Source organism: Denticeps clupeoides, chromosome 13 (genome assembly GCF_900700375.1).
Source record: "Denticeps clupeoides chromosome 13, fDenClu1.1, whole genome shotgun sequence".
Lineage (NCBI taxonomy): Eukaryota > Metazoa > Chordata > Actinopteri > Clupeiformes > Denticipitidae > Denticeps > Denticeps clupeoides.
Window position 1 is genome coordinate 12,724,639 of NC_041719.1, and position 252,804 is coordinate 12,977,442.

The 252,804-nt window shown below is 43.2% G+C and overlaps 13 protein-coding genes across 18 annotated transcripts; 8 read left to right on the forward strand and 5 right to left on the reverse strand.

Moving 5' to 3' along the window:
* Positions 1 to 39,288: 39,288 nt before the first annotated feature.
* On the reverse strand, positions 39,289 to 56,824 carry midn (midnolin). Its single transcript, XM_029001052.1, has 8 exons — positions 56,551 to 56,824; positions 54,712 to 54,940; positions 53,984 to 54,071; positions 53,703 to 53,765; positions 48,183 to 48,653; positions 47,960 to 48,083; positions 47,571 to 47,879; positions 39,289 to 42,359 (listed from the first exon to the last, which is right to left on the reverse strand). Exons 1-8 carry the CDS (start codon positions 56,624 to 56,626, stop codon positions 42,097 to 42,099), a joined length of 1,623 nt encoding a protein of 540 aa, XP_028856885.1. The 5' UTR covers positions 56,627 to 56,824; the 3' UTR covers positions 39,289 to 42,096.
* A 7,559-nt stretch (positions 56,825 to 64,383) lies between these two features.
* On the reverse strand, positions 64,384 to 67,040 carry atp5f1d (ATP synthase F1 subunit delta). Its single transcript, XM_029001277.1, has 5 exons — positions 66,766 to 67,040; positions 66,162 to 66,315; positions 65,913 to 66,001; positions 64,590 to 64,720; positions 64,384 to 64,502 (listed from the first exon to the last, which is right to left on the reverse strand). The coding sequence occupies exons 1-4, from the start codon at positions 66,883 to 66,885 to the stop codon at positions 64,598 to 64,600; spliced, it is 486 nt and encodes a 161-aa protein (XP_028857110.1). The 5' UTR covers positions 66,886 to 67,040; the 3' UTR covers positions 64,384 to 64,502; positions 64,590 to 64,597.
* A 621-nt stretch (positions 67,041 to 67,661) lies between these two features.
* On the forward strand, positions 67,662 to 77,467 carry cbarpb (CACN subunit beta associated regulatory protein b). Of its 2 annotated transcripts, none has more exons than XM_029001274.1 (10): positions 67,662 to 67,744; positions 68,924 to 68,996; positions 70,030 to 70,172; positions 70,711 to 70,769; positions 70,954 to 71,116; positions 71,255 to 71,426; positions 71,613 to 71,765; positions 72,117 to 72,306; positions 73,081 to 73,261; positions 75,194 to 77,467. In XM_029001274.1, exons 2-10 carry the CDS (start codon positions 68,949 to 68,951, stop codon positions 76,533 to 76,535), a joined length of 2,451 nt encoding a protein of 816 aa, XP_028857107.1. In that variant the 5' UTR covers positions 67,662 to 67,744; positions 68,924 to 68,948; the 3' UTR covers positions 76,536 to 77,467. The 2 variants fall into 2 exon arrangements, with proteins under 2 accessions (XP_028857107.1, XP_028857108.1); XM_029001275.1 differs by lacking the exon at positions 67,662 to 67,744 and adding an exon at positions 67,814 to 68,473.
* A 17,023-nt stretch (positions 77,468 to 94,490) lies between these two features.
* Positions 94,491 to 97,768, forward strand: fstl3 (follistatin-like 3 (secreted glycoprotein)). Its single transcript, XM_029000660.1, has 5 exons — positions 94,491 to 94,679; positions 94,921 to 95,106; positions 96,175 to 96,390; positions 96,479 to 96,706; positions 96,801 to 97,768. The coding sequence occupies exons 1-5, from the start codon at positions 94,610 to 94,612 to the stop codon at positions 96,833 to 96,835; spliced, it is 735 nt and encodes a 244-aa protein (XP_028856493.1). The 5' UTR covers positions 94,491 to 94,609; the 3' UTR covers positions 96,836 to 97,768.
* Positions 97,769 to 105,024: 7,256 nt separating this feature from the next.
* bsg (basigin) lies at positions 105,025 to 113,369 on the forward strand. Of its 2 annotated transcripts, none has more exons than XM_029001705.1 (9): positions 105,025 to 105,275; positions 108,003 to 108,353; positions 109,086 to 109,251; positions 109,785 to 109,873; positions 109,993 to 110,129; positions 110,252 to 110,522; positions 111,901 to 111,925; positions 112,034 to 112,107; positions 112,187 to 113,369. In XM_029001705.1, the coding sequence occupies exons 1-8, from the start codon at positions 105,215 to 105,217 to the stop codon at positions 112,092 to 112,094; spliced, it is 1,161 nt and encodes a 386-aa protein (XP_028857538.1). In that variant the 5' UTR covers positions 105,025 to 105,214; the 3' UTR covers positions 112,095 to 112,107; positions 112,187 to 113,369. The 2 variants fall into 2 exon arrangements, with proteins under 2 accessions (XP_028857538.1, XP_028857539.1); XM_029001706.1 differs by having other exon boundaries at positions 111,913 to 111,925.
* Positions 113,370 to 114,805: 1,436 nt separating this feature from the next.
* hcn2b (hyperpolarization activated cyclic nucleotide-gated potassium channel 2b) lies at positions 114,806 to 140,901 on the forward strand. The gene is made up of 8 exons (XM_029001627.1): positions 114,806 to 115,423; positions 117,067 to 117,490; positions 120,447 to 120,608; positions 124,948 to 125,166; positions 131,454 to 131,600; positions 132,122 to 132,362; positions 134,395 to 134,559; positions 137,321 to 140,901. The coding sequence occupies exons 1-8, from the start codon at positions 114,948 to 114,950 to the stop codon at positions 138,229 to 138,231; spliced, it is 2,745 nt and encodes a 914-aa protein (XP_028857460.1). The 5' UTR covers positions 114,806 to 114,947; the 3' UTR covers positions 138,232 to 140,901.
* Positions 140,902 to 142,960: 2,059 nt separating this feature from the next.
* On the reverse strand, positions 142,961 to 178,871 carry polrmt (polymerase (RNA) mitochondrial (DNA directed)). Of its 2 annotated transcripts, XM_029001525.1 has the most exons (21): positions 178,677 to 178,871; positions 178,026 to 178,124; positions 176,594 to 177,297; positions 175,408 to 175,538; positions 173,597 to 173,783; positions 170,782 to 170,931; positions 170,093 to 170,260; positions 169,839 to 170,009; positions 169,236 to 169,475; positions 165,659 to 166,450; positions 163,837 to 163,959; positions 162,689 to 162,811; positions 161,397 to 161,576; positions 159,930 to 160,016; positions 159,043 to 159,156; positions 151,179 to 151,231; positions 146,555 to 146,653; positions 146,264 to 146,336; positions 145,265 to 145,356; positions 144,625 to 144,698; positions 142,961 to 143,762 (listed from the first exon to the last, which is right to left on the reverse strand). In XM_029001525.1, exons 1-21 carry the CDS (start codon positions 178,816 to 178,818, stop codon positions 143,713 to 143,715), a joined length of 3,852 nt encoding a protein of 1,283 aa, XP_028857358.1. In that variant the 5' UTR covers positions 178,819 to 178,871; the 3' UTR covers positions 142,961 to 143,712. The 2 variants fall into 2 exon arrangements, with proteins under 2 accessions (XP_028857358.1, XP_028857359.1); XM_029001526.1 differs by lacking the exons at positions 142,961 to 143,762; positions 144,625 to 144,698; positions 145,265 to 145,356 and adding an exon at positions 145,371 to 146,109 and having other exon boundaries at positions 146,228 to 146,336.
* A 4,611-nt stretch (positions 178,872 to 183,482) lies between these two features.
* Positions 183,483 to 204,735, forward strand: fgf22 (fibroblast growth factor 22). The gene is made up of 3 exons (XM_029000928.1): positions 183,483 to 183,837; positions 202,800 to 202,903; positions 203,793 to 204,735. The coding sequence occupies exons 1-3, from the start codon at positions 183,483 to 183,485 to the stop codon at positions 203,985 to 203,987; spliced, it is 654 nt and encodes a 217-aa protein (XP_028856761.1). The 3' UTR covers positions 203,988 to 204,735.
* Positions 204,736 to 213,858: 9,123 nt separating this feature from the next.
* Positions 213,859 to 215,521, forward strand: LOC114802219 (mast cell protease 1A-like). The gene is made up of 5 exons (XM_029000930.1): positions 213,859 to 213,980; positions 214,160 to 214,316; positions 214,396 to 214,531; positions 215,027 to 215,272; positions 215,360 to 215,521. The coding sequence occupies exons 1-5, from the start codon at positions 213,923 to 213,925 to the stop codon at positions 215,519 to 215,521; spliced, it is 759 nt and encodes a 252-aa protein (XP_028856763.1). The 5' UTR covers positions 213,859 to 213,922.
* A 1,548-nt stretch (positions 215,522 to 217,069) lies between these two features.
* On the forward strand, positions 217,070 to 218,393 carry LOC114802188 (granzyme B-like). The gene is made up of 5 exons (XM_029000891.1): positions 217,070 to 217,224; positions 217,329 to 217,470; positions 217,564 to 217,693; positions 217,772 to 218,038; positions 218,110 to 218,393. Exons 1-5 carry the CDS (start codon positions 217,167 to 217,169, stop codon positions 218,266 to 218,268), a joined length of 756 nt encoding a protein of 251 aa, XP_028856724.1. The 5' UTR covers positions 217,070 to 217,166; the 3' UTR covers positions 218,269 to 218,393.
* Positions 218,394 to 220,693: 2,300 nt separating this feature from the next.
* On the reverse strand, positions 220,694 to 229,145 carry LOC114802494 (2-oxoglutarate-dependent dioxygenase htyE). The gene is made up of 7 exons (XM_029001451.1): positions 227,342 to 229,145; positions 226,859 to 226,980; positions 226,715 to 226,781; positions 226,297 to 226,450; positions 222,329 to 222,474; positions 221,126 to 221,236; positions 220,694 to 221,038 (listed from the first exon to the last, which is right to left on the reverse strand). The coding sequence occupies exons 1-7, from the start codon at positions 227,492 to 227,494 to the stop codon at positions 220,859 to 220,861; spliced, it is 933 nt and encodes a 310-aa protein (XP_028857284.1). The 5' UTR covers positions 227,495 to 229,145; the 3' UTR covers positions 220,694 to 220,858.
* Positions 229,146 to 229,298: 153 nt separating this feature from the next.
* On the reverse strand, positions 229,299 to 230,693 carry micos13 (mitochondrial contact site and cristae organizing system subunit 13). The gene is made up of 4 exons (XM_029001455.1): positions 230,509 to 230,693; positions 229,929 to 230,085; positions 229,736 to 229,787; positions 229,299 to 229,632 (listed from the first exon to the last, which is right to left on the reverse strand). The coding sequence occupies exons 1-4, from the start codon at positions 230,643 to 230,645 to the stop codon at positions 229,535 to 229,537; spliced, it is 444 nt and encodes a 147-aa protein (XP_028857288.1). The 5' UTR covers positions 230,646 to 230,693; the 3' UTR covers positions 229,299 to 229,534.
* Positions 230,694 to 231,186: 493 nt separating this feature from the next.
* hsd11b1la (hydroxysteroid (11-beta) dehydrogenase 1-like a) lies at positions 231,187 to 235,806 on the forward strand. Of its 3 annotated transcripts, none has more exons than XM_029001453.1 (7): positions 231,187 to 231,408; positions 231,928 to 232,058; positions 232,432 to 232,635; positions 232,760 to 232,853; positions 232,955 to 233,120; positions 235,140 to 235,162; positions 235,256 to 235,806. In XM_029001453.1, the coding sequence occupies exons 1-7, from the start codon at positions 231,321 to 231,323 to the stop codon at positions 235,321 to 235,323; spliced, it is 774 nt and encodes a 257-aa protein (XP_028857286.1). In that variant the 5' UTR covers positions 231,187 to 231,320; the 3' UTR covers positions 235,324 to 235,806. The 3 variants fall into 3 exon arrangements, with proteins under 3 accessions (XP_028857286.1, XP_028857285.1, XP_028857287.1); XM_029001454.1 differs by adding an exon at positions 231,793 to 231,847 and having other exon boundaries at positions 231,279 to 231,408; positions 235,140 to 235,806; XM_029001452.1 differs by having other exon boundaries at positions 235,140 to 235,806.
* Positions 235,807 to 252,804: the final 16,998 nt, after the last annotated feature.

Consider the following 252,804-nt stretch of genomic DNA (forward strand, 5'->3'; position numbering starts at 1 on the left):
CCCAGTGCCATAAAATAATTTTTATAAAGAATGACTGCAAAAAGCAAGTAAACATGAAAAGCATTTGAAGGACACGGATTAACGGTGTTCATAATACAGATTTCATATGACACTGCGAAAATGTCAGGAAGCAGTCAGTATAAGTAAGTCTGAGTAAAAGCCGACCCAGCACTGTGGCCTACGTGTGAGTGTGTGCATGCATGTTGAGAATGCACCTGCTCGCCTCAGAGACCGAGAAGTAGAACCAGGAGAACGCGAGCGGCAGTGGGGACCCTGTGGGCGGCCGGGACTTGAGGCGGCCGCCGGGCCGAGATCCCAGAGCACGCAGGGCTCCGGCGTGTGAGAGGGCGTGGGTGTGAGAGGCTGCGGTTGGCCTGAACTGTGCTCCCAGGACTGTGCGTGTGCGAGTGGGCGTCGCTCTGCTCTGTGGGTTTTGGGTGTGGGTTCGATTGCAGGCTGCTGGGCTAAGTGTTCACAGCTCCCCCGTTTCGTGCGAAAATACAAGCCAATGCGCAGCAGTTGTGCACGTAGGTGAAATAATGTGCACACAGTCACAACAATTGCACAAAACTCCCAACAGCAACACATGACATGAGGCACACAACGTGATTCCAGCATGACTAATGTGGCTCGGTGACAACACATGACAAGCATGCGTCAACCCTAGATTCCTGTCTGTTCTCACCTGCAGATGTTCCTTCCCTCGGATCTCCTGACTCCTCCCTCATGCCCAGCCTGCACTCTGCTGAACAATGACCCTCCCACAGGCTACCATTAGTCACCAGCCTTCTGTCTCCTGTCTTCCCACATTATGGAAGGAGACGGACCTGCACCTCACTTCATTTTTCCACCAGACAACAGAGCGTTACGAAACTCGTAAACACTTCTGACTTCGCTGGTGCCAGCAGTGGCTCGACGTCTGCTTTCCCGTGCTAAAATGACACTGAACATTCCATACAGACTGCACACAACCGATATTTTCATGGGAGGTTTATGTTTAACTTGATGGGTGAAATGCAAGAGGTCAGAGGCCAGAGGCCGATGTCTTCCATAGACTAACAATCTTATCATCCAAAAACGTTGTTACGTAGATGACGGTATGCACAACATTATGAAGACCATATGTTGGTGAGGTTATTGAATCCTAGCCTATGACGCAGGTTAACATAGAAGGACAAGGTGTCATCAGTACATGATCTTTTAGTGTGTGGAGAAAGAGTTAACGAAGAACACCGATATTTATATGTTTTGCCTTCAAGCTATTTGGGTTTTACTTGCTTTAAATACTGATAAATGTGTTATCTCACGTTGCATTTTTATCAGCTGTTCTGTAGACACAGGTTGCAGTCGCACAATATCAGAGGGTTTTCCTAAATTTTTATTATGGGCCCAGCCACTGAAGATGCATGTGACCGTGTATTTCTTGGTGCTGTCTCCAGGAAGGGCATCTAGAGTACAATCTAGGACAACCAAGTATGTGCCAGGTCCAAAGATTGTTTTATGACAGTCATTTTGAAACAAAAATTGTACAATGGATATAACAGGGGTCGCTAACCCTACTGTAGACATTCCACAACGAGTGCTACCTTGTGAGCAGCTTTTCTGGGAGGCAGGTGTCACAGTGAAGCAAATGTACCTCCCCGGTCTATTTGTGGAGGCGCTTCATCTCAGTCTGAGAGAGTGCACATGCACCCAAAGGCCTCCACTGACCTAGATAAAGACAAGCCTCGTGGCAAACCCTGTTAGCGCTGCTAACAGCCCCAAGACCCAAAAAAACCTATGCTAATGCAGAGTATTCTGGGGTGGCACTTTGGGCTTAACTGCAGCACGATGTTGCCAGATTTATGGCAGAAATCATGGTATTGCGGTTTGAAATCTGCCTACTATGGAACCTCTGATTCATGCCCCATGCTTTTAAATGCACTGACAGTAGATCACATTCCAAAAGTGGCCCATACCCTGTTGGAAGTGTCTTTTGTCTACAGAATCTATGGGTCCACCTCTCTCATCCGGGGGACTGTTAGTCAAGGTTTTTATCACCTGACAGGGTGAGAAGTGTTGCAGCGCTGAATGCTTTGCAAGGTCCACTTCTGCTGCACACTAGACAATTCCGTGAAGAAAAAAAATCAGACGCTCAGCAAATTCCGGTGGCCTGCAAACGCAGTAATTAAGCACAAATACACTGATTAATTAACGGTCTGTTGGAGTGGATAATAGAAGGTGAGTTTCACAGAGAAATGCAGCCTTTTTCTTCCTTTTTTTTTTTTTGATCTGATATGTCAAGAGAGAGCACACTCTGCTGAGCTCGCTCCACTCCTGTCTTCCTCTGTCCGGTTCCGGCCTCTGTGTAATGAAACACAAAGGGTCAGCACACAAACGAGGAACGTATCACAGATCACGGAACAAGCAGCTCATGTGTTCTGCACCTGAGGGCGCTTCATGGGTTCAAACTCTCGTCAATTGCAATTACCGTTCGGAAGGACTGTGATAAAAGGCATTAAAACAATCTTCTGAATTCACAGAAATAAATATACAAAACTAACTACACTACCCACCCTCAAGACGTTCATTAATGATGTTTTTATGGTTTTAAGTAGGAGGAGCCAATGGTGATGATTGACAGCTCTCACACGCCCTTCTTCTTCACTCCGGCTGTAGCACCAGTGGTGTTGCCAGATGCGTGTTGGTTTCAGGCCGAAATATTAGAAAAATGTGCAATCTAATGAGTATTTACCTGCATGGCATACCTAAGTGATTCCTTTGGATTCCTAAATACGTATTTCCACCGAGCTGTTTTTCCTGAATCTTGCAGTACAGAGTGCAAGATCATGTCTCTGCTCTTCCTCCTCTTTTCCACTCTGTTTTCTTGGCCCGTTAAATGAAAAAAAATAAAAAATAAGACATTGTTTAGTCTTCAATTTTGTATTTTTTTTTACAGTATAGACAGAGAGGCAATTTGGAAGAAAGGTTAGTGTTTTTACACCGTTGTCCTTTCTCTACCTCCCATCTCTCCAGAGTGTTAAAAGGCAAATAAACTGAAGTGATTGTTTACCTCTGTCACTTGACAGCAGCGCATGATTAACCTTGGGTTACCTTGCCTCAGGTTTCCAACCCGGCCTAATTTATTATCACAATATCCATACCCTGCTCTTTCAGCAGATCCCAGAGACTTTATACTGCACACAAATGCCACCAGTGTGGACACACACGCTCTGTGCCAGCCAGATGTGCCCTCGCACGTTTCACAGCTCTTCTGGGTCTCGTTTTATTCCCCGTCTCCGACATTCCTCCTTGACTCATTCCTGCTGGAAGGTCACACCTTTTTGTCTGCTGCGGGTCAAACGTTACACGGCCGGATTCTCTGGAGGGAAGCGCAGGCCCAGGTTTTTGTACCTGACACACTGTGTCCTATAGGTATGCAGGTTAAAAAGCACGAAGCCGCAAGCAACAACAGAACAAGCCTCTGTGAGTGAAGCGGTGCTTCATAAAGTGCCCCATGTACTCATGACCCCTGCAAGACTAACACCTCACCCCACTGATCCCCAGTGGGTGGTAGAGCTGAAAGCTGCTGTGTCGCCAGCCTGGGAGATATATTGAGTCAGAGCGAGGCAGTCATGCAAAGTGCTGACATCCACATGCGCGCACACACACACACACACACACACACACACAGAAACATACTCACTCAGACTCACGTGTGCACACAACCATCCAAAAGTCTCCTGCTACATATAAACACTTAAACTTTCAGACTCAGTCATTCAGCTACACACACTAACACACACACACACTCACAGCCAGGCTGCATATCCCACAGCCTCATGCACATAAGAAGGCGAGTATTGATTTTCGGTGCTATCGTTCAAGAAAACCAGCTTTCTTAGTGGAAGTGGGGCTGAATCATTTATATCCTCATTCAATTTTTACTGCGCTCTCCTGTTGGAAAAATTAAAGCTTCCTTAATCAGACCCACTTTTCTCTCTGCAGACCCAGCAAAGTGAGAGCCCGAGCGTGTGTGTGTGTGTGTGTGTGTGTGTGTGTTTGTGTGTGTGTACGATCCAGTCTTCCACTGCTCTGGCCTCCATATGATTGTGTCTGGGAGCCCTGCAGGAGAGGTGGGGAGAAACAAAGAGCTAAAGAGAAGCAGAATTAGATCATGTAATCCGAACTGCTGCTGCCGCTGGAAACCCAGTAACTACAGCTAACTGCATTACACACCGTCCATCTGTGCCTCTCATGTACGACTTTGTATGACATGATGGTAAAAACACAGTCCGGAGGAAAAAAAAAAATGCAACAAAGGGTGCTTTGTTAGGGGGAACAACAGCCTTCAGGGGGAAAGAGTGGGCAGACAAGATGATGGGGAGGAACGTTTCCAACACCTCTGCTCTGTCCACCGCCGGCCACCGATGGCCGTGATGAGCCCAGCCAGGAGAGAGAGAGAGAGAGAGAGAGAGAGAGAGAGAGAGACATGGATGGGAGTGAAGGCGGCAGCGGACGTGGAGGTAATGCCAACGGGGAGGAATAGCGACGGACTCCCAGGCAGAGATGAAATATTTGCTATTCCATCAGGTCCCTGGGCTGCAGGCTTACACTCCATTTGTATGGAAATGAGTTTGTCTTTCTCTCTTGCCTCTTTTTTCGTTAAAGTAGAGGGGAGAGAGGGAGAGGGAAGCAGAGGGGGATTGAGGAAAGGGGAGGAACCCGTCGAGGTGGTGGAGGGGGTGTTATTGGCTGATGTCAAGGATATTGTGAATCTTGCCAGCGCTGTTGACAGGCTCTGGCAGAGACACTCCAGCATTTTTTTTTTCTGTACCTAATTCTCTTCGGAGCACGTATGGATAAAACGAATCCATATGTTCAGACCGGCTCGCGCTGGAAAATATCGGAGCAGGTCCGGGTGCCGGCGTGGCCTGGGTACACGCGGCTTACGGTTTTCCGTCGTTCTGTCACTGGCCTCACAGCACGGCCAGAGCCAAGAGTCGTCTGATCGCGATCCCGGCCCTCATCTCAGCCATGTAATTAGCAGATGCTGCGCCGAGCCTCTGTTGCGGCCCGGCCCGGTGCCGGGCGTGCCGGAGCCAGGGCATCCTGCATCCATCTATTTACGGCCAGCTGTTCCTTTGTGTTAAGCCGGACTTGGAGAGGGCCACTTGTGCCGCCTTTTTTTGTTTTTTTTTTCCGTTTCATTTCTGCCTCATCTCTGAGTCACCGCGCCAAAAAAACCCACAAGACCACACACATCTGAGTCACTCCAGTCCACGATTAGCCACAGCAGACACTCACACCGGAGTCCAGCGGAGGAGGTGTGGAGTGCTGGGCTTTACAGAGAAATTCTTCTACTCTTCTTTCATTGTGCTGAACCTATTTTAAGCCCCAGGGATAAGTCTTAATGCCTTTATTAAGGTTTTATTTAGAAAAATATCATTATAATGATTGCTCAGTCCTCAATCATCGCAACCTTTTTGCAAATTTGACCAATGATCCTTGTTTACATTTTTTTTAAACGCTGCTGCAAAGCCAGACAACCTAGAGGGACTCATTATTGCCACTGCTGCATTATTGCTTGCTGCTTTATTATTATTTTAATATTTTAAGCCTCGTGTCCACATCCATCAGGCTACGTTGTGAGGTCATTCGACAGTTCGGGTCTTTCATCAGACAGCACCCATTGATCCTGGCATGAAAAGCTGTGCCCCAAAGGTTAGAGGTCAGAAGCAAGAAGGTCAAGTGTGATTATATGGGTCCACTTTTTCTGTCAGGATCTGGGGTCAGATCGGCCAGTTCATTGTCCGGCGTCTGTGTGTCAATAGCAACAAAGAGGCATCAGAAATGCGCAGGGGGACAGGAATCCTATCAGCTTTTCCAAATATCCATACAGATGTATCTGTTCAATATGCTCGGCTTGCGATGGGCCATCCAATCAATAACCACATCAATATTTGGAATATTGTGTTGCTGGGCGAAAAGCTCGCAGTTTTTTTTTTAGTATTTGGAGAGATATTTTAATTTCACTGTACATGCCCAAGCTTTAATTGTCGGCAGTGAAAGCCCACCCTTCTCAAATAGAGTAGACTGATCTCGCCAGAACATTTGTAACACACATGGATCCGTGGAGGATTTGGATGCGTTGTGCCGTCCTCCTACTCCTTGGCTTCCGGAGAGCAGCCTGCACTCCCTCGGAAAAGATGGGATCTCATTCGTATTCCGTAGGAATTCGCTGGCAGCAATGGCGGCCCCAGCACTGCAATCAGATGGAGGGGAGATGGTCACATGGAGCGAGTCGCTCTGGCACCGAATGGGTAGGAAGACAGACCTGGGGGGGCGATCGGGCGTGGGGGAGGGGCTGTCATATGGGGTACGTTGCAGAGAGAAGATGGGGCTCCGGACAATAAAAAAGGAGGGAATAAATGGAAACAAAGAGCCAGAGCTACCAAAGGGAGATAATGGACAGAGAAAGGTGATGGGGGATGAAATGATGGGGCCCGTGGAGGTGCGTAGGGGTCTCGGGTTTAATGCTTCTCATTCTAACCTCTCCGTAGGTTCCTGCTTGCATCATTAGGACTCAAAGGAGTGCTTTTGCTCAACCCCCCTCCCCCCTCCCCTCCTCTGTCACTGCGAGGTGTGTAGGCTGCATTGTGACAGGAATAGATGTTCCCCTAAGCAAGACCTGCAAAAGCCATTTGAAGATCTGCTTAATGGAGAACAGTAGGTAAGGAGTGGGATGCTTGCTTTTCACACACACACACACACACACACACACACTTGCTCTCTCCCACTGTCTGCCATTCCTCCCAGATCTTCTTCTCCCAATTCTTTTTGTCCTGCTGGCCTCTCTTTCACCCTCTCTCCTCCACCCTGCAACGCTGCTCCTCCGGCCCGGTGCCGCTTCTTCCTTAGGTGGCACTGCCCATCCCCCCCGTGCTCCTTCCCTCTCCCCGTCTATCTCAGTCTATCGCTCGCTCTCTCTCCGCCCCCTCTCTCGGCTCTGTTTTTCTTTCACTTTCTCTCTATTTTATCTGGGCATGCATTCCATCCCACCCACTCTCCACACACAGTCACTAAACGATTCCAAGTGTCTGGGCCTGAGCCTCTGTGCACAGACACAGCCTCGGAGCCGGGGAGAGGGAAGAACACGGGGGGAGAGAGACAATGGAAGCTTGGAGAGAGACTCCCCTTTTCCCCATTAACCCTCGCACTGTCCCCTGTGAACCTCCTCACTCACGCCTGCATTCGCTGCCGAGTGGTTGCCCATGACCACGTGGATACAGAACTCTGGATGTAGATATATGTTGATGTACACAGATTGAACCCTGAGACATGCATTAAATATTAGATGTCAAAGCTGATCACCTATTCAGTGTCCTTTTTTTTGTTGTTGTTGTTATTTCTCACTCTCTTTCGCATCAGTCAGAAGATGTGGTCTCGGTTGCCTTTCTTCTCGTTCTTTTTCCATCAATAATTTATGGTTTGAAGTTAAGTCTGAATTATTTACCAGCTGATGCCAGACATAACTGTGCTGTGCTCTTGCACCGAAACAACCTTCCCTTGGAAATGAACTTATCATGAGGGTCCTACACCACTAAAATAAACTAATCCTGTCATCTTTCCCCCCATTTGCAGTAATTTTTTTATTTTTTTATTCTCCCTTTCACACATAATTCAATTTTCTCTCTTTATTTCTTGTCACCGAGATTACAGGCATGTAGAACTTGGCTCAGCTGTATGAGGACAAGGATAAGCACCACTGACTGAAAAATGGATTTCTCTTTCCTCTCAGTGCACAATGAAGCCAACCATCATCAAAAAACTAATCCCATCTCTTAAAACTCAAAGAGCACAATATGGTGTGTGTACGGCTCCCTTTAAATGCTCTTCATTCCAGATTCCCACGCCTTAAAATGTCTGATTACAGAGCTGTCATCCTCTGGCTTGTGTAATAGCTTGCCTTCAGAACCATGATACAGTTGGAGTAAGATCTAACCTCCCGCTCTGATTGGCTGAGAGGCAGGTCTTTCAATATCCCACTGCCTTATTGGCCTTGTTTTATCTCCACATTGCTGAATGAGTTACCTGAAAGCCAGACTTCCATTTGAGCTTAGAAAAACAATATGGATGTCTGCAGAAACATCTCCACACTTTCAAGTTGACTCATGCAAGACAACTTAATACGTGAGGCATGCAAGCTGAAGTTGATAGTAGTATTTCAGTAGTTGAACCGCAAGGAAACTGAACCAAGAGGAAAATGATGCAAATTTCAAAACTCACCGACTGATTCAGACCAAAGCAAACGTACTAAGGATAGAAAGCACCCTACGACACAAAGGTCAGCCTCTACAGAGGAGACCACTGCATGCATGCATATAGTTTGTTTGACCAGTTTCACTGACAGAGACCCAAGTGTGAACTCACTGATACCATCACAAACAAAAATGTCCCCTGTAACCTCAGTCTGCTGGTAGTGACAGTCCATGAGACACAAAGCAGACACACATCCAGCCAGAACAGAGTATTCCTATACAGACGGACACTTCCTTCTGTGTTTTTATTTCCTGTCCCCTCTCCTCCAGCCTCCACATTGGCCATGGAAAGTGTTTAGGTTAGTGTCATGTAAGAATGCACCGCAACACTCCCTCAAGAATTCCCATGTTTACATTTCACACCAAATGCCTTTTGAACCGCCCGGCTCTCCGTCCAAACACTATCAGAGAGACGTATACAGAGAGGTCTCGCCAAGGCCCGCTAATCACTACCAGCCATTTGTTTAGTAAACAGAGGAACTCTGGGGTGTCACCACGTCACGGGACATTCTGCTAGTTGGCGACGCATAATGAAGATGTCGTGTAGTATATTTTAAAACGCTTGTCATTTCAGCCATTTATTAGTAATTATTAATCATTACTGATCTAGATGTGCCTTATATGCTGCACTCGAAAAGATAATTAGCCAACCTTAATGTTTACTGGGGCATGCAGTGGGGTTAATTAGCAGGCTATTATTATTATTAATAATTTGCATGCAATTAGTAGCATATTATAATAGAAATATGCCACTAGGGACAATGAGTTACAGTAATTTTATTACATTTTAAGCAGGCACAATAATTAGGCAATTATTTCATTCATTGAATACAAGCAATTCTTCCATAATTCAATATAGCAATCAGTGAGATGTGGCTTTTCAGCATACTAGTAAAAGAAACCTAAGATCCACTGGGTGCATGAATATAGTGCTCAAGTGTAATTCAATCACCGGTACAGGAAGTGTTTAACCCAAGTCAAGTCCAGAGCTCATAATGTGAAAATAGTTCGCTTTGAACATAAATATTTTTTGCTTACGTTTTAGTGTGCTTACTTTTTTTACTAACCTCATTCCTCTTTTTTTTCCATTTTATTTCCTCCTGTGGCCTATTTTATTTATTTCATAATTTTATCTCTTTAAATATGCACGGGCAAAACAGAGCAGTTCAGGATGCATTTCATTGCATGTTTTACTTCCATAACTATGCACGTGATGAATGAAAATGAATATCACGTGATCCAAAAAGAATGAAAAAACTTTTTATTGCAGATGATTCGAGATCTGAGGTACATAAATCGTATTTTTTTTATTTGTACAGATATGCTGCCCCAGGCCAGGTATATTTTTATACTACTACACTACTTGTTCGCAGTAACACCTGGTAGGTAAAACGTTTGCTACAAAATGTCAGAAGTCTATTAAAGGGAAACGGCTTGCCGCCAAACCACAGCAGTGGGAACTACCCTGAAGGTCAGCCGAAATGGCTCTTGCTACGGGTTAATGCCAGGCTTGTGTGCTCAGCAGTATTTTGCGCCGTTAGAGCCGAAGCACAAAAGCACAGCTTCCTGCACGGGGGGGGGCGGCACCCGCTTCAGAGCAATGACAACCTCTTCACCTCGCATTGTTCGGCGGGCTTTTGGAGCGCGCTCACTGCCCCGGCGAGTTGATGTGTCAGCGGCCGAAGAGCACAGATCTGCATCTCTGAGAGAGAGAGAGAGAGAGAGAGAGAGAGATAAGAAAGGTCAATGTCTACAGGAAACGGCCTACAGCCGCGTGGGGATGAGATCAGCTTTGTTCTAGCCCGTGACATATTTGCCAAGAAACAGCACAAAGAGCAGGTGATTATTTTTACCATTTCCAGCCATGTATACCGCTCGGCCAGCATCACGTCTCAGATTCCCCGTTAGCTGCCTGCGGGCTGTTTAGATGTGCCACAAGTTCCCGTCCTCCCTGGTTGCGGCAGACGCTTTGTGCAATGGCCCTGGCATGCCCGCAGCTCCTCCCGCATGGCCACTGGCAACGTTCCCACGCAGTGCACTGGCAGTAGACACACACGGGCCCAGGAGCGCCAGGCAGACCCCAGCGTGTGTGCAGCCATGCCTGTTAATTTACCAGCTTCTCCACGACCCCCCCCCCACGCCAGGCAAGGCCCTGAGCCAAGGCTAAAGAGGCCAGGGGAGATGAAAGGAGGAGGGGGTCGCCACCTTCCGAAGCCGTGCGTGGTGCAGGATGGCGGAGGAAGCTGGGCCTGTTGTGCGTGGACCGGCATGGACACGGGACATGGTGGCAGGTGATGAGTGTCAGTCAACAGGAGCCTCTCCAGACACAGCATCCATATGGGGGGTTACTGGGGGGGAGTCGCTGTTATTAAAAAGCAAATATGACTTTAGTTTTAACCTGAGGGGAAAAGAATGATTGTTTTGTGGAAAAATATACAAATACTTGGATCACCTTGAGTTCTGCAAAGGAAAACAAGTGCAAATACAAGTCGGAGAACCCTGTTTTGACACAAAACAACGGGGCGCAGTGAAAAAAAGCAGACAGGCCTGGAACCAGAGACAGGAAAATGTTCGAATGAAAGATAAATAACATCCAGCAGCTAGAACAATATCCACCTCAGTCCATTGACCAATGGCCTAATGCTGTTGAGAAAGCCCAAAGTATCAATTTATGTAAGTAATAAAAGGTAAATGGGGAAAAGGAAATGAGTCTGTCAACTGGAGTTTGAAAGGAAAACAGAAGGAAGGCGTTTAATTGAACCAATCAACGGGAGTGAAAAATACACGGGTTTCCTCTCAGCGAAACCCTTCGTCCTACGTGCTAAACTAGCCCCCCGAAATAAAAGTTTTCCATCTCGCCGGCTGTAAGTCTTGACGGGGGAAGAAAAAAAAAAGGAGACAATTCCACACGCGGAGCTACTGGTTGAGACTTGCCGCAGTTTTATGATCAGAGCCCTAGGTCGTGCGATAGGCTTCCTTTTGAGTTTGCTTAAGACTGGAACCCCGGAGAATGTTGACACAGCTGCCAGGGGGCGTTCAGGGGAGGGGGCGGGCGGAGGAGTTTGGGTAATGCTGCCCTAAGCTCGGGTCAGGGGCCATCTTGGACCTCGGCGAGGAGGGGAGACAGCGGATAGAAATCTGACCCCATTAGAGCGGCTCTGTGGAGTGCTAGTTTCCTGGCTGTACGACAATGGGTATTTATATAGCACTCCGAGGAGTGTGTGTGCACACTTCTGTTTGTGAAGGGGAGTGCCGGAGGGCGGGAGGAAGACCTCCATTCTATCGTACCAGGCCATCTTTCAAAGTGAGCCCCATGCTCAGTCAGCGTCAGCAGGTTTGTCTTTGTCAGGATTAAAGACCTTAAGAGGAAGCCCTGGAGGCCTGGCTGTGACATAGCAGTCAGTGGCATACAACCTTTGTTCTCAACTTACTTCCTGTTTCACCCTAAACTAACCCTACACACAGATTTACAAGGAATTATATTACGCTGTTTGTGACACATGGATACACCACACCAAAGCCATGCAACTCAAAGTGATTTATAGTTGCCACTTTTCATTCGGATGTGTCCATTTGGATTTGAAAATGGACGCCGTGGTTATTTCTGCATCTACACATGTGCTGGAAAGAAGACAAGTCGGATGAACCCTAACCACACAGCGCAGGACATAAGGAGGCTGTGCCATATTTCCAGGAAGCAGTCACTATCAATAAAAGGGAATTCTGCTCATTTATATTCAGAACGCATTTCCAAAAGCGCTGTCTGGTGAGTTACGTCCCAGGTCCCCGGGTAAAATCTGCACAGCTGATTACGTGCACACACCCCCCTTATGTATGGAGGATGAAATGACTGTCTGGACTATGAGCGGAGCGCTCACAGAACATCTATGTGTTTGTTCCTCGGAATGCCCTGCAGCGGCCACATTTTCAAGCAGCCGACTGAAACCGAACCCGGGCCCACGAGAGGCTTCTTGGGACCTGAATACGAAACCAAAATCTGGCCTGCGTCAAAGAGCATTTGCGGCAAGCTCTATTAACAACGTTGCATCGTCGCATTTTCTGAATTTGACGGTTTGCAGCACTTTACACGTCCTTAAAAAAGTACAGATTTGGTCATGCGGTAACGCTGGCCCGCCATTGGCCAGTGATGGTGACTGTTGGAAGTAATAGCAGTACATGGCACGTCAGGTGGAATGAGACGGCCGCGATAATGCACATCTTGATGCAAACTGAATCACCGGAGCACGTGAGTTAAATCGGCCACAGGAAGCCGGCCGTAATTTACTAATCGGACGGAGGGTGCAGGGGACGAGGCCGATTGAAAGCCCACCGCCGCCATTTCACCTTAAAGTTATCGACCGCAATTAAAGGAAAAAAAAAAAACAAGCCCAGGCGACCTGAAGATTATTGTCGTGAGCCGAAGCAAGCGCTGGAAAGAGAAGTCATTATCAGCCGCAGACGGGGCCTTTTCCGAGCGGGAGGAGGCGGCGTGCTGGCGCTGGCGCAAATCCATCCGGAAAATTTATGCCGCTGTCAATATCATTTGAATGTGTCAGGATGAGCTGCACAGGCTTGCAGTGAGGAGGAGCGTCTGCACGCTGCGGCTCTTCATCACCTGAAGGGCCCGGAGGAAGTCGCACGGCTCTTAAAGCGAGCAAACGTTGGCGCCTCTAGCTTTGGGTGCTGTGCACGTCCGAGGAGAAATGGACCTGGTGAAAAAAAATTAACCATTTACATTTATGGCATTTATCAAACGCCCTTATCCAGAGCGACTTACAATCAGTAGTTACAGGGACAGTCCCCCCCTGGAGACACTCAGGGTTAAGTGTCTTGCTCAGGGACACAATGGTAGTAAGTGGGATTTGAACCTGGGTCTTCTGGTTCATAGGCGAGTGTGTTACACACTAGGCAACTTCCACCGAGCCCATCAGCTCTGTTCCTGTCGCTCGAGATCTTTTTTCAAGATCATACCTCACCGGTTCTTTCATTTTCGCCCACGAACCACAGCTGAACCCTGACTTTCCAGAACGGAACGGCGAGTCTCCGGCAAAACTAGTAGCGCGCCTTCCAGGCACGCATGGTCATCATGGTGACATGTTCCTGTTCCCGATCTCAGTCGTCACATCACCGCTGCCGGCAGTGCGAGCTTCTGGGATTTGCCCCAGTGCACCCAAGGCCAGAGAGCAAATACATTTGGAACGGAGAGTCTTCCCGCAGCGCGTTTGGTTCGCGTAAGCACTACCGTAAAATGCTTCCATTGGTTTCCATTTTCTTCTCTCATTGCTGCGTGGCGACATCAGCATTGCGAGCGGTCGCGAATTTTTCCTCTTCATTAGGGCGCCCCCCCCCCTTTTTTTGCTTCAGTGACAGCGTGCACTCAAGCTACACCGGCGTATTCGTAACCCGACGAGCGTGACACGCAAAAATGTTCCAGAGTGTGGAACATGAGGTGATGTCACCGAATTCCTTGTCATTGTGTGTGTCTTCACTTTTCTCTGTTGTTCATTCGCCACATTCCTGCAGCGCATTCTCGTCGTTGCTGCGTTGGGGCCTCTGGCTTCTCTAAAGTCACTCGAAAATCACCCCAACTTTCCCTCCAGTTGTACCGCGTGAACGCGAAGGGTCCTCGGGCTGACTTGTAATGGCCGTCGTCATGAAGAGCGGTTGTCCTGGCGCTGCCCTCCAACCTTCGCCGTGTTTTCCAGCGTCGCTCGGCTCTCGTCCCCATGACGCAATCCCCTTGCTCTGACGCTCGCAGAGTGTGTGTGTGTGTGTATGTGTGTGTGGCGTGGGGGTTACGAGTGCACTGCCCTATCAACAAACTCACGCTCACGGGCCGGGAGACGCGTCGCTCCCCTTTAGGTACATACGTGCGGAGACAGAGACAAACACGGGAGACAAGCACGCACCTAACCTGACAGCCGAAGCTGGAAAAACAACCTCGTTCAGCCCTCCGTCACTCCGCCGTAGATGCTTGTTTTTCTCTCTCTCTCTCTCTCTCTCTCTCCATCTCCAGCCAGTGACTCACCGCGGGGCCGAGATCGCTGTGTAAATGTCAGAGGAATTAGCTCGGCTCCGACTTTTATTTACTGGTGCCCACGGACCACAATGGCGGCCAGAGCGGGGACACTGGGTGCAGCGCGTGAAGAATGACCTCGGGCAGAGTCCGGATCTCCTCCGTCCTCCCCCACGCACACAGACCCCTGGTTTTAGCCGCCGCTGCCTCCGCCGGAACAGACGGCGAGGTTGTTTCGAACATCCTGCCCTGAACGAGCGCGTCTCTGTGGGAATCAAAGCCGAACGACGCCCGGCCGGTGCCTGACTGGGAGCGCCATTAATTCCCCGGCAACCCAGGCAACATGGTGGCGGGACTAATAATACATTAACAGGCCAGAAACGGATTTTCCTCATCGCCGTTGGCAGGGGTGAGCGAGGGGGCAGTGGGAAGTGGCTGGTTGGGGGGTTGGGGGTGTCAGGTGTGAGGAAGGCTTTGTTCTGCCTGACATTCTAGCCCTCCGCAGCAGCATGCGCGGTGAATACCAAGTCTGAATGAGGGCTGCGTGGGCTATTCCCCCAGCAGATCCACACTCACAACTCGCAACGCCCACACGGCCGATTGCTTGTTTTCACTTGCTTTGTGTTAGAAAAAAAAAAGGAGACGATGTGCACAAATTGAAGCAAAGGCATCGCCCGGCGCACGTCACGAGTCCTGTGCGCTTTCCACCTGCCAGCGCAGGAAGAACGGCTTCATTGCTGAAGCCTATGGACCTGGAGACTGCAGCAGCGTGACAGTTTCCTACATTATCCACCCTGCTATTATTTATAGGAACCTTTGAAGTCTGTGTCAATAAAATGAAGGAAGCTGAAATCCTGAATTTTTTTTTTCGTCACTTTTATGCCTAGGGTTTTTTGGGTGGGGCATAAACGCATAAACGCACTATAGCAACTAGTTATCCCGACTCCACTAATAACACCAGGTCGATATTAAAAATAGATCCCAATCACTTCAGTGTAGTATAAGTATATGTATTTATTTATATTCATTAGGATGGTCACATGAAGAAGTTCTGTGTTGTGGACTATGCTGCCTTAAAGAAATGGGAGAAAATAATGACAGTTCCGCTGTAGACTGAGTGGAATGAGGATGATTGTCACATGCTTTGGGGGTTCCAACACATTTAACGTGTACCAGTCCAGCAGAGCTGCGAACACCCATTTTTTCAGCTCTCAGTCGTAATTGACTCTCGAGAAAAGGGGCGTTGATTCGGTGCCTCCATCAGACACCCCACCCCCCCAATGTTTCAGGGCAGAGAATTGTCATGAATTTTAAAGCCTAATTGTCTATAATGATTTTAGATGCTTTCTTGATGGTGTAGTGATCTGATTTACACTTACCCTGCGCCATGAGAGGAATACAACGATGGGCTGAAGTTAATGGCAGGGTTTCTGGAAAATGAGAAATGTTAGCAGTGCTCAGGAGTGGACCTGGTCTGCACTCATATATCCTGACAGGGAGTATGAGATATGCATTGACTAAGGGCAGAGTGTATGCAAGGGAGTGTGTCCAATATTTGAGAAGCTTCCCTCGATGCCCAGCGCCAGACAAACTGCAGCCTGTTTATTATGAAGGCTCGCAGCCTAACTGCATCTAACAGGCTCTGTAATAGCTTTTCCAACCAGGCATTTGTCATCATCTGCCAACTCTGTCATAGCACTGTGCCGGAGTGGACGGAAGAATCTCCAATTCGCCTGGGCCGGAGGACACGTCACAGCATGGACGCTTTGGGCAAGCGCCGAAAATGTCCTCCACAACATCAAAGTGAGAAACTCGCCACACTAATCACCCATGCTCAGCCAGCACCCGGATGCCTCATTCGGTTCCGGGAGAGCGCTTGAGGTGTCGTATTGTTCATAAGTTTGTGTGAGGGTGTCATGTACATTAATGTCACCCCCTCCGTCTATGCACACAGTGCATAAGACAGAAAGGCAATCCATGACGGTACGTTTAATGTCAGTGGTAGTCATTTTGAAAACCTCATTTGAATACAAATCATCTCCTCTATTCCTTATTAAGGCTGCCATATGCAGTGGTAACACTGTGTCCTTTCAGTGATACAAATGGGAATGAATCATGCATGTTACATGTTACTGGTGTAATTCTAAGACTCCGGACAGAGCAGGGGCTCTGCTGGCTTTGGAACAGACTGTGCATTCTCATCTAAATGTCCAAAAAATGTTCAGATGGGAATCGCAGCCTTTTAAGGGCATTGAATAAGAAGCAGTAAACACCCCTGTAAACTTGCATTGGTGCTGTGGGTGAACATTTTAACTGGAGATTCAGATGGCAGCAGTCCATTTTCTTCAGCCAGTATGTGAAAAGAACCCTGCTGATACACGTAGCAACCCACAGCCCAAAATAAAATGCAAAAAGGATGAAAGACAAAAGGACACAAAAGAAAAGGACAGAACAGGTTTAAAAAACGACCGACTAAAAATAAAATAGTCCATGAGGTGAAGAAAATGTTCTATGGCTGAAAATAGCTGTCCATACGAAGATGTGAATAAGTGAGAATGAATGTGGTATTTTTGAGCGGGATCCCCTTTCTTCCCTGCCGCTCTCGCAGCTTCCCTGCTGTCGCTAGGCAACGGCGCGTGTAGCTGTCCACGAGCTGAAGGTGCTTGACACCGGCAAGAATGGCCGTCTGGCTTTTCAGCTGTCACATGAAATTGAAAACAGCTAAAATTAGGCATATGGCCCATCTTTGTTGCTACTGTCATTTGATATATATATAAAAATAAGGAATAAAATTTGACATTTATAAACTTTATTTTGCATAATATATGCATGAATGTGACACGAGGGCTTTCATTTATTGAAATGGAAAAATATCTTTTGTTCAGCAAACAATATGCTGCAATGTAATATATTACACTGTATACTATTATTCATTCACAGAGCATACAATATGTTCTGAAACAATATTGTTTCTAAATGACTGTCATTATAAATCACTGTAGTGAATTAGGGGGTATGGAATTTTTATTCAAGCTGTAGTTTTAGTAATTTAATAACAGATTGCTGCCATCTGTGATTTGATTTGTTCAAAGTTTGGTTTTGATAATTGCCTTTAATTCTCAAGAGTCAGATTCATCACATATTATCAATTATTATAATCACGGTAATAATGATTGACAGCTCACAGATGATGTAACAGACAGATCATTAAATATAATGAATTATAATTATAAATGTTTCTCTCTCCCTGTGCCATACACACACACACACACACACACTCACACACCCAAGCTGAAGTGAAGTGATTATCGGGATTCGAACTGGCAACCTCCTGATTACTTCCTTGACCGCTAGGCCACCACTGCCCCACCACTAGCATGTACACACTTGCCCAGTGCTGGCAGTGCTACCTGTTCCGCCATGCTGTGTGAGGTCAGGCCCGAGCACTTCCTGAAAATGTACATTTTACATTTACAGCATTTATCAGACGCCCTTATCCAGAGCGACTTACAATCAGTAGTTACAGGGACAGTCCCCCCCCAGGAGCAGTTTAGGGTTAAGTATCTTGCTCAGGGACAATGGTAGTAAGCGGGTTCTGAACCTGGGTCTACTGGTTCATAGGCGAGTGTGTTACTAGGCTACTACCACCCTGAAAATGATCGGAATAGCTGGCCAGAGTCAGATCGGTCTGCAGCTCAGACGTAAAAATGAAGTGAGCTTGTGGCGAGGTCAGGGTAACCTGTTCCAGCTCAGGTCAGGTTTCAACGGCCTACGCGACTCTTACCATTTCAAGCTCTAAATTAGCCTTGCCTCGCGCTCTCGTGCGAATTTAATGTCGAAAGAGGCCTGTTCTCCTCTCAGGGCTATACATTTCAGTCGGGGTAAACATGTCACGATTAGTCTTGGGATGCATTCTGGAATGTCAGACCAGAGGACGCATAGTACACCATCTCTGGTTAAAAAAAAGCCACTTGAACTATAATGTGCTTAACTGTAGCTTTCATCTTTTCATCCACAGCAAACTAGCAAGCTACCTTTACCACAAACCAAGATCATGTCATTTAAATGGCATTGGATAATGTTTTGTTGGCAAGCTAATTTAGCATTTTTATAAGCCAGATGATAGCGGTTGACCCTGGACATCTAGCTTTATTCTTGCTTTGTTTCGTTGATATTTCGAGGTGTTGTGAGCTGTGATGTGTCAGCAGTGAGCAAGTTTCTGAAAAGCTCTGCCCTCGCTCCGTCCCCAAGGTCCAGTAAGAGCGCTGGCCTCTGCAGACGCGCCTCATCTCGCCCCCACGGCCTCCCGAGATCAGCTGCCTCCGTGTCTGTGCCGTTTTCGCCGCCTGCCAGCATACGCTAAAAACGGCGGGACACAAGGGACCCTGACACCTCAACAACATTCGCCTCCTCAATCTGCTCCCATACCTCGCCGCGGATCCCTTCCATCTCTCCCGCCTGTCCCCCTCTCTCAGTCCATCCCTTTTGGTTTTCACTGTTCTGTGCATCATTGGTAACACATTAATCATTCCTTACAACCCAAACACGTAATGGTCAGTTCTAATTCATTATAGTAAACAGTACATTTCCAATCGTCATTATTCAGAAAGGGTTTCATGTTGATGATTATGGCTGAAATAATGGCAGAAATACAGAAATGATTAGAAGTTAACCTACAAGCATCAAGCATCACTGCGAGCATCCCATATAAAGTGGGAAAGATAATTCTATTCATTGCATTTTATTCCTAGTGCTGCCAAATACACATGTATCTCTGGAAGGTTGTAGGTTGTTTAAAGTAAATACTCTGTTTTAAAGCTGTTTTAAATATTTTAAGTTGCCTGCTTGCAAAAACATGACAGTCTGCAACAGATTTTTAAATCAGTCTAAACACAACCATAGTCAATGCACATTTTTAGAAACATAAAAAAAAAAAAACAGTAAAATGAATTGGTGTCTCAGTGTGTGCACGGGCAATTCAATCACTTCCTTTTCAAATTTAAATAACCAGAACAACTGAATCTCTATTTTCTTGATTTCTATTTATTTTATTTTTTGTCCTTTTAATCATTTTTAATATCTGAATTAAACAGCCCGTGTTTGGATGCAGCTGAATTAAAAATAACAAGCGAATGACCCTTTTGACTATAGTAATGTAATAGTAAGGCTGAGGTTAAAAGCAACGCATATTATTATTTTGCATGTTTGATGGGAACAACGTCTGGTCTGCTGTCGATGTAATAAGTAAGGCGTTGGCAGTAGGACGTGTGATGAGGACAGCCTCGGGCAGCGGGGAGACGTGTCCTGGATAAAAAGCTGGAGTGAGGTGGGTAAGAAGACGGCCATGACACTTGCCGCACGCACGCTGCCCCTTGTTTTGGGGTTTGGAAGCGCTCAAGGACAACCGCACATCACAGCGTTGCCCCTTCTCCCCCGACAGATGGATGCATAAACAATCACCCTCCCTCCGCACCAACCCCCAAACATCGCAGATCAAAGATGCGAAATATGTAATCTTTGTAGCTCCGTTTCTCCGCCGGCCCACTCTATTGTGAAGTTTTCCGCATTTGAGGGAGTTAAAAGGGGACGCTAGACAAAAAAAAGAAAGAGATGTGAAATCTGTCACATCTGTCCCGGGGCGGCTGCACTTCTAAGGATACATTTCATTAGGAGGGGCTCACTGGATAAACATTGCAACACGGCAAAATACACTCTCAAAACTTTTCTTCTGAGCACACAAAGAATATGTAAAGCCATAAAGGAACGTGTAGAACACGAGACTGACGAAAAAACCCCCGAAAATAATCCACATCAAACGGACACAAAGCGCAGTGGGACTGACCCAGTTCCTCGCGCTCACGCCATGTTGGCCTGAAGGATGCCAGTGTGGATGAGTGCCTTCGAAGGATACCCGATGAATAAAACATTCCATTATTTGTATTTAATAATTACACAAATGAAGCATGCCATCTCCGTGTGGGGCTCCAGCCTCTCTCATCACCGGGCGCATCGGAACGGGTGCAGGCCTGACAGGGCTCGGAGACTCGCCGAGCCTGGCCTGATTCTGCCAGATTCAACCCCCCCCCTCCCCGACTCTCAGCCCCGGCGCACGTCAGTCTTCCCAGACGGTGAGGCGCTCTGCAGATGCGGTGGCTAACCCCTATCCACACCGCTGGGCTCTGTGAAGATGCACGCCTCCCACGGTAGGACCAGGCCTGTGGGGAATAACTGGGGGTTATAACGACTGCGCCATTTCCCCTCTTCTGGCGTGCGAAGTGAATCATTAAGCAGGCTTATCATGTCTGGGGGTTGTTTGGTAGGAGCAAACAGAAAAGAAGACAGAAGGAAAGGAAGAAAGGAGCTTTATGGGAGGACTCAGAGCCAGTGCGGTGTGCGGGGAGCAGACAGTGTCTATCAGCACATACGCTGACCCCCCCAGCACTGAGCGTTACAAAACACAGTCAGTGCAATCTGTGCGCGCACACACACACACACACACACACACACACACACATACACACAGATTCGTGCCATTTTGAAATAACGAATCCGCAGAATGCAGACAGGAACAGAATTCAGGTCAGGAAGTGGAGGTGGGGGTTAGGAGCAGCGGAGGTGTTGTTCATTCGCTCGGGCCAGCTTTTTTCCGTCTGTTTACTGATTCACCGCGCTAATTCGGCAGAGGCGCTTTTTGCCTGCCCAGAGATGTTTGAAAAACTCAAGTTAGTAATGTTTGTCGTGCGCAGCGCAGATTTGAACAAAATCTGCCAACTACGAAACAAGAACGGTGTGGCGCAATGTGGAATGGATACAACCTGGATACAAGCTCCAAAAAAACAGTGTGTGCTGCGATAAAACTGCTCCCCTCACCACTGACACCCTGTACACATACTAACAGAGTGTTCAGCGTGCATCCAGGTTAACCCTGAACGATTCCAGCGACGAGGGCGTTGCATCCCTCGCTGTGCTCTCCTGACTAGTCCTGGCCTGCAGCCCAGAGTTTGTATCACAAGTGAGAAGTGTGCCTCTGGGGCAGGTTCAGCCACAAGTCTTTCACTGACGAAGGCTGGGCCTGGGCGAAGCTGGACCCTCACAACACCGAATGCAGCGCTGTCGCTACTCTGGCGAGACAGGGGCACGGACCAGAGGTCCCTTGAGATTGCTCAGTAACAAGAGATAACGCCACGAAAAACGCCCATGAGATGAGCAATTCAGCCCCAAAGCCTGATGGAGCTGCTGAATCAAGATTGGTTTCAAAAATTTAACTCAAGGCAACCTCACCAATTGGGACCGTGCAAAGGACAATGCTGTTAGGTGGGTTGGAATTTCAGCCGAACTCCATGCTGTGCAGTAGAAGAGGTGGTGGTGGTGTTACTGTTGTTGATGCCTTGAGCATAAAGCTTCTTAGGATTGCTTTCAGCTTCCCAGGAATACCTCATCTTCAGAAAAATAATGTTCAACTACTTCAGAAGGCGTAGTGTTCTACATGGTCTGCGCGAAGCTTGGTAGAAGTACATGTGCCAATATCAAGAACATTATGATGCACTGGCTGGGAATGCGATCATTTCAAAAGAGGGAGTTTCACAATGGAGTAGCACCATAGCAACTACCTATTCTTAACACACTTTTCATTGACATTAAAAACTGAAGTTTGAATATGTTACTTTTAATTTACTTGTAGAGCAGCCCTGTCTCTATGATGCCATGGTATGCCTAGCCCACCAGATGGCACAAATGGACAGCCGAGTCTTAAACACCCTGCACCCCAAAGCACCTGTGGGTGATCAGGACCCAGGAGTCCATTTGTGCCACCTGGACCCATCACACGAACTGACCAGGAAGGGAAATAAGTGATTGCAGTTTTTCTCCCGCCTTCATGGTCAGGTGGACGTGGAACATGTGGAAAGAAGGTGCAGTCATCGCCCATGTTCCGATGTCAAACAACCTGGGTGAAGTGCTAGCGGGGAGTCCCTTATGCACCAACCCAGCATCACAAAACTTAGGATAATTCACTCTCAGGTGCCCCCGCATCAAGGGGGACACTCCACCCAGATATTTTTAGGGGGCACATTATGTGTTGGTGCAGGTGTGGGCAACTTCCACATCCAGCCTTCCAAAGATTGGTACAGAATTGCCCAAATCCAATCTTAATTACGAACGCTTTCGTCTCACCTTGTCCTGAACTGCCTGGGGTTCCACCAGGTGACGTGTTAGACGCAGATAGAGCTGAAGATCTTCACCCAAACTCGAGGGGTTTTTATATGGGCTTGCGTAGTAAATGAGCCGTTTTGAAGAATTTTGTTTAGCAAGAGAAAGATGTTAAAGAGGCATTAGCCTCTGGTGATTACGTTTTGGTTGCATCGGCATAGAACGCAATGTCTGGGGTGCGGGAGAACTTTGACCATGATGTTAATAAATGTATTAATGACCCATTCTTGACATAAAGAAAAAGATCTGTGCATATGCTGCTCTTATTCTGTGACACCGTATTACAGAGACGGTGCCTAACCACCCACCTACACTAAGCTGTGTTTAACCCCGGTGTAACACACATCTCAAGCCTTTCTCCGAAGTGAAGGAAATGTAAATATTAACACTCTAATGGCATTATTTATATATTTATGTCTGATATGTATGCATCTGCTGCTGGCCTGGCCAGTCCGTCAAATTTTAAAAGTCAACATGGCTAAAACGTTTGCCCACCCCTGGGTTAGGGTTTCCAGCCATGTGGTTGGAGAAGGGGCGAAGGTGCGGATCACCAAGAAGAGCAGTGTGGTCTTCCTTTCAAGAAATGCAGGGAAAATGCTGACTGAGTGCCCTGGCCTGCCTGTGCCTTGGCAGCCAGAGGGGGTGACCACAGCTAAAACTAAGGCCAGGACTTCTGTGTTTGACTCCAACTGGGCCGCTGCGGCGACTGGAGAAGCCAAAAGGAGACAACATATGTTGGGGAGTGCCCACACTCCACCAGTGTGATAGTGTGTGTAGGAGAAAATATGTCAATATGACTGAGGAAGGGTGTGGTTATATGTGGTTATGGTTATCCAGGCACACAACATTTCAGATGACCTTGTTGCCTCTTGTTGTTAGGAAAATTTGAAAGTGATGTCTAGCAACCAATGACCAGCAACATTCATCCAGCAGTAGCTGACCACTGAGGCAGTCAACCACCAATCAACAAAAAAAAAATAAAACAATGCATATGAATCAAATGAATGTGTGTTATACCACGGCAAGCATGAATACTCTCCCTGCATGCTTAGGCAAGTGTCACTTCAGTTTTAGCCAAAAGAAGCAATTAGCATAAATCTCCATCAGGTCTGAAACATCTGGCAAACTGTGGTAGCCCTGTGTAGAAGACATACACTTTTGTTACAAATTCTAATGATGATTGCGCTGCCAACTTAAGTTATTTCCTGTTGGTGACATAATGCTCTGCACCAATTCCAATCCTTTGTAATCACTGGAAAAAAGGGCATGTGGCCAGATGTGCAAATGTCACCAGCAAACAATTCTGAACAAAAACACACCTGCATTTGCTAACATGTATGAAAATACATACATGTTAGCAACTATAAGCTACAATCAGGTCTGATTATGAGAGCAGTCTGAATTCACAATCATTGTGGAAACAGTTTCAAAGATCAAGAAGAGACTGATTTAGTGAAACGGTTACATACATTCAGTGGACCCTCACCTTTGATACTCACCTTTGATACTATTGATCCTTGATGTCTACATGCAAATGGGATTAATAGCAAATTAATAGCCAAAAATTAAAAAATCAACAGGGAAAAAAAATCCCACAACAGTTATCGATCGAAGTCACTGGTTGATAAGTCACTGGTATTTAGAGTCGTGTGAACATTTCCAAATCCTTTTAGTGTTCTACAATGAACTTCACATGCCAGACCCTGCATCTGACCGGCTGACTCCTTCTGCCATTGATAAAGGCAGTAATTTAACCTAATTGGTCATCTAATTAAGATCCATTTGACTGTTCCAGCTTCAGGACAGAAGGTCAAACCCTGCAGATGAAAGCAGAGCACATGACATAGGTATGAGAAACACTCAGATCCAAGCTGATATTGGAGAAGCCATTTTTATGGATAAAAAGTGTAGACAAAAGTGGATGTGTGAGGGGTTTATGGATCAAACCCTCCGTGCATGAAGTTGACAGGAGAACAGTGATGGGAAGCATGGTTATTTAACACTGTGATCAAGTGACTTTCGAGGTTTGAAGAGGCCTTTTAGGCAGATAACAGGCTGTGTAAGCAGATCCATAATGCAGTTGAATTAGCTGTTATGTTTAAACAAAAATCCAACATGATCTGGAGTTGGAGCTTCTGTTCCTGTTTTTCGTCAGTCTAGCACTGATTAGTATCGATTTTCTTCAACAATTTTCTTCTTGCAACACATTGTCTTTGAACTAATGTCTTTTTTCATTTTCTCCATGATCATGCTTCAGATTTTGTGTATTATCCAAATAAATCACTTCTATTTGCTTGACCCCATCATGAACATGCACCTGGTAAAGGGACATTTATGACATGGAGACAGGGTCCTGGCTTCCCTGCAATGTCTGTTTGAAGCATAGATGGATAAACATGGCTGTATAGTTTATTGGGTCAGATTTAAAGGATACAAATGCCATTACTTCAGCTTTGCTGTGAGAATGCTGACTTTTACATATAAACTTTGATTTGTCTGACTTGGAGGTGCTGCCAAAAATAATATTTGCCCTCCACTCATTCCAGTGGGGGTGATCCTATCTGTGCACACAGACGCCTCGTTTGCTAATCACAACTGGCAATGCCATCAATTTTATTAACTCCGGAATCGGTTGGAGTAAGTAGTCACAACATCTTCTAATTTGACCATCTAATTTTCTTCTTTTTGACATCTTGATAGGAATGAAGTTGCTGAAAAGCACACAAAGCTGACTGTCACTGCAATCCCACAAAACAGAGCCGATGATCTACTAATTAAAACTGCCATCGGAGATCTCTGGCAGAGGAAAGGTTTGTGAGGGGGAGACACTTCTATCACATTTACCAGCGAATCTGTTCAAGGCGGAGGAATATAAAATATAAAAAGATCTGGGGGAGTTCATGATTCACTAGTCTGTACATAGAACACAGCACAGCAATTAATCACATTTTGCCAGCTATGAGAATGCACAGCAGTGGTGCACTGTCAAGAACAGTAGAACAACCATTACACAAGGATTGTGTAGAAACAGCGGGAAAGAGCGTTACCCTAACCCAGACAAATAACGCTTTTTATTACAGCACATCAACTGTGGAAAATATCAATGCAATGATCTGATTGCCATCAGTTCTGTAGAAGTGAACCCAACACACTCCACCATTGTCACGACGCATCCCGCTGTGGCTTCGCCCACCTATCGAGAGCACCCAGAACATTGAGTGCAGGCCACGCCCCCTTGAGTGCCTGCACCTGCAGCCCCCACTATAAAAAGGTTCCAGTGGTTTTCATTTTAAACAGTTTTTTTATTACATTGTCATATTGATTGGTACAACATTTAAATATTCTTTTACATTCACCTAACAAAAAACGAACAAGGTAGTGAATAATAATAATAACACAAGATCAAAGATAAAAAAAATAATAAAATATGGAGAGAAAAAAAAATAAAAAATTTAAATAAAAAATATCTATAAGATACTTGTCTGTATATTTTCAATGTTCAGTGTTCCAGGTTCTGGTATTGAACCAAACCACATGAGCGAAAGGAGATGTTTCTGTTTGGGTCTTAGATCGAGGTGGTGGGCCTTGAGAGTGTAGAGTATGTAGTAAAGTGTGTAGTAGAGTATGTAGTAGAGTGTGTAGTAGCGTTTTTGGTGCGAGCGAGTGGAGCGATCCCGTGTGATACCTGGGTCCTCCCCTTCCTGTCTTGTGACAAACATGTTGTAGAATTTAGTCAGATACACTTGGAATTTCAATGTTTATTCATGGATCATTGTCATAATCAACAATAAATCACTCTTGATTTTATATATATATAATTTTTTCCATTCAAAATCAGTGTGTGAAAGTGTTTTCAAGAGAATACAACAAATTAAGTAATAATAATGATTATAATACTTATTGAAAAAGGCTAGTGATTAATTTCGGTAAGACTTGATAAAAGTTTTATGAAAGTAGCATTAAACTACTGACTGCATGCAAATGCTGACTTACTGTTACATGCTGGCCGCAAAAGACATTTATTCAGTACATTTACAGCATTTAGCAGACGCTCTTGTCCAGTGCAACGTACATCCGTGCTTTGTAGACTAGAGTCAGTGTCAGGATGCCTAGTTATATATATATAACTGACTAGAGCGTCTGCTAAATGCTGTAAATGTACTGAATGTCTTTTGCGGCCAGCATATATATATATATATATATATATATAAAAAACTAGGCATCCTGACACCTGATATATATATATGTTTATTGTGTGTGTGTGTGTGTGTGTGTGTGTGTGTGTGTGTGTGTGTGTGTATATATATATATCCAAGGTTGTCAGTCACTTAACCACGGCTTCTAATAAAATAGTGGAATAATACATAAAAAAAAAAACTGATCACAACAGAGCCACTGGAATTATTTGCTGGGTGATCAATTATCTTTATGCCCTCCCTTACACCAGCAAACAAGTCCCACACTTGTGCGTAATGCTGCCCATATTACTATTCACTGCATATTCCATATTACTGTGTGTTTGACAAATAAAACTCTTGAATCTAAAAAATGCCAGTGGGAATTAGATCTGCAGTCGTTCCACTCTTTAAAAATGAAGTTGTTCCCTTTTCAGTGCTCCAGCCCAGTGTATAAAAATGCTGGAAAGAAAATAAAACCAAGATGAGTTAGATACATTTTTCGTTTTAGTTTTTCTCAGATGGCTAACTTTCTATCTGACTTATTTTCTATTTCCTCTATGCCTTGGGTACCATTGAAGTCACTTCTGGCGCTCTGAGAGGCATACTTTCTAGTTGGAGTGGCATGTTTAGATGGGCTCAGCCCCTTATTAATGTAAATAATTCACCATTACCCTTATCCTGATGGAATCTTAATTGTGCTTCTAAACTTCTTCTTAGGAGCCATTCATCAGCGTCACAAGCACACCGCCTTACAAACAACACAAGGTACCACAGACACACACACACACACACACACACACACTCAGACAAGATTAAGGATTAATGAAATTTCCCCTGTTGTTTTCATTTGATTCTGCTGGGCGTCCGCTGATATTGATCTTTTTCAATGGACCAAATAGGAAACACTGTGTCCCTGTAGCATACTTACTTAAGTTTCCAAGATACTTGATGGTTAATGGTGCAACCGTGCTCACGCTTGTATGGACCTCGCTGTTTTTATTCGAGAAGCATGCAATTTAAAGATATTGCATCTAGACTGGTGGATGATTGCTATATATATTTTTGCTGGCATATCAGCTGGTTTATTTTACAGAAGCAATTTTGCTCCATGTGTATCAGATACAGGGACGGCTGTAGTTGCCGCTCTGTCTGCGAGCAAAGCGTCACCGAAATGGACCACAACCCAGCCACTTCCCTTCTGCAGAACTTTAGCCCCACACCCACGCCACTCTACCCAAAGGTCAACAGGACTACTGACAGAGCTGCAGCATGCAGAGTTTCCAGTAAGACATGTCAACATGTCACGTTTCAGGCACGAGTGCTTTTGTAAATGACACAATGCTGAACAAACTGCAGAGTGAAAGACAGAGAAACACACACAAGATGGTGTGTCTGACAGATGACATGGTCATTTGCTGTCTCGTAATGAGTCATATCAGATTAGTCAGATTATACCACAACCAGACCACAATCAGAAAAATGCCTTTATAATATCTTTTTTGTGCTATATTTTTAAAAAATATGTATTTCACTGTGTAGTTCAAATTCTGTCATTAATTTTTTTGAATTCTGCCAAAGCTGTGTCAGTTAAAGGGTTAACCCAGCACGGGCCCATATCCCATTCTCCTCCACCTGTTCTGACCTCCTGTTTCAATACCTACAGCCGGATGGGCTGTCATCAGACCCCTGGCCCCTCCCCGTCCCTCCCCTCTTCACACCTGCTTGGGTACCCAGCCCTCTGCCTCTGGCCCAGGCAGGGCTCTGAACAGACGGGCCCTGTGTTGTCTCCTGATAACCATCACATTGCTCACATGCCTGCTCTTCCCGGCCTGCCAGCCCACCTCGCCCGAGCCACCGTCGCATCTGCCTGGCCACAGATCAGCGCCGACAGCCGTCCAAATCTAAAAAACAAACTTCCATTCTGCTGCTGCCGCCGATCTCGACAGACGGAGACAGGGGTGGTGCCAGCGAGGGAGTAGGGCGCTGCTGATTCTCCCTTTACCATTACTGACATTAAAAGCAAAAGCACTTTGTTCCTACTTATCTGCATAGGTTTTTTTAAACAGATTATGATCCGTTTCACATAGTACAGACCCCACAGACTGAGCATGTTCTTTGTTTCAGGGTGAGCAGGAGGCCCTGTGGGCTCCAATCGTTCATTTATTAATTCACAGTATCTGGTTGCCCCGTTCATGTTTTACAAAAAGCCAGGAGAAGCAGATTAGTTATCAGGGCCAGCTGTCCCTGCCAGACCCTGTCCCGAACGCACGCCATGGACAGAAAGGACACGAGCAGATGGACAGGATCCAGGATCAATCGGAGAGGATCAATAAGGGCAGTCTGATGGAGGGTAAAGGTGTAGGTGACACATAAACGCGTCTGGGCGAGACAGACAAGCCTCAATGCACCATTGTGGCTACCTGTGCACTTTCAGTCGGGGGGACAGCGAGACATTTAGTGTGTGCGTGTGAAACAGCTCGTCAGCCTGCTGGGTTTACTCTCCAACACCGTTTCCAGGCTTTAGCGAGTGGCTAAACAAATTTATGGCTCACGGGGCCATTGTGCTAAAAGGTTGCCATGAATCGCTTCCAATTGACCGGACGTCTGTATTATTTGTGCGCAAAATGAACGTTTGTTTGTCATCCTTCCCAGAGCTGTGACGTGAAACGGACTTCCCAAGCAAATACGTGTAGGGTGTCGCTGTGTTTGGTTAAAGTACAACGAGAGGAGTCTGCCGTTCGGTGCCCTTGTCCTTAGCTGGTAAACAAAGGCCGATTGTTCCTAGGACCCCCCCCCCCCCCGAGATAAAGCTCCTCGCACAATGAACGCCAAACCTCGTCCATCTTGCTCGGCGGAGGTGATGCCCCTGAAAGACAATGCAAAGGAAGAGGGTCAAGCGGCCCCGACACAAGTCATGCGCGGGCCGTTATTGTTCCTTCCCCTCGCTCGGGTCTGGTTTTCGTTAGCGGCGCCGGATGACAGAGTCCAGACTCGGCCCCCGATGCCTGATATTTCGCCTAACCGACCGGGGAGAGACGGCAAGTGACAGAGGAAGGAAGTGGCGTCTGTCTTACCGCACTCCTTTGTTTAAAAGATGCTGGAGCAGGGAGATAAACGGGGCGGCGTGTGTCCCTGGACGTGGGACGCCGCTGCATTTTAAGAGTTACCTGCGGGCACATGCGATAGCGCCCTCGGCCACCGCGCTCGCATTCCAAAATCAGCACAGACGAATCGCTAGAGACGGAAAAGAAGTGAGGAGACACGAGGCTTTGGTAAGCCTTGTTTCCTGTCACAGCAAGGTGTTCCGTGCCTGAGGAAGTGGGGGGGGTAAATGCTGGGATGCCCTCCCTCCCCCGCACCAGCACCACTGTCATTAAGATAAGCAGAGACAGAGAAAAGAAAAACGAAAGAAAAAGACCCCACCGGTGTCTCTGCGTGACTCACCGCGCCTTTCGGTGTCTGTCCCAGCCGTACTGGTTCAAATTCATGAAAAGAAACCTTAAAAGTTGGCCCTGGTGACGGTGTCTCCATGTCACATCTCCAGTTCTTGTCGTAGAACCATTACAGATTTTTCAGTGGTCATCTCAGTCCATTGAAAATCCACGTGTTGAGAGTGCTGACCTTGGATGATCTGGAAAGATTCTTTTATCTGAGGTGTGGTGGCCTCCGAAGTAAAGTTCTATTGTTGGCTGTTGAGGTTGTGCTAAGATTTAAGAATTAAAAGAGTGATTTTGTCTTCTCGCAAGTAATCCCAGGCTTGTATTTTAGTCTTTGTGAGGTGAATTTTATACTATTTTATGACCTGAATGATCATAAATTCAGGTCATACATACACGTGTACTACATAAAGCAATAGGCACGCATTTTTCTGTGATCATTTTAAATGTTGCCAGATTCGGAGTAATCCATGTGTTTGGATGGGCTCTCTTGGGTTAGCAAAATGTATGACGTAACCTGACACGGACACCCCTCTTTAGTGACTATGTTGTTCAAAGCTAGATCTGTTTGCTTGTGAGTTGATTTGGTGCTCTTGAATTTTTAATGTTAATATAATGGTAAGAACGTAATAAAATGGCTCCAAATCTCAATTTATCCTGTCAGCTGCTCATTGATCTAGCTTTCAAATTTATGAAACATTTTCCCCTTGCTGGAGGCGACGATAAATGGTTTTACAGTAAATAGCGAGTCTAATTCGCAATGAGAAAAAAAAAATCCCATTTTACATTTCAAAGGGCCTAACTATCTCATTTGAATTATTTACTGGGTAGCGTGATGGAGAGCCTGGAGGGGGAAATATTGATTGGGCAGATATAGGACCTGCTGCCTGGCTAAATGGCATTCTGTGATACTCAAATGTGAGAGTGGGAGGTCTGCCTATCTCCGACTCTGACATAAAAATGCATTAATCTATGAAACTGTAATAAGGTCACTTATCAGAAAAGGACTGTTTTCCTCATTTCATTTTTGCCTATGGACCTCTGTTCAACAAAACAAAACGTTGTTTTGCGCATAAAGGCTCATGGTGACGGGCACCTTAATGCAATTCTTCTTTCTCATTCCACACAAGCTAAGCAGCTCTTGTGATCTGACCGGATCAAACTGAAGGACTGGTTGTGTTGATCAAGAGAAAAGCACGAGTAGGTCAAGGATCGGCCAGGCAGCTTGGAGGCCAGAGCGTGCCGATCAATACATAATATCTAACAAATTGAATTCGACCCCGATCGACCCGTAAGGTGCATGAGACGTGTTGCGATTTGTGGGCGGCTGCACAGTAAATCCTAATGATTAGCATGGGGGGGGTAGAAAGGGGGCTTTGTTTGCACAGGAGCTGCGGTGGTGTGGAGGGGGCTGGGGGGCTGGGGGAGTGGTCGATGGAGGCCGTGCTGTCAGTTTATCACATTCAGCCAGGGGATCATTCAAATTCCCCCTCTAATTACCTTAAGCAGGTTTCAGCCCCGCATTTATTCTTCTTTCCTTTGAACACACAACATGTCTTCTGCTGGTGGCCCTCGGAAATGGGAGATTATTGTTTGCTCATCCAGAACAGAATACAGTAATCCTCCTTCCTCTCAAAATGTTCCGAAAAGAGCGATATTAAAGCGGAGGCACACCAAAATAATATCTAACTTATTTTGATATCTAGACAGATGCTAAAATGAGTTTTAGCTAAAATGGTGCAAAAAGCAAATTTGGCCCAAAACCACATTAAGACTACGCTAAGTGCAAAGACGCTTTTCCCCTGCTGGTGTGACGTGCCAAAAATACCGATACATATTCCACAGAAACACAACATGTTTTAACAGTGGGAAATACCGGAAGGCAAGGAGCTCTTCAAACTCGAATCAACGAGGTGTGCTCAGAAAGGATGGGCTGAGAGCCACGGCTCTGCTGCAGCCTCGGCCTCGAAGCCTTCTCTGGTTTTTGGTCATACTTTTATTTGGTTTTCAGTGAAATGACTGATCCGGTGGTTTTGTGAGGTTGTTTACCAGAAACAGGCCCAGAACTGTAATGATATTGCTGCCATGTGTTTAACACACCGCGATATAAGCAAGTGTCTGTGCGGCGCCCCTTTTGTCATGGACTGTTGATGGTTTTGTTTTTATAGTCGTTCGATAACGGAGCGTGTTTGACAGAAATCTTGACTTTAAACTTTTTTTTTTTCTTCAAAGGTGAAGATCTCCACTGTGGCTTTTACACCCATGAAAAATTTGCATTGGGTTTGATTGCGTATTTCACAAGGCCGATCCTGCGTATGCTGGCGAGGTTAAGGGCACGTTTATTAGAGTCCATCTCATTAAAGGCCAAAATCAATGCAGCAGAAAACCAGAACACAAACATTCCCACGAGACCCAGACGATGGTGCCTGGCACTTCATCAGTCACAGGAATTATCCATATCCAAAGCAGTGCTCCATATTTTGCACCTGCCCCTCATAAAATCTCTATTGACATGGCCCTCTTATGGCACGGAATTAATACTATGGGGCATAACGCAACACTATTAAACCACCCACAATTCATTATTTAATCAAAAGTGCATATATTATAAACATTTTGTAATAAAATTATAATATTCAGAATACACATTTATCCACTTAATCCACTTTTTCACAGTGTCCATAATGGCAGTATCAGTATACAATACTGTTCAACCACCACAAATTCTGTATTGATATCTACAATTCTAGAATGATATATTAGAGTGATGTATAATGCAAAAATACATAAATAACAATACTAACAATAAAACATATAATAATAATAATGATTATTTATATAGAGAGTTTAGACTGGGTTTAGCTTGGGTGTGTATTCATTCAGAATTTGGACTCATAATTCTACTCATAGATTGGTACCAGTTACCACAGCATTCTTTCAGAGGTCAAGTGGAATCCGTGCCTCGACCAGCCTCAATAAATGCTGAGGGGGTGGAGGGGGGTATAATGATATGGCTGCTGGTGTAGAATATCATGATTTATAATTTGTAGGTTGAAGGGTGTAAAATTTGGAATGATGAGCCTTGGAAATCTGAACAGATGAGATCATGATGGTGGACTTCGACTTTTTGACTTTGTGATAAGGAACACAAGTGCACACAGAAAACATGTGTGTAATATTTAATAAACATTGATGGAGCAGGCGTTTTGTTTGACAAATGTGTCTTCAAAATTTTTTTTCTGTTTGTTATGTCTGAATTGCGAACATTATGGTGCGAAATCACTGCTGAAACCTCTAGGAAGCTTCTCAAAGCATGCAGTGGCAGGAGGTAAAATTGCACTTCTGCACAGTGAGAACCATAAACTCTTCAGCACCTGTCCACCACCACCCGGCTAAAGCACGTCTGCCTTGATCATTACCTGAGTGAATAAGCAGATGTGCAGATGGTGCGAGCGATACAGGGATAAGGCGTCAGATTTAGCAATAACCACGGCGTACTTCGTAACTCGCAAACCATCTTAGTGTCTCTGATGGAATGTTTAAACAGTTAAAACCTTCCCAAAGGGGCCTGCACCGAGTCCCGGAAAAGAGTCTTTGCATTAGCCAAATGTTGGGCATCTGAAACCTAAACATGCATGTAATTAATAATTTTTTTTGACAGTCTGACGACGCCTCGGTAACAATTTCACAGCCGGCTGCAGAAGTAAGTTACTCTAAACATTACGTTGAGGCCTTCGGCACATTGAATTAACCGGGATTGGCCCTCAGCTCTAAACTCGGCCATCCTCTTTTAAGAAAATGGGAAAAATGGCATGTGCGTCGAACAAACATGTTTCACCCCCCAGAAGTGTGTCTTAAGCCACATGCTCACTCTGGAAGCAGAAGAGTTGCCAGCGAAGAACATTAGATTTATGTGGCACTGCCCGTAACTATATCTCAAGTAACATACGTTTTTAAACGAAGAAGCGACCTAGATATTTGATGGAAAGGCTTTGCCAAGTACAAAGTTTTCTTAGAAGACGACACTTTTCAAAACATTTGGCGGCGTTCTCAGATTTCTCGGCGAGATTTTGAAAGTCCATCCTTCAGTCTGTTTATTTTACGTCTTCAGCAGCTGCTCCCTCTCACTCCGTGTACTTGAAATGACGTCAAAAGCAGGAGCGAGAGAGTCACGGGCCTAGAGCATGGCTTATGGTTTCAGTTGGTTACCATAGCAGCGGTCCCCGCTTCCTGCCAGAGTAAAGCTTCCTGTGTTCATTCATTTTTGCGCACGTTGGTGGGGGTTACGAAGATATGTTTACAATACCATAAAAGGGCTTTCTCGAACAATGAGCATAGGGTTTTCCCAGAGCCAGAAAAACCCTGCTGAGGGTGCAGCTCTGTCACACTCGCTTCTTAAGAACAGAAACACATAAAGTGAGGAAAATAAATGTTGCACCCAAAGCATTGTGTCTAGCCTTTTCACATTGGACACTGTAGTAAAACAACAGAAAGATAACTTTTCTTTTTTTTCCCCTCGCCAAATAATGGAATGCAGAAATATTTCATTCATCATTTAAGTTCACTGGCTGTGTGTGAGCGTGTCTTGAGCCCTGCAGCAAATGAACAGCTCCGTCTTCCACTGAAAATGTCAGACTGGCCTTTGCCGTGCATGCATTTAACCCAGGAACACAGAACAAGCCATGCGGGCGGTGATTATGTCATTACAGGCCTAGGTATGCAGCTCTGCAGTTGAGCTGTGGTGGCTGAGGTCACGGCAGCAAGCGTACTGCAGGCCAAAGCCTTGGGTGTGCGTGGGCTCGTCAAATTTTCCACTGAAACACGGCCTGCGAAAGTTACACCGGTGTGCAGTCGAGAAAAGGTGCCTTAGCAGGACGACCCTGAAACTGATGCTGGATGTTGGAACAGTATCATCTGAATGGGGCTCAGACCAGTGGGGGGGCCACACGGGTAAGGAAGCTGAAGCGCAGTCGGAAAGTTGCTGGTTGGAATCGTGAGGAATCCCCACACACTGCTCCCCGGGCGCCTGTCATGGCTGCCCACTGCTCAGCAAGATTTGTAAGAACAAGTAAAGAATGTTGTGCAATGTCCTGGGAACGTTAGCTGCACTGTTGCACAACTGTCATTACCACCCTACTGCCCCCGCTTCCCCCGCCTGCCCCACCTAGGACCAGAGTTGGTACTTCATCTTCCCCCTCACGCATGGCCTGGCTGGCGTTTCAGTGACTTCAGCTGTTTTCTCCTACAGTAATGCCATTCCATAACTTATAGTGGCACATGTTCTGGGCGGAGACGTTCTGGGAACTAAAAAGGCCACGCTCTGCCTGCACCGGCACCTGTTTGTGGGGGGTGGGAGAAAAGTAAATAATACCTTGGCCTTTTGGAGACCCCAACCCATAAATCACATCATTCATCCAGCAGACCCTAATTAGCCGGTGAGAATGTACGCTTTTACTTTCATCTTGCGTGTTTTTGTGTGAATGCGCACACAGGTAGTTAATGTTACTTCTTGTCGCAGCCAGTAAATGTGTTGGAGACCAGGGGGACTGCTATGATTTCTAAGGCGCTGTGCATCATCAGCATCATCATCATCATCATCATGTAGGCACCCAGTCACACCAGAGGGCTCTGACTTGTAAAATAAGCACAAGACATAAAAGGTCACCAGCACGTGGTTAACCAAATGAATTGGCCTTTTACTCGAAAGAAGGCAAAACGATGTCTCTGTGCATTGCTGGAGGCGAAGCATGCAGTGCTAATTGTCAGCATAACCACAATGTGTCATACCAGGGGGGGGCTTGCAGGCGTAAGTGTGAGGAGCCACACATTCGTGCACACAACTCTGCTGCAAAACGATCTCCACCAGGCTTTACCAGTTAAACTTCCATTTTCTTGAACATCCTCATTCCGTTCCCTCTCAAATACCACACAAGGGCTCAGTGCCTGTTGATGCAAATAGACAGCTGCCACAGCATGGGCCAGCGTCGGTCCCGGGCCAAGGTCCGAGTATAGCAGAGGACCCTGACAGCGTTTTAGGGGTTCACTGCACTCACAGCTGCATAAATAACCACGAGTAGATATCATCAACTGATTGTGTTCTTCAGAATTCTAGAGACAGAACAACACATTCGCGGGGAACCATTGCCATATTTAATAACATGGCCCATTGAGGTTTCTTAATAACGTCAATGTATTATGGGCTTATGTCAGGTTATGTCTGCTTTCTGCACGAACGCCGACGACACATCACTTATAGGAGGCCTTCGTGTGGGTCAAGGTCAGGTTGGTGGTTCAGGGATTGAGGAGCATTAGTGTAATAGCTTGCTGTGCATCTGTATCTTTTGTGCATATGTATATATGTCTGAATTTTTGAACACTTCCCACTCTCTAAATAAACCTATTTCCTTTCACTACACCTGGTGTATTTGGCCTTCTTGTTTGGTGGAAGCGCCCAGTGTAGACAGGACGTGGACATTCCTGCTTCACAAGCTACGTTACAGCAGATAAAATGTAATAAGCCACCATAGATTATACCTTTTACGATAGTTATATTTAACTGGACACACCTAACTTGAATCTCAGGGTCCACAGGGTACTAAACAAAAACCTTATTGTTGTGGCAGTCAGAGCACAGATTTAACCATCAGTCATGCATTCATGCATTACCTACCCAGCAGAGAAGGGTCCTACCAGAAGGGTCCTATTGGGCATTCATCCAATAGATACAAATGTAAGGTGAAATTCTGGAACTTGTGATATGTAACAGTGATCTAAAGCACCAGCCACTCACTCATTAAGATCACGGTCATTAAAACTTTAGTGCTGACTAAGGTAAATGTTGGGTTTGGGCCACATGAATGACAAAACCGCTGAAATGACCTGCACAGATGCCACATGCCTTTGGATTTTTTTTCAGTTTGTGGTCGCTCAGTTCCCTACATCTCAGTTTCGCTTTAGACGCGCGCACGCACTTTTCAAGCCCGCACTACGAGTCAGTGACTCGGTGTGGAGGCAGAAAATTGCTGTTGACACAGTAATGGGCTGTCAGTTCTGGGAAATTCATTTAACTGAAGTTGTAGTATTACTGGAAACATGATGCAAACGATAGCGAAGGGTAGCGAGACATTTGACCCTGCTCACTTCCAAAAAGGCTGCAGCTGCTTTCGTGAGTGGGGTGGGCATTTACTGTAGCATCATGGTGCATCACGTCTTTTTCCATAATATGATAGACTTAACAGTAGGCATTCACTAGGCTTTCATTTTCAATGTTTGGTATAACAGGTCTTATCATGCAATAACATTTCTCACCAAGACATGATACAAACTGTACATAGCTACATATTTTAAAGCACAATTGCTTAAACAGCTATAACCACAGTGATTCAGACTTATTCATGCATGTAACCTCATAAAGCACAGTAGGATTTGGCAATCTTTATGTGTGATGGGGTCTAAAATAATACACACATTTACATGCACTTTTGCATGATTGTTAAAAAAGAATACTGAAAGGTCACTGTTAAATGAGTTTGCTGTTTATAGCAAAGACGCGTCAGCATGGCGCTGCACAATTTGCGTATAGTGCATTATGAAGCTATATTCAGAAGGCGTGGATCTATTTTTTTCTAGTTATTTTCTCATCACTAACATTTGTTACACATCGAACTCTGTAGAGCACTAAACCACTGTGAGCTGGTTCATTATAAAACCTGAACTGGGTTGGGAACCACTGATAGGAATTACAGGTTTTCACACAAGTTCGCTTCACACAAGTTTCTTATACGTCCTGTTCTTCTGCTTTAGTGCCTTTTCAACACTGTCTTCTCTCATGTTTGCATCTGCCTGGTATACTGTATTGTATGTGCACATCAGAAATGGTTCCTACGAGCCTGCGCTTCAAACGGTCTGCGCTCGCATACAGTTTGGCTTGTCGAGCAGCTAGTCCGCCTTTCTTTTACTTCACTCCATCGTTCCTCCCCATGTTCAAGTTCCTCTGACAGATTGGGTTTCTGCGTTCACAGTCTACACTCTCTTCTTTTTTAAACTCAGTCCCTCTCTGGCATAACAGAAGAAGAACCTGACAAGTCACAGAAAATAAAAGCGAGCACAGGCTTATGCACCAGTCCCTGGAGTGATACTGTACATGGGCCTTTGATTCTGCCTTAATCTTGCTTTTCTCCACATGACTCCATCTGACGAAACCACAGTCGTACTGAAATGGAGAGTAAGCAACACATCCTCTTATTATCAGCTCCTTCCTACCAACCCTGGTTCCTTAATGAAACACAAGGAAACAAGAAAGTGAAAATCAAATTGTCTTCATTGATGTAAAGCATGCAAAAGTTATGTGTTATTTGATTTCCGTAACTAGAACACCTTAAAGGCATATTTTGCTCTGTGCATGCCATTGGTAACTTAATTGATCATCAGGTGAACACATTGGGCTCTGTTTTTGAATGCACTAATCTCATCTCACTAGTTTAAGGTCAGATGTTCTCAAGATTTACAAAATAGAAAACTCAATAGTTGTCTGTTTCTTGGAGAGACTATAACTACATTTTGTGTTGTAACACAACCAAAAATGGGTGGAGCCTGGTGATTGACAGGTCCAATGTACATTAGTTCCTCATTCTGGATTCTTTAAACCCATGCCCAGAGCTGGTCCATACCATTAGGGCGCATAGACAAATGCTAAGAGCGCCATCCACCCAGGGGGTGCTACAACGGAGGAAGAATATTTCTCAGACCTCAGCACAGTAGCACCTCCCCATGAAACAAGCATGTCTCTGTGGGGTCATCTACCAGCCTAGACAACAGCCAATCAATTCCACCAATGAAAATGCACCCTGGAATTCTTAAGTGTTATTCTGCTCCTTGAACTGAAATCTTCTGAAAATTTTGTTGACCATTTCTTGACGACTTATTTCTTGGGAAATTAATTGCTTAAACTGACATGCAGGAAAATGGGTGTGATCCTGCTGGGACTACCCAGGAGTCCAACACCCTTCATAAATGTGAAATGAAATTAAGACAAAATTGCATTGTGTTTTTTTTTTTCAAATTTATTACCTAAAAAAAAGAAAATGTCCTATCACAAGTCACACTGAAATGTATTGCTTAAGAAAAAAATATATTTGGATTTTTTTTTCAATTCTCACGTTTTTTTTTTTTTTTTTAATTGATTATTTCCATTATAGTCCACCAAAAACAAATGAGTGCAATGCAATATTTGTTGCAAAGTCCTCACCTTGTTGCACTGAAAAAAAAGCACAAAGAAATACAGAATTCACAGTTACCATTTTGGTTTTTATAAATTAATACAGTCACATGTGTGCTACACCGGTCTATAGCTAGAACAATGCAATTTGTATTTGAATATTTTTCCCCATGGTTGGCTACAAGAAAGAACAGGCAACTTAAAGGATGTGATTCTAAAATTAACCCCTCCGCCAAAAAAAAAAAAAGAAAACTGTACTGGAAAATTCCCCCTAACCAGCCAACTTCATGCCCACATTTCACCCCAATTTTTTTTTTCCTTCTCCATTTTCACACATAACCGAGGCACACACAGATTATACAGTCCATAGATTAAAAATTAAATTAAAAATGTCCATTGAAAGAAAATTCATCAGGAGGAGACGGGAAGTGCATGAAGATGTCCTCAGAGGACAATTCCATTCAGAGTTAGGGCACTTTGTTGCTTTAGCACTGAAACAGTAAAACTTTGACAAATTGTTGCTTTTTTTTTTTAAGTTGTTGGTGGTAAAACAGCTATGAGACAAAGACAGAAACTCAATGGCGAGATGCAGTTTTTGGCCTCCAGGCATTTCTTTTGAACACAAATACAACTCCAATCTATGCATGGTATCATTAGAACAATTGTCATTTCTCAATGAGAATGCAGTGTTCAGTTTTTAATTCATATATGCTGTGAGGGCAAGATTTTTAAGGCACGCAAGCCTTTGACATAATACAGACTTCACTTCTTAGCACAAATTAAAGATGCCCACAGTCCAAGTGAAAAACTACACAGACAAAAACGCTAATGGATGGGAGAGAAAGAAAAGAAAATACTCCAATTTGTCCTCCTGTACCTATGTGTCTCATTTAGTGAAAGGTAAGGCCACTTAAAAAAAAAAAACTAGGTTCACCTTCTGGCACGTAATCTCTCACTGCAAACTTGGTGAGTGCAATCGCGGTCTCAATTTTTGATTTTTTTTTCTCATTTCAAATGCAAGGTCAAGTCAGCGTGGCAAAAGCTGGTCCAATATTCTGAACATCATGTTAGAGTGGCTGAGTTGAAAAGGTTCGTTGCTCGTGAGCGCAATCCAGGAATGATCAACATGAGCAAAGTTCCGAGTGTAGTCCTTACTTGCAGTTTGGCTTTTGGTGAAAATATACACTGATTACTAAATGCAGTCCAACAAAGGCAGCTTGAAGTCTTCACAAATTCATGCATTTCATGTACCTTCTCAAGTACCAGTTCTTCCCCCCCCCCCAACAAAATGTTCAGGGTTAACCTTTGCATGCAAAGCAACATCATTTTCATATTTTAAACAAAGTCCCAAGTAGCAGCAAAACTTTTTTTTTTCTCCTCAAAAAGGCCTGATTGGATATGTGAAGTCATGGGTGGAGGCACTACAAGAGAAGAGTCTGGAATTTTGAGTCCCCCCCCCCTCAATTAAATTGGAACGCACATGATCAGTAAGGCCTAAGCAAGGACTGACCAAAAAAAAAATTTGGCTGCATCTTTGGAGCTACCAGACAAGTAGCTCCACACTAGATTTAGCAAGCACATCTTTGAGAACATCCAGAGGGGTAAAGGGATCAGGATCAGCATTCTGCCAGTGTCTTTCAACAGCCTTGCGGTTCTGATGGAATAATGAATGGTGGTTGAACTCGACACTCTACAACAATAGACTACAGGTCAGCTTTGGGCCACGACTTCAGTGAATTTTTGAAAAGTAGATACACACTCATGCACACGAACAAACCATACAAACAGACTCCTCAAACATTTACGTACAAAATGTGAAAGGGGGAGGGGGGATGGACTTTACAATATGAAGACTCAGGAGCCTCAGTGAGATAGAATGGAAGTTACAGTACTGTAAATTTTTATCATGAGTAACTGCCCCCCCCTCCTTCAAAAAAAAGATAAAAAGGTGAAATAAATAAACATTTTGGGTATATTTAAAAGCACAGGTTTCTTTTCAACCCTCTAGGCTCTTTTATCTATTGTAGATTCCCATGTATAATGTTTCTGATTTGGGGTGCTTCTAAAATACACTGTTCGGAAAATTCAGATCATGCATTCACCATCTAAACATTTTTGTCATCTTGAGTCACTGTTTCAACCTGTTCACACTTCTGACCAGCCATTAACAAATAATAGATATGTGCAAATAAAAGATCTTTCAACCGTATGAAAACCTGAATGCTTAGTGAACAATGCTACATATTGGTTTACAAAAAATATGTTTCAGTGAGAAATAAAGATATCCCTTCTTTGAAACAACGTTGAACGTTTGGTGACCTTGTGACTGTAAATGCCCGTTTGAGGAGCATGGATAGAATGTCTGTCTTCTGAGTTTCTGTTAAGCCAGCATGAGTGTCCATCCAGAATGCTCCTCAGAAAGATACCAAAAAAACAAAAACACTCACAAAAACACACAACCCATCACCACTGAAGTCCTCTATGCTCAGTTTTTTTTTTTTTTCCTTCTTGTGGAGATCACATATTTGAATTTTCTCTGCGCACCTGTCCATTCTTTGTCCAAACATCATGCTTTGTGTATTCTTCCCCTTTCACTGGCAGGTGATGAGGACCAGAAGAAAGTCAGTAAAGAACTCTGGGTGCATTAGAAGTCTTTGATGTAAGGAAAAAAAAAAACTATCCAGAAAACCCCTCGCTTTCCACAATTCCAAACCTTTAAAAGATCCACCAAAATCACACTTTATGCCATGACAAACTCAGACTTCATATCTGCCTTGACGTCAGGCTTCCACACAGAGTCCTCGAAGTCCAGGTCCAGAGATGCTTCGCTGGACATGCTGCTGTTGCTATTGCTCCTGCCGGCCTTGCGGTTGGGCAGCCAGTGGTAGGGGCCGCGAGAGTCTCTCCTGGCCTTCCGACGCAGGCGCTTCTGCTGCATGAGGAGTTGCAGTCGCTCCACCTTACAGCGCGTGGCCCGGTTCTCCGTCTGACGCAAGCGCTCGCCTGTGGTAGAGGAGGAGGGAAAGAAACAAAAAAAAAAAAAAAAAAAAAAAAACCCATTAAGCTCAAGACATGTCAGCGTGTGGCAGTCTCCCACGTTTAAAAGGCGCGATGCTTGTTTGCTTTGTGTAAGGTCAAGGTCGCCCTCTGGGTTTACAAGAACGTGGCACTACCTCAGTGCTACAGAAGCCCAACACACACGATATAATGTTTTTCTTTGACCCGCACTGAACGTTAGGACACGGCAGCAGTCCCGGCCGGGCACTAACGCTAAAGCACATTTCTAGCTGTTGATGTGCCTATAGAACCAGAAAGCCTCCGGGGACGGCCGCTTTACACCAATCCGCAGCACCGGCCGGCGCGGCCCGGCGCAGCCCGAATTTCATTTAGAAATATATTCAGGAGCTCGGAAGGAAAAAGGCAACCGCAATCTATTAGCTAGCTCCATTAGCATCCATCCACGAATTAAATAATTAAATACAGCGCTAGAACGTCAATAATCCAGAGCGCAGGCCATCCTTCACCCGTGCCCCATCTCAGCCACACACACACACACACACACACACACACTCGCACAGCCTCGGCTGCACAAACACACAGCAGCAGCAGCAGTAGCTTTTAACATGGATCGATGGCAAATTAAAAAGACCTATTGATTAAACCTTAGCTCTAGTGCAGCCATCCATCTCGGGGAGAGGACACCGATATTGGCTTTCAATAGAAAATGCAAGCGAATGGAAATTGTAAGCGAAGAGAGCCCGGCCTTATACACCCCCCCCCCCTTCCCCGAAACCACGGCCCCCACCATGGACGCCCGCCCGGCACAGAGGACAGCGGAGGGGTGGGGCTGCTCAGGAATTCAACCCCGGGTGTTTTGGCGTGGAGGTAGAGAACAGAGCGGATGTGGCCGGATGACTGCCTTTATCCTTCTTTTGTCGTGCTGACCATGTCTTTTTTTTTTTTGTTTTGTTTTGTTGTGTTTTTTGCGCGAAATCTCTATACTGAGCCAAAAAAAAAAAAAACTAAAAATGTAATTAACAGCCATCGTCAATGGACTGAATCATTTAAAATTTATAAGAAGCTCCATACAAGCTTTTGTTCGTTCCAGTCCTCCCCCACCATTATGCGGAGCCCAGTGCAAGACAGCGTATTCCTCCTCTTTCCACGGAGAAGAGTCTCCTTCAGCCGCCCTCCATGTTCGCAGCAAATCTAGGCCAGCGTGCCTCACCTCCATCGCCTGCGCTACTCTCAGCTAGATGGAACAAAAAGACAATGCCCTTAGGGTGAAGGGGGGTTATTTCAGAAGCTCATTAAAACCCAGACCACAGCCTCCAACTGAGGGAAGAACAAGGGCGAAGTGGAGAATATTCAGTGTTTTTTTTCTTCCCCTCCCCTGATTGCTCCAGCTTCTTTGGTTTTTCGGTATGACGCTGGGATCTGCTGTTTTGGTGATGCAGGAATGCCGTGCCCGGGAGCGGCCCGAACCTGCACGTTAGCCCCACTCGCCAGGAGCACCATAGCATTACGCGGCCGCGGTGATGAATGGAGCTGCCCGGGGCGACTCCGGCCGCTGTTTATTGCGGCGGGCTATTATTAGCTTTAGGCCGTGCTGATGTGCTGGGGTTGGCCTGGCCTGAGCCGAACAAAGCATGAGCAGAGCAGAGGTCAGGGACAGGGCGAAACCAAAACTGAGGAGCGTCTCCAGCTCTCCCCCATTTTCCATTTAATAAGAAGAATTTTTATCTATTATAATTGGCCTTCCCATATTACTGTACACACAAGGAAAGTTTTCAAAAATGGGAACCTTGGGTCAAGTCAAAGAAAACAGCATTGAGATAAACCGGAAAGCTCCACTCCCTGTCATTACAGCACTCCTCCACCCAAGAGTCCCTCAGTCAACAGCACATTGTGTCCCAGAGTAACTCAACACACACCAACCCTGGCAGGCGCGCGTACACACACACACACACCCATAAGGCCGGTGTGGGGGAATAAAACAATGTGTGCTCCACCCCCTGCAGTGCAGCTGCTAGATCAATGCAAAAGATATACACCTGGCTCCGAATACGCCTCCTCCGCCTGCCTACGGCCCTCGCCCTGCTGCACAAATCACACCGAAGGAGGCCCGGCACAACCCCCCCCTCCTGAAGACCCAAATAGCACTAGGGAACTTAATGGTTCTTCAACGTCTTTCAGTCTGCTCGTATATTACCATACTGCAAAGTCACAGTTGCCAAGGTATTATACATGTATTATACATAACAAACAGGATATGTTACTGTTGTTTTAACTGTACTTAATAATGTATTTAATACATTATCCATGTAAGAGAATACATCCAGGGCTTTTATTTCCAAGCCATATGGCTCAATGCTTCCCAGCTTGACTGAAGATTTAAGTCGATGACGCTTTGGTACAGGGGAGGTAGGCTCGGTTATGAATAATCAATGAGACGGTCAGCCTGGCCCCCACTAGCATGTCCACACCGCCGGCTGGAGGGGCAGGCGGGCGGCGGAGATTAAATGAGATCCCCTCCCCATTGATCCCTTAAAGATCGGCTTAATTAACAGGCGTCCCGGACTTGTTTATTTGTTTGCCTTGAAAAGTCGTGCAATCCGACCGCAGTATTTGTTGAGCATCGAGGGAGTAATCCTGAGGAACACTGGGTTAGGCTACGATTTAAGCCGTGGGTGAGTTTAAGACGTTTGCTAGTGTGTCAGGCTGTCAGGTCCCTCACTCTGTAGTCTGTAGTGACAAAAAAAACGCAGCGTCCAGCAGGGCCGACCCCGTAATGAATGACTGTAAATCATCCCTCGGGGTGAAAAGTAAGGGTACAGCTGCTGTAGTGCTCAAGGTACGAGGTACAGCTCCGTCCAGCCCTGCCGGATCATTCTTGAAGGACCGGGAAAAGAGCCAGCCCAGCAACTGGGTAAATAGGTGGGCACAGAACACAGGGCGGCCATTGTGTTCCGGCCATCTGGATCCTGTAGGAATGGAGGTAAGGGCAGTACAAGAAGAGCAGGCTAATTCAACCTCTCCATCATCTCCACAGAGGAGAAGGGGAATCAGTGACCGTTTGGGGCGCAGAGTCAAGCAAAGCTTTTCATGCGAGCTGATAAAGGGCTGATTTCATTTTGTATGGCTAGCTGCTGTGGAGGAGCTTGGTTTCAGATGTTCCATGGCCAGTGGGTACTGACAGGCCTGCCGGATTTGCAAATTACTTATTTACACGGGTCTGACCGGCCAGGTCAAAGCTCTTCCATCACAAGATGAGGGCCCAAGGCATTTGGTTAGGGAGCCTGAGATGCAAAGCACCAACGCTGGGAGGGGGTGGGTAGGATGGGAATTCAAATAGAACGTGTCCATTCAAAAGGCTCTAGAGTACAAAGTGTAAAAATAAATAAATAAATCAAATGAAAGCACACAGGGTTTGCTTTGTGCTTTATTAAACAAGCCATGAAAGGAATCTGAACATTCCCACCCAGCCTCCTCCTTCCCGGTGCCATAATGTGTCTCCACCCAGAATCTAAACTAAACTAACCCGACCTGACAGACACAGAAGAGCAAGGATGGAGGAAGAGGCTGATCGCTCCCCTCCCTTTTCATGCATTTATTCTGCTCCTCTGTTGAAACAGGCAGCTGCGCTTGGGTAGAGGGTCTAAAAGCTCATCCTAATCCCCTGGCCTGAAGGCTCTCAGTCCTGACTCCACAATGGCCAATCCGGGTGCCCTGCATTGCAGCGCCGTTCTTATGACGCAGACAAAGGCCCGGAGTGGGGTGGGGGTAGGGCGGGCAGAGGGGATCCCACTGAGCGCAGGAATTCGGATCACAATTAGCCCACCCCACTCTCTCGCCCCTTCCCATTCCACTGCGGAGCCCTCCCTGGCCTACCTCACAAAGGCCAGCACTTGTCATCACCAGAGGTCTAGCCAAAATCAGAGGGGTGCGTTCAATGGCTTTCATTTTCTCTGAGGCTGAAGGCTTCTTTGGGAAACTCCTGAGCAAACAAAGACTGCTTGGGCATTTTAAAGAGAACATCGAAGTTTGAGTCTGCTTGTTGTTCTAAAGTTGCACTGGTCCTGGTTCTGGCTGACTGCACCCAGTTGTCCCCATAACCCGGTGAGTGAGTGAGTGGCCAGTGGGCAGTGCGCTCTACAACGCCTTCGTTTCACATAATCAAGAGGGAGCAACAATTAATCTGTGGCCAGTTGCTGGCCGGATACAAACGGCAGTTTTGTGAATGGACTCATTTGGATGGCACCCCCCCCCCCCCCTCCCACTGTCTCCCCAAACACAATGTGTATTCTTCTAGTGCTCATGCTTTCTGCATAAATCTATCTATTTAAAGGCCAAAGGAAAACAAGCAGTCATTGAAGTATTGGCTTGGAACGCCTCAATGGCTTTTACAGATGAGGCCGGAGCTGTGGGGGCCTAGCTGGAGAGGCGAGGACGGCCCATTGACTGGAAGCCAGGCAGGGGAGAACAGAGAAGCAGGCAATGATGGCTACGGGAGAGCACAAAGCCTCTGGGTTCCGGAAATAAGGCAGCTATTGGCATCTATTGCTTCAAAATGAAACATAGATCATCTCAAAATCAAGACAAAGAAAATTGGAAAACGGCTTCGCATCAAATGTTTCATGGGAACATTTTTCCACTCCACAAGTGACAACTCATGTCCACACGAAGCACACCAGCCACAAGACTGAGACCTTTATCTTGGTTCATGATCACCTCTAGCACTGCATCCCCCACAGCCATAGAAACAAAGTAAAATCAGCCCATACAGACAGACACACACACACACACACACACACACACACACACACACACACACACACACACACTCAATGCCCCAGAGATCCAAGACCAAAACCAGACATGTTACCACTGCAGAGATCCCAGCCTGATGAAGAGGACTAATAAAAGGTGGCGGTACTAGAAACCCAAGGTGGGGTATCACTACCATCCCCCATGTCTCTCTCTCTCTCTCGGAGTCTCCGCCCTCTCTCTATCGCTCTCTTTCTCCCCCCTTCAATTCAGTAACAATGTCCTCTGCAATCAGAGTGTTGTTCTCTCCCCCATCTGCACAGATGTCTTTTGTTCACCAAACCGTGATCCGGGAAAGACAATAAATCTCTCTCTCTCTGTCTCGAGCGCACATGCACACACAATGCTCATCAGACCGATCGCTGCTTCCTGCTTCTCTGCACTCACCAGGGGACTTGCACATGCGGATCTGGCTCTGACACTGCACCAGCGGGTGGAGGGCGGCCGGGCTGGCAGCGGGCACCGAGGTAGATTTGGCAGACAGGCCAGCCAGGACTGGCGTTGGGGGCGAGGGCGGCGGCGAGGGCGAGGACGACCCGGAGCTGCACTGGGTCTGGTAGCGGAGCTGGGCGAGGGACGGGGGCATGCCCTGGTAATGTCTCGTGGCACTGAGGAGGTCGTTCAGGATCTGCAGGATGGTGCTGATGTCCCGACGGGGGCGGCCAGTGCTGTCCTGGCAGTTGGGATGCAAAGTGCCTACGGGTAGAAAATGAGGATTTTTTTTACAGACTCTAGATCATAAATCGTGCTGCTGAGGAAGGTGAAGCGAGATTTACCCGAAAATGTTCCAGAAAAGACTCCTGGTGCATGGTTCACAAAACTTTCAATGATGGCACCTGGCTTACGGGATCGTGTGGAAGCCGCAGGGCTGACCGCTGGATTCTTTACTGGACAGTTTCCCTGTAAAATAAAAAAAAAAAAAAAGAAGACCAGACATCAGAATGTTAATTATAATAATAAACGAGTAACATTCAGCTGTTGTGCGGCGAAATGTCTCACCTCCAGGCAGGGACCTGCAGGGCCGGGACTGTGGGGACTGGGGCAGGCCGATGAAGACTGATGGGGGTGTGGGAGCCCAGTGGGCAGAGGAGGGGTCCGTAATGGAGGGCTGCAGGAGCTGGTGGAGGCCACAGAGGGGTATATGCAGCCGGGAGACGGCGCCGCTGTGGAGGGGGCGAAGGCGGCCGGGCTTGTGGGGGAGGGCGGCACCGGGTGAGGAGGGATGTGGTGGGGATGAGCGTGGAAGTGGGGGTGGAGAGGGGCTCGTGCTAGCCCGCTACCGGGAGGCGACGCCCCCAGAGTTTGCCCCGTGGCGCCATCAGCTCCACCGCGGGCTATAAGGTGCCGGTGCTGCAGCTGCTGATTGGCTCCTGAGTTCTGCGCTGCCAACTGCAGCTGGACGAACATCATGTGGTCGCCCACCCGCAAGGCCAAGGTCAAGGGAGACCGGCCAGACAGGAAGTCGCTGACCTGCGTACAGGAAACAAGGATGGTGTGGATGTTACATTTGCACCGAGATTCAAATTCAAGCTTTCAGTTACAATAAACAGTAGAGCGTGACAACGAAAAGAGGACACATGCACGCCACCCACGACAGAAAATTGCCTCCCAGTGTCCCCAGTCCTCCATATGAACCCCACTATTCAGCAGCCTCACAAAGGACAACGTCTGTCTGGCTCGAGGGCTGCGAAATCAGGCGGAAGCGCAGGATGCGGACCCGCTCGCTCGGCGCGAGCATAATGCCCGATTGTCCGGGCGGCCGCCGCAGATGGGGAAGGGTTGCCCATTTTTGGAGAGCCCAGAAAGGAACTCGGGGGCATTTACGGTGCTTCTGACCCTCTTCAATTAGAATAAGAAGCGTAGACTTGTCTGAGCTTGGCTTTTGGGAAAAACCCACACAATTCCCCTCTTGTACCACCCCGACTTGCCATTCGCTGGGGAGGTCAAATTGAGTCAAAGTCTCAAAACCACCCACAGGACCCATAAAGACTTGCTGCAAATGGAGATAAGAGAAACCGGGAGCTAAGACCGCTCCCTCCCAGCTCGCGCCTGCTGGCCTGTTGTTAACCTCCGGAATCTCAAGGGCTCGCCCTCCATCGTTTCTTCCTGCTTTCCTCGGCTTATTTATTTTCCCATCGACCGCCCTCTCACTCCAGCCAAGGTGAACTTTGTACGTTCTGCGCACAAGGACCTTGTCGACACGGCAGTGCCGCAGAGCCCTAAAATCTCAGCCTTCCTGATTTGTCACCGGCATCGCACGCATCCGCCGCCGTCCTTTATCGCTTATCGAGACACTCGAAGGACTTTGTGTCGGTGGGGAACTCCCTGTCTGAGTCAACCGAGGTTTGGCAGAGGAGCAAGTGACTGACGGCTCTCAAGCAGTGAAAATCGGTTTATGAGTCCCAAATCGAGTCGTAGCACCGACCCCCCCCCCCCCCTTCTAACAACCACATCGACAGCCGGCACAAGGAGGATGGGGTGCAGCGAGCAGCTGCGTGGATGATTTCATCTTCGTCCTCACACAAGGCCCCTCGAGGAGGCACGGCGGACCCCGCATTAGACTGACAGATGAGCTCCCGTTCCAAACGCGGTTGCCACCTCGGGCCAAAAGCGTCTCACTGAGTCACTTGCAGGCTCACACACAGCCCACGTAACCAGAACAAGAGAGAGAACCCAGAAACTGGTGAAAGTGACTCTCACATTTGACTTTGTGGGAGCTACCCCACTCCATCCATCTGGTTGAGTCACAAAGGAACCATCAACATGCCAGCCCACCTAAGCCTCCCTTGATCCAGAAGAGAAGAAGCAAGAGCACGAGCGCAAAGGAACTTCCCTGCATCTGTCTTGTAGGACCTACAACCGCGTGGTGCTCTGTCTGGAGCACCTGAAACAGCTCAGACGCTCCGCCGTGTCAGGAGGAACCGCACGCCCCTGTTCAAACATGCCTCTTTGTTCTCTGTAGACCACGGACTCCGGTGCTCATGTTGGTGCAGACTGCCTGCACCAAAAAAAAAAAAAAAAAAAAGCCTTTGAAGCTCAGCCCGGGCCCCAGCGACGTCTCCGAAGATCACACTGAAGGTCAAAGCACAAGGCTGCGGGCGGACGATGACTGAATTAAATCGAAGCCAGGCTCGCGGGGCCGTACGCAGAAGGTCTCGCGGCCCCGTGCGTGACAACGTCAGGCCGCTAATAACGCGAACGCGAGCACCGGGTGGCTTTCTCCGAGACGGCAGGCTGCAGTTGCTATGCAGGGAGGAGAAAATATGATAAGGGACGCCAGGGGAGGAGGAACGAGGGAGAGATGTTGGAGGGGTGGGGGTGGGGTGCCGGGTGATGGTGATGAAATATTCAGTGAGAGTGCGCCTCTGGCTTCTCTCCTGCTTTTCGTCTCCTTTTGCGCCCCTCGCTCCCCTTCTTCCTGAACTCTGGCTGACAGTTTTATTTATTGGGGTCCCTGTGGTTCAAGGAACTCATTTGCAGGGATGCTTCCCCAGCACACGGAACGAAGGAGGAAAAAGGGGCGAGGCAGACATTCGCAGACAGCTGACTGACTGACAGGGAAGAGGGGGGTCAGAGCACAGGACCGGCCTGTTCCGGCAGCGGCATGGCCGGAGAACCTCTGCTCACCTGGCAAAGGGTTCAAACCCAGCTCATTAACCCTGATATTGACCAGCCTTCGCGTTGAGACATTGGGGGACAAAGCCAGGAACCACCCAGTGTCTTGCACATTTGTCCAAAACCCTGACTGATGCGGATCCTGCTGAAAAAGCATCGTCAGACCCGGGCCGATCGGCCACACGGCGTCCAAGACGGATACAGCGGCAAAATGCTACTGAGCATGACTGGCTGGGCAGGGAACAGCAGAAATTGATCCTCATGAGTGATAAGGCCCAGTACACTCCTCGTGACACGCAACCGTAGCTTTCAGCAAAACAGCCAACAAGGAGGGGGGTGCAATGTGACGAGATGGCTGAAGATATAGCCGATGAATTAAAATTGTTTTTTTCAAGTTCTTCTCTATTTGTGATCATTTTTAATACACTGTTTAAATGCACTAAAATTCCAGTATAAACTTAATTTAAAAGCACCTTAATTGAGCACCTATTCTCAGCCTCAAGTCACAATGCCTGCCACTCGAATCACAGAAAGAGGACGGAGGGGGAGGGAAAACAGTCACGACGCACAGGGGCTGGCTGGCGGCATGAACCAGATCTCCTTAACCGCATCCAGGAGACCTCCACCTCGACAGCCCACTGCCGCTCACGCCACGTCTTATTAAAACCGGCCGGCCAGGAAATGGGAACTGAAGTGGGGCCAGCATCTTAACACCCATCTCCCTCCCTTTCATGGGCCCAGGGTTATCCTCCGCAGCCTAGTCTCCTAGGTAGGTAGGGATTGGCTAATAATAGATTTTAGTGGATTTAATTGTAATCCCGATTGTAAGTCACTTTGGATAAAAGCGGCCGCAGAATGTAATTTAACGCACCGGAACGATTAAACTCCGTGATTACGTGTGGGAAAAACAAAATCACCGAACCAAATGTAGGGTACATCCGCTGTCATTATTTTGAACCCTGCTCCTATAACTCTTTCAACAACTGAGCTCCTGAAGAACACACCTGACCCTGCGCTGCTCCGGGGCTTTCACGTGCCTGTGGAATGAATGCAAGGCATGACTCCGCGGCCATCACATCGTGTTCCACCGTCCAGGCTTGTTCCCATACAAAGGGCCAGACAGCAGAGGCAGAAATCGCTGTGACTCACCACAGCCATCTAAAGCCTCCGCTGGCTGAGTGTCCCCAGAAGGGTCTCTACCCTCCCCCGTGGCCTGGTTCCCTGTCTGGGGGAGGGGAGTGGGTGGTTAAAGCCGGGAGAGGGGACTCGGAGGTGACTCCGTCTATATTGTTGAGACTCCTCTCCCCGCATCTGTTCATTTTTTTTTTTCCAGACACAATGACGGCGCTTAGCCTCATTCCAGGCGCAGATTAGGACGGATGGGTCATGTGGAGTGGGTGTGGATTAACCACAAATGATGGACAACTGTAACTAAACGCATATGTTGACGGAGTAACCTCAAAATGGCAGTGCGTTGCATTCAGACCTAAACCTTGGCAAGCCACAGATTGTGAGTGTTACTCAGTCAAATCAGAAGAAATGGATGAAACTGTGAAACTACAAGCGCAGATACAGCAGAAATATACAGCAGAGCGTCCACACAGAAACAGGAAAACCCGCTTCGGCTTCAAATGATTAGCCTGTAAAAAGTGGCAGCACCCTTCCGATCAGTCCTCCTCTCCCATAAAAAAAAAAGTACTTGGCTAGGTGGCGGACCGGAATAGATTTCTCCCAGGATGTTACTCAAGTGCGCTGCGGTGCTGGAAGCTGCGAGGCGTGGTTAACACATGCAATTCTGTGAAGTCACTTCCAGGCAAAGAACCTGATCTTAATCCCTGCCAAAGTAGCCCCGCCGCCTCGAATCGCACCAATAAAGCCTTGTGTTAAATTCCACATGCATACACAAGCAGTAAATATATATAGGGGCAGTGGTGGCCTAGCGGTTAAGGAAGCGGCCCCGTAATCAGAAGGTTGCCGGTTCGAATCCCGGTCCGCCAAGGTGCCACTGAGCAAAGCACCGTCCACACACACTGCTCCCCGGGCGCCTGTCATGGCTGCCCACTGCTCACCAAGGGTGATGGTTAAAAGCAGAGGACACACACATGTGTGTGTGTGTGTGTGTTTAATATAATGCTGTGTATATCGAACCACTCATTTCTTTTCACCCCAAGTGGTGTTCAGAAAGGCTGCGATTCTACAAAATCCCAGTAATGGCTGCAGCTGCCTGGAGAAGGCGTGCCATGTGAAGAAAGAGGTGAGCTTTCTGCCACAACCCCCTTCCCCCACCCCACAGCCCCCTTCAGCTGCACTCACAAGATCCTCCCCATCCTTCGCTTACATCACATGTAACAAATGCCAGGCTCCGCGCACGCTGTGCAAACACAGCCTTCACTCGAGGAGCTCATTTCCAACTAATCAATACCATACAAATCGGGAACGTCTTGAAAGGCCCAAGGGCTCTTGGCGTATTGTGAAAGATCCGAGGCCCACGGCTGAAGGCAGCAATGCGCAAGCAGGCCCGTAGTTTATTCCTGTGTTTCATTCATGCTTTGCTGAAAGCAGACCGTGCCTAAAACTGGAATTATTGTGAACAAAGCATCCTATTCATCATCTGGGAATCCTTGGCTCGTGATCAATTAACACACATAAGAACCCACAAGGACATCTTTGTGGGGGGGGTCTAAATGGAGAAAATGCTGAACAGGGCCTGCCTGGACTTGCTTTACAGCATAGACGCTGCCAAGGGGGTGATGGGGGAGGGTTTTTCTTTTATTATGACTATAATACGCTCCGCGTGATTAGTACGTCTTTCACAATGACCCGCAACGCCAGCCCCTTTCCCCAGAGGTCAAATCGGTGAGTTCAACCAATGAATATTCAGTGGGCGTTTGCAAGGTGTCTTACCTGAGTTTCCGTGAGACTCTCCAGGGCCTGCATTACCGACTGCTCTGGTCTTGACGCTTGAGACTGCACGAAAGCGTGAGCAGAGAGGCAAACAATTCATTAAAATCCCGCTGCCTGGGAAATTAAAGGCCTGGTGTAATTGCACTTTTTGTTTTGAGCTAATGCAGTGGTCACGGGCAGCAGCATTAAACCGTGGCTCTTTCCAGCGGCAATGTTTAGTCAGCCGGGTTAGCCCCGAACGCGGCGCCTTGTAATTATAACGTTTTGAGGAGTTACGTTACCATTAATCCTGCTTCGACTGTAGGGACGAGTGTTAACTTGCTCCCATCTGAAATGCCCAGGTCCTGCAGTTTACCTGAACTCAGGCGCCTAAAAAAAAAAAAAAAAAAAGGGGGGGGGGTCAAACATTTAAAGGCCGGGGCTCCGTGAAAGGCTGAAACCAGGTAACGTCCATCGGTCCACCGCTGGTGATTGTTCTTTCTATTATTAAATCACAATGGAACAGCTACCATTGTTTGCAGTGGTTAATAAATCACCCATTGCCCTTTTCTCCTGGAGGAGAAGCTGCAGGCAGAGATCAACCAAAAAAAAAAAAAAAAAGGTCTTCTGCACCACACACTGCATGCATGTAGCGAGGTTTGGTGAAACCATCCATCGCACAGAAGGTCTCCAGGCAGATGTTTGGTTGAAGAGTCGCCTGAAACGCGAGCATCGTCACCGTGTGGACCAAGAGTAAAATCACGCATTCGCGTTATATAGTTATTCTACTTTATTGCTGTAAACGTGCCCGATCGAGACCGGGTGCCGGCACAAGGTGCGGCGAAGCTCGGGCTGCCGGCGAACACCGGTCCCGTTCAGCAAACACGCGTTGTATTTGAAGAAAAAAAAAAAACGAAATTAAGGTTATAAAGGCCAAAAAAAAACAAAAAAAAACAATAACGATGATAATTTGGGAAATAATTCGAATTGATCGGTACGTGATGTGTTATAACGGCTGTAGGACACTCACGTTTCTTTGTGCAGCAGCGCGAGTCTCTCCTTGGGAACTTTCAGCCTCTGGGACAGTCTCCTCTTCAGTCCCTCCACCGTCTCCTCCAGGGGAAGGGACAGCTCGAAGCGTGTGCCGGTGGTGGAGTGGATGTAGAGGTTCATGGAGGGCTCGCTCGGGACGGCCTCGCAGGACGGAGCTCCGCGGCTGCTGCAGCTCCGGGCGCTGGGATGCTGGTCCATTCGATAGCCTGCGGTCGACAGGGGGAAAACGTCGTCGAGTGTGGCGGCGGGGCGGGCGTCTTATCTAATCTTCTCGGAGAAGGGATTTCGGGAACCCCCCCCTCCTTCCTCCGGTTTATTCTCGGCGTAATAATTCCCAGAACGAGCAGGATGGCAGAGTCTGGAATGTTATTCCGCTACGTGCGTCCCAGCTTCCGAAAGCGGTGCAGTCGCCTCTCTCTCTCCGACCACTAGGCGCCTATGCCGCGGTCTTCATTATAAGACGCAAGAAACAAAAACCGCATCATATGCGTGTTCCGCCTTTTGTCTTTTTCTCGGCTGCTGGAATTTGCAAAGTGCCTCTTGTTATTACTATTAATACTATTTTTTATTATTATTATGATTATTTCTCTGCTAAAAGCTTGACGCGGCTTCGCCCTCCAGCGCGCGCGTTCACGCTCTGAGCGGCTCCAGCGACGCCGACAATGAACGTTGTTACGAGGCCGCCCCGCTCCCGCAGCGCCCCGCCCACGCCGACGCTAGGCCGCCGTCCCGGCCAATCGCGCCGGGGCATGTCCGGACGCCCTGTCACCGCCGGCCAATCGGAAGAATAACATCGCGCCCACGTGGCGCCGGAGACCCGCCCCCTTCCCCCCCCAGCCGCCGACCCCGGCTGTCGAGGGCCAATCCGATTAAAGAGGGCGCGGCGGTCCCCGCCCACTCGCGACGTCAGAACCATTCATAACATATTTCGGCCACAACGGAGAACCGCCGCGCGCTTTCTTACGGAACTCTTCCGTTTTCCTCGTGAATAGTCGGGCTTGTTAAGCAGCGCCGTATGGACCCAGGCGTCTTCACCGCGGACGGAGGTGCTCCTGTTGGTCGTGCCGATTTTGAACAAGCGCCCGACGGACTGCTCGAGTGCCGCGTGGACTAATATTAGAACAAACCGTCGGCGGGCTGGTCAGGTGGTCCCTGCAGAGCGATCGATACGCGTCTCGTCGCCAACGCCGCTTAACTAGTGCTCGCAAGATATGTCTAGGGGCGATGCTCGTTCTGGGGTCGCTTGCGTGTTACAGCGCCCGCCCACTGACGATTTTTATGAAAATAATAGACGGCGAGTTATTTGCTTACACGTCAAGTTAACCGATAATAATAATAATAAAAAATATATATAGGAACGTGTTTATGGTGGCCTGTTAGTGGCCGGGCTCGTTTCCAGGAAACCTCGGGCCATGAAAACGAGATCCTTGGCCGCCGCCCAGCGGCAGAAAGGCGCATTGCTGTTCTGCCCCGGCGCCTCGGAGCATGGACGCATCTGTTTAGGGAGATTTTTATTTTTTATTTTTCCCCTTTTAAAATACATTTGCAGGTTTCCCTGCAGCTGGCGCAGGGAATTAAGCCTGGCTGCGTTATTCCACGATATAAAACATACCTCACAAATACAGAATTGTGCGAAATGAACATCCACGAGCGTATAGACTGCTAAAGGACGTCAGTTATTTTTTTTTTTTTTTTATCATTTTTATATCAGCTTTATAAAGCGTCGCTTGGCCTAAACATCCGTAGCGCATGGATGAATTATTCTAAGTTACTGTATTCCGTGTTATGCAGGCGGTAATGACCGCTGTACACGTACCAATGATCGTTGCACAAACTTCGAAGCCCCGCGAGGAAGTTTGCGGTTCTTCGCCAGTCGCCCCCAGCGCTGGCATGTAAACGCCCGACAGGAAAAGTGCATCCGCTGCTCAGTACATCCACAACGCCGGCGGACTGCGGCTGGTTCTGCTGCGAGGCGCGGGCGGACGCACGCACGCACGCTCGCTCGCACGGACCGCGCCAGTGGAGGTGACGCGCCTCTTAAACCCAGCTCGGTCCGGCGCGGGCGGGGCGTCCGCTTCTTGCGCCGTCAGCGGCGGGTTTAAGGTGGAAGCCAAGCGGCGCCTCTTCCAGGACGCGTTCCGGCGGGTGACGCGACGCGAGGCGACGCGACGCGACGCGACTGTCACCTGGAGAAACAGAAATCACTCACACGTACAAACCTACTGCAGCGCTGCGCCGTGGGCGCGACGCGTTTCACACAAGCCACCTAAACCACCTTAACAGTCGATAAACGGAAGGAACGGGGGCGCGGCCGTCGTTCTCGTGACGACGTGTGAAAAAAAATAGAAAATAGATGTCACCTGGCAACCGGGAAAACACATCGCCTGGATACGAGCGCGGCCTTCATATACATAATCACAACAACACACGTAATCACAAATACTCTTTATTTCTTAGCAAACCGGCGTGGTGTTCCTGAGCAGAACGCTGACTGTGAGCAGAATAAGTTTGTGCACCTGGCCTCCAGTACAGAAACGATGGTGTCGGTGCATGACTGTGAGACACTGTGTTTTTGTGAGTCTTTTGGGGTCTTGTGTTGCGTACAGGCTTGTCACTCGAATCGCAGGTGAAGTGTGTGGGACACGTCCGCTGTGGGTCACAGATGGCAAACAACATTTACAGCATTTATCAGACGCCCTTATCCAGAGCGACTTACAATCAGTAGTTACAGGGACAGTCCCCCCCCTGGAGCAACTCAGGGTTAAGTGTCTTGCTCAGGGACACAGTGGTAGTAAGTGGGGTTCGAACCCGGGTCTTCTGGTTCATAGGCGAGTGTGTTACCCACTAGGCTACTACCACCCTACATCTCACGACCAGAAAAACTAGTGACTAATTGATAGTGCGGGAAAGGAAACAGGATGCAGGTGAATGGCTTTGCGCGTGTGTTTACGTAATATGAACAAGTCCTCTCGAATCTGTGCAATCGGCAGGGCCACTGTCATCGTTGGCTAATCTGTGATTTCGTGGCCCGCAGGAAAAGCGCATGAGATGTAGACTCACTGATAACAGTTCCCACACTAAGAGGCAAAGATTGCGCAACAAACACGCTGCCCTTGTGTTTTTTTTTCCTGCAGGATGGTTTAAATATTTTACCGATGTGTTCATGAGAGGAACCCATCATACAGCTGATGTATGTTTGCCCTGGGAAGTAGTAGCCTAGTGGGTGAGACACTCGCCTATGAACCAGAAGACCCAGGTTCAAATCCCACTTACTACCATTGTGTCCCTGACTTAACCCTGAGTGTCTCCAGGGGTGACTGTTCCTGTAACTAGGGCATCTGATAAATGCTGTAAATGTAAAATGTAAGCTGATTGTGCATACCTGCCTGCCTCCATATATACACACACACACACACACACACACACACACACACACACAGTGTTGGGAATGTTACTTTTAAAATGTATTCCGTTACAGATTACAGAATACATGCCCCAAAATGTAGTTTGTCACGTATTCGTTAAGTTACTCAATGTGAATAACCCAGTTCTGATATTACTTAATATATTGTCATGCTTTTTACAACTACATGAATGTAGCAATCACAGGTAATAAAAAAAACCCTGTTTATCCTTAACCATTTCTTTATTTATAAAGCTGAAAAGTGGAAGAGTATTAGACAAACATTAAATATGCCATTGAAAAGTATTTACTGTCACCAACATATTCCATCACTTAGTTAAAATAAAAAGTAGCCTTGCACAAGGAAAAAAACAGCATTTTCAATGACCCTCTTCCTGATTAGGACAAAAAAGCTAAGGTTGCATGTGGAGTCTTGACGCTGAGAGCAGCTTGAGTTTGCATTGCAGAGTTTGCATTGCATGGTCAGATTTCGCCCATCCCTTTCTTCTTTAAATGTGAAGTGGTGTCGGAATTTCCAAGTAAGAAATGCATTCCTGCCCGGCCACTGCTGGCTCTGTTGTGCTGGCTCCGGCTCCACCGACGTTAACAGGACGATTACACTAGAGCCGATTATTGCGTGTTTTGTTTGGGTTTCCGGTGTTCTGACGATTTATGCTGCTTTGTCGGTGCTACCGTATAGGGTTCCATTTAAATTTGTGCATTTCCGATAACGGTACAAATCACTTTAAATGACACCAAAACTCAGTCCATATGCACTGTAAGAGTATTAAGATCATGGTGTAATAGTGAATTAAATAATATTTAGGGCTAGCATGATTTACGGGCGCTGAAACAGAGCGCAAACTTGAGGGACTGCGCATGCGCAGATCCGCTAGGTAGCACAACTCGATAGGTAGCATGTTTCGACAGAACACCTGTGTAATGCGTGGTCCGCGCAGCGTGGAATTACCCAAATCAGAGAGGAGGTAATAAAACCAGAAACGTTTATTTCACAGTATGTCAAAAAATCATATTCTGTCATAGTTCGAATCACCGAATTTTGAAACAGATCCTGCAATGACTCTGAAAAGTGCTGGTGCCTCAGTCCTACCACTGGCCACAGTTCTTTCAGGCTCAGTACAGTGAGCAAAACATTACATCTTTTTATGGTGTCAGCTGATTGCATTTAATAAAGTCATAAAATAATCTGTCAGAATGGAGGCGCAATGGGCACACGGGTGACATTGATTGTCACACAGGGCCGATTGCGGTTTAAATTTTTATTAGATTTTATGAATGGTCATCAGCCACAGTAGTAACCTGAGACTAGAGGGCATGTGGCGGTGGAGATTTACGGCGACAATAATCTTTGTTGCACGGCCTCTGTGTTCCAATGAGCCTGCAACACATTAACCATCCAGTCCTTCCAGTTCTCTTGCCGCCCGTTCTTCACAATTTGCATGGTCGTTTCTAAACGTGGGTCAAATTTTGAAGAGGTACCAAATTCCAATAAAATGATGCAATTTCTTTTTTTTTTTTGTCTCTCCACAACCCACCTGGTTACATACCACGCACATCGAGATCCAGCTCTGTGTAATCCTGCCTTGCCTGGGATTAAGAGCAGCCTACGACCGACTAATTTAATCAGAACTGGGTCCTCGGTAATGGACGCGTGGGGGGGGGGACTGCAACAGCACACTGACATTTCACCTGTATGCACTCCTCTGCCCGCTGCACTAATCTAATCACGACCAGTCACATGGCCCTCCCGGCCAAGGCCAGCAGAGAGGCTGATTTCATCGGTGACGTCAGGAGAGCAGGGAGCGTGGCGGCCTGCGCTCTATCAGCCGCTTAAAATAGCGCTCCATCCTCAGCGGCTACGTCACCGGGCTAATTCCCACCTCTCTCTAGCCTGTCCTCCCCCACTCCCTCCCCGCCGAGTTTCCTCCTGTAAGCTTCCAACGGCACGGCGCTCTTGGCGTATTTCCTCATGCAGTCTGGGCGTGTGCTGAATTCACAATCGAGGGCGTTTGAGTCAAGCCTCTTCAACCCGTCAGACGCGGCCTTTGCTCCTTCTGCGTACCTCAAAGAACACGTTCTTCTGAGGTCACCGGTTTTCGGCAGAAACACCCTCCTTATCTAAACAAATGCATTCTTCGCGGCATATTAAACGCTGCAAAACCAACACTGCCCCATTACAGACGACACCCACGTAAACAGCGTGCGGCGGTATACCGGAGCCCGGCTGCTATAATTTCCCAGAGCTACCCCAGATTTGACACCACTACACAGAATTTTAATCCCAGCATGGACATAGCAATGCAGTAAGTCACGCTGGCAGTGAGGTGCACCCTAGTCCTCCATCTGCGTGTTCTATGTTTAGACCTAGGACCTGCAATATGATACATTACAGATCTGTGCATACATAATGATATCTCATTTAATAAGGTAATTGAAAACGAAAGGCCCAGAGCCAATAGTGAGATATCAGCAAACACCACATGTGGCCAAAAATATATTGCTCAATCTTTTTGGGGTGTTGGGAAAACGCTGAGCCTCGATATTTGAAGGTGGTACTGAGAGCTTCGCACTGTTCCATTTAAGGGTGGAAAATTGCACACGAATGTTGAAGGCACAAAGCAGGCAGCAGTGATACACGGTGCTGCTGCTGCTGCTGTTTGGGTGCTAATGCTCTGGAACATTCCTCTTCCTTAGGGTCTTACCGGGGCGCAAGTAAACAAGCCCCTTTGAAACCCGTGGGACAAAACAACGCAATAAACTAACACTTCCCATCCAAAACTCTCCCAGGTCAGAACTTGTGCCATGCTGACGGGTATTTGGGCATTTGGGCATTTGGGCACAGGCTTGCAGGCTTTATTGGAATCCCGTCTCTGCCAGAACTGGTATAGGCAAGTAAAAGCGGCTATATCTGCCCGGGTTGTACTTCATGGAAACTAGCTTGATGGCATATTTTCCAAGCGCTTCAGCAGGGGAGACATGTGATTAGGAAACCACTGAGGCAGCCATTGCACAATTTATGAGGGGTGGGAGGCAGACTGAATGTGAATGACGCTCCCTTTCGTCAGATTCGAAAAGGTGTTTCTTCGAGGGTCAAGATTTTCAGGGAAAAGCAAAGCAGTGTCATTGGGTACGCACACAAAAAAAGCACCAAGAACGTTAGGAATCATTAGAAAATCTATTCATTTGATCCTGTGAGTCAACCCAAACACATTTTATTAACAAAACCCTTGCCAGTGCCAGCATTAACTCGAATTGCTTTGCAGAGTTTTAAACGGGCCTTTCTGCTGCAGCCATGAATGGAAGGTACAGAATGTATGCAAGTGCATACAGAGCACAGCCCATTGTGGAGACATAATGAGGAATTTTCCTTAAAGAAAAATGTAAGAATGTCCTCAAAATGAAGAGGAGAGAGAGCAGGGGGAATAGAGACCTCTTTGGTGCTATTTATACCCTGCATCGGTCGCATATGACTACCATATACTGTTCAGACGGTACTATAGACAATTAATCCTTCACAGTATTTTTTAGACTCTTCAGACCCAGAAATTCCAGATATGCATTTCAACACAGCGGAAAAACGAATACAAGCATGCAGCCATCTTCCATCCACAGAGAAGGCTGTTGTGCAGCCGTGTCACAGCATGGGGTGAAAGACCTCACCATGGCACTCCTACTCCTCCACCCTCACCATCCTGACACCATCTCACCCAGACGGAATGAGACATTTATGCCCGTGGAATGAAAGATTGTAACAAACCCGGGGCCTTTTGTGCACAACGGATGCAGCCATTTGCCTGGTTTTGCAGAGACATGGCACGCCACATGCAGAACAGGGCAGAGTTCGGCTCGAAACTCGGCAGGGGGGGAGGCTGAACACACTACTTTGTGATCCCCTGAGAAGCAGTTTTGTGTAATTTCAACTCATGCTGAAGCCGACCACCTCCTGTGGTCAGGAGGGCTCTGTGGGTTTGGCATTTTTCTCAAAAAATGCCCTGCTCTCAGAGTTGCACCTTGTTGACAGCCGGAGCCATTTGCAAAGATGACACACAAACTGGGCAATGGTGTGGGCAGCAAAGTCAGGGCTCCGACGCCCAAGCCCGACCTGGACGCAGTATCTAACAGCTGACCGAGAATCCCCCGCCTCCCTCTTTACACCGTGTGGTCAAAAGGTCAGGACCTCTGGCAGGCTGGCACAGGGATAGAGTGACGTTCTTCCAGAGGGACACAGCACCCGGATAAAATGTATAGCGTTTCACGAGTTTATTATGACTAAACATCGGTCCTGTGCGTCACCATCTGCACATAAACGGTCGCACAGCCTTTGCAAAACCCACCCACCTGGCTGATAACTAAAGCTATGCCGCTTACGCAACATTTCAGATGCGTAACACACTCGTTCCCACTACCTGCCCCCCCACCCCCCAGTGTTCCTTGCACTTGACGGTAAGAAGAGCACCTTTAAAAGTCAGGCAGGCACGCTGTACCTGGGTCTGGATACAGACGAGTCACAGCACACTTTAATCACTTAACCTGTACAGCAGCCAGGAGACGGTGCAGTACAGTACGTCCAACTGTCTAATCAGCCCACGGAGAGGAAGTCAGGCTGGTGACTCAGTCCCCTCTCACCAGGACGCCGTTCTTATAGGTGCCAATGGAAGGCTCTTTATCTTTATAAACAAATACATATATATTTACATTTTATGGCACCTATCAGACACCCTTATCCAGAGTGACTTACAGTTAGTATTTACAGGGACAGTCCCCCTGGAGACTGGTCAGGGACACAATGGTGGTGAGTGGAATCTGTGATTTTTGTGGTTCATTGGTGAGTAGGTTACAAATAAACTTTATTTATTTGGTCAGACTCCAAAAAAAAAAAAAAAAACAGTTTAGTGGACAATCAACTATTTAAATATCCAAATATTTACAATTATTAATTATGACCCAAATCTGTAGATCAAATGTTATAAATCTTTGAAACTTTTCTTTGGATGAATGCTTTAATAAAACGCATAAATAAAACATAAACAAGATAAATAAAAACATGAACATTGATCTGACCTTATTTCTGGATGAAAAGCAAGATGTGGCTGGTGTTGGTTATATTCAAGAAGGCTAAAAATATTTTGCATTAACTTCATTTATTGATCAGACTAATGATATATGGATAAGTTTTTATACGTGTGTCAAACGCAAAGTCCTAAATTTGGTGTGAAATTGTAACTGGATGGGATGCAGTGTCATCAGCCAAATCCCAGTTAAGACCAGTCAGCGCCTGTAGCATAGAGAAGAGTGGCACTGATGAAGAACAACCATGGTTTTAGTCCACAGTTGGCCCGTCAGCACACGATTACGGCTCTTAAAGAACCCAGCGAACATAACATTTATTTAACTGGACCTGCGAATGCTCTTTGAAGTGGCAGCTTTCCTGGCAATGTCACTGCACCATGAAGTCATCGCTCTGAGTCAACGTGTTAAAACCGTTCACACCCAGCGACAGACAGCGACCGGCCTCTGGGCCCCTCAATCCATGATGCGGACGTTCACGCAACAAAGCTAACGTGGGGAATTACAGAATCTTTTTACATTTTTTTTTTAACCTAGTCTAGTAAACACTGGCTAGACAAGATCATGAGTTTGGAACAATTCTCTTGTTTTCTTGGATCTTTACAAGATAAGGTGCAGGGCAAGTTTTAAGTGGGAGCCTTCTGACATCTCCTGGGGACAAAGTGGTACTGCAACATGAACACAAACTGCTCATGGCGGACGCAGCCATAACTGTTATGGAATCTAAATGGGAAAAGAATATTTACAACCATAGCATGTGGTTCGTACCATCTTTAAGGCAGTACTCCGGCTTCTAATGTCAGTATGTTCTTCTCATTTCACCAGAGGAAATAAACAGTAGTACTACTCCTGACACCACTCAGAGACTAAATCACCATCAGAGACATTTGCTAGCAAGAAATAGCAACATATTAATCCCTCAAGCGTCCCACAAGACCCATATTGGTACACACAATAAAACATGAAATGAAATCCCATTCAGTTTTATAATGGAACTTTTCTACTGAGGGAATTACATGTTCATAATGATGATGATACTGACAATATCGTAACATTGCACTTGAGTAGAAAACAAACCCCTATGTGTAATTGGAATGTTTAGTGTAGTTCACTGTTCAAGGACAACTGATACTGAAAGGACAAAGTGACACAATGAACTACTTCCAGATACATTTATTGGTATGTTTATCATCTGTACAAATCAAATTTGGTGGCTTGCATTAGTGACGTGAATGGGTTTGGGAACAGAAGGAAGAGATAACCGCCAACAAAAAACCCTAAGGGGGGAAGAAAAAATAAATAAAAAACATGAAGACACTTTTTCAAATTGATTTTTCAAAAATCAAACATCTGGATATACATACCAACAGGATCACTCCAGCGCTTTCACGATGGCCTCATTGGCCTCTATGCTGATCTGCACTTCGGCTCGAGAAGCTTCGTCTGATGCCCCAACCATGTCTGCCTGGGCCTTCTCCAAGTTTGCTTTAGCAGTCTGTAAGAATGGTTTAAGATCACACGCTCTTAGAACTTATCGGTTGTAAAATGCTGCATGCATTGTGAGCAGTTACTGTACATGCCTATGGGCTCCTGCCTCTTTTGAATATTGTTTGTAAAAGCATTAAGGTTCATATTCTGGTATAGACTTAGGTGCATCTTGATGCAGTCATGGATTATTCAGAGTCAATTAAAAAACGTCAAACACAGAAATTTGAAAAGCTAAATCATGGGGTGGTAGTAGCCTAGTGGGTAACGCACTCACCTATGAACCAGAAAACCCAGGTTCAAATTCATTAACCCTAAAATAGCTCCGGGGGACTGTCCCTGTAACTACTGATTGTAAGTCGCTCTGGATAAAGGCCGTCTGATAAATGCTGTAAATGTAAATGTCTAAATGACAACGTAATGATGATGGAATGCAAAATTCTAAGTGAACGAGTGGCACGTACATATACACAAGGCGACGGAGCGACTGGCAAACTTGCAGGCATTCATTTCAAAAGAATGCCAACAAAAAAATAATACTAATAATAAAATACCACACTATCTATATTGCTATGTAAGAAATAAAGGGATTTATTTAATCAGATCAAGAAAATCAGTTTTTTTAATGATTTGGTAATTTTCCAAGTATAATTTATAAATATAAAAAAATAATGTTGTTCTTAAGACTGTAATTAAAAGCAATTCGTTTGGAATTGGGTTAATTTGTGGGTTGACTCACCATAGATTCTGACATAATATTAGTAAACATGGTGCTTTACCTTAATCAACAGGGTGACATTGCCATTTAATCAAACAGCAAAAGGTATGCAATGCTTTAATTTGCACTATACATCTTGCAATATGACTATTACATTTGAACACATTCTCGTTAACTTATATTTCATTTTTCTTTGAGTAGTCAAAGGCTTAACCAAAGAAACCCCATATGAAATGGTTTTGGGAGAACATAACGGCTGCATATGCGGTCAGTCTTGATGTCCAGTTCCCATTTTTTCCCCCCTTTTAAATGCGGCCCAAAACTTGTCACTTTGCATGATCAAAAGAATCATTTGGACATATTCTACTACCCGTGCATTCAAGTCACGTCAATAACGAATTACATAACTGTTCTACCAAGAATCAATAAAGTTGAACAAATGAAAATCTAGCACATGGCAATATCATCAGGCACATGTACTCACAGCAAGGTCAAGACTGTCCAGAGGACAGGCCTCTTCTGCTAGGAGCTGTACAGAAGAGTCAGCATTCACAGTGACCGAGCCACTGCTCACTGGAAGGGCAAAGTTGAATTCGTTGCATTAACCCAACTAACCAAAACAGATCTTTCTTGATTATTCAAATAAATAAAATTTATAAAATGTGAAGCCGTTAAGAAGGACTGGATAGGCATTGCACCAAAATGTAACTGGTGGAGTGGGCGTGGGGCTCACCAAAAAACTTTTTTGAAGAACCATCATCGCTGAAGACAGTTACCACACCAGGTCGCAGGACCTGCAGTGTAGGAACATGAGCTGGGAGAATCCCAAAAGCCCCAGTCAGCGTTGGTACATCAATCTGTTTGACGCTGGCCCCTTGGAAAAAGACCTGGCAGGGCGGAAACGGTGTTAATGACAAGCAAATGATTATTAGATAGACGGGAGAACGTAATGCAGGAGTCAGTCAAAAAGTCACTAATCCCCAAGCGATTACACACAATCAAGTATTAGGTCGCGCAACTAGCTCAAGGTGACAGGTTAGAATGATATGTACCCTCACGGGTTGCTCAAAACACCCGCCAGGGATTAAAAGTAGAGAATAAATGGGTGCAATGTGCACCTACTCCACCTCGACGAGTTGACCTATACAGTTAAATCCCGTAATTGGCATGAAGCTAACAAGCTAGCTGGCTAATGCTAACCTCGACAACAGGTCGGCTCATACATATATTAACACGCCTAACACATCACGCAGCACAATACATTATCAGCGTAATTATTAGAACGATTGCGCTCGGCATAGCAGTAGGCCCGGGTATTTCACGCCGCAATGTCTTACCTCGGTTGGAGAAGCAAAAGTGAAGGACATCTGAGCAGAAGCACCGGGGGCGTCCGCGTAGCAACGCGCCTGCCTCATGGCAGGAACCGCGCGACGAAGCAGGAACCTGGCGGCCATCATTCTGTCTTAATTGTAATGATTTGGGGCAATAATATGAATGAATATATAGGCCAAGCGACCCCAAACCCTTGCGCGGACGCGTCAAAGTGTGCGCCTGATAGGACAAGGACACAACCTACCAGGCAACCTACCCATAAAGCCTCACGGTTTTGCAATGCATTGTGGGAAATGTATTTTTTTTTAAACAACCGCGATCATGATCATTATCATTATACAAGAAATCTCAAGCTAAACTATAAAATTGTATACACACACAGACACACACAAATATACATATTTATCTACGTATAAATAAATTAACGCTGTATGCAAGACAGTGTTTACTTGTTGATTGTATGTCGTTTTTCATTAATTATATTTTTTATATTCCTTTTATACAGTACGGCTATTTTACATGTTTGTGTTTTTTCCTGTCATCCACCAGAGGGTGGCGCACTTGTATTTAAACACATCTTGACAGCATGGCCGTAACTGCACGCCACTGTAAATCACCTCATTGTAATGAACATCGGGCTATTGGATTATTTTTATTGTTTTGTTTAATGAAACAAAAACAGATAATGGCTTCAACGTAGGCAATAACATTGACCCGTCATTTAGAGGCGAGAAACCAACAGACGACTCCTTACTGGCGAGCGTCCCTCGGCAGTCTGGCCATGAAGATGCCTCCTCATCCTCCAGCTGACGTCACGTGGTCCTTCTCTGACTGGGCGCCGAGAAAGTGGGTGTGTCTAAAACGCCAGGGTTTCATTCATAAATAGTTTAAGCCTTTACATCAAAATCAAGGCGTTCGGGAAAGGCTGCGCGCCATTGGGCTTTGTCTGCGCAACCCTGCATGGACCACGTTCGTTTTAATTAGGTAAGTTGCTGCGTTTTTTTTTTTTTTTTGCGTAAGTTCCGTGTTCTCGTGCGCGGTTCCGTGCACTGATCAGAATGTGACGGAGATGTTCCGACACCGAGATGCTGCCAGCAGCTGTGATGCCGGAGTGGTGCTCCGCTGGAAGAATGGCGTCGCCTGTAGAGCACAGTCCGAAACTGAAACTATCGGTAGATCACGACACTCCCTGCTCCGAGCCGAGATAAAGTACCACATGACGAGCACCTTCTGTCTATTCTGTAATAAACCATTTTCATGTTATTATCATTATTATGGTTTTGTAGTAGCTGTTAATGTAGTTGTTATTATTATTGCAAAAAAAAAATTATTGTGAACAATTTTCCAATAAAGCAGCTTTTCACTTCTTTCACTGGATTCACGGGTACACTTTTGCATGGCTTCCGCTCACCAGTATTGCAACACATCAAAGTCTTCTTCTAAAGCTCGTCGGGCATCTGTCCATGAATGGACCTCCAGGACGCGTCTGCTTCTCAGCTTAGCCCCAGACTGACATCTGTTGAAGCGTTTTCCCCTCAGCTTGTCACTCCAAGGCTTCGCAGCCACTGGGGAGCGTAGGTGGGTGGGCAGGGGCAGGCTGAGAATGCAGCAGGATCCGGAAGGCTTTTGAGAGACGGAGAGGATGGATGCAACAGAGAACGTTTTGCATGCTGGTTCTTTCAGCCCGCCGCTTTGAGGGAAGCTGCCGGAGAGGTGAGTGTGTGTGCAGTGTGTGGCTCTGGCGGCTGCTATCACTGCTGGGCATCAGCTGTTGGGAAGATGGGGTGATCGGCTCGTAGTGGGATCGCAGTTTGACATTAAACTCTGAGCGAAGGGAGCGAAAAGGCAGAGGGTGAGCTTGAGGATGCATTGGACGCCGGTTTCCGCTGGTGATGCAGGCCCAGTTTGCTCTGCATTAGTGCCCGGTGATGTTCAGCTGCATGCTACATTTTCCGGTGCATCAAGTGTATGCACTGTGTACACTGGACAGACAGAAAGATAACAGCCTGTTTTCGAATGCACTTTCATGATCCCAGCAATCTCCAATGTTTTTTTTTTGTCATTAAATTTTCAAGTCAATAATATATATATTCTTTATCCCAGTGTTGAAAAATGAGGCATGGCATTTAACAGCCGTACATTTTCCTGTATTTTGCTCTTCAGGGGGACGCTCACGCTCGCCTGGACCATGAGCAATGAGTCTACCGTCTTGACAAATCTAACAGTTTACTCCACGGTAAGTAGGATGACTTCCTTCCTGAATGTAAAGAAAATGTGCAGTGAGGGTGACACCGACGAGCAGTCATTTAATGTGGTCTTCCATACGGCAATATTTATTTAACAAAAATGTTGCACATTCAACCCATGTTACTTTTGTGCTTATTACACAATATTAAGACCAAATTAAGACCACATTTTTGGGTACTGACATGTACTGACTGCCCTAAAGAGAGCATACATATTACATTCTCTACATATTAAAACACAGAGTCATTTGGAAATGTAACATTTAGAAATATAGCCTGGATGGCTATAATTACGCAACCCTTGCCCTCAGCAGCGCAATAAACCTCCCGATAAAGGTAAACTTCAATTCATTATGAAGATCTGCTGCTGAGTACATAAGTCTGAACGTTCATAATGCATGAAGTGCTGCACTTTGCTCAGACAGCCCTTTTTTCTCTTATGTGTAGACAGGTTTAATGGCCAATGTCCTGGATGGATAATTGCTCGATTTCATTAGACTGAAATGGCAATATTGCTTAGAGTAACCTGCCTTCCTGATGTCCAGACTGTAGCTAGGTCCCGTCGTAAAAATACAGTTCTGCTAGGGTCTGAAGCGTCTTCACATTTTCAATGCTTCATACAACGGCGAGAAGGCTAATGATGGGAAGCAGACTGCCCCAGGGAGATACATTAAGTAAAAGCGCAGTCTGAGCATTTTAGAATGATGGTACAGAATTGTTCCTTTCTGCTTAGCGGCACAGGAACAAGGGGCGTTTCAGACTCTGACGACCCTTCCTCCCCACATAGCGCCAGCCGCCGCCTCTGCTTCTCGCGCCTCCGCCATCACGCTCGCGTCTTTGAACACAGCACAGCGCTCGCCATTCCAACCGCAGAACAAAGAGCCGTGCACCTGTGTGGCCGACCCCACAAGGCCGGCCATTCAGCGGCGCGTCCTGAGAGACCAACGGGGCGAGTCGCGCGTGTCACGAGGAAGGCTTAAAGAAGTCCTGTCTGAATTACTCTGTTTTGTTCACTTTGCACAGGACGCATCGTCAGTGCCGAAACAGGATGTCTACGTTCTCCCGCTGGTTCTTATGTCAGTCTTTCTCGGGGGGACGCTGGTCCTGTTGTCTGTGATATTGATCCTCTGTCGCCGCGGCTGTGATGGGAACTGCCGATATGGAGAGTAAGTGAAGAACAGTAGCAGCCCGTTGCCTGTGAAGTAACCAGCGGTCTGATTATTTCAGAATAACAGGGTGCTGATTGTAACCGGGCAGGGTTCGAAGGCTTCTGGCTTCCACAGTCCCTTTCAACGACATTGCTCCTGCAGCCTGGCTGGTTGACGTCTGGCTGGGGGGAAAGCAGACCAGACTGCTACAAATGATGCTCGTAATGAGATTTCATAGCAGCCATCGGTGCTGATTAATTTCCCCTCCGCCAGAAGAACAAGCTCTGGCCTCAAAAAACTGCGGCGCGGGGCAGAGAGCTGCAGAGCCCATAAATCCTGCCGGCTATTCTCACATGAATCAGAGGATCATTCCGAATGCAGCAGCCATAATGCTCAGCATAAGCAGAACCCTGACGGCACAATTAGCAGCACCCGTTGGGGTTAAATGCTTGGATTACATGTACAGAGGCTTAATGTGTTGTTTTAACGTTGTATGGCAGATGCCTGTGGGGTCTAGGAAAAAAAATCTGTTAATCCACGATTCTTTGTGCCCAAGGGCCAGTGAGGATCCAGAGAAGACCAACAGCTACCTGGAGGAGGCTCAGCCTGTGCATGGTAAAATATCTGTTTTCACAGGCAGTCAATACCTCGAGAATATCCGGGACAGGCTATTCACATTCCCATTCAGCCGGCCTGGCCATGCAGTGTATCCTAGATACCGATTTGAGAGTACAAATGATGTACAGTTCCATCAAAACACTGCGGCCTTGGTTCAAATGATTCTTTTTCGCCTTTACAGAGATCACAATCAGGGTGGATGAATCAGACTGCCTGTCAGCCGCCAGTTCTCATGACATGGAAACGGAGCGCTTTCTTTCCACGGGCACCACCGGCCGACGCGTGTCCTTCAACGAGGCGGCACTGTTCGACCACAGCAAGAAGACGCAGGAGAAAGGCCGCAGGTCATACGCCCACTCATGTCCTATGTGTTTGAGTCTAACCATCCATACTGCTATATCTTTATCCATGCGGCTGATCGGAGATTTTGATGTAAACATAAATAATGAACGTAACATTTTACGCCTTACGTTGTAATGCAGGTACACGCTTACGGAGGGCGACTTCCATCACCTGAAAAATGCCAGACTCACCCACCTCCACATACCCTGTCCTGCCCTCAAGATAGTCACTATCCACGAGTGTGAGTCATCGGAGAACAGCATCGCCATGACAACACGTCCCGCCTCCAAGTCCAGCCTCTCCATCTTCCAGGTGACAGGCAAAGTTCTGTGTACTGCGATAAGGTACAAGGAGTCAGAATGGAATGACTGAATCTCCCAAATGAACAAGCACTCATCTCGTTCATCTGGAGCTTTGATGTGCATAGTGACCGGAGAGTCTGGCGGGATGGGGTGTGGAAGCTCTTTTTCTAAGTGCCTCTGTGATCTGCCTCTTTAGCCCTTAGCATGCCCTTTGCCTGAGACGGTCCTGACCACCTTGAGCATCAGTCCCATCTCCACCCTTCCCGGGGACGCACTCAACTCCAGCGTGGACCCCGGCTTCCGCAAAAGCACCCACACCCCCAGCCCCGAGGCCCCCAGGACTGGCATCGTGAGTCACTCTGCGCTGCGCTTATCTGCTAGTAGGTTCCTGTGTAGCCAGGAACAGGCCATTTGAATAACGAAGGCAGACGCAACATTAGGGTGAAAATAGGAGCGTGAGTCACAGGCGGTCTGAATGCACTTAAGGGAGTGACAATGGCAGTAGGGCATCAGGAGGAAATGAACGCTCAATAATAACCAGCATGCCGGCACCCAGTGTACCCAACCTTCAGCCACCCGCAACCCCCTTTTCTGCCCTTAGTGTGTATGTAATTCGGGCAGCAGGGGTTTGGAGATTATTGGGGGAAATAAGGCAGACCTCGCATGCTTGAACAAGCCCATGCTCTCTCTCAATTTTTAGACCTTCGGTGCTGTGCCTCGCGCTGGACCTGTTATTGACGGGGTTTCAACCACCAGTGGCCAAGGGCCCATGCTGCAGTTCTTCACCAAACTCCGGCGCCATGCCAGCCTCGAGGGGGTCAGCCCCTACTTTAAGATCAAGAAGTGGAAGCTTGACAGTAGCCAGCGAGCCTCAAGTTTGGACACCAGAGGTGAGAGCTGTTTCATTTTTAAGACATTTTTTTAACAGTGAAATCTTGATCTGTAAACAGATATTTAAAGCACAGGCAGAATAGTTTGTGCTTCCGATGAAACAGGGACATTTTTTGTACATAACTGCTTTCTAGAAATCGTCCTTCCCTAGGGGACGGATATGGTAATTGAAGTGGGAAAAAATAGAATCCAGTGTAAAGATAGTGTCAGCATATGATGAAGTTCTTTATTTGAAGTGTTGATTGTTCACTCACAGTGTTGGGGAATGTTTGCACATTCTTCTGGAAGGAGAGCGTGTCTTTGGCTGCTAGGACTCATAATTGGACAGATGGATTCGTGACGCATGGCTCTTCCTTTCCAAAGCTCCCTACAGACCACCCTCTTACACACGCACACACACACACATGCAGAGACACACATGCTCTCTTTCTCTCTCTTTCTGGGACAATCTCAAAGCCTCCTTGGATGCCTGGTAAAATGATTGGTGCACACTTACAAAGGCTTGGAGACATCTACCATTTTATTTCTACAGGGAAATTCGACAATGATGATCATCAGGCTAATATGATAATACATATTTAGTAGCAACATCCTTGCAGCAGTTTCAATATTGTTGGCTATCAGGCAGACGTTTGCATTACATGCTTTTTTGTTCATTAGGAAATGGTTTAACATGTCTAATTGCATTTTTGTTGTTGTCATTTAGCCATTAATACTAATTTGTTATGCATTACTATATATTTTATTTAATTAATTAATCTCATGTTCTACAGGATCGCCAAAGAGGAAGCAGTTCCAGCGCCAACGAGCTGCTAGTGAGAGTATGGACCAAGACAACAACGACAGCCACCACATCGACCTCATCCAGTACATTGCCCAAACAAAGGATATGCCATACCACCCCTCGCCCCGACTCCTGTCCCCCCCTTCCACACCACCACCTTCCCTCGGCAGGTATTTTTAATTCCCTTGCCATCCATTACGCCATGCTGCATTGCCTCCACAAGTCACACTGCTGCCCTACATAATGACCCATCTCATGAGGTGAAGCCATTGTGGGGGTGTTAAGGTGATGTGACCTCATTACATGACATTTGCAATATACACAAATACGCAAAACGAATGTATGTCATGTAATCTTGATCTGTGCTCCCAGCAGTTACAGATAAGCTGTTGCTTTGACACACATATCCATTAACGCATAAACATAATTAAAAGTGTTAACCCGAACAGGGTCTTTCCCAAACTGCTTAACATCTTATCATTGACATGCATTGCTACTGACCATCACATAGTAAATACTGTAATACACATTACGCTGTTTGCATTACTGTCTGCTTTACATAACTGATATGCTCAAATTGTTAGATATTATGCCCTTTCAAAGAATTTGAAGGAACATGGAAGTTACAAGTATACAAGTTCACCGGCCAGTTTACTGGAAACGCCCCTATTCTATCTGCAGAAGGTGTTCCATCAGCCACTATGATATCTTACCGCTGCTGATATTGTGTAGGTGTGGGTCCATTCTCAACACAGAAGTGTATTTTGTATTGTGCCAGTAGTCAGTAGTGAAGGACCAGCAACCATCACCAAACATATCCAGAAAAGTATGGTGGTTGTAGCCTAGGTAAGACACTCGTCTATGAACCAGCCACAAGTTGAAGCCCTGTGTACTTCCTGAGTTGCTCCAATGGGACTGTCCCTGTAACTACTGATTTTAATTTGCTCTGGATAAGGGCATCTGATAAATGTGAAAAGTGTTCAGAAATTGGTTAAGAGCCAGAAGATGCAGAACAAAAACTGTAGGTGTGCTGCATTTTAAATCTCTACATATCTATACAACATACACACAGTGCATCCAGAAAGTATTAACAGTGCATCATTTTCCCCCATTTTGTCATGTTACTGCATTATTCCAAACTTGATTAAATGCATTTTTTTCCTCATAATTCTACACACAACACACCAACATGTGCAAATGTGTTTAAAATAATAATTTTGCAGCCTTTGCTCAATACCTTGTCAATGCACCTTTGGCAGCAATTACAGCCTGAAGTCTTTTTGAAATGATGCCACAAGCTTGGCACACCTATGCCTAGCCAGTTTCACTCATTCCACTTTGCAGCACCTCTCAAGCTCCATCAGGTTGGATGGGAAGGGTTGCTGCACAGCCATTTTAAGATCTCTACAGAGATGTTTAATCATATTCAAGTCTGGGCTCTGGCTGGGCCACTCAAGTTGCCCTGAAGCCACTGCTTTGATATTTTGGCTGTGATCTTAGGATCTTTGTTGTCCTGCTGAAAGATGAAACATCGCCCCAGTTCAAGAGTGCTCTGGAGCAGATTTTCATCTAGGATGTCTCTGTACATTGCTGCAGTCATCTTTCCCTCTATCATGACTAGTCTCCAAGTTCCTGTAGCTGAAACATCACCACAGCATGACGCGCCACCACTATGCTTCACTGTAGGGATGGTATTGGCCTGGTGATGAGCGGTGCCTGGTTTCCTCCAAACGTGGAGCCTGCCATTCACACCAAGAGTTCAATTTGTTTCTCATCATCTGAGAGTCCTTATATGTGAGACTTTATATAAAAAGATGTGTGCCTTTCCAATGTTGAGCTCCAGGGCAAAGGCTGTGAATGCTTGCCTGTGCTTTCTCAGTTTTTTATTTTTAATGAATTTGGTGAAACCTCAGGTAAACTTTTTTCATATTGAGGGAAAATTAATTATGAATAAGTCTGTAACATAACAAAATGTTTAAAAAGTGATGCACTGTGAATACCGCATGCACTGTATGTTAAAGACAGGGTATCTCTAATGAAGTGACCAGTGGGTGTTTGCCTAATTGAACTACGTCCTGTAACTCCAGACTTGTGTTCTGTAGGCTAGAGGTGGAGGTGGTGGTGGAGCCAGGCTGCAGCTCAGGAGCTGGTTTGATTGGCGCATCCTCTGACTCGGACGAGCTGATGGGGGTCAGCTGTCATCAGGAAAGTTCGGACCACCAGTCCCTGTATCGAGACATCTGGACCTTGCGTGCCTCTTTGGAGCAGTATGTCTCCTCTGACCAAAGCAGCAACAATGACAAGGACTCAGTCAGGAGTGATGCAGACAGTGTTTGCTCATTAGGAGGAAGGACTGACAAAGGCAGGCTACCAAGTTTCTCCTCACAGGATATTGGAGATGAACCAGAGGGGGACACAGACCAAAAAGGGAAGCAGGACAGTGTGGAATCTGAAAGAGGCAGTGATGGAGAGACTGGAAACCGGAAGCTTCTGCAGATGGACAGTGGCTATGCCTCAATTGAAGCTCCATTTCGAGCTCCAGAGGATCTGAGGATATTCGGCAGTGCCAGCGGCAGCAAAGATGGGACGGCCATTGAGAGACGTCTGTTTTTCACCAGCTCCGGTCGCAAGGGAACAGTGTGTGAGAGCTTTGAAATGAGCTTCGACGAGGAGCTGGAGGAGGAGCCTGGTCCCAGCACGGGCAAGGAGCCTGAGGGTGCCATGACATGGTCCCCATATGGGCAGATGTTCACACCGTGCAGTGTTCAGTCACACCCCCTCCTCCACCGCCGCGACTACAGCATTGATGAGAAAACAGATGCGCTTTTCCACGAGTTTCTGAGGCACGACCCGCAATTCGACCAGCAAGAGTCACCGTTGCGCTCCAAACACCGATCCCGCGTCCACCTTCGCAAACAATGGCAGCGCTCCAAACAGTACAGTGACCCGGGGGTGCGATTCCCATCATCCTTTGACCGCCACCGCACTCCACTCCGCCGGGGTGACAGCGTGAATTACCCATTAGATATCGGCTACCATAGCACTCTTCCACGAATTGTCAGTGCTCCCGATGAGGAGGCCAGCGAGGGAGCATCCAGCGCCCCCCAGACACCAAAACTCATCCAGGAAAGAGCTGAGGCTCAGGACCACCAAAAAGATAACGGCGGCCCGAGCAGAAGCTCTCTCATAACTGCAGACAGCATAGCAGAGCAACACGAGCAAACAGAGGAGTCCCGGCCTACGGCACCATCCCAGGAAGCGACGGACTCCCCTCCCCAGTCCCTCGAACCGGGATATGGCCCGCAGACCATCACAGCCGAACTGACCGACAAGCTGGCTGCCAACCTGGAAGAGCGTCTCTACACTAGCCTCCGCAGGACCAAGGACAGTCCGGAGTGTGTGGTGACTGTCGCACATACCTCTCCTGACCACAGCCCAGTGTAGCATGGCTCCCGTTCAACCCCAGTTTCGCATGGTCGCCATTCTTCTTCATCATTCTTTATGTGATTGCAGCACCATCTCCAAAGCCAACCTCTTATTTTACACCCAAGAAATGACCGTCTAACTTGATGTACAAAGAGCATAAATCTGTTATTTCGTAACCCATTTAGCATTTTTAACACCCAGGAGGAATGAACACTCAGGAGGAATGAATTGCGGGATTCTAAATGAACATAAGGTCTGTGGTTTCAATTGGCTTTACATTCTGTTTTATGAGATAATTGCTTTATTCTTACTGAGCTGTCGCTAACATTTTATGTTGGAGAAAACTGCATGTTGGTAACGTGGTGCCAACAGAGGTAGAACATAGAAATAGGGACGGTGTCCCTCAAGGTTAAAGATATAAACCATCACCACCAGAAAACAGATGAAAATGAATGAAAGCAGCAGCTGATGCATGAAAATAAAGGAAATGAGAGTGCCATGTATTTTTCTTACAGAACAGTCAATCAGAGGCACACTGAAAATGCATGGGTGGAAATTTGATGACAAAGTGACTGATGTGTTTCATCTGGAACTTCCTTTATCAAATCTACATCAGCATACAACTTCTGGGATTCAAGCCTGCTAGAAACCTCTCTGAGCTGGTTAGCAGCATGAACAGCAATATTCATGCACCTTATACTCTTGTACTGGCGATGAAGTGATTAGAAGTTGCAGACCCGCACATCTTTTGTGGTTTACCAGTTATACTAGTGCGAATCAACATGGTCTTTGATGATCTTTGTTGGTTTTACCAGCTGAGTAATGGCACTGCAAAAGACGAGTAAGATTATGGACAAGAGCAACCAGTTTAAACCACAGACCTGGGCTATATTAGCACCATACATAGCTGGAAGTAGATCCAATTGTACCCCCCCCCCCCCCCCCCCCCCCCCCAACCTACAAAAAGGTGATGTGACCTAGCCTTGTTATGATGTGACCTTTTTATGATTGACATACATGTTTCTCAATGTCAGCATTCCTTTCTCTGTTTAGATTTTGTGAATGCTGCAAAAGACAATATGCTGTCTGCACTAGTTACTCCACTGTGAAATTGGGTGCTATTAGATATGGTGTTAAAGATAATTATGTAGACAAAGTTTACTATATTTTATCCTAATACAATTGCTAAATATAGCAGTAATCAAGAACACGTTGGGTGTCTTGGATGTTGAAATATTGAGCATTTCATGGTCACTGTTTATCTTAACTGTTTGTGACCAGCTATTGGTGGCAACAGGCTTTTTAAATATTAGTCACATGTAATTTAAAATATTCATGTTATTGTTAGTAATTCTGTTTTGTGGATGCACATAATACAGTTTTGTCATTTATGCGTTGAAGGTGATGGATAACTAAGAGACCACATAAAAGCCCTTTGTATGATAATTAGGATTATTAAGACATTGTAGGGCCTAAATCACAGCATGGACATAAAACAGTCCATGAATATATATTGTATTCATTTTAAAATTACTAATGTCTTATTTCACAGTTTATTTATTCTTCAAATCAGTGATGAAAACATTTTTATTCATCTTTATTCATGCATATCTTACTTTGACCAGAAGAAGACATATATGGATGAGACGTAAATAAATTATGAGCAGTTTGCCACAATCATAGCGCTAAAAACAGCCAACTGTATTAAGTGTCCTTGCTGTTACAGGTTTGTGCTGACGTTATTACACCTATATAAACACAATTTGGAAAATCTGCCTTTTGAACAGAGTGGTTCTCCAGAAGGCTCGATTACTATGTTTGACATATTGTGTTGAGTCAGCCAATGTTTTATGTTTCAGAATTATGTGCTAAAAATAGTCATTTTCCAATTCATTGGAAATAAATGCCTCTATTGGATTCTTTTGCTTTATTTTATAATCTATGTTCAAATGAAAGGGGTAGAAATTTTTAGAGAAAAGTATTTGCTACAGTTCTATGAATATGGTACTGAACATTTGTGATCTTCTGCACAGGCATTATGCATTTGTTGGTAGTTACTAGTTATTATTCCTCCCAGACCAAACCACTGCTCCTCTATATAAGATTTCATTTGTAGCAAAGCAAACGTATTCTGTAATAACTGGCGTCTGCCACAGAAATGTGCTACTAATGCTGTTGTTCTTTCATGCTATCAGTACTGGATGTCCAGTTTAAACCTTGGGTATAACCATTAAAACAACCTCAAAATCATTTATAGTTGTTGGTTAGACAACTGGAAAACCTAAAGATTTTCATTCATATATAAAGCCATAGACCCATATTGCTTCTGTCTGTACAACAGATGGGTATTTCACCTTTTCCTCATATAGACACGTGAACAATGGTTGAGATAAAAGCCCCAAAGGGCTGGGAGGCAAGGCACAAAACACAGAAACGCTGAGCCAGACAAATAGCTATGATGCTTTTCTAAAGCATATTTCGGCACCATCTCTTGTGCTTAATAATGTGCCTTTTCATCTGTGTTCAGCATCAGAGAAAGAGGGTGGCCTTAGCGCTTTGGGAAATTTTGGGAAACCCTTTCATGAAAGTGAAATTGAAGTGATAGTGAAGCACAGCACACGGTGACACAACAAAATGTGTCCTCTGCTTTTAACCATCACCCTTGGTGAGCAGTGGACAGCCATGACAGGCGCCTGGGCAGCAGTGTGTGGGAACGGTGTTTTGCTCAGTGGCACCTCAGTGGCACCTTGGTGGCTCGGTAACCTTCAGATTAAGGATCCGCTTCCTTACCCATAGGCACCCACTACCCCAGCATGCAAAGGAAGAGGGTTACACATCCATTCTACAGACTTTAATGCACTTATTGTTTTGTGTTTATTTAACCCTTTATAATCCATTAAACCATTGAACACTTGTATGCCTGATGCAATTTAACATGCAGTTTAGTGTTAAAAGCCATTAAATATTAATACACAGCAAAAAGTGAACACTAGCTAAATCTAAAGGGGCAGTGGTGGCCTAGCGGTTAAGGAAGCAGCCCCGTAATCAGAAGGTTGCCGGTTCGAATCCCGATCTGCCAAGGTGCCACTGAACATTTAAACATTAGACATGGGGCAGTGGTGGCTTGGTGGGTAAGAAAGCGAACTTGTAACCGAGCGGTTGTGGGTTCAAATCCCGAACAACTGAGGTGCCACTGAGCAAAGCACCGTCCCCACACACTGCTCCCCGGGCGCCTGTCATGGCTGCCCACTGCTCACTCAGGGTGATGGGTTAAATGCAGAGGACAAATTTCACTGTGTGCACCGTGTGCTGTGCTGCTGTGTATCACATGTGACAATCACTTCACTTTGTAAATCTAAAAATCTGTCTCACCTAATATTTCAGCATTGACATAATGTAAATAAACCAGGTCACAGCAGGTTCAATTGGTTTATTAATATAATGTCAATGGTAAAATATTAGGTGTGGCAGATTAATTCAATATGTTTAGGTTTAGCCAGTGTTCACTTTTTACAGTGTAGAATGAAAATGCTGAATTGCGTAGCCATGTATACAAGCACACAATGTATAAATGCAGGAACTAGATCACTTTCAGTCTTGAGCAAAGTATGTTTTTGTAATCTTACAGGCATACTTAATGCATCAGTATGCATAGTTTCCACAAAGTCCATTTTTATTAAATTATTTGTTTCCTCAGACCCACAATACAAAATTTTAAATGTTCTTTTAATACTCTGAGAAGAAAATGATAATATGAATAATAGTAAATGTAAATTCTATTTATGAATTGATATTTATAGTTTATATGAGTCAGTTGGAATCCCAGTTTAGTTTAAAGGTCAGACCATGCTGACTGAGGGGATTTTAGAAACTATATTTCAGAGAAGAAAGCACTATTTCTATATTCTTACATTCTTCTTGCATACTAATTGCTGAGTTTACTTAAAAATATGAAATAACAGAAAACATTTCTAGAAATGTATCTGCCTGTAACTGTTTAGCTTTAAGGACCCCAAACAATGTCAATGTTTCTTTTTTCATTTATTTATTTTTTGTTGTTTTTTTTTAATAGTGAAAATTGTGATGCCTTTATCTGTTGTGTTGAAGTTCAATTAAATAGTATTGATGCGATATAAAGACGTTTTTGAGTATTTTTGAGCATTTGTATTCAATATGTAATATAATATAATATAATATCCTACTTTAATATCCAGTGTTTTAACTGTGCTGTGTTAGAGTTCAGTCCTACTGATTGCCTCAGGTGTTTGTCCATAAAATATTCATAACAGGCACATAAAATAAACATGAATCTACAGTAATTATGACTCTAAATCAATAGCAACCTTTACTCACAGCAGAATCCAGATCCTTATTGTTTGTGGCAGTGTAACTCACATCAGCACTGAAACTCAAGTTATTTTGAATCAAATATTCAAAAATTTCCATCCAACTGTATTTTGAAATTTTGCTATTTAATTTTATATTGAATTTTATATTGAATTATATATAAAATGTTAAAATCATGTTGCACTCTTTAGAGTAAACCTGAGTAACTAATAGTAATTGACTTATCCTGTTGTAGATGCATACCTACTTTATATTTCGAGATTATGGATCATCCACATTTCATTAAAAGGGGGCTTATAGTAGGCTTAGGATTTCATCGTATTCTCCTATTGAACTATTTTCAGTTTTTCTCACATAAAATAATGTCAAATAATAATTTTACTATATGCTATAATAATGTAAAATGAATTAATCTGACGGCCAGTGTGTGTTATGTGCACCATTTAATGGGCCTGAGATGATACTCTTGAGCTCCGTGTGTCACCTCTGGCTCGCCCCTCCTCCGGCATGTAGCTTTCGAGGAAGCTGATCGGTCTATTGCCTCGGCGTGGGCGGATGGAAACCTGGCCAGGTGGCATGAACCCAGAGACCGCAGCGCGCCGGAATCCCCTTTCCTGAGCCTGGCGGGACATCCGCTGGGCCTGGGCTCCGTGGAGCGCCACAACATTTTTTTTGAAAGGCCGTGTCCTATCCTGCCCGCTCGACTGTCGAATCGCTGCCTTCACAAACGAACAGGGATTAGCCACCCACTCCTTTCAACAGCAGCTCATTGTAAAAAGAGAAAACTGCAGCTCCGCACACTCTCCCATTTAACAGACTTGAGTCCAGGCGTTGGGGGATGCGTGGGAGAGGGGAAAGTGACTCATAGAGGACATCGCCCTTTTTTTTTATTGCAGTCTCGCCCTGACCAGAAAATGAAAACTGTCTATCCTTGACTGGGTTGAAAACCTTTGGCCATTCACTCGATATGCTATTTAGAAAACCATTTCTTATCTTTTTTGGGTTTTGTTTTGTTTCAGTGATCCCCAGTGGCCATACAGTATTTTTCACCATTGTGAAATGCCAATGCTGAACAGAATCTGCTCATTCAATACAGCGGCCTTGGCATGTGAGCACGACTATGAGGGGGTTTGCATATCTGTGAACGTTTATTCACAGAGACGTAGGAGAGCGAGATAAACTGGTCTGGATGGGGACTTTGAAGGTGGAGTGATGCTCTCTGCTCTACTGAAGAAGTACATGGGAGCTTGTTAAGAAATGGTGCATTCATGAATGAGTCATGGGGAGAAGAACCCACATGAATGAGCAGGTGCCACCGGGGGACAGAGACAGACGGGGAGAGCCGGAGGAGAGATGGAGCAGAATGGGAATGTGAGGGGCGGGGTGGGGCGGGGGAGAGAGAGAGAGAGAGAGAGAGAGAGAGAGAAAAACCCTGGAAAGCCGAAGCCGCTGCGGCTTCCTCCCACGCAGCCGCCCACACGTAGCCCCACCCCCAACAGTTACGCCAACCCTGCTGCTCCCCCCCTGCACCAAAGATCAGGGATCCTCCAGTCCGCCTCCAGAACACCCCCAGCTGCGTCATCACTCAGCTCTTCCGCCAAATCACTGCCGAGAGAGGACATGTATCACTGAGCTTTCAATTAAACCAAGCAAGATGGGAACTTCTCATACTGAGGTGCTCGGCTATGTGTGTGTGTTGGTGAGTCTTTGTGTAATTTTCAGAAAGATCTGGAGAGAGCCACCTAAGGGGAAGTAATCACATGTGCATCAATAGCCTCTTACCGCAGCTCTGCCACATTCATTAAAGACAATTTATATCAGAGAGAGAACCATTAGAGCAATGTTGCCTGCTAGCAGCCCTGTTTCACAAACCGGGGAATAAACCTGGTTTGCAGCTTGTCTTTTATTTGGCATTTATTTGACATTTTCAGGAGTCTCGATGGAGCCATGATAAGATACGTGTGGTGCATCGCCTCGCTACCTGATTATGCCCTTTTCAAAGAGCAGCCATCTTATTATTTATAGCAGGAAAATATGGCTTTGTAGGCTTAATAAGGTACAGAACAAAGGGTCTCATTATCACAATGCAAAAATTCACAAAGAAATAATAATACCATTTTTTTCCTCCCACATTAGTCCCAGTTAATGAGAAAAAGCCCAGGTTGGGAGCCTGGGGGCAAAACGAATTATGGGGTAATGAAAGCGGTCGATCTGGGGATGGAACAGTGTAAACAGCGACATGGCTGATTAGCAGTGGCCATAAATAAGTAATCAAAAGTGCAGGAAGCCGCACTCCAGCTTATCCCTCGTCTCCCTCCTCCGCGCTGCCATCCTCTACTTGGGCACTTTAATTGTGGGTGACCCCTTTGACTTCCACGGGGGGCTGATGCCAATCTTCTTTTCAATGACGCCAGGGGGAGAGCGAGAGGGAAGGGTGGGGAAAGGCTAAGCCCATATGAGGCTGGCGGAAAAGAGGAAGGCAGAGCCGGAGAAATGTACAGTGTAAGTGTGACTAAACTGACTGCAGTGGGATGACTCACAGTTGCCATGGCGACTTTATCACTCTCCACTCTCTAATGAGCTATTTCAACTGTTTTGGAGGGAGAGAGAAAGATAAATGGATGATTTTCATAAAACATTGAAACTGTGGTGGCGGCTCAGGATATTTGGGTACATTGGACCAAGGCCACGTTAGAAATGAAGTTGTTTTACATGAAATATAATCCAGCCATCATTATCTTGGAAATGGAAACAGGGGTAAAAATGGTAATTCAGTGATGTGAAGTTGAATGGGTTAATAGATGCTTTGTCATTAGTATGTGGGGGGAATCATGCCGTATTTCCAATTTATGCTTCACACTGAAACTCTTCACACAAGTGGGTGAATTAAACAGAATGAGCGGTAGAATGAACAGGCATTAGTTTTGTCTGCCCGTTTATTGCCTGTGTCCTGCGTGTTACCATGGAAATTAAAATGTATTTAATTGCCTGTCGTATCCTGGCACTTCTGGGCCACCAGACGGTGCCACATGTTTGTCTGTCTCCCCGTCTGAGTCCTAATTAGTTCCATGTGAATCTAGTTAACTGTGTTAAAATACAGTTTCTAGTCCTTGTCGGGCATCTATGTTGGTTGAAACCCACATGTAAGGCTCATCCTTAGTTCTGTTTGGCTCTTAAACCTATTTATGCATTGTTCAGTTCCGTAATAAAGCCACTTCCTGTTGGGCACTTGTGCCTCAAGCCTTCATGTCAGCCCAACATGATCCAATGAATGTCTACCACAGCACCTCTTATCATGATGGAGGGCTCTGTGAGTATCATGCAGATATACACAGGTGAGCCATTCAGTCTGCTTTCCCCTTTTGAAGTGGAGCCATTATTGTTCACTGGGTTATGTATTAGATACCAAATGATGGCTAATGAGCTTGCCATTTTGTATTCATTTGCATTATCAGAGGTTCAGCTTTAGTATATTTGATATGATTTCATATGATTATATAAGTATTTTGGAAGTGCACTGATATATCTAAATGATTTGTGCACATTACACTCATTACACACACACACACACACACACACGCACACACACATAATGTTATCTTAATGAAGATATATAAAACATTCACAGGGTCAACTGCAACTACTCTACATGATATGATGAAATTGTAAAAAACTTAATTTAATATTAAGAGTAATATAAAAAAATGCATTTGCAGCAGGTAATCTTAGTGTCCTTCAACAAGTACTATTCCACCACTGGTTCATTGCTGCATGACCAGAGACTGCATTCATGTTCTTCATGGACAAAGTAGCCTTTAAGCACTGCAGCATACTGTTATATGAAATAAGCTCTACACAACCTGTGCTGAAGCGAATAACTTCAGTTGTACCTGAAGTACATGGCACATTATCATTAAAACTGCATTTACCTTGGCATGGTGCCTCTGCGGACCCTAAATCCCCTTAGTGAAGATTTGCACAGTGCAGTTTAATTAATTTTAAAGGCCAATCTTGCCTTTTGCTTGGTTAAATATTTATGTGATCTCGTTCTTTAGAATGTACAGAACGATACATTGCTGCAACAGATGTTGTATAGATGTACATGACATCGGTTTTCCGCACGGAAATGACTGCATTTAAAAAATAAGAGTTATTCAGAAGAAATATTCCAGAAAAGCGATTTCCAAGAATTTTATGTTAAGCCCTCATAATGTCTGTAGTCTGGATCATTCAAGTGAATGAGACCAGATATGGGTTTTCTTTTCAGCACACTTCATACACTGATAGGAAGAGAGGCGGCGAAGGCCAGAGTAAACAGTGGCAGTCGGGGGCATCTGTACATGTATACGAATCTGTATGTGTGTACGAAGGTACAAATTGTTTTCAGTCTTTTTTTTCTTCTCCTTTCATTTCACATGCTGCAAATGTTAGACCAGAAAATAAGATATGATTCAAAACAGTTCTGAGCCATCCACCCACGTCTGAAGAGCTTTTCTCTGCTCCCACCCTCCCCTCTCACATCACACCCTCACACGGATACGCTTCAGTCATTTGTTGCCATGGCAACTGCAGCCAGTGTTCACCAGAGCTTCAGCTCTTGTGTCATCTTGTGTCTGTCGGGGTAGAGCAAAAGAATCCAAAGTTTGCTGGAAAAGCTTATGCAGGTCAGACTACAGACATGCGTCTGGTACAGGCGGGAACTGTTCAGCTTCATTGTGCTTTCTACATGATGTGGAGTAATGCCAGTTGACAAACAGCAACACCAATGTCTGTCCATGTCAAGCAAAACAACAAAAGTCATATTATTCCCTGCTGTGGTGTGAAATTGAATGATTCATTATAACTCACTGGTAATTATATAAACAGTTATGTTAGACTGGCTAAAGAACTGGCCAAGCATGAGCTGTTCACTGTTTAACAGCAGAACAGTTTAGAAATCTAGTTTCGACTCTCATTGAACATACAGGTCACTAGCAAATCATTCTGGACTATGCTACCAGTTTGCTTTTCTGAATAATTTATGGTACATGACCATGCTCTTGCTCATTGTATGAGAGTTTCAATTAATTTCAAATTATTGTAGAGTTTTTGGTTAAAAAGTGCATCCCTGCTTGACGAACAAAAGAAGCAGTGCTTGTATTTTCACTACAGGGTCATGAAGAAGTAGTGTTCAGCTGCCCATGAATCTCATGTTTTCACAGACACAAGTTTCTTGATAATAAGATTTTTATTTTCAGATTATTTTAAGACATGGATTGCGGAGTACAATGCATTCATGCCTACCAGATTTTTATGGTGAAGTATTTAGAAAAATGAATGTCAATTCTGCACATTTGTTAATGGCAAACAATGACAATACTAATGCAGTATTTAAGTAATGTCAATTGTCAGTTCATACAAAGTATTCAATCAGAGCTGTCATTGTTTGATGTAATTCCTGCTTTGATTTAAATGTATTGCCATTTATTTGAATTGATTTTTCAGCCCTGGTGTACTTCCTGCTCTGTGCCCAGTGTACCGTGATGGGAAATTACAGTGTTAACTACAGCAACAAAAGATATACAGTAACTACAACATTAATTACATGATCATGTAACAACATGCAGATTACTACAACAACTATAGTATAAACTACAATAACAACAGACATACAGTAACTACAGCATTAACTACATATCACAACTGGCAAACTGAAAGTGAATGAGAAGTGACTGTCATCATGATGCACAGCAAGCACAGCACACAGTGCACACTACGTAATGTGTTCCCTGCATATACCCATCACCTTGGTGGGCAGCCATGACAGGCGCCCAGGGAGCAGGATGTGGGACGGTGCTTTGCTCAGTGGCACCTTGACGGATCGATATTTGAGCAACCTTCTGATTACGGGTCCGTTCCCTTATCCACTAGGCCACCGATTACTACACTATTGACTACAGTAACAACATACTATATAGTTACCACAGCATTTACTAAATGTACCAACAGGTAAATTCACACAGCTACAACTAAAACAACTATAGTATTAACTACCATAACAGCAGACGTACAGTGACTACAACATTAACTAAAGGTAATAACAGGATAATTGCTACAATAATTACAGTATTAACTACATTAGCAGCCGACATACAGTAACTACTGCATTTATTACATGTAACATCAGGTAAATTACTAAAATAACTACAGTATTAACAAAAAACAACATACATACAGAAACTACAGCATTAAAAAGATTTAACAACAGGGAAGTTGCTACAAAAACTACAGTCTTAACTACAGTAACAACAGACATACAGTAACTACAACTTTAACTAGCTGTAACAACAGGCAGATTACCACAAATTAACAACAGGCAGTAACACCATACATACAATAACTACAGAATTAACTACACATAACAACAGGCAGATTGCTACAAAAACTATAGTATTAAAAACTACAGTAACAACAGTAACCAGTAACTTTCGCTTCACTTTCACTTGGCAGGCAGCTACAATGCCCAGGAAGAGAAGACAGTGTAAAACTTTTGCCAGGTCAGTTGTGCGGCTGATCCTCTGTGATGACCTCTAAAGAAGAAGAAGAAAAACTACAGGCAGATCACTACAGTAACTACACCACAAAAAAGTGATAAAGTATTTGATCTTAAACCTTAATACTAGACATTATGGTGTTCATTATGAAACCATTTTGTCATATCATCTGAGGAATATTCATGAATGATTTAAAATTATTCATTTATGAACTTTTGAAGCAGGTCAAACTGCATTAATCATTTTGAATGATGTCTATATTAGTCTTTTTCCAGCAATGACTCAATGACATTATCTAATCCTTACTTACAAAGTGGTTTTGACTCATTCTAACTGTAGAGAAACCTTTCACGAAATTATAAAACATTAAATAGCCAATTTAATGCAAGTTGTCATTTTGATGAATGCCACAGCACCAGAAATGGTCCAGAAACTAAATCATATGAAATTTCTGTACTTAGCCCTTAAACAAGAAACCACCTTGTCCCGAACCGCCAATGTGGCACTGAGGTCTCCTTGAGCAAGGAACCATTCCCACACTGGATGCGCACTGCTTACTGGGTTAAATGCAGAGGACACATTTCATTGTGTGCACAGAGTGCTGTGCTGCAGTGTTTCACAATGACAATGACTTCACTTTCACGTTTTCCCCTGTTATTTGCTGACTTTGCCCTCAGACAAAATACGTTGCACTGACAACTAATTAATTTAGAAATGGTACAGGGGACATGGCCATGATCAGCAATGCTCACAATTATGCAAATGTGTTTTGGGCACAAAAAATATCTATAAGATGAAAAAAAATATGTTTCATTTTACACATTCTACAATGGTATATTTTTAAGACATATTTTTAAACCTGGATTTTCTTGTGTGATTGTCGACAGTGTCCTGACATGCTTTAGAATTGTCCGGGTTTTTTAGCTGCCTAAACATTTGTTTGTCACGTCATGCGTATCCTACATGCCTAATCATTTACATTTACATTACATTTGTGGCATTTGTTAGACACCCTTATTCAGAGTGACTAAAAATGTGCTTTCATTTACGATGAATGAAGTAATCAGTTCTGGTTCACAAGGACCCAAACTATGACTATAATAATTTTATTCATCCTGTTATAGTTTTTCTGTATATAAGTCAGCTGATAAGAAAGTTACAAGTTAGTCTATGTATTCTCTAAAGAGGAAGGTCTTAAGATGACATTTGAAAATACTTGGCAAATGTATTGTTCTGAACTAAAGGGGAAGTTCGTTGCACCACCTGGTGACCAAGACAGAGAAGTAGATCATCTGTGAGTTGTTCAGGTAGATAGCAAGATCATGATGTGGTGAAGAATCTGCTGGAACGAATATTAGTTCAGTTTTGGTGGGATTGAGTTTTAGATGATGGGCTGTCATCCAAGATGAAATGTCAGTTAGACATGCAGAGATTTTGGAAGTGGGAGGAAAAGTGAAGACAAGTTGAGTGTCATCAGCATAGCAATGGTAGGATAATCCATGTGAGGAAATGACCTCATCAAGTGAGCTCATGTAGAGGGAGAAAAGGAGAGGGCTGAGTACTGAGCCCTGAGGGACTACTACGTCTATGTGACGTAGACATGGATCTTTTCAGGTCACTTGGTAAGACCGCTCATCAAGGTAGGAAGGACACCTCTGTCAGGCTGAGACCCGAATTCCAAGTCTCTTGAGCAAAGAGCCTCTGGGGCAGAAGATAGGTCCTGTGGGGCAGAAGATAGGCCCCCTTCCCAGTCAAAACATTGCTACCATTGCTCTTTGCATTTGTGACTACAATCTACATTTGTGTATTTTGGTTTGTGCATGTTTGATTAATGGCAGTGTTCTGGTTCTATATTCAACAGATCAGATTCCAACTCAAACTGTAAATAAACTGAAATTAATTGAAATTATTCTACTGAATGATTGAAATTATTCTACTGAATGATATTGATATCATGTAATTAATTAAGGTGAATTAGGTGAAAAACAACTCCATGACCTCCACATGAGTGCAATTTAAATGGATTCAGTTACACATCATAGGTAATCAGCTATTTTCATCCATACCATTTGCAATCATATAGTGTTGTTATTTCAATTTGATGTACAGTGTAAGGTCCGTGAAAGAGCTGGGGATGAACACACTCGCCAGTTCACAGGGAGAAGAGAGACATCCTGAGGCTGTAGAGCAGAATTGCATCTATAGGAACCATGATGTAAAAGCCTGTTACTTCACAATCAATATATCCTGAAAGATTCATTTTGGCACTGGAGATCAACCTGATAAACAGATAAAAACAGCCACTTTCAGCAGCCAGGAACAAAAGGCTGAAATTGGAGTGATCTGATAGATACGACAAAACTGAAAATTGTATATATAGTAGAAATAGCATGTTGATATGCAACTATTAGGAACTACATTGTTAACAAAGCACTCAGTCATTTCTGTTCTATTCTCCAAACATATCTGCCCCGACCTTAATCCCTTCATTTATCATGTCATAAATGGTTCACTTACATCTGGTCATGTGCCAACTGCTTTTAAAACAGCCAGGGTTCTTCAAATCCTAAAGAAACCCACTGTTGATCCTGTAGACATCAGCAACTACCAACCAGTGTCTCTTCTCTCATTTCTTTATGAAGTACTTGAGTGCTGTGTCTACAATCAGTCATCACTTCATCTGTGTGGGCAGAGAGTTGTTCCAGTAGAAATTGAAATTGAATTGAAAATATTTTTCATCTGAATTGCACAAACTGAAATTGAATTGTACGAACTCTCTCTGAATGTATTAAATTGCATCTGAATTTCAAGAAATTTGAAACTGCATTTGACATCCCTAAAAGTGTAATGCAAATTTGCTTCTTTAAATTCTTTAAATTCAAATTTAAATTGAAGTCACAATTCAAATAAAACATTTTGCAACACACAGTCTGAGTTTTTGAGAAAAAGCTATCAAGCTCAGACTCCCAACAACACTCATTTCCAGACCAAAAATATTCAACTCAATTTCAGTTCATACAATTCAATTTCAATTTGTGCAGTTCAGATTCAAATATATTAAATTCTATTTCAGTTTCTACTGGCACAAATCTCTGCCCATAATCTGTCTCAGAACAACCTCCTAGATCCTAAGCAGTCTGGCTTCAGAGCAAGTTATTCCACTGAGATGGAATGGCTGTCTCTGAGAAGCTACATGCGGCCAGATCAACAGAAATCTCATCTGTTCTATATTCTCCTCGACCTCTCTGAAGCATTTGATACCATTAATCACAAGTCTGAGGTCATTACCTCACATGAGTTATCCTACCTCTGCTAGATAGGAACCAGAAGACCCAGGTTCGAATCCCACTTACTACCATTGTGTCCCTGAGCAAGACACTTAACCCTAAATTGCTCCAGGGGGGGACTGTCCCTGTAACTACTGATTGTAAGTCGCTCTGGATAAGCTTCTGATAAATGCTCTAAATGTAAATGTAAATGGAATGCTATGACCACAACACTCAACTCATCCGCCAAGATCTCTGAAAGTGAAAGAAAGTGAAAGTGAAGTGATTGTCATTGTGAAACACTGCAGCACAGCACACAGATACACAACAAAATGTGTCCTCTGCTTTTAACCGTCACCCTTGGTGAGCAGTGGGCAGCCATGACAGGGTGGTAGTAGCCTAGTGGGTAACACACTCGCCTGAGAACCAGAAGACCCAGGTTCAAACCCCACTTACTACCATTGGATACCCTTAACCCTGGGGGGGACTGTCCCTGTAACTACTGATTGTAAGTTGCTCTGGATAAGGGCGTCTGATCAATACTGTAAATGTAAACAGTAAATGAGTAACTATAGACAACTTGTCATGATCCGGTCCGAAAGGGGTCTGTAATAATCTCACACTGTTTGTAATAATACAAAGAACCAGCTGATGGCAGCATTGCTAGATATTATACTCTATTATAGTCTAACTACTCTGGATTATTGCTAAATTTCAAATCTTCATCAATTTGGGAACATAATTGTATTTTTTTGGCCATTTTTTACACAAAGAATTTTGATGTACAGTATTTCACAAAAGTGAGTACACCATCAAATTTTTGTAAACATTTTATTATGTTCTTCCCTTGGACAACACTGAAGATGTGACAAAGTAGTACAGCTTGTATAACAATGTCATTTGCTGTGCTAAACACACTAAACACACAGCCGTTGATGTCTAAACTGCTGGCAACAAAAGTGAGTACCTTCGCTTGTGTGCTCAAAAGTGTACTCACATTTGTTGCCAGTGGTTTAGACATGAATTGCTGTGTGTTTAATTATTTACACTGGTTTGCAAGCTGTACACTGACTACTTTATGTTGTATCGAAGTGTCATATCTTCAGTGCTGTCCCAAGGAAAGATATAATAAAACATTTCCATAAATGTACTACTTTTGTGAGATGCTGTAGTATGAATTGATCAAAACGTTCTTCCTTCACTTCGCCTGCATCACGATACAGAGTGAGGCACATAGCAAGGGCAGTGCCACACAGTGATCTGGCCACCCACAACACTGCTCTCAAGGTCGGCATTCCTTTTGTGTCCTGGAGGCCTCACGTTCAGAAACGGAGGCCTGCTGCCACCGCAGAAGAACAGGAAGAGACAACATGTGCTACATGCATTTCTCCTCCATCAGAGGATCAGCTCCAAGGCCACAGTCAGGCAGGTGGGCCGACTGGGGAAACATTAGCTTGCATGGAGAAAAAGGAGAAAAATCAGCAGAGAACATGGATGTTCTTACCATCTGAGCCGAAATTAACATGACAAACTAAATGAGCCGTGCTGTCAGAAAGATTTCTGCGTTGAGTGTTGCCAAATGAACAGCATTTAACAATCAATATTAAATCTGTAATATAAAGAAAAGTCACCCGTCCCTTGTTAGGAGACAGCAATGTTTTGCATTCGTGTCGTCCTTGGTGGTCTTGGCAGCAGGAATCCGATTTGTGGGGACAATAGAGCAATTTAGCTTCTAATTGCATTTAAACCGTAGCCTAAGCCACTTGAGCCAATACCACAATTCCTGAACCATGAATATGTCTCATTAAAATGAAGAATGTTGCCTGCCTGCTTTAAGTCAGAAAATCCCACATTTTCCCACATCTACATGAGATTGCACAGGACTTTTTTTTTTCATTTGATGCTGCCATGTGGTTGCTATTAATCTGAAAACGAGACGATACGTGTCTCTAAATTCGATTTGTGGATTACCACAGTGCTCACATCCAGATATAACAATCAAACTTGGTCTTGGGGGGCATTTTTTAAACCTTAAACATTTAGACATCGGTCTGTTAAAATGGTTTATAAATGACATATATGAGACCGATTGTAGAGCCCAAAGTGACTTGTCATTTACTGTGTGATTCAGTCTGACCATCTTGTGGGGGGTTTAACAACTGACAGAGCACCTGTTTTTCCTACCAAGGACACCATTGCAACACACTGATGCACAAACCTTCTCTGTACATGTTCCTCTACAGGGGTGTCTTGCACGAACTCCCATTTACATTTACTGCATGTACCAGACGCCCTTACAATCAGGGACGGTCCCCCTGGAGACACATGACGAGATGACGAGGAAGAAGTACGCATTCACACGACATCGTGATACAGGGGTTTGATTTGTGAAGAACAGGACAGGGGAGACATAACAAGAGACGTAACATAACAAATACCCAACGGTGAACAGAAACGAACAGGGTAGCATTATACGATCAGACACAGGGGAACACAATTAGGAAACATTACACAGGACTAACGTGAAACTCCGGGATGACAGTACCCTCATGACAGTACCCCCCCCTCCTAGGCACAACACCTGGAGTGCCCGCCAAAGCAGTCCACGAAGGAGGGAAGGAAGTCCATACAGAGTCTTTATGAACACGAGTGGACGATGAGATGAGTCGAGATGAGATGAGAAGAAAAGATGAGATGATGTTACATGGCCAACGTTGGCTTCATTGTTCTGCAGGGTCCCGATGCACCCGATGGGTTTTCCCGGGAGGTCGAGCACGCCTGCCTCACATTCCCATGTCTGGTGAAGGTGAGAAGGGCCATTCAGCAGGGCGAGCCGGAGACTGACTGGAGCGGTGGGCGCCTGCGGACAGCGGACAAGGTGCTGGTATCACACTGGCCTGAAGCCGTCTGCGCAGGACTACCGCCACTCGTCCATCCTGAATACCGGACCAGTCATTCATTTTTCATTCATCTCAGCCATTCATCTCTTCTCATCTCATCTCGACTGGTCTCACCTTCCACTCGTGTTCATAAAGACTCTGTATGGACTTCCCTCCTTTGTGGACTGCTTTGGCGGGCACGCCAGGTGTTGTGCCTAGGAGGGAGGGTACTGTCATGAGGGTACTGTCATCCCGGACCAGAGTTTCATGTTTGTCATGTGTAATGATCCCTAATCGTTTTCACCAGTGTCGAATGTATAAAGCTGCCCTGTTCGTTTCTGTTGGCTGTCGTGTCTTTGTTATGTTACAGTTTCCAGATGTCTCCCCTGTCCTGTTCTTCACAAATTAAACACCTATATCGTGACGTCATGCGAATGCGTCCTTCTTCTTCGTCATCTCGTCTCATCACTTCCGATCACCTGCCTCATCATGCCAGATGGTTGTGACAGGTTCACAGGCGAGTGTTTTATTTCAGTCCCGCCAATGGTTCTGGACGCAGTAAATGGAAAGTGCCAGAATGAATTAAACACACACCCCAAATATGGGAACCGTAGCAAACCAGAATTCTTCAGGCTTGCCACATAATTGCGGCCCTGAGCACACTGTTCAAAGGCCCTGTAGGCGGGGGACTAATTAAGCCACACTGGCGCCTATAAACAACAAATCCATGCAACGGGGGCCGACGTGGAAAGCCGTGGGATTTTCCCGTACGAGCGCGCGGCCCGACGCATCGCGATATTTACACCGGCGCCGCGAGCCACGCGCGCCGCCGCCGCATCGCGATATTTATACCGAGCGCGCGCACGCGCGCGACCCGACGCCGCGACGGCCCGTCCCCGCGAGCCACGCGCGCCGCCGCCGCATCGCGATATTTATACCGAGCGCGCGCGCGCCACGCGTCCATTCAGTGGGACGAGACGCCACGGCCGCGCTTCTGTTATCACGAGAAGAAACCCGCTGTTCTTAACAGTTTTGAGCGAAACCTTTTTTTTTTAGTATACCTCACAATGGCCACTCTGACCGTTTTCACGACATTTGTTTCATTTTTCCACCTTTTTGGGAAACATTCTGCCGACGGTGAGTTGAAATTTCACACTCTTTTTTTTTGTTCTCTCCCTCACGGCATTTTTGCAGGTATCTGGAATGCAGCGAGCTGCGGACGAACTCCCTGAACCCGCTTCTCACTTCCACAAGTTTTGTTAGTAATGTTTCCTCCCACTAGAAAGGCCGGAGCGCGCAGGTGCGCCGCCTTGGTAAAGTGACGCGTTTTCTGGACGTTGTTTGTCGGTTCGGTGACGGGAGGTGTCTCTGCCCGCAGCCGGGATGTGCTGGTTGCAGCACAGCCAGGAGCCGCGCTGTGAGATGGTGCTCATGAGAGGGGTCAGCCGAGAGGAGTGCTGCGCCGGAGGCCGCCTGGACACCGCCTGGTCCAACACCAGCCTGCCCATCAACGAGGTCAGCCTGCTCGGAATTCTGGGAATCGTGTCCTGTAAGCCCTGCAAAGGTGACACCTCGTTCGAATGTGTGTTTTTTTTTTTTTAAATAAAGAAAATGCTAAGAAGTACATGTTCAGGCGGCCCGCATCGTATATATTACGTTCAGTTTTAGAACTGTTGTGTGAAAATGCCCACTACCAGCCATGATCTTGTTTTTTTTTAAAATCAGACCCGTCTCATTACTCAGTTCTGAGTAATACTGTTGCGAGATTACTATTTTTTCGTCTTTCGTATGCATATGTACCAGATGTTCCATCTAACACTCCCCAGCTGTCTTGAGTAGGTTCCACTAAAAGAATTCTTAGCCAGGTATTCAAGTTCACTCAAGGATATATAAACAGAAGGAGTTGTGGAAACATTGAAACACTTTTATCTAATCTGTGTCTCTGGTGGAGATGGTGTCTGGCCAAGATTTTTGTTGCGGTTGCCTGTAAGGATGGCTCTGTTCCTATAATTATTCCTTATTCTTCTTTTTGCCTGACATCTTCTTTAGGATTTCTGTTGGGAAGTTAAAAGTGTATATGATGAATTAGACCATTTTTCCTGAACATATATTGTTCAAATCATTCCTAGTCTGACGTATGTACGGTGTCTGACATTTCATTACAAGGGATAAAACCATGGATATCTGTGATCTGATCTTAGAAAATAAAACTGGTTAATTTTCTAGGGAAGATGAACAGTCTGGTCCCTTTAAATGATAAATGACAGGGCATGAAAAGGTTTTGGCAAAGGGTACTGGTTAAATTTTAAAGGATGCCTCTTTAGGGGCCTTCAGTATATAGGTTTTAGCTGCATGTCATAAGTTTCTTAAAATGCTTTAAAGATTGTCAGGCTTGGCAGTAACCATCTTAAAGTGCTGGACTTAGTTGTGATACCCTCCTCCCATCTTCACCATTCAGCCAATGGTGTACACTTATCTTCCTTAGACCTGCTCGTATGAAAACGTTTGTGGCTGGGGTTCCTCAAGGAACAGGAGTGAGAAACACTGTCTAACTCATGGTTCGTTTCCCTGAATGAAGCATGTGTTTAAGCACCCAGTTTAACCATTGTTATGTAAATCATGTGTTTTGTAGAGACCTGCGATGGGGTGAACTGCGGCATTGGGAAAGTGTGTAAGATGAAGGCCGGGCGACCCCAGTGCATGTGCTCTCCCGACTGTTCCAACGTCTCCACCAAGTACGCGGTGTGTGGCAGCGATGGGACCTCTTACCGCGATGAGTGTGCTCTGCTCATGGCCAGATGCAGGGGGCACCCTGACCTGGAAGTCATGTACCAGGGTGAATGTAAAAGTAAGGCATGGCCACTCTTATCCAGTCCCGAATCCCCTCCGAGCCTTTTAAATTGTTTTAATTGTCCTTCATGTATCTCCCCCATCAGAATCCTGCTCGAACGTGGTGTGCCCTGGCACCCACACTTGTGTGACTGACCAGACCAACAGTGCCCACTGCGTGATGTGCCGCACGGCTCCGTGTCCAATGCCTTTGGACAATGAAGCCCCTATTTGCGGCAACGACAACATCACATATTCCAGTGCCTGCAACCTTCGCAGGGCAACTTGCTTCCTCGGCCATAGCATAGGTGTACGCCACTATGGCCACTGCAAAAGTGAGATTTTGTTTTTACTTACTTCTGTTGCCGGGGCAGGATGTGATGGTCTTTTTTTATTTCCCACCTAATTGTTGTTTTGTGTTCCTTTTAGATGCTGACGTCAGCGAGGACAATTCACTGGACTGACGTCACAAACTGAACTGAATGCGCAATTTTTGAAAACCTCTTGTCAGTGAAGACGTCTGAGGCCCTTTGCTTATTTCCACCTCAGTAGCTTCAGAGAATGATGGTAGATGTTATGTGGACAAGATGCTGCAGCTGCTGTTGAACGCTTATAAAATGGGACTCTCTAATATATGCTGATGCATGCCATATATATAGATATAGATATTAAACTCAATGTGGAAGAATTTTAGGGCCAGTTTTTGGGCAAAATGTGTATATTGTAAATATGTCAACTATTATTTATTGAAAACCTATGGAAATGGTTTTATTTATACATCACTTGCCTAGAAATCATATACTCATAGAGATCAGATGCATTTGCATAAATATTTATTTTCCCAACAGGTAGATTTGTGCTTTTTTTTTTGGGTGGTTTGTTTTTGCTGTTGTTTGGATGACGAAATGGCGAGCTACCCATAATCTGGGCACTTGGGACAGAGTTTTACAGCGAAGATAAATCCGAAGCAGCACTCAGAACTGTTTGCATTCCTTTGTCTTCCACTGTTTGGTGGGAAGAGAGCAGAATCCCGCAGCAGTTTTATAGCGCCAAAGGGCACGTACGAGCATAGAACATTAGTGCTGGAAAATCAAATGACCTACCAATCAATTGCAATACCTGCTATGTAAACAGTGCTGGCTAGAGACGTTCAGTGTGTGGCTTGGAACCATTTCAATTCACTTTTTGCATTTGCTGCTCAGAGGTTGGTTGTGCTCGTAGTTCGCAGAAAGGCTTTTCTACTTCAGGTGTAATTATCACTATGCATTTTTTTGTAAATAAATTTTTTTTGCATTACAGAATATCTACTGTGAATTGATAAATGTACCTACTTATTTTTGTATTTTTGTACTGAGGAATCTTTCCAAAATAATAATAAAAAAAAAGGTCCAACGTCGGTTCCGTGGTACAGTGTATATTTCTTTTGTGGACCGCTGTTGGCCGTATCTCCGCAGACTGTGCATCCAGTGTTCCAGGTGAACTGAATGAACCGAAGTTCGGCCACAGCCCCTCTTCGGGCTCCGAGGAGCCCCTCTGCTTTAGGTGGATGAGGTGAGAGATGAGGGGGCACTGAGTCACTTTCCTGTTTGAAATACCTCCCTTGTTTTTCTTTCTCAAGAGAGGCACTCCCTGACTACGCCAGCATCTGGTTTAACTTTGGGAGATGTTTATATTCTGATCCCAGCGCCCTTTTATTACATTGGGAATGGAATTAAATGTTTGCCCAAGCAGCCAATAACCGTGCCATAAAATGCCACTTTCTCAATATGCAATGTGTTTTATTGTTCTGGGTCTTGCATTTCTCTGTGTTTTCACATCATTTTATATTTCTTAAACATATTTAGTCTTTAACAAATGAACCACTGAAGAGTTTTGCAGACACGAGCAGTCAAGCGGCCAAAACAACATCACGATGTTGCATTGTGTTTGCTAGTCCTGTCTTGTGTAAATGAGATTTGGACTATTCTATTGGACTATTTTTTTTTTTTTTTAATACCGTGGACAATCATTCCATGTCAACTGAAGGCAGATGACATGAATTACATGTATTTTTCAAAAGTGGCTGGAAACATTTTACAATATCCGAGCCGGTGTTCCCACAACTTTGCTGGAGTCATAACCTCGGGCTGTACAATAAGAATGTGGAAGAATATTACTTGTCATTCAGGCTCTTGCCTGCAGCTCCCTGCACTGCATGGTAAAGTGAGGTCTGGTTTTGATATGCAATGGATCATCTGAAATTCATTAAAGGGTGGCCTCTACATCCTCACCGTCAAGGCAAAATAATAAGTCGGCTTTCTGCGGTACATTTTTGAGTGAACCCAAACAGACATGAGTACTCCGAGTTCTTGGAACACAGGTACATTCATGAACTGAGTGTTTTACTTTAGAACAAAATTGATAATACATAAGCTTGACTTTACCGTGTCGGATTAAGGGCGAGGGATCTCTGTTGTGGATGAAGTCTCATGCACTTGTTTCCCAGGGGCCTTCTAGTGTTTGCGGCTTAATGCGTCAAGACATGCAGTTGCATGCAGTATTCATAGAAACGAGAGATGATGACTGTTTTTTTTCTCACTCCAGTACAGACCCCAAATATTCCAAGCATTCCCTCTTTCCCCTAGTGATGGGTTATTTTAATCTCCATTAAATTACTTTCCTTGGAATGGCAGAACGTATCATTCAAATGCAAAGAAGAGGCAGAGCGCAGAAAAGCTTGACGCTGACGTGCTTTCTTGTAGTCTGATCATTCCATAAACCTCAGAATTCCCCTATTCCCTCAACATGAGGTGAAAAGTTTTTTGTTTTTTTGCTTTTGTCAGGAGCTCTGTAGTGCTATGTGATATCAAACAGACCTCTGTAAGAAAACCCACCTCGTAGGAAAGCTTGTGCTGTGGAGCAAAAACACGGACATGTCAACAGATCCGATAACGAGGACTTGGAAGTGAGGCAACTTTTAATTTGGTCAATTAAACAGAGTATGCAAAGATTTCATCTCCCAGACTATGCCCAGTGGGGAAGTCTGACCTCTTCCACTCCTCTTGTGTGGTCTGTGCCGTCTAGAAGACCTGCCTGAGCTGCTCTTGCCCAGCCTCGTATCACTGAATTTTATCCGGCTGATAATTGGATGCGTGGTATACACCCACCCTGGGACACCAAGGTGGAATTTGACACAAATATGGAAGACTAACTTGCCGGTGGTTTCTTCTTGGATTTGTTTGGAGTGCATATCCACAGGAGGGGGTGTGTTCCTGGTAATGTAACCCACGCTGAATTTATATAAGAGATCATAACATACCAAAACCAGCAAGATATCAACTGACCTACTTTTTACGAACACAGAGACCATGAGACCATTTACGAACACAGAGACCATGCACACATAAAATGCAAGCCATTTTGGTCTGACTCTATGTTGCAATGTACACCATTAAGATCAGTGGAAAACACAGTGTAAAAATAGCGTAATTCCGAGATGTTCCCATATAATATAATCCTAGCCATATCTGTGCATGCATCTTAAATGTTTTTGTGCTTTTAAAAGACCAGGAACTTCGAAAGCACCTGGATATACAGGGTACAGGTAACACTGAAGTTGAAACGGTTTTGAAATGATTTGTTCTGGTCTCATTTTTACACCGTTTGCACACTCAAATTATGCACATTCAATAGCCACGGTACGCCCTTAAATAATCTCGCTTGACCATATGGACTCAATTTCATTACAAATACCATAGCAGCCAATGGACGGATAACAGTGTGCAGCTCCCCGGCCTATATTACTAACTGGAGTCAGTGCAGCAATCCATTGCAAAATCTGTCTGACACGTAAGCAGCATTTAATGCCGCCCAGCATGAGGTTCAGTAGCTGTTATGCCTGAAGTCTGAAAATGAGCTTTGTAAATAATTTATGTAAAAGTTGTTTAGATTTTAGAACCAGTCTGTCATTTTTGCACGATCCTTGACCTTTCATTTTATGCAAAGATACACTCATCATATCTGATCACTTAGTCACCTTTTTACTTTAAGCCAATTTGAATGTGGACACCACGTGGGCTTCTATTCAAGTTTACAATCTATCAGTTTTTCCGGAGTAATCTGAAGAAGACGGCTAGACCTTCAGCTGTTAATTGACTGCAAATGTTGAGGCCCTGTGTTTCATGTTGCAACAGTGGTAATTGCTCATCTCACCACCCTGGAATAAGGGGGGGAAAAAGCCAAATGACGTTACACTGAGATGAAATGAATTGGAGCATAAACAAACTGATGCAAACTTTCGAGGCTCCTGTGTCTGTTTCTTTTGACTAAATGCTTTCAGTGAGAACTGAAGTCCTGGCAGTCATTTCTAGGATGCTGCGAAGCATTTCTCAATTCTTCTGACGCACTTCTCCAGCAAGTGTGTGTATGGGACCAATTTCGTTTGGTGGAGGCAAAAACAAGTGGGGCATGACTAAGAGGCCCAGGAACTTCCGGTCTGCTCTCATTGCCGCATCTGTGTACTTGTGCCCGACCGGAACTTCTCAGGGCATTCCCTTTAAGCCTGTAAAGTAAGTCTGTGCATGGGGCAGTAACGCCTCAGTTGTCCATACGCTGCTGTGCACACTCAAGCTTGAGTGTTAACAGGCATCTAGAAACAGCTGCCACATCAGCAGGTTTCTCACAAATGTGCCGTATGATCTTATTCAGGAATTTTGGTTAACACAAGGAGATGTTCTTATCGGCGGCATCAGACGAGAGGATAATATAGGCTCTTCTGCTTGCTTTCTATATGGCTCGTGACCTGTCTGTGACCTTTCTATCAGCAGACTGCTGTCACTCTTCAGTTTGAGGGGTGCACTGAGCTGCTGCGATGACGCACTTGGAACAGGAAAACAATGGCTTACTTCACCGATGTAGACATAGCAACTTCTCTGGTATCAGACCTTTCTAATCACAGTCCATGGGACAGCAGTGACTCCGTATCTCCCACACAGGACAGACACAATACAGTCGATGAGGTGTGAACCTGGTAGAATTACACTACACTGGACTGCATGGATTTTTTTAGAACACATTGAAAAAGTGAAAAAAGAAGATACACTTTACAGTTTAAAAAATTTTTGTAAATTAATCATTCTTCATGTGTTCTTTGTGTTCTATTTTGTTTTAATCTGGTCATTTTAAACAAGCAAAATGCCATTTCATAAAATAGGCTATAGGTAAGCTTGAGGATTTATGGCAATCTCAGAAATTATACTCCTTATTATGCTAGAATAAAATGAATGAATATGCTAATTTATCAGTAAATCATATTGCTTTTGCCTAAAAAACGTTATAGTATTGTATCTTTTCTGTGAAAAAATCTCAGGTTTAACAAACAAATATGATTTAAAAAGCAAATATAATTCACTTATTTACCTGAAAAAAATATTCTTACCTCCATACTGACTTATGTGCGGCTGTTTCCGTCTCCATTTGTGTGTACAGACAGGCAAACTGACACCAAGACACCACCCTGTGGCGCTTTTGCGTAAAATGTTTAAGGCATTACAGTTGTGGTTTCTTATGTACTACATTTTCAAGACATTTCTCATTGGGTTTGTTAAAGCTGTTAAAGAAATTAAAAGAGGTGATGCATAAAATGCTGGAAAAATTAACAAGATAAGTACAGTGGCTGAAATAAATACAGATTGACAAACCTACTGGAGGGACATTGTTTCTATGTGCTGCTGAAATAATTGGCATTAAAGCAACTGAAATATAACTTATTTTAGAGTATCATTTACAATGCATCACAAAATGCTCCTGCCATGTTTCAGAGCATGGTTCTGTAATAATGTTTCTTTATTTTTTTAAGTGCCACAATGGTTATAAATCTGAGACTTTAATGTTACTGCTGACATTTGTGGCATAAAACCTCAAATTACTTTTGGATTTTAAGGCACTTGAAAATGGCTGCTTTTGCGCAATGTACACCATTGAATTCAGAAGTCAGTAGAGCATTAGTGAAAGTGATGTGATTGTCATTGTGATACACTGCACAGCACACGGTGACTAAACAAAATGTGTCCTCTGCATTTAATCATCCCCCTTGGTGAGGGAGCAGTGTGTGGGGACGGCACCACAGTGTCACCTTGGCAGTTTGGGACTCGAACCGGCAGCCTTCTGATTACGGGTCCATTTCCTTAACCGCTAGTTTCACTAAGTTCCACTGAGTCAACATTTGACAGCGACTAGCCAAGTGTCTCCAATATCAGATGCTGCACAGGAACGGCTTACAAGACATAAATAATAGAAGAGTATAAAAAAAGATAAAATTAAAGTTTTAAAGTGAAATCTCAACAACACTTGATGGCAACCAAAGTATTGTGGCTGGCCAGTGTTGAGAGGGAGAAGAAAGATCACAGAATACTTTACATCCGTGTGGAGTGCCCTGCTATGGGCTAAAAACCAGAATGCACCAAATATCAAACCATATACCACAACAGACTTATTAGTTGAGAACGAACAAACACCACTCAGGGTTGCGGCCGTCTGAGCCCATTCCCGGACACTGGGCGCAGGGCGGGGCGCCAGCCTACCACAGACAAACAAACAAAGACAAAATAATATCTACCAGCTATATGTACGCTTCAGGAGTGGTTTCTAAAGCACTCGCACCAAATATCAAACCAAATACCACAATGGTGGGACATTTAATTGCATTTTAAAGCCTGTGTTTAGCTTGTTACTGTGCCTCTGCGGGTTGACATTTAAGTGGGGGGCCAGAGACTTGGCTGTGGAAGTCATCTGCCAGTTTTTAAATTGCTGACCCACCGGCATGTAGCCGTATTTAGTGGAGACATTTGAGCATGTTTGCAGTTAAGCATACAGTTCTGCATCAGCAAATTATCTTGGGAAAAACTGAGGTAAACGAAAATGTGAGCATAGAAGCCCTGCCCCAGCAGCCTTTAAACTAAAAGGCACCTGATGCTAATGATCTGTTGCCATTGATCATGAATTTCCATTCTGGAGTTGGATTGAATCACAGCTAATAATGATTAATAGCAGGCATTTATCTGTTTACCAGGGTCTACATATAGGATAAGGAGGTCAGCATTTTTGGATTTAGATAGAGGGGATATTTTCAAGGAGCTATGGGGAGGATTTGTAAATCTTGCATTAGCCCTGGTAATCTATCTGAAATATCTCGGTTTCTGAATATATTCATACTTTAAATCAGTTTTAAAAAAACACTGCATTCACACTAAGTGTCCACAATCAGCAAACCATATAAACCTTGTTAATATCCTATTCTACTCTATGGTTGTAATAAAATGGGGATAAATTGGCAAAAGAAAAAAAGTGAAGCGGTTTTCAAACGTCAAAACGTATGGGCCAGTTCCTAGAAATATGCCTCTACCTTCTGTGTCAAATGGAATGTTGTTGTCTTTAGTCCAGGGTTGTGACTCCTGTGTGTTTTCACATGGACATAAACATGAAATCCATACATTCCGCTCCACCCACTCCTTTTGAGATCTTGGGATACGTCCTGTGTTCTGGAAGGTGAAGAAACAGCTGTTGGTTATGGAAGGATCATCCCCTGGAGAGCATTGTGAAGACTGTTAAGGGGTGTATCCTGAAGGACATTCTGTCCTTGGATAATGGGGTAAAGTAATCTGAACACATCTTTTAGGAATGCCACTGTTCACTGATGTAAAGACAAATTTTGCCAAATAGTGTGAAAGACCAATTATTTTAATCATTGATGTACAATACGAATATAGATGCTGACTTGTTTCTAGTTCAAATGATTGATAATTGGGAACAAGAAGATTGAAAACAAACAAATTAACAAACAAACACTCCCACTCACTCACTTTCCATAATCTCTTATTCCTGCTCAGGGTCACGGCCATCCGACACTGGGTGCCAGCCCAGCCCAGACAAACAAACAAGGCCAAAAATAATGTCTACCAGATATACAGGAGCCATTTCCATGGGCTTTCTCAGTAGTTTCAGTCATTTTGCTGATATTAAAAGAATGGTATTTGTATTTTGATAAGTTTGTCTTTTGTTTTTTGTTCTTCTGCCATTTGTCTTTCACAAGAAAATACAATTGCACAACCTAATAATGTATTTACACATAAAAAAGTATTACCATATTTGTACTGACCAAGTCATTTTTCTACATCAAAACAGTATTGTTAGGATAGACTAGCAGTCTGTGTAGTGCTTGTAATGACAATAAGATCCTTGTGAATAATTTGCATACACTGCCGCCTACACAAGGCACTTGAATGACATGGATACCGATCGTTGTTCACTGAAATATTGTTATGCTTCTTTTTTTTTTATAAAAACAACACTTTTGTTTCAGTGATATCATAATTTAAACGAATTTGTAATTGCGCAAGTGTATCACTAGAGGGAGAAATAATACAAAACATAGTATAATCAAAAAGTAAATGTTTTAAGTTTTTAAACTACTTTCTAATACATATGTTGGATTTTGAATATTATAATGTAAACGTATACACGTATATGAATTTGAAGCGGCAGTCTGCTTTTAAAGCGTTGAATGTTTAAAAACAAAATGTTACAGTGTTTTGTAAGAAAGAATTCATGAGCGAAAACGACATTTTAATCACATACGCGCTCGAGCGACCACGTGTTGCCGTCGTGACGTCACGCTTCCACCGGACGTGGTGACGCCCAGGACCCCGGAGAGGACGTGCGCGTGCACGACGGCCCGTGAGGAACGAATAGAGGACAATCGACCGCGGACGAGGGTGCACGGCCAGGCTGCCTTTTCGTGATAACGCGCGGAGAACACGGCGCGTTTCGGACCTCGGCTCGCCGCGGCTGGGCAGAGAGCAGCAGAAATGAGGTTGCTGTGGGGCGTCGTCCTCCTCTCCTGCCTTTACAAGGCGAGCGCCGCGACAGGTACGGGCTTCCGGCGGATTTAAACGCGCATTTACGGATCGTTAAAATGTACCACAAATTCTGTCAGGTTTTGATTTTCTCACGTGGCATTTAAACATCCGCCAAGGCCGCGCATTTGATTAAAACGCAAAAAATTCTTCATGTCATGTATATCGACGAATGCAGCGATTACTTTTCTCTTGTGACCATAGCACTTGTTGGTTCTAAACGTTAAGACGCGACGAAGAGTAAATACGTGTACTTTTTTAGCCCCAACTGTGCATCTCGTTCGGTTTTGTTCTGTTGATGTAATAATTTAGGGTTAGCGTTGGGCTAATCACTGTCTGTCCATTGCTGTATGCATACATTACAGGCTAATTAATCTTATTATTTCTAGATATTTTTTTGGTTTGTGTTTACAATGTTGTTTTTTAATCCATCCTTGGTTTATGCCCTTTTTTGTCAGTCGTTTCTAAATCATTGGCGCTAGCTGTTGTAGGCTAATTGCTAGCCAGGCCTCGTCGTGTGTTTTGCGCGCTCGTCTCGTTGTAATTTAATTCATGATAAAAGTAGAATAACTTAAGTCTAATTCGTCGCTTCATTCTTGTCCCCCCCCCTGCCAGCCAGTGTAAGGAATGTGAGAGATTCGTACCCCGGATTAAAACGCTGTTTCGCGTGTCTCTAAGTGACCCCTTCATCAGCTGACGCGATTCCGGCCGAGACCAGTTTTCCACGCCGACAGCACAACATTGATGGTCCCGGCTTCACAATGAATGATGGTCTGGGGGTGTTTTGTAGGGGATATACGAATCCGGCTAATGATTAATTGTGGTTGGGGGAGGGCGTGTTAAAGATGGTCAGTAGATTTTGCAACAAGCTGTCAACAAGTTATATAAGACAAATTAAGATTGTACGTAGTTAGAGCAAGTCTATCATTTGCGCAATGCCCACTTTTTTAAATGAATAGCAGTTAATCCATGACTAAGCAGCTTTAATCATGGTTGGAAATAGTGCAGTGGGGAACATGGCAGATCAGCGAGCTCTATCTGATATTTCCCTTGTGTTCAGGTCACATTCATACGTCATTGATGACAACAGTCATGTATTGGGCAATTTGGTGTTTGACCAGTTCCTGCTTTCTGCTTGCTAAGGGTATCTGGAGGCCACGGGATCGTTGTGCTCTTTGCACAGTTGGACCCATTATGCTGTGCATTAGTGTTTCTCCAGGCCGGCGCCAGCGTCCCTGCTGACCAAACAGGCGGGCCTGCAGCAGACTCGTGCAGGAGCATGTATTTCGATTAAGTCCCTTCAATTTCAGGTCTCTGTGCTTGGGTACAGCAGCTAAAACCGTGGGCTAAGTAGTAAGAGCACGTGGAGGTGATGACTGAATTGAAAAGGTTGCACAGTGTACTCCAGTTTCATCGTGAACATTAAGTGCTCATTAATCACACACTGCTCAGTGCTCACACGCTCATGGAGTCCATAGGAGGCCTGTTCTTTGACCCAATAAAATGGCTGTGACACATGCATTGTGATTTAAAACTGCTGTTGGAAGAAAGTAAAAGTCAAGCAGGGTTTATAAGATTGAACCTGAGGTATGGATCCATTCTAGTAGTAATAAAATATATTGTTTATATGTCAACCACAGCCTTTTTATAATTTGTTTGATATTGTTTATTTTTATGCTTTTGTTCGCCTTTCCAACTCTAATTTGCATGTGGGGAAACTGAACGGATTCATTCTTTTTGTTGAAGCCACTGTTCGGTGTCAACAGGAGTTCACGGTCAGATTCTGTAATTGCGTTTTCTACACGGTGGCGTAAAGGTGACCTTTGCTGCGGCCCTTTTAAAGAGCAAATGTTATTTACAGCATTGGTTCACTCCCCTGCATGCCCTCCCACTTATTCCACTCTTGGCCTTTTGTAATGTAATAATGATCCATTTGGCAGGCTTGAAATATCAATTGGTAATGTGAACATTTTTGGCTAAGAGGCTTTGGTGAAATGGCTGGATATTCTGGTTTTACGTGTGCCAAGAAGAATTGTGCTCTTTGATGCTTGAGAGTATAAATGCCGACTCTTTATTCTGCTATTGTTGACCTATCTTAAAAACAATGGATGGGTGTGTGCTTTTTATCCTCTGCAAATATGAAACTTTTTTATTTTTGGCTCAGATCTCCTGTGGGGATTGAATGGTATACGCCCAAGTGTTCTAACAATTGAGCCTGGTGGCTTTACTTCACATGAAACAGCTCCACAGGGGTTTAAAACAACACAACTTCTTGTTTTTCCCTTGTTTTGATCCAAGTATTAAATTCTTTGCGGAAATCCTTTCATATGGGGTCTGAATAGAGGTGGAAGAGAGGCTTGTTTTGAGCAGTGTGTTTCAGATGGGCCCAAAGATCAATTTAAACGGAATCATTTATGTGTTTATAAACACCATAAATAATTCCCTTCATGATTTTCCATTTATGTTCCATTTTTTCTTAGTACATGCTTTCTTTTTTGTCTTCCATGGTGTTGGGTGTCATTCTTTACAGTTGATCTTAAACGTAAAAATGATACTCAGGGCCATGGCTTGTTTTGAGAACAAGCCAATGTATGTCTGTCTTCATTTTCTAACGATCTTTCTTTTCTTTCCTCTTTCGGTTTGGTTTTCAATCCTCCATCTCATATCACCCCTATAAATTGATTGAAATTGCTGAAATCCACTGGCCCTGCATTTCTGCGGTTACCTCTGCTGCATCCAGCGGGCTTTATTAAATCCCCCCTCTCCCAGATGAAACTGATAGATGACAGTGCAGAGCTGCACTGTGAGGTCATAGGGCACCCCATCCCCGAGATACAGTGGTGGTTTGTTGAGGGTGAGGAGCCAGACGAGACATTCACCCAACTGTTTGACGGGGCTCGTGTGGACCGGGTCCGGATCAACGCCACTTACATCGATCACGGCGCCAGCACCATCGAAATCTTACACCTCACGCTCAACGACTCGGGCATGTACGAGTGCAGAGCCTCGAACGACCCCGATCGCAACGACTTGAGGAAGACTCCCAAAATCAAGTGGATCCGCTCTCAGGCTAACGTTTTAGTTTTTGAAAGTGAGTGACGTGCAGAACGTCAGGTGCCTCCTGGTTAGAAGATGGCGAGTGCTGTAGCTCCTGTCCATCATTCCTTTGTCCTGCCCTGTGCCCTCAAGTCCCAGACTCCCTCCTATACTGAAGCACGCCTTGTGGAAAAATACCCATTGTGGGACCCTCCCCTCCTCAGTGCAGTCTCTTAGGTCTCCAGTTACTTCCTTTCTTCTCTCCTTCATTTTGACCTTCCCACATTCTCATACAGCACCAAGACACATAACAAATGTATTTTATAATACTGGCCAGAATCTTTCTCTTCAGCAAAACTGTCCCTCAGTCTTGGCTGGTGGACAGGTATTTTTATGTACCTTTGTTGTTTTGGAGTCTTTCAGTCCAGTATTATAATGTTTAGATTCCCTCATTTTTGAAATTCCAAAATCCCTTCTTCTGCACCTCAGCAATCTGCCGCTCAAAACTAACTGGATGTTCAGCCACACATGCTTTTTTTCCTTGTCCACCATATCCTATCTTAGATCCACCAGCCTAGTTTCTCCTGGTTGACCAAATACTGTGTATTTATAACATGTACCTCAAGGCAAGCTGACTGTAGATGTGTGATTATGTACATCAGAAGCTGTAAACTCATTTATTGGTATCTTTTTTTAACATATGATTTCGTTCAATCTGGCAATAAATAAGGTCTGAAATGCTCTTGTGTTCTTTATTTGTAATGCATTATTTTTTATGTATGTGTAGTGGCCAACGTCATAAAAGAGCCTGCTGAGGTGTACAACGAAACCCATGCTATTCTCAACTGCACCCTCAACTCCTCCCTTCCAATCCAAGGCCACTATTGGGCCAAGGATGGAAAAGAAATCAGTGGCACCAGGGATGAAACTTCATCTCGTGTTATGTCCTACACGTAAGACCACTCTGTTATGTTGAGTTACTGTACACACAATATAAATTGAATTGTTAGACATATTTTTTTGGTCTTCATGTTAGACTGTCCATCATCCCCAGAGCTCCAGGCTACAGTTAGGGTTCCTCTATTGCTGCTCTGCACAGTGACTGACGCTGCTGATTTGTCAAATTTTACCAGTAGCGACATTCAATACTCTTATAAATAAATAAAATAAAAGCACACGTGAGCTCTGGCTCCAAACAAAAGTCTTCTTGTACTGTTCAAGATGCCAGAACCCTTGCAGTTGTAGTGCTCTTCCCATTTTAAAGACCCAGTTTATAGCAGCTTGTGTAGTTATACATGCTTGCTAGTGAATAGAACAGCATTTTTTTTTATTTCTCAACCTTGCATGCCTTTGTTTAGTCTTCACATTACTTTTTTATTGATGTTTATTGATGACAATTCTTGCTTATTATGTTCCTATTTGGAGGTTGCAAGTCCCCTGTAGTTAAATACTTGCTGGATAAACATAATATTCATCTCTCTGTTAGACTGGAAAAGATTGACAACCGCAAAGGTGGTGAATATGCTTGTGTTTTCCTGACTGAACCTGAAGCAAAAGAAATCATTCTGGTCAAAAGTGAGTGAGCTTTCTTCCCTCGTTTATTCCTCACGAGGCACACACACACACACACACACACACACACACACACACACACACACACACACACTTTTAATCTGTTAATGTTTCTGCTGCAGCTGACCCACATGTGCAGGCATCCAAGCACTCTGAACACGCTGATGAGAATCAGAATGTAGTGCTGGTGTGTGTGAGCCACAGCTTCCCGCTGCCCACTGACTGGACCTGGTACAAAGACGTCAACAACAACAAAATGGTAGGAATGGTTAGTCTGTAAGCAGAAACCGTTTCCTAACCAAACCTTTTTCGTTAGGAATAGATGCATGCAGCCCCTGGTGTACGTGCTGTTGGTAAATTTAGGTGTGGTTTTCTTCCTAGAGTCTCAATAACACTGAAAAGTATGCAATCCAAAGCATGCCCAACAAGACCACACTTACCATCAAGACCCTGGATATCAACGAAGACATGGGCACCTATCAGTGCCAGGGTCAGAGCGAGCTGGGCATGGCCTTTGACAGCATCAATCTGCGCGTGCGTAGCCGTCTGGCGGCCCTGTGGCCCTTCCTTGGCATCGTGGCTGAGGTAATCATCCTGGTCTCCATCATCTTCATCTATGAGAAGAAGAGAAAGCCTGACGAGATCAATGACGGTGAGTGATGCCATGTCAAACCAGAACTCTTATTTATCATTTTGAAAGGATAATGACCTTGATGTCCTCAACATTCCATGGTTGTGCCACTTCTTGTTTACGTTTAAGTAGTGTTCTTGGTTCTTTCTGTGGTCATTTGTTTCATTTGGGGTGAACATTTTTACATTTTACATTCTTCTGTATGAGCATATTTCCAGTGATTCTTTTAAGTTGATTTACGTTTTTTAGTGTTTTATTTACTGTTTTATTCCTCTGTTTGCTGCTGGTTTTACATTTTGGTAAGTGAATCTGCATGTCAGACTGAAGTGGGGTTTTGAGAGCAGTGGAGAAGCTTTTAGGTGTGAATGCACATGCTTTCATAGAGCGGCCGCATGTCCTGATAATGCTAACTGAAGAGAGAATCTTGGGTCACATTATTGGGGCATGCAAATTATAATAACCCAACGGGGAACAGGTGAAGGTTTGTTCAAGGTTTTCTTTCCGCTCCATATTCCCAGCATGTTAGGGAGCAAATGCTGTGTGGATGGAGTTGTACTAAGAGCAGGAATTATATTTTTGGGAAACGCGTTGATATTGCTGTGCATGTGTAAACCATTCAGTGCATGCTTATGTTTCTTTCCTTGCAGGATTCATTCAAGGCTACTGCATACACTTTAGACCTTACGCTCTTCTTATGATTCTGAAGGGTTCGGGAATCTGCTTGTAATACTTTTCGTCAGGTCTTTTTTTTTTTTTTTTTTTTCTTCATGCCTGATTCTTTTCATTTTCATTTATCTGCATGGGAATAACTCTTGAAGGCTTTTGTTATCCCTTAAAGCAACAATCCGCGATGGCTGTTAGTCCAGTGGCAGCACCGTGCCTCTGAAAAATGTGGATAGAAAGCATCCCGAGACGTCACTGCTAGCCCAATAGCAGCTTGTTTTAATGTGTGTTTAAGTGCTGCCATTTTATCTATTTATTTATTCATTCATTCATTCATGCCACTTTTATTTGACTTTTTCCAACAATATTTTTATTGATTTTAAACAGGGATATAACAGGGTAAACTTGTAATGCTTCAATATACTGTAAATTTTATAACCTTATAAACCCTATAGCACCCTTTTTATTTTACTTTTAAATGCTTTCCCTGATTAAGTCTCTGTCCACAGAGTATGTTTGCAGATCGTGGATTGTTCTAAACATTTTTAAAGTAACTACTCTTCAGAACTTCCTGGGATATGTATATATGTTTCTAACACTAACAGCCTCTCATGATTAGGGAGTTACTAAAACCAAAGACTTTTGGTGGGAAATGGGGTCAATATTGCTTTAAAGTTGACTAGTCTTCTTTTTTTTTTTTTAACTCAATTTTTCTTTTTTCTTCATGTGAAAACAGATGATGACTCAGGATCTGCACCTTTGTAAGTAGTATTTATTTAACCACTTGAGTGTATGTAAAGATGGGAGAGTTGCTTTTAAATCTTATGTTTTTTTTTTTTTTTGTTTTTTTTTTATATATATATAAATAGGAAAACCAATGCAGCCACAAACCACAAAGACAAAAATATCAGGCAAAGGAACTCTAACTGAGACCCAGTAGAAGGTGGGCGTGTGATCTTTCACCTCTATGGCTTTTAGCTGATTATGCACTAATTAACTTTTCTTTTGTCCTTTTCCATTAGACCCCCTCCACCCAGAGACTACTCTTCAAGATTTTAAAGGGGGTTAAAATTACTGACTAGCACACAGTTGAGTTTATTATTTTTTTTTTTGTTTTTTTAAATTCTCTTTTTCAGCTAAAGTGTAAATGTGTAGATTGGGTTGGGATGAAGACTCCACATATTGTTCTGCCAGCAGTTGTTAAATGGGGGACATTTGCATGATTGTATAAATGAATCGTTGTGTGTTTCTTAGTGAACTTTTTTTTCCCCCTCACCCTCGTGGGAATGTTCCAGTCATGGTTCTGTTCCCTTCCCTCACAATTCTTCATTAACAATTGTAACACTGCTACAATGTGGAAGCCTCAGTGTCCATGATGTGTCTCCAGTCTAAAACAACCTCTTCTTTTAAAGCTGTGGCCAGGTACGATAAGCACCTACACTAGCTATAAAGATGAATAGTATTTGTTGACATTTGGCAGCAGTTTAATCTTAAGCCTTAATACCTGTCCATGTTTTACTTAATTTTTTTTTTTTTTTTTTTAGATAAAATTGCTCTGATTAAAAACTTCAGCTCTCACCATAACAGGAAACACTGTTTTACTCTGTCAGGGTTCCGATATCCTGTTCACGGATGCCCCTTCTGATAATGTTTTAGTTTCAAGCTTGTGTACTTTCAACTTACACCTACATTTATTAGGTTGTTAGAAGGGAAACACTGCCAGGGGGCTTCCTGGAACAGGATTGGCAGTTATCGCTGCACTGTTTGAACATAGACAAGTGTCATTTTTATTCTATATAAATGCTTTAAAATAGGCCCAGTCTGAAGACACTATATCATATTTGTTAGATCTGTTAGGACCAAGAAACCATCGGTGGCTTGTGTTCCTCTGGGGCATCTAAAAGTTCATTGCAATAGTTTATTTGTCTGTTGGAGGCCATTGGTGAAAGGCAGTTAACTTAATTCCATTTAGTGAATACTTTTGTCCTGCTTGCTTGCTTTTTCCTGTAGGACGTTCAGAAGTTATACTTTAGCCATAAATATTGTGATTGGGTGTGTACCTTTTTAAAGCTTAAAGTTATAAAATATTAAGACATTAGATGTATAAATTATTTTGCCTCCAAGCAACCATAGCAAAGTTTAAACATTTTCAATGTACTTACTTGCACAATCTGAAATAAAGGTTTGATTTGATGTCTTGTGAAATTATTGCTGATTTTATTGTTTAATTGTCATACACATTTCATATAGCAAAGCTGGGATTAAAAAAAAAAAAGTAGAATGGAAGAACCTAGTTTTGTTAATTACTGTAGTGATTTCATATTTTTATTATGGGTGGAACTCACATCCCACAAGTTCTCTCTCTGTCCATTCATAAAGCACTGAACTCCCAAGTCCTTTAAAATGTTGACTATCAATATTGGCAAATACAGTAAATCAGTAAAGAAACACAGTAAATCAGTAAAGATTTGGCAGTGATTAAACTGATATTCATCTATATTTGTCACACATTTTGTAAAGGCTGTGCTACCAACAGTGCCCCCTGCAATTATGTCTTGGCAAGCTACAACAAGCACTAGATGGAGCCATTTGTTCCTTTTTCTTCATATAAACGCATATCAGTGTAAAGGTACAAGAAAGCTCACAAAATAGTATCTTGTTCATGTAATTAAGACTTGGGTTTTTTTTATAAGATAGTTTTGGAAAATATTTTAGAAATTATTCAATTTAAACTCATTCAACCGGCAAGGCCAGCATAGAAAACACAGCCAATTTAATTAAGCCATAATAGACACATGACCTTAATCTTAATTAAGGTCAGTATAAACCATTTACTTCACTTTCTGCTAACAGTTACATTACTCAAATAAGCCAGACATGAGCTCACCAACATGGTTATGGTGTCAAATGAGCAAACCAGCAGTTTAACCATCTCGACACACTTCCCCGCATTACCAGTGTTCGGGTCTGCCGTGTGTAGCATCTCCAAAATAATGGCCCATGAAAGGACGCCTGATGGCTTGGCTATGGCTGGTGTTTCACATTCCTGTTCTTGGAATGGTGAAAACCACACTGCTTACATCATACCTTCTTCATTACACAATCTTCAAGAGACAGTGTGTGCTTGGACCTCCCGGTACGGGACAGTGGGGAGATTTCCATGATTGCAGTGGGGTCTCTTCCTGCAGGATAAACAAAAACCAGTTCAGGAATGGTTCAAGGAACACCAGGTCGCCCACATCCCTGTCCCCCTCATAACTCAAAATACCAAAGGGCTCTTCGAAGATCTTGTGGAGCCCAGATCTCTACAGTTGTGTGGCAGTGGTGGCCTAGCGGTTAAGGAAGCCGCCCCGTAATCAGAAGGTTGCTGGTTTGAATCCCGATCCGTTGAGGTGCACCATCCCCACACGCTGCTCCCCAGGCGCCTGTCATGGCTGCCCACTGCTCACCAAGGGTGATGGGTTAAATGCAGAGGACACATTTCACTGTGTGCACCGTGTGCTGTGCATCACTTCACTTTAAGAGTGAGGTGGGGGATGCGCATCGCAGCCATAGCAACACGGCTGGTGTGTCTGCCTCCGTGTTCTCCCCGGGACGTCTGATGAAGATGAGGAGGAGGAGGAGGCCAGTCTGGGTGTGAGGATACTCGCACCAGGAGGGGGAGCAGCAGCAGCGCTCCACCGCCTGGCAGGGACTCCGCGCCCCGTTACTTCGGCGCTGCTCACGCAGGAGGATGCTGCCTGGCGCGGCATCTGGGGCGGAGTGGACGTGGACGCCACCGGCATGACATGCGACCGAAACGGGGCTCGCGTTAGAAGCGCCGTCGGTCCGGTTCCCGAGCAGGTGAAGCAGACAGGTGGATCGGTCGCACCCGGCGACGAGGAGAAGCCAACTGTCGCCGCCGCCATGGACCACGCGTCCGGCGCCGAGAGCACACCTGCCGGCCACGCCGGCCCGGAGAAAAGGGAGTCCAGAGTTTCCTTCTCCAACGCGCCCAGCAGGAAGGCCTCCCAGATCCAGCAGAATCCCAGGAATTCCGTCGCCTTTTCCAAGACGGACGATGGCGCCCAGATCGTGGAGGAGGACGGCGAGCCGAGGGACAATCGAACTTACATGCAGCGCCAGTTCAGCGCCATGCTGCAGCCCGGAGTTAACAAGTTTTCTCTGCGCATGTTCGGCAGCCAGAAAGCGGTGGAAAAGGAGCAGGAGCGCGTAAAATCGGCCGGGAACTGGATTATCCATCCGTACAGCGATTTCAGGTACGAGGCATAAAAACGTAAAGAACCGAGCCGGATCCACGCATGGAAGTTAATAGCGTGTGCACCTGGTTTCGATTGATGAGAATAATAATTAAAAAAAAAAAAAAAAAAAACAGGCTCATATGCATAGTTTTCAGAGGCCACGGGGATGCTTTTCACGGTCCACGAGAGGTGAACACTTTTTTTTTTACCCGGGGCGTAAAAAGGAGCTTCTGTAATCGTCCCAGATCGAAGACGAGAGATATCACTGGAATTAAAAAAAAATTAACACGTAACTTACCGTCGACCGTTTCCAAGAGGTCAACGCCCCTCCTTTGCCATTGTGCCAAACCCCAACAACAAAAAAAACCCACTGAATCCGGTAGTTATACAAAAAAAATATTATCAAAGAGGAATATTCACAGTTTCGCGTGTTTAGTGTGCAACCTGTTCACTCTCCACGGACAATTATTGACTTTGCTTCGCAGGGGGTTGATGGGAAGTGAAGTCCGTTCAAATGCTGCCACCCCTATGAAGCGTGCCACGCATTTCCCTACAAAATCTAGCCACGCGTGCTCATTTAACACACGAATTGTATAGAAACCACGACAATTTGATTTCTACAATAAAGCAATATCACAGTTGGAAAGTTCGTCATCGTCTTGCCGGCACATGACACGCCAGACGTGAGCTGGCCTCCGTGGGCAGTGGTTCCATCGCGGACCCCTCCTGACCGCCGGCACTTCGACACTTTTTTTTCACGATATTCCGCCTTTGTTGTCGCTCCGGCGTGACCTTGCCGTGACCTTGCGGGGGGCACGAGTGTGACACGGGGCGGAAAGATGCATGCGTGAAGAAAGCAAAAGCTCGCCTCGCCTGCGCTCCGTAGTTCGGGGTGTCGTCCCGTCGCAGCGAGTCCGATAAATCATTTTTAAAAAAGCCAAGAAGCGGCGTTTTAGCTGCGACATGAATGAAAGCGGCGGCGGGCGACACCGCGCCTGTCACCACGTGTCTGGCAGAGCCGCTACAAACCCACACATGTCGTTTTACGTCCTTGTTTTAATACCGGGGGGTTTCTGCAAAAACCCTTCGGGCGTTTGGAGAATATTTACGTTGTATATTCGACTCTGTATTGCTCACATTTCACTGGTTTCTTCAAAGATGGTTGACAAGGCAGTTTTGACCATTTCATGCCGCGTTGTGTCACCAGCTATCCTCATAGTTTACATTTTTAGGTTAGTAGGTTATACATATTTATGTGTTTGTATTGCCCTGCTACTCTACCAAAGTTAGCCCAAGGCAAATTTTTATGTGAAGTCCAGGTGACTATTAAAAGTTAACAACGAACAAATAATAAGCATACAGTACAAATAACGTAAAACAGTACACACCATATCAGTCAGTCAGTATATAGACTGTACAAAATTTGCCTTGCATAGGAAAAAAAAAAAAATATATATATGTGTGTGTGTGTTTAGCTACTAAGACCACCTAAGGCCAACTAAAACTCGCTTCCAGCATCTTGCAGATTCATTTTTTAAAATTTAACTATTAAGAACTACAACTGACAGCCTAGCCATGCTGGTGGTATTTTAGGTATCATTATCCATATTGGCATGTTGTTATCTTACTCACACCTTCCTCTTCTTCTCAACACCCTTCAGGTTCTACTGGGATTTCACAATGCTCATGTTCATGGTTGGCAACCTAATTATCATTCCTGTGGGCATCACATTTTTCAAGGATGAGACCACCACGCCATGGATTGTCTTTAACGTGGTGTCTGATACCTTCTTCCTCATGGACCTGGTTCTGAACTTTCGCACTGGCATTGTGTACGAGGACAACACCGAGATTATACTAGACCCCACCTTGATAAAGAAGAAGTACCTGAGGACCTGGTTTGTGGTGGACTTCGTCTCTTCCATTCCTGTGGATTATATATTTCTGATAGTGGAGAAGGGCATTGACTCTGAGGTTTACAAGACGGCCAGGGCGTTGCGGATCGTGAGGTTCACCAAGATTCTGAGTCTTCTTCGGCTGCTACGTCTCTCGAGACTCATCCGCTACATCCATCAGTGGGAAGAGGTAATGCCAGTACACCTAGTGGTACACAATTCGGTGTTCTGGGAGAACCCGAGAGTTTAACCTCTCACAGTTGGACTTCTTCCTGGTCTTACACCTCCATACAAGTGTGTTTTTGTAGTGAAGTGATTGTCACATGTGATACACAGCAGCACAGCACACGGTGCACACAGTGAAATTTGTCCTCTGCATTTAACCAATCACCCTGAGTGAGGGTGCCCTGGGAGGGTGTGTGGGGACGGTGATTTTCTCAGTGGCACCTCAGTGGCACCTTGGCAGATCGGGATTCGAACCGGCAACCTTCTGATTACGGGGCCGCTTCCTTAACCGCTAGGCCACCACTGCCCCATAAGGTTCGGTAAGCCAAACCATTAAATGTTACCGTATAACCATGAAATCATATTGACCACATAACTCCCGAACGCTAGTTACGTTTTTGGATGGTTAGCATTAACTACTGCTCACTTTACAGAAGGCCTGTGTCAGGGACAACGAGGCCCTCCGAAGCCAGATTTATTACCGCTCTGGTTAACCTTGGCTCTACCGTACGCCCGAAATCACACTGAGACCTGACAAGCGAGGAACACCGCGCTCGACGTTTACGCTGCTGGCAGCGGTTTACTCTAATAAAAAGATATCACGCAGAGGTACTGGGCCTGCTGACACGCTGGCTTACGGTTGTACCGGAACCTAACAAGCGGACCACTACAATATCATCTGTTCGGAGTCTATTAGATTTGTGCAGTTTGACAGTGATCATGATCTGCAGAGTTTCATCAGTAAGCGAGACACGTGGAAGGATGTAATATGGCGGAAAGTAATATACACTCAGGAAACCGGGGTCGGGGTAATTCTAACCGTTCCAGCCGGGGAGAAGCAGGAAATTCTCCCCGAGACTCTGCCGACTCTGATGCGGGAACGAATTAAGCGAGCCTGTGTGCTCCAGCATACCAGCTCTGATCTCGTGCGAGGTGGCCCGTGATAGGCGTTTTTTCAGGGACAAGGGCCCGGAACACACAGAGCAATTTCCTCAAGAGGACAGTCCCCCTCCACACACACACACACACACACACACTGTCCACTGCCACATTTACAGAGGATGTTTCTGGGCTTTCGTCTTTTCTTCATTTTCATTCCAATCCCTGGAGGCTGTTGTTCTTGATCAGATTGTCCTCAGGAACCCAGGTCCCCTCTGCTCTGTCTTAAAGTGTAGGATTACTTTAATGGGAGCATTACACAATTTCTGCCGGTAATGTCAATTATATATCAAGCCTGTGTGTGCCATTTTCTTTTTTTTGAGGCACTAGACGTTAACGTCACATCAGGGATGTGTTGTGGATTTACAGTACCCACTCAGCCCTTTTTGTTGGTGTGTACATATTTCTGACAACTTCTAAACGAGAGGGATGATTGACAGCTCTCATGCACCCATTTCTTATTATGGAGAATTCTGCTGTCTATACCTCACACTCCCAAGCATAGTACAGGCCATCTCTACTCTTCCAAGATCCCTTTTGTATGGGGGTGTGTGAGCAGACATCACATATGAAATCTCTGTTATTTCATTTCATTTTTACTTCCTAATTTTAAATTTCCAATATGACCATGTGGCCACAATGAAACATATTTGACCAAAAAACAACAAGATGGTTTTTATTAAAATACGAATCACATTTCGGAAGCCACCAGCACATAATTAATGCATCTTTGTAGTAAAATGTTTTGCTAGATACAGCCACCATTTACATCTTACAGATGTCAAGTCACAATATAACACAGATCCTGTTGAGTCAGTGCACCTCAGTGTTTCCTTTAACAGGCAATATCACAATGCTTATGATGTTAATAAAACAATACCTTTATCACCCACACACACACACACACACACACACACATACATATATAGGGAGAGAGAGAGAGAGGCAGAGAGAACAGGCCCAGTTTACTGATGCACCCTGATGCTTTTCTAGGCCTATTAGAGAAGGTGTTTGATTGTTTGATTCTGGAACAAGTCACAGCTTAACGGTTGACCCTCAGCGTCAACACTTTGGTGGAGAGGAGGATTTTTTTTAGCCCATTGCTGTGGAGACAGAAGGGTGTGAAAGAAGGGTGTGTGTGTGTGTTCCTCACCCTTACACTCTCAAACAAGCCGCTGCCTTGCACATGTACACCACTATTAAACGGCTGGAATCTTGGACTGACTAAAACGTCTACTGATCTGCTTAAATGAAGTGTTCAACTTCTTGCTTACTCATGTTCCAAGTGCTTGCTGCATCACAGAAAAACCACTCTGAAATCTGAGCCCATCACCATCTTCTTCTGATAATATTTATGGCCTAGTTCTTATATAGGACACTTGGCTTGTCTCAGGTGCAGAAAGCTTTGTTTCTCTGTTTGAAGGTAGTGCGCACCCTCCTGTTGGGCTTTTTTTTAAAACACACACACCCAAACTGTGGCACATTCACAGGCCTGTCCTCCCAGTGCCCTCCCTTCTCTCCTCATTAGGGCCAGATTTAGGAGTGACAAAAACCACGCTGGTTGTGTCTTTTCTGTTTACTGACAAAAATCGTGAAATAATCTCGTTTGGCTTATTAGAATTCATATCAGCTAATGAGCTCTGCAGCTCTGCCTCACTAATGAAGGAGATTTTAATAAGGCTAATGTTTTCAAAGGATGTACATTTGGGGCTTTCCTGAAGCCGGGCATCCTCATGCAAAATGCATTCTGAGTTTAACCACTCATTTCATTTCGCCTCCAAACGTGATTACAATACAGAGAACTATCACATGCCAAAATAGAATTAAACTGGATGTGTTTTTGAACGTTCTCGTCTCATATTCCAATATGAACATTTCAAACAGAATTTTGAATGAAAACTCATTTTTACTACATAAGCATCTGAATGTTTGTCGCGGTCACACCAACATCCTTTTTTTTTTTTCTGTCTCTGATTTGACAGATCTTCCATATGACCTATGACCTGGCCAGTGCCGTGATGCGGATCTTTAACCTTATTGGCATGATGCTGCTGCTGTGCCACTGGGACGGCTGCCTTCAGTTCCTTGTACCCATGCTGCAGGACTTCCCCGCCGACTGCTGGGTGTCTCTTAACAAGATGGTGGTAAGTGCGGTCCTTTCTATTTTGATCTAATATTTTCCTTCAGTTATAACTTTTTTGTACGCTATGTATTGTGCTTGGTTTTACCCATCAAAAAAGAAAAAGCATGCTTTTGAAGGATTAGTAAAGGTCCCGATGAATATCATGGTAATTCTTATTAACGTTACAAATTCGGAGATAATTAGACAGAGGTGTAATTTAATTGGGTTAAAGTGATTATAAATGAGAGAAGTAAGAGAGTCAGCAGCAGCGGCAGATCCCTGACCTCATTTGCCTTCTCTGCTTTGCCTTTTTTCCTAGACAGTGTTCTCAAAAAGCACCTCGCCCAGACTTTGCACTCAGGCAGATGTGTTTGGGAAAAATAAAAATAGCGCTGGCATGGTACAATATTTATTTGAGGACTGAATCAGGGCCAAACTGGAGTTGAGGTTAGGGTGTAGCCGAATGCTGTTTGGCAAAGAAGGTGTGTGGCACTAGCAGTGACCATATGGTGGCCACTGTGGATCAAGTCGGTGAGCTGTGCCGCCCCTGCTGGTGCATCCCTTTCCAGCCCCGCCCACAGACCTGGGCATGGTTACGGTCACAGGGCACCCAAACCCCAGTTCAGAACACATCAACAGAAGCTGCACTCTGTTTTCTGTTGACATGGGAGAGATTATTGGGATTATTATTATTAATAAAATTATTATTAATGGGGAAGAACACCCAGAAGGTCCTCATTTTGAAGAAAAATAATATTTATTTAAACGCGAAATAAACAAAAGGCATGATGGCCAAAAAGAAAACAGCACTAAACACAAAGCAACCTTTCGCCGTGTCACTCAACATAAGGAACTTAGAGGGGTGTCCACATTAATGCTGTAGAAACTACTGGCTGCTGCATGCAGTTTTGAAACGGATCCTGATCACTTATGCCAAATTAGTGTCAGCTGGGAGTGATCAGCACCCGTTCAGGTCATCACATCACACAGGCGGTTGAAAAATGGCAAATGGGTGTAAAGTGAAGTGATTGTGAAACACTGAAATGTGTCCTCTGCTGATCGCACGGGCGTGAGCATCATTATAGCAATTTTTCTTTGTCTATGTCTCCCTCTTTATCACAGTGGTGTGCACCGTGTGCTGTGCTGCTGTGTATCACAATGGCAATGACAATCACTTCACTCACTCACTTCACACCTGTTTACACCAGTATTGAGACCATTCAGGTTTCCAAAGGTGTCAGCTCCCAAGTGCCCTCACCGCCTCCAGTAGCAGGCACTCTATATCGATGCGCTGCAATTTTTTATTTCAGGCACCATCTTGTTTGCTGCACTCACTTCATTCACCTCATTCGTTACCTGTTGCCAGGTACCAGGTCTTTGGTGACACCCTTGTCACTTTCTGCCCTTTACTGTTATATTTCCTGTAGTCCATAGCTGCTACATTTACATTTACAGCATTTATCAGACACCCTTATCCAGAGCAACTCAGGGTTAAGTGTCTTTCTCAGGGACACAATGGTAGTAAGTGGGATTTGAACCTGGGTCTTCTGGTTCATAGGTGAGTGTGTTACCCACTAGGCTACTACCACCCTACAGATATGTGGGTTTTAACATTCATATGTGTTTTTTTTTTTGTTTTTTTTTTTAACTCAGTCTGTGTTGGACAACAGCATCATATTTCAAACATTACTGAAGCACATGTGGGGTTCAGGAAGTCTAAAATGTCATGTTTCCATAAATGAAACCGATGTGCTTAATCATATGTAATGGCCCATACCTACTCTTCTTTACAGACGTTCTTCATCTAGGGACCCCCACGCTCTCGTTTTCTGACATCAGCCAGTCCTATTCCTTTCAGCAGTCATCTGCCATCAATCAAGGTCACAAACTCTCAAGAGGCATACGGCTTCAACAGAGAGAGTCGCAGTGATAAATGATCTGTCTCCACACCACCCTAGACACATTCTTTCCAACTAACCAGGTGAAACTGGGAAATGAGGGATTTGTGGACTTTTAATGCATTTAATTAATGTTAATGCAATTTAATTAATGTTTCCTGCTGGTGACGTGGTTTCATTGAAAATAAGCTACTGGAGATGAAAATGCCCAGCTTGGTGGAATTAGACTAAAACCTCTCATCCTTTCCGATCGGTCAATATACAATAACATCAATGACCCCTGGTCAAGTCACTTGCCTCCTGTGTTGGTCAGATCAGAGCGCTCCTCTCAGACGTTATGTAATTGGAATTACTGGGACTCGTTGTAGCATCACACTGCCCAGTCAATACCCATAAGATGAATGGGAAAGCTCCGCTCTCTGGTGATATTGGCTGCTCAGATGCAAGCAAGCCTCTGCAGCTCTTTGGCCTGAGTTCTGCGTGCACCCCCCCAATCCTGGTGCAAATCTCTGCCATACCCCTTGCCAAGTCTAGGGCAGTTAAACAAAAAGCTGCAAACCCACAGCTAGAGAACAGACAGTGACATGAATCCAAGCTATCCCTGCCGTTTCCACCTCCAGGAGTCTGGAACAAATGCCGATTAATCTTTGATTATGTCATTATACAGCCTGAGTGTGCAGCAGTGAGCTTTGTTTAAATGGATTATGCTGTGGTGGGGAGTGAAGTCAGATGAAATCCACTGTGCCTAATGCTGGGTCTGTGTCATGTAGAGTGAATGCGGTGAATTCAACACATTTAGGCAATCCAGAAAATATATTCTCTAAACCCTGGATAAGCCTATATATTTACAGACGTGCCAAAAAATGTTCTCACTGGAATACATCCACCTCCTGAGTGCCATTATTGGCCATTATTAGTGAAGAGACCTCAGACTGGCAGGCTTGGCCAACATATTAAAACACCTGACAGTGATTATATATGATTTTCTCACTGTCATAGCCCTACGAATACCTGTGTGGATATATGCGCGCTTTATAAACAAAAAAAATTAATGTTTGACAAATTTTGAAAGAAAGACATTTGAAATATTGAACCCACATCTGCTGATGCATTAGATACTGTAATAGTGTGAATTTGGCCAGTTTTATTGCTTTTATAAATCTGTGCAACTGTTTTCAGCTCTACTAAGACCATGGAAAGTTTTTTCTAATAATGATTGAGGCTATTAAAGTGACAGACTTGGGTTAATGAACACAGCATTCTATTGGAAGTCAAGACTGATAAAGTTCCTCTCTACAAGTATGCAAATATTCCATCATTAACAAACATTTCCAGTAATTTGGTATTTTTAATACCAGCAAAAAATACTTTTGAACCGTAATGTACTGTATGTTGCTTCAATGTCCATTGATACATAATGTTTGTGTTTTTGGGTTCCAAAAAATTAATGTAATCTGAGAAAGATGGGTGTGTTAACAAAAATGGAATTCTGAAAGATGGTGCTCGTTGAGTGTTATGATCAGTCTTGAAAAAGGGCTGCGTGTGTGTGTATGCAGTTGGTTGCGTTGGTCATTATATATTCAGGCCATTCAGGCATTAAGACCAGGAAACTTTCTGTTTCCATGCATGCTATATTAACTGAATTGATCCATTCATTTTTGTTTCCGCAACATGAAGGTAGATGACTAGCCGGTGGACCTGCATTAAAGCAGGCTGCTGCGTTAATGCAGGGCGGAGAGGTTTTGAAGGTGGAATGCCTAAACACCCACCTTTTTTTTTTTTTGGTTTTTGCTCCCAGCGTTCCCAGCATATAGGGAGGAAAGGAAGACTGTGAACTGTGTGTCTGGATAGTATGTGTTTGTCTTTACTTTTGTCTGCCAGAGTGTGCTGTGTGTACATTACAGTTTGTGTCCTCTGGGCGGCCCGTAATTGGATGGGGCTGTTTTTGCCCGTCGGGTGCACTCTGTGCCCAGCATGGTGGTGGATGAAAAGGGGACCGGTCCACTCTGCCCCCTGTCACGGCCCAGAGGTGCTTCCGCCCCTGCTGCTGAGGCCAGGCATGCTAATCTCCGATTACCTGCCTGCTGCCATTCCCGCCATTCCCGCCCCTCTCCCCTCTCCCCACCACAATCATAGAGCCCTCGGTGCCCACCGCACATTCTGCTTGGAAAGGCCAACATAGATGGAGGGATTTTCAGACATCATGGCCAGCTGTGTGTGTTTGTGTCTAGGAAAAATCAGGCTCAGATGACCCCAGCGCAGCACGTTAGGGCAGAGACCCAGATCAGACCCAGTTCTGCAGAAAAGTGGTGGGGTTTCCAAAACTTAGAACTATGACATGATATGCCTGCTAATCTACTCCCTTCTTCCTTTTCTTTTCTTTCACTGTCTCCTGTCGGCCGCTCTTTCCCCCTCCCCCTCGGATTTTTCTAACCCCTCTTTCCCCCTCCTTCTCTTTTGCAGAATGATTCGTGGACCGAGTTGTACTCGTTCGCTCTCTTCAAGGCCATGAGCCACATGCTGTGCATCGGCTATGGCCGGCAGGCACCGGAGAGCATGTCGGATATCTGGCTGACCATGCTGAGCATGATCGTGGGCGCCACGTGCTACGCCATGTTCATCGGCCACGCCACCGCCCTGATCCAGTCGCTGGACTCCTCGCGCCGCCAGTACCAGGAGAAGGTGAGCCTCCCATGAGCCTGGGCCACCGTGACCCCTCCACCGTTTCGCTTACATCTGAACGGCGCTCAGAATTTGTTGTGGTCTTTTGCAGCCTGTCACGAGGACCACCCACTTCAGTTATTAATGAGGCTTTGTTCTCGTAATTGTGGCATCTGGCATGTGTTTACGAGTGCCTGTGACTCCCAGCCCTGTCAGATACCATTTTGCTGATTAGGAGCTCCCCCATTTCAATCCAGACACTCTGATCTTCTCATTTTCCAGCTCGCCTTTTGACCTTGAAGGAAAGCAGGTTAGGCCGTAGATTGCATTTCTTGTTTAGTTGAGTCTGTCTCAGGCGTAAGTAAAAAGGAAAGTGGCTTCTAATGTAATCTTTTCCTGTAGGCCTGCTATCAGTTTACATTAGTGAGAGTGAGAGTGAGGCCGAGATGGAAACGACATCACTTGTGTTAAAAGCGGCCAGTCGAGGTGTGTAAGTCTCACCGGGTCAAACAGCCGATTAGCACCGAATGACTGGCCTCTCGGTGTCTGGATTTTTACTTGATGAGGTAAAGAGGATTGTGTTTGACTCCCGACATGACGCACGCTTGCAACAGGTCCATCACATAGGACCTGGAATGATGCAGAGGCGAAACCAGGGTCTCTCACGGCCGCTCGTGCTGTTTTTCTCTCTTTACTAACCATTAAATTCTGTCCTACCCAGCTCTGAAACCTCTAACGGTGATAGCGACAACAATTGGGTTTTGACCCTCTTGGCAGAGGGGCTTCTTTGTACAAGATAACATAAGCACTCATGAGGGGGCATGAAGTTTAGTTTCCAAGAGACGATGCAAACAGATGCTTTTTTCCCCACTAGACAGAGATTTTGAACCAGGCTCGGAATCGAATCGTTGTCGTGGTGGCTTGTTACCAAGCTAAAAAATGACTGTTGACACGTTCTGCAGCGGTGCATACAAATATTCAATGCGGTATCTGGTTATGGTTCAGTGTGCGAGTGCTGTTTATATTCCTGCACAAGATTTTTGGCAGTGGCTCAGACAAAGCCAAAAAGTCCCAAACATCCACCCACACACACACACACACACACACACACACACACCCACACACACACACACTGGGCCGTGTCTTTAAACTCTGATCGAGTCTGGCTAGTCCCTAAAACTGATGGAACCGACTGTGACTGTAGCCGGGGGGTTAAACGGGAAGCTCAGGGGCTTCCGAGCAGGACAGGGGCCGGGCCTGCCCTCTGGGCCGACTCTGTTAGCCAGGAGAAGAGGCAGCAGCTCGTGCGGTGTCCTCCTGAAGGTCACTGAGCCTCCATTACATGCCACTGTTCCTGACTGCGGCTTGACAGAGGGCCTACCAGAGGATGGCAGAGTGGCGTGCCGTCTGCCATTATTTAATGGCCTTTCAGAGAAGGCTTGGTCTTCACATGTAATCCATCAGCTCAATGGCCCCACTGTCAACTCCTAAATGTGCAATGCAATTTTACAAAATACTCATTGTGTCAGTGCTTATGCATCACCAGACAACAACAACAAAACATTCAAATACATATGCACACTTCAGAAAGAACTTGCTGATGATTTAAAGGATGCCTGAACTCTGGGGATTTAGATCTATTGAGTAGTATTGACTCGCAAGGAATAGCATCAAAGCTTGGCATGATAGATAATACACTCAAAATCATGACTGGTTAATTCAGGGTCTTCTGGCAGATGGATGGACTGGCTCAGGGTTGTGCATCCTTTTTTTTTCTTCAAATCCCATCACGATCATTTGTCAGAGTACGAACGGTCAGAGAGGCAGACTGGATTAGAAAACGCAATATGTAAGAGCTGAGCTATTTATAGGGCTTATTCTAACTGATGGACACTGTGAAAAATGAATTATGAGACCGAGAGTTCATGTTTACATCCAAGCCTACAGGGTCAGTCACTGAGTGACCTCTATAGGTCAGAGATTATTGCTCTGGATGCCCTATGACCTAAACGAATTGATTCCATGTACATTTCCTCTAGGATTTGTATCAGCAGTTGGGACAGGATATATTTATTAGTACATGTTTATTTAATATAGATCATATTTCTTATTTTATCTACAATGTATAGACTGTATTAACATGACCTTGACCCTCCACTATGGAAAACATAAGTTTTTTTTGTGTAAAACTGAAGTGCTTAGCTGTATTTGAGCTAAAACCTTAAATAAAACCTTTGCAACCGAGTCAGCCTCTGTCTCATGCTCTGTATAAACCAGTCTAGGAATGCAGAGAACATGTCCCCTGCCCCATGGTTGCTCGGCGCTGTGTTTTGCTTCTCTGATACACTATCAGAAGTGACTTTAGGCCTGTGGAGACACAGTGACTCAGTACTGCTCGAATCTGACAGCCAGGAGCTGTCTGTGAAGCTTCAGCTCCAGTGCCATGCCTGCCTGATAATAAGCAGATGGACGTTTGGTTCAGACTGTTCCAGAATCGATAGCTGGATCCTGTACTACCGTATCGGGGGGACAATGTTTCATGAAGGTTGCAAATCAAGCTGAGGTGGAACAACAGCTCATCTTAATGCATAAATATGCAGATATGAAGCAGGAACTCAAAATAATAATGTTCTTGTCATTGCTCATATCATTAGACTCACTTTAGCTTAGCTGCTCATGGTTTTTTTTTTTTTCCATACAATTCAGTACTGTAACTAATGTTTTTAATCCATTATTCTGTTAATTTTTTTAAAATAGATTTATCCATAGTCCATATCCCACCATTTATAGTTTTAGATATTTCTCTTCTCTGTTTGTTACTTTATTATGTTATTATTTTTATAAGATTTATTTATCATAATTGTGTCTTTTCTGTTTTAACACCTCATCTTTTGTAATTGTAATCACTTCACTGCCTCTGGTGTTTCTTCCTGCAAGTTTATGAGATCCATGATAGCTTTCCCTCAATTCCTCTTCTTTTATTGTTTATTGGATTTTACAGTTGGGTGCAAAGCACTTTATGGGGGTGGGGTGGTGCCCTGCGCTGTGCCCGGTGTCCAATGTTCTTACTGTATACAGTATGTGAAGTGAAATGATTGTCATTGTGATACACAGCAACACAGCACGGTGCACACAGTTAAATGTGTCCTCTGCATTTAACCCCATTACTGAGCAGTGGGCAGCCATGACAGGCACCCTGGGAGCAGTGTGTGGGGACGGTGCTTTGCTCAGTGGCACCTTGGCGGATCGGGATTTGAACCAGGAACCTTCTGATTACGAGGCCGCTTCCTTAACCGCTAGGGCACCACTGCCACATGTAAGAAACATGATGATGATGAAACACTTTATTGCCGTTGCAATATATCACGTCACTAGTACCAGCGAAATAAGATGGCCATCAGCCCGACCATACACATCACATTACAGGGGGTAGACAGGTCAGGAAGACAGAGGATATAGGAAGAACAGAGAAAAACAGAATTAAATGTGGAGCGAGGAGGAAAGACTAAAAAAGAAAAAAAAAACATCCCCCAGACTATAGTCCAGTAGGGAGCACATAGTGGGAACTGAAGAAAAAAAACTTTCTATATGATGGATTGATTAATTAAAACCACTAGTATATGCAGAATGATACAGGGTAATCCTGATAAGAACTGGTCCATACCTCCACCCAGGGTTACTGTGCAAGGATTAGTCAGAGAATTGCTAAATGACATTTTATACCCAGGGGGGGCTGGCCGGTGGGGACACAGAGGATTCTGATTGCGGTAGTGTTTGGGGACCTTTCTGCCTCAGAAGACACAGGGCTACCTCAGAGACATGCCTCTGCTGTCATAGCTGGGCAGTCACCTGGCTATAAAGGGAAGCATATATTTCTCCAAAAAGCACAATTTTTTTCCAGCTCTATCCTTGTTCATAGTGGCAGTATTTCAATGCCTCAGGCAGCTCATGTTCCCCTGTCTTTAGTTCTCTTATCTGTCCACAAATCTTTCCTTCAGTCTAAGAAAGGTTTAGGAATAAAAAGACTCTGGGACAGCTTCAGTGCTCCTTGTCTTTTTTGCAAAGCAAGATGGATGGATACTATTCTTCCAAAAGGAATCGCCTCTGGAAGGTATTCCCTGGAGACGGAGATGTTCCTCCATGATGTTGGGTGAAGATAAGATAATGGGTATATAATGTACATAAGTATACACACTCATCAACCATTCGGGTTTGTCCTGTCCATGCTCAAAGATGCCACTCCCATAGAAATTGTGGCTCAACATTTTTTTCCTAATTAGTTTGTCTTGTTGTACATTGTTGGTTTTGTAATAATTAAATTATGCACAATGTATAGATTTACAGTTTGTAAAGACACAACAAATTGCAGACAAGGTTCACAAAGTCACTTTTTAAAGGACCCCTATTATGATTTTTTTTTTCATAATGAATCTGAAGTGTCTTTTCTGACTCTTTCTGACTTTAAGCAATTTACTTATCCTACTGTAAGTAATTAAGAATAATTGGATTGAATCGGATTATGCTATTAAACTGTTTCATTTCGCAGTACAACCATTTCTAAACATTCCGTGCCCACCATTGAACTCCACATGCGAAGATATGTGTGAGCAGGCCATAGAATTTGTTTGTGAATGACTTTTTTTAAAAATTATTATTCCAGAATCGCATGTAGAGCTTTACAACCCCTTGTCTTTTTTTTTTTTTTTTTTTTTTTTTTTTTTTTTTTGAATAATCAGTGAAGGTGGCTGCTTCCTTGGGTCAGTAATGACTCCAATGTGTGATGTGTGCTTAAAACGAAGTTCATTGAGCCGTTGTGAAGCAAATACATTAAGTGCATGTGTCACTGTGCATGTCCACCCTTTGACCATTGCAGCTCTCCAATTTAATTTTCATTAAGCACATTGAGGAACAACTCATTAAATTGATTTGCTGTTGTGCAGCAGTAAAAACGATGTAGATGAGTATATGAGGAACTTGTACCATCTGACTCCATTTCTCTAACATGTTACAAATTTATTTAAAAGTAAAGTCGTTGTTGGTGCAGCATAGTTTCCTGCTGCTGCATTTTAATGTTTTTTTTTATTTTTTTATATGTAAGTATAAAAAAACTTAACTTATAAGTTAAGGTGTTCAGGATTGTCATAAGTTTACTTTAACAATTCTCTGGTAAATTTGACTTTTTTCACATTTGCACTGAGGTTTCAGAGAACATATGGTCATGACAATTTGCCTTAGAGTAATTGAAGTCATGGAAATTCTTTTGTAAAAATGTGTAAGAACCCTGTATATGTGAATATGAAATATTTTAGATGATAAGAACCTGGAAGGTTCTTTTCTTTTTGAGATTAAGTCAAAACATTTTTGCCCCAAGTGACTCAAGCTTATTTAAAATATAAATAAAATGTTAACTACAAATATGTAATTGTAATGACAGCCATGCCGGTCCAGAGCCAGGATATTCTATTTTAGTCGTGGTAGACAGCGGCCCCTTGTCACGAGCAGCCGGATTGGCCCCTGACCTCCTGAGCCCTCACGCTCAGTCCTCGCACCGCAGTGATGAGTCACAGCTGAGCCCATTAACAAGCAGAGCCGCATCTTCACCGCCCCATAGAACAGCTACTTATGCAACCGGCTTCCTCATTTCAGGGCAGGTGGGGACTAGGAGGAAATTTAAAATACTTCTAGGCATGTTCATCCAGTGGATTTTTAACCAAAAAACGTTCACTGGAGAGCTTTAAAAAACATTTTTAAAAAAACCTTCTCAGTTTCCTCCTCAAAGTTCTCTTTGCTTGACAGCCCATGAACATCATAAACATGATCTACGCAGGACCACGCCCACCACCACACAATCATCTACAATACATCACCCACAATCCTAGTTACTCTTCAGATGTGTAATAGTGTGTGTGTGTGTATATAGAAAAGTATTTCATTTTTAGGATTCATCATTGCATACATAATATATCCAGCGTGACTGAGGCAGCAGTATTTTTCTCTCTTTGTTTGAGAGAGAAAAATTATATTTGAATGCATGCTCAGTCTCCCTGATACACCAGAGAAGATAGGAATCTCTCATCAGTTTTTGCAGTCACGCCATGCTCTGCTTCATATTTTGTCTTGCATAATAATATTTTTCTTTTACGCTTTTCAGCCTCTGTTTGGGAAAAAAAAAAAAAGATGTATTGCATTTTCATTAAATGGATAATAATAGTTTTATTAGAAAGAAGCACATAAGCTTGCTGGTCATCACTGCTGGACGTGTTTACTTATTCATCTCTTTCTTCCTTCCGCAATATTTCTCTCACCAGTACAAACAAGTGGAGCAGTATATGTCCTTTCACAAGCTCCCTGCTGACTTCCGGCAGAAAATTCACGATTACTATGAGCACCGGTACCAAGGGAAGATGTTTGATGAGGAGAGTATTTTGGAGGAGCTGAATGAGCCGCTGCGAGAGGTAAAAAAATTCTGTTAAACAGATCTTAATCCCACACAGTTTACAACCTGTCAAACATTATTTCCCATGGGGCATCCATTCCACATTCCAAACAACGCATCTGGCCATCCCCATAACCAAACAGTAATTTTGATTCATCAGACCAAACCACCTTCCTCTCTTGCTCCATGCTCCAGTTCCAACGGTCATCTTTTTTGTCTTATGACACCTTCGATCATGATGTTTTTTCAGCAGTTAGATTTTCTGTGAAATTATTATTTCACCGTTGTCCTTCCCTGCACCCGATAAACATCGAAGATAAAGATATTTCGGAGATGTTCTGCGAAATCCATTATAAACACATTAACTTCAAGAACGGAATGTTGAGCCACTGTCTATTGTATCACACCCAAACTCAATATATCTGTATTGTCGGGTACAATGAGCAAGGGCCCCCAGGTTTTACACTTAAAACTGTAGCTTTTAATATGAAAACAGCGGTCATTGATGTGACTTATCAGTTGCACCTTTTCTTCACTCAGGAAATTGTCAACTTTAACTGCCGTAAGCTTGTGGCTTCTATGCCTCTCTTTGCCAATGCTGATCCCACCTTCGTGACTGCCATGCTGACAAAGCTGCGCTTCGAGGTCTTCCAGCCTGGGGACTACATCGTCCGAGAGGGAACGATAGGAAAGAAGATGTACTTCATTCAACACGGCGTGGTCAGCGTGCTGACCAAGGGCAACATGGGCATGAAGCTGTCGGACGGCTCTTACTTTGGAGGTACGAAGCCACCTGCTGCTTCCGGTTATGTTACAGCTCTGAGCGATGATATTATCATCAGAAATACTCTCCAGACGTTTGTTTGTTTCGTGAACGTCTTCCTCTCCACTGCCTCTTTGACTCTCAGCAACATTATGGCCTGAGGTCCTCATGCTGTTGATCCAGAAAATTGCAGCTGTTTTTACTGACTCTTGGGGAAAAGTCGTAGTTTTTTTTCTGTACAGACGAGTTTGAAGCGGCATATGCCACAGGCTCTAAACTGGAGTCACAAATACAGAATTCATGCGGCTAATTAATATAATCTAATTAGTGGCACAGGACTGTGATGGCAATTTATTATGTTATCAAGCATAGCTACTGCAACAGCTTCATTTCAGATGGTACCTAAAGGTCTGCTATGCATGGTTTTCTTTTGGCATAGTGCACTGTGCCATTCCATTTTCCCCATTTCGATAGTTTTATTATAATATAATTTTAAATACTGTGTAGTACTAAATGCCTTAATACACTCTACATTCAATAGATTTTGTAGAATGTAGAGGTTGGTGCTGAATGGTTTAAAGGATGTTTTAATACTAGAAACAGCACATGAGAAGGGACGATTTACCTAATTGTCCGTATAGAAAATCCACCATAGTGCAGAACCTTTTGTTTTCAGGTGAATCACAGGGCCAAGGTTAAGTCCTAGTCATGTCTCAGCAGGCAGGAGTCCCGATACAGGAGAGAGCTACATTAATCTCCTACACTGTAAATCCCTCAGCAGATACCAGGCTGTGAATGTATTCAAGGTCAAAAGCATACGACTCACGGCTTTGTCGCACTATTCAAATGTTGATCAGTCATTGTAGAATTTTTACTGTAGTTAATTAAGATTAATAATGTTTGATTTTATATATAATAATTAGGGGTGGGCATTTAACGTGTTGATTGCGATAAAATAACATGAAAATCTGAGCGAATGCCCGGATCATCCCCCCCCCGGAGCTCCTGTACCGATTCAGATGGAGCTGATTGAAGCGATCCACTCCGCACATGCCCTCAGGGGCCAGGGGGTGTTGATCTGCGCATGCGCTTCAATCAGCTCCATCTGTAGCTGTGAGTCTGTACAGGAGCAGTTTCCATGTTGATGCTTCAAAGTCACCAGAGCGCCGTGTGAGTGCGTGTTTGGGTTATGGGTTCATGTGCGGCAAGGCAACTGAATTGTTCGTCAAATTACCTTTTATGCTTCTGCGGCCTTGCTTTTGTTTTTGGAAAAGAAAAACTTACTTCTAAAATTATTATTATTTTTTTTACTATCCATTTCCCTCAGTTATTCTCTTTGTGATTATTTTAACAATCTACCAAAGGTCAGATGCAAGTATTATGGACTCTGGACAAGTTCCAGCAGTAAAAGTAAATTACAATGTAGTTTTCTTATGCAACCTTAGCCAGAACTAAATGTACCAAACAGGGGTGCTGCTGGTAAGACTGTGGGCTCACACCTCCAAAGCTGGTGGTTTGAATCCAGACCCTGGCTTTCTGTGTGGAGTTTCCTCCAACCATCAGAATGCATGAATCCTACTCTCATTTATGAAGGGAAGTGAAGTGATTGTCATTGTGATGCACAGTGAAATTCGTCAATTTGTCATCCTTAGTGAGCAGTGGGCAGCCTCAGTGGCACCTCAGTGGCACCTTGGCGGATCAGGATTCGAACCGGCAACCTTCTGATTACGGGGCCACTTCCTTAACCGCTAGGCCACCACTGCCCCTTTATCTCTAATTAAACATTTTACTCTGAGAAGAAATTAGTGAATGAAGATCCTGCAGGTTTTGTCAGAGTGATCTGACCTCAGGAGGGTGGAGACGTGTAACAGAAGCACCATCAGCAGCTTTTGTTTATCCATTAGCACCCCCCCCCCCCCACCCTGCATTTTTAATATGGGTGGATATCTAATAATTGTAATAATGTGACTCTTTTCTGTGACCCTGTAGATGTCTGCGTGTTACAGTTTGCATGGTCTTAAAACTTGTTTGTCCATGTCCCCTTGTTCAGAGATTTGTTTGCTGACCCGCGGGAGACGCACGGCGAGTGTACGGGCCGACACCTACTGCCGCCTGTACTCTCTCTCCGTGGACAACTTCAACGAAGTGCTGGAGGAGTACCCTATGATGAGGCGAGCCTTCGAGACGGTGGCGATAGACAGGCTGGACCGGATAGGTGTGTACAATATTTATGTTCAAAAGCTTTTGTTGCCCAGGGAGACATTGGGCTATCGGACCTGCTCTCCCCCAACCCCATTCTGCTGATGCCATACCTGATCACATTACTGATTAGACGTTTACAGAGAGAGCATGTACTTACCGGCAGCTGTTTCCATGGCAGCCACCATTGATTGATGTTTTTTTGTGAATTGTTTAGGATACTGACTGTTCTTCACCTATCAAACCAATGTCACTTATTTCTAATGGAAATACAAAACATTTAAATCTATATGTAAATGTCTTATGACTGATGTAAATGAAACTGTGACAAATTTTTGGGCTATGAGTTAAGAACCTGCATCATACCCCTTCATTTTGTGCACAATTTTTCATCACCATTGTCATCCTGCCAGCTGAAGCTGTTGGACAAACTTCACATTATTTAGGCTACAGTTTGTGTGCCTGCACCAATCAATGAGTCAAAAAGCAAGGGGTGCAGTTCACAGAATGGGTGAAAACAGGCCCATTGGCTCTCCAAAGTCAACACTGATATATAAGTTAGGGTACAAATGGACACATACAAATGCACACATGGGCAGAGGAGGGGGCACATAGGATGGAGAACCAACACTAGAGACAAGAACTTAGCACAATGAACTCGCTCACTCAGTGTCTCACTTCTGTGTTCTTCTGCACGCTGTGTTCAACCAATAACAGACCAGAACAACAGGAAACAGCCAATCACATTTAACTTCTTCTGGTCTGGTATTGGTTGGTTTTGTGGAAAAAGCAGCAATTTGTGAGAGAATAAATGAATAAAATGCACAGGATCCATTTTTTGATGATATTTTCTGTGCACGTTCGCTGGAATGTGGCACAAATGTAACTCCATAAAAGCCACACCCACCCTGTAAAACGGCACTGCTCTCTTAAAGCACCCTACACACTTTACAAGTCATATGTGTGATGTCACAATGTGTAAATGCTGCTGTGGTACCAGTTTTTGAAAACAATCATATTTATTTATTTATTTATCTATCTATTAATTTATTTATTTAGTTTTAATAAAGCTGCCATATTAGGAAATTTACACTTGCAGTAATGTAAAATATTAGTAATTATTAATTGTAATAATTTTAATGAATGATTTTTATTAATAGGCAAGCAAGTGACAGTTATCATATCACGTATTGTAAGATCTCAGTAATTGCAATATGATATTTTTTTTAATCGTTCAGCCCTGAAACCGAAAAATATCACAGTTGGCCCCTAGTGGCTAGGGGGGTAATGTGAGTCTGAATATGAGACTTGGCAGGAAAATTAATAAATCCAAAAATAATATATTTCTTAATATAAAATTCAATTAACACTGTATTTTAGAAGAGCATCACAGTGTCTCTGGCCCTTGGAGAATGTATCTGACCACTAAGATCTGGAGACCACAGGCAGCTGAACGCCTCTGTCTGCAGGACGCTGGAGCTGGGAGCTTGGCTACGGGCCATGAAACCCGCGTCAAGCTGTGAATATGGTGTCATAAACACACACGGCTGAGCTTCTACACCAGACTGTGTGTATATGAATATTGATGAAACGCACTCTGGGGAAAGTCAGGAATGCAAATAAAACATGATGAGGAAAGAGATTTTTATAGATAGCTACTCAGCACTTTACTAAAAAACAAGTATTTTGTATTTTATACTCAATTCACGAAGAATGTATATAATGATGTGTAAAAACATAATAGTAATTGAAGTTCAATCAGTTCAAATAAGATAAGATAAGATAAGATAAACCTTTATTAGTCCCACAAGTGGGAAATTGCGCTTGTCACGGCAGAAAGGGGACAGAAGCAGAAGGTAATAGCAGCAAAAACAGAGGTAATAGCATCACAAAAAAATGATAAGATAAATATTTATCTGTATATATGTACAAATTTACAATTTAAACAGTTAACAATTTAACAGAATGTGCCCAAGTGTGTGTGTTTGTCTGTGTATGTGTGGTCAGCTGCGAGGTCTTTGTTATAGAGTCTGACAGTGGTTGGAAGAAAAGACCTTCTGAACCTCTCCTTCCCACATCGTGGGTGCAGTAGCCCGCCACTGAAGGAGCTGCTCAGTGCTGTCAGAGTTTCCTGCATGGGGTGGTAGATGTTGTCCAACAGGGATGACAGCTTAGCCACCATTCTCCTGTCACTCACCACCTCCACTGGGTCCTGGGTTCAAATGAACATTGTTTAAAAATATAAATAATAATACAATCTTGGTATGCTACAATGTCTTGCAGTTGTGTCTAAAAACATTTTTATCTGACCATTTTCCCTCAGTGATTCTCTTCTTTGCTAAAATGAAGTTTTATTTGTAGGCACTATTCAGCTTAATAGTTGGGACTGAAGCATTCTTTTTAGAGATGAATCTACGTTGTGTCTTCGAAGTCTGTAAAATGGAGATTTAGAAGGTGATGGCACTGGGTATTAATTCCAAAGTCTTAAAATCCATAATTTTCAGAGGTTTGCTGAGGTCCCAGGTCAGTAGGGGTTCCTCTGTGAATTTTTGCCTAGGGTCCCGGCTCCTGTTTCGTCTTTTTGCATTTTGAATCTTTGCTTACAGCCAAGTTATGACCCACCAGTGTGAAATGCAAACACTTGCAATTTCCCCTTTTTGTTCAGGGGTGTATCATGTGATGCTCTTGAGCGAATCAAAATCACAGCCTGATTAATTTATTCTGATGATATTGATTACCTGAGCTATGCTGATTCCGTCTTTTGCTCCTGTATTCAGGCAAAAAGAACTCGATCCTAATTCACAAAGTGCAGCACGACCTCAATTCAGGAGTTTTCAACAACGGGGAGAATGAGATGATCCAGGAGATTGTCAAATATGATCGGGAGATGGTGAAACAGGTGGACCTGCAGAGGCCTCGGGCCATGTCCATGACCCCGTCCATGCATGGAAGTGTGTTCACCTCTCAAGGCCAAACACCAGCCAGCTCTGCTATCGCAACCCTGCAACAGGCTGTGGCCATGAGCTTCTGCCCACAGATTGCCAGTCCACTGGCGGGTCCGGGGGCGCAACAGTCTCCTAGGATGGTGCGACGCTTCCAGGTGGTACAAAGTCTGTCCAGCCCTGTTTCAACATCTCCGGTCCAGTTCCAGCAGGCCATTTACCCTCAGCCTTCAGGCAGTGCCTTTGCCTCTTCCATTGCCAGCCCCCCTGTCCAGAGCCCATTGGCCACTGGAGGAAGAACATTCCAGTATAACTCCGGTCCCATGGGCGGCCAATCAGGATCGCAGCACTCGCTGGTACAGCAGCAGGTTCCTAGCCCTGCTCATCGCCCCGCCGCCCACAAGAGCCTTAGCAGAGATGCTCGTGCCCTGTCTGCCTCTCAGCCTTCCCTTCCCCACGAAGGAGTTCAGCCAGTTGCTCCCAGCCCACCGCAGTCCACCCGTGTGTCATCCACATCCATAGGGCCCCCGCAGAACTTCTCGGGACCTGCCATGGGCCCCATGGGCTTCAGGAGTGTGATGCCACCGAGGATGACCTTACATCACCAAATGTCAGTGGGGGCCTTCCCCCAGGCGTCCCTCCCAGGGGCAGCGATGAGGCCAGGTTCCGGACTGCCCAAGAAGGACTCAATAATCAGCCTTCCTGAATCAGACCAAGTAAGATCCAGGCTATCTTCCAATTTGTGACCTTGAAAACATGCAGAAAATGGAAATCCTTCCAGTCCTTCAATAACTTCCCGTCCACCAGTAATAAACTGAATCTTATGTATGGAATCTGAATGTATGGCGTGCATGTGAACGTATGCTGACCGTTCACCAGCGTGCAACTGAGAGATAATTAACAGGCCCGGGGTATTTCTTTGCTAACAGGATAAAGATACAGCACAGGAAACAGCGGTACAGCGTCCCTGCGTTGACTTTTTTTTTTATTTGCTTCCTTTATTGGAACCATGTTCATGGACTTATCTGCTGTCTTTCACGCAGGTTAAAGTAGCATAAATGGGACAAAGAGAAAATCAGGGAGCTGCTTCAAGCCACGGTGAAAAACTTGTGTTTTTGGGGATTGCCATCTAGCTTAACTGCTAAATTTATTCACAATGCTGTAGTCATAGTGTTAATTTTGGGAGAGGAACATTTTGTGCTACCAATACAGTTTGATTGATTTTTAAACAGTAAAAAATTGTGAAAAAATTGTGAGCGAGGTTACAATTATGATGGTTTTACCTATTTGTATACCAAAGCTGGGTTCAGAGGTTTAAGTGTGTCTGTCACTTACAAAAGCTATGATGGAAACTGCATAAACTGCTTTGTAAGCTGCCTTTACATTTATGTGTGTATTGATCTGTTTTATCCAAATCTTATTTACCTGAATTGTATTTTATCATAGCTTTGTGTTATTGTAATTCTTGCAATACATACAGTGGTCCAGATTTCTACATATATATATATATATATATAAACAAATTACATCGGGTTTAATGTGCAGATGAGACACAAATTGATCTATAACTGAATTTCATAACTGAATAACATTAATGTATTTGATTGACCTGGCCAGGTTGTGGAAAGACCTAACAGCAGTTGATGTTAGGAAACCCACCAACAGCAGAACTGAAATTCCTCCAAGCCAGTGTGCAATAAGGACCAGTACCTGGAAGCATGTAGTTGCTTTGAGATCTAATGTAAAAATCTGGAAAAAGTCTAAAGGCTTCACACTTTGGAACACCATATTCTGTACAAAGGGTAGAGAATATGGATTCCTTCTATCAGGTCTCCTCTGATAAGATGCCGGATTGGTAATAATAGAAATAATTAGAGGAGATTTTCTTGGTGACGTAGTTATTTTTTGTAGTCGTTTCCTACCCACGTTCATGCATTTTTTTACTTTGTTCAAAAGTGTTTTAAATCAAGTGACAATGTAATTGTACAACTTGGTAGCTCATGCAGGTGCTGATGATCTGCCTCTTCCAAATGATCGTTCCTGCTGGGTAGAGTAAATATATATGTAGCAGATCCTATTGTCTAAATAATGAGCTATAATCTATTATACTTTCCATGATTATTTCATTTCTGTGACCTGTTGAAATGTATTCCACCCCATTAGAGGAGAAGCATATCCATGATTCCTGTGCTGTCCATCACCAGTGATTTGAAATGAGGAAGTGTTACTTCACCCCATCACCTTCTGAAAAACTATTTATTTACTTCACTTCTGACTATAATTACATCACACCTCTTGGCTCCAGCCTGCTGAAATGGAGCTACTAGATGATGTGGAAACAGTCTCTGGTTCATAAGAATGAATCATAGTAGACACATTTAGTACAGAAAGGCTTCTACTTTTCAGATTTTACAAAGTCTTCCGTCATCTTTTTTTACAAGCCCTTGCCAAATTTCAATGATCACACGAATGGACCTACATTAAGCAATAACTGTATTTTTTTTAATGCCTTGAGTTATTTTATGCATCAAGAGTCTACCCAGATCAGCACAATCTTGCCAGTAGATTTTGAGATCTCATTCTTATTTAGAAGACCTAGACGTTGCTTAGATCCTACCCTGAGAAAGTACAGTTGCCATGTACCATTTGCTAATGGTAAGTTGGTGAGAAGATGAAGCATTAATGTTTATTAATTTATTGTTGCCTGGCAATAATTAGAGCAGATGGAAGTGTAGTCTCACAAAGAAATCAAACAATACATGGATTAGTGTGGGGCACAAGGAAGATATGATGCCGCTGAGCCACACAAATGACAGATATTTCATTATTGCTGTGGGAGAGAGAGAGAGACAGAGAGAGAACAAATTAAATTATGATTCTATTTGACTTGACAACCTCCATACAGTTTCATACTGTGACCGAGGAGAAATGCTGTGTAACAATGTCCTGTTGATATTACTGTTCCTTTGTTTATCTTAAATTAGCACAAAACTGTGTTTTAATAAAGAAGTACAAGACATTCCAAAAGACCACTCATCATTAAAAGGCCAAGCTTGCACCACACACATATGGATTCTTCCCTCTATGGAGAATTGTACTGGGTCCAATTACGCTGTAAAGTTTCATTATCTACAATGTAATCAATCACAATTATTATGATAAAAAACTCATTCCATATAAATTAAATATGGAGGGAGACAAGCAACAGTTTTTATTTAAACAATGATGCAAAATATAATTAAAGATGTGACGCATTCAGTGTGGTTTGTTGATTTAATAATGTTGAATGTATGTTCACCAAGATAAATAACAGCACATTATCGAAATTCACGTGAAAGAGATTAAATTAGGAAGCACCCAATGACAAATTCTGTATTGTGGACAGAAAAATGGGAATAAATCATTATTAATAACAATTATGATTCTATATTGCTTAATAAGAGAACAAATTGAACAGAGTTCACGCAAACAGATTTGAGGCAAACAGTGTAAAAAGTGCTTTATTGCAACTGTCTTAATTGGAGGTAGCCCGCTGCCAGAATAATAGCATTACCTTCAATTAGCTGTGCAAGAAACAAAGTGCTTTGTCAAAGTTGTCCACTGGCTTGTGTTCTTTCGTGTGTTCTTTGTACCATGCATGCAAGCCAGTTCTGGCAAATGTGTGAATGGCTTCAAGGAGAAGGTGTGGGTGTTCGTTTCTCGAATGTCAGACTCCATGGCCAACACCGTTCGGGCTTCTATAACGGTGCTGCTGTTCATGTGTGCGCTTGATCTCGCCGGTACTTTTCACAGCTCTGCTGATAGACTTTGAGGTGCCAATTGGTTAAGCGACGAACTGGGTGAGGAGATAAGAGGCGACTTGCAGTCCAAGAAAAGAAGAATAAAAGAACTTTGAGCACAAATCTCCTAATAATCCTAATTAATCCCAGAATAAATCCTTTACACCGTCAGAAACTTGGCTAAAACAAAATCTATCTGTGTTTATATTATATGTCCAAAGGTAGTAGGTTTCTTGAACACTTTGCAGTATGTGAGCAATAGGAACCTAGAAACCTTTTGTCATTAGTATTTGTATCTATAATAACTGGAATAAGCACCTCCTGTAATCTCTGGTTACTGAAACTGCCCTCAGACCAATGTAACTAGTATAGCTTCATTATTTATTTCGCATAGCTTCTTATTTTTGTGTTTGTGTCTGTGAACATTCTTTGGTGTTTTATATTTCATTGCAATACATTATATTTTCATGGAAAAAGTTCAATAAACTGAGTGCCACTTCTTAACAGCTCTCTCTGACTGGAGGTTCATCTGCACCTCACACACATTCCAATCTCGTCCCGATTACAAGGGACACACTAACCTAAATATGACCCATTTGTCATGGTCAACCAACTAATCAAAATTTTCACCAGGGTTTAATAATCAGGAACATTCTGTGTGCGAAACAAGATTGTTTACTTAAGCTTGATACCATCTAACGTAAGAGAGAAATACCATTAGCATGTTGTCCACTTGCATTATGGGTACAGCAAGATGTTTATGCTCCACCCTTAATGTGACATTGAATCTTCCTGTCCTCCATCAAAGGTATTACCAAGGACATGGTTCCTCCATCATTATCCCTGAAGGGCAGTCTTCTCCAACAGGGTGGCATCAGTTGCCCTGCCCTGGTGCTTAGAGTTCAGCAGAGATCCTGATAGGTCTATTCACAAATCACAGAGGGTAGCTAAACAGTGCCAGATACATTTCTGTAAAATCTTGGTTAATAATGTTAGGATTGCTGCAAACAATACTGAAATCATTTAAAAGACATTTAGATACAGTGCAGAGGGTACTACACATACTCAGCTCACATCCAGCTCTGCAAACAAAGCAGAAATACCTCAAGTATTGACCAGCCTGTCTCAGCGGTACAGAGACCAACCCCCATCCTCTTCACCAGGACAGTGGAGTGGAACGTTGGAATAACCCGAGCCAGAGAGCTCCTGTAGGGGTCAGTGCTAGTGACTGCAGAGCTCTTCTGTGCAAAGCTGAAGAGAAATCCCTCCGGTGTCTCCATGCGGAGATCTGAAAGGCGTCTAGGTGTCTGAGATCCTAGAGAGCCATGATCACTGAGCATAAAGTGTGAAATGACACTGACCAAGCTGGGGAAAAAAAAAAACAGGAAAGCTTTCATCTAGAGGTGAATGAGCTTCCACTAGATGGTAGAACAGCTGAGTCAGTAAAGATCTTCAAACGCAAGCTAATAAACTTTTTAGGCAATTTAAAAAGGCCTCTAATGTATATTAAAATGGTGGGTACTGAGTTATTAAGCGAGTGGTATTTACAGATTGGGTCCTAGTGAACTAAATAATATGAAAGATAATCATATTATCAAAAAAGGAAAAAAAATATGGTTCACTTAGTGGTTTAGGCTTTTTGTAACATTGATCAGACATTTCTTTAAATACTGCATAGTAAAAAAAGAAAAATGGCTTAATTAGAGCTGTATTTATTGTAGTACATTATAGTTATAATACATATAAATGATTTAAGACACCATTTCTTCATACAATATTCACTATAAAATGTTTTTTGCTCAATATAATAATTTGTACATTCAGACTGACATTTACAGCATTTATCAGCATTTCCATACAGACTGACCATGTGAAATATATAAAATCTGCTTATTTTAATAAGTCACGAACTCAGGGAAGCCTGTCTGGTCATCAATGTGACACAGTTACATTGAAAAAAAGAGGAGGCCGGTCGCCCCACCATCACAGGTAAAGTGAGTCTTGGCTGAACTGCCACTGTAGGCGTCCGGTTCTGGCTGTGGAAATTGATGAAATGCAGGATTATCTTCTTAACCGACTGCGGCTGGGGTGAGAGGTGGACTGAGGGGATGAGAGTCGGTTCCAGTCCAAGGACCACACACACACACACAGGTTTACTCCCAATCACATAAACACCGACAAATATATAGCCCAATGAACGTTCATCCAAAGAAATCGGTACATGTGCATGTTCGGGTGAGACACATACACACTGCTTATGCCACACAGTAAGTGAAAGTCTCTGTGGTAGCGGCCAATCAGGCCGGTGCCGCAGTGTCCGGCAGTGTCCAAAGCACTCTTCCGCTCTCTCTGATCCAGTCAGGCTCTCATCTGTCAGGTCGTGTCGGTGAGGGAGACGAGTCGGGGCGGCTGTCGGTGCCACTGATTGTAACGTCAGTCTCCTGTACCTCAGCTGAAGAAATAGGTGGATTCCTTCACTCTCTCAAGATCAAAATCCCCTAGTAGGAGGACAGAATCAGTCAATTTACCAAACAGCAGCAGAGCAGATACAATATCTAATATTCTAGTTTTTATGAATACTTAAAATACACATATATTTTATTTATAGATATAGACACTAACGACGCCTCCAGAGAAAAGGGTTAATTTCTATACTATATATAATGACAGAAAAAATCTCCCACAATGCACCACATACACAGATGCATGAAGAGCTGTGCATTTGGTGAGGGAATTAAGCCTCCAGGATTAATGACGCATCACAGCACAAAACGTTCTTTAAACTGCACTTACATTGTGAAAAAAGAAAAAGCAGTTCTCTGTATCTGATTTATTAGACAAAATAATGCACTGGACGAGATTTTACACCCCTGTGTCACCACGGATGCTGGGAAAGGGCTGGGGTCGCTCTAAATGGGTGCAGCATGTGGCGGGACAGGTGTGTGCAGGGTCAGAAGCCCCCTACACACATGCACACACACGCTTTCTGTCCACCTACCTCATCAGTGACAGAGGACGCGCAGGCTACCGATTGGCCCGGCTAAGTGTAGCTGACCTGAAGCACGCTCACTCGTCACGTCACCGCTTATGGACCTCGAGTCAATCTCACCAGTCACCTCAGCATTTTATGTAAAATTGTTTTTGCACCAATACGGATGTGCACCTGCACCCCACCCCCCAAAATACTGGTGGCTGTTATGCAAGCAGATTAAACGCTGTTCATTACGAACCTTAATTAATTTGTGACATTTGTTGGCAATGCAACTAGCCACATCAAACTAGCTAACAGCTGCAGAAAACGAATAGCTGCGCTCAGATTCATTTCAGATTGTCAATCAAAAAATAAACTGCTGTACTGACCTGTCTGAGGAACTTTGGCAAGCAACTGCATCATCCTCCAGTATTCCAGGAACTTCTTGTGCTTCGAATCGCCTCTGCAGGAGAGATAAAAAAATAAAACATGCACGGCTGGTGAGTAAACGGTGTCTGAAAGTGGTGCGCTTGTCCTGTTCGCTGGCAGCCTCCTGTTTTCAGCGCGGTGACCTCGGAAGATGCCGCCTCAGGAGCTCAATTACGCTGCGCTCAGATCAGGCCGAGAGTGACGGCCCGCTGCTCGTAAAACAACACCGCCACTGACAAACTGCACGTCAGCACGCTTCAGAGAACACGAAGAGCAGCACGCAATAAAGAATATTAAACCTGACGATGAGAGGCGTGAACATAAATCCGGCGACAATTGAAAGGGAGCTTTGCTGTTTGGGTTCATTTCCAGCTTAGCATTGCTAACCTTGATGGAAGGACCACGGCGCCAAACGAATGGTGACCACTCCAGTTTAATAAAGACTCGAGTAATATGTGATTTGCAGTCCCTTAAAACGTCACAGATCAGCATTTATGTTCTAAATGTAAAATGTTATACTGGCTTCTGGTATGAAAGAATAATGACTGAAGAGATTTATGATATTTTGGGTGTTACAGTGATGGCTGAGCGAGGACTTACGGAGTCCCGGAGCAGTACTTCTGCAGGAGGAATGTGGACAGGTCCTGCAGAATGGGCTGGCTGTGCAGGGACACAAACTGCTCTCGACAAACCTGCCAAAAATAAGAAACAGCCCCCCAATCATCACCAGCACCGCTACCCCCGCGTTCTCGCCTCACCCAGTCACCTCCTGTCAGACGCCACCGCTGCGCCCAGTCACGCTCCCCGGCTCTGTCCCCTTTCATTTAGCCCTCATGAGTAAAGAGTGCAGAGGTGTGAGGTGCATCGAAAGCTTTTCAAAAAAAAAAAATAAAAAAACAGAGACGGGCCTCGCAACGACCCGCAGCGGGGCTGGAGGGAAGTGGTGAGAGGGGTGAGAGATGGGAGTTGCGCGCCTCGCATGATGCTGCTTATTTAGGCAATTTTCGGCACGTCTGAAGAAAAAGAGATGGCAGGTTGAAATAAAAGTCCCTCACCGCCCAGCTCTGAGCTGCTGATCATGTTATTTATAGTCCGGCCCATACCGTACCTGTGTTCAATTGTCTATGTAATGAAGAGCAACTGGATTTACATCCCGGAAAGATTTTCCCATTTTACCTAATCCTTTCATTACAATAGGACTGGAATGAGTCAGTGGATACTAAATATATGCCTGTGGGTGTTTAGTAAAAATATATGACAAATTACCCTCCCCAAAAACAGATAAATAAATATAACAATTTTAATTTACAGGCTTGTCACCCAGTGGATAGCAGTCAGGCACAGAATGGCAAAAAGAAATACATTGGACCTTTTTATGACATTAATTACTTTTATATTACTAATGCATTGGTTGAAAAAAATAAATACATCACATGAATATATATATATACACACACACACACACACACACACACACACACACACACACACACACACACACACACACACACACACACACACACACACACACACACACACACACACACACACACACACACACACACACACACACACACACACACACACACACACCCCTACCTTGTTCATGGTGTCAACAGTAACAGCATGTGTCCAGAAGCAATCATGAACAGAAACAAATGTGAGGCCAGCACTGGAAAACAGGAGTAAAAAAAATTGGGCACAGTGAGCTTCTGGAAGAAATGCAAATTGCTTTTTATGTGTCTCCTGGTGCTTTAAATCACAATGGAGGTGTTTCCACCTCCCTAATGCTAAAACTTTGAATAGTAGAACTGATGTCCTCACTGCACTGCTGAAATGGCTACTCAAACATTGGCAGACATTAAGCAGAATGCTAAACTCAGGCCTCACCTGTAGCAGTAGAGCGCAGTCAGCATCATGTGTGTCGAGTCTAGCGAGTGGATAAAGTTTGGTGGAAAGGCATTTTTCTGCTTTACAGTATCCGGCCTCCTGTTGGGGGATAAAAAACAAGTAGTTTACCAGCAGCTCCATTGACTGTAATAAAGTTCTGAGCCAATTCTGTCACCACAGTGGTCAGTGCTGCACCTGTAGAGCCAACTGCCATGAATCACTTGTATAGTCCAACGTAAGGAACAGAGAACACCTGGTGAGACATCTGATATTAAACACAAACTATACAAAAAAAATATGTGAGAGACCTGACACAAGCTGGTGCCATGTACTGGTGACAAAAAAAAAACTAGAATTGCCATCTCAAATCAATTCAGTTACAGGTATCCCACATTGCGTCAAGAAGAATGTCTGCACCAAATTTGAAAGGAAAAAAAAAGGAATTACTCGAGATGTTCAAATTCTAAATTACTAACTACCATTTCTAACCACAGCAGCTGTTGCCGTTGAGAAGGCATAAAGCATGAAATGTGTACCTGTACTGGCTGGCATAAATACAATCAGAAGTTCTGTCCACTGTTAAAGTGTTCCAATGACAAAAGGACAACTTTTTTCCTGTCACCGTCCTCATCGGAACTGCCTTCTCCAAAATGTCTAATTCATATAGTTAAGAGGTTTACCTATAGCAATTTCTTAAATGTTTTGCCAGAAATTAGGCTTTAAAAAATCATAAGATATTAGTGTTACCCTTAAGCATGAAAGAAAAAGAAAGAGAGAAAGAAAGAAAAAAAAGTGCATAATGGCAGGCTATTGCTCCATTTGAATAGAATGAAAGACAATGGAGTCACGGCATCCATATACAGTGGTCAACTTGCATCAGTGGTCCTCTTCTAACCACTGGATATTTATGGTGCTGGACCTCCATCAACCCTCTATCAACTGCATACGTTTGTTTATGATGATGTAATATGCAATCTGCCTATGTACACATTATCCTCATCAGCCTGGGTCCATGCCAAATCCCCTCCTGCGAACGGCTTTTAATGGCATCCGGATTTGTGGGATAATGGCTCGGCGCAGGCGGAGAGGCTATTCAGGAGTCACCTCTGGACCTTCACGAGGAACGGCAGCTTTCATTTACAGCGGCCCCGAAAATATACCTCTCCGGCTTCACACTGAGAGAGCAATGACAGCGCGGTGTGAACTAAAGTCTGGCTTGTTTTAATATTCACCAACACACCGCCACACTTTCTGGATCTAAATTCGAAATTGAGGTGTCTGGATGCGGCTGCAGGTCTTATTGGGCTCAGGTAACCACCCCATTTCTGATTTATTAGGGAGCACACACAGAAGCATTTTAACAAACACAGAAGCACACCTGAGACTGAATCTCTGTCAGTGTGTGTATCAGCAGAGACAGGGGGAGAGTGAGTGTAGTCTGTGTGTCATGGTGACAGAGAGAGATATAAAGGGACTTTTGTGTGAGAAAGATCACACACACTCACGGACAGATCCACTGTGAAGATGGAGGCTCAGATCTTCAGTGTGTGTCTGTGTGTGTGTGTGTGTGAGGAAGTTCTCTCCTCTTAGTTCAAGTCACTGCTGAAGACTCCTACTATCTGCCAGACAGCTGAGGAAACACTGCTGCAACTCCTGACAGCCGCTGCACAATAGAAGTGGCTCGCGTCCGTCCGGCCCACCGCCTCCCAGTGACACCGGCATTTCTGGTCTTCATTTAGGGCCCATCCGTGTGGGGGATGTCAGGGAGAGGCAGGCAGCTGACAGTCTGGCTCGGGGCTTTCAGACGGTGTGGTATTTAAGGGGCTTTCTCTCTGTCACCGCCAGATCTCCTGTTAATGTGATCCCTGTCTCAACCAATCCAGTCAAAGTCTGAGCCTATCTGCACCACCGACAGTGGGCTATCGGACTACGGGCCTGGGCATGGTCATAAATGCTGTTTAATCACTCTATTAGGGACCAAATGGTGTTGGGTAATGGCTCTGAGACACCCGGCCATCTGCAGCTTGGTATCCTGCCGTAAATGGACACAGGGAATGAGAGAGGGCCAATAAATTTACTCCCGGCTATCAGCTCGGTACACAGTCTGGGGGTTTATAGTTAGTGGTTGACTAGATTTCACGTAAATTGGAATGAAGATTCTAAATTAAGACAAAAATAAGTGATTAATTTTAACATCAGTTGATATGAGTTATTAAAATTAAAGCTCATGCCACAGCATTCGTTCGTAGTGTAAATGACAACACATCAGGCCGTGACATTTTGCTACAAATGCCACTATCCATCTTCAGAGTTCAGGCCGCCCTTATCGATGGTAATCAGGGTCTCTCTCATTTTTCTAAGGGAGAAGAGCCCTGGGCGTCGTCTCGCTGATTCAGAGGCGTGTAGACAGCGAGGAATTAGAAAGCATGGAGCACGGCATTCACAGTTTCTGCCAAGCGGCTGTTGAAAGTGTTAATGAGCACAGAGGGGAATGCTGACTAACTGATTTAATGTAGGAATGGGAACTGGCTGTTTAAAACACATGATCAATAAGGCCACATAAATGACTGAATGCTTTAGAATTTCAAGGGATTCACCTTTCACTTCAGATTTCACAGAGTTCACTTCATAACAACACAAAAGAAAGCTAATTATATGACTCAACATGCACCAGTGATGTTTATTGCTTCTTTATTCAATTCAACTAAATATTAATTAATATAATAAATACTGGTAAAAGAAAATCTTAATATTATATCTTAGCATAGATATTCATATACAGACATGTTGATTCCCTTGAGTCAATGGGGAAAAAAAACACCACCACAAAAATCACAGAAACAACTTTAATCTGACAAAAGTAATAATCAATAAAAAAAGAATGTTAACCAATGAAAGTCAGACATTGCTTTTCAACTATGCTTCAATTGAATTATTTAATAAAATAAACTCATAGAACAGGCCTGGACAAAAGTGATGGTACCCCTAACTTAATATTTTGTTGCACAACCTTTTAAGCAATCACTGTATTCAAATAATTCCTGTAACTGTTAATGAGACTTCTGCACCTCTCAGCAGGTATTTTGGCCCACTCCTCATGAGCAAACTGCTCCAGTTGTTTCATGTTCGAAGAGCACCTTTTCCATGGTCAAGCTCCTTCCAATAGGTCAAGCTCAATAGGTATGAGGTCAGGCCTCATAAAAGGCCACTTTAGAATATTAGAATATTCCAATGTTTTCCTGTTAGACATTCTTCACAGTAGGAACAGTGCTCTGTTCTTGATACGCTTAATTTTTCCATCTGTGAACACAGAGCTGATGTGCCTTGGCAAAAAGTTACATTTTTGTTTCATCTGTCCATAGGACATTCTCCCAGAAGCTTTCAGCAATGGTGCCCTCCTTGATTGTCTCCCATGTTGTCCACTTTGTAGTCCGCTCAAATAATGACAGATGGTGCAATCTGACACTGATGTTGCTTGGGCATGAAGTTCACCTTGGATCTCCTTAGAAGTCTTTCTGGGCTCTCTTGTTACCATTTGAATTATCAGTCTCTTTGATTTGTCATAAATTTTCCTCCTGCGGCCACATCCAGGGAGGTTGGCTACAGTCCCATGGATCTTAAATTTCTGAATAATATGTGCAACTGTAGTCACAGGAACATCTAGCTACTTGGAGAAGGTCTTATAGCCTTTACCATTAACATGGTTGTCTATAATTTTCTTTCTATTCTCCTGAGACAACTCTTTCCTTCGCTTCCACTGGTCCATGTGACCAAACAACACAATGACTACCTGGAGCACTATATATAGGTCCACTGACTGTAGACACCTGTGATGCTAATTAGTGGACACATTATTTTCAGTCTTTTCTAGGGGTACCATCACTTTTGTCCAGACCTGTTCCGTGAGTTTCTTTGGTTAACATTCATATAATTATTATTTATTAGTTATGACTAATAACTAGTTTGTCAGATTAAAGTTATTTCTGTGACTATTATGAGTTTTTGACTGAAGGGTACCAGCAACTTTGTACCCGTCTGTAATTACATAGCTATTCAATCAAATCTATTTCGTCCACATATGCAGAATTCCTGAACACAGTGAATTTTTCAACAGTCTTCAAGCCACATAATGTTTCACTTTACACATTTGCACACCTTCACCCTACCTGTTTACATATTTAATGTTTAAAAACCTAAAATTGTAATATTTGGTTATGTTGGCAATATTTGCATATTGGTTCAATTGAATACTTGCAATATTTGCAATATTACATTTACATTTACAGCATTTATCAGACGCCCTTATCCAGAGCGACTTACAGTCAGTAGTTACAGGGACAGTCCCCCCCTGGAGACACTCAGGGTTAAGTGTCTTGCTCAGGGACACAATGGTAGTACGTGGGGTTTGAACCTGGGTCTTCTGGTTCATAGGCGAGTGTGTTACCCACCAGGTTACTACCACCCAATATTGAGGTCTATAGCAGTCGCAAAATCATTTCACTGCATATCATACCGTGTATGACTGTGTACGTGACAAATAAAATTTGAACTGAATTGAACTGTGAAAGATCTCAATAACTGAGTTGCACAAAGGGATGCAAAGACTGAAACAGGAAGCACTTACTGACTGGCATCATGGCTGATCTGCAGACTCAAAAACTGGATGTTGCTTTTGAGCTGTGGACAAAGCAGATAGGAAGATGTGAGCAAGTAACAATATGATGCATTTGCTACACTTCAACACATCATTACAACTCTAGTAGTCCTGGTGGAGGTGGGCCTGAGGGACTGTAGCATTCTGACAGCATACCGTGAGTGTGGTACGCTGGTATTCTGCAATGACATGCACCGGTTAAAGTTTCAATGATCACAGAGATTATCATAAAAGTGTGCATGTTGTTATTTACAGTCATTTTGCATGTTAATTTTTTTTATTTGTAATGTACAATTTTTTCTGAAGCTTGACTGCAACCAGGAAACCTTTGCTCCTATATTAATATTGTTCTCTGCAAGATGCTACACAAGGAGAAAATGTACAAATGCCAGGACCTCCGCAATACAGGATGAGAGACCATGCAGGGAACAACTGGGAACACTTGGTCACGTGACCAGGAAATGGCAGACTGCTGACCATATGTAGTCATTAATCAGTGTGATTTATTAATCTATTAGATCCCATTAATAAAAGAACAATTCAGTGCAGGAAGAGGTATGTGGGGAGGAGGTTTGGGGAGCACCCGACATCACCCTACTCAACCCCACCCTACACAGCATGCTGCCAATAATGAGAGGGGACTTCTTTTTTGCTTGACTTCACAAGATGTAGGAGTAACTTTCATTGAGAGGTGCAAAATCACATTACTTAAAAAGAAAAGCACCACAGAAACTCTCATGAACGCTCATAAACTAAGGTGGCAGCCAGATGATGCCTGGAATTTATGCATGAATTAACCTTGCTGTCCCCTTCACCAAAATCTCAGTTGTGGTCTTGTATTATGCATGCATTGCTAGCTGTGTTCAGGGCAGCCTGCAGTCCCATGCAAAGTGCAAAATTAAGGCTCCCTGTCATCAATACTAATAGGTTTTGGGCACACTGTGCTTTCTACATGGGCTTATGAGAGATGGAAAAATTTTTACTGGTCTTGGACATCTAAAGATTTCTCATGAGAACCTCAATAAAAATGATTTATTTAAATACTTATATCATTGCTTATATCATGGCCAAAAACCTGGGCACTCTCAAGAATCAGTTTCTGAATCAATTCACATAAGATAACGACTCCATACAAAGTCAGGGCTATCTCTTTCCATATTACAAAAGCTAAAACATTCAAATGCTCTTATATCACATGCCAATGAGCTCATGTAGTCACACTGCATTCTCCTGTTGCTAGTCCTGGGCATGCACAAGATTTCAATTTTTTTATGCAGTGCTCTTACTCATGATGATATCAATCTACCAAACTAAAGGCCCTAATTGAAGCTACTTCCTGTCTGGTGCTTCAGGGCAGCCTGAAGGACAAAATGATTTATTACCCAACACACAAAACCAACTTAAAATAGCTGCATCAATAACTGACACAGGCTGTTTCTAATGGACTTTGTCAAAACAGGCAACTCTCTTAAATTGCCCAGGGAAGGCAAAGGATAAACAAAACAAGCAACTTCACTTTCTAGTGAAGTGGTGAACCTTTAATCTGATGATAACTATATCCACTAAGGGCCAGGTTAAGATCAACATACAAGATATCTGTAGTTGTCTGAAATTAATTTCTATAAAAAAAAAAAAAAAATTAACATTATTAACAAAAATTAACAAAATTAAGTGAGGTGGCTACTTTGAAGTTTCTGTCTTATGATTTAATGGCAGTGACAGCATCGGAATGTTTTGCTGTTTTCTTTCTCTAGTTTGTTAAGCTGCTGCTGATGTCAGATCATTAGAATCAGAATTTCTAATCACTGACACAGAGGTACAATAAACACGTTGTATAAATGTTGCGAATGCATCGCCAGGAAAAGTTGATCATGGTTGAAATGGTCAAAAAGCTATGCAATAGCAGAAGCAAGCAGCAATTCAAGCTCCTTTCTTAAAAGCTCAGAGGCAATCAATGAATCACACATGGGACGAAGCACCCCCGATCCCTGTACTGGTGGAGCAGTATTACCCACCAGCACCCTGCTGCAATGTCAATCTGGATCGACGTGGTCAAACTTTTAGGAGATGAAGTATAATGAATTGCTCCATTCCCATGGGCGCGGGTGTACCATCGCCTCGTTCATTCCGAATTAATTCTGACCTCAAAAATGCTATCTGCCAAATCCATATAGCTTTTTTTTCTTCATACAAAAATGCAAGTAGTAATGAAATGTAAGATACAACACTGAGAATTGTCGAATTTTGATTGCAGTAAAAGTGGAGGATGACCACAGGAGCAACCGTGCAAGATGTCAACAAGGCAAAGCCAGCAGCAGAACCGTTCAGCAGTGCTGAATGCTTGCCAATGTGGTTTCACTGGGACCTTCTGTCCTGGGGGAGCAAATACAGCGCCTTGACGGTATTTTGCTTCTCTCTTGGGAAATCACATTTGCCTTTGCAAAAAGGACAACCTAAGTGTTTTTCGTACAAAAACAAAAAGCCAGCCAGCTCTTCAATAATCCTCCACTACGTGACACCAGCACGGTAGACTCCAAACGTACTTGATAAATGGTCCATTCCAAAACCTGGCGCAAAAAAAAAAAAAAAAAAAGTCCCCCGTAATCTGATTAGCAGTACACAATCACATTAGTCAGCCTGGTCTCTGGTGTAATTTCCTCTCCCAGTCAGCAGGGACAAGACCGCATAGTGACAGATTAAACGGTATTCATCTCTTCCTGCCCGCTTGTTTACCTTGAGCACCATTGTCAGAGCTTCATCTCCTCAATTTAGTCAACATTTAATTATTGTGCCATTTCTCTAGAATTGATGAGGATTAAATGAAATCAGTATTAGTGGATAAGGTGACCTCTGCCTAAAATCAGAGCTGGTCCGACCGACAGTAGGATTTTCCTAATTACGGGGCAGTGAGGTTAAATGAAGGACATTTAGCTGATGGTATGTGTATGTAAAAGGGTTGTATTGTTTCAACTAATGCTGCAAATTAACTCAAATAAAATTAAGCTTTTCAAAAGTTCAAATTGTATATGTTTTTTTCTTCTTCAGTGTCAGAGATCCTCGCACGTCGGACAAAAAGTTAATGTATTATGTACAGTTTTTTTTTAGCATAACACTCCATAAGGCTTTTCTACTCTGACATTTACCCCTAATTCATTTATATACTTTATATAATGAGAGCGTATTAAATATTTCAACAGAACTGCTCCTATTTCCTCTCCAATGGTGCATGCTGCACAATTTTTTCCCCACAAAGATACATCAGAGGCGGGCTGCCTGTCTCTCATCCTCGCTTCACTCACAGCACCTGCTCGTGAAGTGTTGCTATTTGAACGCCTCACCACTTTTTCATGCCATGCTAATGAGCCAGGGTGCAGCGAGTGGGTACCAACAGAGTTCGCGTTTGCTGCCCAAAGCGCAGACACTCACACACAGGTTGTCAACAGCAGCAAGACTGCATGGACTATAGACACCTACACGTCATATCTGTCCAGGTAAAAAATATTACATTACTATCCAACATCATTTAATAATATCAGTAAAATAAGATTATTAAAAATTCAAAAGACGTTCAAGATGGTGTATTTCAGAATTAAATTGATTTATGAGAAGCAGCACAAATACAAAGCACAACCAAGTCATTTACACAATAAGACATGGGGGGTGGTAGTAGCCTAGTGGGTTAGACACTCGCCAATGAAGCAGATGTCACAGGTTGAAACCCCACTTTCTACCATGGTGTTCCTGAGTAAGACACTTAACCCTGTGTGTCTCCAGGGGAGACTGTCCCTCGAACTACTGATTGTAAATCATTCTGAATAAGGTATAAATGTCATAAATGCAAATGGAAGACATAACTTCATGCATTAATGCAGCAATTGTGACAATTTTGGGGAAACAACACAGACCCCTGTTCACCATCCTGGTGGGGCTCCACAGATCGTTTGGTATAAATAGCAGAAGGGCGGAGCCTTCCTCGAACTCCTTTTACAGCCCCAGCTCTCACCCCCAGCCCTGTGAACCGCTGATAAAAGATAAAATGTGTGTAATTTATAGCGCACGTGACAAGGCTGATGACATGTGCCCTCGACGGCAGAAACGGTTCCAGTGGAGGTATTGACAAAAACAGGCCAATATTTCATAAAGCACCACAGGGAAGTGAGGTCTCTTGACAAACAGTCTGTTGAAAGATAAAGCCATATGCTTTTTGCTGAAGCAGTGAAATGCAGCATTCTTCATTTTCTGAGGACTAACAAGCCACAGGGCATCGATTGAAGCTGTAAATTGGCAAACTGAAAGCAGCTAACTGGTAACACAGAATTCATCTGTACATGCTGTGCTATGTTCAAGACTGCCTGTGTTTTTTTTGGTTTGTTTTTTTAATCACCATAATTATATCACAGTTTGTTAAAATGTTGCATTCCGAGTGGCTGAGAAGACCACATCTCTACAGCAGCATCTTATTTAACATGTTTAAGCTTTAACAACAAAGTGGCAAGGATATCTATTCATTGGGTGAAATCATAAATACAATGTGGAGACATAATCAGGAGAATGTGGTTTATTCTTTATGAAAGTGGAAACAGCATGCAAAATGTTCTTAAACCAAGACCGACAGTTTAACGATGTAACAAGGAGGGCTAACAATTCCCCTCACCAATTATTACTGCTGAATTGTTAAGTGTGAATTAACCAATAGTAATTGGTGAATTATCCATTATCAGCACTTCAGAAATAGAAAAACAAGATGAGTTTTCTCAAGAACTTCGGAGTAATTTCAGACAATAGAATAGGAAATATAAAATCCATAAGAGCTTGTACACCAATGTAAAGTGTTGCATCTAATGTTGCTTCCTAATGCAAAAATGCATACAGTGCAGCCTTAAAATTAGAGTTAAGAGACAGACTATTTATTTAGACATTTAATTAAATCTGGAACATAAATCTATGTATCAGCAAACTGATTGATCTAATACATGTAATCATCAACCCAAAGCCTACTGCACTGAAATGACATTTTAATGATAATGTGATTCTAACCTTCAATTTGCACAAATGTTTCCATACTATACAACAAGACCAAATCAAGCCCAGCATTTATAAATTGTAATTCTACAGCAATAACTGTGAAAGCTTGTGATGATAAACCTTTGCAGTTTATATTTATGGCGCACTAGGGTTTAATTTGAGCGCAGTTGAGTAGATAGGCCACTGAGAGGGAGCCACCAGGGCCATGTACCGTGTGCAGGCCATGATTAAAAGCTGCTTGAACAAGTGCAAAATTCATAAGGAGATGATTCACTGTGATTTATGAGCAGGCTCATCAAAAATTCCATAAATGTCCAATAAAATGTAATGAGCCAAAATCACAGTGCAGAATGGACAACTGATAATGAAGACCGTTTTATAAAAAATCTGACTAACCTTTATAAGCTGTACATGTCACATCCTAAATGATCACTACATTTACATGACTAAATAATATTGTAATTGCAAGAACAGACCAAATTAATTTGCATTTAGGTTATGTAGCGTACTTATGTTTATGAAATGTAACATTTTCAATATCCAGTCACATCTGAAGGTTTCTAGATATCTTCAATTACAGGCCTGTGCTGATGGAATTTGTCGGACCATATTAAAAATCAGAAATGCACAATGTATTCCCCAAGTGTGGCTCCAGGGGATTCTATATTTAATGGCACTAATTTTTTTTAAAGGTCAACAAACAAAGAAACTGCACATCTGTGCCATTTTAAGGTCAGCTACCATGTGCATGTGCAAATCTACAAGTGCAAGACCAAACAGACTTTTTACTAATGTAAACCAAACAAAATAAGACTGGGTTTAAACTTCTGCCCAATTCACAGCATTTTTTAAATTTTGGTCTGGGCTTTTCACTGAAATTACACCACTCTTTGTGCCATTTGCAAGTTACATTCATTGAGCTTCTGGAAGCTCTCCAGGTAGGTGACCTCTTGCTCTACATTCTACTATTCCTAACATGTTATAAGTCCAATATAACAGAATTATAGTGGTATCTTGAGTTGAAATACAGCTATAAACAGTAATTTCCTGGCTGCACATTTCAAGGATTCCAGATCCTCAACTATACCACACCATAACAATTCAGATATGTGAGTGTACTGAATCATACACATTAACATCAATAACTTATTGTTCACTTGTGACTTAATATGTTCTACTGGTTGGTATCTATGTTGTGCATATGTATCAGACAGATCTGAATTCATTTAGAAGTACCTTCGTTACACTAACACATTATAATGGTCATAACTAATGCTTATCTGGCTATTTCTGCTGGTCATTGCCTGTTAATTGGCCATCACACCAGAGTAACATGGCCACACATGGTCAGCTTCTCCGCCTGTAAATGCGTATTGAACCGTAAGGATTCGGGCCATTCAAAATTCAAAGGTAAACTCCAGGGTCATTTCCTGACACGCTCCCGCAAAACAGATGAGACAATAGGAGCTCTTCATTGGCCTCTGCATCAACAAGATAGAGATGAGATTATCTCTGGCTATTAGAGTGCCATTCTGAATTACTTCCACTGGCTGCCTGTGGAGACTTGGGGAAGCCGACTGTGAAAAGGCCAGAGGAACGGCGCAGGGCTGTGAGGAAGTACTGCAGTACCTTACCTGAGACAGCCTGAGACAGCATCTGTATGGGTGCGGTGTTACCAACGCCTGCTGCAACTTTCATTTATATATAACAAAATATGTTGTCTCTCCCTCTGACTCACACATGCATGTGGTTTTGCATTAAAACAAGGATAGATTTTTTTTTTTTTTTGAGACCTTTAACAAATAACCTTTAACAAAATATTAAAATTGATCTAATTAGAAAAGAGGGAGAAAAGTGTGTACTGGAGCTTGAGTGGGCAGACTGGAGGGCACCGAGTGTAGCCAGATGCTCTCTGCTGGAGCAGACGCCACTGCCCTTCCTCGCCAGGCCACTACAGCACCACTGCTGTGCCCTCCGCTCCCCACTAATACCTTCTGACAGGCGCGCAGGAGGAGAGCAGGCAAAGCTGCTGCTCAAGCAAGCGCCATCGCTGTGATTCCAGGAGTAGAAGGTCTTTCTGGGGCCATATACTGGTGTTATGGGGGCACACAGTGGTCAGAACAGCCGGCTAATTTCAGATTGTACGCAAAAACAGTCAATACACTCACATGGGGATACTAGATGAGCAAAATCTGTTGGAGTACAAGCCACACAACCACTTTCTGGTGAATATTTTATTTACCTGCAGTATATGTTGCATAATAGCGTTTCTCATGACTACATTTCACTAGCTGCCTGTGCACAATGAACATTTAAAGAAATGTATAAAGAATGATGTTGGAATAACTTGCAGATCAGACTTCAGTTTTAATGTTTCAATATTGAAAACAATTTACCAAGTGTGAGAAGCTTTGCAATGTTGATAGGTAAGACATAATGTAAGAGCGTGTCAACGTCAGTGAGGTCACAATTAAGCACTAATATTATATGGTCCTGTCTTGTGCTGCTAAAATGGGTTTTACTAATTGTGACATGGACTACAAGACCTCTTATGACCTTTGAAGGTGGCCAGTGGTATCTTCCAAGATATTAGCTGCACTGTGTAAAATTTGCTTATGTGCTTGGTCCATGGTCCAGTTATGATGCTCATTGACACATTGTAGGGACTTTCATGCATCGAGGACACATGGTTGGTTCAAATCCTAAGCATAGTAGAAAAGTCCCATATCCCTCAGTGACACTTCTTAGCCCATTTCCCTACACCATTTCAACTAGATAATCAATATTATCTTAGCCCATTCCGACTCACCAGTTGATTCCTGGTGCGATGGTATGGCTGGACGATGGGCAGACCCAGCGGTGTCACCCACTCCACCGTGCTCCCAGACTTGGCAATGAGCCGGGCGCTCTCAGTCAACCAGTCCTGTAATGCAGAACACCAGGGCCAACGTAAAGACTCAGAGGGCGTCAGATCATCATACAGCCCACATAGCAGTTCATACAAAGCTCCTCCTCTGGGTTATCATTTTTTTCAGCAAGACAGGAAGAGCCTAACAGGTACCCAATTGTTGCTGACAGCGCATGCAGTGTGGACCTGCTGAGCTGAAGCAACAGTGCTGTCGCATAACTCACAAATTAGCCAGGACCGGGAGCCATACCAAGGCCCCTAAGGTGCTAACAGCTTTGCTGCAAGAAAAATTCCTCAAGCAGGGGGTCAAGCTCGGCCTCATGCATCAACCAGGCTCCAGTCCCTGTGGCCCACCTCCCTCCGTCAGGTACAGTGGAGAAGTAAGGCTGTGCTTGATCATTTGCTCCATGCAGGCACATACTACTGTCATGCCCAGCAGGACGTGACCCATTTAAAGTGAACTCCTCCTGCTTGCTCGCGTGCATGAGCTGGGGGGGCCATTGCTCGGCTGTCTGCGCCGCTCCCCAGGGGTGCGGCTGGCGACGACTCAATTTGTTTGTTTTTTTTATTTCCTTCCTCCTCCCCTGCCCTCTCTCAGGCAGTTATATATTGGCCAAAGTCAGGTGAGAGTTCTAAATAGTGACCCTGTACTAGAAACCCACCTGATGAATGAATATTCTTAATTCATTGGCTGTTTCTGGTCCCAGTCTCTACTGTTAATTTAGAACCTTGCTGAAATAACGCGCAATTAGGAAGAAGAGGTCAGAGTGATTTGGGTTGCTTCCTACCTGGATCTCTCTGGTCCCTGTGAACATTTCCTTCAAACTGTTGAACACCTGATGAACCAAGTAGTGAGAGGCGTCCCATATGTACTCCTGCACTCAGAACACACGCATGAGAACATCTTAACACCAGATAACCAAACAGCCGTATCATGACAGGAAACCCATTCATCTTGGGTGTTTGTGAGGGCCTGGTGGTCTGTAGCTCTGTTACCATGGAGCGCCCTGGTGGCTGTGGAGTGTTTAGAGGGTTGCCGTGTGTATGTGTTGTGAGTATGTAGGGCGATGGTCTCCCAGGAGAAAGGCTATCGGTGAGATAGGGTTGCTGGCATCTAAACCGCCCCAGGCAGGTGAGGCAAGGGAACATACACCCGTTCACATTTGTAAAATCCAAATAAGTAATTCTTATTTAAGCATTTATTCACCTTAGAAGAGATTTCTTGTTTTACTAGACTATCGGGCAACCAAACAATGAAACAAATTTGTAAAAAAAAAAAAAAAAAAAAAAAAAGAAGTAGATTTCACTTTTTAGAGTTTATACATATAGTGCAGTTATATTTGTTCAGAAATGTGATAACAGGAACAGTATCTTATTAAGAATCCCTTTTTCCATTACACGAACAATATGTATTCATTCCTCATGTATAGAAAATTTGAATGCAAGTAAAACTGGTGCCTTTATTCTCCAGCGCCACATGATTTTTGTCTGCTTTGCTGACAGTGTTATTCAGATTCATTGAGAAAAAAAAGTAGGGAAACTAGAAAAACAAAGTCATGCAAAAGCTCCAGCTCTTGACAGCTGAACGATAACCATTACCTTTAACCATAACAACATGCGATAATGTGATTTGGGATTAATGTACTCTTTGCATATTCTTCCCCTGCGGATGCATATTATGGATCAAGGTGGTTTTCTTTATCCATCGCAGCTTATTTGTGCTGCTTTACCTGAGCCTCATTGGTAATTAGACTGAGGCATTTACTTTATAATTTATAGCATTCTTCAGGACAATTTCACTGAACATTATTGAAACCAGGAGTGTTGTTATAGAGGGACAGGGGACATAAAATGTCTCAGCTGACAGACCAAAAACAACAGAAGGGAAAACACACAAGTAAGTACATAAAAAAAAAGAATACATTTAAGCAAACATTAAGAGGGCGCATCAGGGGTACTACAGGATCTGTAGTCCTGGGCAGTTGTCTGTTTCACACAAGGGTATTTCATGAAAAAGAAGTTCTCAGTTGACTCAAGTTAGAGATCTTGATTGTAAAAGCTTATGTAATGAACTTTAAGACTGGAATTTAGTCCGTGCAGAAAACTTCATGGAAAACCCCTAATCTTCTAAACTACTACAAACTGCAAGGCAGAGTAGTAAGTGAGTTTGAAAAGAAACTTTAGAAACTTTATTTGGTGATGGGAAAAATCTGTAGTAGTGGACTGTGCTGTCCAGAGTTGAGCGTTGACCCTACCTTGGGGAAATCATCAATCTCCTTCAGTCGCTTTTCGATCTGCAGCCGGCCCCCGTAGCGCGTCACACCATACACCACGGTCATCACTGTTTGCTTCACCACCTTCCGGCTGATGAAGCCCTGCAGGACTTGCGCAATTTTCAGCCCCTTCTCAGCATCGCGCGTCCGGAACTCCTCCACCTGCACACCAAGCAGAGGCACCCGGCAGAGAGCATCAGGGTCCACATGGTCAAGACTTTTAAGGACAACTGAACGGTTCTACATTCCTTCAGTACCCGTCAGGGGTGTGTTTGAGCCTATCACAGGCTGCCCTGGGTAGTAAAATAGAAGCAGAGTTCAAGGGGAATGCACACATTGGTGCTGTGCTACGGTGACCGGCAGTGAGCTTGCAGAGAAGGGCCACCGAAAGCAGTCTGCTGCCACAGCAAGCCGGTGCAACCTGATGTTTCTGGCAAGGGCTCGAGCTGTTTATAGCCCTAGTGTTTGTCCCCAGTGCTGAAGAAAAATCAATGGCATTGCCATTAACCTCTAGTGGTTTCTGGAACACGCACTTCACAGAGAACAATGTCCATGGTCTGCACATGGGTACAGAATGCTCTTAAGCCAGTTGGGCTGCTGAAGAGAATTAAGACCTTACTGACCCCGAGGGGAGTTAAAGGGACACTTCTCCAATTTCATATCATCCAATTTTCTTTCCAATTGCGACCTAATTCATATGAGAAATATTTCTAAAAGCTATTAACTTGGCAAATACTCTGTGCCATCAAAAACATCTAAAAGACCATTGCAGTAGCCTGTTAATATCAGCACATTAAATATATGAACTGGAAGTGTTGATTATTGCTGAATTGCTGAAATTTCCGGAGGCTTGTTAGAATATTTTATTAGTATTGTTGTACAAAAGCTGTGTATATATTTACATTTATATTTATAGCATTTATCAGACCTTATCCAGAGCGAATCAGTAGTTACAGGGACAGTCCCCTCCTGCAGCAACTCAGGGTTAAGTGTCTTGCTCAGGGACACAATGGTCATAAGTGGGATTTGAACCTGGGTCTTCTGGTCCATAGGCGAGTGTGTTACCCACTAGACCACTAGTTTGCTTTTAATTGCTCATACAGAGCGCCCAATGTATTGCTTAATCAAATCAGTGAGCTGACTGAGTATCTATATTGTTCAAGACTACACTTTTTTGTTTTTTTGATGAACAACCCTAAATTAAATGAACAATTAGAACATATCTTAAAATTGTCTGAATTGTTGGCCCCCATGCTGCCCACACACCTACTGACCTGCTGTGCCACGCCACTGTACACGTCCTGGGGTACATCACAGGGCATAAGATTCACAGAGGTGGCACCAATTACATCTCTGCCAAGAGCGGCATAATGCTGGAGACCGTTGCATGAGCCATCCTTAACAAAGACAACAACCATGTAGAACCAAAAGATTGATATGGCATATGGGTTATTCAAGATTATTGATGTACCTGTTTAAGATGAACACTTAAATGGGTCAGAAACCTTTTTTACTGAAGAAGTAAAAAAGGAGAAACTGAAGGCAGTATCATTAAAACACAAAAAAATATTTTTTCAGATACTTCTGTTTATAAATACATGAAGGTATTATATTCAAGAGATTTCCTGAAAAGCATCAAGTAATGCAGAATCAACAGTACTATGACATGGTTATCATAATTTACATTCTGATCCTTTATTGTATTGTATGATTCCCTCCCCTATTACTGAAAAAAATATATGATATATATCATGTTATTTAGCTATATTATATGAAATTACACTTCCGCCATGTGGGAAAATACGATTCCCTGATGATTAAAGCCAGTGTAACCTATTTCTGAACAATAGACCTACACCATCTCTGGATATTTTTATACATTGGCTTTTAACTCTGACTGTATATATTTGTCTGCCTTTTTTCATTCTTCTTAATCATCAGAATCATTTTTAAATATTTATTGTAAAGTACTTTGGTCAACTGCTGTTGTCTTTAAATGTGCTCTATAAATAAACTGACTTGACTAATACAGAAGCAGCAACGCACCATTGCAGAACTAATTACTGACATTCACACTAACATCTGGATCGTACTCGAAACAAATGAACAGCGGCAAAATGAACAGATGCTAAAGCTGATATTTTGTGGAGAGGAGCAGCAGCAGAAGGTCACTTTTAGAAGAGATTTCAAAGTGGCCACAGATTGTGCTTACAGCAGTAGAACGCTGCCAGCCGACGGCTCTGAGATCCCAGTGAGCAATAATGCACAGTGTGAAGAAGCATGTCATCTTAAAGCACGCTCCCATTACACTTTCTCTTGTTCAGCTTTTACAGTGTTTAGGCAGCAGTGTTCGGCAGCACAACCACAAACAAACCATAAAGAAGAATTACACATACAACTGCAGGTGGCAAAACGGTCGTACCTGATGCACAGGGAAATGAGAGATGAACACGGTAGGGTCAGGTGACCTAGTGGCATCAGCTATCTCCATACAGCAAGCCAACGTCTGCCAAGGTTCGTCTGCATTAATCCACCATTTTCTCCCCTGGAAAAAAAAAAGACATCACCTGGCTGAAGAAAAAATAACACGACTGCACAGATACATGAACATTTCATAGGAGGCTTTTTCACAAGGTGTTTCGGTCGCAATAAATGCCTTATTATGCCACATATAGGGCTGTGCAATATGGCATAAAATTCATATTACGATATAAATTTATCTATACACAGTATAAAATGCGATATATAATTTGATAAGTAAATTCAAAACTTTTTGAAATGGTAACATGTCCATTGCAAAGGCACTGCAGTAATTTGTATAATAGATTTTTACAGATAGATCAACATATAGCATAATCGTAAACCAGATAAAAACAATATCTGGGCAATTCTATTGAAAGTGGACTTTCTGTCACAAATGCCTGGTATTTTACTAGCCTTATGGGTGTATGATGCGAGTGATTATACAAAAGTTTAGATTTTCTGTCTTCAGCTTTAGAGTTCATATTTTATCATGCAGTCCCTCCAGGATTCCAAGATTTGATTTTGTGTTTTTTTTTTTAAATCATAATGACTATTCTGCACATGGCACCAAACAACGCCAGGACCGGACCTGGTCTTGTGCGGTCAGTACCACTTGCCCGATTGGTTCCGCACCAGCGGTGCAGATTGGGCACAGACACACATGCTGCACTGGGACCAGCGAATTACTGACAGATTGAAGGTTTTTTTTTTTTTATTTATTGGGCCTGCACTATTTTTAAAACCTTTAAACTCTAGATTTAAGAATTACTAGTCATTTTAATGATATTCAAGGCCTTGTTTTTTTGGAAACTCGAATTTAGGACTTTTAGGACCTGCAAGAAGGCGTGGTTTCGCGGAGGTGACTTAGCCATTTTTATATCGCATATCATTTATACCACACAGCCCTAGCCACATATATCGTTTAACATGCAATCTCTCCTTTACCTTCTGCTAAAACTTTAACTCTGCAATTTTAACTGCTGATGTAAGCAGATAAAATTGCAGAGGCAGTGGTGGCCTAGCGGTTAAGGAAGCGGCCCCGTAATCAGAAGGTTCCCTGTTTGAATCCCGGTCCGCCGAGGTGCCACTGAGCAAAGCACCGTCCCCATACACTGCTCCCTGGGTGCCTGTCATGGCTGCCCACTGCTCACCAAGGGTGATGGTTAAATACAGAGGACAAATTTCACTGTGTATCACAAGTGACAATCACTTTAACTTTTAAATAGGATTTGGGGAAAAACTGCTATTTTGAATCTTCTCTACTTTGACTGTTCACCTTTCTGCACATATAACATGAAACTTCTAACGATCATGGTCTTAAATATGGGACTAAAGACATCTCTGGCTGAGCCCACAGAATGTTTTTGCTTTAAACCATGTGAAAGACTAATTATGATCATTCAGCCACTATGTTCGCACTGCTGGCTTGGCAACACAAAGAATCCATCAAAAGCAAAACTGAAGAAGGGAATGAGTTCCTTTGGGAAGAAAACGTCTCTTCCTCCAGGATTACTGATATTGCACCAGTACTCTCTTTTAATGAATGATATGCTGTCTTTTTGTGTTGGATGTTCAGCACAATGTGGAGGGTTAATTTCAGAAAATGACTACAGTAGACTCTTCTTTAGGCAGAAAACATGAATCAACTGGAAATAGAAACAGACTGCACAACAGATAACAGGAAACTGCAGAAAAAGAGACAAAGAGAGAGAGAGACTCACAGTGAGAGGGTTGTCTGCTGAGTCCAGTATGTCCTCCATGATGCTGTTGGCGTACTCCAGTCGGCCAGCCAGAGAGCTGCGCTTCTTCAGTCCTGTGAGGGCCACCAGGTGGATCTTCAGCCAGTCAAGGCCATGCGGTCCCAGAGGCTTGCCCTCCGCAAACAGTAGGATGGCTCGGGTCACATCGCTGCCAAGGTGGTTGAAGTAAGGTGGGCAGGGGTAGGTGCGCCCCCTAAAGTCCATATTGTGTGGGAACCAGAAGACCTTGTCCCGCATATGGTTGGCGATGGACAGTTTGTAAAGGGCATCCATCCTTAGACTGTGCATTTCAGCAACTTTCTTCTTAGCCTTGACCGCTTCCCGCTTCAAGTGGGCCTTCTCTGTCGAGGTGTAGGACTGGTCATTGTATTTGAAGCGCGGGATCTCAGGGGCTTCGGTGACTGGAGGAGGTATGTCCAGCTTCTCGTTGCCCTTTTCGTTGAAAATTGAGATGATCATGTCAAGCAGGCGCTGGTTGATCTTCCAAGCGCAATTGCCCAGCTGATTGAGGGAGTCCAACACCGCATGCAGCTCATGCTCCTGACATTTCTCCAGCAGCAGCTGGTGCTGTATGGCCCCTTCCACAGTCCGCATGAGTTTAGTGGGGGTCAGCAGGTAAGCTCCAAACTGGGGGGATGTCCATGGCACAGGTGGACAGAGCATGGGCATCACGTAAGAGTCAAAGGTCAGCTTGGTCTCCATGGCCCCTGACAGCATTTGAGTCAAGACAGGATGCGGTTTTATAAAACCAACCTGTAGTTAGGCGAAAAAATTTTGTTCAGACGTCAGGGCAGAGCAAACAACTGAGCCAACAGTCCAATTCTATGTTCGTCTCAGAGGAATTAAAATGGAATAACAATCATTATCTGTGGGGGAGTTAAATGGATGCTGTCAGCTTTGCTCATTTCAATTAAAATATAGCCTCATAAAAATCCCATGCTGCTGGGGCGTCATGGTGTACCAGTTCTGAAAGTGAAGCTCTCTGAAATGCCTTGCTTAAATTGTACCAAGACTTTTTAAGGCTGAAATAGAATATACAGGACATTTCAACGTAGTCATGACATGTATAGAGAGACGTGTACAGAAGAGAAGGGGAGATTCCCTGACGAAACCACGCATGCACACTCCTGCTGCTACAACCATCTGTAGGCGCGACAGATGGATACCCAGTAAGCATTGCGCTTTGATGCCCACAAAGGACTGATCCATCACAAAACCCAACCAGGCATCAGACAGGGCTTCACCACCACCAATGAGCCATTTGAGGCAAAATGTTGAAGTGTCTTCATTTCGTGTCCTCCCCAGGGTGCGGGAGCAATACATCAGCAAGCCAATTAGGAGAACAGTTTATAAAAAAAAGGATTCGTTTCGGAGCCATTCGTCTTGTTCAAACGCCCTATGACTGCTCTTGCAAGAAAAATGTTTCCATAATTCAGAGGTACATGCATTCCAGGGCTGGAGACCTTCTGATACAAAGGAGGGGGAAGAGGGGCCTGACTGTGACAGACAGCTCTGTTCTCAGGTGAAGGTCAACCATGCCGGCGGCTTCTCTCCACAGCAGTAATTAGAAGAGCTTTTCATTCATCTGGAAAATCTGTCTTTCTCCACATCCCCTTAAAGTGAGTAAACTGTGTGTACATGTGTGTGTGTGTCTATTGGCTTAGATGCCTGTGAACGTGTATATAAGCGGATGTGTACCTGCACGTGATTGTAAACACAGTCCCTGACAAAAGTCTTGTTGCTTATCTATTTTGGAGAAACACCTGCTATTAACTTAATCAGTTGGTGTTAGAAATAGCTCTTATGAAAAGCTAAAACCCTACCAAATTATGTTTAATGCATGAACTAGTTTCACTGAACAAAGATTCATCATGTAACCAAGATGGAACATTTTGGCAAAACAAAAGTTTTGCTGCCTAAACAGAAATTGAACAAATTTACTGCAAATACAAAATTATGTCAGCAAATTAAGTAGTGGTGCTGTGAGATCCAAATTTTAAAGCTTGAAGGACTGCATCCATGCGTTTTGACAAGGATTCATACAATTTATTGATTAAGTTATCAGGAATAGCAAAGAAAGCAGTCTTTCATGCCTCCCAGAGTTCATCAATATTTTTTGGATTCATCTTCCATGCTTCCTCTTTCATCCTACCCCTCACATGCTCGATGATGTTCATGTCTGGTGACTGGGCTGGCCAATCCTGGAGCATCTTGTGGAGCATCTTCTTCGCCTTGAAGTTTGATGTGTATATGGAAGTATGTGATGGAGCTCCATCCTGATGCAGAATTTGGCCTCTTTTATGGTTGGGAATATAAAAGGTAGTTAAGATTTCTTGGTATTTCAGACTATTGATGTTGCCTTCCACCCTGCAGATCTCTCGCTCACCCCCATACTGGATGTAACCCCAGACCATGATTTTTCCACCACCAAACTTCACTGTTTTCTGGGTGAATCTCGGATCCATGCGGACTCCAGTAGGTCTCCTGCAATATTTGCGGTGACTGTGGTGTAATTCAACAGAAGATTCATGTGAAAAAAAACTGTTCTGGTTGACACAGGGACATCAGGTGACCAGGTCTCGTGGAGCTCTGCTGCAGTGGAAAATGAGCTGGCCTTGGATTTTCAAGCCAACAAACGGTCCTCTCGAGCAGTTGTCTTGCGGCGTCTGCCTGACCTGGACTTGTCAAAAACGTCTTCAGTCTCTTCAAATCTTTTTTTTAATCGTGTCTCCCACATCAGCAGTGGATCTGGTCTTCAGCCTCTTGATAATCAACACTTTAGTCTCAGGGTGAATCTGCATGTTTGCAGAGGTCTAGTTGCAGTTGATGTGAAGGTCTAGTGTACTGGGGGTCTTTTTATACACACCTGAGACCTAATTGATCCATTATTAGTCACAGATGAAGCTCATATGACAAGGCGACAATGCTTCTGTCTTTGCAAAAACTGACTCAGTGGGCTTTACCAAGCTTTGAATATTAGAATACTTTTTGACAGTTTCGTTTTGCAGTGAAACATTATTACAAAGCTGCTGGGAATAAAATTTCTTGTTAAAAAAAAAAAATCTTGATTAGAAATATATTTCAACTGCACTTGAGGTCAATTTGTACACAAACAACAAGACTGTTGTCAGGGACTGTATTTGTGTATGTATATGTGTGTGACTATTTGGTGTATGTGTGTGTTTGGGGTGCTTGCTCTGAAAGCTATGTTTTTCTAATCATAAAAAAATAATTGCTGGTGTTATATGTAAATAATATAGGGGTCTGGAAGAATCTTAATATATAATGAGTTGAACATAAAAGAAAGAAATGTGAAAGATTGTAAAAGGTGCAATAAATGACTCTGAAGTCCACTTGCAATGTGGGAAATAAAAATAACATATTTAATGTAAAGGTGTCTATTAATCTATTAACCTTTTTTGTCTCCCCTATGACCATCACTGTTTCACTATGGAAGTAATGGATGAAAAAATATGTTTGTAGGGTTCTATGTGCTTATTTGTGTGTATGTGTATCTTAGTGTGGTGGCCTTAGGTACCTGACGGTTACTTCGGAATGTGTACATGTGATACAGGACTGGGATGAGTTTTCTCTCTTCATTCGGGCTCAGGATGTCGTTCTGCACCTTCAGCTCTCGCACCATGAGGTCCACAAAAAAGGTGCCCAGCTGAACCACAAGCACGTGTGGCCAATGTGTGTCATCACCCAGCAGTGAGGGACCAGTGCTGAATTGACCCTCCAGATCAGACCACCGCTCCCGAGGTAGCACATCAGTGGCCTGGAATAATACACACTGTATGAGCCATATGATCTTATGAGCTGCTTACAGCAGAGCATCTATGTTTTTTTTTTTGCAGTTTTATAGATGAAAATTCACGATTAGTCACAAAGTTGTTTGATTAAATTTGTTGGATTTACTTTTTTCTGCCTTGTGAGTCAAAAGCTTAACAAGTAATTTTAAAAAATGCTATTGAGGCATTAAGCTTGTACACAATCAGTTTAACATGGCACACTGAAATTGGAATTTAGCAGGAATGAAATAAATGTATATGCATTTAAGAAATTCGATACATTTTTGAAGAAGACGCTTCATTATAAACAATCAAGGGTTTTAAATACAGATGACAACAGCTCTCTGTACCGGTGTGTCTTTGGCCAAAAGCTGTAGATATTCATAGTAAATACGCCCAAGCTTGTCCACCATCTGGCTGTGGCCTTTCTGACGGATGCAGAACTTGTTGTAGACTCTGGTGCCCAGTTCCTTGGCCATTAGGAGCAGTGACTCTCCACTGGGCTGCAGGTTGGACAGACCCTGTGAAAGAAATGAATGATTAGTACACATTGTTAAGGATTAGAATCAAAGTGATGTTTGAAGACAAAGCAAAAAGTTCACACCTGAAGCATGATGTCCACATACTCGTGGTTGTCCAGGAGGCAGAGATAAGGGTACAGGTTCATTCTCCATGTCTTCTGGTTGCTTGTGGAGAGAATTAGCTTGCTGTCCTTTAGAGCCTGAAGCAGGGCCTTCCGCCAATGCACTCGCTGCGATGCCAGGAGCTCCCTCTGAAACATGTTGGATTTTACCTCAGTTCCAAGCTTTGTGAGATTTTGTTCAATCATACATCTAGAAGCATATACAAGCATGATAGTAAAGAGTGGATAAGACCACTTCCATAGTTGTAGTGGGCAGCTAAGCTAAAAATTGGGTCACCTATTCATCAAGGGGATTTTCTTTCGGCACAAGCTGACGACGAAGCCTGACTACACAGGCTGGCCTCCCCATCTAAAGGTGAGCCCCTCTGGGCTCAGAAGAACTGCATTAGAATACATTACTATTCTGTTCCGCAAGCTGTAAATGTTGTGTGACCACCAGGGACTGTCCTATCGCTCCACTCAGCACTGCTGTCAGGAGATGCCAGGCAAGTAAATGCCAAGACTGAAACCATCTGAAAGGCCCCAAGCGGCACACTCTGTATCTCAAAGCACATTAAAAAAAATTTATGAAATAAATAAAACAAACAAACAAAGCTAAATTAAAAGAGCCTTAAGAAAACATGCAAATGTGGCTTTTGAGGGCAATGTACCATGTGGGCCATTTGCTCAGTGACAGGCTTGATGGCTTCCACAGAGTCAATGGTGACGCAACTGGCCTGCTCCATAGCCAGCTGTCGGGCAAAGCGCTTCTGGAGCTCTGTTTCACCGAAGGCCAGTTTGGAATACTGAGCTTTATCCCTCTGAAACACACAAGCACTACAGGTCAGCAAAGTGTACTACTGGAGGCAATGTTTCACCCCAAAACAATTTTTCATGAAGAACTGGAATTTATCTCAAAGGCTTTTTTGCCCCCCACTTACCGGCTTCTGCCTCAAATCGATCAGAGTACATCTAGCTCCAGACTGGTGCATGTAAAGAGGCTGTTTTAACAGCCCTGTGAAAAACAGCTGCCAAATTCTTACCAACATGAGTTTTTAATCAACAGCCTTTGTGAGGTGTGAGAACTAGTGGCTTATTATATAAGGCTAGTGCCACATAGTGGTGCTAAAATGCTGTAAATTTCAAGCTTGATAACAGCTTTTGGTTCACTCATGCCAATGGTGAGCGAAGAAGTCCCGGCCTATTTGTTCTGGTTAGGCAAGGTGGGCAGGGGGTCTGCATTGACTCCTGGTGATGGCTCATTATGCCCCTGCATCCATACTAGGGAATTATTCCCTGGATTCCACGTACAGCTGAAAGCAGCCCTTCAGGGGTCATTCTCTCCTCCACGAGGAATATGAATACGCCATGCTCTAAAAACATCTCCTTGATGATGGCATGGCAAAGAAAAGAAAGCGTGACTGGTTTTGCGGCACAATGTACACATTGTGACAAGAGCTTTAGGTCAAAGAACACAACCACGCGACTCCACAGGCCTAAATTACGTTTCATCCGACACACACTAAAAAGCTTCTGGCAGGTTTCCAAACGGCAGGCCTTGTACATTGTAAATGCAGCGTATATCAAATAAACCGCCAGATAGTGCGCCCCGCACGCACTTCTACCTTTAGCACGCAGCCGGTTGCGCCGTTTATTACTGAACGGGGAGCCGGTGGTCAGCAAGGACATCCGTGTGTTACGACTTGACACACACACTGCGTGGCAGCCGATGCAGTGGAGGTTGACACGTTATTAATCTACACAGAACCAAGTGTTAAATCGTCCTAAACGAGGTGGTGTGGACAATGGGCAAACGAAACGTAGTGGCCAGGACATAAACTACTTAACATTGCACACGGCAGGGTGTCAAGGCTGCAAAGAAAGATTTCGACACGTCTGAGCGCAGAAACGCAGTCGGCTCCTCGCCGCCAGGAAGAGTTGTGCTCGCCTGTGTGTGTAAAAGTGTGTCAGCTGTCAGCGCATGCAGGGGCGGGAAAGGGCAGTGGGGGCGGTGGCGTGAGGAGCCTGACTATGAGCTGGGCCCTGGAGCAGACAGCTGGGATGCCCTCGTCTCCCCTCCTAATCTCCGCTGCCTCTTCCTGGGTGCCTGGCACAGTGTGGCCCTGCCAGCCACCTCGCGCAGCGAGAGGTCAGCATCCCTGAGGGGCCAATCTGGGGTGGCACCGCAAATAGAGAAATCTTCTCTGCTTGAGAGCATCCCTTACATCCCTATTTTTATTTTATGCCTATAAAGCAATATATAAAAAAAGTTATAGATAATAATCACTGCTTTAATCAGCCTCTCCTCCATCTTGATTTGAGCGCCTCGTCGATGCCTTGTTTCTACTGGTTGCACGTTCATGCGTCACAAGGGCAGAGGTCAAAGTTCAACAATAATCAACTTTGACTGCGGTGTCTGCAGAGGCTCGCCGGTTTGGGCACCGCTGGCCGCTATGCTGGATGCAGCGCAAGACGCTCTTTGGTTGCGCAGTCCATAAAAAAACAATGAGATTCAGAGCGCAGCGCTGTGTTGGACTCGTTCAGTCTGTGAAGGCCATTAGTTGCACTGAGCTGAAAATGTCATAGCGACAGAAGAATATACATCACCCTATACAACCTTGAATAGTAATTTTAACTTATACTGTATTCCATGAGGTCATAGTCCTTATATAAGGCCTCAGTCCTATTGTGCCTTATTATTTCTGAATAAGCCAATATTGCCAAGCGATGAATTGGAATTAATTTTGTTGTGTTATTGACTAGTTCCATTATTGAGCCAAAGCAAAAAAAAAATCTATACAACAATAATAGTTATTCTGTCAAAAATGTACAGACACACCATGATGCTAACATAAACAGTGCAACTAATGAGACCTACATCAATCCAGTAAACCTTCCTGTGGATTTTCCAGGGCATAATTCAGTTTTATCCAATACATCCATAGTGATTTGCATTCAGTTATTTCAGGCCAGTCGCCCTTATTTTGCACAGCGATAAGTCTTGACCTTTATGGGTTTAGGTGACTGAATTTGTTGATCACTAAGCAACTGCCAGCATTCATTTACCTGATGAAGTTGGAGCTATAGAACATAATTAGTGGAAAAAAAAAAAAGATTTAAAAGAAAAAAGGCATAATGTTTTGATACGTACACATACATGGAATGAACATCACAAAAAAAATTCAGATGATTTCTGATAGAGGTAATTCATCAAACCTCATTCTCTAAAAGAAGCAATCTGTCCAGTGGGCATCTCTGTCTATTGTCTGCGAGCTGCCTTGCACAGAAACTTTCCACTCTTTTACTGCTGCTCCACCGTCTCCAAGGCACCAAGAACAAGCAAACAGCCGGATCAGGTCTCATGCAGGTCAATCTCATATATCACGACTAGCGGAGTCCAAACCCAGCTCTGCAATTCAATTCAACACAGAACATGCTGTTTTTATGTTGTGGCTGAGGGGTGTGGAACCTAAGCACATACCGCACCTCGGTATAGAAACTGTGCACCAGCGGTGAGGGGCAGAGGAGCCGCCCTGCCAGTGTTTGGGGCTGGAAGTCTGGCTGCACCGTGCGGATGGCCCTCAGCACCATTTCCCTTTCATCCTGCCGAAACACACAGAGCCTGAACAGGTCGTCCATGCTAATTCCATCCGTCTCCATCTGCTGAATACATCTGTAAAGGCAGAGAGAGACACACAGACACCCATAAACATTCACCAATAACGTTCCTTCACATAAATCCTGTTTATATTGTTGAGATTTATTTCGTTTTTTTTCTAGCTTTCGTCTGGCTCAGCAAAGAAATCCCAGCACCCAAACCGATACTCAACACTACATGACGCACAGGTCCCTTCCACCCTGAATATGAAATCAGCCACAGACAGATGGTCATGGAGCAGAAACCGAAATGTTTATTCAAATGAAAATCACCCCGACTCGCAGCGCCATGCCCATGCCCAGCCTGTTCATTTCAGAAAGGTATGTCAAGTGGCAGCGCCTGGAATACTGATTAAATGGTGCAGAGGGGATCTCAGCGTCGGCCCGTCTCACAGACATGAGGAACAAAGATCAGGGCATTAAAGACATAGATCTATATACAGTTGATTATCTGATGACGAGATTTATAATAACACTGGGTATTCTTTGCATGAACATAAGGATTAATATTTTGCGAAGTCACACAGTATCGCATCTTTGGTTGTCCAAAGCAACAGGGTGTGTGGATAAATTGCTCGCAGCTCAGCTGGCAGAGGGGTGCCACTGCCCCCTACTGTCCAAGCCTGGATCCACAGCACAGCGCTCTGCCCTCCACAACTTCGCTGCAATGATTAAATAATGTCACGTAATTGCCATCTGGCGGAAATCCTGGAACCTCCCGCTGATCCAAATACAATTAACAGCCACAGAGAAGTCAATTTGTATTCCCAAATCATTTCATATTCAGGGAGTTGCTTCTGACCCCTTCTTTTAAGCTGCTTTCTAGCTGGTAGATTAAATATCTGCTTAAAATACACTGAAGATTGTAGTGGTCCGGCCACGCCTCTGTATCGCATGCGTTCATCATATCAGATGCCCGGGGCACACAATTTTTTTTCTACAGTCTGTTCTTTCCATCAGTGGACAAATTGATCCAAGACAGCGGTGAGATGAGCGGTATCGGCTGACAAGAAAGAGAAGCAAACCGGCAAGGACACTAACAGTGGTGAGTGCACTGGAAGTGGGTGCTGGCTGATCCGAACACCGGCAGGGTAAATTAAGACGAAGACGTGGGAGGAGGAGGAACAGGAGGAGACGTGCTGTACTCTAAAGCCTACAGTAAACAAAAGCAGAGAACCAAACACTCCGGAAAGTCATTTATATAAGCTTACAGAGCAGCGATCGATTGGCTAAAGGGCTGGCCCTCCTCTGAACAGTCACTGGGCTGTTTCACGCCTTTGCTTTCCCAGGTTGGAAAGGGATTAACCTGGATCGACCTGATGAATGGCTCAGAAAGCCTCAAAACTATCACATGACCCCCTCTCCCCCTCTCAGCTAACACTGTGCTCCTGCATATTCTGGCGACAGTGACACACACACACATTCACGTTTTACACTGATCTGCTGTTGACAAAGAGAATAATGATAATCTTTAATAAATTATACCTGGCTCCCTTTGCTTAAATAAAACCAAAAAATCACTGTATAATCAATTAAATAATCTCAAAGGCTCAACAGAGGACGTGAAGGCAGCGGACATACAAGCCTCGCTTTCATAGTGTCTTCACTCACTATCCCTCTAAAGCCCAGTTGAGAGCTACCTGTTGATGACCCGAGAAGAGTCAGAGCTGCGTCCAATGCACTCCAGCACAGCGCAGTATGAGCTGATGTTGGGCTTCAGACCAGCTTCTTCTATCATGCCAAACAAGCGAAAGGTCTGGTTCAATGATCCCTACAAGAGGACAAAAAAACTGCAAGATTATTTGATTATTATAGGAGCAGTGGAAGACTATGTTTAAGATTTTACAATGATACATCATTACTTTCACTTTCAAATACCAAGGATTGGAATTCTACATTTAAATAACATCAACACTAGAACTTTCTCACAGGGTGACAGATCTGAACTGTAAACAGTAAAAAGAGGCATCGAGATTTTTCAAGTTTTTTACTTTAGGGGTTCGAGGAGTAAAACAAAAATCAATACCCCCTATGTGGGTTTAACAATTTTATAACTGTATAACCAGCATCAAACAGTTTTCGTTGTGTTTAATTAATAGAAATATGCATATCCATTATTGGTGACTGGAAGAAATGTTTGGGAGGAAAAATTAACAAATAAAAATAAAAAGACCACAGGAAGTGGCATTGGATCAGAAAATGGTGGGTTAATTTGCATGTGCCCGCTTACTGGTGCCACACTTAGGTTGTGTTCATTACTGAATTGTTAGCTTTGGAGAAGGGGATAACATGAATGAAATGGTTACTGGAAGAACGCACCGTTTGACTGATGGGCCTGTGACTGTGTGATGGGGAGATTATGATATTGTAGGCATTGCCATGATTATCGCTGTGATCAACTCTCAAATGGCTATGGCTCCATTACAATATTAGACTCGCACTTAAAAAAAAATAGTTTAACAAAAACAATTAGATTAACCAACATAGATTAACCAACTTAACTCTGGTACCAGGGACATAATAAAATAGATTTTAAGTAACACTGTACCTTTGAGTGAAAGTTGAAAATCTCATACTCTGGATGTGATTAATCTACATCTGTTTTTTCACAATAAATTGGTATTACAGTAACTGACAAATATTATGTTGACATGATTTTTTTTAAAACAACAATATTTTGCTTTGACAAGTAACAATTAATTGAGGAAAAGAGGAATATCCATGCCGTATTCTGATCATATGGGACCAATGTACCAATTTAAAAAAATTTTTTTTTTAGTGCATTAAGTAAAAAAAAAATCATTAACCTGCATAAACCATACTCACTCTTTTAGCCCAAGCCCTGAGCATGATGTTATAGGCGCTGATAGAGAGAAGCTTGCGTCGGGATAGATGCCGATGGTGACTGTTTAAACAGCGCTGTGCCTGATCCACATCACCAACGAACACAGAGGCCTCCATGTAGCAGCGTACACTAAGCTGGGCATCCTCATAGCGATTTCCCTCCTTATCTTCCAGAAGCTTCTCTGGTGGAGTCCACTGTTGTTCTACCATCTCTGCTTCAAGCAGTTCATCTTTAGGACTTTTTTCCTTGACAACAGGGGTGGCCACGATGGGAACCTTCTGCTTTGAAGTGAGTGCCATAGGTCGAACTTGCTGCTGTTTGCCAAGAGGCTTGATCTTTTTTGCTGTTGAGATTTTTTTTATCGATGTGCTCTGAAGCATCTGATGGCTTTTGCTGCTTTGACTGGTTGCCACTTTACTCTGGGCCTTTTGAAAAAGGAGCATTTGTTTCTTTGCTTTATTCCATTTCTCATGTTTCAGCTTTTCCAGCCAGCGACTGCTGTGAGTTTTTTGTGTTAAGAGGTCTCCTGTGCCTGTTTTTTTAGAAGTCAGTGACAACTTAAGAATGTCTCCTCTCCCTGGTGTATTTCCTCTTCCACCTGGATGGACTTTGACCATTTGCACATTTGAATGTTTGAAATCTAAAACGACATCAGATTGTAGCTGCTGGATCCTGGCTTCAAGCACTAAAGAGAGTCAAAGACAGAGCTCTGAGAATAAATTACCTTTACAAACATTTTTAAGAATTATAATAGTATCATGTATAATCAAAATAAAAACCTTTAAGAAGCAAGTGAAAACCCGCTTATTCAAAAAGTATTTCAGACAAATCTAACACTTACACACGCACATGCATACACATTGCACAAAATAATACATATATATATACATATATATATATATATATACACATACACACACACACACACACACACACACATATATATATATTATAATTTTTTCTTCGTCTAGCACTTAATCTCCGAGCATGCTCTTTGCTGACAAGTTAGGCCTTATCAGGGCTCTAAGTTTTGTAAACTCAAAATTCTATAGAAATCGAACGAGAATTGCTGTTGTTTTCCTCTTGTAAGTCGCTTTGGATAAAAGCGTCTGCAAAATAAAGTAAAGTAAAAACAAACTCAAGTGTTTTCTGTTCAAAAACTTTAAGTGTGAAAAACTATATTTAAAAAAAAAAATCATATCAAAAATGTGTGAGCGCACCAAAGCAAGGAATAATATACATATGCATTTAAAGGCTTGTCAGGTCCAAGGTTGCTCTCCAATAAGCCTTGATGATCACTTTAATTTGTCACTTTGCCGTTCAACATGGCAGAACATCCCAAAAAACTGATAAATAGCTGAAGAATTATTACAAATGATACACAGTAAGTCATTAATAAATTTTGTACAATACCATCCAACAGGTGAGACTGTTCCCATAATCTCTTCTTCCCCTCATCTTTCTTTGGTATTACAGTAGAATAGCACCTCCGGAACGTTGGCCAAGGTTTGTCTGTGGGGGGACAAAGTGAGTTCTGTTTTCGACAGACATGTTTGTGAAAGTGCACACACACGTTTTTCAATTGCTTAAGCCGGTAAGTTGTGAAAATGCGAAATAATACAGCAGATCTTATGAATTAATACAGCAGAATGTATGCAATATTCCAAAATAAATAATCCTAACCCCAAACCCTATTACCTATGGCTAATAGTGTGAAAGTGTATGCCGTACATGGATTTAGACATGTAGATTGACCCCAAGCTGAAAGGCACTATATTAATGATTATTAAATCCTGAACGTGTGTACGTTCAGACATACATGACTTTGTGAACGCGGAGATTTCTAGGATTCTTTTTTATTGAGTAAGAGATGAACTGGAATTAAAAGACCCAACTCAGTTTACCCGAGTTTAATTCCCATTTGTTTATCTTTCACCTTCAGTGTGCATGGCAGCAACCAACGTTTAATTAAAGGTTCACGACGCTTAACTTACAATGGAGTCTGACCTACTGGTGCACAACTCATCACCTGTGCATGGCACGACCTGACGTTAGCTTACTAACCTGCTAGCCTTCCTCCCCAAACATTCCGTATTCTATGGCAGGAGCAGCAGTGGTCAGCTTTAAACACATGACCAACGCCGGTTTCGAGAACGAAACGACCGGTCGGGCATTTTGGAAAGGCACACAGTCGCAGGAGCGACATGTCGACAGAACAGTTCGGCACAAGCGCGTTATCCCTCACACAACGCCGCCATGTTGAATTAGACCAAACTAAGCAAGTATCGTTAGCCGGAGATCAGATACTGTCGATCACAGAAAAATCGAACAAATCGCTGGCAAGGGTTAAAAAGATCGAATGGAAACACTCACTGATGCATGTGAACAATATTGTAGAAGGTTAATCCCAAGAAACATTTATTAACGTGAAACGAATACTTGTCGTGAATGAGTGAAGGATTGAGTAACTGATTAGTTGGTTTATTGGTTGGTTCATTTATCAATGAATTCGTTAATTTATGCGCTCGTTCTTCGTTCTTTCCTTCTTTAATTCATGGCTACGCATTCACAAAAAGATTGGTGTCTCATAATGAAGTAGGGCATTACGGATATCGACTAAAGTAAAACGCCGGTAGATGGCGCTGTTTCTCTTAAACAACTGGCGCCGACAGACTACCAGCTTTTGGTGGACTTTAAGTGACTTTTTTTTAATCACCATTGAGGGGGCATGAGTTGAATTTTATATTAGTTTTAAAAAATCTATTCAATCTAACCAGCTATTTTAGTCATTATTTACAATTCACATAATGTATTAATTTATGAACACAGTAACGAAGTAATGAACACTACTGATTTCAAAAATTAGATTTTTTATTGTAAAATTAGATTATAATAAACATTTTTATGATATAGCTGCAACCTATTTGCACACACAGACAGACGCAGGCAAGTCTCGTTCAGATCTAGCTACGGCAAGTCACTGTTGCTTATGTGAAGTGATGACTGAGCTGCTCAGGGGTTAATATCCACAGATCACAGCAGTTGCCGCCTGAATCCGAGGTATAGGTGAGGGTGAGGAGGTATTGCCTCAGTTCACAAGCTAGGCCCCTGACGAGCCTGTTTGATGGGATTGGCTCAGTCGGCGTCTGCCTCTTAGCAATGGTGTGACAGTCATTCCCGGGTCAGTGACTGCCAATGTACAGGGCAACAAAAGGAGAGAAGACTGCCATTCAGGCCTGTGAGAATAGCCCGGTCAACGACAAGACGGCCACAGTCTCACACTTTGATCTCCAGCAGTACACACACTGTAGAGGGTATTGTGCCTTTCACAGATGGTCACACAAGACATACAGGCCAGTACCTAGTAAATGGGTTTAACAAATGTGTTAAACTAGAATGCTAGAATGAATGGAAAGCACATTCTTCATTTAACCCAGTCAAATCCGATCTATTTATTATAAAGAATGTGGCCAAAATAATCAAGTTATAATGCAATATTATTCTGTTATAATTTTGTAGGATTACAGTATTTTAGTATTATGGCATACAGTAAACACTGTGGTGTAGAAACAAATGCAGTCTTAGTCATAAACACTATTCACTAATCATTCTAAACACTAAATGACATGACTATAAAGTAGTTTTCTGGTACTACCTTAAAATCTAAACCATCTCTATCACTCAGGAGTACCAGCAACACACGAAAACCACATCTGAGGGTTTTATCTTAGCCACCGTATCTGTTCGAAGATTATCTCGGTTTGGAACGATATTCATATTAACTGACTGATCTATCGGCCATGTCACATTTTCTTCAAAAAACGACAGTCTGCCATCTTCCCTGTCCTGAGGGCACAGGGATAGTGTAAAAGCTCTGGGCTATCAGATAGCTGTCGGCCTTATCATTGCCCGTCCAACAGCAGACAATAGTCACGAAAGGATATGCAAACATTCTGGTTCTTACCTGTGCACAGCTGTGGCTGCCCGGTCAGCTCCTGAAATAGAAGCGGATGTTTAGACAGACGGGCACATTGTGTGGTGGAGAGATTGAAAGGACACTTGGACTTGGAGTGAACCTCCCGTGAACCTTCCTTTCGCAGTCCCATGCGCAGGGCATACATTTCTTCATGTCAATAACTTATTAGTAGGCAGCTGCTTGGCACACATCCATTTGCTTAGCAAATGTTTTTTTTTATTTGTGTGTGTCTGTGTGTGAATGAATTTGAATTAGGCGAGATGTCTGATTTGTTGGCAGCATAAACTACGCCAGACAGCTCCAATCCTGTGAGCTAGGAAGCCCAAAATGACTGCAAAGTGAGTCGGTGAGTTAGCAAGAGAGAGAAAACAATTAATAATGGGGGGACTATTACAGAGGGATTGTCACTGTGAGAGGGAGGTCAAGTTTCAGGGTCTTTTGAAGACTTTGATGGTACAAAACAGGCCTCATTACAGAGATATTATCTCCATTCATACACTTACAGAGAGGCTTGGGTGCCTGCTGGGAGAGATTAGGTTCCTTCGCTTGTGAACATCCTCTTCTGCTGCCGGGCCGCACAGATTTCTCAGCTCAGGGCTCCACACGAAGGGTCTCAGTGGTGATAGGGGGATTCGTCTGAACTGCATTTGGTAACATATGAATCCATAATAGCAGATTTTACAGAGCATGTTGTTTACAGTATCATCTGTGTCTTTTTCTAAATGCACCCTATAGTCAGAGTAAATTCATTTTAGTCTGTCGTACAACGAGAGCTGGTACTCAGGGAAGCGTTGAGCAATCTTTTGCCACATCTGACATTCAGACGGAAGACGGCTCTTTGTTGTTGACCCTGGAGGCCACCCTGTCTTTGAAACAGTACGTAGAATGAGTATGATTTTAATTATGGTCAATTTCAGAGGAAGGGGAACTGGGACTTCCGAGTGGCCTCTGTGTGTGTGTGTGTGTGTGTGTGTGTGGTGCCTGAAGGGTGCGAGGTCGACCCCCAGCATAGAGAACACTGCGTGAAAGAGTCTCATTTACATGAAAACAGCAACTTTTTGCCTTCGACCAAAGAGTTGCTAGTTCTGTTATCAAGGCAATTAGCGCTTCAGGCCTTCCTGCTTGTACCTGATTGATTTAGGTCAACGGAACGGTCTGTTTCAGATTTGAATGTACTTCCACGGGTCCACATAACGGCCTCCAATTATGTGGGTGAACGTTAGGGCCACCATTTCATCTTCGTCCAATTAAATGTTTAATTGGATATTTCTAATTCCCTTCACACATCACCTGGCAGCTGAAAGTTAAGCCAGCTGTGCCTGAAGTCTAATATATCAATTTTTCTAGGGACTATGATAGAGGGACCTGGTGCAGCCTTAAAGAATGATGCAGTCAGCCTCTGAAAACTCTTCCTTCCCGAGATAAAGTTTAGATAAATGAAACGGTTTTATGCAACTCTAACAAACATGCACTCTCTGTACCAAACGTGCAGACATTTTATTTTCTGTTTATATGTGTGTGAATGAGAGGAGAGGTGGAGGGACGCTGTGTACATTTTAAATTGGGGATGAAAGACTGTGATTTTTATTGGCTGAAGCAGATGTAGGGGGAGCGGCAGTTTGATGAGTTGCAGCAGGAACCCGAAGCTTCCGACTGGTGCATGCAGGTAGACAGGAAGAGCCGGAGGATGGGGGCGTTGGTGGAAGCCTCGACTCAGGTTGGTGTCCCTGGGTGCTTTTTTACGAGGAGAGAGGGAAGGGGCCCGTCCCTGAGGGCTGTTAACAAGCAAAGGAGTGTGAAGAGACTGTCGTCCCCTTTGAGAGACGCACAAACGCCCTCCATTTCCACCACCCTGTGGACCATGAGCAACACTCGTTGCCAAAAACTGAGGTCTTTTTTTTTTTTAAAAAGTGTTTCCAAAAGTGCATTGTCACTTTAAGACACGTGCTCTGACAGTTCTTACAGATCCTTAAAAGTATGTCAGCCAGTTCACTCGATTAGAAAAAACACCAAAACATGTTGTAAATATTAATATTTGATTTATAAATTGGGGGAAAGGCTCTCAGTCACTTAAGATTTATTTAGAGGGTGTCAAAAACAACAAAGATCTTTTTTGTCATAAATGTGCTAAAGGGAAATCCCTTTGAATACCCAGTGAAGCTCTAGTTGAACATTTTCTGTATGTCTCTGGCCCCGCCCATCTGTTCTCAGCCTTCCAGATGCAAATCCTGAGCAGGATAAAATGCAGGACAAACTTGAGCCACCCCAGCAGACCTGGAAAACCCGACTGCACATTTACTGCTTTACTGCAGTCTTGACACAGACGCGCTCTCATTACCGTCTCTCTCTCTCTCTCTCTCTCTCTCTCTCTCCCTCTCTCTGACTCCCTACCCCATTTTCCCTTTCTCTGTCTCTCTCACACACACACACACACACACACACCCACACACACCCCACATAGGCACACACTCACATGCACTCATTCACTCATTCACTTATACACAACACACCGGTGTCCTCATCTAGCTCAGCCACTGCCACCACTTCTCTGAGGGACACTTTCACCTGGTCCTGTGCAGGGTGAGGAGATCAGAGGGGACACTGCTCCTGCAGCTGGGGAAGAGCTGACACTCTGGACGTGGAGTTACAAAACCCTAATGACTTTCTCTGAAGAGCAGATCTGGCACCTGAGGGACGGGGGAAGGAGAGAGTGCTGAACGTCCCAGAGAGAAGCCACCCTGACCTCGGATGTCGCATGCTGGAAGCCTCGTGGGCTCAGATCCTGGATGGTGTTCCGTTCAAGAGTCTCTGAGTTCTTAACCCTTTTTTCCCAGGCCATAGACACCAGAATGCCTGATGCTTGTGCAAAGGGCACTTTGGGAGTCTGACCCACCATGTGCAAATGGATGCTATCCGCCGCCGGTCGCCGTCTTGACCTTGCCATTGGCACTGCCCACACGGGGGTGCCTCCTCTCCCTAACCCCGTCTCCCTCTGCCTGGCGTGCTTCACCCTGCTCCTGGTGGCCGGAACAGCTTGCGGCAGTTGCCCGCCAGGGATAGCGCGTGACCCTCTGCAGGTACTGGCGAGGGGCAACAACTGCTCATGGACCTTAGAGAGGCACACGCGCAGCTACAATCACCTAGAGGGCGATGTCCGACTCCGCCGACTCTACTCCGCCAACAAGTTCTTCCTCTGCATCGACAAGACGGGCAAGGTGGACGGCACCCGTCGCAAAAATTACGCTGACAGTAAGTAGCAGGCGCGGTTCACGCCCTGCAATGGGGCATGGAAGGTGTGTGGATGTTGTGAAACCGTGTCTTCCTTTTACTGTCCTAGGTGTCCTCTTATCTTTTATGGCTTTTATCGTCTCAACGTCACTCCTCCTGTCTCTCTCTCTCTCTCTCGAGTTTATTTGTCAAATCTTCAGTGAACATGACGATGCTGGGTAAGCTGCAGAATACGCAGTGTGGGCGTGAAGCTGCCTCATGGGAAACCCTGGACCGTGTTTACAAAAATATCTGACTTGAGGAAAGACATTATGCATCAGTTGGCTGTGCCAGCTGGGTTTAGGGGGGAAAAAAAAGCTTCGGTTTCAGGGGGGATTAAGTTGTCAAAACTGAGGCGAAAATCCTCCATTTGCGGTAGCAACGGGAACCAGGGCAAACATTTGTGTTAAAATTATGTATGCAAAACAGCGTCATTCACAATAAACCTATGTGGCTTCTGGCAGGAGGACCATGTTTTACCCTGATTATATGCAGTTTATTTTACTAGGCTTTTACATTATACAGGGTGTTTGATTTTACAAACACAAATAGGAAAAAAAAAATAGTGGACCACAAATGTGATCCATATGTAAAGTTCATGACAAAAAAAGAAGTAGCAGGTGCACAAAGCCATGGGATAAACCTCCCAGATCTGCTTATCATTGCTGCATCCAGCAAAATGGCAAAAACGATGATCTGTTGTCTAATGCAGGAGTGATCATAGAGTGATTTGATTTTAGGGTTGACTAGAGAAGTTCAATGACGAATGGCATCTTTAATAGGATAAACCAGGTCAGACTGGATGCCATGGTCATGAACTGACCGCATTGTTACGGGTGGATGACACAGAGGAGTTCCCTTGTGTTTTTATGTTTGCACCCTTATCATGAAATGAGGGTGAATTGCTGTTGCGTGCCGGTGCAACAGAGCCTGTTGACTGTTTGATATTTGCACAACAGGTTATGCAAGAATATACAGAAAGTATCACTTAATCATCACACACCATGTAATTACTATATACCCTAATACTAACTTAAAATGTGCGCGTGTACGAACAATGTAATTCCATAGTATTGCATTGTGTTACATGGCATTTTGCCACATATAGCTGCTCTGTATCAAAACTGTACTATGTGTGTGTGTGTGGGTGAAAAAAAACTAATATTCAGAAATTTTGCATTCAAGCCTGTCCCGCTACATATTTTTTTCCACGACCTTGTCAGGACATCTGTCACAAATTTGTCAGCATGGCCCCGATGAAAAAGTGCAGTCCCGAGATGCAGTCCACTTAAACGTGTAAACCTCCTTCCACTCATTTCCTGTGCTTGAAATAACAATCCCACCCCCCTGCTCAGACTGGGCATGTATCAGAAAGCCCTCGAAATGCCGTCTACAAGCAGGACCTTGCTGATGCTTTAAAATGCGCACCTTCTACATTACCGTCTGCGTGGTGCAATTCATTTTGCACCATGTTGTGGGTGGATAATGCTGACAATAATAGTCTTTGTTAATCCACGTGATGGACACCAGGGCCGCTGTCCGGTCCTTCAGTATTCCTAAATGGTGTACTGTAATCAGGTGAACATGCTGGACGAGCACACTTGGCGCTAGGTGATGTCCACCTTGTCCTCTCTGTAGCCCTCGCTGTCTGTCAGCACTGCGTCCTTGCCCAAACCGCCTTGTTACACTCAGTCCCCACCCCACTCATTTTTTCCAGCCCCAGCTCCCGAGCTCTCAGGTGCAAAAACAGTCGGAATTAGTCAACGGACCTTCTGCTAAATGAGGCCGCTGGAAAATTTTGTATCAATCCCGGTGGACCGGTGTCTGGAACAGCTGAGGGAAGAGGCTGAGGCTTTGAATCAAAAAGTGAGGAGCAGAGGATAGCTTGAGAAATCATTTATGCCTGTTTGGATAGGTCGTAATTAGGCAACTTTGCTCTTTATCTGTGTGATCGATTTTACAGGATCTGATTCCTGAATCCTTCGGCCTCAGTAGAAAACCGCACATGGATCTCTGAAGTCTGTGATATTCAAATTCGACTGAGTAGATAAAGCGCCATACTTGTCGGCAGAGACAGATAAACAAATTTTCTTGTGCAAAACAGAAACCAGTGATATGTGCTGTGCCACAGCAGCAATATTAGAAATTGAACCTGCGGTTCAGTTTTCCTCCTGCCCAAAGGAACAAATGTGTACTGACCAAAAATGAAACTGACAACACATCCTGTTGCAGGTCAAAGGTCACACCCTAGCTATTTAGAATGCTTAACGAAGACAGCAGCTGCTGCTGAAGCTCAAATAAGCAGATGAATTGTTGGAAAGGGGAATCATAACATGATGCCTGGTGTCCCTTGGCCCGCTCCAGTTTGGTTGAAAAATACATATTCAATGATTAAGCTCGGCCAAGGTTGTTTTCCTTCACATTTTTCGTGTCCCTCAAGAAATGTTGCCAGCAGGCCTGCCAAATTATGAGTCCTTTAGCATTTGGCTTTAAATGGACACACTGTTGAAGACTGGGTGTGTGTGGCTGAGCACATCAAACAGTTGACTTGGGTCCAGGCAATGACACCGCATTCAACCTAAAGGAAATAAGGTCATGCGACAAGCATAATCAGAGAAGTCACTTGCATTAAAATATTGCCACTTTGCAATGTGCCAGGCCCCTTTTTCCCCCTCTCTTAATTTCAGCTGTATTTGCAGTGAGTTGTGTCATGTTTACCAAGTTTTCCCCTCACATTTCGACATCTCGTCTCAGATCCTGCTGCTTTTCTTAGCAGTGATTCATGGGAGTGTTTAACTTGGAGCAGACCCATGGGAAGAAAATCATCCACCCCACTAAAAATATTGTGGAAATTATTTAATACCTTTTTTTTTTGACAAAGGCAGGCCTGTGCATCCAGGACCAGGTTTATACAACTCTGAATTCGATAAGATGCAGAACAAGTGTAATTAACTCACAACCTTCAACTGTGTAATATCAGAGACTACAATTTTCAGCTCATTATATCTATCTGGCAAGACAGTGATTTTTATAATTTCCCACTAAAGAACTAGGACCTATATATGGACACACACACACATGTATATAATGTGGGTACAGAAAGTATTTTTGTATTTTCACTTTTTGTTATATTGCAGCCATTTGCAAAAATTATTTAAATTAATTTTTTCTCTCATTAAAGTACACACAGCACCCTGTATGGACAGAAAATACAGAATTTGTGACATTTATGCAGATTTATTGTCAAAGTATTTAGTAGAAGAGCCCTTTTGATCTAATACAGCCATGAGTCTTTTTGGGAATGATGCAATGTTTTCACACCTGGATTTGTGAGATCCTCTGCCATTCCTCCTTGCAGATCCTCTCCAATGGTTGGATGGTAAATGCTGGTGCACAGGTTTTTTTTAGGTCTCTCCAGAGATGCTCAATTGGGTTTAAGTCGGGCCCTGGCTGGGCCATTCAAGAACAGTCACAGAGTTGTTGTGAAACCCCTCCTTCATTTTTTAGCTGTGTGCTAAAAGGGTCATTGTCTTGTTGGTAGACAAACCCTTGGCTCAGTCTGAGGTCCTGAGTACTCTGGAGAAGGTTTTAGTCCAGAATATCCCTGTACTTGGCTGTGTTCATCTTTCCCTCGATGCAACCAGTTGTTCTGTCCCTGCAGCTGCAAAACACCCCCACAGCATGATGCTGCTACCACCATGCTTCACTGTTGGGACTGTATTGGACAGGTGATGAGCAGTGCCTGGTTTTCTCCACACATATCACTTAGAATTAAGGTCAAAAAGTTCAATCTTGGTCTCATCAGACCAACATAGAGCTTATTTCTCACTATTTTGGAGTCCTTCAAAAGCCCTCCATGCGGGCTTTCATGTGTCTTGCACTGAGGAGAGGCTTCCGGTGTGACACTCTGCCATAAAGCCCTGACTTATGGAGGGTTGCAGTGATGCTTGACTTTCTCCAACTTTCTCCAATCTCCATCTCTGGAGCTCAGCCACAGTGATATTTCGGTTCTTCTTTACCTCTCTCACCAACGCTCGTCTCCTCCGATAGCTCATTTTGGCTGGACTACCAGCTCAAGAAGGTTTCTGGTCATCCCAAATGTCTTCCATTCAAGGATTATGGAGACCACTTAAGTTTTTTTTTAACCATGGCCAGATCTGTGCCTTGCCATAATTCTGTTTCTGAGCTCTTCGGGCATAAACAGACTGCATGATTCTCATTTGCTCTGATGTGCACTGTGAGCTGTAAGGTCTTATATAGACAGGGGTGTGGCTTTCCTGATCAAGTCCAGTCAGTCAAATCAAACACAGCTGGACTCAAATGAAGGTGTAGAACCATCTCAAGAATGGTCAGAAGACATGGACAGCACCTGAGTAAAATATATGAGTGTCACAGCAAAGGGTCTGAATACTTAGGACCATTTGATATTTCAGTTTTTCTTTGTTAATAAATCTGCAAAAATGTCAACAATTCTGTTTTTCTGTCAGTATGGGGTGCTGTGTGTACACTAATGAGGAAAAAAGAAAAAAAAAAGCAAATGGCTGCAATATAACAAAGAGTGAAAAATTTAAGGTTGTCTGAAAACTTTCTGTACCCACTGTATATACAAGAAATTAAATAACAAGATCCTGTGACTAAAGAAATAATAACTACTTAACAGTGTCTATCTATGTTAAAAAATTACTGTGACTTGTCTCCTATTAATTATTTATGAGGGGCTTAGATGCATTTTCTAGTTAGGATGAGCCACTCTCTGCTTTCTGGACATAATGAAACCAAAAAGAGAGGGCAGACGGGTCATTCTTTTGTTGCTCATTAGAACCTCTGCAAGACTTAGCAGACCTTGGGGGCTTCATGCAGCATTTAGTGCCAATGGAGGGAAGAATCCCATGAGCAGCAAGCCTTTTATCCTCATGAAACGGGACAGAGGTCCCAATTCTTTAGTTAAAAAATACTGAAAATCAATCTCTTGCCAGCTGTTCATTTGCACTGAAGAAAGGAAGGGGGGGGGGGTGTAAAATACGGCAAACACATCCTGGGAAACGTTGGAAAAGTGTGGCACTGGAGCCCTAATTAGTCTTGTAACAGCAGAGTTTGATATCATGAATGGGGAAAAGTGTAGCAATTAGCAGCGGAGAGCCGTGGTCCAGCCTGGATGCTTCTCACATTTTAACAGGGTTCATCTGGGTTCATCTGTGTGTATTTACGTGTGTGTGAACATGCATGTTTGTGGGGACCACATGTACTTACAAAAATAGGAGATAAAGACATAATGCAAATCATTACACATTTTGAACATTACAATCTAAGTATTTATATACAGTTAATATGAATATGACTTTCAGATGTCATTTTCTCATCCAGTGCTCGCAAAAGTGGGATTTTGGCATGCCAACTCCACTGATCAAGGTGGCAGCAGTTTTTGGAGTAGCCAAGAACTTTGTTTCACAATGGGAATGGGAAGCCATTAGAACTGTTTATGTTATTATGACATTTTGCAAAAGGCTTAAAAGTATGTATTAATTAGTTCAACTGGGATTGAAAAAAAACACAGCTAACATAACTTATGCTACACCATATGCTAAGCAGCATCTGCCAAAGGAAATATCATCAGGACCTAAGGCCAGCTTTCCACCGGCTACATTTTGTACTGCTTTCTCTTCAGTACCCAAATTGTCTGCTTGGCATTCAACTTAAATGTAAAGAAATCATTGCTATTAGCAATTTGGGCCATTTTGGGTAAATTCTGGGCTATAAAAATATTTAGCAGCTAGCATTAGCTAACAAGCTCATGGGTCCTGGACAATCACAGCTTTATTAAAAAAAAATTCTTTCAAAAGTATCCAGAGCTGGTGCTTATCATAACATAGAATGGTCATAAAACAGGCACGGTTATAATAGGGCTCTCAAGTGACACAATTACAAAACTCTTAGAAATTATAAACCAAGCAAATATTTCTACAGCGTATTTCAGAAATGAATCAAAGCACAGTAGTCTGAAACACGTGACCTCCGCCATAAGCAAGCTGGGTTACGGCCATAGATATATACACTAGATGTCGTGTTGAATATGGCCGTCTACAGGAGTGAATGGTTCAATAGATTAGCCATCTTGGGACGGGGTAGTGCAACGAATGAGCGTCTATCAGGGCAAAGGTGAAATACAGAATTAAAGAACCATTAGCACGACAATTTGAGAAGCAATTTTTATTGACATGGTTAATCAGGCATGTATTTAAGACTGAGCCGTGAATAAATTGATAGAGAAGCAGTTTTTGAAAATATAGCACAAAATGCAATCTGCATATAGGTATTTTTTAATTTGAAATAAACCTAAACTACACTCCTATCACATGCAGATAAATGCAAATACAAGCAACACAAAAAAGGCCAGCAATGTTCACTGAAAGACCCTGGCAGTCTTCAACTACAGACAATGGGCTGTACACAACTCATTTTTTTAGACAATGAAAATACCATTTGTTCAACCCTTTATTCAAAGTCGGCAACGAATTTCACAATCAATTTGTTGTGTCGCAAACCTCTCTCAAGCGGAGGTGGAGGAAAGATACAATTTGCCCGTATTTTAATGCATGGTTTTATGCTTTTTTTGCTGCATGCAAGCAGTGGTCTGTGCACGTGTTCAACATGACCAGGTGTTCCGTGGGCTAAAACAGACCATGCTGTGGACCGGGCGTATCTTTCCTCACCTCCGCTCAGTGCTTGAGAATTGATTGTGAAATTCGTTGCCGACTTTTTAGTGATCAATTTTTATCGATTTAATCGATGCATTGTTGCAGCCATAACACACACCCCGCAAGGTGAACTTGCACAATCCAGGAAATCACATTGTATGATTTTTAAAGAATTTATTTGTATAATGGTGCATGAAATAAGTATTTGCTCAAAGTAACTGCAATGTAGCCTTGTTTGGCAATGATTGATTCTCCAGGTTTGCACACGCTGTAATGGGTATTTTTCACCCATTCTTCCATGCAGATCTTCTCAAGAGCTGTGATATTTTGGGGCTGTCACTTGGCAATATATCTATTGGATTGAGGTCTGGAGACTGGCCAGGCCACTCCAGAACCTTGTAATGATTGTTACGTAGACACCCCTTCATTGCCCGGGCGGTGTGTTTGGGATCATTGTCATGCTGAAGATTCAGCCACGTTTCACCTTCAACACTCTCACTGATGGAAGGAGTTTTTTTTTACCCAAATCAACCCAGTCATCCTTTCCTTAATGCGGATCAGTTGTCTTGTCCCCTTTGCAGAAAAGCAGCCCTTGCGTATAATGTTTCCACACGAACCAAAGCGAAACATGCTGCTTTGGCCATTTGGTGCTCAGAAAAATCCAAAAAAGAAGCAGCGTTGCATATAGCGAAACTTTAGAGGAGGCCACAAAAATGTATTTGAATTTCCACTATAGATAACTTTCCTCCCCATTGTTCTGGTCATGATAAGTAGGCAAGACCACATTAAAAAGGTTTGCTTGTGTCTGTCACAGCCAAACAAGCCGAGATTCCATGTGCTACTTGAACTTGAACAGTTCAGTGGTCGCACGTGTGCAGTGATGACCAAGCTCATGATGGGTGACAAATTTTAAACAGGGAGGGTGAATTGGTGATCGTACATCATGTACACTGTACAATCGATTTTTATCGATTTAATCAATGCATTGTTGCAAACCTCAATTCGGCCAGATTCAAGGAATCAATTCATGCAAAACACTTTTATCAATCACCGAAATAAATTTACAAGCAGCGACTCAATTTTCGTGTTTGCTGACCAATCGTTACCGTAAATTCAACCTGACCCGACTTAAACGGCACATTACTCACTATTAAAATATAGTGAGTATATATATATAATATAATATGTTTTTACACAGCTCTGGTCTTGGCCATGGTCAAAGTGAAAGTGAAGTGATTGTCATTTTGTTGCCAAAATGATACTTCTTTTAGACCTTAGTTATATATATAAACTATATGTACTGTATACTATATACTATCACTATATACTGATATATAAGAAATACTAATATACCTGATGCAGGTTGGAGTCTCACTCTTTGAAGGTGTGGATAGGCGTCTTCTATCAATACAGGTAAAGAAGTAACTGAAATTCTTGCTTGTTTACAAATATACAAATAAATACTTTAAAAATCATACAATGTGATTTTACATTCTGTCTCTACAGTCCAGTGTGCATCCAGTTCAACGCCCTGTCAATGCAAAAGTTTTACATTTCTGCAAAATTCCGCATCAGTTCCAGTACAAGCAATATATGTTTGATGTATAAGTGATATATAAGAAATACTAACATAATACCATGATCGCACATATCAGAAGCCACTGAACAGCTACAGTGTGTGATAAACATTGCAAGGCTTCGTGCTGGGGGAGTGTATGATCTCTCACAAATGTACCATGGCCTTAACTGTTTTGGGGGTAGGGAATAAGGAAATACAGTGTTGGGCCATGCTGTGGTAAATCTTTTACTTGTAGGTGTGGCCCACATCTGTGGATTCAGTTCTTGCTAGCAAAAACAGTGTTGAACAGGAAAAAACTTTGTTTCATGGAATGTAAGATATAAGAAATGTTATTAGAAAGAAATTAGAACTTTGGACAGCTGGGAGCAGACATATGTTGCAGCAAAAAAACAGCATGATGTCTGAAACTGTTATGGTGTAGCCAACTGTGATTATACACAGATTGTAAAATGGTCACCCCATTTTCTTAAAAGTTAATGTTAGATTTATATTGTTCTTTGTACCTTGCATGTCTTTTGCCAAGAAGGGAACCAATCAAAGGCCCACATAATGGTCCTAAAACAATTATCTTTTTATCATCTCATAAAGTGAACAAACAAAACAATCTAAATAACCTTTGAATGATTCTGGACACTGTGAGATTCCATGTCTTTTTACAAGTAAATAACTCCTTTCTTGAATCATGTGAATCATGTGGGTGGTAGTAGCCTAGTGGGTAGCACACTCGCCTATGAACCAGAAGACCCAGGTTCAAACCCCACTTACTACCATTGTGTCCCTGAGCAAGACACTTAACCCTGAGTTGCTCCAGGGGGGGACTGTCCCTGTAACTACTGATTGTAAGTCGCTCTGGATAAGGGCGTCTGATAAATGCTGTAAATGTAAAATGTGAATCATGGACACCCTCCCAGCATATGTGTAAGAAACAAGTCATTAGTAAAGATGATAGACTGTGACATTTTGTTAACCTGTCCTTCAGCTAACTGATATCAAGTTAATTCACTCACACTTTGCTTTTTTGTGTTGAGCAACAATCTGCTATAAATGAGGTTAGGTATGTCTGGAAGCATCTTCACTAGAGGTAAAGTGACCATCTTCCCTCCTTTGGTTATGGATTTATTTTCTTTCATCAAGAAATATGATGGCAAATCAATTCTTAGATGACTTTCCTGTTATTTGGGACCGAATGACTGCAATGCTATACTATAAGGACAAATTTCTGAGTATTTCAATCTTTCCCACTGGAGTCATGAAGTCTCCATTTACGAAAATGTGTGAAACAAATTGGGTAGTGATAAGATGGCACCTTTACAATAGGACAGTTCATGAGATTTCATTGCCAATTCCAAGATGAAGTGGTGTAACGCACACCGGCACTGGACTGTGGAACAGAGGAAATGTGTAAAGTGCCGAATCACGCTTGTCTGTTTAGCAGGCAGATGGCTGACTGACCTGCCTGACTGCCAACTGTGCCAAAGTTTGGTGGAGGAGGAATAATAGTGTGGGGCGTTATTTTCAGGAGGATTTGGACTAGACTCCTTATTTCCAGTGAAGGGATACCCTAGGATGCCAAACATCAGAATAATAAGACATGTTGGACAATCCCATACTTGTATCTTTGTAGGTATAGATCAGGAAAGGCCCTTTTCTATTACAGCATGGCTGTGGCCTGTAGCCAGGGCTTCTTGTTCAACATGAGTGTCTGACCTCATAAACCGAACGAATGGGCAGAAACTTTTGAAAAACTTGTGGAAGAGTGTAGATGTAGAGAGCATCTACAGGGACACTTCCGATATATTTAAATTTTAGAATGTATATGAAGGACACATATGGACAGGTCCAGGCTGTCTGCAGCCACCCATAGCAGGGGGAGCTTTTATGCAAGTTTAATGTTTCTAGTTGTGGTTTCAGCTTTGACAATGACATCACATCAGCTCTGGACCAGCCTGGGTGACTGCATCCACAGGAGAATGGATGGGTTTTGCACGTCCACACCTGTGGCCTCACTGCTGTCCTGCGATGGAGAGCGCAGGGGTCAGGGCCCTTCACCAGTGAAGCAAGTGACAGCTCTGACAGCCACCTGATTTCCCCTGTCACCTCCCTGTCTGCCCGTCTCATTTAAATAATGGAAATGCAGGGCAGCCATGGGGCAGTCAGACTGCCCTGTGCCACAGCCGCTGACTGGAACTCTCTGCCTCACTGCCCCCACACCCCCAAACTCTGCCCAGCCCAAGACATGAATGTCATAGCAACACAGGACTTGTTTGTTGGGAGAGATATTTTGAATGCAGAGGAAACTGAGGAAGTGAAGGACTTAATCAAATGCTATTCAAGAACATGTAATAATTTGGTTTGTAAATGCAAGACCTGCGTGACGCCGCCAGGTCACGATTGAAACTGACAGATGTGACAACATTTGATTTACCGTCGCATGCTTTTCCAACCAGGCGGCTGATGATGAGGGTAGCGAATGGTAAACAAGACCTTGTTTTTCCCTGGCTCTGTTTTCAGTCAGACTGGAGTCTGCACAGCAAACCATCTGCAGATGCAACTTCATGCAATTCAGTGCCACTCTGGAGGGATCTCACGTTTAGTCCTTGCCTTTTGATACTGAAACGGCAGAAGCTGTGAGTCACAGAGTGCTCTGAGAATATACTTGTAAGTATCCGTGTAGCCTTTGATAGTTTTTTACTCGTTGCAGATGTGACGCACTGCTTAGGCACACTCCCTCTCACTATGATTAAAGAAAAGCCCCTATTGGGCAGGGTTGCTGGCCTCCAGTACCACACAAATTCAGACACAGGACTTGGGCGCCAATTATTTAACCCTTTTCACCTCCCTGGGGCCCTGGGGAAATGTTTCTGGGGATTGGAAATTTCCTGGAAGCTGTGGTTGATTGTGACTGATTGCATAGCACAAGTAATATTTTGGCAGAAATGTTGAACATTATTTGCATAGTAAATAATATAAATATACAAGTAAATCAACATTTCTGCTCAAATTGAACCTGTGCAATGCAATCAGTCACAATCAACCACAGCTTCAAGGAAGTTTCCAAGCCTATTGAATTAAATTATGTAATATTAAAGGTCCCCTATAATTAAAATGTCACTTTATGAGATTATTTAACATTAATACGAGTTCCCCCAGCCTGTCTATGGTCCTGCAGTGGCTAGTAATGGTGATAGGTGTACATAATGCTTTGACCATTCTGCTTTGCCGCTCAGAGCAGCTTAGACAGTTGGATCTGGAATGTCGTCATAAGGGGAAAGGTTACCTCCCCTCATGCCGCTCAGAGCAGCTTAGACAGTTGGATCTGGAATGTCGTCATAAGGGGAAAGGTTACCTCCCCTCATGAATTTTCCACCCCTCCCCTAAAAAAGTAACTCCTCTGACAGTCGTGGCCTCCAAACATGGAAATCATTGCAGTTGCTCAGTGTTTGAATCAGAAAATGAGCACAAATGTGTTCTTTTAGTTTCCGTCATGTGAGACACTGTAGAAACAGTGGATAAAATAATTTTTTTTCTGGAAAAACACCAACATGACTTCCTGGCTACAAGTGGCTGAATGTTTGAAAGAGACTTCAGACATCAGTATTATGGGACCACTAAGACTGAAATAAAAGCAAAAAATTCAGTGAATGCCCCGGCAGTGCTCTCTTCACTTCTTATCGGGTGTATTCTTAAAATGTTTTACCTCATTGGTTCACCCATTTGATGATCAATGAGTATGTTTTATGTTTCTGATCTGTTCAGGAACATTCATCCAGTAGTGATGACCTTTGCCTGCACATTATGTTGCTGCTGTACAATGTTGGTGCTATTCCCACATTTTCTGCTGCCAACAAGGAAGTCTGCGTTTGTTTGAGGAAGCTGTGGAGTAATTTCTCACCACTGACCTTGAGCCCTTTGACTGTGGAAATGTCTGTGGAGGGTTCTGATGTAATGAAACACTTTTGACATGGCAGGGCTGCAAGAGGGGAGATCATATTTGTATCTTCAAATAGAATAATCCAATTGTAAAAACATTATATAAAATCAACAGTACAATAATAATATCAGCGTTATTATTATTAAATATACATAGTTTGTATAGAAGACTGTATTACTGAATATTGTCTTTTTGTGTTAGTAGAACATGGCCAGTGAAACAGGCAAAATTTCAGCCTGCTGCCGATCTACAGAGATGGGTATTATTCCTCTATGAGAGACCCATCTGTGCAAAGTGATGCAGTCAGTCTGATATAAGGGGCCCTGGTGGGCCGACTCTTTTTGTCCCGACATGACCCCTGCTCTCCAGCTTGGCCTCTGCGTTCCTCACCTGGCTTGTCACTGCAGCGGGTAATGGGATACCTGTCATTTCCTTTAATGGCCTTTGAAGGACCTGGCTAATCCCCTGAGCACTTATTCAGTGCCACATAAAGGGTAAAGGGGCCAGAATGCAGGCCTTGAAACTGTACCAGCTCTGGATTGTGTGCAAGAGAATGTCGCCCATACGGGCAGCCTGAATGAGTATGAGAATCAGCTTTCACCTGAACAGCGGACCATTTACAGTCACGGTGTCAGACTGCTGTGAGGTCCTTCTGCCAGCAGCCTGTCATTCTGCAGACGTCAAAATTTGAATTTAATATTCACAGCTATGGTCATGAGCATGTGCACCTTAAATTTCACAAATAATGACTGAGTCAGCGCAAATGATGCCATGCAGCAGTATCTGCCCTGTAATGAGACTAGAGGTTTATTTTAGACTATGATACAAGGCCAGTCTTGTAGTGAAAATTGTGTTTAAACTATTTGAAAAATATATTAAGAAATATCAGACTTTTGGAAGCTAAAATGTTAATCGCTTTAAAAGTACAGCTTTCTGATTTTTCAAATTCAATCTACATTTGAACCCACGGGTTTATTTTTCCTACCTGTTGTTACTCTTTTTTTTTTTTCTTTTGTGAAATGCTACATAGATGAAACCACTCCCAAACTAGGCTGGGTACATATAGCTTCTATACAGATGTTTATTGTGACAACTGGTCAAGGGGGCACCCACATTTTGCTGGATTTCATAAAACTATCAAAAACATTTACACCTTTGCCAGCACCTGTGTGTGTATTTTTAGGTTCTGCTTAGGTCAAGGGTCAAAGCTGAATCAACTGTTAAAGAAATATTATTATTTTCATCCCTGGCTTGAGTTGTACTCCACACAGACAGACTTTTCATGAATGAGTGAGTTTAATACAGAAATGTATTTTCCAATAAAGCAATGGGGGAAAAGAACAGAAATGAAACTGATAATAAAGAGCAGGTTGCCTGGTATAGACGTGAGTGTGGGCAGGATGAATGAATCATCCACACCTTCAGACATTTTATAGAAATGATGCACATCCGGACACATGAGCCGTTCGCACTGGTGGGCCACACGCCCATTAAAGATGTCTGTAAAGTCTGGGACTGACCGTAGTCATAAATAAGGTTGGCATTCTACCACATGGCCATAAGCTCTAAACAGGCAGCAGTATTAACCAATGAAAAAGTATTAAATTTGGGTCTGGAACTTGGTCAAGTAGCAGAATAATATCAACCAGTAATATGGTTTTCAGATGTCCTGTGTAGCTGTGCAATATATGAAATATTCTCAATTCATAGGTAATATAGTAGATAAATGAATAGAATTTGATTGAAAAAGATTTTGCAGATGCTGTCGTAAAACCATTTAAGATGGCTGACAAAGAAAACTAGTGGGTAACTTTGATGTAACATTTGTGTAACACTTGTGTAATGCAGGTCTTGGGCCCTGCAGTTTGAAATTAAACTCCTCTTTCTTTTGGCCCGTTCTACACAAACTTTTCCCCTGAGCTCCACACAAAAGATCAGGCCAGGAGTGGTGCTACAACCGGAGCGCTCTGATGAAAGGCAACTAGAAAAGGCCTAGAGGAGTCCATTGGCTGATTCTCCCTTGTTTCAGCAAATTATGATTTTATTTCCAGGCCATTTGTCCACAAATTCACAGCCAGCTACTGTTGACTGGGCAAATAAACAAATAGTTTTCAGCTTACTTCACACGGTAGACCTGAATTTGGCATGAATGAAAGAAAGTTGCACTAAAGTTTATGTACAATATAAGTGACATTTCTCCAGCAGTTTCAGCATCTCCAGCCTTATCAGTGTCCGTTTCATTAGAGGTTTGTTGGTGTGTGACTTGGAGGTCCGATCTGGAGGCCCACCAGTGAAATCTGAAACAGTTTCTTCTCACCTCATCCGTCAAGGTGTTTAAAGCGGCAATGACTGATGCAGGCATTGTCGCCCGCCACACACACACACACACACACACACACACACACACACACACACACACACAAACCGAAGAAAGCTTTGAGGGAGTCAGACCAGATCAAAGGTGCTGGTCACAGCCATTAGGCCCAGCAGCAAAGAACCAACATGAAAAGCCTCTATTTTGAAAAGAAGGGCAAGAGAAAAAAAAACAGGGCCCTCTCTATTTAAAAGAAAAGCAAACTGTGAAATAATTGAAAAGGTATGTCAATCAAGAGCAGCGGCGCAGCAGGAGTACCTAGATTCCCAGGCTTTCTCCTGATGGAGCACCAGGCCATGGAGAGCAGCTGAAGGAGGCAACCCAAGAAATTAAAGAGTGAAAAAGAAAAAAAGGAAGAATGAAGCAGGGGGAAAAGAGGTGGAAAATCGTTGCTTGGCCTTTCACTCTGCCCTCCCCTTGTCCCCTTCTGTTAATTGTTGTGGGAGGAACCATTTTTGGCCTCCAACAAAATGTTCAGGCATTAATAAGACCTTGTCTCTCTGCATCTCCTCTCAGGTAAGCAACAAAGGCTCATTGAGACACAGAGGGCGGCTGTAGGCAACATCATTTCATGCCTCCCACCTACTCGTTCGACCCCCCACCACCATTACCACCATCCACAAGTCGGGCTCTCCCTCCCTGTGCCTTTAACAATATTTCTGACAAAAGGAGCCCCATGAGAATTCATTTCTCTATTTCTGTCCTTTTTAGTTTTTCTCCTTTTTTCCCTTTCTCAAGGTCAGAAAAGGATGAATGATCTGACGATGGGCTGGCTTCCAAGGAAGTGGAGAGAAAAGAGGAGAGAAAGAGTATAAAGACAAGAAAAAGGGTCTCGTTTGGTGCTTTTACAAATCCTATAGAAAGACAGAAAATGGTCAGTCCACACTTGACTAAGCATGTATAGAGCAGGATTGGCTTGTAGTTGCTGCCTCGGCTTATTGACATCTTTGGTCAAAACATGTCAAAGGTTAGCAGATCTTGCCTGGAGCCAGATAGGAGAGCATAGCTCCTTTCATCATTTCAGTGGAAACAGAAATGAAAGCTCCTAACATGACACCACCATTGCTCCTTCTGGTAAAAAAAAAAAATGTTTTAAAAAAAAAAAAAAAAAAATGTTGCCTCTTTTAAAGATAGAAAATGTCAACTAAAATTGAGTTTTTTAAGGTGTAAAATACATCCTTTAAAACCCACCTTCCTACATTATACCGTAAACATTCCTACCTACTCATTCAAAACTGAACTGTGAGGCTTCTCGAGGATTTGAGGATGTAGAGAGATGTACTAGCACTTTGATACTATAGGCATGATTTACAAAAATGCAGGTTTATCCCAACATTGTGCATGCTTCCCCAAACATCACAAGCTTGAGACATTTTGCTATTTCTGAACATGAGTAATAAAAGCATTTTCATTGCTGTATGTATGAAGACAGGTTTGCTAGACCAGAGCTAATAAAAAATAAAAAAAATGCATCCTATCCTGTCATTGAATAAATATTCATTATTTCAGGGACCATCAGCAGAATTCAGAAAAACTGATGCATACCTGAACCCAACTTCAGTGTTCAAGGACTCTTCTTATGGGAATAAAAAGAAAAGAAAGAATGCAACAGAACAAGAAAGAAGCAAACTAGTCACCTTATAGAAGGAATATAGAAGTGGAGAAAAAGTTTTACGTTAACAGTGTGAAAATTAGAAAATGGAATCCACAAGACAAAATGCAGCATTATAATGCAGTAAACCTGGACCATGTCTTTAGTTTTTTTGAAAGACCTGGATGAATATTCGTATTCAATACGGCACAGTTCATTATAGGAGGGCGTTATAATTCCAGGATGATTAGGAATTCCATTAGGAATTGGTGTTATGGCCGAACGCGACCGGCAGTGCTGAGAGCTGCGGAAATGACTGAAGCACCGACGGCACTTTCAGGCACCAGCAGTTTTCAACGCCTGTAAACTCAACGTGAGCCCCAATCAAGCGCCGAGACGGGGTCTAATTGCCGATGAGCTGCTTGCACGCTTCTGCCATGAATCGCTGAGGTTTGTAAACACATGTTGCCTTCAAAGTGCGCTCTGCTGATGGAGGGCAGAGATGCAGGCACAGCTGCGACGTACCTGCATGTCTCGTAGGGCCGTGATTGCGTCCGTGTCAGAAGGTGGGGAAGGGAGCTCGGTGTTTATTTACTCCGTCTTGTTCACTTTGAAGAGGGATGATCTCACCTGGCCAAGACAGGAAAGGTCTGTCCCTCTCCCTACAGCTGCAGGCGTCTCAAACGAAATGATGGGACTCATAGTTACTCTTGCAGTCAGGGCACCACAGGCTGATAAAGATCGTTTTGCAACCTGAATGGCCCAATCATCCTTTTTTTCTTCTTTGAATTTGTTACTATTATGTCCAGTAACATCATCTGATTATATATCATTGTGGAGGGTTTGAAGGAGTTTTAAAGTATTCATTATTAAATGAAAGTGGGACGTATCGGGGATTACCGCTGTGCTGCAGGGGCTGCACCTGCCCTGCACGTTTATTTTTCATCATTGAACGGGTTTGTCCCAAGACCCTGCCTTGGAAACTGGCTCGCCACCACTTTCACCGCAAGCGCTGACCCATGAGCGGCGCTCAGCCACGGCTCAGGCCCGCTCTCGCGCCTGTGGCTCCTGGTTCATTTCCTACTGGCACGCGGTCAACAACTCATTCAGCACCTTGATGTGTAACTGTGTTTACAGCCCACGTCCAAGGGCAACAGACCATTTGTTAGCACCATTCCTCTTTCTAGTAAGGTCCAAAGGGACTCGGTGGAGAAAAAAATTCTTCTTCAGACTATTTTCTGTGGGCGCTTGGAGGGATGTACTCAGAGATCAGATAGCACTGGGCATCCGGGTACATTTGAAGGTTATTGGCCAAGTCCTCACATCTTCAATTACATCCTATTCAGACCCCCAGGTACGGATTCACATGGTCACCACAAAATCATTTTTGGCATGTCTTCTTGGCAATTACTGTAGACGATTGCCAGGTCCTGGCACTACACAAGGGGAATTATGGGTGTTTGTTTGGGCCAAGTGGGCTGAAGTGGCCATCAGCCCCCATCAGTAAACAAGGTTGATGACGATCAGGGCAGACTGTCAAGTTTGGGAAGGTACAGGGGAGGGGATTCATGAGGGCTGGTATGCCATCTTGAATCTGCTCTCTTCAGCCTCTGTATAAGGTAAATTTATTTTGTATGTTCCCTTTAAAGGTGTAAGGTCACAAGCTGTGGTCCATTCGCTGCTGATCATAGTTTGACTGCCATCCAAGGATCCATTTACTATTTAGAAATAAATGAGCAGGGTTGACCTGATGTTTTTGGTGTCGGACAACACATCAGTGACTCTAATGTGAATGTGGGCTGTTCTTTGGTATGAATGAATCATTCACAGCAGTATTAAGAAAATTTGTCACAATTGCATTGTGACAAGCAGCCCACCACAAACAGTCAGTCATCACCTGTCTTGTGGTAAGAAATTGGAGACAGAAGATGATTAACAAAAGCATATGTGATATGATGGCCTGCAGTTTAACGTCAAGGGTTCGAATTTCTAGTGAAGAAATTAGACATTTTTCTCTATGGTTATGACTTGCTTAAAGAAAGAGGGATTCTCTTGGTCTTCATCATCACCTTCTTAGCGGAGCAGAATCATCTCTTGCAAGGATTCAAAAATTTTTACACCCTCTGACATTCAAGTTGCATTTTAACCATGGTATAGAAACCACCTATTCCTTATATCCAGATCTGTATGAAATCAGTAAAGCTTCTGCTTGACTTCAAGCAACTGTTCAATCAACAATATGTTTGTACAATCATAAAAGGTGCCACCTCTATGTGCCACCTCTATGGAGCCCATTGGCACAATATTTGCTATATTCCAACAGGTTTCATTTGGAGTTTTGTTCTGTAATATTTGCAGTTTCCAGCTTCACTTAGGAAAAAGAAATGACATTGACAAAACACAGTCTTTAAAAATATAGCTGATTGTGGATCCAATCCATTACAAGATAGCAGGTGTGGCACATACCTGATACATAAAAGGTCATCAAATGGCACAGGCATCTGCAGAGTGCTTCTGTGTAGGCCTGTGACACATGCAGACTTGATGCCCCATCAAAGCAAATGAGAAAAACGGCAAATATCCCAAAAATAAGTGCATCAAATGAACTTTAACATCCACAATGAATTCAGGAATTGACTTTTTTTTCTTTTGAGGTAGACTGGGATCGTGCATGGGTGCTGGTTTTCCTAATCGGTAATAACGGAGTGTCTTTTGGCGGGGAAACTCCCCTCTTCAGTTGTAGTCTAACAGGGACCTTGTTCCTCCTTTTTCAGGTCTAATGGAAATACGATCTGTCAGTGTGGGAGTTGTTGCCATCAAATCTGTCAGCACCGGGCTGTACTTAGCGATGTCAAAAAAAGGAACCCTGTTCGGATCGGTAGGTATATTTTCCAGTATGTCTACAGAAGCATGCCAGAGGTTCAAGTGCCAGCCTTAGTCTCATAATCAGTTCTAATACTGAGTCTAATAAATTCTTAAAAATGAGAAGCAATGGGAAAGAATGAAGTTAAAGAAAAGCAAAAGACAGCAAGACATTGCAGAACTGTCCGTGCTGTATAATGGTAGAATGCTTCCCAAGTAATTTATAACCCTGACAGAAATCTTAACCTGGCCATCTGTCACCGGATGGATTGCATATGGTTTTTTTCCCAGGCTGTGTGTAAACAATACACTTGATGATTCAGACATCTAAAAAGTGACTATTTCTGTCCACTTCCAGATTAGTCTGTAATGGCCATTTGAGAGTCCCTTTGAGCCGATCTTATCTCAGTGAGGGCTGTGTGATTGCTGGCTTATAGTCATCAAAAGTGGAACTTGAACCACAGTGCATTGTCACCATACCATCTTTCCTCCTGTCATCTACTCTCCCAGATAAAGGCCATGTAGTTAGAGATTTGTTGCATATTGCAGTAAGAGTACGCAAGTGTCTTTACTGCATTGAAAAACATAAAAATAAGAAGTGGATTTGAGTAATGACAAGACGTGATGGTCTGTGATTATATAGGTCGCAGACGGTTGTACATTGGTCATAGTGCAGTGTGTATATTAAGCAGATTTATAATCGTACATTTGTGGCCATAAGAGGAAATGGAATACCAGAATGTATTTATTGGTATTGAAGTGGAAGGGGGTGGGGGTGTCTTTGGGAGGGTTGAGTCTTTACATGACCTGTCCTTCTGCACTTTCTGAAAGCAATAAAATGTGAGGAATTTGGGCAGCCATCTGTGGCGCATGCACTAATCTTATACCTATTTGCTCTTCCTCAGATGAAATATAATCCCAGCTGCAAATTCAAGGAGAGGATTGAGGAGAACGGGTACAACACCTACGCCTCCCTGCGCTGGAGACATGGCGGAAGGCAGATGTTCGTGTCTCTCAATGGCAGGGGGAAACCGCGGCGGGGGCACAAAGCACGCAGGAGACACCCTTCCACACACTTCCTTCCCATGATGCCCACATAGCTGGACGTTACGAAGCCGCTTGTAATAATAGGGGGCTGTTATTATTGATATTATCACGTGGTTATTATTATTACACCCCTCCCGTTCTATGTACATTTGTTGGGTCTGTATGATCTGTATGAAATATTAGACACGCTGTGCTTGCAGTGGGGCAGCTACTCCCAGCATACACTTCCTGTCAGCACAAGGTTCAGAATAAATGCTGCTAATGATTTCTAAATTCAGTTTTGGGTGAAAAAAGGAACTGATGATTGCAATATTGCAATGATGAAACCTATAAACTATAAAAAAATGGATTTTCACTAAAGTCAGATATGCGTGACAAGCAGTGCTATCGTGACTGAGAAGACTAGAGCATCTTGGAACTGCTGAACATATGAAAGAAGTGGGTGCCACGGCCTGTTTAAACGCGCCATGTTCTAGTTTCTCGTACCATTAAGAGGGACATGGCTCCATACGTCTGTACAAACGAACAGCCCTGACCAGGGCAAGCTGGGCTCTGTGCCAGCCTGGACATTTCATCTCTCAACACCAGCTCAGCGGTCACTCTTTACAGACCACTCCTGGACACCAACTCCAAGCTTGTGGTTTTGGATCTCTGTACATCTGATTGGACAGTGTGGACTTTTAAAGCGGCTATCTAATGCCTGGTTTGTGTTTATTTTTCTAATATCACACTAACATTTTTCTGTAAAACTGTTTTAATAGAACATTTAATATATTTAAACAATTTGAACTGTATTGAACCTAGAGCCTTTGTGTCTTTCTTTTGTCCTTAAAGATTAATTTCTGTAAAAAAAAAATTATGATACTTTGTTGTGAATCCTTTTTTGTTAGCCACTTTGAGTGTCACAATGCTGTGTATGAAGAAATAGAAACCCTCAAAATCTTGATAATGAAATAATACAAAGATTTTTTCCCCAAAATAATGTGGAATTGCAACACAATGTGTGTTGCACAATTCTTACATCAAAATATTTTGACAGGGAAATAAGGCTGAACACCATAAAACATTCAGCATAAAATATATGAATGGACAGCTGCATCTACACAATATTCCCAGTCATACTCATTAATGTCTTTATTAATCTATGTTGTCTTTATGATGAAATGCATGTGCCCTAGAGTGACTTTCCATTCCTCCTCAGATTTACCATTCTTCTAATAAAGGGCATTTAAGTTAATTCATTTTCTTTCAATTATACTAATGTGTAGTTCTAAACAATCTGATACTAATAACCCTGATCAAAAGATAATGCATAAAAACAGTGTATCATTCCTGCAAATCCCCACACTTCACGTTCTGACATAAGTCCAGTTCTGTTCGCTTGCAATTTTTTAAAACACAAAAACCTTAAATGAATCCTGTTTTCGGCCTGTTGTCTTGAATGGACTTTCTGATCATCAAAGGATCCGCATCTCTCTCAGCTCCCCCCCAAACAGTCCCGAAATTCCATGTCATTTTTTTTTTTTGGCTTTAAGGTGAGGCAGTCTATTTATGCCAGACCCTGCTGAAAAAGCGGCGAAACAAAATGGGAGCCTGTAATTATCATTGTTTCTGTACTGTCCTGTCAGTTCGCTCGCCAGCTAGACAAGAGTGATCCCTTGGCAGCACCAGAGCAAAAGATCAAAGTGATGCCCTTTGATCACCAGCAAACCCCAAAATGTTATGGAAAATCAAGGCGGAATTCTTCAAAGAACTGCACCGAGTGGGACTGGATTTATTAACCGGGATCTTCTGCCTCGTTTTGTGTTGTGTTAACATTACATGCAGGAGCTTCTTCTTCTTCTCCTTCCGTCTAGTAGGTACGAAGGTTAAAAAAAAAACACTTCATGTGTCTCAGCTGATGTGTTTTAATCAAACACTGTAGCTTTATAAGGACAATTATTCCATCATGTGACAAGTAGTCACATTTGCGTCGACGGTTCGACGCTAGGCCTTTAAATTTCACCCTTTGCGTGCAGCAGACTTGTGGAATATTATTTGAGCTTCGCTGGAAAGGCGGCCTGCGCTGAGCCTCCTGCTCAGCGGGATCCACACAGAGAATGTCCTTGGAAGAGTTCAGGACCACCATAGATCAATGGACCACTCTTCACTCTTTCACAGGCTTTCTAATCCATCACCTTTGTCTACCATTTGTTCAGCGCCATTCATGATGCCACAAATTTGGGATTAGTCTTGTTTTGTTACAAAAACAGCCTGAGATGTTATAGTGAATAGGCCAAGGGGCAGAATCTCCCTCTTTGTCTCTTTTCATCTGTTTTTTTTTCAGACTTACAGTCAATTGATTGCAAAATAATAAATTAGACAATAGAAAGCACAATTAAAAATGTGATTTCAGCAATAATAATATTTTGCTTCCATGAGGCAATAAGCCATGTTCCTGAGTACAGTTCAGCAGGTAGCAAAATCTCACATGACTTTCTGGCTGTAATAAATGCAGGTAAAAGACATTATTATTAGAAACTGTCACTCCCAGGACAACATGAATGCCAGTCATGTTACTATTTGTTTACCTATGATTTTATTATTGATTTTTTGACAATCACTCTGTAGTCATAAATAAATGTAATACATTTATTAAAATGGATTTGTTTTTTATCCCGTCCCAGCACCACACATATCATACAAATCACAATTGGGCCAGTTATAATGAGTTAAAATCTGTAGGTATTTCTTTAGAGCAAGAATGTCCTTCTCCTTGCAGCCTGGCTGAACTGTCTGAATAATTTGGCAAAGGACATCAGATCTATCAGAGCATCTCATCTCGTCACCGCTTGGATTAGTCTCATGTCCAAAGTGACTAGAGCGCACGAGACAGGCCTTCAGAGTGGAACACACGCCTCGCGCAACATGAGCCCCCATCCACGCTACTGTAGAGGTATGCGATTCTGCAAGGTTCTATTGATCTCCATCTCCAATCGGCATTCCCAGGATGCCTGCGGCGAGTCAGACACTGGAAGACGGACTGGCTGGAGGTAGTGGTGGAGGTGGTGGTGGTGGCGGGGGCTGTGAGGTGGCAGGTGGCCGCCACTGCCAGATAGTTTTGGCCGACTGAAGCAGGCCGTACTTTGGACGCCATCCCAGTCAACATCATAAGGTTGTCTTTGGCTTTTGGTAAGTGGAAAAGGCAGGGTTCATGTAAAGAGCTGGCTGTTGCCAAATCCCCGTCCACCTGGCCCCAGGGACCCGGACAGTATGTAGAGACTGTCATAGCATGAAAGAGCAAGACTATCTACGTATTCTATCATAGCTTTGTTTTCAAAGAAACTGCGAAAAAAATAGGATTGTTGAGGAGCAGCAGAACGGTTTTGGGTGGGCTGGTTCAAGTGGATCAAACGCATAAATAAATAATAGTTTGAGCCCCCTTGTTCCAGAGTCTGCACCCTGGGCTTTTCCTATGTTACTTACAGATGAGGGAGGACGTTGAGTGCACTAGTGCATTTGGACGGCATTCATCAGTCCTTCAGACGACTCTCTCTTTGAGTCTGATGTCCGATTTCAGTAGACACAGCATCGGCCGCTGCTCGACATCAATGGGCCCACCAATTACAGCATTAGAGGTTTGTTTTTTACATAGAGACAGCAGGTTCCTTATCTGTGCTGTGTGGAGATGTCTGCAGACTCTCCAAACAACTGAACTGCTGCCTCATATCATGGAATTATGAAAGGAAGTGTTAATATTTATAGCTGCCATGGTTCTTTATTTGAGACCCTTGCACACATTAAAATCAGCCTTGAAATGTACAGTGACAGTTTAGTCTAGTGAGACTTGCAGTGAGTGAGATGCATGAAAAAAAATACTAGTGTAAGATGGAACACATAGTGTAATATAGGACTATTGTTTGGGTGCTTGTTGTACTTGTTGGGTGCAGCATAGATTGAGGACTACATGGTCAAATTTATATACATAAATTATATAAACACATAACTAACTAAGCAAGTGATCATTAATGCAAAATGTTAAACATTGCTAAAAAAGTACAATAATCATTATTGTGTTGTTACTCCAGCTGCTCCCCTTGCTGGTGGCACAGTGTAATTTATTTTTGCATTTTGTAACCATCTTGCTCCCTCTACTGCATGTGCAGAGTAAAATGCAGAGTTCAGCTGTCTCACTATCTCACAAAGCCTTATGAACCACACATGCATTATGAAATTATTTGATGGCAGGGACTCATAGGGACTCATAGTGGAAACAGAATGCAAAGACACAATCCTTGAATCTAGATAATGTGCTCCATCCAATCACACCTGGGGTGTATAGCCTCAGCTAACCAGACCTATTGCAAACTCACTTTTATCATCATTGTGTTTATGTCTCAGTTTCCCTTCAAATACACTTAGCCTATTTTAAACAATGACACAATATTTTCTTTTGTTGTGATACCTCCCTACACACTAGTGCTTTGTGTTAACTGTGGAAATAAGATTTCATGTCCAGGAAGCTGTGGCTTGTAAAGGAGACAGATAAGAAGAAAGACGCTGATGTCGTTCTGCCCCACAAACTTGAGTGAGAGTGACACTAGTCACTTATTTAAGCTGTAGAACAATTTGTCTGTCATTCAGTCCCCTCAGCATCATCATGGCTGTCTCACAGATGCTCTGCTGCATGGTGGCTGGTCACCTGCTGGCTCTTGGGTCCTCAGGTATGTCACAAATAGTAGTTTCAGTGTCAAACCCGCAGATTCTCACTGAAGGCATCAAAACTATGAATGAACACATGTGGAGTTATGTACTTAACAAAAAGTGGAGACCTGGTCTCCACAGTCACCGGACCTGAACCCAATCGAGATGGTTTCGGGTGAGCTGGACTGCAGAGTGAAGGCAAAGGGGCCAACAAGTGCTAAACACCTCTGGGAACTCCTTCAAGACTGTTGGAAAAGCATTTCAGGTGACGACCTCTTGAAGCTCATCGAGAGAATGCCAAGAGTGCAAAGCAGGAACCAGAGCAAAAAGCGGCTAAAAGAAACTTTTCAACTTTTTGTTAAGTACATAACTCCACATGTGTTCATTCATAGTTTTGATGCCTTCAGTGGAAATGAAAATAAAAAAAACACATTGAATGAGAAGGTGTGTCCAAACTTCTGGCCTGTACTACAAGAAATCTTCTCAACCGTGCACATTTCTAATGAGACCAGGGAGATACAGCACCACATTCAGGATTGGAGGGGGTTAAAGCAGCATCTGCGCCATTCTCTGCATCTCTGTGTGGATGAACCGAAAGCCCGTTTTAGAGAAAAGCATTCCTGTGTGGACAGGACCTAAGACTACAACATACCAGGCAAACGTGACATTAATGATTTTACAAGTAGCTACACAATAATTAATAGCTGTCACGATTGGGTGCAGCTGGAGATGCACCTGGCACCAATCTGCTTGACAGCAAGGCTCCAGCCATGGACAGGTGTGAGAAATTAGGGACATTTCATGTGGACTATGCTACTGGTGTGTACAGTTGTTTTCCGTTCTGGCAATTGCCACACGCCTGTGGGTTTGTTTATGTTCTCCCCTTTTGTTTCCCCTGTTTTTGGCCCTCGTGCCGGTTTGGTTTGTGTGTAAATAAAGCACTGTTTCCCATTATGTCCCACCTCTGTGCTTGCACCTTGCAGGGAATCCACCTCTCCAGCAGGACCCCAGGGAGGAAGCTCCTGACCCCATCCCAGTATGTCCCACCTTTGCGCTTCGTACTCCCGTCAGTTCAAGGACGTGACAATAGCTGTTAGAAGGGATACCATATCTATGGTTTTTGTACATATTTTTATGAGAGCTTTCTTCAAGCTGATTTAAATGTGGAGCTGGTGAAGGTAAATAGAAATTCACATTACATCATTTGACCTAGAGCGGAGTCAGAGATGAGCTTGCATTAAAATGGATTGAAAAGGGGTTATGGGTTATAATGCATTAGGGTTTTGGTGCTGTTCAATTGCAGTTTGATTACATTTTGCTCTGCATGCTCAATAATGTAACAGTCAACCACAAGCATCTAAGATCTTAACAAAAAAAAAAGCCTTTGCAAAACAACTGATAAAATTTGTTACCGTAAAGAGGCTGAAGGCAGTGTGTGACCATTTCTGCACACCAAAACACTAATTTATTACATAGCATGTAATTAGGTTTGTCATTGTTTGAGACAGTGTATGTGATTCTTCAAACCTTGAGGTCTCCCACAGAGGGCCTGTGAGGCATCAGGACCACATTTGTTGCACGCACACTGCAGGTGCTCTGCATTTCCGAGAAATCTATACGTGAACTGAAGTATATTGTAGCATAATAATATAATGCAAGTATAAATGATTCGCATAGTTATACCATTTGCAGTTGTTCACCAGAAAATTACAAAACACTAAGGGTCTCATATATTTTTATTAGTGGCACCAATATTTACTCATAGCTTTGAACTTTTCCAGATGACATTAATCCTTTTAGAGTGAAGTGATTGTCACATGTGATACACAGCAGCACAGCACACGATGCACACAGTGAAATTTGTCCTCTGCATTTAACCCATCACCCTGAGTGAGCAGTAGGCAGCCATGACAGGCGCCCGGGGAGCAGTGTGTGGGGATGGTGCATTGCTCAGTGGCATCTCAGTGGCACCTTGGCGGATCGGGATTCGAACCGGCAACCTTCTGATTACAGGGCCACTTTCTTAACCGCTAGGCCACCACTGCCCCATGTCCAGTCAAGATATTTAGAAATTTTAGCATAGACATTTGGTAGAGTAATGGTTCCTTCACACTCATCACAATGGTGATGCTGGCCTCTCAAAGGTGATCACTCGAAGGCCCTTTTTCTTTTAGTGCCCCCATCCTGAGGTCTGAGGTATGGTGTGCACAGACTTACAGAGTGCACAGAGCTGCATAAAAATTAAAATCAATTATTTGAGCAGAATCGCATAATTCATATAGTATTAATTTACCAGCCTTTTATTTACCTGTAAAAGTGCAATGTCATGTTCCAGTGGCCCAGAATGATTGAAGCCTGGGTTGAAATGATAATATTTCACAGTCATACATGTGGCACTTTTATGATTTGAGAGGTCACGAGTTCTAACAATAAAACGGTTTTCCGCGTATGGAAGGAGCAGAACAATTAAAGTTGCAGCAAAACTGTTCTTCTCAGACTGATAATTCGTTGACTATAATCTGAGCAGAGCACTTTCCAGTGTACACAGTGCCCTGAGGGAGCCTCCACAGAGATGTGTCCCATTGTGCTGCAAAGACACCATGTAGGGCCTGGAGTTGGGCCGGGCCTCCATTCTATTCATTATACCTGCATCGTCATGGTCTGAGAACAAGAGCCAGATATGAAATAATAAATAAATTAAATCACACTCATGGTGTAAACAGCAAAGCTGTTGTAGCCATGGAGCCTGTGACACTCTGTGACAGTCAAAAAGGATTAAATATGTGTGACTATAACACTAGAACAAATTGCTTATGTGGTGAGTAAATTCGATTCTGATTCTCTTTTAATAAGCCCCGGTGTTTTTTCACACTGTTTAACACATGATGTATAAAAAAAGGGTGACAACCATTTTTTCCACGCTGTTATCTATCTGAGCAACCTCAAAATTATCCATGACTCTCTTGCTGTCTACAAAGCTAGTTTCAGTCTGAATAAGAATAATCCTGCAGGTCAAGAGGGCTAAAACTTGAAGAAACAGTTTAAAAGGGGACCACCCCTGGCATGCAAAGTCCTCTCATGTACACTGAAAATGTTTGTCATCCTTTTTCACTTCTACTACAATGTGCTTGTGTTAAAATGACATCACTATGAAAGCAACTTTCCTGCCGTTAAACCAACAGCGACTGGGCTGAGTGAGACGGGGATGATGAACTGTGGGCTTTTTGTCTGTTGTAGTGGGTTATCACACTTACTTAATGCAAGAGTGAATGGCCATGGGTAAATGGTTATTCAGATGCTGAAGGTGACACCAAGTCCAGATTGAAATGATGTGTTGAGAAGTGCACTCTGCGTTTTTTGTAGAGCATTGTATCTGGCAGTTCAGTTTGTGTTCCATCATCGTGCATCTTGATACTGTGGAATTCCTGTAAAGCTGTATTTTTCACACTGGTTTACTTTGCTAAGTTATTATATAACTAACAGTGACCAGTTCTCTCCTAGTCTCCTAATCCCGTAATTTCTCTACCATCATAATACTCTGTTGAATTAAAAAGCATTAAAATGGGATCTCTTCAGTTTTTACTAAATAAAGCCAGAGGATAGATTCCACATCACATCGTGGTCCATATAAACTTCAATAGTCATGGTAATCAGTACAGTATCTGTGAGAACATTTAATAGACACTAAAGTCAGCTCCACATCATTGTGAGGTAATTATCTCTACATTGCAGTTCCGTCAAGTGATGCCCTGTGATGGTGTCATGTGACAGGATGGGAAGGTGGCAGCAGGTTATTCCTGTGTTCATCCCATTGAAAGAAAAGTAATATAAAATGTGACAAATGTGGTCACATTTTGTAATTTAGATGTGACAAGCATACAGTGTAGTCATGGGAAGAAAGATACAGGTAGCAGCTTTAGCTGAAGGTAAAATAGAATTAGGGTGGTGATGATGCATCAAGAGCAATTGCTGGAATTACTGAACTGTTTACTATAAGAGAAAGCATAATTTCTGACTGATACTTGCTTAATTTTCAACAAATATTGGTGATTTTAAAATTGAAAGCATCAAAGAAAAAATATTTTTGTGTTACCGTTTTCCTGTTTGAAAGTTGATGGGAAAAATAGACATATGGTAAAATATTATATGTCTGTGTCATGACGACACTTCAGGTTACTAAGCCAGAGCACTTTACGTGAGGGGGAAAGCAATTCTGATGGAAACCATCTGTGTGACACGTAACACATTTGATTCTGCTGCTCTCAGTCCTGCCCTCTCTGGGGTTCTCTGGTATGTTTCTCTTCTTTCTACCAGATGGTTTCCATTAGTCTCTGCTGTAATAATTATTACAAGGTATAACACTGTTATTACTGATAACGACTCAAATGGGTACTGATAGGTCAGACTACTTGAGGTCATGCATGGTAATCAGGCACCGCGGTTCATGGCTTTCCCTGATCTCCTCTCAGCTCAACAAGTGGTTTCATTCAATGAACGTAACAACTGCCATAAGCCCAATCTACCAAATGTCTACACCAAAATATCAGCATACCTTAAGTGGATAAATATTATCATGAAAAGTGTAAAGCAATAAGTAAAATTTGTTCAGCTTCTTTCTGTATATGTTTTATATATGTTTGAGAACTGAGCACAGTAGAAAATCCAGTCAGATTCTTTGTTCAGTATTGTTAAATACATTCTGTCAAAAATGAGGCTGGTGCTTGACAGCACTGTTGTAGGTGACCTGAAAGCCTGGCCACAACAGCAAATTCAGCGCTGTGGTTGTCCAAATTTTATTTTAGCTGGATCATTTAGATCAACAGCGAACGTGTTAATAAATGCTCTTCTGAACTATGTGGTTATGTGTCATGCATTGTAAAAACTATAATCAATGTGTAAAATATTATATGTCTGTGGAAGTAGCCTAGTGGGTAACACACTCGCCTATGAACCAGAAGACCCAGGTTCAAATCCCACTTACTACCATTGTGTCCCTGAGCAAGACACTTTACCCTAAGTTGCTCCAGGGGGACTGTCCCCTGTAACTACTGATTGTAAGTCGCTCTGGATAAGGGCGTCTGATAAATGCTGTAAATGTAAATGTAAATGTCATGATGACACTTCAGGTTACTAAGCCAGAGCACTTTACGTGAGGGGGAAAGCAAAGTGTTGGTGACGTGTTGGTTTATGGTGGGGTACAAATAGAAAGGAAGATTGAAACCAAAGTGTGAACTGTCAAGAGTGAAGCGTGCACAGGACTGCTGTCTTTTTTTCTCGATAGTGTTCGGTCACTTTTTCAGTCTTCATGGCTATAACACATTTGATTCTGCTGCTCTCAGTCCTGACCTCTCTGGGGTTCTCTGGTATGTTTCTCTTCTTTCTACCAGATGGTTTCCATTAGTCTCTGCTTTAATAATTATTACAAGGTATAACACTGTTATTACTGATAACGACTCAAATGGGTACTGATAGGTGAGAATACTTGTGGTCATGCATGGTAATCAGGCACCGCGGTTCATGGCTTTCCCTGATCTCCTCTCAGCTCAACAACATGCTGATGTCAGTATAGTGAATGGAACGGTGGTCCAGATAGAGTCCAGACCCTACATGGTGTCGCTACAGCACAATAGGAAGCATCGCTGCGGAGGCTTCGTTGTGTCTGAGGACTTTGTGATGACAGCAGCACACTGTTTAAAATGGTGAGTGTCATCCTTAGTGTCAGACTGTTTAGCTAAATGGCTTTTTCTGTCTAAATAAATAATTTCCTTCTGTTCACAGGGGACAAAGCCTGGAAGTTTTGGTTGGAGCTTCGGATCTCTCAAAGCATAAAACTGGCAAATTTGTTACTGTCAATGTCTATCACATCTATCCTGGATACAAGAAAACGCTGGAAAATGACATTGCACTTTTACAGGTAACTAATACACAGGCCAATTACATCACATATATAATAGTTTTTTTTATACTTAAGTAGTAATATGATAGAGACAGCTCCATACATGGACACAGGTGCCTATATCTAAATTAATAATAGTAAATAGAATGAACTGGTTTACCTTATGTTTACCTTATGGGGCAATGGTGGCCTAGTGGTTAAAAAAGTGGCCCCATAATCAGAAGGTTGCCAGTTTGAATCCTGATCTGCCAAGGTGCCACTGAGCAAAGCACCGTCCCCACACACTGCTCCCCGGGCGCCTGTCATGGGTGCCCACTGCTCAACAAGGGTGATGGTTACAAAAAAACTTTAGCTTTGCTGTGAAATAGTTAATCCACAAACTAGATGAAAACAAAATAGTAAAGTTGAGTTATATTTAAAAATAATCTCTTAGAGTTCCTATGAATCAAAATGTAATAGTGGATCTAACTGTGATTACAACTGTTTTAATAAACAACTAAAATTTTTATTCAGCTCTCTGAAAAACTCAAATTCACCAAATCTGTGCAACCCATACCCATACCAAAGAAAAAAGAGGACATAAAGGCCAAATCTGTTTGCATGGTGGCTGGATGGGGGGCAAAGAAAACAAATGGGCCTGTGAGCGATCTCCTTCACCAGGCCGAAGTCACCATCGTGAAGAGAGACCAGTGTAATAAGGCGTGGAAAGACATTACTCCTGACATGCTGTGTACAGCTGGTGGAGCCGGCTTCTGCCAGGTAGTCAAATGCATTTCCTTTGTAACATTGGCTTGGCAGATATAGCAGATATTGACAAATAACAATGAACATCTTTATGTCTTTCAGGGGGATTCAGGAGGCCCATTGGTGTGTAAAGGTAAAGCCGCAGGAGTGGTTTCATTCAATGAACGTAACAACTGCCATAAGCCCAATCTACCAAATGTCTACACCAAAATATCAGCATACCTTAAGTGGATAAATATTATCATGACAAGTGTAAAGCAATGAGTAAAAAATTTTCAGCTTCTTTCTGTATATGTTTAATATATGTTTGAGAACTGAGCACTGTACAAAATCCAATCAGATTCTTTGTTCAGTATTGTTAAATACATTCTGTCAAAAATGAGGCTCATGCTTGGCAGCACTGTTGTAGGTGACCTGAAAGCCTGGCCACAACAGCAAATTCAGCACTGTGGTTGTACCAAATTTTATTTTAGCTGGATCATTTAGCTCAACAGCGAACGTGTTAATAAATGCTCTTCTGAACTATGTCGTTATGTATCATGCATTGTAAAAACTATTATCAATGTGGCGCAAAAGATGTTCTGTGTCACTGACTACTTTGTTCTCAATAAAGTGATCTGATAAAATCTGATCAGATAAGTACTGCATAGATATTCAAACAATAAGCATGCACACATGCAAAGAATCATTAGGTCAGGAAATTAAGAATGATGAATACAATAAATGCTCAACTTTTTTTATACACTGCCTTTTAGTATAATTATTCACTAAAACTGGTAGTCCTGAAGTGTGAACCCAAGGCTTAAAATGGTGATGGAAAAACTTTCCACTAGGAAGAATCCACTTGAAGATGCAAGTAGAGAATCACTTTCAATCACTTTCATTTCTCAGGAGTAACATGTTTGTCTATATACACGTTTCTGAACTTGCAAGAAAAAAAAAACACATTTTCTTAGAACACCACATTGGGATTTCCTGTGGGTAGATGTGTGCTTTTGATTTGTTTGCAGACTAAGCGATTAAGCATTATAATGTGTTTAAAGGATATTTGCCTATAGAAAACCGGTCTTAAAATAGGTTTTTGAAACACATGAGCGTAGAATTTTACCGTAAGGTTTCAAGACATTTCAATGAAAAATTGTTGGTTTTTGTTAAGGGCCCACATTGCAGAACCCCTAAATTAAAAACGAAATGGACTGCTGTACATTTAAGTGTTTATATTGAATTCATTCCTATATATGTATCCATGTTACTTAACCTGATGCCAATTGTTGAAAGAAAGAAGAAAATAACACTGCAAGAGGAGAATGTAGGTTTGGAACACGAAACAAAGTGTGGTCTCAGCACAGGCAAATAGGAAATGTCAGTGGGGGGGCTTCATGACTTCTAACCACAGGTTTATGCTTAGTCAGCTTTAAATATGACTCAAAGGCAAAAAACAAACGTTACCTGACTATGTTAAATGCATTGGCCAGAGACTTCTGAGAAATATCTCTGCTTCTTGTGTGCGGGAACGTTGAAAGCTGCAGGCAACCGCAAACAGAAGTGTGATAGAACAGTGGTAGTTCAGAATATTTCTAAGAGGACTTAAACTAGACCATCTAATCCATCTAATTCATTTTAGTCTCCGAATTATTTGTTCTTTTGACAGTCAAAATGAGCTCATTACAATCTAAATTCAAAATAAAAAAGGTCCAGATAATCAGACCAATAAGATCTGATGTGAATCAGACCAATAAGATCTGATGTGAAAAATGCAACAATTCTGCTACCCCATCCTGGTTACTGCTGCTTCTAAAGAGGACTCGGTAATCTCTGCATCTGCGTAATGTCAGTTTCGAGGTGATGACCTCACCACGGAAAACAATTAGAGGTTGACCATCTCTGTCGTAGTTCAGCATTTCCAACCATGCATGTGCTGCAGCATCTTCTGCTTCTCACAGCCACGATGGCTTTGGGGGACACAGGTAAGTCATGCTAAATAACACATGCTGTATAAATTGCACCTTTATTCATTTAAGATACTACTCATTCAAGCATTCATTGTCTCTCTTTAAATCACCTTGAAAAGGTCAAATCATTCATGGGAAAAAAGCCCAGTCGAATTCCTGGCAGTTCATGGCGTCTGTGCAGGACAATGGTAAGCACAAATGTGGAGGCTTCCTCATTGATCCCAGCTTCGTGCTCACAGCAGCACACTGTGATAACAGGAGGTAAGTCATACTGACACGCATCTCAATATAGACGCATACTGCCCTTCAGCATCTGATACTAACAATCTGGTTCTCTGCTCATGTTGCACACAGCAAAAATCTGACTGTCATACTTGGCACACACAGTCTAAAGAAACAAGGTACAAGATACCAAGTTCAGCTCAAAATTATACACGAATCTTATGAAAAGGCAAACAAAGGACATGACATCATGCTCTTAAAGGTAAAATTATTTTTTTTTACCGTTTCTGTCACACATTTGTCATACGTTCTACTTACATTCTCTGCTTATGCCATGAAGCTTTCCAGGAAAGTAAGAACCAGCAAAACTGTGAAAACAGTTGAATTTCCAAAAAAGGACACGGTTATGAAGCTGCCTGCCCAGTGTCAGGTTGCTGGCTGGGGCTTAAAGGAAACCAGGGGGGAGAAATCAGAGGACCTTCTAGTAGCAAACGTAACAGTGATTGATCCCAAGGTCTGCAAGAAAGAGTGGAGCGATGTCAACGTAAAACTGCCGAAAAACGTGATCTGTGCCGGAGGATATGACACTACTAAAGGCGCCTGTCAGGTATGTCAGGCCAAGGATGGCAGATTAAGGTGACCTTGGTGCCTGTGTTAAATGCGGCTTTGTCCTTGCAGGGTGATTCTGGGGGCCCGCTGGTATTCAGAAAGATGGCTGTTGGAATTGTGTCTTTTAACCTCCATAATAACTGTGACTACCCTAACGCCCCAAATATCTACACGGACATCTCCAAATATGCTTCCTGGATCACAAAAAATATCAAGATGAACTCATAAATGTATTGTCTTGATCATGAAATCTGTTGATGCATTTACATGTATTTGTATTATAAAATTATGAAAACTTATGATAATTAAGTAATTAAAATACATTGGAATTAAACTATTACACAAGTAAAATTATGACGTATTAATAAAGAAAAAAATTATGACGTATTAATAAAGAGTGGGTGGAACTTGCTTCAAAATTTAATGTACAGAACCAGTCAAAAGTTTCTACACACCTATTTCGAACAAAACTTAATATACAGGACTATGAAATAACACATTATGGTAGAATTTCACAGCCTTGTTGGCTTCTCTCCACTACCCCTCTGGATGGTTTTCCAACAGCCCTGAAGATTTTTGCTGAACATTTTCTTATCATCCACTCATGTAAATGGATTTTGAAGATGACAATAGTGAACAAAGCAGCCACGAAGGTGACTATAGAAAAGCTAATTCATCGAACATACTTCACTTTCTCCTGCCACAAAAACTTAAATATGTTTCTTGTGTAGGATTCCTCAAAATGACCTGAATCTTAGTCTCCATAACTGTCTCACAGACTAGGTGTGTCCACCTTACAATTATGACCACAATAAGCTGGTTAAACTGGTTCATCACCTAGTTTTCATAAGGGTCATACATACAGCTCAAGGCCAGCTTTGATCTGTTATCTTGACCCCATGTTTTTTCAACAGAGAGATTTATATCTATAAAATATAAATTTTTTGGTCAAAGATTAAATTTAAAAACAAGTAGAAACACATTCTAATTTCACAACGTGGCCAAGTCGGGACATCAATCATTGTGACAGTGGCCATCTAACACACCGATGCATGCAACACAACTGCATGCATTCAACCACCTTTGTTATTCACAGACCAGTCCTGACAAAGGTGATAATAGAGCCTGAAGGAATCATTTGTGAAGACAGTGAAGACAGCTGAGAACATCATTGGGATGCCTCACACAGCATCCGCAAGGCCTGCAGTATCGTGCAGGACCCCTCACACCCATCACATGGACACTTCACACTCCTATTGCAGCATCAGAGCCAGATCTGCCAGGTTGAGGAACAGTTTTTACCCCCCAGGCTGTCCGGTTCCTCACTATGTTGCCCCCAGGATCATCCACATCATCTCAACCACATCTGAAGCCTTAAACCATCTGCAGATGATTTTATTTCCCCTCCCAAACTACACATTACAAACTGAACATCAGTACTACACCCTGCACTTTAATCTCTCACTACCTCACCCTGTGCTGCTGTGTTATGGTCATCATATCATGTCATATCACTACTACTGCTATCACTACGCCATATACCACAAACACTTAATACTAAATACATCCACACACTGATATACCATTATCGCTGCTACTTGTCTGCCTGGTTTGTCCAGTTTGTCTCGACCTGCACTTTTTTATTGGGTCGGTGCAAAATGTCCACAATGTCCCTTGTCATGTTTTTGTCTTGTTTATTATTCCATTTGCACTTGCATGTCTTTTTGCACACTGTGAATCTCCAAAGCTTCGTAATCTCTTCCCTCTGTGTACTTGTATATAGTGAGATGACAATAAAGTGGACTTTGACTTGACTGGTTTCACAACTGGTTTGAATGTGCAGACAGGGACATTTTCACCTTTGGCCCCTAAGGCAGTTGAATGGGCATAATGCACACAGGGGCACTAAAGAGTTTTGCTACTCCTGTTCACCACCAGAACAAACCAGATATACTGGTTTACTGGATAAATGCGGCCCCTACTGATGGCAACTGATAGGGTGACAAAGCAAAGCAAAGAGTTATGTCATGGACATAGTACTCTGTATCAAATTTATACATACACATACAGGCATGCATTTACCTATTTTAAGGCCTGTTTCTATAGGCGAATATCTTGTATAAGCATAATTGTTACACATTATAATGTGACTACTTGCTTACATTACTTTACTTTATTTTGCAGACGCCTTTATCCAAAGCGACTTACAAGAGGAAGACACCAGCAATTCTCGTTCGATTTCTATCGAATTTTGAGTTTACAAAACTAAGAGCCCTGATAAGGCTTAGTCTGCAAACAGAAAAAAGCACACATCTACCCTCAGGAAATCAAACACGTGTGTTCAGTAGGGCTGCAACGATTGGTCAACTAGTCACGATTACGTTGACTATCCATAGACATATTTATTTTCTTTAAGCTTTGTAAGACCATCTTTGGTATCATGGCTAGTGCTGTGTTGTTTATAGCAGCCCTAATGATTAGTAATATTGACGTGTCGTGATGATGACAATCCAGAAATCAGAATTTTTAGTTGGAGACTGGCAGATTAACAAAACTTATGATTAACTTTCAGTGAGGTTTAATTGAGAATAAACAGACTAAACATGGGTTTCAGATATGTAAAGTTTTTTTTTATTTTTACACATCTCTCTGTCTATCCCTGGCCTATTATTTTCACAAGACAGAGGTGATTGACACTATATTCTCATAAGAAGACCGTAGGAGATCAGATAAGCAACCATTTATTCAATTTCAACTGTCATATAACAATGCCTGTTGATTGTGTTTATAGGAATTCCATAAAAAAGGACCTAAAGGATTATGTGCTGCCATAACTTTCACCAAAACGCTCCATAAGGTAGTCCAGTGCTTTTACTGGTGGGTATTTGTTAGAACCATCACAACAAGTAATGACAGCCTGATCATCTGGGTGGACAAAGAAGGCCAAAGACTGCCGTGAGCTTGAGTCACCATCAGAGGGCAGTAAAACCCTGTGGACCTGGAAAAAATGTTACAGAAATATTTTATTTTCAAAAACAAGAATATAGAAAGATATGATAAATTTCAATTATTCAATTGTACTTACAGCAGAGATAAAGACATCGCCGGTCCACCTCTGCATCAGATCAGCAATGTTAACAAGAACCGTCCCAGGGATACTGGGCACAGAGAGGTACGTTCCGGTCCGAGACTGAACCTGCAACAGAAACAATCATTATAGTCACTTCTTCCAAATGCTCATCCACATTATATCTGGGTTAAGCCTCTTCCTGATGGATGAAAATTTCATATCCTGCCAAGCAATATCTGCAGCATTAAGAGATTATTTACTGAACAGTGAATGGCATCCCAGACATTTGAAAGATCTTATGAAGTCCCACAAACAATATTTGCACCTGTGTAAACTTTGAAGTGGGTGACCTTTTTAGCCAAAAGAACAGTGGTATAATATCCAATACCAAAAGCCCATTGCTAATGCAGTACAAACATAACAAGCAGCATTTAAATGTTAGCTCAGTCATGCTTCATAGTATCCACAGATGGAAAAGAAAAAAATATTTCTAATTCAATATATAGTCATCAAATTATTATAATGCTGCTCAACACAGAACCGAAATGCAAAATCATAACACTTCCTCTACAGACATCATTCTGATGAGAATGAGTATAATGCTTTTCTTTGAACTGGGACTGATTGTATAGCTCACTCGCTCACTTATAATCTTAGAGGGGCAGTGGTTGGCTAGTGGCTAAGGAAGCAAACTAGCCAATGAGGTCGCCTTGAGCAGGGTATCGTCCCCACATACTGCTCCCCCATGTGTTGTGCTATGCTGTGCAAATTGCACAATGACAAACTGTTAATTTTCACTAACCGCTTAGTCCTGTTACTCATATCAACACAATAGCATCATGCAGTTGCATCAGAATTATCAACTACATGATGACAATCGCCCATTCCACCATTGTGAAAAACTGCAGCACAGTACATGGTGCACACAACAAAATGTGTCCTCTGCATTTAACCCTTCACCTTGGTGAGCCTTGGGCAGCCATGAATATGGCCGATTAATATACATACATCCACTTAAATTTTTAAGTTATTGGGTTGCATGTTGCCAGCAGGGCAATGTATTTCACTGGAAGTACAAAAGATAAATTTCATAATTTAATCTGATAATCTCAGTGACCTAGTATTTATGTCATTATATAATCATTATAAAACCTATACATGTATAAAGATAGTGATGATGACCATTCAGAAATCCCTAGCCCATTTCCCACTGGTCACCTGTAGGCCTCCTTCAGGTCCCTGGAACAGGAGTGTGATGCTGCCGTAGTCTGAGTGTTCTCCACAGCGCACCTGACTGTCCTTCACACAGCCAGTGTCAACCGGGGGGTAGTACAGGGTCCTCAGAGTGGTGGCGTTATCATCAGCTTCAACACAAAAGAACATTTTCTCCTTGTTATGAACAGTGACAATGTTGGCTGATGTTATAAAACTGTTGCTGGTGGGACTGATTGCCAACTGATGTCCCATGTATGGTAATTCACTGAAGGCCAATCCATTCAGCCCTTCAGGCTTGATTGGATAGTGTGATAAACACATTCTGCACCTCTTTACTCACAATGTTCATTGGAGATGAGTCAGTGTACATAGAGGAGGTGCAATGACTGATGGACTTGTGTAAGGTCAACAATCTATTTCTGAACTTGAAAAATACAAAGGAGATGATTGTTGACAACAGAGGGACCACTCTCCACTGAACATTGATGGATCTTGTGTGGAGATAGTCAAAAACACAAAGTTCCTCTGTGTTCATCTAAAGGAGAACCTCTCCTGGACTCTCAACACCAGCTCAACAGCCAATAAAGCCCAGCAGTGTCTGTACATTTACATTTACAGCATTTATTAGACGCCCTTATCCAGAGCGACTTTCAATCAGTAGTTACAGGGACAGTTTCCCTGGAGCAACTTAGGGTTATGTGTCTTGCTCAGGGACTTGCTCAGTGGGATTTGAACCTGGGTATTCTGGTTCATAGGCGAGTGCGTTACCCACTAGGCTACTATTTTTAGTCTTTAGAATTATCCATGACTGTTTTAGCCCAGTTTTAGTCAATAAAACGGTATTTTAGTCTCTTTTTTTAGTAATGCAATTCTATTTAAGCCAGTCAATTTAGTACAAGTACCTAGTAGAACAGAGAAAAACAACATGTTCTTTTAGACAAATCCATTGCATAATTAAAACAAGGTTGTATTATTATCATATTATTGTTACCTTATAGACACTGCATCCATTCCAGACATGGAAGATGCTCTGATTTGTTCCATGTATTCCAACTACGCATTCTGTTCTATTTTACACTTCATTGTAAAGAAAGTGGATCCAAAGATCCATTCATTTCTCCCAGCCATCTTCTCACCCCTCAGAAGTATCCTGAAATCTAATTAACGCTGCAAATGCATACTGAGTAAGTGATATCATCGGGAGACACCAGACGGGAGACACAGGAAACAGAAATACTGCATAAAAATGTCTCGTCTAGTTTTCTCCTGTTTGAACTTGAAGAGACATTTTAGTACTTTTTATCTTGTAAACCATATATAGTCTCATCTTTATTCATCAACAATATTACATACATTTACATTTACATTTACAGCATTTATCAGACGCCCTTATCCAGAGCGACTTACAATCAGTAGTTACACGGACAGTCCCCCCCTGGAGCAACTTAGGGTTAAGTGTCTTGCTCAGGGACACAATGGTAGTAAGTGGGATTTGAACCTGGGTCTTCTGGTTCATAGGCGAGTGTGTTACCCCAAGGCTACTACCACCCTACATGATAAATTTTGATTTAGTTATAATCACATGACTAGTATTTACATTACGTCTCGTCTCTGTCACATCAAAAAGGTTCATTGACGAAGATATTTAGTCATAAAGTTTGTTGAAGAAAACTACTCTAATGCAGCATTATGACTAGGGTCTAGTTTGTACCACGCCACCACTTCATGTCTGTGAAGATTCTCACTCCAGATGAAGTTGGCAACTTTCTTTAAGGTCGAAACGTTTCATTCTGCATCCACAGAACTTTGTCAATCTGAGGGAAGCTGGCTGGTGACCACAAATGTATCCTCCAGGTCAGTCACACCTCACTCATGTTTTGAAAAGGTTGTTTAAGTGAAACAAAGGAAGGTAACGTGGATTGATGTGACAGCCCCAACCCTGGCAGCTCCTCCTGCCACCATTAAGTGGGTGATTAAGCGTGGCTAACCTGGTGGATGTGTGAATTGGGCGTGATCTTCCTGGGTATGGATGAAAGGACAGCATGGTAGGTTTAAGAATGCATGTGTCTGGGTTATTTGCACATGTGGTGTGGCCCCTGAAAGGTATCATCCCTGAGGGAGTCTCCTGCCCCACAGCTAGTGCTATTCTGCACAAGGTGTGCCACCGCATGACAGACAAGACGGGTATTTTCAGAGGAAAAAAAAAAAAGTTAAAGTGAAGTCATTGTCAGTGAAACCCTGGAGCACAGCACATGGTAACACAAAATGTGTCCTCTGCTTTGAACCATCACCCTTTGAACCATCAACCATGCTCAGTGGCACCTTGGCAGTTCGGGATTCGAACCGGCAACCTTCTGATTACGGGTCCGTTTCCTTACATGCTAGGCCACTACTGCCCCTTCCATACGTGAGCCATGTGTCAACGTTCCATCAATGTCTGGCTGTCTTTCATTTGAACCAGTGAATTTCATTCTGTGCATGCTAGTGGATATCATGTAGTGCCATGACGGACGCCATGCTGTGTGCATGTCTTCAGCAACAGGGAATGAGAGACTAGTCAGGGTAGAGGGGAAAATGAATGCAGCCGTGTACACAGATATTCTTGATGATAATCTGCACCAGACCACTCCGAACCTTGGACTTGGGCGAAAGTTCATCTTTCAATTCGATAACGACTAAGCACAAAGCCAATATAACAAAGGAGTGGCTTTGGGGCAACACTTATATCCTTGGGTGGCCCGGCTACAGCCCAAACTTGAACTCATAGAACTTACAGATAAAAACCTTACATTTTGTAAATTTAAACTTTTATCTCAAACACCAACTGGCTGGCCAACCAAAAATGCTGTCACAATCAGCCATGGCTGGTTATTAGTTAAATAGGAGGTGGAGCTCACATTGATCACAAGAACCCCTGCACCATCCTAATCTCCTTAGCACACAACCACCAGCCCACCACCCGAACTAACACTCACCGAAAGGGTGATAAGGGGTTATCTTACCTTCTCCTAAGGCTAACAATGAAATAATGAACACTGCAGTCCCCACAACATCACAGACAGTGGATGCTTAAACTGAGCACCCATATCCCCAGTAGGTGAGCATGTGTAAATTAACCCACCCTACTGGCTGCGATACGATACATTAAACATCCTCCATATCATGCACTTCTCTACACGTCTCACAGTTTGACAGCAATAGCAGCCATTTAAACATGCTTACGAAGTATGCTTTCCAACAACCACCCACTCACTACTTTTGGCCCCAAACAGGTCCTACCGCTGTCACCACCCCATGTGACCCACCCTCACCCCCAACATTCCTGTCCTCTACAGGGTCCAAAGAACAATTTGAATCCATTACGATCCATCAATCTGAGAATATGAAGTTAAAGAACTTTAAAAGCCTGCTCACTTACTAGTGTAGTTTGTAGTATCATTCTCGCATGTCTAAAAGAAAATATTTCTCATAATGATACTGAGCACAAAATATGTTTGTAGAGTGCATCCAACACCCTGCTGAAAGATGGCTGTCTTTACAGAAGGATTTTATTTATTTGTAAGTGTAGAAAAAGTATGATTGGAATAGCCTTGTGCTGTAGCTTGTTACAAAATTTTTACACCGTTTTACTGCCCCAATATGCCTATCCTTGGCTTACAGATCTCTAAGTTAAAGTGTTATTTTATTCACTACTCTATCTTTTTTTTTATTGGAAAATTTTTATGGATAATATCAGCAGCAAACTTTATTAAAACATGTTTTGAGTGAAGTATCTTTCTTGTTTTTATTATTGTTATAAATGCTAAATGTGAAAGATGGTAGCTAAATAGGTTCCAACTGTCATTTTGTATTTGCTGTTATTTAATTTTAGTAAGACTATGTTGATTGTCACGATGGGTTTGGGATGCAATGAACATGTTAACTTTGGGCTGGCCTGCCTGTCTTGCGATTAATCGTAAAGACTGACTTACTTGACATGCATGTGTGTGCTTCAAGAAACACGTCAGGGTTCAGATCCAAACTCAGGGCCATCAGTTTGAGAACCCGCAGTGACAGATCTTCACAGCGCAGGTAGAAAGACTTCAGGGTCTCTCGAAACTCAGCAACACCATCTGAAGGCCAGTTCTACAATTTCAAACGACAAAGCAGAATGTACTTGATGCTTGTGTTAATTAAAATTAGTAAAAATAAATTATGTAGGATTCACTTGTTTATGGTGAAAGGTCAAAAGTCAATAATTTAAAAGTCAAAGGCTTTTAAAAATACAATACTGGACTGAATATCATAAAAGCAGAATGATTATTTCAGGAGCATATGATAAACACATTAAAACAAGTATTATATGTACAGTATCAAAAGAGTATGAATAAAAAGATTATATTTGGCTACAATGTCAGGACACAGTGATGAGATGTTGAAAGATTCCTTCAGATCTCCAGGACGCCGTGGATTTAATCTGGAAGAGAAATATGAAGGACAGAATGGTGGATCTTTCCTCAAGATGGAGAAGCAGTTCGGAGAAGATGAACTGACCTCTCCCTTCCAAAGGACACCCAGCCGTGGTTTGAGTTGGCGAAGTTGCCCCTCTCAAAAGGTCTTTTCTTCTCTTCAGGCAAGAGAAAGAATTTTTTGGAAATGGCCATTACTTTGTCCACCTAATGTGAATTTTTTCACAAGAAGCATAACATATCATTATGTAAAATATTTACATATCTAATGATTTTTTACATAATATTTACTTTTATATGTATATATACACCTACAATGACACCTTGTCATTCAATTTGTTTTCTTTATTCCACATGTGTTCATTTATAGTTTTGATGCATTCAGTGAGAATCTACCAACGTAAATGGTCATGAAAATAAAGAAAACACATTGAATGAGAAGGTGTGTACTAACTTTTCGCCTGTACTGTATGTCTGTGTGTATATATATATGTGTATACACACACACACACACACACACACACACACATATATACATATATATAAAGAAAGAACAAACATCACAAACCTCTGACTGGACAATTCCAGTATTTGCGAGATAAACGAAGCCCACTCCCGTGAATGCGGCCCTCAGCTCCACTCCTAACTTCTCCAGGTCCTCGTCTGAAACATGACTTTTATCCAGTTTAAAACTCGTGAAGTCAACAACGGGTATACTCATGGCTGAGATTCCCAGACTGTTCCCACGGCAGGAATCCTGGATGCTGTTTCCTCCTCTTCGTCTCCAGCTTCCATAACGTCGGACAAAAACCACGCCGCGCTGCGCAGGCGCGCAAACTATTACGCAATACGTGCATTTGCGATGCTTTCTGGTTAATTTTATTGTATTTTTTTTGAAGGAGGCGGGGTGATGCCTCCTGGTTAGGGGTCCATGCAGCCAAACCGCAGGAGCCCTGTTGTTTTTGGTCAGATTTTATAATAATTATTATTTTTTGCTTTAAAACGCGTTGGGGCGAACAAACCGCAATACGCAGAGCTTTAGCGAACCACACAGTCGGGTCCGGTATCCCGCCCACTACTCCGGTACTAAAACGCGCGCAACTATAGTAAACGCCTATGCGTTTGGCCTGGTAACTCTTGAGGAAACTTTGTTGCGAGGCGGTCCTTGGCTTGAGACCACGCCCAAAAGGTTCAGCTCATTTGCATAACGCGAACTAGTGATCTGATCCTTGTTTTTCGACCCACGTGTGCACATTTGATGTCATTTGAAACGCATGAGACTCACTGTGAATAATTATCAAAAATATGTGAGGTTTTACACACTCCATTGGTGTCAAATTGGACACATTTGCATAGTTTCACGAAATCAGTATTTACAAATGAACCATGTGGACTGTGGGCACCGAATTTAGAACACACATGCAAGATGCTGCTCTACCTAAATTTTGCCAATTTGTGGCACCATGGCACTCTTTCTTCAACGGTATGGTCAATCAGCTCAAAAATGTACATTATTGACCTCAGGCACTGGGTCTAGCACACAGTAAATATAATTGCCATGAGCAGAAATAGCAAACACTGTTTCGTAGGCCACTGCGGGGGCAACACAGCAGGACATACGACAGTACTGCGCGCCTGGTCGCCTTGGCAAATCCAAAAAGTGGCTTTTATTGTGACAACTAAAATAATTTGGGTACACCAAAAATAGTCCTAGGATTTGTGTGCAATCAGCATGAAACTGGCATTAAATGAGCAGTCCCAAAGCAAATAAGGTGGACTTTCTAAACAGCATCAGTGCTACATTAACATGGATTAAACAGACTCTTGCAATATTGCAATAAACAAGCAGGAAAAGCAAATGCTGACTCAAATCTGCACCAATTTGGGAATGTATGACAAGAGCACCTGGCAAATTTCGTAGGCGTCAGCAACTGGATGGTGCTATGGCAGTAAATTTAAATGTTCACATTGCCCCTTTATGTGGACTTGAATTGCCCTGTGGGTCTCTAGTATGATTTGTGACTTGGTGGATTGCGCCACACTGAGTTGGCCATTGCTCGGACCCTGTTATTGCCACTCGAGCCTATATTTGTTTGTTGATTTTATTAAATAAGTCTGTAGATAAATTGTCATTGTCACTTCTCAAGGACCAACGAAATTTAAGGAGCAGTAAACGGAGTGAGATAAGAAATAAGAACAAAAAAACAGTAGTAAAGTTGTAGTAACAGTAGTAAACATATATATATATATATATATAAATTACACCGAAAAATATATATAATTGCAAATTCAGATGGATTTTACAGTATATTGCATGTTATGTAAATTACTTCACATAGTTAGGTGGTACTGCACTTTTTATTATGCCTCCTTGTGTTGACCAACTTTTACACACAATTTAAAGGGAAATATCAAGCCCACACAATCAAGTTTAAATAACACGTTATTCTGTATTAAACATGATAAAAACAAACATTTTGTTAAAAAAAAAAAAAAATTAGACAACCAAAATTAGACAACCAAGATCAAAACTTAAATTTATTAACCAGAGAACAGACATGTCATATCAGAGGTACACAATGCATTAAGATGACATGTCTCTTGAAAGGAAAAGTTCAATTTGCTTTTCCATTTACAAAGATTATACATATGTAACAAAGATTGAGTACTCTGTATTTTAGATGCATACACAGAAATCACCAATCCAAAAACGGTTTGATAATAAAAGAGTCTGACAAATATATATAACTTAGGTTTATTATTATTTTGTAAGATCCTTCAAGTACTTCAAGCCTTGGCTGGTGTAGTCGCACACTTTGGTTGGAGCAACAGACAGTGTATGAAAAGAGGTTTGAACCCCTGCAAAAATGTTATTTAAAGACATTTTAGTATTTAGCATTTTAGTATTAGTATTTTATCATTTATTCAGACTGAAATAGGTGAAAATGTGGGATCTCTTTACCTGAGTTCCATGCTTCAACAGGTGAGAAACCAATTTTAGGTGGTGCAGGGAGCTGAAAATCGTAAAATGTTAATAAATTTAAAACTGCACCGCTCAACTGCTAAAGCAGCTTTGATACGAGAATACACCTTTTCTGTGCATGCTTTACACAAAGTCACTGGACTACTGAATTATGGAAATAATTGCTGCGTACCTCCAAGCCAAAATACTTCATCCATTCATCCACTGCAGGAGGGATTGCAGCTGTTGCTTTTCCAAGGACTATCGAGCCTTCCTCATTCCCTCCAAGCAGGCCCGAGTCATATGCAACATATACTGCCCCTCCTGCAATAGTCACCTTTGTAGCAAGTCTGAAAGACATTAAAAGACATGTTGACATTTGGTACACACATCATAACGCTACCCATGACAGTCCTCAGAAAATGTAGTTATAATGCCTGCCCCCACCACCAAACAATTCATATCACTAAAAATCACAAATAATATAACTCATTTGCCTTTATGGGAAGAACTAGTCAGAAATAATGAAACCTGATTAACAGGCCAGCTAGCAATGTGTGGCTAATGTTATTTTAAATCAATCCTCTGGCATGGTGTTTTAACACCAAATAAAAGGACCTCATGGGCCCATCAGAACACCGAAATATCATGCCAAAAAGAAGGTAGCATAATGATGTTAACTTAACAGCACTCAGCTGTCCACTTGACAGTAACGCGAAAAGCCTGCTAAAACCCTCGAGGCTAAGGGATACAAAAACAAGCAATGCCCTTACTTTAAAACAGGCAGAATCTTCGTAGCCATTATAGAGGACACGTAAAAAAATAATAGACACTCTGAAACGAAAACGTATTTCAAGTCGCGCCCACCTAGATATATCTGTCCCGAAGCAACATTCAATGACAAGGACATGCGTGCTAAGTCTGATGTCAATAAAGTTTCGGCCTTTTGAATTTACGAACGACACCGGCAGATTCGTCAGAAAATAAACTAAAAGTAAATTAAAAACAATGACAACTTACCAGACACATTTTTTTTAAATGAAAGACATCGTGGTTTACATAAATTATTCCTATCCTGTTCGGTAATCAATGTTTTGGCCTGGTTCATAAACGATTTTCTGCAGCAGGATCCTGTTTCAACACGGAAACTTGTTTTGATTAAGTGTTATAGTAAGACTCTCAACACTAATACAGAATAAAGAACACGCCCCGTTAAACGTAATCACAGATTTTCTGGCATTTAGCTGTATTTGACATTTTATTTGAATTATAGCTAATAATATATAATCGATACCTCAAAATGTTGTACAGGCATACGTCTACATCTCATTTATTTATGTAAACCTTTTAATTTTAAACCGACCAGGAGCTCAATTTATTGCACGTGATTAAAAAAAAAAAAAAAAGAAAGAACAGGTTCTACTCGCGTTCTCTCCATTCCACTCCACCCTTCCCCTCATGCGCCTTCTCGTCGTCCACGGACGTCGGTTTGCTTCATATTACCGAAGCAAAAGGTTCTTTTAATAAAAGCAGAAAGCGTCTCGTTAAAACACCTCCATTAAGAGGGCCCGCTGGCTGACTGAAGATGGGTCTGACGGCTAAACTTTTTATAGTGGCTGGTCTCGGCGCAGCTTTTCTCGTCGCACGCTGGAAGGATCCCGCCTTTGACGTCGGTAAGAGTCTTTAGTTATTTTACTTTTTTTTTTTTTATTAAAACCATTAGTTTAAACACTTCTCCGCAGTCCGCCGTGTTGTCTACGTGATGTGAACTTTTATTACACACGATTAAAAAGTGCATTTGCAAGCATATTACACACGGGTGCCGCAGTAATGTACATGAAAGAAGGCAGAAATGCAATCATAATTATGCAATCATAATGCATACTCGGAATTTTTTGTTTTTAAATCTAAAGGCACACTTTAGATTTTGAAAAGTACTAATTTCTGTACTTGCTTACTAACATATTAACTAGCAGGACAAGATGAAATTACATTTCATTGTAATTACATGTTAAAATGAGAAACAATAATACAGTTTAATCATACTTTGATTCTAGAATGATTAAAATAATTCTGAGCTGTATAGTACAGATCATCAAACACACAAAAAAAGTAAGTAAAAGTACATTGAATTTCCATGGAGAATCTGTTTAGCCGCAGTTAATGCATTACAGACTGTAAATCTATTTTAGAGTCTCTGAAGGGTGCTCGGGTACTCGTGACGGGTGCCAGCATGGGCATCGGAGAACAAATAGCCTATCACCTGGCAAAGGCAGGGGCACAGATTGTTATAACAGCGAGAAGGGGGCATGTTCTCGAGAAGGTCAGTCATTTATTAAATTATAATGTCCCTACTTCTTCTGTTCATTGCTAAATGCTTGTAACCATTTCCGTTGGCTTTCTGTGTCGCTCATAATGTGCATATGATTAAACTGGGGCAATGGTGGCCTCCCCGTAATCGGAAGGTTGCCAGTTCGACTCCCGATCTGCTGAGGTGCCACTGAGCAAAGCACCGTCACCACACACTGCTCCCCGGGCGCCTGTCATGGCTGCCCACTGCTCGCTCACTAAGGGTGATGGGTTAAAAGCAGAGGACACGTTTTGTTGTTTCACCGAGTGCTGTGCTGCAATGACAAAGTTATCACAATGACCATAACTTTCTTCACTTTCACATAATTCTTTTTCTTTTTTCGTAGGTGGTGCAAAAATGTTTGGACCTAGGGGCTCAGAAGGCACTGTTCATTCCAGCAGACATGTCAGTCGTAGCTGACCCGGACAGAGTTGTGACGTTTGCAGTGGACCAGCTTGGAGGGTTGGACTACTTGGTGCTGAACCACATTGGGCCCAGTCCATTTGCAATGTGGGATGGCGATGTGGAACATGTTAGGTGGCTGATGCAGGTAGTGTGATGGAACCTTTTTGTTTAATTATGACTTATTAATGATTTTATTCTCGAGGCACATGCCTGGTTACAAGCAGTACATGAAATGCAGCACGAAACACCTTCTTTTTTATTGTTTTAAGGTGAATTTCATTAGTTTTGTGCAAATGACACAGAAAGCCCTCCCTTTTCTTGAACAAAGCAAGGGCTCACTAATGGCAGTGTCCTCTATGCTTGGTGAGTTTTCATATAAACCGCCAGTGTAATACTTTACATTTCTGATTGTGTGCAGCAGAATTTGTAAAGGAATTTGCTTGTGTGAATGATCTTTTCATCAGGAAAAGTCTGCTCTCCACTGGCATTACCCTACACGGCCACAAAGTTTGCCATTAATGGATTCTTTGGTTCGCTGCGGCATGAATTGGCCATGAAGAAGAGTAATGTGTCTATAAGTGTATGCACCCTTGGGCTGATTGACACAGAATCAGCTATGGAGAAAATCAAGTAAGACATGTTTATTCATTTATTTGGAGGTCGTCGTAGCCTTGTGGGTAACACACTCCCTGAACCAGAAGAGCACAAAGTCACAGGTTCAAACCCCACTTACTACCATTGTGAGCAAGACATTTAACCCTGAGTGTCTCCAGGGGGGACTGTCCCTGTAACTACTGATTGTAAGTCTCTGTAAATGGGCGTCTGATAAATGCTGTTATGGAGACTATGATTCAGGTCTTTTTGAAGAATCCAACACAAGAACCATATTTAGTATTTCTATCAGGAAAAAGTGAAGTATACTTAATGAATCGGTTTTTTCAAAGTCACCTCTTTTTACCTTCATAGCAGCTTTCTTTAACATTGTCTTCCTCAAAAGTTGCTTCATGAGATGCTCATTAACATGGGTGAATGATAAGAACTTGCATAATCTTCCCTGTTGTCTAACTTAAGGTGGTGGAGGGTGTGAAATGCTGCCATCACAGCAAAAGCTCCCTGATTTATAGACTCTAATGTTCAACTTTGTGTCTTGTTTGCATTTTTTTGTTTTATTATGTAACCTCACATACATGTAGACCTGTGTCCACAATGAGAACCACATCAGACATAAGTAGATCTTACTTTCTGTCTAATTTGGGTATAATTAAGGTTCAGGTCTGAAGTGACTTGTAGCAGACATTTTCACTCGGTACTTAGTCTTAGTCTAGGCCCGTGCTTCTCAATTATTGTCTGTCGTTTACAAAACTACAGCGTTACCTTTAAAAATGTGTCGTAATCCTTGCATAATAGGATGTAATAATGAAGTTACATATAATTATTATTATTATTATTATTATTACTAGTACTTCTTAATAGGCTTTGGTATGCAGGTCAATTAATGTGGGCTTGTTCTTTTCATATTAAGACACTTTAATACCAAGCAGTTTTAAGAAACACTTTTTTTTCTCTTCCTCCGTTTGTGGTCTCCTCATTGGATAAATGGCGTGTCATAGTCACAAGCCAAGCACTACATCCGCTTTGTCATATTTCCTTGTCTAAGCTTTCAGGAGACTTACGTTTGCCTAAGGGTACCCCACTCTTTGGGAAACACTGGTCTAATGTAGGGCAGGTCTGCATTTGCCATAACATTAACAACACCCACCTAATATTGAGTAGGTCCCTGATCTATTCAGACACAAACTAGTCTTCTTAAGGTAGGCATCTGGTATTGCACTTTATGTAAACCTGTATTATCTCAGCATTCTTTGTATTTTTGTGTATATAAGATTTTTTTATGTTTTCATTGTTTATTCCATTGTGCTTGACAGACACCATCTACCTGAATCAAATTACTATTATGTGTTCACTTATATACTTGGCCAATAAACGTGTTTCTGATTCTGATAAAGCCTTTAGTATCAGATAATTTGTTGCAATGAACCAGACTTGTTTTTCCAACACATTACACAGATACTGGATTTGAATGAGATCTGGATCTGGAGATCAGAACACGTTCTTATGTTCCTCAGGCCATTCTTGAACCATTTTTCCCCCCCCAGATTTCCCAGCACAATACTGCCTAAAGCATCATACTGTTATGATGTCCACTTGCCCATTGTAGGCAGTTTTATTGTTGCACATGGGTCACCCACCTATAGTCATCCTCCCTCATCTGCAGCTTGACAGCCCCATCCACAAAGAACTGTGGTGCACTGTGTGTTCTGACACCTTACTCATTGAACTAGCAACTAGTAGCAATTTGAGATGCAGTCTCTTCTGGATGGGACAACACCGGTCAGCCTTGCTCCCTGTTTGTATCACTGAGCCATGGCCACCCATGACCCTGTTAACCATTCTTCAGTTTAACTTGCCTTGACCACTTTTGGCAAATTGGTAAATTTGGAATCCATGTGAGTCAACATTCGGCTCCATCTGAGCTGACCAGCATTGTGAATAATGAATGAGATTGAAATGTAATAGAATGAAATTGTAAATAAAATTTTAATGTGTTTCAAATGGAATACTTCACTGATTTCATTGTGTTTGATTTAGGCCATACAGTGACATGCCTGGACATCCAGCTAGTGAGGCTGCATGGAGCATAATCCAAGCCGGAGCAAAACGTCAGGCTGAATCGCACTATCCTTCGTACACCTACTATGCTGGACTTTTCATTGACTTTGTTCCCTCTCTGCGGGATTACATGATTCAAAACCTTTACCATTATGAACCGTAGCTATATAATGAATTTAGGAACACTAGGCCTTGTACCTGGCTATGTTCGGTAAAATATGTCAATCCTCAGGTAAGATAAAGTTTCACAAATCTCACAAAAGTTAGTAAACCCTATAGTTTTTTTGGCGGCCTGACTTAATTTTACTTTTAGTCTAGTCTTTTTGTTAATCTCATTTTAGTTTTTGTTAGTCTTAGTCACACATTCATTTTAGGATTTCTGATTGAATTTCATAATGAAACAGATCTTTGAAATATAAAAATACTTTAAATTCTATTCCAATTTGCATTTTGTTAATATGTTTATTGTACTACTAAATATGTGTAGCCACTGTTTTAACATTCAATTATTAGCATTCAAATTTTAACATTTATTATTAGGTTGGTGCATTGCAAATAAAGCTATAAAGAAAAGGCCTAAAAAGCACGATGTAACTACTGGTGGCAATTGTAGATTTCACAAAATAAAGGTTTCTTAAGAAAATAACAAGTAGTTGGTCTGTTTACTGTGTTGCATGTGGCTCTGCTGTAAGTGTGTATGTCTGCCATGTTACATTTCTAACATTGATGTTTTCTTGAAAAGTGCTGTTTTTTTTTTTATAAAATAGTTCCCAGGTTTATATTAAATTACTATCATTTTAGGCAACTTACATGTACGGTTAGATAATGAGACTTTGGGTGGAAATATGAATACTGAAGGGTGTCATGCGTCTTAGACTTACACTTCATTTTCACAGTTGAAGTCTACTTTTGCTGTCTACACTTTTTAACTGGCACGAATATTCACAAAAACAAAATTAATTTTGATGTAAATGCTGCTCTTAGAGAAACCTCCAGGGAACACATGATGCTAGAATTGTCATTATCACAGTTATTCAACAGATTGGTTAAATAGGGCATGAAACAGCATGCGGTTAGGCAGAATCAGAACATTTGGATGCGCTTGTGTAAGACGCGATCTCTGTGTTGAAGTACCATGAGACTGGAAGGAATTCAGGTCAAAACAGCCTTGCATTTCTCACACAACTAGTAAGTCAGGAGTCATCACTCATTGCCTAGACTACAGTCCATGACAAAAGTCTTGTCGCTTGTGTACAAAATGACCTCAAGTGCCAGTGAACTATATCTTGCATCTAATCAAGATCTTTTTTTTTTTTTTTTACAAGAAATGGCTAATTTTATTCCCAACAACTTTAGTAATAATGTTTCAGTGCAAAACGAAACTGTCAAAAAGTATTCTAATATTCAAATCTTGGTAAAGCCCACTGAGTAGATTTTTGCAAAGACATAAGTGTTGTCGCCTTGTCATATGAGCTTCACTGTGACTAATAATGGATCAATTAGGTGTCAGGTGTGCGTATAAAGAAGCCCAGTACACTAGACCTTCACATCAACTGCAACTAGACCTCTGCAAACATGCAGATTCACCCTGAGACTAAAGTGTTGATTATCAAGAGGCTGAAGACCAGATCCACTGCTGATGTGGGAGACACCTTCAATGTGTCTCAGCGTCAAGTACAGAGGTTAAAAAAAAGATTTGAAGAGACTGGAGACGTTTTTGACAAGCCCAGGTCAGGCAGACCCCACAAGACAACTGCTCGAGAGGACCGTTTGTTGGCTCGAAAATCCAAGGCAGAAATCCACGAGACCTGGTCACCTGAAGTCCCTGTGTCAACCAGAACAGTTTGTTGGATTCTGTCTCGAAATGGCCTCCATGGTTGCATAAGTGCCCAGAAGGCGGCACTAAACAAAAAAACAATTGAAAACCAGTGTGGCATTTGCCAAGGCCCACAGCCTGCTAAAAGGATGGACGCTGGAAAAGTGGCAGATGTGGCAGGATTTTTCAGATTAATCTTCTGTTGAATTACACCACAGTTGCCACAAATACTTGAGCCCGCATGGATCTGAGATTCACCCAGAAAACAGTGAAGTTTGGTAGTGGAAAAATCCTAGTCTGTGGTTATATCCAACATGGGGGAGCAAGAGATCTGCAGGGTGGAAGGCAACGTCAATAGTCTGAAATACCAAGAAATCTTAACTACCTTTTAGATTCCCAACCATAAAAGAGGCCAAATTCTGCATCAGGATGGAGCTCCATCACATACTTCCATGTCCACATCAAAGAAGATGCTCCACAAGATGCTCCAGGATTGACCAGCCCAGTCACCAGACATGAACATCATTGAGCATATGTGGGGTAGGACAAAAGAGGAAGCATGAAAGATGAAAACAAAAAATATTGATGAACTGCTTTCTTTGCTATTCCTGATGACTTTATCAATAAATTGTATGAATCCTTGCCAAACTGCATGGATGCAGTCCTTCAAGCTCATTGAAGTCATACAAAATATTATATTTGGAACTCACAGCACCACTTATTAATTTGGTAACATATTTTTGTAATTGTTTCATTTCTGTATAGGCGACAAAACTTTTGTTTTTTTGCCAAAATTTGACATTTCTATCTTGATTAAATATTAAACCTTTTTTCAGAACTAATTTATTTCAATGATTAAACATCATTTGGTAGGGTTTTAGCTTTTCATATGAGCTATTTCTAACACCAATTGATTCATTAAAAGTCAGCAAGTGTTTCTACAAAATAGATAAGTGACAAGCAACAGGACTTTTGTCAGGGACTGTAGAATAAAGGATTTTACTGTGGTGCAACACAATCAGTGTTCAGACAAACTGAAGCCAGCTTTAATAATGAGCCAAATTGTCAGGTTTGACCCTGAGAGCCATTGGCCTTTAATCCTATTTAAAGTTCAGTTCAAGAGGCAGGTAAAATCTTGTAAATCACAGGAATGTGTGTGAAACTTCTGCACATTTCACTTTTTTTGTGTAACAAAAGGCTTCATTTATTGCTGATTACCATTGATTAGATCCACTGAAGACATCTGACTTCATTTACTTCACGACTTGTAACAATTGACACATTGTACTTGCATGCTGAGTTAGTGTATTATAAGAAATGGGAAGCTGTCACACCCTTTCAAATTTCCCCAATAAACATGCAAAAATCTCCCAGTATGATGAGTATATATTCAGAGTAGATGTTGATTATTACTGCCACGTTGGTCTTGAAAAAACACCAATAATATTGTAGAATGAGTTATGTATTCTGTCTACAACTTTTTCAATATATCTCTCTTTTTGCACACTTCAATGACAATTTAACAATTTTAACGAAAGTAACTGCTTTATCAAGTCGGTGGATTTTTAATAGCTGGTCTGTTCGATTCCACTGTTTTGTATAGTTTATTACAGTAGATTCGAATATTGGCTTCTGTGCAGTGGCGAAATCAGCCATTAGGGGGCAGTAGAAGCCCAGTTACAACCCAGAGCAGCAGAAACGTTTCGACATTCCACTAATGTGTGCAACAGAGCGACTACCGTTCTCGGCAGACTAAAGCATCATACTTTCCTCAGTGGACCTAAGAGCTCAGTTTTCATGCTCTGCCACTCCAGGAACTGAAAATTACTAGAATTGTTCAAATTTGCCCTGTGGACCAGGGTTCGTGCGCCAAACATGCTTGCTACAGCACCAGTAGTGAGCACCAGCTCACATGTATTAGATTGACAAACAAAACTGGTTTGATGATGAGTTGGTTCATAACACCAGCCACAAAAAAATGTATGAATATTTAAAAATTCAAATTGTGTCCCAAATGCCACCAGTGATACTTGTTCTGCACAAGCTGGTGGCCATATGTATTGTGCATGTTCGTATGGCTGCTGTCGCAATGTGGCAGTACAAATGGCCACGGAACAGTTATTTATGTACTGAGAGAGTTTGTGAAGTACATACGTGTTCTGCTTCCCACTGTCTCAAATGCACATGCACACACAGGGTGGGAGGCTCCTGGAGAAGGGAGCAGACTCGGCCCGGGATTGCAGCCAGTAACACCTGCAACAGATTAGAGCTTCTAATGCTGGGTAATAAATCCCTTCACCCTTTTCTAGCTTCACCATGGAACCAGCATCACCATGGAAGAGGAAATAGTCACACCTTAGAACACATTGATAATATGATGGGACAAGACCAAGTAGAACCTGAAAAAAAGTGGCTCTTCTGCTGTCTTCAGTGCACAAAGGCATGGCAATTTTTGTTATCTGTGCAAAATAGAAATATTAAATAGTGTATACATGCCTGGTGCACAAATTCTTGTTGTTGAATCTCAAATGAATGAAAGTTTGGACTGCATTCATATTGCACTAACTGTCCAAATATTTGATCTTTGCAGCTGCCTTGATTTGAATAAAGTTAGTTTTTTTTCTATGGGTTATTTTAAGGACATATATTACTGCTATAACTGCAAAAATCTGTCTTAATGTAGGGCACACATTAGCCTTCTTTCTCACATTACTTGAAATACATGCATGTGGACTGTGGGGTATGGCCTAAAATTGGTATCACTATATATTTCAAATATCTAATAGTACAGCAGTAAAAAAAAGATGCATTTCTTAACCAGTTTAATGATATGCACTGAATATATTATAGTATCATCATGCATAATGTGTTTATTATATAAACAGTGACTTAATAGGTCTAAAAATCCTGATGTAAAGTTATTATGATGCCCTCATTTGAATATACATTAAAGAGTTAAAGCATAAAAATGAATACAAATACAATACAAATAATGTGAAGAAACAGCAGTTATGACATATTTAAAGAGGTTAGCATGTAAAACAGCAGAAACACCACTGTGTGCCTTAAGACGTGAGTTAGTGTTGTATGCCGTCAGTCTTGCTGGAGAAGAGGAGACAAAACACAGCCTGCTTCAGAGATGATCTTAAAGGGGGAGACATCCATCTTGTAGTGAAAATTCATAACGACTGTGGGGTCTTAGAGATGATCCTATGGGAGATATGGCTCCGTTTTTCGCTCCACATCTGTAATATTTAAACTAGTATCCAAAGACGGGCACAATTTGTGTTGGGACTGTCTTGGGATGTAAGTGGCAATTGCAACAGCCTAAACTCCAAAGTCTTTTGCATGCTGCCACAGTTGTCTCAAACATGGGATTAAATGAAGAAACACATTTCACTCCTTTTCACCACTGTTCTGTTAACATTATGGGTTCTAACAAAAAAACACAAGAGGAGTCAATAAGGGATCTTTTCCAGAATCTTGATACCTTTAACACACATAAGACTGGCTCTTCCTTGCCATCATACTCTGCGACTGCAGACACTAATTTTTCCCTGATTCTGGCAAAGTGTTAACTGGTCTTTTTCAGACTAACAATAACTGTAAAACATCTACGTGTCACGTTTCCTATATAATCAGCATTCTGATAGCTGTCCGGTGCTCAGTCATTGTTCATCATCCTGACAACTCACCTTCAACTCACCAAACCAAGTAATCTTCTTAACGTCCGTGGGTGTTGCAGCGTACGCTGAACGCACTTGGAGATCAAACGGTGGAGACTCAACCACCGCTTAGCGTCATCTCGCAATTTGGTTACACGTCTCTTTAGACTTTTGCTATTTCATCTTCTCACCTCGTGCAGCATGACACTACAATTACATGGTTGGTTTAAGGTTTGGCCAGCTTTTACTAGCTTTTAGCACAGTATGTTTAACACAGTTAAACTTAACACATAGGGGCAGCGGGTGGCCCAGCGTTTAAGGAAACAGACTTGTAATTGGAAGGTTGCTGGTTCAAATCCCAAACTGCCAAGGGGCCACTGAGCAACGCACCGCCCCCACGCACTGCTCCCCGGGCACCTGTCATGGCTGCCCACTGCTCACCAAGGTGATGGGTTAAAAGCAGAGGACACATTTCGTTGTGTCACCGTGTGTTGTGCTGCAGTGTTTCACAATGACAATCACTTCACTTTTGTAGTTTACCTTGGACTGATTAAGGACAAGACGACAAAAAGTCCTTCTCTCGTGTGCTCAATTCAAATAAAAACAAGGAAAACAAGTTGCACCTACCCGAATTTGGGTGAAATGATGATTTGTGATATGGATAGACCATGCACACACAACAAAATGCATTTTTTAAATCCAAATATGCAGTGAGCCACCAAAAACAGACGTTCTGTTCTATGTTTTTAGTGAATTGCTTACTTGTGCATGTTTGCTTGTCGTACATTTAGCTTTGATGGACTGGAAAGTCACCATTTCTCATACTCTTGTATTTGAACTTGGTGGTGGGTCGCATGTTCCTCTGCATGCCTATGTGAGCCTTCATGCTAGCCTTCATGTTTGGGATCCACACTGTCTCTGTGCTATTGTAGATTTATGCACCTACAGTGTAAATGGCCTTTGGTTTTGAATTTGTTTTCTTGCAGTAGTCTGTATTATTCCAGCCACAAAATGAACGATTTACTCTTTTCCATGACTGGAATTGGCAGGAGATGATAACACTGGAAAAATGGAAACAATATTGAATGCATGACGGAGTCGGAAAAGTTCAGGGAGCCTCATGGGCCTCTGACCCCATCCCTCCGCCCTATTCATACAGGCACAATGGCTGACACCTGTGTCCTTTCAATCCTGTCACTGTTATTGTTTACATCACTCTCTGAGAGAAGAGAGGGGCCAGAGGTTCTGTGAAGCAGGCCAACCCCTGTCCCCCTTTTCCACAAGGCCAACCGTCCTCTTTCAGCCCACGGCCTAATTAGAAGGGCCGCTCTCTGCCAAAACACATTTTTAAACACTTTTGCTTACTGGTCGCAGTTCACAATCTGTCTGGAACGTGTAGGAATTCTGGGACAGTACCAGGCTCATATGTGTAAGAGTCTCTTCAAAGCAATGCAGACAGGCAAACCTTATTGTATTAACTTGAAGGCATGTCTTCTCCTTCTCGTTGTCTTAATGCTCTCAGCTTGTATGTAAGGGTAGAGTGTTGTTGCCATGCCTCGAGACATTTGATGAAGTCCCATATGTGATTACGTCACTGGGCTCTTGTGATTTACCCGTCTTTAACTGACTTTGTGAGAGGACATGGGTGGCTGGGTGGGGGTTCGATGAATTCTTCCTCTTTTTTTTTTTCATGGAGAAGAGAAAGACCAATTAACAAAGGATAAGAAGTGAACCGTAAACACCCTCAACAAGGCCCAACAAGAACAAGAGCTGGCCTTCTCTCTCTCGCTCTCTCTCCGTCTCTCTCTCCCTTCCTGTCTGTCTCACATACCCACCCCCCTCCACCGCTACTCCCACAAAAGGAAGGCTCTGTGCTTACAAAGTGCCAATTAACACTGAATGTTTGCCCCTCGCGCCTCCCTCTCTGAGCTGCTGACAGCTATGGTGTTTGGGTTAATACCAAAGGCCTGCAAAGAATTATAATTCTCCTCCTTGCCCCAACCCCCTGCTTCCCTCCCTCTCCCTATCCTTTTATTTTGTTTCCAATGGGGTGGTTTTACAGTTCAATGCACGTTCAAAGGGTGATATAAAATGACTTTCCAAAGAATTTCGTTTGGGATGAGGAGAGTGGCTGCCTTGCACTGTGGCAGGGCAGAGAGAAGAACAGACACAGACAGACAAGGGCTACCTGATGTACTTTGTGTTTATAGACGTGGTTTGGGCCAGATGAATTACTTATCCTGTTCACTTGACAATTCCAAATATGTACTAACTCTATCGGGCTCAATTCACAAAAGCATTATCGCTTACCTTGTAAGCATATTACATAGGTGGCAGTTTTGAGAGCTATTGGGTATTCAGAATTATTTAATGGGCATTTATAACTTCATTTAATACAAAGTCTTTTTTTTCACCAAACACAAGTGTGCAATACGTTCCATGACCCCCAAAGAATAGACTTCTCATTGACGTCAAAGTACCAGTGGGCCAGTGGAGCTGATAACGCCTTTCTCAGACGTTACTTTTAAATCAAACCTCGACCCCCGGCCTTATGCTCCCCATTCCACACAGCAGCACTTACCTCACAGTCTCTCTCAGAGGAGCTTCCAGTAGCCATTGTGATGAAGATACAGCTTTGGGTAATTCATCACTGAGATGGCTGCGACACGGTGGTTTTTCTCCTCTCGAAGCAAGAATAAATCAGATGACCGAATAAAAGGCCATTGAGGAGGGGTGAGAAGGGTTAAACTCTGAGAGAAATGGAGACCTCCAGACTCTTTAGAGCTTCTGCAGGGTACGGCCATGGGTCATTTCTTTTCATTCAGGGCTTATTTTCGCTTCACACCAAGATGCCTACAATCTTTAACAAGCTGGACTATCTGCAGCGTGTGTGTCCAGGGCATTTAGTTCAAATGGAAAAAAAAGACATTTTGATGCATTTTTTATTGTATATATTTGTTTAATGCAGTCTGGCCTCTTTGGTGCTCAAAGGTTTCAAAAGTTGTCTCTTTGTAGATTTATTTTGAAACAGGTGTAGTCTGTCCAAGATCTTTTTTTTACTGTAGAACATATGAATCACATAAAACGTAGTGTGTTTTAGGAAAAAACTTGAAGGCCATGAGAAAGGATAACATGTTAGTGCTGTTGATCCAGTCTGCTTGCCATGCTTTTTTTTCCCATCCTTGACTGGAATTCCTCCGAGCTCTGTGCTGAAGCCGCTGAACTGATGTGAGTGATCCGCGCCTGAAGCCTGCGTGACCTCCATGGTGCCGTCATAAGGGGCCATGAGCCTCGTGGGACTTGAGTCTGGGCGATATTAAGGGTAGCCTCTTCAGCGAGCACAACTCAGGGCAGTAACTCACCGAGGTTTTAGACAGTAGTGATGTGGGAGTCAAATGGGGGTCAGCCAGAAAAGACTTGGCCTGTCTCGGCCTACAAGAGCCGAGTGTTGGCATAACCGGAGAATCAGCTCTAGCCTTTACTCTAGCCTTACTCCTCCTCGTCCTTTTCTTCATTTTCTCTTCCTCCTAGTGTTTCTTTGCTTCATATAGAATGCCCATAAAATCAAACAAACATTAAGGAACAAAACTAAATAATTGGATCTCAAATAGATCTATTTAAAATGCTCATTTGTTCAATCTATGAATAAATATCCAAATGTCCGATGTATTCTATAGGAAATAAGTACATAAGCATGTTTTAGAGCTGCTGTAACAAGAATTATTAGCATTGGCATAGTCTCTTACTTTCCTCTTTATATCTTTATGTTGACGTAAGATGATCCTTTATTATTTCCACAAGTGGACATATAATAATAAGTGCACATTTAAATATGTCTATTTTAATCATATCTATTTTTATCGCAACATAACACCGAGCTCCTGAATGGAGGTGTGAGGCCCGTGGGCAGGATGTAGATTTGTTTTAGCACGGCTGTAGCCAGCTCTTATTAAGGTATTCTGTCTGGTGAGCCTGTTTAGTGCTCTACAGAACAAGAGTGCCTCAGGTGTTCAATGTGAAATGCATCACTGTTCAGACAAGAAATGATTACATGCAAATGTAAAACAATGGAGCGGGTTGAGCAGGATCACCTCATTTATTCTCCCTGCTGATTCATCAAATGTGATTCTCACACAAATTCCTGTTTCGCTTTTTTCCACATCTGGCTGTGCGGTCCTGAAAATTGCCTCAGTCTGCGCAGAGCTCACAGAGCGAGTGGACAGAGTGGCAGTGGAGGAGATTACAGCTAACATTCCAACATCAGGAAATAGTTCTCTGAGAAGAGCGATTTCATGACAGAAGAAAAAATAAATGCATGTGACTGAAGCTTCGATTCTTTGATATCCGAATCAAGTCCTCCACCCTACATACATAAGCACATAATACACAAGCATATTATACGCAACCACAAACACAACAGTCTCACAATACCGAACAATCTCAAGTCCTTCATTGTGTTTATACAATAATATTTCTACATGGCTGTTGTGTCCTTATGAAACTGCTGACATGCAACATTCATTGAATGAACTTAATATAGTAAAATTAGACATGTAAAACACTGTCCTGTTTGTTCATTGTACCTTCTGTGTAATGGGGTTACCATTCTCAGCAGAAAACTTGCTTCTTTATTTGACTGACAACTGATAATCTCCATAGCATGAATAGGTGTGTCCAAAACATTTGACTGGTAGTGTGCATAATATGAATTTGTGATATTTTACACAATTAGCTAATTACTAATGATAGTCACTGCCCCTTATTTTTGTTCCCTGGCTGTTCAGCCCCCATCCCATCTCCCTCCACCTCACGGCTTGCTGTGACCCATCTTGCACCTCCTGGAGCCCACAACCAATGCTTCATGTGTGAAGAAGGTCAGGAGTTCAGGCCCAGCTTCATGCCTCCCTCCACTGGGAAGAGGCCTGTGGGTTTATAATTATCTGCCGTTGGCACCCACCGCAAGTTCAAGTGCAGTGCAGGGCTGGCACCAGCCAGGGGGATGTGCTTGGCTAAACATTCAGTGATTAGTTGTCCCTAATTGTGAGCCCTTGTTTTCCCCCTCGGATTCTGCAATGTGAGTATTCACACAAGCCACAGACCTTCTTTTTCTGCTGCCCCTTTCTCTTGCTTCGTCCTCTTTTCCCATCTGTTGCAGAAAATCAGTTTGCTCACAACATTCAGAGGTTCTGCTGGATGTAGTGATTTAATGTTTGTAAGTATAAAATCTTGTAACATGCAGTCATGCTGAAAAATTAGATCTTCACTTTTGGGACACATTATCATATGAAGAACGAAGACCCCCAAGTTAAAAAAAAAAAAAAAACTTGTTCCATGGATCATGAGTAGCAAATATGTTTCAGAAACTGGGGCAATATACTGTCAGAGTCTGACACGAGAGCACACACAACTGAAAAAAACGCGAAGAGAAACAGCAGTGGAGCAAATGTGCAGCCTGGCATCTTGCCAAGTGGAATCACTCCACTCCACAGCTCCTTCATCTCCGGAGCACAAAGGAGGGCAGGGGGCAGACTGGGAAATGCTGCAACAGATTGCTGAAGGAGAAGACGGCACTGTTACTCTTTCCAGTATCACTTTGCTGTACTCGGAAGCTAGAACCTTCCCGTTTTTCACTATACGTTCACAAAAACATATTGTGGATTATGTAGTTTTGTGATAAATCATCACAAAAGAGACACAATGCCCATTGTACGTGGTGTAGGGTGGTAGTAGCCTAGTGGGTAACACACTCGCCTATGAACCAGAAGACCCAGGTTCGAATCCCGCTTACTACCATTGTGTCCCTGAGCAAGACACTTAACCCCAAGTTGCTCCAGGGGGACTGTCCCTGTAACTACTGATTGTAAGTCGCTCTGGATAAGGGCGTCTGATAAATTCTGTAAATGTAAATGTAAATGTGTAAGGTAGTGGTTGCCTTGTTATTAGGTCATTTTTTTTGCCATTTTTACCTAATCGCCATCTGACACTGACTTATTTTTAATGTTATTTTCCAAGCCTATTTAGAAATTAATTTGACTCTTGTCAAATGAATATGGAAGCTCAGCACTTCGAGATTATAAAAAACAAACAAAATATATTGGTTAAAAAAGCCCATACTGGTCAACCGCAACTGTAATAAGGAATATGATATTTAACAATTTCAAAACATTGCTGATGATAGGATAGAACAGGGTCCCTGTGGCATGTGGGAAGACATTTCCAGGGAATAGAAAGTAGAAAAGTTGGCCACAGATGGCCAACAGATTGCAGTCCGGAGACAACCTTCAGTCTGGACTTTGCCCGAGAGAACGTGCCAGTCCTCCAACTGCTCTCCTGGGGAACATGCATCCCGCCCACCATCATCTCACAGAGTCTCCCTGTGTCTAAGTCACGGCCTTGTTTTTCCATTAGCGTTAACAGGTCAGTGGCCATCGTATACCTTCAGCCCCTTTTGAGGTCCTTGGGTTGCCTTGGAAACCTATTTTTATGGTCTGATTATTTTAGTATGGAAGTCAGTGAAAAATCTCCCACAAGCAGCCTGCAGCCCTGTAAATCATAAGCATACACAGGAGAGAAAACCGTGGGCGCAATGTGGAGGTTTTGTGTAAGAAATAGACATAAGAACAAATCTGTTCAGTCTACACTCTTCTTCGCGAACAATTCAATGAAAATCGGAATCAGTTTAAATTCAGATCACATATTAATTTCTTGACTGGAGGGCTGGTCATCGTTCATCTGAAAGATATTGATTCAGTTTATGTGTTAGTGGACATGCTGTCTATGATATCAGTCAAAACTGGATTCCAATCTGGTGATTGATGATCAGTTCATATAATTCACATCTCATCAACCATTCCAGACATTTACAGGACCAGAAGGTCTAAACTGCTCGTTTGTTTCTGGTATTATGATTGGCTCCATCTTCTGATCTAAGACCACCAAACAAGCTATTAAAATGAGACAGGCAGTATTTTATAACATTTGTCAGAATGTTCCAGAGGCCTGACTGGTCCAGGCTGGTGAGTCAGTGGGCAGACTGATCTACCAGCTGGTCCATGTGACAGGACACCAACAGGGCTGACATCCTTTGGTGAAGACGTGGCCAAAGTCAACAGGCCTAATTCCAGGCCAGTGCTGGCCTGACGATGTGAGAGAGGTACAGCCAACAGGGGGAGTGACTCTCACGCTGTCGGCTATTGCAGAAAAGGGAGAAGGAGAACATGCCGACACATGCAGAAGAACACGAAATCAGGATGAGATCCTGGGAACAGCTGCGGCACTCCAACTCTGCATCTGTTTATCCGGGTAATACCTTCACAAACCTGAATAAATATGAGAAGGGGCGTCTATCTGACGGATTCCATGCTGTCGTTATGGGGAGAAGAGTTCATTTTATTATTATTTTTTTTTCTTTAAAGGCAGCCAGAGCATCTGCGCTCTTAAAAACCAACTTCAGCCAGATGTGCTTTTTGCTTGTCGGCCAAGCCTTTACCAGCAGTCCGGCCTCTCCCTTCCCTAGGGGTGGCATGCATAATAGCAGAACTGTTTCCTTCAACAGGTAGCCCCCAAACTCGGCACATCAGAAAGAACTTGGACACACTGTAGCCTGCCAGAGAAGACAATTTTCCTGTTTTTTTTTTTTCTTCTTCCGTCACAAAGCATGGAGGCTGTCGGTTTTCTACCTCTCTTCGCTCACCCCGAACCCAAACAAAAGGCAGAGCAGAAGGTTATTTTCATAACCCTTTTACAAGACAAACAGAACTCCCAGGGATAGGATCCGGGCCAAATTTGTCTTTTAAATCGGAGAAGATTGCCAGAGGGGATAGCTGAGCCTGGAATGTTTGACTCCCGGCCTTTCAAAAGATCAAGGGGGGGGGGTCTTAATGTAGTCAAGCAGAACTGTAAGGATTATTGGCTTTTTACAAGGAGGTCAGTCTGATTAGCCGACAGAATGAGATGGCTTCCCCCCAAACTGACCCTGCGGCATATTTCATTTTTTCCACCATAACGTGTATAATATGGATATGTCTAGTCAGTTCTAAATGCATATATCATGCGTATATGCAATTATGAATACATAAAAGCATCTGGAAAAGGTACCGCAACATAAAGAGCAACTTGCTGCACTAAATTAGAATAAACATTATGGGGGGGGGTGCTTCTCAGAAAGGTGACTTTGTATGTAATATTTACTTTTTAAGTGCACTTCATTTACCATTTTTATCAGGTTGATGCCAAAGCTGCTTGCCTAATTTTTGCCTTGTTAGTGTATGGCACAATGCCTAACCGCAGAAAAACCGAGCCGCAGTAAACATCGGTCTTCTCCTGAGCTGGAAGTTACTCCACAGTCGGACGCTAACCAAAGTTTGTTGCTGGGCATGACACGAATGATGGACGAGATGCGAACCGACATAATTGACAAATTTGACTCCATTATGTCCGATAATGTCCATAGGGAGATAACGGTGGCTCTGGAAGTTTTTGATGGCAGGCTGGCTGACACTTGCTAATCTCGAACATTCTGCGAACGATCATGATGGTAAGCTAACCGAGTTCCAGGGTTTGATGAAGCACGCAAACGGCACAGGTCGATTACCTGTCCAGGAGATGTGAAGACCTGGAAAGTCGCTCCAGATGGAATAATGTTCTCTTGGTGGGACTTCCCGAGGGGGCTGAAGGCCCACAACCAACAGAGTTTGTGGCTCTATTCCTGCAGAACCTCTGCGTCCACTCATTATTAGAGTGAACGGTTTCCTCTTCTCTACATGGGCAAGAAAATTTCTGTTTTCCCGGACTTTATGTCGGCGGTGGTGAAGAAAACAGTGGGATTCGCTAAGGTGAAGAAGGAGCTCCACTGCTGTTTGGACTTCTGTGCCCGGCTACACTGCGTATTACACTGGCCAACGGTCAGACCCAGAGGTTTGAGGATCCCGCTTTGGCCCTGGACTTTATTGATAAGAATGTGAAAAAGGTGGTAGATGACATTCCTCTTTTTTTTTTAATTATGACCAAGGCTAATTCTGTATTGATGCCAGGTGGGGCCAACATTTTATTTGCTAGTCTCAATTGTTGGGGATTATCTTAATCACTTGGGTGCCCATGTAATAATTTTACAAGAAACACATCTCAAACCCTCAGACCATGTCCGACTTAAGAAGGGTTGGATCAATGAAACCTACCATTCTTTGTTTTCAAGGAAAGCAAGATGAGTGGCCATACTACTGTATAGTTCTGTTCCTTTTGTACATAAAAGTGTAGTATCTGACCCTAATGGGAGATTTGGTATTGTTACGGGCCGAATTCATAACACTTGTGTGGCTCTAATTAATATATATGACCCCAATTACAACGATGAGGGTTTCTTCAAACGTCTCTTTTCATTGATTCCTGATCTATCTACACACTATCTAATATTAGGGGGTGACTTCAATTGCTGGCTTAATCCCCCCTTGGACCGCTCTTCCTCTGCAGTTTGTGCTCCTTCTAGGTTGGCTAAGGTTATTTTATCTTTTCTGAAAGAATATGCGGTTTCTGATGTCTGCTGCTTCTTTAATCCTACTAAATGTGAATATTCCTTTTTTTCTCAAGTTCACCATACTTTTACACGTATTGATCTTTTCTTTGTAGATTACCCACATCTATATCAGATTGTAAATACGATGCCATTGCCTTATCAGACCATGCATCAATCTCAATTAATATATTTTTCAACAAATGTAATTACACTAGAACATCATGGCGACATAATACTCTGCTTCTTTTGAACAAAGAGTTTAACAAGTTTAACAAATCGGGAAACATTACACAGGACTAACGGATCCTGGACCGGGTAACCTATTCCGGACCGGATCATGACAGTAACATCCCTCCTACGCACAACTCCCGGCGTACCAGCCAAAGCAGTCCACGAAGGAGGGAAGGAAGTCCCTCACAGAGTCTTTTGAACATGAGTGGAAGACGAGATGAGGTGAGATGAGATGAACGGCTGAGATGAATGGAAAATGACTGATGAGTGTCGGTAGTCCTGCTCAGACGGCTTCAAGCCAGTGTGGTACCGGCACCTTGTCCGGCGTCCGCAGACGCCCGCCCCTCCAGCCAGTCTCCGGCTCGCCCCGCTGAATGGCCACTTCTCACCTTCAACGCCACCAGACATGGGACTGTGGGGCAGGCGTCCTCGACTGTCCAGAAAACTCATCAAGTGCGTCAGGACCCTGCGGAACATGAAGCCAACGTTGACCAGGGACAAGGGGCTGGTGATGTATCTCAGTGGGGCGGCATTGGCTGCGTCCAAATGCGGTCGGGTCATTTTGTCACGGCCGTTTGGCATGGTGAGGCCGGAGATCTGAGATTCATTCGCAAGGATTCATTCGCACGACGTCATGAAACAGGAGTTTAATCTGTGATGAACAGGACAGGGGAGACATCCAGTAACAGGTGAACATTTAACACTTAACAATGACTCGGTGGTGAACAGACACGAACAGGGCAGCTTTATACAATCAGGAAACATCACACAGGACTAACGTGAAACTCCTAGTAACCCCTTCCGGACCGCATCATGACACATTTCACAACAGATTGACTTATTTGTTAGCTATAAAAACTCAGATATATCAGCGTCTGTTGTTGGAAACCCTGAAGGCTTATATAGGTGGGGAGATTATCTCTTACCTAGGCTATGAAAAAATAGACTGGGTTGTTGCAGCATATTTCTCATTTGGATAATGAATATGCCATCAATCAATTCCCAGACTTATACAAGGAGTGTCTGTCTGTTCAAGCAGAGTATGATGCTCTTATGACACATCAAGCTACAGAAATGATACTTCAATCCAGATCTTACTGTAATGAACATGGAGACAAGGTCGGCAAGTGGGGGTAGTGGTGGCCTAGCAGTTAAGGATGCGGCTCCATTATCAGAAGGTTGCTGTGCTGCTGTGTATCACATGTGACAATCACTTCACTTTACTTTACTTTACTTAACTTTTAAGTTATTGGCACACCAGACACCGCAGACAGCAGCATCCCGTCAAATACTACAAATTCAAACAGTCTCGGGAAAAAACTTCTGATCCCCTGGAAATGAACAAAGTCTTTAAGGAATGTTATATGTCTCTTTACTCCTTTGATCTTACATCTTCTCCTGCTGAGTTTGATCATTTTTTGACAAATTGCATATACACACTTTGCCTTATACCAAGAAAAGGATTGTTAAAACGTCTCTCAGAATTTGGGCTCAGTTTAAACGTTACTTTGGGTTACAAATTTCTTCCACCTATGCCCCGCTGGCTGAAAATCACCAGTTCCCTCCATCTTTGGTTGATGATCCGTTCTCCATGTGGTCAAAAGCTGGCATTTACTGTTTTAAAGACCTATACATAGACAATGTATTTCTCACAAATGCTTCATAAATATTCTCTTCCTCAGCATCATTTCTTTAGATACTTGCAGGTGCGTAGCTTTACTCATCACACTTTTCCCACATTTCCCAGTTTACCCCCAGACTCTATTTTAGATTACTTTCTTAAAACAAATCCATCTCTGAAAGGATTTCTTACATTTAGAATCAGATTTTTAATTTATGTGCCAATTCACTAACACCTCTGAAGACACTTTCTGATGAGATTTTCAATTCCTGATGAGATTTGGGAGGAAGTTCTTCTTTACACCAGTACTGGACTGAGATATTTGACATGTTGTCAGAATTTGTGGGGAAAAGAGTAGAGCCCAACCCGCTTGGGGCATTGTTTGGGGTTTTCTCCTCACCTCCTTCGCTGTCTGCCCATCAAAGGGATGTGCTGGCCTTTTTCAATTTTAGTGGAGAGAAGATTAATTATGACAAACTGGAAATCCTCTAAACCTGCCAACCAAATTCACTGGATACGAGATATTCTTTATTTCGTTAAACTGAAAAAGATAAGACTTTCACTTATGGGTTCACTTAAGACATTTAAAAAGACTTGGGGTCCTATTCTAGATCTGGTTAAGAGTAAGAATTTCCCTTCTGTTCCTGGGAGATACAGGTCATGTCTGGGTGGAGCTCTGCAGTGGTGGTTTCCATAGATTCATTTATTTATTTTTGCATAGGTTGATTGTGGGGGTGGGTGTAGGCTGTTTTTTGTAGTATCTGTATGTATGTGTATGTATATGAATGTATACATATATT

Excerpts from the sequence above, each read along its gene's own strand:
- midn (XM_029001052.1), bottom strand. The coding sequence starts at position 56,626 with ATGCCAGCGCTGGGGGCGACTGGCGAAGAACCGCAAACTTCCTCGCGG. Across the intron at positions 54,072-54,711 it reads GCGCTGCTGCACAAAGAAAC|GCGCCTGAGTTCAGGTAAAC; the intron begins GTGAGTGTCCTA and ends TTTTTTTTTTAG. Across the intron at positions 42,360-47,570 it reads CCGCATGTGCAAGTCCCCTG|GCGAGCGCTTGCGTCAGACG; the intron begins GTGAGTGCAGAG and ends CCTCTACCACAG.
- atp5f1d (XM_029001277.1), bottom strand. The coding sequence starts at position 66,885 with ATGATGGCCGCCAGGTTCCTGCTTCGTCGCGCGGTTCCTGCCATGAGG. Across the intron at positions 66,002-66,161 it reads TTCTTCAAAAAAGTTTTTTG|TGAGCAGTGGCTCGGTCACT; the intron begins GTGAGCCCCACG and ends TTGCCCTTCCAG. Across the intron at positions 64,721-65,912 it reads TGGACAGTCTTGACCTTGCT|ACTGCTAAAGCAAACTTGGA; the intron begins GTGAGTACATGT and ends CCATTCTTACAG.
- cbarpb (XM_029001274.1), top strand. The coding sequence starts at position 68,949 with ATGAGCAATGAGTCTACCGTCTTGACAAATCTAACAGTTTACTCCACG. Across the intron at positions 70,173-70,710 it reads GGGAACTGCCGATATGGAGA|GGCCAGTGAGGATCCAGAGA; the intron begins GTAAGTGAAGAA and ends TTTGTGCCCAAG. Across the intron at positions 72,307-73,080 it reads CTCAAGTTTGGACACCAGAG|GATCGCCAAAGAGGAAGCAG; the intron begins GTGAGAGCTGTT and ends CATGTTCTACAG.
- fstl3 (XM_029000660.1), top strand. The coding sequence starts at position 94,610 with ATGGCCACTCTGACCGTTTTCACGACATTTGTTTCATTTTTCCACCTT. Across the intron at positions 96,391-96,478 it reads GTACCAGGGTGAATGTAAAA|AATCCTGCTCGAACGTGGTG; the intron begins GTAAGGCATGGC and ends CTCCCCCATCAG. Across the intron at positions 96,707-96,800 it reads CCACTATGGCCACTGCAAAA|ATGCTGACGTCAGCGAGGAC; the intron begins GTGAGATTTTGT and ends TGTTCCTTTTAG.
- bsg (XM_029001705.1), top strand. The coding sequence starts at position 105,215 with ATGAGGTTGCTGTGGGGCGTCGTCCTCCTCTCCTGCCTTTACAAGGCG. Across the intron at positions 105,276-108,002 it reads CAAGGCGAGCGCCGCGACAG|CGGGCTTTATTAAATCCCCC; the intron begins GTACGGGCTTCC and ends TGCTGCATCCAG. Across the intron at positions 110,130-110,251 it reads ACGTCAACAACAACAAAATG|AGTCTCAATAACACTGAAAA; the intron begins GTAGGAATGGTT and ends TTTTCTTCCTAG.
- hcn2b (XM_029001627.1), top strand. The coding sequence starts at position 114,948 with ATGACATGCGACCGAAACGGGGCTCGCGTTAGAAGCGCCGTCGGTCCG. Across the intron at positions 131,601-132,121 it reads TGAATGAGCCGCTGCGAGAG|GAAATTGTCAACTTTAACTG; the intron begins GTAAAAAAATTC and ends TTCTTCACTCAG. Across the intron at positions 132,363-134,394 it reads GGACGGCTCTTACTTTGGAG|AGATTTGTTTGCTGACCCGC; the intron begins GTACGAAGCCAC and ends CCCCTTGTTCAG.
- polrmt (XM_029001525.1), bottom strand. The coding sequence starts at position 178,818 with ATGTCGCTCCTGCGACTGTGTGCCTTTCCAAAATGCCCGACCGGTCGT. Across the intron at positions 177,298-178,025 it reads ACAGTCTCACCTGTTGGATG|TGCTTGAAGCCAGGATCCAG; the intron begins GTATTGTACAAA and ends GACTCTCTTTAG. Across the intron at positions 161,577-162,688 it reads ACAGTGGCGTGGCACAGCAG|GTGGAGGAGTTCCGGACGCG; the intron begins GTCAGTAGGTGT and ends CTTGGTGTGCAG.
- fgf22 (XM_029000928.1), top strand. The coding sequence starts at position 183,483 with ATGTGCAAATGGATGCTATCCGCCGCCGGTCGCCGTCTTGACCTTGCC. Across the intron at positions 183,838-202,799 it reads TCGCAAAAATTACGCTGACA|GTCTAATGGAAATACGATCT; the intron begins GTAAGTAGCAGG and ends CTCCTTTTTCAG. Across the intron at positions 202,904-203,792 it reads AAGGAACCCTGTTCGGATCG|ATGAAATATAATCCCAGCTG; the intron begins GTAGGTATATTT and ends GCTCTTCCTCAG.
- LOC114802219 (XM_029000930.1), top strand. The coding sequence starts at position 213,923 with ATGGCTATAACACATTTGATTCTGCTGCTCTCAGTCCTGACCTCTCTG. Across the intron at positions 214,317-214,395 it reads GCAGCACACTGTTTAAAATG|GGGACAAAGCCTGGAAGTTT; the intron begins GTGAGTGTCATC and ends TTCTGTTCACAG. Across the intron at positions 214,532-215,026 it reads ATGACATTGCACTTTTACAG|CTCTCTGAAAAACTCAAATT; the intron begins GTAACTAATACA and ends ATTTTTATTCAG.
- LOC114802188 (XM_029000891.1), top strand. The coding sequence starts at position 217,167 with ATGCATGTGCTGCAGCATCTTCTGCTTCTCACAGCCACGATGGCTTTG. Across the intron at positions 217,471-217,563 it reads GCACACTGTGATAACAGGAG|CAAAAATCTGACTGTCATAC; the intron begins GTAAGTCATACT and ends TGTTGCACACAG. Across the intron at positions 217,694-217,771 it reads ATGACATCATGCTCTTAAAG|CTTTCCAGGAAAGTAAGAAC; the intron begins GTAAAATTATTT and ends TATGCCATGAAG.
- LOC114802494 (XM_029001451.1), bottom strand. The coding sequence starts at position 227,494 with ATGAGTATACCCGTTGTTGACTTCACGAGTTTTAAACTGGATAAAAGT. Across the intron at positions 226,981-227,341 it reads CTGGAATTGTCCAGTCAGAG|GTGGACAAAGTAATGGCCAT; the intron begins GTTTGTGATGTT and ends AATTCACATTAG. Across the intron at positions 226,451-226,714 it reads CATCACTGTGTCCTGACATT|AACTGGCCTTCAGATGGTGT; the intron begins GTAGCCAAATAT and ends TTGAAATTGTAG.
- micos13 (XM_029001455.1), bottom strand. The coding sequence starts at position 230,645 with ATGTCCTTGTCATTGAATGTTGCTTCGGGACAGATATATCTAGGTGGG. Across the intron at positions 229,788-229,928 it reads TGAAGTATTTTGGCTTGGAG|CTCCCTGCACCACCTAAAAT; the intron begins GTACGCAGCAAT and ends TACGATTTTCAG. Across the intron at positions 229,633-229,735 it reads TGTTGAAGCATGGAACTCAG|GGGTTCAAACCTCTTTTCAT; the intron begins GTAAAGAGATCC and ends ACATTTTTGCAG.
- hsd11b1la (XM_029001452.1), top strand. The coding sequence starts at position 231,321 with ATGGGTCTGACGGCTAAACTTTTTATAGTGGCTGGTCTCGGCGCAGCT. Across the intron at positions 232,059-232,431 it reads GGGGGCATGTTCTCGAGAAG|GTGGTGCAAAAATGTTTGGA; the intron begins GTCAGTCATTTA and ends CTTTTTTCGTAG. Across the intron at positions 232,636-232,759 it reads ATGTTAGGTGGCTGATGCAG|GTGAATTTCATTAGTTTTGT; the intron begins GTAGTGTGATGG and ends TATTGTTTTAAG.